The sequence below is a fragment of the Salvelinus namaycush genome, unplaced genomic scaffold, assembly GCF_016432855.1.
Source record: "Salvelinus namaycush isolate Seneca unplaced genomic scaffold, SaNama_1.0 Scaffold58, whole genome shotgun sequence".
Taxonomy (NCBI): domain Eukaryota; kingdom Metazoa; phylum Chordata; class Actinopteri; order Salmoniformes; family Salmonidae; genus Salvelinus; species Salvelinus namaycush.
This window is the reverse complement of record NW_024061286.1, coordinates 54,673-343,030: the sequence shown is the minus strand read 5'-3', so window position 1 is coordinate 343,030 and position 288,358 is coordinate 54,673. Positions and strand designations below refer to the sequence as shown.

At 43.2% G+C, this 288,358-nt stretch overlaps 2 protein-coding genes across 2 annotated transcripts; one reads left to right on the top strand and one right to left on the bottom strand.

Moving 5' to 3' along the window:
- Positions 1-31,322: 31,322 nt before the first annotated feature.
- On the bottom strand, positions 31,323-34,084 carry LOC120041915 (high mobility group protein B1-like). Its single transcript, XM_038986794.1, has 5 exons — positions 34,001-34,084; positions 32,920-33,082; positions 32,602-32,747; positions 32,321-32,495; positions 31,323-31,897 (listed from the first exon to the last, which is right to left on the bottom strand). The coding sequence occupies exons 2-5, from the start codon at positions 33,064-33,066 to the stop codon at positions 31,784-31,786; spliced, it is 582 nt and encodes a 193-aa protein (XP_038842722.1). The 5' UTR covers positions 33,067-33,082; positions 34,001-34,084; the 3' UTR covers positions 31,323-31,783.
- A 92,286-nt stretch (positions 34,085-126,370) lies between these two features.
- On the top strand, positions 126,371-257,432 carry LOC120041920 (beta-1,3-glucosyltransferase-like). Its single transcript, XM_038986802.1, has 15 exons — positions 126,371-126,579; positions 151,469-151,512; positions 179,625-179,664; positions 188,858-188,967; positions 196,833-196,909; positions 197,969-198,080; positions 200,031-200,167; positions 202,340-202,403; positions 216,090-216,221; positions 218,062-218,131; positions 218,902-219,015; positions 245,252-245,351; positions 245,804-245,923; positions 255,133-255,277; positions 256,687-257,432. Exons 1-15 carry the CDS (start codon positions 126,516-126,518, stop codon positions 256,852-256,854), a joined length of 1,497 nt encoding a protein of 498 aa, XP_038842730.1. The 5' UTR covers positions 126,371-126,515; the 3' UTR covers positions 256,855-257,432.
- Positions 257,433-288,358: the final 30,926 nt, after the last annotated feature.

Here is a 288,358-nt window from a genome sequence, read left to right as displayed (position 1 = left end):
AGCTGTTCAAATCGAATTGTTACTTGCGAAACTCTACATATTTTCACAACTTTCTACAAGTTTACGAATCTCTTGGTAAAGTGACAAGAGTGACAGAACTCCGAGTGCGTGCAGATTCAAAATCTGCAAGTGTATTTTTGATTCACAGCAGAATATTCATCCTCGTAAATGGACTTTTAATAATTCTGAAAATAAATGATGCTTGCAAATCTTATTGAATGTATTCAAATGTCAAGTTACAAGTTTGTGACCGTTGTTAAATCTTTCACACATCATGATACAAGCTTTGAAATTCAATTACACATTTGCGAATCATACTTGCAACCCACAAATCTCAATCTACATTGAAAGACCATGTTAATTCATGACGGTATCTTATGGCGCTAGTACACTCTTAAAAAAAAAACAAGAAGGGTTCTAATGTTTGCTTCGTATACACTGAGTTTACAAAACATTAGGAACACCTGCTTTTTCCATGACATAGACTGACCAGGTGAATCTAAAGTGAAAGCTATGATCCCTTATTGATGTCACTTGTTAAATCCACTTCAATCAGTGTAGATGCTTGGGAGGAGACAGGTTAAAGGTGGATGTTTTGTGGAATAATAGTGAAGACATCAAAACTATGAAATAAAACATGGAATCATGTAGTAACCAAAAAATGGGTTAAACAAATGAAAATATATTTTATATTTCAGATTCTTCAAAGTAACCACCCTTTGCCTTGATGACAGCTTTGCACATTCTTGGCATTCTCTCAACCAGCTTCCTGGGGTAGTCACCTGGAATGCATTTCAATGAACAGGTGTGTCTTGTTAAAAGTTAATTTGTGGAATTTCTTTCCTTCTTAATGCATTTGAGCCAATCAGTTGTGTTGTGACAAGGTAGGGGTGGTATACAGAAGATAGCCCTATATGTTAAAAGACCAAGTCCATATTATGGCAAGAACAACTCAAATATGCAAGAGAAATGACAGTCCATAATTACCTCAAGACATGAAGGTCAGTCAATCTGGAAAATGTCAAGAACTGTGCAGTCGCAAAAACCATCAAGCTCTATGATGAAATTGGCTCTCATGAGGACCGCCACAGGAAAGGAAGACCAAGAGTTACCTCTGCTGCAGAGGATAAGTTCATTAGAATTACCAGCCTCGGCCTCCCGGGTGGCGCAGTGGTCTAGGGCACTGCATCGCAGTGCTAGCTGCGCCACCAGAGTCTCTGGGTTTGCGCCCAGGCTCTGTCGCAGCCGGCCGCGACCGGGAGGTCCGTGGGGCGACGCACAATTGGGCTAGCGTCGTCCGGGTTAGGGAGGGTTTGGCCGGTAGGGATATCCTTGTCTCATCGCGCTCCAGCGACTCCTGTGGCGGGCCGGGTGCAGTGCGCGCTAACCAAGGGGGCCAGGTGCACGGTGTTTCCTCCGACACATTGGTGCGGCTGGCTTCCGGGTTGGAGGCGCGCTCGCGTGGCTTTCGACCTTCGTCTCTCCCGAGCCCGTACGGGAGTTGTAGTGATGAGACAAGATAGTAATTACTAGCGATTGGATACCACGAAAAATTGGGGAGAAAGGGGGATAAAATTTAAAAAAAAACAACAAAAAAAAAGATTTACCAGCCTCAAAAATTGTAGCCCAAATAAATGTTTCACAGAGTTCAAGTAACATCTCAATATCAACTGTTCAGAGGAGACTGTGTGAATCAGGCCTTTGTGGTTTAATTGCTGCAAAGAAACCACTACTAAAGGACACCAATAATAAGAAGGGACTTGCTTGGGCCAAGAAACACGAGCAATGGACATTAGACCGGTGGAAATTTGTCCTATTGTCTGGAGTCCAAATTAGAGATTTTTGGTTCCCACCGCAGTGTCTTTGTAAGAACCAGAGTAGGTGAATGGATGATCTCCGCATGTGTAGTTTCCACCGTGAAGCATGGAGGAGGAAGTGTGATTGTGTGGGGGTCCTTTGCTGGCGACACTGTCTGTGATTTATTTAAAATTCAAGGCACACTTAACCAGCATGGCTACCAAAGCATTCTGCAGCGATACGCCATCCCATCTGGTTTGCGCTTAGTGGGACTATCATTCGTTTTTCAACAGGACAATGACCAAACACACTTCCAGGCTGTGTAAGGGCTATTTGACTAAGAACGAGAGTGATAGAGTGCTGCATCAGATGACCTGGCCTCTACAATCACCCGACCTCAACCCAGTTGAGATGGTTTGAGCTGAGTTGGACCTTAGAGTGAACGGGAAAGCAGTCAACAAGTGCTCAGCATATGTGGGAACTCCTTCAAGACTGTTGGAAAAGCATTCCAGGTGAAGCTGGTTGAGAGAATGCCAAGAGTGTGCAAAGCTGTTATCAAGGCAAAGGGTGGCTACTTTGAAGAATCTGAACTATTTTTTGATTTGTTTAACACTTTTGTGGTTACCACATGATTCCATATGTGTTATTTCATGATTCTGATGTCTTCACTATTACAAAATGTAGAAAATAGTAAAAAAAAAAAAAAAAAAAAAAATGGAATGGAATGCGTAGGTGTGTCCAAACTTTTGGCTGGTACTTTACATTTGCACATAAATCATTCCGTCTTACCCATAACACGTTAGCCACTACTGGTAGTCCACTTATATAGTTATAAACCTACTAAAACATGCTCAAGCCAATTGTACTGTATCATCCAGGAAGCCATATGTATTGATGCGCTTTAACATTAGAATTCTGATACATTTAGAATGACAGTCTTGCCCCACGTTGAGTTTATCATTTAAATTCAAGACCGTCAACTTCGCACACATCGACACTGTAGTAACCTGGTATATTTATGTTAAGTATTATGCTTACCAATAGATGGCAGTATTGACTCAATACGTGGTTTGCCATATATATAGGCTCGAGAAAGCCTCAGGTGCATTCCAGTAATGTTATTCACGGTTACAATTAAATACTAAAACATACTTACGTGTCCGGTGTCATCAATCTAAGAAGCATCCTAAGATACTACAGACCCGGTTAGAATGTACATTTACAAACAGGAGACCATATATTACCAGTATTAACTTTTCTCATTACAGCCCCCGTTTGTTTTACTGTCGCGAGGGGCATGTTAATGACAGATCGGTATCAGTTGAACAACTGACTAGGTATCCCCCTTTCCCTTTTCCCTATCGCAATGCATTTTAATCTAAATTATAAGCTTCCCAGTGTGTAGACCTCCAAAACCAACATGATACCCCAAATAAACAGTTTAGGGCAACCCTAAATCAATTTACAGGAACAGTTGACCACTCTTTTCCTGGCATTTCTTCATGTTCTGCTGGAGATTGTGTTTCAGTTCGTCCTCCCAATGGCACATGTTCAACGTGGATGGCCCTTTATAATGTCTCTCACATGAGCAGCCACTGTCCTTTACAGTCCATTAGGTCTTGTCCATTTTCCTACCAGTACACCAGCAGTATGAAAGACGTTTGGACCTGATCTCTCTCCATGCTCGCTCCACGTGGACTGTGTACAGGTTGCTGGCTCGAACTCAGGTCTCACGGTAGAGGTGGTGAAGGACAAGGTCGTAGTGAACGCATCTGTCGCCATTTCTTCAGCTGGTGAGGGAGCTTAAGCTCACATTGCTCTCATCGATTTATTTCTTCCATGCATCAAGATACCCTCTGTAGTCACTGTCGCCATAACTTGAGAGAGGACATACCAAAACAACAGTTTAAGACATTTATGATTATGGAAATCCAGACCAACTATTCACCCTATGACAAATTATTACGTTCCCAATTTTCTTAATATCAACATTTCTAAGACAATTGTCAAAGAGCGTAACAACATACTTGTTGAAAAACGTATAGTCCCTTATCATACTAATGACCTCCCCGCAGAGTTACCAGGTCAGAGAGTTAGAGAGGTAACCCTTAGGGAGAAATCCTGACCATACAGCAGAGTTACAGGGTCAGAGAGTTAGAGAGCTAACCCTTAGGGAGAAATCCTGACCATACAGCAGAGTTACCGGGTCAGAGAGTTAGAGATGTAACCCTTAGGGAGAAATCCCGACCATACAGCAGAGTTACAGGGTCAGAGAGTTAGAGAGGTAACCCTTAGAGAGAAATCCCGACCATACAGCAGAGTTACAGGGTCAGAGAGATAGAGAGGTAACCCTTGGTGTCGAGGCACAGACCTGGCGAAGGGTACCAAAACATTTCTGCAGCATTGAAGGTACCCAAGAACACAGTGCCCATTCTTAAATGGAAGAAATTTGGAACCACCAAGACTCTTCTAGAGCTGGCCGCCCGCACAAACTGAGCAATCGGGAGAGGTGACCAAGAACCCGATGGTCACTCTGACAGAGCTCCAGAGTTCCTCTGTGGAGTGCCTTTTGGAGTTTGCCAAAAGGCACCTAAAGGACTCTCAGACCATGAGAAAAGATTCTCTGGTCTGATGAAACCAAGTCGAACACTTTGAATCCCAAGCGTCACATCCTTAGGAAAACTGGCACAATCCCTACGGTGAAGAATGGTGGTGGCAGCATCATGCCGTGGGGATGTATTTCAGCGGCAGGGACTGGGAGACCAGGAAAGATGAAAAAGAGAAAGGGAAAGATGAACGGCGCAAAGTACAGATCCTTGATGAAAACCTGCTCCAGAGAGCTCAGGACCTCAGACTAGGGCGAAGGTTCACCCTCCAACAGGACAACGACCATAAGCACACAGCCAAGACAACGCAGGCATGGCTTCGGGTCTCTGAATAGTGGCTCAGCCAGAGCATGGACTTGAACCCAATCGAACATCTCTGGAGAGACCTGAAAATAGCTGTGCAGTGACGCTCCCCATCCAACCTGACAGGGCTTGAGAGAATCTGCAGAGAAGAATGGGAAAAACTCCCCAAATACAGGTGTGCCAAGCTTGTAGCGTCATATCCAAGGAGACTTCAGGCTGTAATCGCTACTCAAGGTGCTTCAACGAAGTACTGAGTAAAGGGTCTGAATACTTACGTAAATGTCATATTTCATTTTAGTTTAAAAATGTTATTTTTGCAAAAATGTATACTTTTTTTTCTTGCTTTGTCATTATGGGGTATTGTGTGTAGATTGATAAGAGGGAAAAACTATTTAATACATTTTAGAAAAAGGCTGTAACATAACAAAATGTGGAAAAAGTCCAGGGGTCAGAATAATTTTCGAATGCACTGTATATCACTTGAGGAGGGAAAAACTTAAATCCATTTGGAGTAACTGTCAATCATTACCAACATATATTTCTTCCTTTTATAGGCAGTCATGTGAAGATAGCACATGCATATTTAACAAAGGGCGGCAATAAAAAACAACAACAACACTGCCTGTTAAAAAATATAAACTAATTAGAATAACAAATTAAATTAAAATTACAGCTCTTGATAACTCCATAGGGAAAAATTGTATGCCATAAGGTAATGGTAAATAGACTAGAGACAGGTGTCCCTCATTCAGAGGCAGGACTCTCTCTCTCTCCTTCTCGTGTTCCGAATCACACATAGGACTATTGCTAAATTACAAACTTAGTGTTTATATAGCCCATTTAAATCTCATCCAATGCCTCCAGTCTTTCTAGTGAGGGTGATCAGGCCTCACCAGGAAGTCAGAACAAAGGTTAGAGGTCAGTTAGCCCTATTAAAAACTTCTTATGGATAGGGGGCAGCATTTTCACGTTTGGATGAAAAGCGTGCCCAGAGTAAACTGCCTCCTACTCAGTCCCAGATGCTAATATATGCATATTATTATTAGTATTGGATAAAAAACACTCTGAAGTTTCTAAAACGGTTTGAATCATGTCTGTGACTATAACATAACTTATTTGTCAGGCAAAACCCAGAGGACAAACCTTTCAGATTTTTATTTTGAGGTCACTCTCTTTTCAATGGGCTTTCATTGGGAATCCAGATTTCTAAGGGATCTTCCTGCAGTTCCTATCGCTTCCACTGGATGTCAACAGTCTTTAGAAATTGGTTGAGGTTTTTCCTTTGAGAAATGAAGAAGTAGCCATGTTCAGAATGAGGCTCCAGTGAAGTGTACTGTTTGTTAGAGGCGCGTGACCAGAAAGCATGCTACACATTGTTTTCCTCCGGTATTGAACACAGATCATCCCGTCTTCAATTTTATCGATTAAAAAATACCTAAAGTTGTATTACCAAAGTAGTTTGAAATGTTTGGACAAAGCTTACAGGTAACTTTTGTAGTCATGTTGAGCAAGTTGGAACCGGTGTTTTTCTGGATCAAGCGCGCCAAATAAATGGACATTTTGGACATATATCGACGGAATTAATCGAACAAAAGGACCATTTGTGATGTTTATGGGACATATGAATTAATTATATATTTATTTCTGCGTTCTGTGTCGCGCCGGGGAGGGTTGAAATATGATGGTCTGTGATTGTTTGCTGGGGTGCTATCCTCAGATAATAGCATTGTTTGCTTTCGCCGTAAAGCATTTTTGAAGTGTAGCTTTAATTTGGTATATTGAATGTGTGATTTCATGAAAGTTACATTTTTATAGTAATTTATTTGAATTTGGCGCTCTGCATTTTCACTGGATGTTGGCCAGGTGGGACGCTACCGTCCCACATATCCCAGAGAGGTTTTAAGTATTTTCTTTCCATTTTCTTTCCCTTTACTTCCGATACCATTTCAAAACATTTCAAACATTTCCATCATTCTTCTTACCCGGTTTACAACCAAATTAAAAAGACCCCACACAATAAAACAAACACGGTGTTAACACCACTAACACATGTTCATAACCGGTGGGTTGTGTGTGCGTGTGCTGGTGTGTGTGGTAAAACGTAGAGCAAAAGCACACAAATGGCCAGGCCTTACTTATCTGGGAGCTCCCTTTATGCCCAAATCGGGATACCTTTATACTTTATAAAACTTCAGAATTTCACTAACTAATCTTTTAAGGAAACAGCCTCTGGAAATATTTCAAGGGGAGAGATAGGGACACCGCATCTTCTCCTAAAAGAGAAAATAAACATTTTGTTATTTTCCACTTTGCTAAATCTTAAACCAATTTACTTTCCAATTAATCTACATCTCTGTTTCCTTTAACTCAGAAGACCTCTCAATCACCATCACCCAGTACATTTATCTTCCACTCTAACACTTGTTTCCCTCTACAATCTATACTATACTCTACCTGTCTTTCCGTCTAACGTTTACTTTACTAGGTGTACAAAAAGCTAAATTACAGACAAAACAAAACATGATAACTTCTGTTCACAGGGAGACCTCTGTCCATGCTCCACTCAATAATCACTTGTGTTTTAATCCATCCCAACATTTATGTACCCTTTATGCAGCCAAAAATACACTTAGACATAGTGGCTTTTCTCTCGCCACTGAGTCTAACAATTTACTACCATCAGTGGAGGCTCCTCAGAGGAGGAAGGGGAGGACCATCCTCCTCAGTGAATTTCATAAAAAATGTAATGGTAAAACATTGAAAAAGTAATTTTAGACAAAACTACAGTTGAAGTCGGAAGTTTACATAAACTTAGGTTGGAGTCATTAAAACTCGTTTTTCAATCACTCCACAAATGTATTGTTATTAACAAACTATAGTTTTGGATAGTCGGTTAGGACATCTACTTTGTGCGTGACACAAGTAATTTTTCCAACAATTGTTTACAGACAGAATATTTCACTTATAATTCACTATCACTTTACTGTATCACAATTCCAGTGGGTCAGAAGTTTACATACACTAAGTTGACTGTGCCTTTAAACAGCTTGGAAAATTCCAGAAAATGATGTCATGGCTTTAGAATCTTCTGATAGGCTAATTGACATCATTTGATTCAATTGGAGGTGTACCTGTGGATGTATTTCAAGGCCTACCTTCAAACTCAGTGCCTCTTTGCTTGACATCATGGGAAAATCAAAAGAAATCAGCCAAGACCTCAGAAAAAATTGTAGACCTCCACAAGTCTGGTTCATCCTTGGGAGCAATTTCCAAATGCCTGAAGGTACCACGTTCATCTGTACAAACAATAGTACGCAAGTATAAACACCATGGGACCACGCAGCCGTCATACCGCTCAGGAAGGTGACGCGTTCTGTCTCCTAGAGATAATCGTTTTTTTGGTGCGAAAAGTGCAAATCGATCCCAGAACAACAGCAAAGTACCTTGTGAAGATGCTGGAGGAAACAGGTATAAAAGTATCTTTATCCACAGTAAAACGAGTCCTATATCGACATAACCTGAAAGGCTGCTCAGCAAGGAAGAAGCCACTGCTCCAAACTGCCATAAAAAAGACAGACTACGGTCTGCAACTGCACATGGGGACAAAGATCGTACTTTTTGGGGAAATAATGGCCATCATAATGTTTGGAGGAAAAAGGGGGAGGCTTGCAAGCCGGAGAACACCATCCCAACCGTGAAGCACGGGGTGGTGGCATCATGTTATGGGGGTGCTTTGCTGCAGGAGGGACTAGTGCACTTCACAAAATAGATGGCATCATGAGGATGAAAAATTATGTGGATATATTGAAGCAACATCTCAAGACATCAGTCAGGATGTTAAAGCTTGGTCGCAAATGGGTCTTCCAAATGGACAATGACCCCAAGCATACTTCCAAAGTTGTGGCAAAATGGCTTAAGGACAACAAAGTCAAGGTATTGGAGTGGCCATCACAAAGCCCATGTGCGAGCAAGGAGGCCAACAAACCTGACTCAGTTACACCAGCTCTGTCAGGAGGAATGGGCCAAAATTCACCCAACTTATTGTGGGATGCTTGTGGAAGGCTACCTGAAACGTTTGACCCAAGTTAAACAATTTAAAGGCAATGCTACCAAATACTAATTGAGTGTATGCAAATGTCTGTCCCACTGGGAATGTGATGAAAGAAATAAAAGCTGAAATAAATCCTCTCTAGTATTATTCTGACATTTCACATTCTTAAAATAAAGTGGTGATCCTAACTGACCTAAAACAGGACATTTTTACTAGTATTAAATGTCAGGAATTGTGAAAACTGAGTTTAAATGTATTTGGCTGAGGTGTATGTAAACTTCCGACTTCAACTGTATAATGCAGCCCCTGTACGCAGTTAACCTCGGTCTAATTCTATAGGAAGAGAGACTGCAGATTCTGTCAAACAACAACTTAAATATAAGATTTGCAAAAATGAAGTAATCAACAATCACTCAAAATGGTTCAGAGATGAAAGCTCAACAAACAGATTTGTCTCTCTCCTTTTATTGAAAGTACATCCTCTTATCTGTGTGACAGTTAGCCGATGTGCAGAAACAGGGCCAGGGAACTGAGTTGTAAAAAGTAATTTATCTCATCTGCAATTCCCACATAGCTAAATTCCTGCCGATTATATACACAGGAGTTCACATACTGTGGTCGAACAAAAAAAAACATTAACCTGTATGCTCAGATGACAAGACAAGTTTGTATCAGTAAAAAATACTAGCATATAACAATGGACAATTCTTTAATGAAAAAACAGCATAGCATGTCTAATTAATTCATTAATTTCCTCCACAGTGCCAGGAGAACCGGAATACTGCTGGGTTTTCATGCTCAATAATTTCCCATTGTCACGCCCTGACCTTAGAGAGACGTTTTATTTCTCTATTTGGTTAGGTCAGGGTGTGATTTGGGGTGGGCATTCTATGTTGTCTATTTCTTTGTTTTTGGCCGAGTATGGTTCCCAATCAGAGGCAGCTGTCTATTGTTGTCTCTGATTGGGGATCATACTTAGGCAGCCCTTTTTCCCACTTTCTGTTGTGGGATCTTGTCTATGTTTAGTTGCCTGTCAGCACTATTTGTATAGCTTCACGCTTTGTTTGCTGATTTTGTTGTTTTTTGTTCGGTGTTCATTTATTAAAAGGAATATGTACGCCTACCACGCTGCCCCTTGGTCCATTCATTACGACGATGTGTATCAAGAATGGTCCACCACCCAAAGGGCATCGAGCCAATTGACACAACTGGGAGAAGCATTAAAGGTAACATGGGCTAGCATCCCTGTGGAACGCTTTCGAAACCTTGAAGAGTCCATGTCCCGACGAATTGAGTCTGTTCTGAGGGCAAAGGGGGTGCAACTCAAATTTAGGAACGTGTTCCTAATGTTTTGTACACTCAGTGTATGGCACCACTGAAGGTTCTATATAGAACCAAAATTGGTTCCATACAGAACCCTATTATATGGAGCCCAAGGGTTTATATGGAACCAATGTTGGTTCAGTGAAGAATAACCTGATCAAAGAACACTACAAAAGGGTTCTATATAGAACCTTTAGGGGTGCCCTTTTTAGTTGTATCAGAATTGTTTTTTCTAAGTGTAAGATGGTAGGTGACTTGGTGAGAGGTATCAGTAGCTTCATTGGGCAGGCCCGGCTCCAGGATGAAATGCCTGAAGGGGCATTTTAAATCAATGGGGGCCACAACTAGTATTGCTTTAGAGCCCTAAAAGATAAGGTAGATTGGTCCTATTACTATTCAAATGTCAGTCTACATAACTTAAAACTCAAAAGGCACTCGCACATCTGAGCAATCTTTTTTGCAGGTGCATGGTAAGAGTTGAACAAGATGAAGGAAAAAGGAGCGGTATCACTGATCTTTAATAAGCTTACGTATCGGCCTCACGGCCTTCGTCAGAGCTTTTGTGAGTTTTTTTAAAATTAGCACCCTTATGTAGACCTAGCCCCTCCCACATCCGTTCTACAAATCGAAGGGGGTTGGAGGTGAAGGAAAAACAAATTTAATGCTACCAAATATAACAATATGCATTTCATAAATATTCAAATAAAGTGTGTAAATAAGACGTATTAAACACGTCTGTAAAACCATAATGAGGACATTAATCATTGGCTACATCGTACGAAAAACATCAGAGTAATCTGATATAGGGGCATAATTCATGTTCAAATTCACAACATAACATACATAGGCATTTCAAGACCTTTAGGAAATAATGTCTGGAGGGTGAAAATCCAAAAACATTCTCTTTCTCTTTTTAGTATTATTAATGTCACCTCCCCTGTCTGATATCTTAACTTTCTCTATGCCACAAAATCTTAAGGTAGAAATGTCATGCTTTAGGTCATTAAAATGTACTGCGACTGGATAATCCCTGTCGTTTCTCCTGATTGAACTTTTATGTTCACTGATTCTCTGTTTGAGAGAACGAGAGGTTTTACCTACATAGCACAGCCCACATGGACATGTAATAATGTAAATAACATGGGTGGTGGAACACGTAATAATGTCATTTATTTGGAACCATTTTCCTGTATGTGGGTGGCAGAAGAATTAGACTGAAATAGTCTACAAAATTTAACATTCAATAATTTGAAGAAAATACATTTCAGTTGAATTTGTGACACAATGAGTAAGCTGTGATAGGAGAACTGAGGATGGATCGACAACATTGTAGTTACTCCACAATACTAACTTAATTGACAGAGTGAAAAGAAGGAAGCCTGTACAGAATAAAAAATATTCAAAAACATGCATCCTGTTTGCAAAAAGGCACTAAAGTAATACTGCAAAAATTGTCAAAGCAATTAACTTTTTGTACTGAATGCAAGCACATTGGCTGCATCATGTTATGGGTATGCTTGAAATTGTTAAGGACTGGGGAGTTTTTCAGGATAAAAAAGAAAAATAATTGAGCTAAGCAAAGGGCAAATTCCTAGAGGAAAACCTGGTTCAGTTTGCTTTCCACCAGACACTGGGAGATGAATTCACCTTTCAGCAGGACAAAAATCTAAACCACAAAGCCTAATCTACACTGGAGTTGCTTACCAAGAATTTTGACTTAAATCTATTTGAACATCTATAGCAAGCCCTGAAATGGTTGTCTAGCCATGATCAACAACCACAGAGCTTGAAGAATTTTGAAAAGAATAATGGGCAAATGTTGCACAATCCAGGTGTGGAAAGCTCTTAGAGACTTACCCAGAAAGACTCACAGCTGTAATCGCTGACAAAGGTGCTTCTTGAAAGTACTAACTCAGGGGTGTGAATACTTATTTAAATGAGATACTTCTGTATTTAATTTGGAATGAATTTGCAAAAATGGATTAAAAACATATTTTCAATTTGTCATTATGGGGTATTGTGTGTACATAGATGAGAGAATAACAAATATTTAATCCATTTTGAATTCAGGCTGTAACACAACTAAATATGGAATAAGTCAAATAGTATGAATACTTTCTGAATGCCCATTTATGTACATTACATTTAAAAAATCTGCCAAACAACCAGTGGAAATAGGCCTACATGAGGTAAAACCAAACCAATAAATGAATCATTCTGGCTCAGTGGCCAGGGCCATGAAGATTGTAAGCTTACCATTTAGAAGAGTTGCCATTGAATCAATTGCATCCAAACCTCCTCATAAAGGAAGCTCATCCACTGCAAGAAACTCCACAATCTCTGACACATGCAGATGACTTCTTCCTAGCTGCTCTGTATTCACAAGAGTGGACATTTCTTTCACTTGGCGTTTGTTTTGTCTGCCGTTAAATCATGCATTTCAAATGCTCTTTACAAGAGGTATGCTTCCCCAGTCCTTTAGTGTTGCCATTGTCATGGTTTCAACTTGAGTAGCCAGTTTTAGGGAAAGCTCTGCCCGAATTAGCATTTATGCCACTCTCAGGTCTAGCATTCAAGACACTCTCTGTGATTGAACCAGGCGCTACAAAAAGCCAGCTCTCTCCCACTGAACATGCGGCTTGGGTAAGTGTCAATACAAACACATGCTTGATGTGATGGAACCCTGCTGGTGCTAGGCCCTGTCTCTTTTAGATCTTGTTGGTCAGCAGGCGGCGTGGGGGATGGGCGGGTATTACTGCTAGGCTCCTCAACCTTGGTGGTCAGGCTAGTAGAATGCTCCTTGAGCTCGGCATCACTCTCAGCATGGTGATCCTCAGTTTTTTTTCCCTTGGCGGATTTCGGATATCCATGCTGATCAAAGCTTAGCCACTAACTAGCTATAATTATTCAGCGTTACCAAAACTTAACGAAGCTAGGTGCTAGCTAGCCTAGTAGCTGTAGTCTGCTAGCTGTCTACAAAAGTGACCAACTTTTTTCCCTCTCTGTGAGAAAAAAACCAAAAACCTTATGACATTGCATGGCTAGGTTCCCAATCAGAATGCATTTCTGGATTTTAACTACTAAATATTGCATTATTACACCCTCCCTCCCACCACTCAGATCTTGAGTGGACACCCAGCATATAGCCTTGGTCCTGGTCTGCACTACAGCACTACTGCACCCCTGAGACACCCACAGGCCACTGCCACAGCGTCCCTGGAGAAATTAGGGTTAAGTGCCAGCGACAGAGGTCACAGCGACAGATAAAATGAAAAAAATAAAAATGTTTTATGGGGAAACAAAACTGCTGGGCATAAATTCTATCTACGGGGGCCATGCCCGGCATTACCACCGCAAAGTGCCGGCCCAGTCATTTGGCTTAATTTAGGCCTGAATCACTCATGATAGTGGCTTATCCATAGCTATTCAGTGAGTCAGTGCTGTGGTCCAGTGGCACACACCCACTGCCCGTGAGCGTCCCGCATGACCCAAACATCACTTTCATTAGATGAAAGAGATGCATTTAATTTACTGATGCTTGTTTCATGTTTTATACTTAGATGTAATGTTTTTTCACCCATGATTTGTCACTTCTTCATGAAGAAATAAATGCATTGTTACTTTTTCATAAAATAAATATATTATTCCTATTTGAAATTATTTTCATCTATTAGTTTGCTTTTTCAATGAGGGAATAGGCTATTGAATGCAAAGAACAGGGCAGCCAAAACCTCAGAATCACTGTGTTTTGTCTAGTTGTTTTTCTTCCTCACCTGGACCCATGCCATATCCTTTGTGATCCTGGAAAACAATGGTCTATTTAAATATCTTCCTCTACTATTATGCCAGCCAAGGGTGATCCTGCCTTCCAGTGTCAGATGGAGAATTCATTCAGCTGCATGGCATTTACTCAGACAGATGGTGAATGGGAAGAATGGGCGAGAACAAAAATACCCACCAGTCTTTGAAGGCTATAGCTTCCAAGGGAGCCAGAGGGAGAAAACATTTGCACTGAGCTGATATTAAGAGTCTGTTTATCCCATCCTGACATCACTGAAATCTCTTTAGATATCCACATAATGAGTAAACTAATGGTCAAAAGTAGTGCACTATATAGGGATTAGGGTGCCCTTTGGGACGAGGCCTAACTAACCAAAGACTATAGCTAGATTTATGATGTGTAGAATTTATATGTTAGATATACAGGATACTGTAACGGCTTTCTTCCTGGGATGAAGGAGAGGACCAAAATGCAGCGCAGTTAGTGTTCAACATGTTTAATTTAACAATAAACGATGAACATTAACAACTAACAAAATAACAAACGTGAAAGCCGAGACAGTCCTATCTGGTGCAGAACACAAACACAGAGACAGGAAACAACCACCCACAATCCCCAACACAAAACAAGCCACCTATATATGATTCTCAATCAGGGACAACGATTGACAGCTGTCTCTGATTGAGAACCATATTAGGCTGAACACAGAAACAGACGAACTAGACACACAACATAGAATACCCACCCCAACTCACGCCCTGACCAACTAAACACATACAAAACAACAGAAAACAGGTCAGGAACGTGACAGAACCCCCCCCTCAAGGTGCGAACTCCGGGCGCACCCCTAAAACTCAAGGGGAGGGTCTGGGTGGGCATCTGTCCGCGGTGGCGGCTCCGGCGGTGGACGAGGACACCACTCCACCACTGTCTTTGTCCCCCTCCTTAGTGTCCTTTGAGTGGCGACCCTCGCCCCCGACCATGGTCCAGGAACCTTCACCAAGGCCCCTCCTAAATAGAGGAGACAACTCAGGACCGAGAGGTAGCTCAGGACAGAGAGGTAGCTCAGGACAGAGAGGTAGCTTAGGACAGAGGGACAACTCTGGACTAATGGCAGCTCCGGACCGAGTGGCAGCTCCGGACTGAGTGGCAGCTCCGGACTGAGTGGCAGCTCCGGACTGGGTGGCAGCTCCGGACTGGGTGGCAGCTCCGGACTGGGTGGCAGCTCATGACTGGGTGGCAGCTCATGACTGGAGGGCAGCTCATGACTGGAGGGCAGCTCATGACTGGAGGGCAGCTCATGACTGGAGGGCGGCTCATGACTGGAGGGCGGCTCATGACTGAAGGGCGGCTCATGACTGAAGGGCGGCTCATGACTGAAGGGCGGCTCATGACTGTAGGGCGGCTCATGACTGTAGGGCGGCTCATGACTGTAGGGCGGCTCATGACTGAAGGGCGGCTCTTGACTGAAGGGCGGCTCATGACTGAAGGGCGGCTCTGGCAGCTCCTGACTGGCTGGCGGCTCTGGCAGCTCCTGACTGGCTGGCGGCTCTGGCGGCTCCTGACTGGCTGGCGGCTCTGGCGGCTCCTGACTGGCTGGCGGCTCTGGCGGCTCCTGACTGGCTGGCGGCTCTGGCGGCTCCTGACTGGCTGGCGGCTCTGGCGGCTCCTGACTGGCTGGCGGCTCTGGCGGCTCCTGACTGGCTGGCGGCTCTGGCGGCTCCTGACTGGCTGGCGGCTCTGGCGGCTCCTGACTGACGGACGGCTCTAGCGGCTCCTGACTGACGGACGGCTCTAGCGGCTCCTGACTGACGGACGGCTCTGAAGGCTCGTGGCAGACGGACGGCTCAGACGGCGCTGGGCAGACGGATGGCTCAGACGGCGCTGGGCAGACGGATGGCTCAGACGGCGCTGGGCAGACGGATGGCTCAGACGGCGCTGGGCAGACGGATGGCTCAGACGGCGCTGGGCAGACGGATGGCTCAGACGGCGCTGGGCAGACGGATGGCTCAGACGGCGCTGGGCAGACGGATGGCTCAGACGGCGCTGGGCAGACAGGCAGCTCAGACGGTGCTGGGCAGACGAGCAGTACAGGCGGCGTTGGGCAGACGGCCGACTCTGACCTGCTGAGGCGCACAGTAGGCCTGGTGCGTGGTGCCGGAACTGGTGGTACCGGACTGGAGACACGCACCTCAGGGCGAGTGCGGGGAGAAGGAACAGGGCACACTGGACTCTCGATGCGCACTATAGGCCTGGTGCGTGGTACCGGAACTGGAGGTACCGGGCTGAGGGCACGCACCTCAGGGCGAGTGCGGGGAGAAGGAACAGTGCGTACAGGGCTCTGGAGACGCACAGGAGGCTTGGTGCGTGGTGCCGGAACTGGTGGTACTGGGCTGGAGACACGCACCACAGGGAGAGTGCGTGGAGGAGGAACAGGGCTCTGGAGACGCACTGGAAGCCTGGTGCGTGGTGTAGGCACTGGTGGTACTGGGCTGGGGCGGGAAAGTGGCGCCGGATATACCGGACCGTGCAGGCGTACTGGCTCCCTTGAGCACTGAGCCTGCCCAACCTTACCTGGTTGAATGCTCCCCGTAGCCCGTCCAATGCGGGGAGGTGGAATAACCCGCACTGGGCTGTGTAGGCGAACCGGGGACACCATTCGTAAGGCTGGTGCCATGTACACCGGCCCGAGGAGACGTACTGGAGGCCAGATATGTTGAGCCGGCTTCATGGCACTTGGCTCAATGCTCAATCTAGCCCGCCCAGTGCGGGGAGGTGGAATAACCCGCACCGGGCTATGCACACGTACAGGAGACACCGTACGCTCTTCCGCATAACACGGTGTCTGCCCGTACTCCCGCTCTCCACGGTAAGCATGGGAAGTGGGCGCAGGTTTCCTACCTGCCTTCGCCACACTACCCTTTAGCCCCCCCAAGACATTTTTGGGTTAGCCTCTCGGGCTTCCAGCCGCTCTGCCTTGCTAGCGCCTCATAATGCCGCCTCTCCGCTTTAGATGCCTCCAGCTCCGCTTTGGGGCGGCGACACTCCTCTGGCTCTGCCCAGGGTCCTTCTCCGTCCAGAATCTCCTCCCATGTCCATTCCTCCTTGTACCACTGCTGCTGTCGTTGCTGCCCGTTGCCACGCTGCTTGGTCCGGGTTAGGTGGGTGGTTCTGTAACGGCTTTCTTCCTGGGATGAAGGAGAGGACCAAAATGCAGCGCAGTTAGTGTTCAACATGTTTAATTTAACAATAAACGATGAACATTAACAACTAACAAAATAACAAACGTGAAAGCCGAGACAGTCCTATCTGGTGCAGAACACAAACACAGAGACAGGAAACAACCACCCACAATCCCCAACACAAAACAAGCCACCTATATATGATTCTCAATCAGGGACAACGATTGACAGCTGTCTCTGATTGAGAACCATATTAGGCTGAACACAGAAACAGACGAACTAGACACACAACATAGAATACCCACCCCAACTCACGCCCTGACCAACTAAACACATACAAAACAACAGAAAACAGGTCAGGAACGTGACAGATACGAACATTCCATTCCAGCTTAATAATGGATATATAGGGTTTTGCAACAAAACCAATTGTAATACACATCTAAAATCTATTAATAAAAAATCTGAGGACAGTCAGATTTTACACACATAAAGGTAACCATAAGCATTCATTTCCGATGAAAAAGCACAAATGTGACAAATGTGTGAATATAGTATTAAAAAAAGTTTTTTCTTTATGTGTGTGTATGTGTGAAAAGTCATCCACACACCAAATATATAAAACTGACAGACAGAGACACATTCATTCCTGTCTTTGAAAGACCAACAAGCCTTGAACAATTACAGTGCCTTCAGAAAGTATTCACACCCCTTGACTTTTTCCACATTTTGTTGTGTTACAAAGTGGGATTAAACTGGATTTCATTGTAATGTTTTTGTCAACGATTTACACAAGCTACACTGTAATGTCAAAGCGGAAGAATAATTGTAACATTATTAAAAAACACAACATATCATGATTAGATATGTATTAAAACCCCCCCTGAGTCAATAATAATAAATACATGTTAGAATCACCTTTGGCAGCGATAACAGTTGTGAGTCTTTCTGGGTAAGTCTCTAAGAGCTTAGCTTGGAAGTAAGTGAGACTGTCATTATGCATAATGTACTTTGTAATATTCATGTTATACCAGTGCAGTGGTATATTTTTATATGACAAACTACCGTACCGATGTTAACATAGCGTTAATTAGCACCCATTTGCACGTGAGCTAGCTAATTGCTCACAATGAGGAAATCTTATTTGGACAAATTTGCCTACTTGATCAGTAAGCCTACATGTACAGTTACGTAATCGATTTGATCGTTGATTTTCTGTGTTTCTTCAATGTATGCCTTGTTGTGTTTGGCTAGCTCTAAATGTGTATCGTTGATGCCATTCTCTTAGTTACACGTAGCAAGTCTACACGGCCTACACATAGTGTATATACAATAATGAAATCACCAGGTCCCAACATACATGGCAAGTCAAGAAAAGTAATTGTCACTTGTCCACACTGCAAACTGAAGTTAAATAAGAAAAACTTCAAAACACATTTATGAAGAAAGCATACACATTTCTTTGAAACAGTGTCCAAGGAAAGATTTTTGGCATGTGAGTAAATTGATGTGAGAAATGGTGTGTTTGCAGTCGTAAATACATTTTCTGGTCCAGCAACACCCATACATGTTGTGACAAATACTTGGGCTAATTCAGTTCCAACTGTGCTCAAAACTGTTACTCGTGTTGGAGTATAAAAAGCTGTTGAATTGTACTTTTTCTTTACTTTCACATAAGAGGCCTCCCGGGTGGCGCAGTGGTCTAGGGCACTGCATTGCAGTGCTAGCTGCGCCACCAGAGTCTCTGGGTTCGCGCCCAGGCTGGGCTGGGTTCGCGCCCAGGCTCTGTCGCAGCCGGCCGCAACCGGGAGGTCCGTGGGGCGACGCACAATTGGCATAGCGTCGTCCGGGTTAGGGAGGGTTTGGCCGGTAGGGATATCCTTGTCTCAGTATGTAAAATGTAATAAAAAAAAAAATGTATGCACTCTACTGTAAGTTGCTCTGGATAAGAGCGTCTGCTAAATGACTAAAATGTAAATGTAAGAGAGAATACAGTAGACGGCATCTGTCAAACGAATGATTTATGACCTATTTTATGGGTCACGTGGTTACGCCCATATATGTACATCCTGTCCTTCCGTTCTTACGCTCTCGTGTGAGTGCTTATGCCCATATATGTACATCCTGTCCTTCCGTTCTCACGCTCTCGAGTGAGTGTTTATTTAACCAGACAGTACATCTGTTTATGTTAAAGCTTAAAGCTGTCATGATGATTGATGTGTAGTGACCTCGTTGTACTGTGGAATGTGTTTGAACATTTCAAAAAGTATGGCCCCCCCTGTTGTAGTGAACTTAGGGCCTGGCTGTTGTATATGAAAACAGTAATGTCCGGGGGTATTGGCCCCCCCTGTTGTAGTGAACTTAGGGCCTGGCTGTTGTATATGAAAACAGTAATGTCCGGGGGTATTGGCCCCCCCTGTTGTAGTGAACTTAGGGCCTGGCTGTTGTATATGAAAACAGTAATGTCCGGGGGTATTGGACAGCCAAAGTATAAGTAAGAGCAGTGAACACTATAAGCGACCTCGATAAACCCCAGAACACTAAATAAGAAATAAAAATAAACCCAGAACACTAAAGAGGAAATTAAACATGTCTCCTAGACAAATTGTAGGTGTACTGTGTTCCTCGTGTCAAGAACACAATGACAAAACCATCGAAGACATTCTTTGGGAAGCCTCTGATTGTTTTAATGGAGTGCTGGATATGAGTGACGGCCATATGGGTTACATTTTCAAACCGGACGATTCAACTGTGAAGATTTTCACAAACAGCAGCCACAGCACCCCTTTTCAAACAAAAGCAGGGAGTTTTTCTCCTGCGCTGCGGATGAGAGAATGGCTTAAGATACGGCTGGCTCTATGCCAGATCGAACAGGCCCTGAGTGGGACAACCCTGCCTGGGTACGCCCTGGAAGAGGAAGTCTGCGGGCAAGATGATTTGAAAGCCATAAGAATCTCTTCATTGGCGTATAGTCCAGACTCTAAAGTGACAATTTTAGTTTGTGCCCAATTCGTTAGTTCCAATGCAACAAAATCAGTTAGTTCTTATGTATTTTCAAAAGGCTGCACGGAGGTCAACTATTTTGTGACAGTCGGGGCGATTATTTTGTGCTTTAGGCGGGGCGATTATCACAGATTCCTGGACATGATGAAACAGCTGGAAAATCTTTTCCAACATCGTGAACAATTACGCCGATGGGCGCTTCTATCCTTAAGACAGAACCAGGGCCTAAAGGCAAGACGTTTGATCTATCCAGGGAAAGAAAACATACGGAACCTGGCTGGAGCGGGATATCTTGCGGGGAAGAGACACTGTCTGAACCGGTCAGACCCTGAAAACGGGGATTTGGATGGTTGACCATAGAGCCTCCCCACCATTTGGATGGTTGACCATAGAGCCTCCCCTTTTTCTGTAAGAAAGGAATAGTAAAATTGTTTAACTAATTATAACATGTTTAAAAGGTCTGTACTAAAGATTTAGAATTCAATAAAGGGTTTTAAAATTGTATCTCACCTTTAACGAAAGGAATCTCAGTTTTCTCTCTCTCTCTTTCGGTCTCAGAGAAAGGCTTCTGGGAAAGATGTGTGTATAATGTTTTTTGGGATACTCATCCGATTGTGTGATTTTCTTCTTCAAAGGAAAACATGCAGCAAATTAGGCAATGGTGGTGATTAGTTCTCCTGCAGAACTTTCCCATGACATAAGTCTTGAACATTATCAAAACGTTTAATTTCCCCATCCTTAAAATCACGTGTTTCACTGTAGCCAGACTGACCTGAATTTATTTTCATATCGAATCAAATTGTATTTGTCACATACACATGGTTAGCAGATGTTAATGCGAGTGTAGCGAAATGCTTGTGCTTCTAGTTCCGACAATGGAGTAATAACCAACAAGTAATCTAACCTAACAATTCCACAACTACTACCTTATACACACAAGTGTAAAGGGATAAAGAATATGTACATAAAGATATATGAATGAGTGATGGTACAGAACGGCATAGGCAAGATGCAGTAGATGGTATAGAGTACAGTATATACATATGAGATGAGTAATGTAGGGTATATAAACATAAAGTGGCATAGTTTAAAGTGGCTAGTGATACATGTATTACATAAAGATGGCAAGATGCAGTAGATGATATAGAGTACAGTATATACATATACATATGAGATGAGTAATGTAGGGTGTGTAAACATTATATTAAGTGGCATTGTTTAAAGTGGCTAGTGATACATTTTTACATAATTTCCATCAATTCCCATTATTAAAGTGGCTGGAGTTGAGTCAGTATGTTGGCAGCGGCCACTAAATGTTAGTGGTGGCTGTTTAACAGTCTGATGGCCTTGAGATAGAAGCTGTTTTTCAGTCTCTCGGTCCCTGCTTTGATACACCTGTACTGACCTCGCCTTCTGGATGATAGCGGGGTGAACTGGCAGTGGCTCGGGTGGTTGTTGTCCTTGATGATCTTTATGGCCTTCCTGTGACATCGGGTGGTGTAGGTGTCCTGGAGGGCAGGTAGTTTGCCCCCGGTGATGCGTTGTGCAGACCTCACTACCCTCTGGAGAGCCTTACGGTTGTGGGCGGAGCAGTTGCCGTACCAGGCGGTGATACAGCCCGACAGGATGCTCTCGATTGTGCATCTGTAGAAGTTTGTGAGTGCTTTTGGTGACAAGCCGAATTTCTTCAGCCTCCTGAGGTTGAAGAGGCGCTGCTGCGCCTTCTTCACAACGCTGTCTGTGTGGGTGGACCAATTCAGTTTGTCCGTGATGTGTACACCGAGGAACTTAAAACTTTCCACCTTCTCTACTACTGTCCCGTCGATGTGGATAGGGGGGTGCTCCCTCTGCTGTTTCCTGAAGTCCACAATCATCTCCTTTGTTTTGTTGACGTTGAGTGTGCGGTTATTTTCCTGACACCACACTCCGAGGGCCTTCACCTCCTCCCTGTAGGCCGTCTCGTCGTTGTTGGTAATCAAGCCTACCACTGTAGTGTCGTCCGCAAACTTGATGATTGAGTTGGAGGCGTGCATGGCCACGCAGTCGTGGGTGAACAGGGAGTACAGGAGAGGGCTCAGAACGCACCCTTGTGGGGCCCTAGTGTTGAGGATCAGCGGGGTGGAGATGTTGTTACCTACCCTCACCACCTGGGGGCGGCCCGTCAGGAAGTCCAGGACCCAGTTGCACAGGGCGGGGTGATGACGAGTTTGGAGGGTACTATGGTGTTAAATGCTGAGCTGTAGTCGATGAACAGCATTCTCACATAGGTATTCCTCTTGTCCAGATGGGTTAGGGCAGTGTGCAGTGTGGTTGCGATTGCGTCGTCTGTGGACCTATTGCGTCGGTGTAACGGCTTTCTTCCTGGGATGAAGGAGAGGACCAAAATGCAGCGCAGTTAGTGTTCAACATGTTTAATCAAGAATGACAATAACTGGAACACTATACAAACTACAAAATAACAAATGTGAAAACCGAGACAGTCCTATCTGGTGCAGAACATAAACACAGAGACAGGAAACAACCACCCACAATCCCCAACACAAAACAAGCCACCTATATATGATTCTCAATCAGGGACAACGATTGACAGCTGTCTCTGATTGAGAACCATATTAGGCTGAACACAGAAACAGACGAACTAGACACACAACATAGAATTCCCACCCAGCTCACGTCCTGACCAACACTAAACAAGCAAAACACATAAGAACTCTGGTCAGGACGTTACAGTCGGTAAGCAAATTGGAGTGGGTCTAGAGTGTCAGGTAGGGTGGAGGTGGTCCTTGACTAGTCTCTCTGGTCCTTGACTAGTCTCTCAAAGCACTTCATGATGACGGAAGTGAGTGCTACGGGGCGGTAGTCGTTTAGCTCAGTTACCTTAGCTTTCTTGGGAACAGGAACAATGGTGGCCCTCTTGAAGCATGTGGGAACAGCAGACTGGGATAAGGATTGATTGAATATGTCCTTAAAGACACCAGACAGCTGGTCTGCGCATGCTCTGAGGACGCGGCTGGGAATGCCGTCTGGGCCTGCAGCCCTGCGAGGGTTAACACGTTTAAATGTTTTACTCACCTCGGCTGCAGTGAAGGAGAGCCCGCAGGTTTTGGTAGCGGGCCGTGTCAGTGGCACTGTATTGTCCTCAAAGCGAGCAAAAAAGTTATTTAGTCTGTCTGGGAGCAAGACATCCTGGTCTGCGACGGGGCTGGTTTTCTTTTTGCAATCCGTGATTGACTGTAGACGCTGCCACATACCTCTTGTGTCTGAGCTGTTGAATTGCGACTCTACTTTGTCTCTATACTGGCACTTAGCTTGTTTGATTGCCTTGCGGAGGGAATGGCTACACTGTTTGTATTCGGTCATGTTTCCGGTCACCTTGCCCTGGTTAAAAGCAGTGGTTCGCGCGTTCAGTTTCACGCGAATGCTGCCATCAATCCACGGTTTCTGGTTTGGGAATGTTTTAATCGTTGCTGTGGGTACGACATCGTCAATGCACTTTCTAATGAACTCGCTCACCGAATCAGCGTATTCGTCAATGTTGTTGTTGGACGCAATGCAGAACATATCCCAATCCACGTGATCGAAGCAGTCTTGAAGCGTGGAATCAGATTGGTCGGACCAGCGTTGAACAGACCTGAGCGCGGGAGTTTGCTGTTTTAGTTTCTGTTTGTAGGCTGGAAGCAACAAAATGGAGTCGTGGTCAGCTTTTCCGAAAGGAGGGCGGGGTAGGGCCTTATATGCGTCGTGGAAGTTAGTATAACAATGATCCAAGGTTTTACCAGCCCTGGTAGCACAATCGATATGCTGATAGAATTTAGGGAGTTTTGTTTTCAGATTAGCCTTGTTAAAATCCCCAGCTACGATGAATGCAGCCTCAGGGTGTGTGGTTTCCAGTTTACATAGAGTCAGATAAAGTTCGTTCAGGGCCATCGATGTGTCTGCTTGGGGGGGAATATATACGGCTGTGATTATAATCGAAGAGAATTCCCTTGGTAGATAATGCGGTCGACATTTGATTGTGAGGAATTCTAAATCAGGTGAACAGAATGACTTGAGTTCCTGTATGTTGTTATGATCACACCACGTCTCGTTAATCATAAGGCATACACCCCCGCCCCTCTTCTTACCAGAAAGATGTTTGTTTCTGTCGGCACGATGCGTGAAGAAACCAGCTGGCTTCCCCGACTTCGTTAGCGTCTCTCGAGTGAGCCATGTTTCCGTGAAGCAAAGAACGTTACAGTCTCTGATGTCTCTCTGGAATGTTACCCTTGCTCGGATTTCATCAACCTTGTTGTCAAGAGACTGGACATTGGCGAGTAGTATGCTAGGGAGTGGAGCGCGATGAGCCCGTCTCCGAAGCCTGACCAGAAGACCGCTTCGTTTGCCCCTTTTACGTCGTCGTTGTTTAGGGTCGCCGGCTGGGATCAGATCCATTGTACTGGGTGGAAGGCAAAACACAGGATCCGCTTCGGGAGAGTCATATTCCTGGTTGTAATGATGGTGAGTTGACGTTGCTCTTATATTCAGTAGTTCCTCCCGACTGTATGTAATGAAACCTAAGATTACCTGGGGTACCAATGTAAGAAATAACACATAAAAAAACTAAATACTGCATAGTTTCCTAGGCGCCGGAAGTCAAAAGAGTGTATGTAATGTATGTCATTCACTAAGGTCTGAAGAAGAGAGGTTGAAAGATCTAAAAAGGTGGCGAAAACAAAACACACTACAGGTAGGAGGTGTCATATGATGAGTGGTATAGTCTTAAACCAATGTTTAAAGACTTAAACCCCCCCTCTCATATGATGAGTGGTATTGTCTTAAACCAATGTTTAAAGACTTAAACCCCCCCTCTCATATGATGAGTGGTATAGTCTTAAACCAATGTTTAAAGACTTAACCCCCCCCCCCTCTCCAATATATTTTAGGATGATGTAGAAGTCACAGCATGTCACATCAGCATCCAGCTCTGCAGCATCAGGTACTGTATTGGCTATTAGCTAAAGTAAGGTGCATTCCTGTACTCACATCCCCCAGAGGTTCCCTTACATTACTTAACGACCACAATCTGTTTTCTTTCTAGACGGTACTGAAAACAAAATGCACAGTGAACTGGGAGCTGTGAATTGGGTATGTAGTCTACTGTGTGTAATGCTGAAGGTTTGATGCATGGTGAACTGAGAGCTGTTAACTGGGTATGTAGTCTACTGTGTGTAATGCTGAAGGCTTGATGCATGGCAAGATATAATAGTTGTGATGACTTGTTGAGTAGTTATAGATATCACTGAAAACCCCTTTAGTAATAGTGGCTTTGTTTGCATGATGGTATTGTGAAAGTGGGGTGTAATTTGTCTTGATCACTTAATGAGGCACTACTCTTAATATTTATTCTTCCTTTTTCTTCAAGGAAGCAGATGTTCTTCTAAGGGACACCCTAGAGGCAGCAAGGTTTTGTGAACTCCAAACAGATGCTCTTCTAAGGGACACCCTAGAGGCAGCAAGGTGGTGTGAACTCCAAACAGATGCTCTTCTAAGGGACACCCCAGAGGCAGCAAGGTGGTGTGAACTCCAAACAGATGCTCTTCTAAGGGACACCCTAGAGGCAGTAAGGTGGTGTGAACTCCAAACAGATGCTCTTCTAAGGGACACCCTAGAGGCAGTAAGGTGGTGTGAACGCCAAACATTTAAAGGCACCGGTTCCCTCCCTAGTGTAATTGGGATGGACGGGGAAGACCGCATTACAACCCTTAAAGAACTACGGTTGTATGATGGCCTGGATGAACAGGAAAATATTATCATCAAGGAGCCATTCATGTTCCAGTTACAGAGAGATTATGAGATGTGCTATGTGGAGGCAGTTGACAACAGGAAAATGACCGAGGAGCAGGAGTGAAGCCATTTTTGAGGAGTGGTCCAACCTTGTTTTTGTCTGCTGTGTTAATTGTGTTATGTTGTTTAGTAAAGATTATGTAAAAGTCACCCGGATCTCTGATCTCTTTACTGGAGCTGGTATAACTTAATGTACAAAGCACATTCAGCTTGTCAGTATCTCTATATGGTATAGTCTGTCTCCATTCTCATGAGGAAAGTAAATAGCATTATAAATCAGGATAGGTAGTAACTGTATATACACTGCTCAAAAAAATAAAGGGAACACTAAAATAACACATCCTAGATCTGAATGAATGAACTATTCTTATTAAATACTTTTTTCTTTACATAGTTGAATGTGCTGACAACAAAATCACACAAAAATGATCAATGGAAATCAAATTGATCAACCCATGGAGGTCTGGATTTGGAGTCACACTCAAAATTAAAGTGGAAAACCACACTACAGGCTGATCCAACTTTGATGTAATGTCCTTAAAACAAGTCAGAATGAGGCTCAGTAGTGTGCGTGGCCTCCACGTGCCTGTATGACCTCCCTACAACGCCTGGGCATGCTCCTGATGAGGTGGCGGATGGTCTCCTGAGGGATCTCCTCCCAGACTTGGACTAAAGCATCCGCCAACTCCTGGACAGTCTGTGGTGCAACGTGGCGTTGGTGGATGGAGCGAGACATGATGTCCCAGATGTGCTCAATTGGATTCAGGTCTGGGGAAGGGGCGGGCCAGTCCATAGCATCAATGCCTTCCTCTTGCAGGAACTGCTGACACACTCCAGCCACATGAGGTCTAGCATTAGGAGGAACCCAGGGCCAACCGCACCAGCATATGGTCTCACAAGGGGTCTGAGGATCTCATCTCGGTACCTAATGGCAGTCAGGCTACCTCTGGCGAGCCCATGGAGGGCTGTGCGGCCCCCCAAAGAAATGCCACCTCACACCATGACTGACCCACCTCCAAACCGGTCATGCTGGAGGATGTTGCAGGCAGCAGAACGTTCTCCACGGCGTCTCCAGACTGTCACGTCTGTCACATGTGCTCAGTGTGAACCTGCTTTCATCTGTGAAGAGCACAGAGCGCCAGTGGCGAATTTGCCAATCTTGGTGTTCTCTGGCAAATGCCAAACGTCCTGCACGGTGTTGGGCTGTAAGCACAACCCCCACCTGTGGACGTCGGGCCCTCATACCACCCTCATGGAGTCTGTTTCTGACCGTTTGAGCAGACACATGCACATTTGTGGCCTGCTGGAGGTCATTTTGCAGGGCTCTGGCAGTGCTCCTTCTTGCACAAAGGCGGAGGTAGCGGTCCTGCTGCTGGGTTGTTGCCCTTCTATGGCCTCCTCCACATCTCCTGATGTACTGGCCTGTCTCCTGGTAGCGCCTCCATGCTCTGGAAACTACGCTGACAGACACAGCAAACCTTCTTGCCACAGCTCACATTGATGTGCCATCCTGGATGAGCTGCACTACCTGAGCCACTTGTGTGGGTTGTAGACTCCGTCTCATGCTACCACTAGAGTGAAAGCACCGCCAGCATTCAAAAGTGACCAAAACATCAGCCAGGAAGCATAGGAACTGAGAAGTGGTCTGTGGTCACCACCTGCAGAACCACTCCTTTATTGGGGGTGCCTTGCTAATTGCCTATAATTTCCACCTGTTGTCTATTCCATTTGCACAATAGCATGTGAAATTTATTGTCAATCGGTGTTGCTTCCTAAATGGACAGTTTGATTTCACAGAAGTGTGATTGACTTGGAGTTACATTGTGTTGTTTAAGTGTTCCCTTTATTTTTTTGAGCAGTGTATATGCTCAATGAAATAACATTTATCAGCACAATTCTAACAATACATGACATACATAACAAGTCTGTTGTTCACTGCAACAATATCTGTAGCTTGTCTCAAATATAGCATGAAGCAAAATGTTTTACAACACATCTGCTGGTACTTTATATAGTATTTCTTACGATCTTCAACAATGAAATAAGTTTGTATTCAACGTGTGCCTTGCGCAAACATGTGTGTTTGTATTCTTAAAAAATATATATATATATATACAGTGGGGCAAAAAAGTATTTAGTCAGCCACCAATTGTGCAAGTTCTCCCACTTAAAAAGATGAGAGAGGCCTGTAATTTTCATCATATGTACACTTCAACTATGACAGACAAAATGAGAGAAAAAAATCCAAAAATCACATTGTAGGATTTTTTATGAATTTATTTGCAAATTATGGTGGAAAATAAGTATTTGGTCAATAACAAAAGTTTATCTAAATACTTTGTTATATACCCTTTGTTGGCAATGACAGAGGTCAAACGTTTTCTGTAAGTCTTCACAAGGTTTTCACACACTGTTGCTGGTATTTTGGCCCATTCCTCCATGCAGATCTCCTCTAGAGCAGTGATGTTTTGGGGCTGTTGCTGGGCAACACAGACTTTCAACTCCCTCCAAAGATTTTCTATGGGGTTGAGATCTGGAGACTGGCTAGGCCACTCCAGGACCTTGAAATGCTTCTTCCGAAGCCACTCCTTCGTTGCCCTGGCGGTGTGTTTGGGATCATTGTCATGCTGAAAGTCCCAGCCACGTTTCATCTTCAATGCCCTTGCTGATGGAAGGAGGTTTTCACTCAAAATCTCACGATACATGGCCCCATTCATTCTGTCCTTTACACGGATCAGTCGTCCTGGTCCCTTTGCAGAAAAACAGCCCCAAAGCATGATGTTTCCACCCCCATGCTTCACAGTAGGTATGGTGTTCTTTGGATGCAACTCAGCATTCTTTGTCCTCCAAACACGACGAGTTGAGTTTTTACCAAAAAGTTCTATTTTGGTTTCATCTGACCATATGACATTCTCCCAATCTTCTTCTGGATCATCCAAATGCTCTCTAGTAAACTTCAGACGGGCCTGGACATGTACTGGCTTAAGCAGGGGGACACCTCTGGCACTGCAGGATTTGAGTCCCTGGCGGCGTAGTGTGTTACTGATGGTAATTTGTTACTTTGGTCCCAGCTCTCTGCAGGTCATTCACTAGGTCCCCCGTGTGGTTCTGGGATTTTTGCTCACCGTTCTTGTGATCATTTTCACCCCACGGGGTGAGATCTTGCGTGGAGCCCCAGATCGAGGGAGATTATCAGTGGTCTTGTATGTCTTCCATTTCCTAATAATTGCTCCCACAGTTGATTTCTTCAAACCAAGCTGCTTACCTATTGCAGATTCAGTCTTCCCAGCCTGGTGCAGGTCTACAATTTTTTTTCTGGTGTCCTTTGACAGCTCTTTGGTCTTGGCCATAGTGGAGCTTGGAGTGTGACTGTTTGAGGTTGTGGACGGGTGTCTTTTATACTGATAACAAGTTCAAACAGGTGCCATTAATACAGGTAACGAGTGGAGGACAGAGGAGCCTCTTAAAGAAGAAGTTACAGGTCTGTGAGAGCCAGAAATCTTGCTTGTTTGTAGGTGACCAAATACTTATTTTCCACCATAATTTGCTAATTAATTAATTAAAAATCCTACAATGTGATTTTCTGGATTTTTTTTTCTCATTTTGTCTGTCATAGTTGAAGTGTACCTATGATGAAAATTACAGGCCTCTCTCATCTTTTTAAGTGGGAGAACTTGCACAATTGGTGGCTGACTAAATACTTTTTTGCCCCACTGTATATATATATATATATATTTTTAAATTATGCACACAACAAATACAAAAAAACTGAAATATAAAAACAAGAGTACATAAACCTAACAGACATATCAAGATTCATTTTCAATTTGTTAAATACTTTTATGGTGCGTATTGCTTTTTTGTTTTTACATTTACTGATCATTTCAAAATAATATTTAAATTCTATCTTAAATAATGTGAAGAGGGGATTGTTCTCTGCCCACTTCATTTTATGGATAACGAATCTTCCATGAAAGATTAACAAATTAACAATGAAAGTTAAATCAGGGTCCATATCATTTGGATCAAAATAAAACATAATATGTGTGTGTTTGTAATACATGTATCACTAGCCACTTTAAACTATGCCACTTTATGTTTATATACCCTACATTACTCATCTCATATGTATATACTGTACTCGATACCATCTACTGCATCTTGCCTATGCCGTTCTGTACCATCACTCATTCATATATCTTTATGTACATATTCTTTATCCCTTTACACTTGTGTGTATAAGGTAGTAGTTGTGGAATTGTTAGGTTAGATTACTCGTTGGTTATTACTGCATTGTCGGAACTAGAAGCACAAGCATTTCGCTACACTCGTATTAACATCTGCTAACCATGTGTATGTGACAAATAAAATTTGATTTGATTTGATTTCTATTCAGTGTGTGACTGTCAAACCTCAGATGGACAAAAAAAGGTGGGTGGGGTCAAACATGGGTGGAGTCAACCGTTTGACTCCGCCCACATTGAGTCCGGCCCCGAATGGCACACTGCAGTCAGGGGTACTTGGCTGTAACTGGCAAGCTTCCTTTCCAGAGCGCCCTGATGCTGTAACTCCTAAATTGGTTGTCTCTTCTCTCTTCAGTTGCGTTCTGCATTCTGTTGTTATGTGAACGATCACTCGTTCGCTTACATCCAGTAGTGATCCAACCCCCCCAAACTTTTCTCATTAGATCTACACAAATCACGTAGGTCACCTATTTTGGATTCAAAATGGCAAATTTCGCCAAAAGGTGACTAGTTTGCATCCCTTGGGTATGCTTGTCATCGGCAAGGACTAGGGAGTTTTTTAGGGTAAAAATAAACGGAGTAAAGCTAAGCACAGGTAAAATCCTAGAGGAAAACCTGGTTCAGTCTGCTTTCCAACAGACACTGGGAGAAAATCCCTCACCTTTCAGTAGGACAATAGCCTAAAACACAAAATCAAATATACACTGGTTCCCGAGTGGCCTAGTTACCGTTTTGACTTAAATCGGCTTGTAAATCTATAGCGAGACTTGAAAATGTCCGTCTAGCAATGGTCAATCAACCAACTTGACAGAGCTTGAAGAATTTTTAAAAGAATAAATGGGCAAATATTGTACAATCCAGGTGTGCAAAGCTCTTGAGATTTACAGATGTAATCACTGCCAATGGTGATTCTAACATGTATTGACTCAGAGGTGTGAATACTTATGTAAATAAGATATTTCTGTATTTCACTTTTAATAAATGGGCTAAAGAAATTCTAAAAACGCATCTTCACTCATTATAGGGTATTGTGTGTAGATAGGTAAAACAAGTTTTTTATCCATTCTGAATTCAGGCTTTAACACAAAATGTGGAATAAGTCAATGGGTATGAATACTTTGAAGGCACTGTATGTACTGTGTCAAGATTGATCAGTCAACCAAATGCCTTATTTAGTTTATGTTAAATCTTCAAATAAAAAAACAAATACAATTTATTAAAAAAGACCTTTATTTAAGACATTCCTGAATGTCAGCTGCATTTGTTATCAGAGTGGTATTCAAAGAACAATAAAAAGACTGTGTGACAAACATGAAAAAATATCCTTTAAAAACAAATACAGAAAAGAAATAATTCACTTGCTACCAACCCAGAAATCTGATTTGAGAGTTGCACACGTAAAAGAGAACTTATTACTTCCATACTGATTTATAGTCCTCCAAAGCAGTTACAGGCATGGGCAGGAAAAAAGGGCTACTACAAGAACAAAACAAGACATGTAGTGTTAACTTTAACCAGTTAGGGAGCATAACGCCATCCATCATTAAAACATGAAATACACACAGAGCTTAATGTGTTCTCGTTGCGTCTGGGTTTGTTCGGAGATGTAAAGTGTGTACAATAGGGTTACATAGCATTAAACAACAATGTACTCTCCAACAGCAGGGAGGCTACTCGTCATCATCCTCATCGTCGTCGTCATCCTCCTCATCTTCGTCGTCGTCATCAGCAGCTGCGGAGGAGGCAGTATCCACTCTACCATTGGTGCGGTATGATGCAATATCCTGTGGGACACATCACAATTACTTATAGAGCCAGACGGATATGTTTGGACCCAATACCAATATATCTGCCGACATAGTGTTTTACAGAGGGAAAATGAAAAAGCAATTTTCCCACACCGAATTCTCAAATTGCTATCCAAAATAGCAGTTGTCCAAGAAATATGCTTCAAATGTTGATTTCTTACATTTCGACAATGGCATCATGGGAATGGCGTTCAGATCAGCATGAAATTCCCCCTTTTCATCCTATTTATTGAATATTGGTTATCGGTGGAATTATCTGCACCCATCTTATTCAAAATCAGAAGTTCGCAGGTCAACTTCTAAGATGATATGATTGAATAGAGGATAATCACAGAAAAGCCGGAATTCCAGTCATTGTGAAAACCCCATCTCTGGAAGTTGTATTAAAGCCCTGCTCACCTTGTCATATTTCTCCTTCAGCGTGGCTGCCTTCTTCTCGTACGGCTTCTTCTCCTCAGCTGCAGAGCTGTTCCACATGACTCCCAGCTTCTTAGCAGTGTCTCCAATGGACAGGCCTGGGTGCTCGCTCTTTATCTTGGCCCGGAAGTCAGCACAGAAGATGAAGAACGCAGACCTGAGAAACAAAAACAAACATGTAAATTCAAAGGGACGTTTAATTCCCCTCTAGAATTGCTATCCAGTCTATCTGCCATGCAAACCTAGTGAATTATGGTACATACGGCGGTCTCTTGGGGGCATTGGGATCCTTGAACCTCTTCTTTTTCTGGCCATTGGGTGGGATGTAGTTCTTCATTTCTCTCTCGTAGCGGCCCTTGTCTTGCTTCGCCATGTCTTCAAACTTTCCTTTTTCTTTAGGAGACAGGGGCTGGACGTAGAGGTATAAACTCAGATTACACATCCACATGGCCACAGCTAGACTGTCCGCAAGGTCACTCAAGTGTAACAAAACATACCAAGGTGGAAATAAATCCATAACCATTCTGAATATGGACCAGAAACATGTCATTTCACAATCATTCACTGGTGTGTAATGCTACCTTCCATCGCTCTGAGCATTTCTTGGAGAACTCGGCGAAGTTGACACTGGCTTCGGGGTGTTTCTTCTTGTGCTCCGCCCTGCAGGTCTGCACGAAGTAAGCATATGAGGACATCTTGCCTCTCGGCTTCCTAGGATCTTTCCCCATGGTGACTTGTGTAGGTCTAGTAGGAGAGGATATAGATAAGAGTTTCAACATAACAAGGATAAATTCAGCCTGAGCTTTGGCCGTATTAAATGAGTGTCCCTCCCTAGCTGCCCATAACAAAGAATGGGGCCTGGGGGTGTGCACATTTGTCTTCTCCTTTCTTGAAAATAAACAATTGTAATTGCGAATAATTATCACTTGCTGCATGACTGCAAAACCTTTTTTGCAACTAATTAAAGGTGCGCTTATGCATAGGGATGGTGTAATGTAGCTAGCAAGCTACAATGGCAGTTCGCTAGCATCGAATCCAGCCCCCTCTGAACACCAAAACAAAGCATAGAATTGCTAGCCAACTATCATGGATCCATCCCATTGTTGTGTCGTAGGTAATAGCTAGCTAACTAGCCTTGCAGTGAGCCGTTATAGCTAGCTAAATAACGTGTTAGTGTTGCAAAAGACAACATGAAGACCTAATCTGACTCGTATCAAATGGGACAAAACAAAAACAACGTTAGCTACGATACAGAAAATAAAATCGAGATGCTCTGTTAACGTTGTTAGTTAATGTCAGCGCAACGGGCCAAGCTTGCCACAGCTAGCATCTAGCTAGAGCAAAAATAACTAACGCTAGATAGACGTAGTACAATATAACTAGTTAGATATGTCTGGCTTCCATGAGTTTTTAAAACCAACTAACATTAACGCTATTAAAGTCACGAAGATGTTTTAGGTGGTGCCTAAAAATGTGCTGGCTAGCAGTTGTTTACTGTCTTTTGTTAGCCCACATTTCACTTACATAGCTAGTTAGCAAGCAAATGTTTTATGAATGCTCAGCAAAATACACAAATTTATTTGAACAAAAATAAATGTCCATGTTCTTATTTCCCATAATTCGCTATATATTCTAGCTAATATTTTGGGTGTATATACATACCCTCACTTAGCTAACCAGCTAACGTTATGCTTCATCAAACAACAATGGGACGATGATTAATATTTGCTAGTAGCACAAACAATGACGTCACTTTCGTATGGTAATGAGGAATTCTTCAAAATAAAAGCACGCATTTCTAAACATACAAATATAGATCTTCTTCGGTGGGGTTTTAGTCAAGTGGCCAGGGTTCCGGTCTAGAAGCACGGTTTCGACTGCTCCTACAGTTGTGCTTCCATACTGCAGATGCCTACCCAGAAATACAATTTCCATACAAGGCCACATAGAGATGTCAGTTTAGAAAATTCCTAATAAGACACTTTAATTGTCGCTGAGGCTGATTTTTCCCCCCATCACTCACAGCCGAAGATATTATGTTTATAGTTTATATTCATCCAATGTCTGACATGTTTTTGGATGACGTGATGATGTCGTCGTTGCTCGCCTGCTACCTGTGCGCACTGAGTGCTAGTGTGCCTGTGATGTTGGTCTGTATAAACTGGATGCAAATACTGGTCCGTATAAACCGGATGCAACACAGATATAGATGAATCGGCATATGCAAATGTCAGTAGATTACCTTGAAAACAACGGACGGACATCTTGGACGCAGTCTCCAGTTATTATTTACCTCAGTGGTTTTAGTAGCCTCGTACGAACCATCCTGATTTAGCAAAACAGAATGTAAGCTCGTGAGATCAGGATGGTTCGTACGAGGCTAGGGTTTTTAGTGCAGACGACATCCAAAACATTGTATTGCCTCCCACTACTGTACTCAAAGTAAAAAAGAAAAACATATTTGAAGGGAAAAAACTAACTTAATCGACAAAACAAAGCAAAACAGACTCCCACTTCTTCCATCGTTGAAAGTTCCATGTCTCCCCACTCATGCTCTGGGGCCTGAGAGGGTAGTACGGCTTGTGAAATCCTTTCATGTAAACTCCTTCACCGAGAAGTCCTACAATCTCAGGAACCGCTCTGATGCATCCACAATGATGTCCATCTTTCTAAACTTTTCTTCCCTTTGGCAGTGCCGTTGATCACCATAGCCATAAATAGTACAAAGTTCACCTTTTTAACCTGTAGAATTTCTGGGTCCTGCTGATGAGAGGCAAACCCTGCAGCCTGCAGTGAATGCCTATCCACCACCATGGGGCCTTCAGGACCGCTCACTCCCTCAACCCTTTTGACAGCCACTGCAAATTATATATTCTGGTTGGACCTGACTTTAGCCATTTTCCTTCACCCTCGTTGGGCATTCCTAAGATGAAGCAACATGGTTCCCACCACAATTGCAACATTTCACATGATCAAAACTCAAACCACACTCAATATGATCTTCTCCACAACTTTCATCTTTCTTCTACAGACACTTTCCACATGTTCAAATGCACAGCAGCAATCACAATCTTGGTACAAATGCTCTTACACAGTAATTCACACACCACTCCACTTCAAAAAACAAAAGAACAGATACTCTTCACGTTCTCTCCATTAACTACTCATTTCATCTGACGTGCATCAATCACTCCAGGGATATTTTTAATTTCTTCCAATTCCACTTCCCACGAAACGCCAGATATTACACCCTTGAGGGGTGCCCTGATCCAAAGAGCTACGCACGTCATGACAACATTCTCGACTCGAGTACAACGTAACCCAAGCTATTTCTGCTTATCAGAAGTACACGAAATCAAAACAAGTCCACTTCTCGTAATCCTTACTGCATTTACTTATTAACCCATCACTCTTTCCACCAGCTTGGATATTTCAAATGGATTCACCCCTCCTCAACAAACAGCACTCCTACAAGATAAGAAAGAGCATTCGCAGAACTATCCATTTAGTTTTCCAGCAATACTTTGGTCGTTTTTCAATTATTTTTGGACCATTGTCCAATCTTCCTTGCTTTTACCGCCATTAGTTTTGTGTTCACCACCTGCTCCAGCTTCCACCATCTTTAACCAAAGAGCAACCCACTAGTTCCGTCCCCTTCAGGAGTCAGCCACTGACATCAACCTACCCTCTTGCAATGTGGAGAACTCATTCAAGAGATATTAAATGTTAATCGATGTTCATTTTTATTGTGCTTATAAGCAAATGCAAGAAGGAATTTATGGAAACAATTACAAAAAGAATGTAAGACCACTATCAAAAAATACAATCATCAGATTGGTATGTTCTCAACATTGGGATTTAGTGAAAAAACTATTATACGTGCTGAGGTAAAAGTGGGTTTGGGAATACTCAGTAGGGTCTGTAGAATCTATATATAGTGTTATTTCTTTGGCGACTGAGGTCTAAATACCTAGCAGTACTTCGTACTCCATCCACTCCATTGGTCCCAATGCAATACACTATCGACCTATCTATTACATATTGGCTTATAGAGAAAAAAACTATTCTGTGCCGAAAATAAAAGTGGGTTTGGCATTACTCAGTAGGGTCTGAAGAATCTATATATGGTGTTATTTCTTGGGGGACTGCAATACAATATAGGCCTATACATTACAGAGAAAAAAAATACTCTATGTGCCAAAGTGTGGTGGGGATTACCTAATAGGGTCTGTATAATCTATACACTGAGTGTACAAAACATTACAGACATCTTCCTAATATTGAGTTGCACCCCACCACTTTTGCCCTCAGAACAGGTTAAATTTATCAGGGCATGGACTCTGCAAGGTGTTGAAAGCGTTCCACAGGGATGCTGGCCCATGTTGACTCCATTGTTGTGTCAAATTGGCTGGATGTCCTTTGGGTGGTGGATCATTCTTGATACACACGGGAAACGGTTGAGTGTAAAAACCCAGCAGTGTTGCAGTTCTTGACACAAACGGGCACCTTCTACCATACTCCGTTCGAAGGCACTTTTTTTGTCATGCCCATTCACCCTCTGAATGGCACACATACACAATCCATGTCTCATTTGGCTCAAGGCTTAATAATTATTCTTTAACCTGACTCCTCCACACTGAAGTGGATTTAACAAGTGACATCAATAAGGGATCATAGCTTTCACCTGGATTCACCTGGTCAGTCTATGTCATGGAAAGAGCAGATGTCCTTAATGTTTTCTACACTCAGTGTATAGGTTGTTATTTATTGGGGGACTGAGGTATAAATACCTAGCAGCACTTTACTCCAACCACTCCATTGGCCACAGTGCAATACACTGTTTTTGAAACACCAAATACCCTTTGGGCTTTAGATCAAAAGTAGAGTAAAGAAATAACACCATATATAGATTCTCCAGACCCTAGTCAGTAATCCCAAGCACACTTTTACTTTGGCATACAGAATAGTTTTTTCTCCATAAACCAATATGTCCTTTATAAACCTACAGTGTATTGCTTTGGGACCAATGGAATGCATGGATTAGAAAGTGATGCTGGATATTTAAACCACAGTCATCCAAGAAATAACACTATATAGAGATTCTACAGACCCTACAGAGTAATCCCAACCCCACTTTTACTTCAGCACATATAATATTTATTTTCTCTATGAGCCAATATGTAATTAATATACATCAAATGGAGTGGGTGGAGTAAGGAGTCACCAGCACTCTGTATTAAACCCGTTGGTCAACATAAGAGACCAATTTAAGTTTTGCAGACTTTAATTCTAATTACATATATTTTCATTTGATTTTCGATATTTAGCTTGTCTTTGCAGGGGGACTCTTATTAAATATTTTTACATCCCTCGATCGTGCTGCCAGCATAATATTTTGCTGCTAAAATAACGGTAATGGGACGATGCTAGCCAGATTCGATGAGCGGTATTTTCGCTGTGCGACGTCTCCATGCATTGTGGCTCCTATTGGCTGCCGCCAACTCCTTAGAGCGCCTGATAGGGCGCTTGCTTTCCACAGCTCTTACTGGAGAGGTCGAATGATTGGTCGTCATTCTAGAGTCTAGAGTGACACTTCAGAGTTTGAGGGGATTCGATTATTTGGCCCAGGTTGCCCCCTTGGAAGAGGTTTGCACCAGGCGAAAACTAATGGCATTCGTTTTGGAAACGGGCTGCCTCCCTGGCGTGCGCCAGGCATAACAAAAAGTAGTCTCAAAACAGAAGTGACGTCCTAGTAATGAGCACGTGGAGTAATTAAGCAATAAGTCCCGAGGGGGTGTGTTATGTAGCCAATATACCACAGCTAAGGGCTGTTCTTATGTATGTGGGGTGCCTGGACACAGCCCTTAGCCATGTTATGTTGGCCATATACCACAAACCCCCAGGGTGCCTTATTGCTATTATAAACTGGTTACCAACGTAATTAGAGCAGTACAAATAAATGTTTTGTCGCACCCGTGGTATACCATGGCTGTCAGTCAATCAGCATCCAGGGTCCACCAAGTTAAAAATGATCAATTTACCCGTTCACGTCGCGGGCCATAATATGGTGCACCTCTTTGTTTCAGTGCCGCGGAAATGAATAAAACATTTGTTTGTGTCAAATTTGGAAATCTTTTAAAATGCTATTTTAAAAATAAACTCCAAAAACTGCCCCACACAATGACTGTATTATATGGCCCAACAACATATCAGCATAACTGCTGGCCATTAATGGCAAGAATAGATGAATAGATGCTGTGCTTGCATTCACTTGTCTGGCCTTTTACAGAACATTTACTCGGACACTTGCAAACACAACGACATAGCCTATTCGGCTAAACAGATATATACTTTAATAAAACAGTGTAACCACCAGTAACCCAGTCTACCACCCTTGGTGCACCTAGCCAAATGTGATGCTGAATCTTTCATGCGGGTCCAAGCCCCCCAGGCAGCACAGCATCAATCATCAAATTGCCCTCGCGGCTGTTGTGCAATTTACAGGAATTGTTGTGTGTCTCCTATAACAACCAAGGACTCCAGCACACACTCCAGCACACACAGCTGCACACCACGGAGCCCTGAAAACAAGTTTTCTAGATAGGCCAAATTGAACAATGCAAACTCAAGATGAAGAATCCTGCGAACCAGGTAGGCCTACAACTGAAGTGTCATAACTTCTGACGTCATAATTGTTATTATGTTAAATTGCATTGTTGGCGTATTTTTCATGACTTTCTTTCGCTTGTGATTCAAGCACCACGGAACTGTCCCGGAGCATCATCAAACGCACGATAGAGACGTTTGCATAACACATCCATCCCAGGCAGAGTTAGAGAAGAGATGTGTGCATTTGTGTCCAGACATCGCGCCCAATAACCAAAATATTCCGATTTCTGGAAACGTTTCATCACGAGCGAAAACAGCGATGGCAGCCGTGGGTGAGGAGCCTCAGATTACCTGACATGAGACTTTTTGGGACGGTTCCTCGGACTCTGATCGTAGTCTTGGGCAAATACATATATTTGTATGGAGATTCTCCATTGAATTTGCTTTAAAGTCCAGGACTAGGCTTATTCTTCATTGTGCATGCTTTTTGGACTAGGTTTATTAATGCCCGGGAAACTTCCCCTTTATACTAATTTATATCAGTTATTGTCTATTAACTTGATATTTGATATTTCAGAGTGGGACCCATATGAAACATCGCAGAAAAGAGATTTTATTTATCGACCCAGTTCATCAACACCAGTTTTACCGTAGGCCTGAACATATTATTGACTATTCATGAATTCATTTCCATTTCATTATGTTGTTTATATTATTCACATTTAGGCTATGTCTCCCTATACATTTTCTCCTTTTGTGAAATCTTTTTCAGTCCTACAACAATAAGAGCCCATAGAAACTCCTATGCACTAGCTTGTCCTGTGGGTGACACTGTGTACAATGAGGACTTCTGTTGGAAGCCAGCCACTAAACCTGACAGCATTCGCACAGGATCAGCCTCTGGGAACAGGAGGAACAACCCACATCCAAGTCAGGTACAGATCCACATTCACACTCAATCCTCTGGACATTAAGTATTTAGAATGTATAAACTTTCATACATTTGCATTAACTTTTTACAGAAAAAAAACAACATTAATCTAACATTTAGCTAACTAACCTGTCTGACCCTCTGGTGCCCCTATCCAGGGTTGCATTTCAAATGGAACCCTATTTCCTACATAGTGCACTACTTTTTGAACAGGGCCCATAGGGCTCTGGTCAAAAGTAGTGCACTGCACCCTCTTAGAAAAAAGGGTTTCAAAAGGGTTCTTCAGCTGTCCCCACAGGGAAAACGTTTTTGGTTTCAGGTAGAGACTTTCTTCAAAGGTGTTCTCCTATTGGGACAGCCAAAAAACCCTTTAAGGTTCAAGATAGGACCTTTTTTTCTAAGAGTGTAAGGTGCCATCTGGGACACATCCCTGTTATCACTACGTTCTTATTATTGTACCTCTATGCTTTATTACTTTTACATTTAAGCTCTTTGGGCAGCGATGTAGTGTATGAAAAGTGCTAAACAATCTTCATTTTTCTCTAGTCATTCATGGTGTGGCGACTGCCCAAGGTCCAGAACCAGAGCTCTGCAGGTGGTTGTTCCCCCTGGAAAAGTCCTCCTTCTGAGGAAGAGATCCGAAACGCTCTGACTGCCCAGTACCGGTCCACCTACCAGACTGACTACCTGGGCATGCCTCAAGGTAGAGAGATCAGGGAGCATACAGTGCCTTCGGAAAGATTGATGAGGAAAAATAACAATTTAATACATTTTAGAATAAGGCTGTAACCTACAAAATGGGGAAAAAGTCAAGGGGTCTGAATACTTTCCGAAGGCACTGTATATGTCAAGCGTCTTAGAGTAGGATTGCTTATCTATGATAAAAGGCTAAACTTATCCTAGATCATCACTCCTACCCTGACAGGCTTTATGAATATAGGCTCTGAGCTGTGTCTGAAATGATAACTAATTTTGTCCAAAGCCACACCCTGTTTCGAAGTTCCCAGTGTTTTCAAAGTACTCCCCAGCATGAGTATCTCTATGACAGAGTATGATACTGTAGGCTTAAAAAAGCTGTAAGGGGGAAAAAACAACTAAAGTCGGCTCAGACTGAAGACGGAACCCCCCCCCAAAAACAATTATTTACCAGGATTCAATCAAGCAGATAGGGCTATTCCTGATATCAGAACTGTTTTTTATTTGTACAGGACATAATACAATTATAAGTCAAGTTGCATGCACTAGATGACTTCTCAGTCAGGTTTGTGTCTGGACTGAACAGGTCTTGCCATGTAATGATTCAGCTTATAAATAACTCTTCTGTGGAACTAAAACACAAATCTGAAAGCACTACGTGGAAACCATTACCTGCAATTGATTGAATCCTGGTAATTATACGTTTTGGGGGGTTTTGTCTTTAGTTTAAGCAGGAGACAGTAGTACAACTTCACTCTAGTTGTTTGTCACCCCTTACAGCGTTCTCCTTGCAAGTTCTCTCTTCTGCACTTTTGTCTTTTTACAGGACATCATTTGACCCACCCGATTCTCACTCCGCTGAACCACACGCGCCAAGTCCCTCACTGCATGCACACAGAGATGAGGCACAACTACCGCCAGCCCAGGGAACGGTCTGAACTGCGGGGAAACATATCTCGCTATGGCTGCAACGCACTGCACGGCATTGCCCCCAGGGGTATAAGTAAGTTATGAGCTGCCTGGATGCATCCTATGAGTAGAGCGAAGTTGCCCCTAAACAGTGATCTTGAGTCAGTGTTTTCCCCACTAATCGTTAAGGTTAGGATTGGGGGAGGGGAAGCTGATCCTAGATCTGTACCTAGGGGAAACCCTGGAGCAGTGGCGGCTGCTGATTGGCTGAAGGTGGTTGGAGTTGTCAACAAAGCAGCATGACAGAAATATGATGCCAAGTTTTTGAACTACCGGTAGTTTCTTTGAGAAGATATATTAAGCGATCTGTGCATTTGAACAACAGCATCAATACACCTATTTCACTTTTGCATGTCAAAAACCGAATGACCCCTGCTGCACATGCTGCCACTGTTTTGAACAGATTAGATTATACTATTTAGAATGAGCAGCCAGCTCATGAACGAACCAGTGCACTAGGGAGAACACAACAAGCATACAGATGCAATAAGTGAAAACACATTATCTAACTGGGGATTGATAGCTAACATAATGTCACAAAGCAATATGCGCTAACCAGTTATCGCTCATTCTGAAATAACTACATATTTACGAGTTAGTCAGATATGAGTTTAGAAAAACTTGAAATTGGCATGGGAGCTTACTAGCTAGCAAGCTAACAGCTAGCTATAGCTAGCTATCTGCTTATTAAAGGTAGATAACTGGTTAATTTGACCAAAAAAGTGTTTCTCAAAATTACTGTAGCTGGCTAATTCATTTGATCATGCTTTGTAAATCATCCGGTTTTATGCTGTTTTAGTCCACACAACATGTCGCCCTGTCACCTACAGTAGAACCTGATGAACAACATGGGGGGAACAATCAAATTGGCCATGTATTTTTGTCCTACCAGATCCGTGATGAGAAGGTTCTAGCTAGTGTATTCCTCTGTCCTTCGACTCTTGTTGGAGGTAGTTGTCCAGTTGTCCAGTTTATCAGGTCCCAGGGTCCCATGACTGTTACGGTAATTTATTTACAAGTGAATTATTGCTTTTTGCTTTAGTGCCACCTCTACCTGATAGAGCAGATCTAGTCTGACGTGCGGAAGTAAGCCGTCTGGCTCGAGAGACTCTTTGGGAGGGAGACTATAGCAGACCCAGAAGTTCTGACTGAACGGACACACATTTGAACGCCCCAGGAATATGCGCTGTTATAATTTATGCTATGAAATCCTGCGATTTCATTGGGGGCAGTTCCCCCTCATAACAAATAGCTGGCACAACAATCCAAGCAATGTTCTCATGGCCTATGTGCCCACGGAGGCGGAGGTGCTGCTGCTGGCAGTAACTTTGGGGCAGAGTAGTAACTGAACAGCTTGTTATTTCTTTTCTGAACAGGAAAATGTACACATTTACAGCATTTTTATGAACATTTAAAACATAATCTATGAACTATATAAAATATATATATATATTTAAATAAAAATGTGTACTTTTTGTTGTTGTTGACCGATCACAAGTTGAGTGCCGCCCTTAACGCTCTTATGGGCGGGCCGCCACTGCTATAAGTCATTTTATTTCCTTTCATTTTGACAATTAGGGAATACTATATAGGGCAGGGATGGGCAACTGGCGGTCCCGGCCCCCCTTTTATGGGCAATTTCCCAAAAAATCGATAAAAATGAAAATACAGTTGGAACACAGTCGGGGTCTTAACTTGCTTTTGAGAGTTAGAATAGTAGAATACACAAGGTGTCATTTCAAAATGTGGTTGTGCATCAGCAGGTTTTCTCTACTCGCCATGGCAAAATTAGTAGCATTGTATGAAATTAGTTATACAATTACAAAATCTTCTCTTCCACCCCCATGGCAAAATATGTAGAATTGTATGAAATGAGTTATACAATTGCAAAATCTTCTCTTCCACTCCATGGCAAAATATGTAGAATTGCAGCAAATATGCTATAAAACTGCAAAATGTTCTATATGCCCCATGACAAAATGTGTAGAATGCTGGAAATTAACTCTAAAACGCACAAGTTGGTGCCCCCCCCCCCCAACAAAATGTAGCTTAGCGCCTCCAACAGGCTAGGGCTGGCTCTGACTACATGTGTGGGTATGGATGTGAGTGTGCAGACCTGTGAGCCATGATGAGTTCAGATTTCTTGTGGCCCCCACCCCCATCAAAGTTGCCCATCCCTGATATACGGAATAGGGTGCCATTTAATATTTTCCCACGCTGCACAATGTTGCTCAGGGCTAAACTTGGGTAAAATAAGGCAGCCTAGTGGTAGCCTAGTGGTTCGAGCATTGGGCCATTAACTCAAAGGTTGCTAGATTGAATTCCCGAGCTGACAAGGTAAATATTAGTCGTTCTGCCCCTGAACAATGCAGTTAACCCACTGTTCCTAGGCCGTCATTGTAAATAAGAATTGCCTAGTTAAATAATTAAATGACCTACCAGGCTAATTACTTAGAGATCTCAGTGTATCTCCCTCCCCTTTCTGTTCCAGTTCCTACTGTTGTTCAAGGTCACATCCACAACCAGGAGAATAGGTCCCAGTTGACCACCTACGACCGACACTTTGGAGGGATAACGACCGATGTCTTGGCCGTGCTCCGCTCTCTACAACCCCAAGAGCTCCAGCAGTTCTGCAGACATCTACCTGACAAAGGTGAGCTATGGACTCTTGTTATGAACTCTGACCCTATTCTCCTAGTTACAAATCACTTCCCTGTTTGGTTGCTTGAAGTTGCCCATAAACACTGATCCTGGGTCAGTTTGGCATTTTCCCCACTAATGGTTAAGGATTGGGGCAGGGGAATCTGATCCTAGATCTGTACCTAAGGGAAAATTCACCCCGGAGCACTGTATTTATGTTGACTGATGTGTTGTGTTTACAGATAAGGAGGTTGTGCAGACACTTTTGCACCGAGTGCCCCCTACCGGCCAGGTGAAGAGAGGTACAAAGTCACCTGTCCTCCCTCCTGCGTTGTACAGGTCAGAGTGGATGTCTGGCTGGCCCGGGCCCCTGTGATACTTCACTTTCTGTAGCATCGCACCACAATCATGTGACAACCAGATGCACTGTCCATTAAACAAGTTGTGGAACTGTGCCATTGTGGAACTGTGTGTACGAGTGTTTATGCTCTGTTTGTGAGTTTTATTTACAGTGTTGTAACTGCCTTGACATTTCTGAAAATAAAGCCAATGAATCTAATGCAACGATACTTCCGTTTACGTCTGCATTCTAACTATAACAGTACTGAATAACACCATTGTGCTACTTTTTTAACATGTTGTACTGTCGATATCACAGATGTAAGTGCAGTTTTACTTGCTGAATCAAATTCTTCTTTGGTACAGTTACCATGATTCCAGAACCAAACCTGGAAGTAGTAGGCCTACTTTTTTTTAGAAGGCGTCAGAAGGAAGTTTCAGAGACAGTCAGTAGTGTAATACCATCATTATAACATGCTAGTACGAAAATGTATGCACCCACTACTGTAAGTCGTTACTACTGTAAGTCGTTACTAAATTACTAAAATGTAAAAAGTAAATGTAGTAACATGACAATAGCACATGTTTACACCAATAGGGTGGTGTCCTTTAGATCTAATCCAAGGTTTTGTCTGCTCTGTGGAACTGACAATATTAGCAGAAATGCATCCAGTAGTTATCTTAGTATCTTAGTTACCAGAGAGCCACCCACGTGAGTCCAGGTGAAAGGCTAGAGTGTCAGGTAATGGGAGATCTGGAGAAGCAGAGGCTGTGGGCTGGACTGGCACTGAAGGACTGAGCTCCTCCATCCACTCTAACAGAGAACTGAACACTGGACCAGGCTGACAGACAGACAGACAGACATACAAAGACTACTGTGATGGCGCTGGGGAAGAAAGTTTGCCCTTCAGCTGCTGGGAAACTAGAGATTCAGAATGTGTCCAGGTATTCTGCCTCTGCTCTGTCACCTGTCAGTTTGTTGTTGCTTTAAACAGCAGATCAGGTGTGATTCCATGCTGGTTTTCTAATTGATTATCAACATTTTTGATCTGCTGTTTTCTCTGGGCTTTCATCTCAGCATGGGGCTGACTGGGTTGAGCTGGGTTGACGGGGTGATTTGGGTTGAGTCTTCTGCATGGTTGCACTGACATGTTGTTCTCCACAGGAGTAGAATGCCTGCTTTCAAAGCCTGTTGACTGTTGTCAAGGGGCTGTGGTAGCGCACTCAGTGGCACAGCTCTACATTTACCATGTAGCACTGGAAGCCTAATTAATTTGAGCTCCGATAAATACATTTCCCCAGATTTTAATGCTGTTATTCCTAGCCCCCCTCCTACCTTCTGTTTTGGTAAATACAATTTAATTGCCAGAGCATGCAGAGTTTGTCGTAAAAACTGTCTTGGCTGTGTCAAGCAAAGTTTATAACCTCACAGTGAAGTTCTGCTATACACACAGACTCCCGCTGATGTACAGTAGTTATCTACCACATATTACTTCATTTGCAACCCCCGTCTTCTCTGAGTCTGCTCTGTGGTTGGTTTGTCTGGAAGGGTTTTGAGACTGACTCAATTATCTGGTGGATGTATCTGCAAATAGGGCTATCCTCTCCCTCACGGCATTGACACTGAGCTCTAAGCTTTAAGTATCTAAGGCTGTGTTTATACAGGCGGCACAATTCTGATCTTTTTCCCACTCTTTTGACCAATCACATCAGATCTTTTCACATCAGATCTTTTTCAGAGCTGATCTGATTGGCCATAAGACCAATTAGTGAAAAAAATATCTGAATTGTGCTGCCTGTGTAAAAAAAAAAACTAAAATAATTTGTCTTTTGACCAATCAGATCAGCTCTGAAAAAAATATGTTGTGAAAAGAGCCGATGTGATTCGTCGAAAGACCAATTACTGGGAAGAATATCAGAATTTGGCTGCTTGTGTGAAGAGCGAGGAAATGTAAGATTGGATCCCCTCTAGGTCACAGCACCAATTACACAACACTATGAAGTCTGAGACCTGGGATTTATACTGGTCTGATTTGCATATTCAAAACATATTTTTGGAAGTTAAACCAGAACTTGCATAAAGCCATCCACAGACAACATTATTACAATTATTTACTTGTATTTATTTTAATGTTTACCACTCCAGAAACAACCCCTATCCCCTACTTACTTGGCAATTCTGGACATATGAAAGGATTTGATTGGTACAGTGTAATAAATATGGTGAAAGTCCTACCAAGTCTATCAGAGGGCAAGGTGGAGCAACTACCATTTTTTTGTTTATGTCTATCATTTCGTGCCTAGGGTTTGGCCCTGTTTGAATATTTTAACAATGCACCCTTCTATCTTCCTTGAATAGGCCTACATTCCTCATCTGACATGGCTGGATTGGTGAAAGCTGTGGTAGAACCATTGCTTACACCTATCAATTTGTGTTAGATCAGTGATTACTTCAAGGAAGAGAGGAAAGAAAGGATGCACTTCCAAATTCAAACAGGGTCTTCTTTTCTGGACTTATGGGTTCTTCTTCCACCGCGTCCTTGCTGAGCTGGGGAGTGCAGGAGAGCGATGGACTAAGATGTCGGGGCCAGAGCAGCGGGGAGAGAGATCGGCCCATGGTGACGCGAGGGCTGCTGAGACAAGAGAACCGCCGCCACTCTGTAACCCTGGGAGACTAAGTCAAACTGACGTCACGACTGCTCTACAGTGCCGATCCCACATGCAGCCTCAGCAAGCTCAAGGTATACCACACTAGAGGACAGTTTCCCGGACCCAGATTAAGCCTAGTTCTGGACTAAAAAGCAAAATATGTTGTTGCCCATTATCTTGCAGAGAACAGAAATGTGTATTTTGCTTACAACCCAGCTTTTTAGTAAAGAAGTAGGCTTTTTAATTATTCGCTTGAATAGGTCTTCTAAACTCATTTTGGGAGATGAATGTGGTTGGATGTTGTGCGACTTCCTGTCTACCAACCCATTACCCTCCTCATACCCTGGGTGGTGTTACCAGGCATTGGTTACCAGCAGGCAGCAGAGGAAGGTTTGTTGGGCACCTGTTACTTAGAGACAGGTATAGATAGACGTCAGGGTTGCTAACGGATCAGTGGCCTGCCTGTTCACTATCCATGGAGAATGTAAAAAAGCTCTGGAATAGTGCAAATTTCATTGTCTTTGTGTTGCTTCTCTCCAAGCTAAACTAAAACAGTCTTGCTGAATTAAATAAGTATTTGAGTACTGGTGCCTAAAAAATGTATGTTACTGGTTTGACCCATCTATGAATTTGAGAGGGGTTAAATTTCCCCTGCACCATCCCGTAGCTTTATACCAAACTGATTGGCGGTCATTGGGCTGAAACTTTGACTGACTGACTCATAGAATCTCTGTCATGATGCGTTTAACCTCAAGGTGTCAGTTGAGGTCTTGCCTCTTTACACAAAATTGAAGCAGATACCCACAAGAAGAATCCATTTGAGGTTATTACCTGACAGGGCTTCGAGCAGGCAGCGAATTAGTGGCAATTTATTAGTGGCAATAGAATCGAACTGAATGCTGTTTATTGGCTCCCAAGTGGTGCAGTGGTCTAAGACACTACATCCCAGTGCAAGAGGCATCACAGCAGTACCTGGTTCAAATCCAGGCTGCATCACATCTGCCTATGATTGGGCAGTGCACAATTGGCTCAGCATTGTCTGGGTTTGGCTGGGGTAGGCTGTCATTGTAAATAAGATTTTGATCTTAACTGACTTGCCTAGTTAAGTAAAGGTTTCAAAAATAAATAAATTGACTACAGTGTAGCATTCAACACTGTAGTGCACATGAAGCTCATCACTAAGGACCCTGGGACTAAACACTACCTCTGCAACTGGATCCTGGACTTCCTGATGGGCCACCCTCAGGTGGTAAGGGTAGGCAACAACATGTCTGCCATGCTGATCCTCAACACTGGGGCCCCTCAGGGTTGTGTACTTAGTCCCCTTCTGTACTCCCTGTTCACTGCACGGCAAGAGGTACCAGAGCGCCAAGTCTAGGACTAAAAGGCTCATAACAGCTTCTAACCATAAGACTGCTGAACAATTAATCAAATGGCCACCGGACTATTATATTGACCCCCCCCCACCTCCATTTGTTTTGTACACTGCTGCTGTTTACTATCGATGCATAGTCACTTCACCCCTACCTACATGTACAAATTACCTCTAACCTGTACCCCTGCACACTGACTCGGTACCGGTATATAGCCTCGTTATTGTTATGCTATTGTGTTACTTTTTTTATAATTTTTCATTTTCATTTATTTGGTAAATATTTTATTAACTCTTCTTGAACTGCACTGCTGGTTAAGGGCTTATAAGTATTTCATTGTAAGATCTACACTTGTTGTATTTGGTGCGTGTGACAAATATTGTTTGATTTGATTTGAACTAAAACAAACACAATTACTGTGTCTTGCTAAAAGGATTTCCATTGATACAAATAACAGCCTTCAACCTGACTGGAGAAAGGGGAGCAACACTGAGGTTGGTCACTACAGTGTTAGGAGAAATCCAGGAATTGAATTGAATATAATAACACAAATAAAATAATTCATGAATTGACTATATTGAAAATGGAATTGACCCAAACCCTGGCCACTACAGTTGTCTGTCTATCACTGTCTCTTCTTAATAGACTGTCACTGGAACTAACCTCTTCTGGCTTTGGTCATCTAATGAGAATACTGCTCTGCTGAAATAGCTTGGCTAGAGGGCAGATTCTCTTTATATTCTCTTCAGATTCTGTTAATTAAAGGGCCAAGGATCGGGCTGGAAAAATGTAACCACTCTCAAATTCATAGATGGAGCTACAGATGCAAGAACTAACCATCCATGAGATCAAAATGATAGTTTTAACCATGCATTGAAGCTATAAAATGTTTGTTTACAATTATACATTGATTTCAAACAATAAAGTAAAACAACCTTACATTTTGTGTTCTGATGGTGTCAAACAGAGGTTAAGTTATATTCTTCAAGAGTCAATGGCCATATATCATTAAGATTAAAAGTAAAACAATTAATGTACCAATCCCAGATTTCCCCTTTAAGGACTTCTATGTGATAACAGGTACATTCTGCCTCAGGTAGAAATGTGAATGGAGTCAAATCAGTCAGTAGAAGGATTTGGAGACCAATGGGGTTGATGAATAATGACTGTCCTGCACTGCTAGACAATAAGAATGCTTTGTGGTTCTTTATAGAACATTTTGAGGGCTATATGAAACAAACCATTTATCACTTTTTGGTTCTATTTCACACCATTTACTCTAGCAGTGTGATGCCTCCTGTTCGAACCCTGTGTTTAGTTGAGTTGAGTTTATTTTATTTTTACAGGAACAGTGCACATTAATCAACGTTTCAGTAAAAGTGCCGGGTTTAGCCAGCCGGCTAATTTTCAACCGCAGTCCCTGGGCAGGTTATTAAAAACAATTACAATATAGACAATCCTTGAGCAGTGAGCACACGCAGAGCAGCATAGGACAAGCAAGACGTAGCATACAGACAGAGCAACATAGAACAAAAAGCAGCAAGACAAAATTCATAAAAGCAACAAAGTGTTTCCACACCTCACAAGCTACAGACAACAGACAACATGGAAAGCAGCAATACACAGCTAGGGATTATGTTCACAAATCTGATTGACCTTTAGCCATGTCTTCATGCATTTTGTGAAAGTGTGATATGTGGTGCAGTTATGTGTGTCTGATGGCAGTGTATTCCAGACATGGGAAGCTCTCACAGAGAATGCAGATTTACTAAAGGTGCTTTTCTTTAAGGGAACTATACAGTCACCTCTCATGGCAGACCTTGTGGATCTGCTGCCATATGTTTGGGTTTTCTGTTGAACAAAAATACTGAGTGGAGGGGGAGCCAGGCCATTTAGGATCTTGAATACAAGACGTGTCGGTGTATTGCACAAGATTTTCCCAACTCAGGAGCTCATGCTTTCTGAGGATGTAACAGTGATGATGGCTATTGGGCTTCCTATCAAGCACTTTGAGAGCCTGTTTGTAGACAGACTGAATAGGTTTTGATGTTGTACAGCAAGCTTGGGCCCAACTAGTCAAGCAGTATGTTAAGTGGGGGAGTATCATACATTTGAAGTACAGTTTTGCTACCTCTGTAGTCAAACAATTTAGTATAAATCGGAAATTAGCTAGGTTGAATTTGGTTATTTGAATGACCTTTTTCACATGCTTTTTAAAAGAGAGGTTGGAATCAAGTATGATGCCAAGGTGGTTAAACATGTTTTAAATGCACCCAAAATGTAATGATTGATTAAATTCTCTATCTCCATTTGTAAGTTAACTGTTGATATGCAGTACATACCCATATTTCCCATCAGTAAAGTATTAAATTGCAACAAATTCAAATGCAGCAAATATCTTCATGACTTGACAATATTGGCTATTACTAATCAAATACCCCTGACACAGATACAGCAAAGTTCATGACATGTGCACAAGGACCTAGCTTTTATAAGCATATGTGCAGGCACAAATGGCTCCAACAAAGACTTTTCTTTCAACACAAATGAAATAATGAAGTAGTATTGCTTCTAAACCATTCTTCCTACTGAACAAGAGGCTGAGTGAAGATTGAGCCATTAGGTAACAGCCAGGGTCAGGGGGTTAGTGAGGGGGAGCTGTATGTCTGTCTCCCTGCCTGAGTCCACGCACGCACGCACGCACGCACCCCCCTCCAGTCCAGGAGTTGGTTAGCGTGTTTATCCCTGAAATTTATTTATGACAGCTCAAAGAGGCTCCCTGGATGAAAGGCCTGTTGCTAGGAGACTCTGGCTGTCACATCTGAGAGAGGCCATTATTACAGAGAGCGTGGCATACCCCCTAGGAACATACGGATATGTATGTTCCTAGTCCTCCCCATCCTCCACTTTGTGTGTGCAGTGTGAGATTAAATGCATATGAGTGTCTGTGTGTTTGTTTGTTTGTGTAGCTGATTTGAAATGACTAGCTAGTTAGCGGAAGTAGTTGTTTCCATTACTCTTCAAGGGATGCGGCTTTTGTGGAGCAATAGGTAACGATGCTTCTTGGGTGGCAGGTGTCAATGTGTTCAGAGGGTCCCTGGTTCAAGTCCAGGTTGGGACAAGGAGCGGGACGGGAGCAATGATGTTACGTATGTGTAATATTGTATTGTATTGTAATGAAACAAGCAGGTAGCAGGTCTCGAACCCTCGACCTTCTAGCTCGAAGTCCAGAGCGCTTTCGACTGTGCCCCAAAAGCATGCTCGAGCGGCAGAGTCAATATCTGCACTTATAAACCCAGGGTCGTTACAGTATGTATGAGTGTTTGTGAGTGAGTGTGTGTATGTAAGATGCCTGCATGTAAGGGCCACTAAAATGGGGGTCTAACCACACTCAGAGGTTGCACCTATTGATGTGTGTTGTTAATTAAATGGAAATGTTAATTAAATGGAAATGTTGTGCCATGTTAGCCAGAGTCCTCTCTCGACCTCGTCCCTTCCCCTCCCCTCCCCTGCCTTTCATCTCTAGCGCTCCGAGTTCATTAATTGGCTGGTAATTGAAGTCTATCACGGGCTGTGAGAATTTAAAGAGCAGATTGATCTGACACCTTTCCACCTCTCCTTGTTATTTCAATCTTCTTCATTATCCAAAGGAAATGGAACAATTATGAAAAATTGTTCCACTTCCATTTTTAGCTTATCGTATATTAGAACTGCTTTGATCTGAAGTTTCTGTTCATTCCTTTGTGTAAGTACTTTCAAAAAATATAATTTGTGACACTATAATGACAATAATTGATCTTTTTTTCCAAATAGATTGAGCAGAGAGTATCCCTTGAAAGCCTGCCAAAGCTCAAGCTGGCCTTTGAGGTACATTTCTGCTATGGTTTGAGAATGTGTTGTTGGGATGACCTAGTATTGCCATTCCTTATGGATATATGCGTTGAATTCCAATCGAACCCTAGCCAATCCTGTAGATCTGAGAGGATTGGTAGGCGGAAGCAATTTGGTGACATTTCTATCTAGCCAATCAGAATACAAAATGAAGCTATTACTATAATGCCTATCCAATCCTCAAATCGGTAGTACCTAGGATGTAGGGGCTTGGGGTCGATTTGGAATTCAGTGATCCAATGCATTTAATGACACCTTCTCCTCTGCAGGAATTTGAAATGGGTGGCCTAAGATCACTGGATGTGTTGAACTTTGGACTGATAGTGAAGAAGTGTTTGGGCTTACACAACATAGTAAGTGTCAATGGAACTGTAAAAGCAGCCAGAAGACCCAGATAGATTGATAAATGATTAGATCTCTGGCCCTCATCTCTGTCTCTTTCTCTCTCTCTCTTCCTCTCTCTCATGTGGTCTCTGTCTCTCTTTCTGTCTCTCTCTCTCTCTCTCCACATAGCAAATCCTTGACTACTAAACAAAACCGTTTCTGTATTTGTCACACTGTAAATGTTTCATGGTATTTTAAACAACACTCATCATTTTTTAACTCAGTAATGTTGTTATTGTCTGTCCCATCATTCCTTTGTTCTGTGAACGTCAGGACAGTGCCCTATTCATGGAGATTGATTATTCTGGCCAGGGGAGGTCACAAAATATGTATTCTCCTTACAGTGGAACGGTGACTGCCTGAGGAAAACAATTGACAAGAACAATTTCATTTCAAAATAATAAGTGCAGTTGACATGAAACTGGAATTCAAAATGTTTGGGTGTGATTCCATGTCTAACAAAGATTTTGTTTTAGCCTGATCCCAGGAATTTAGTTTGATACCCCATTTCAAGAGTATACAGTACATATATGTATGTCACAACTGCTGATGATCTTGAGTTGCAATTTCTATCATTATACCACACACCACACATGCTTTTAATAACTATTATCTCAATGTCTCAACTGTTGTCTCATGTTATTTGTGTCACGATCGTGTGGAGGAGAGACGGACCAAGACGCAGCATGTGGAAAATAAGCCATCTTCTTTTATTATAGAAGAAGGCAAAACGAAACAAAACACTTACAAACTACCAAAACAATAAACGACCGTGAAGCTAATAAACGTAGTGCACACACACATGCTACAAACGTTCAGACATAGACAATTCCCCCACAACAAACTAAAGCCTATGGCTACCCTAAATATGGCTCCCAATCAGAGACAACAGAAACCAGCTGTCTCTAATTGGGAACCCATTCAGGCAACCATAGACTTTCCTAGACAACTACACACAACATAGACACTGCTAGACAACTATACTAAACATAAACCCAACTACTCTAAATAAACCCCCTAAACCTTACAATCACCCTGGACACTACAAAACCCACATAAATACCCATGTCACACCCTGACCTAACTAAAATAATAAAGAAAACAAAGAATACTAAGGCCAGGGCGTGACAATTTGTCATATGTACCGGCACTGCTTGCCTGAAATATTTCCTATAACAGCTTGTGGGATAAATAAATTACTATATTATTTTGACATTGCTCTATCTCCTGCAAGATAAGTTACACAGAGAAGGAGGAGTCAGAGCGGTGTGGCCAACAGGTGGCGTTTTCCCTGCCCGCCACGGTCAGAGGCCCTGTGCCATGGAGAGCCCAATGCAGCCCCGATGGCACCATTTTCACCGTTTGCAAGGATGGGGCTGTTTACTACTAGAGCCCTGGGCTATAGTAGTAAATAACACACTGGCAGTCTAAACCATGTCTCACTAATACCAGAAAACACACCGGCAGTCTAAACCATGTAATACCAGATCACACACTGGCAGTCTAAACCATGTAATACCAGTTCCCACACTGGCAGCCTAAACCATGTTTTACTAATACCAGATCACACATTGGCAGTCTAAACCATGTCTTACTAATACCAGATCACACACTGGCAGTCTAAACCATTTAATACCAGATCACACACTGGCAGTCTAACCCATGTAATACCAGATCACACACTGGCAGTCTAAACCATGTAATACCAGATCACACACTGGCAGTCTAAACCATGTAATACCAGATCACACACTGGCAGTCTAACCCATGTAATACCAGATCACACACTGGCAGTCTAAACCATGTAATACCAGTTCACACACTGGCAGTCTAAACCATGTCTTACTAATACCAGATCACACACTGGCAGTCTAATTCATGTAATACCAGATCACACACTGGCAGTCTAAACCATGTAATACCAGATCACACACTGGCAGTCTAAACCATGTCTTTCTAATACCAGATCACACACTGGCAGTCTAAACCATTTAATACCAGATCACACACTGGCAGTCTAAACCATGTCTTTCTAATACCAGATCACACACTGGCAGTCTAAACCATTTAATACCAGATCGCACACTGGCAGCTACCACGTCTTACTAATATCCAGCCTGATCTGAGACCTGCTTTAGTGGTATTCCTGTTCTGTCTCTCTCTCCCGGCAGCTACACTGGATCTGATGAGTGTTATATTCTGTATGAAGACTCCCAGGCAGGGTTGGGGAGTAATGGATTACATGTAATCTGTTACATGTAAGGGAATCCAAGAAAGCAGTAGCTGTAATCTGTTACGTTACCAGCAAAAATATTGTAATCAGATTACAGATACTTTTGAAAAACTAGATGATTACTTAGAGTATTACTTTTTAATTCATAAAGGATGTTGGCGAAAAAATAAATACATCTCGAACATATTCGAGTAAGCATTTAAAAAAGGCGCAATTTTAAATTTGTTACACCTGATCGAGTCTGACCACAATTCAGTGACCATTATGATTACACCAAATGTGTTTGATGGAATGCGGGGAAGAGCAATAATAGGCTTTTGTTGGCTACAGTCCAAGATATGTCTTCCAATGGTGCGTCTGCTGTCGGCATCCAAAGATTTTCCAATTTGAATAAACGCATGGAGGTAAGGATGACAGCAGCGGTGTAGTCTACAACTATACGGATATCACTTAATGTTGATATCAACGCAACAGTTAATCATCAAGGCAAATTGTCAAGGCAACAAAAAGCATCAGGAAAAAAGGCAAATATAACTTAAAATGTCTGTCTGCTGTTTCCATGACGATTAAGTCTACTATTTCTGTTTTTGGATTATGTCATAAGAAGAAGGTGGTTTGCACGCAAAAATAGACAAACTTCAAAGTATTCCTTTTAAAATGTGTAATATCGACCCCCCCCATCTCCCCATAGACTCAACATGGGCTTGACCTTTTCATCAGAATTTGAATGCCATTTAGCTGTCTGGCCTTGTTCATACAGCATCTCAGAGTAAGTGTGCTGATCTAATGTTACCTTTTACATAATAGTGAATGGATGGTGAAACCTAGATCAGCACTCTGAGACGCTTTATGAATACTGTTCCTGATGCACAAATATGCCCCCTAAAATCTCACAAGTACTCTTGCTTGATCATTTTCCTTATCATTTTCACACACTTTACCAGCTGAAATGTCTTGAGTCAATAATTATTCAACCCCTTTGTTATGGCAAAAAATGTGCTTAACATGTCACATAATAAGTTGTATGGACTCACTCTGTGTGCAATAATAGTGTTGAATATAATTGTTTTAATGACTACCTCATCTCTGTACCCCACACATATAATTATATGTAAGGTCCCTCAGTCGAGCAGTGAATTTCAAACAGATTCAACCACAAAGACCAGGGAGGTTTTCCAGTGCCTCACAAAGAAGGGCACCTATTGGTAGATGGGTAAAAATAAAACAAGCTGACATTGAATCTCCCTTTGAGCATGGTGAAGTTATTAATTACACTTTGGATAGTGTATCAATACAAACAGTCACTACAAAGATACAGGAGTCCTTCCTAACTCAATTGCGGCAAGCAAGGAGACCGCTCAGGGATTTCACCATGCGGCCGATGGTGACTTTAAAACAGTTACAGAGTTTAATGCTTGTGATAAGAGAGAACTGAGGATGGATCAACAACATTGTAGTTACTCCACAAAACTAACCTAAATAACAGAGTGAAAAGAAGGAAGCCTGTTTTAGGACAATAACCTAAAACAAAAGGCCATACAAGGGACATGCATACATCTGTATCGAACTCTTTTAAAGAACTGTGTGACTCTCTGAATCTCGCTCAATTAATTAATGCGCCTACAAGACCGAATCCCAGAGCACCTAACAAATCAACGCTATTGGACATTATTCTAATGAATACCCCTCACAAATACACATCGACTGGGATATTCTGTAATGATGTCAGTGATCACTGTGCAATGGCCTGTATTAGAAATACAAAAATGACTAAAGGCAAACCCCGTTATATTTTTAAAAGACATTTTAGACAGTTTGATGAGCAAGCGTTCTTACATGATCTGTACCATAATATTGACAGAGTAAGTCTGATTCCTGATGTTGACACTGCCTGTGACTATTTTTATATGAAATTTGTGTCCGTTTGTGATTAGCATGCCCCTGTGAAGAAATTTAGAATCAGTGGAAGGGACAATCCCTGGTTTTCAGATAACTTGGCAGAATTAATTAGAAAGAGAAATATCTCTTGGGCTCTGTCACATGGGATGACGCTGGAGAGACGGAGCAGGTACGGGAAGTCAAGCATTTACTAAGGAACGGACATGGAACGAGACAGGAACAGCGTCAGCACAAGGGTAACAAAGACAAAAACAATTAATGCAGCAGCAGGGATCAGAGCAAGGGAACTGACAAATATAGGGGAGGAAATAAATAGGTGATGACTGAGTCCAGGTGAGTCCAATATCGCTGATGCGCGTGAAGAGAGAAGGCAGGTGTGTGTAATAGATGGCAGGAGTGCGTGATGCAGGGCAGCCTGGCGCCCTCAAGCGCCAGGGGGGGAAGAGCGGAAGCAGACGTGACAGGCTCAAACTAGATATACAAATGCTCATGTTGACTGGGCCTCCTTCAGAGCACTAAGAAACAAATTCACAGGATTGATCAGGAAGTCCAAATCAGATTACTATTTCAATGAAGTCACAGAGAACCTAAACAACCCTGCCAAGTTCTGGAAGCTCATCAAATCAGTAGCAGGTTCTAACGCATTCGCTGGCCTTCCTCACCATTTAATGATGGATTCTAATGAAGCGAAGGATAAATCCAATATTGTAGGGGTTTTTAGCAAGCACTTCATATGTGCTGGTTCAGTTTTTGATCATGGTGGGGTCCAGGCCTCTAATGTAAGCTCTGTTACAGTCAACTATGATATAGGCCCTCATGTGAACCATTTTAACTTTGAGCATGTTTCTTATACTGAGGTCTATAAAGCACTAAAGGCAATAGACACTAAAAAGTCTGCAGGTCCAGACAACCTGAACCCCTACCTCTTAAAGATAGCAGCTGCTATTATTACTGAACCTGTGGCTCACATTTTCAACTTGAGTCTCTTGACCAACTCCATACCCAGCATTTAGAAATCAGCTTATGTCCTCCCACTGCTAAAGGGTGGAGATCCCTCAGATGCTAATAACTATTGTCCTATCTCTAAACTCCCTATCCTGGACAAAGTCTATGAATCCCTAGTGAACTCACAGTTAAAAAACTTCTTAGTTGAACAGAACATACTGAGCGGGGTTCAGTCTGGCTTTAGATCGGGGCACAACACCACAACTGCAGCTATGGCAGTGGTAAGCAACATCATTAATGCACTTGATAAAAAGCAACATTGTGCTGCTCTGTTTGGATTTATCAAAGGCCTTTGATTCAGTTGACCATGAATTGTTGCTAGCTAGACTCAGAAACATTGGTCTCAGTGAAGGGGCAATAAATTGGTTTAGGAACTATCTTTCTGACTGAACACAATGTGTATATGCTGACAATCACAAGTATAGCTTTCTTGAGATTAATAGAGGTGTACCCCAGGGTTCTATTTTAGCTCCTGTGTTGTTCTCAATTTTTATTAACGATTTGGAAAATGTGATACATCTATTATATACAGATGACACAGTCATATATTCATGTGCTCCTTCTCTAGTTCAGGCTGTTGAAGAGCTCCAGACTGCTTTTCCGTCACTGCAGGCCTCCCTTTATGATCTCAAACTGGTCTTGAATGTGCAAAAACCTAATTCATGACCTTTGTCACATCTGGTGGCTTATCTATTGAAAAGTGTCATCATACAAATACCTAGGTATTTGGTTGGATGACAAGTTGTCTTTTAAAGTTCATGTGCATAATCTTGTGACAAAGCTTAAATTGAATTATTATTATTTTTTCTTCGTAATAAGACTTGATTCCCGCTTATGGCTAGAAAGAAGCTTGTTCAGGCCACTTTTCTTTCTGTAATTGATTATGGTGACTTGTTGTATATGCATGCAACCTCCTCTGTCTTACAGAGACTGGACTCTGTTTATCATGCATCCTTGCTCTTTATTACAAATGCCAAGTCCCTCACCCACCATTGTACCTTGTACCAAATGGTAGGTTGGCCCTCACTTTATATGCGCAGAAAGATACATTTGTATGTGTTCATCTAGAAAGCCCTTTTGGGTAAACTCCCTCTTTACCTCTGTAGTCTGGTCTCCTTCACCACCAGCAGGTAAACTCCCTCTTTACCTCTGTAGTCTGGTCTCCTTCACCACCAGCAGGTAAACTCCCTCTTTACCTCTGTAGTCTGGTCTCCTTCACCACCAGCAGTCACCATACCCGGTCTGCTAGGTGGTTGCTACTTTAAGTCCCCAGGACATTCACAGTATTAGGCAAGACTGCCTTCTCTTCTTGTGCACCAGAGGCATGGAATAGTCTACAATCCACGCTTCATCTAGATATGTTAGTGCCACTGAATGAATTTAAAATATTAATGGGCGACTGTTACGGACGAGTGTAAATGCTTTTTTTTTAGGCTGGATCATGTTGTTGTATTGTTGTATGTTTTAATTCTGTAACGTATTGATTGTTGCTGCCTTCTTGGCCAGGTCTCCCTTGAAAAAGAGACTCTGGGTGTCAATGGGATTTTCCTGGTTAAATAAAGGTTAAATAAATTAATAAAAATAAACACTGGAGTTGCGTACCAAGACAACATTGAATGCTCCTGAGTGGTCTAGTTACCGTTTTGACTTAAATTGGCTTCCAAAACTATGGCAAGACTTGAAAATGGCTGTAGCAATGATCAACAACCAACTTAATAGAGCTTGAAGAATTTTAAAAAGAATAATGTGCAAATATTGTACAGTCCAGGTGTACAGTCCAGGTGTGCAAAGCACTTATTAGAGACTTATCCAGATAGACTCTCAGCTGGAATCGCTACCAAGGTGATTCTAACTCAGGTGTGGGAATACTTATGTAAAAGAGAGATTTCGGTATTTCATTTTCAAAATATTAGAAAAAAATTCTATAAACATGTTTTCACTTTGTCTATTATGGGGTAGTGTGTGTCGATGGGTGAGAAAAACATATATTTAATCAATTTTGTATTCAGCCTGTAACACAACAAAATGTTGAATAAGTCAAGGCACTGTATGTCTATTTTCATGATATTTACACACAACAATACCTCAAGATTTCTTTTCAATTTTAGGTGAAATATTTTCCAAACATCCGTGTTTCCACCTCCAACCATGAACTCTTTGCCCTCGTCATAGGTAATTACTCATTATCACATCCATATTCTCATCTCAGCTGGATGAGTTCAAGTTCAAATTCACTTCTAGTGTGCAGGCCCTTTGGTCTGGTGGTCTGGGTACATGTATGCTTCGATACCTGTCTTCAACTTTCTCACGTTGTCTCCTCCTAAACTTTCTCCCACGCTGTTTGTAATCTTTTTGAATGAAGCACTTTTTTATCTTTAAAAATACAAAGAAATTCACTTCTGGGAGTTATGTTGTAGAGCACAGGATCTGAAAAGAATATCAATCATTCTACCTCATTATAACTTGAAAAGAATGTGTTTACCTGAAAAACAGCAATTAATCCAGCATATTTAATATGTGCAGAGGCATAAACAACAGTCTCCATGTAATAGAATTTGTGTTCATCTGTTCTGTATAACTATCTGGAGGGTGATGATTCATCTTTCAAGGTCAACAATCTGTTATGTGTGTAAGTGTCTGTTTCTATGTATGTGTACTGTGCGTGCATGTGTGTGTGTGTATGCCTGTCTGTAAGAGTATAGGTACGCTCATATATTTAACAGCATATTTGTGCTTTTCATGCTTAATTGATATAACTGAATGAGTCACTTATCGCGCCCAGGATGCGTTCTCCCGTCCACCAACATTGAGCAGCAGATGAGGAAGATCAAGGAGGTGTGTTGGGATGGGAAGGCCAGGAGGGCCCTTTCTTTTTTTTCTTTTTTTTCTTTGTATTTTTTTTTTTGCCCCTTTTCTCCCCAATTTTCGTGGTATCCAATCGCTAGTAATTACTATATTGTCTCATCGCTACAACTCCCGTACGGGCTCGGGAGAGACGAAGGTCGAAAGCCACGCGTCCTCCGAAGCACAACCCAACCAAGCCGCACTGCTTCTTAACACAGCGCGCCACCAACCCGGATGCCAGCCGCACCAATGTGTCGGGAGGAAACACCGTGCACCTGGCCCCCTTGGCTAGCGCGCACTGCGCCCGGCCCGCCACAGGAGTCGCTGGAGCGCGATGAGACAAGGATATCCCTACCGGCCAAACCCTCCCTAACCCCGGACGACGCTAGCCCAATTGTGCGTCGCCCCACGGACCTCCCGGTCGCGGCCGGCTGCGACAGAGCCTGGGCGCGAACCCAGAGACTCTGGTGGCGCAGCTAGCACTGCAATGCAGTGCCCTAGACCACTGCGCCACCCGGGAGGCCAGGAGGGCCCTTTCTAATAAGAATGGGCCTCCTCAGCCTCGGGTACCATGTGAAAAGACCGTCTTCCCCGTATACAAGTGTGTCATGACCTTTGACCTCAGCAAACAGCACAACCTGCTGGTGACCAGAGGGATGGACAGGGTGCTGCGTCTGTGGAACCCCTATGTCCTTGGGTGAGGAAACGCATAGGAAACTCTTATGTTTAGGAGAGCTACTAGGTGTGCAGGCTTTTTATCCAGCCCCGCAGTAAGGCACCGGCATTGTTATTACACAGCATGATCATTAAACAGGTGCAGCTTGTGCTGGAGACAATAAAAGGCCACTCTAAAATGTGCAGTTTTGTCATACAACACAGTGCCACCTATGTCTCAAGTTTTGAGGGAGTGTGCAATTGGCATGCTGACTGCAGGAATGTCCACCAGAGCTGTTGCTAGAGAATGTAATGTTAATTTCCCTACCATATGCCACCTCCAACGTTGTTTTAGTGAATTTGGCAGTACGTCCAATCGGCCTCACAACCGCAGACCACGTGTAACCACGCCAGCCCTGTACCTCCACATCAGGCTTCTTCACCTGTGAAATCGTCTGAGACCAGCCATCCGGACAGCTGATGAAACTGTGGGTTTGCACAACCAAAGAATGTCTGCACCAACTGTCAGAAACAGTCTCAGGGAAGCTCATCTGTGTGCTCGTCGTCTTCACCAGGGTCTTGACCTGACTGCAGTTCGGCGTTGTAACTGACTTCAGTGGGCAAATGCTCACCTTTGATGGCCACTGACACGCTGGAGAATTGTGCTCTTTCAACTATACTGGGCAGATGCATACAGTGTGTATGGCGTTGTGTGGGCGAGCGGTTTGCTAATGTCAATGTTGTAAACAGATTGCCCCATGGTGGCAGTGGGGTTATTGTTTGGGCAGGCATAAGATACAAACACAAGTGCATTTTATCGGTGGCAATGTGAATGCACAGATACCGTGATGAGATCCTAAGGCCCATTGTCGTGCCATTCATCCGCCGCCATCACCTCATGTTTCAGCATGATAATACACAGCCCCATGTCGTAAGGATCTGTACACAACTCCTGGAAATTGAAAATGTTCCAGTTATTCTATGGTCTGCAAACTCACCAGACATGTCACCCATTGAGCATGTTTGGGATGCTCTGGATCGACGTGTACGACAGCGTGTTCCAGTTCCCGCTAATATCCAGCAACTTCGCACAGCCATTGAAGAGGAGTGGGACAACATTTCACCGGCCACAATCAACAGCCTGATCAACTCTATGCGTAGGAGATGTATTGTGCTGCATGAGGCAAATGGTAGTCACACCAGATAGTGACTGGTTTTCTGATCCACATCACTACCTTTTTTAAAGGTTTTCTGTCACCCAATAGATGCATTTCTGTATTCCAGTCATGTGCAGTCCATAGATTAGGGCCTAATGAATTTATTTCAATTGACTGATTTCCTTATATGAACTGTAACTGAAATTGTTGCATTTTGTGTTTATATTTTTGTTCAGTGTGTGTGTATGTATGTACAGTGGAACGAAAAAGTATGTGAACCCTTTGGAATTACCTGGATTTCTGCATAAATTGGTCACACAATTTGATCTGATCTTCATCTAAGTCACAGCAATAGACATACACAATCTGCTTAAACTAATAACACACAAACAACTATAGGTTTTCATGTCTTTATTGAACACACCATGTAAACATTCACAGTGCAGGGTGGAAAAAGTATGTGAACCCTTGGATTCAATAACTGGTTGACCCTCCTTTGGCAGTAATATCCTCAACCAAACCTTTTCTGTAGTTGCGGATCAGACCTGCACAGCTGTCAGGAGGAATTTTGGACCATTCCTCTTTAAAAAACTGTTTTATTTCAGCAATATTCTTGGGATGTCTGGTGTGAACTGCTCTTTTGAGGTCATGCCACAGCATCTCAATAGGGTTGAGGTCAGGACTCTGACTGGGCCACTCCAGAAGGCGTATTTTTTTTCTGTTTAAACAATTCTGTTGATTTACTTATATGTTTTGGGTCGTTGTCCTGTTGCGTCCCCCAACTTCTGTTGAGCTTTAATTGGCGGACAGATAGCAATACATTCTCCAGCAAAATGTCTTGGGAATTATTTTTTCCGGCGATGATAGCAAGCTGTCCAGGGCCTGAGGCAGGAAAGCACCCCCAAACCATGATGCTCCCTCCACCACACTTCACAGTTGGGATGAGTTTTTGATGTTGGTGTGCTGTGCCTTTTTTTCTCCACACATAGAGTTGTATGTTCCTTCCAAACAACTCAACTTTAGTTTCAGCTGTCCACCGAATATTTAGCCAGTAGCGATGTGGAACATCCAAGTGCTCTTTTGCAAACTTCAGACGTGCTGGAATTTTTTGGGGGACAGCAGTGGCTTCTTCCATGGTGTCCTCCCATGAACACCATTTTGGTTTAGTGTTTTACGTACCGTATGCTCGTCAAGAGAGATGTTAGCATGTTCCAGAACCTCAGTGAGCATTCTGCACTGTGCTCTTGCAGTCATATTTGCAGGACGGCTACTCCTAGGGAGAGTAGCAACAGTTCTCATCTATATCATTCGTAGCCGTCTATTTATCACCACAGAACGATGGTTACACAGGGCTGACTTTCAATAGATCGCAGCGAGTGAGCTGCTCTGCTACGTACGAAACCTTGACCCAGAATCAGTCGTCTTCCCCACAAACATGCGATGCGCATCAGGAGAGGGGCGGCAACTCATCCGGCCGCACCCCAACCCCATCACAAATGGCTCTACTCACCTGCCAAAAGAGGCAGGTTATCCCGGGCCAACCGAAGATCCGCGCCGCTATGGTATCGTTAGGTTTGGTGGGGATTCTGACGTAGAGGCATTCAGTCATAATCCCACAGATGGTAGCTTCGCACCATTAGCTCCTCAGCCAAGCACATACACCAAATGTTTGAACCTGTGGTTCCTCTTGTACTGGACAGGATTACTACAGGTGGGTACGCTCCTTTGAATTTCATCAAGTTGACATTCAGTGATCTGTGCACAATGGGTACCTAGACTTCTTCCGTTCGTTTTATGGGTCTGCAGTAAATCAATGGGCGTGGATGGTACTACCCACATCAGATGTAGGCCTCCCTCCACATACAAGCTGGAGATACCTCTCCCCACTTTATCGGGCATGAGCCAGATACATGCAATGCCCTATCACTGTGGGGCCAATGAGTTTAGTCTCCGCCTCGAGTCTAGTCAGCGTAGAGGAGACCTCCCCACCTACAATGTGTGGTGTCCCGCAATGAGGCAAGCCTGAGGCCTGGTTGTGTCAGCTAATGGTAAGGCACATGCCATCTCCACTACATGCTCCAAGGAGCGTGGAGGAGAGCTCCCACATAGAATGTGTAGAGTCCCGCACCCAGGCGGACCTGGCAGTATCCATAACCGCTAAGCACATACCATCTCCATTTAGTGCTCCACTGTTAACGGGTCCAGCCCGAAGCCAGCATTCGATTCAAACCTTCGCGGTTTAGAGTTAGCTAAGTATACAGGGGATGAGTGTTTAAATGTTTCACCACAGCCGCTCTGCAATCTGATTGATGCCAGTAGTACACTTTCATCAGCCGTCTCCCAGGATTTAACTCCCACCTCCCACCTCCCAGCCAAAGCCAGGGATGCGTTCAAGCCATCATGCTCAGATTGGCTTCCTGTCAAGGTCAGGATTCTTTACAAGAGCCCCGCAGCAAATCATTGAGTCTGGTGGAACCGCCCTCACATTTTCATGCTTGACCGAAAGCCCCATATTCCAGGACCGACTGCCGACTGCCGCCTTCCGTAAACGATCAACAACCATCACCATCTGCAGGTAACTCCCGTTTGGTTTGCATTGTTAGCGACACCTGAAAACAGCTGACATACAGGGGGGATTGGAAGATCCCTGATAGAGGGCTACCTCGTTATCTCCCTTACCCCCCTGTACTAACATGCTAGAGACAGTTTGTCTCCTAGCCATTGGAGAGACACCCTCAAACAGGTGACACACAGAGTAGGGGTTGGAAGAGCCCTCAAAGGGCTATGGTACTATTTATCCTGAAGTTATGGATCTTACTTTGCCGTCTTCCCTTACTTCCCCTGTCTTATCCGGCGAGGTTGTCACGCTCAGCCGGACCAGTGTTTCGTTCGACCTGAAGGCACCACGAACTTCCAACGATGGCGAGAGGAGGGCGACGGAGCGACTGCTCCCCCAGCCGTGGCTCAAGCCCCGCTTCGCACCCCAGCCCGACCAACCCAGCCCTTAGAGCCAATCCCATTCCAGGGCGCCCTGCCCTTCACAAAGAAAAGAGAACTCTCCACGGGGCTCCCGCCAGCTTCTCCAGGATCGGCCGTGTTACCGCACTGGACGGCGCCCGTCTCAGCTAGTCCGTGGACATTCTGAAGTAGTTTGACGTCAGCAGGTCACATGAGGTGTGCAATGTGTAGGGTGTGCAATGTGTAGACCCACTAATTGTTCGGTCTGAACCTTGTTAGAGGTCAGTAGGTCACATGATGAAGGAGCTATTGAAATTCTAAAGATTACAAAATTCATGTAAAATCGTGTGAGATGAAAATGGACAAACTAAAGGGTGTGCAATGTGTAGGCCCACCTAGTGCACATTCGGAACCTTCTTTGAGTCCAGTAGGTCACATGACCAATAGCTATTGAAATTAGAATGTTTACAAAATTCATGTAAAATCAGCTGAGATGAAAACTAAATGTGTAGGCCCATCTAGTGTACATTCTGAACCTTGTTAGAGGTCACCTTGTTAGAGGTCTGCCATTACCTGTATGACCTTTGACCCCAAATGAATAAGGTATGTGAAGGTATTTGAGGTATTTTTACTGAATTATTATTGCAATGTGATATTTTCTCATAAGTGTAATGTGACCTTACTGCTGCCTACCTAATGGAGGCTCTAAGTAATAACGAAAAGTAATATTGATGAAGAGTGTGCACTGCAGAAGGTATTTTGTTTGTATTTGTGTGTTTGTATTGTGGTGTTTGTCTTATTTGTTAAAAATAAAACTTCAAAAATAAATGTGTTTGAATAAATGTTTGAAAGAAAGAAATAAGATGAATCTTCCTCATTACAGACTGGTCAGACTGGGGGGAGAGATGGCTTTCTAAAGATCTGGAACATTAACAATGGGCAGTGTGTGAAGATATGAAAAAGGGTGAGTACATTCTAATTCATATCTCACAGTATAAAACTGGTATTAGGAGCATTGCAGTGTTTTTTTTTGTCTCTGTTATATGTTGCATGAGATGATTTGGTAATACTTTACTGTAGCCCCCCCTTATGGATGGATTCATAAAGCCGTTATTACAGCTATATAAGACATTATAACAGCCGTCATAGACATTATGAACAACGGCATAAGCCATTATTAATGTAACTATAATTGCCATTATAGATGACAGGCTAATTTGTTTTTGTCCCTTATGTCAACTGCCTCCATAACACAGGCTATATAACCACTAATGTGCTATAATAGTTTCAAATGAACATGTCACACAGATGGGGAGTCCAACGAGGTGTGTGACTGTACCTACCTGACAGTCCACAGAAACACGTGAGTAGAACCAATGATGGATGTGACAACTGTTGATTTGAGAAGAATAATGATTTGACAGGTTTGACGTCTACTTTGTGAGTATAGAAGTGAAGGAAGACTATCTCTATGAGCCAGAAAGGCCACATCTATTCCATTTCACTATTGGTTTCTATACATTTACCCACTCCACTGACCCGTCTTCCCCTTAGAACTTATTCAACTTTATTGCCTTGAGATCCCATTTTCATTACCTTCTGCATTTGCTTCGCCAGAGCAGAGACTGCCTGAGGGTCTGAACCGGTAACCATGCCAAGTTCAAAGCGTTTCAAGATTATGACTTCACAAAACACATGAGACAATCTTTGAAAATCCTTCAAGAGTATATTCTGAGTTTATTATCAGCGAGGAATATAAACGTCCTAATATGCTTGCCTGCCTCTTTACTCTTCAAAATGTATTACGTATGTATGGCAGTCTTTGAGTGTTTCCTTGGTTACCAATTTACCATGTAGTCTATCTAACCTCGCGATCACATCCTCTTCTTCTATTCTATACCTCTGCATAAGAGACTGGTATGCATTAAAGGAAGATTACCGACTCAGAGGTCTAGGTGATAGGTTCTAAAGAATTGACTTTCTATACAATTCCATATTGCATAGTACTTCAGTGACACTCACATCCTTCCAGGTCTGTAGTAACAAAAGTATACATAGACCTGTCTACAGAGCTGTAATTCCTCCCACAGAGCCCTCAAATCCACTTTTGATTCTGAGAGCATCGAGAACATCATAAGAGACTGTTTTCAAAGACTGTCCTTTCCCTCTCAATGAGTACCCCCTGTACCCACTGTTTGATAAAATAACAAATACGTGACTATGAGGCATAGTAAACTCGTTCCCAGCCACTTCCATCCACATTGCCTGGGGACAAGGTCAGAGAACAGAGCCATAGAGATGGCAGCCCACTTTACTAAGTCACAAAAAGGGCATCAGAGGGATCCAGTTAGAAATACACACATGCCTCTCTCATTTCTACTCTTCGACAATAGACTGCTGGTTATAGATCCTCATTTCAAAATGTTGACTGCATGCCCTGTATGTTTCCATGCTAGAATTCACCAGAAGAGCCTCACTACGTCCAGAAGCCTCAGCCCTCATGGCAGGACGATCTGGTGAATAAGGAATGAATGAGGAACATGAATAGGGAACTAGACATGCAATGCCAATCAGAATATATAGGGCTAATCTGAGTGCTTATGTCAGGGGCTGAGAGTAGGAGTGCTGATCTAGAATCAGGCCCTCCCTCTCCATATAATTGTATTAATTGTGATCTAAAAGGCTAAACTGATCCTAAATCAGCACTCCTAATTTACGGCCCCAGTTGTCGGCCCTAGTTGTGTTTGATATACTACTGCAGGTCATGGATAGGGAGCTCCAGTCCTTGATGGTTTTCTCCTTTGCCTCGTACCTAGTCATGCCACTGATTCATCCATCATGTCACTGATTCATCCATCATACCACTGATTCATCCATCATGCCACTGATTCATCCATCATGCCACTGATTCATCCATCATGCCACTGATTCATCCATCCTGTCACTGAGTAGTACACACTTGCGTTCTAATGTCTAATGATTTAAATTTGACACTGATTTGAAAGAACGCACCAAAAACCTACAGACACTCAGAGGACTGCCCATTCCTGCTGTCGATCATTCAAGCTCTTATTGGCCAATGATGTAGAGCTGGCAGGGACGAATAAAGATACATTTAATAGAACACAATACAATAAAATTATAGAATAGATAGAATAGAATAATATAATTGAATGGTCTTCCTGTACTGTCCCGAGAGGAGGGGCAACATAGAGGACCAGTGTCTCACGTCCCTCCTGGCCACCAGCAGCTACCACGGGGACGTTTTTGTGTGGAACCTGGTCTCTGAACACATCTAGTGTTACTTTGCCAGCCCCCTGCCACCTGACTGCTGCCATGCCTAACGTCAGATCACACTATCAAGCCTGAGTGGTTCACCTGCACGCCATAGAGTGTAGCAATTTTTTTTTTTTACCTTTATTTAACTAGGCAAGTCAGTTAAGAACAAATTATTATTTTCTTATGTCGATATAGGACTCGTTTTACTGTGGATAGAGATACTTTTGTACCTGTTTCCTCCAGCATCTTCACAAGGTCCTTCGCTGTTGTTCTGGGATTGATTTGCAATTTTCGCACCAAAGTACGTTCATCTCTAGGAGACAGAACATGTCTCCTTCCTGAGCGGTATGGCGGCTATGTGGTCCCATGGATGAACCAGACTTGTGGAGGTACACAATTTTTTTTCTGAGGTCTTTGTTGATTTCTTATGATTTTCACATGATGTCAAGCAAAGAGGCACTGAGTTTGCACATAGGCCTTGAAATACATCAATTAGCCTTGAAATACATAAATTAGCCTATCAGAATCTTCTAAAGCCATGACATCATCTTCTGGAATTTTTCAAGCTGTTTAAAGGCACAGTCAACTTAGTGTATGTAAACGTCTGACCCACTGGGCGGAACTGTTTGGGATGCTTGCAAGGCGAAGAACACCATCCCGACCGTGAAGCACGGGGGTGTCAGCATCATGTTGTGGAGTGCTTTGCTGCAGGAGGGACTGGTGCACTACACAAAATAGATGGCATCATGAGGAAAGAAAATTATGTGGATATATTGAAGCAACATCTCAAGACATCAGTCAGGAAGTTAAAGCTTGGTCGCAAATGGGTCTTCCAAATGGACAATGATCCCAAGCATACTTCCAAAGTTGTGGCAAAATGGCTTAAGGACAACAATGTCAAGGTATTGGAGTGGCCATCACAAAGTCCTGATCTCAATCCTATAGAAAATTTGTGGGCAGAACTGAAAAAGTGTGTGCAAGCAAGGAGGCCTACAAACCTGACTCAGTTACACCAGCTCTGTCAGGAGGAATGGGCCAAAATTCCCCCAACTTATTGTGGGAAGATTGTGGAAGGCTACCCGAAACGTTTGACCCAAGCGAAACAATTTCAAGGCAATGCTGCCAAATACTAATTGTGTGTATGTACACTTTTGACCCACTAGGAATGTGATGAAATAAATAAAAGCTGAAATAAATGATTATCTCTGACATTTCACATTCTTAAAATAAAGTGGTAATCCTAACTGACCTAAGCCAGGAAATTTTTACTAGGATTAAATGTCAGGAATTGTGAAAACTGAGTTTAAATGTATTTGGCTAAGGTATACGTAAACGTCCGACTTTAACTATGTATGATATATTATAGGAAACAAAATGTATTATAATAATATATTGTGCGGTGCAATTCACAGAGGAATATGTTCTAATGATGTGGTATTTTATGTTTTCAAACAAAGGTCACGTTAATTTCTGGAACGTCCTTCAAGGTAGTATATGTTACCATGGCAACTGTCCATGTGCTCCTTTATATTTATATATTTTAGTATTTTACTCCCTTTTTCGTGATATCCAATTGTGATCCAATTATGATCTTGTCTCATCCTTGCAACTCCCCAACTGTAACGTCCTGACCAGAGTTCTTATGTGTTTTGCTTGTTTAGTGTTGGTCAGGACGTGAGCTGGGTGAGCTCGTCTGTTTCTGTGTTCAGCCTAATATGGTTCTCAATCAGAGACAGCTGTCAATCGTTGTCCCTGATTGAGAATCATATATAGGTGGCTTGTTTTGTGTTGGGGATTGTGGGTGGTTGTTTCCTGTCTCTGTGTTTGTGTTCTGCACCAGATAGGACTGTCTCGGCTTTCACGTTTGTTATTTTGTTAATGTTCATCGTTTATCGTTATATTAAACATGTTGAACACTAACTGCGCTGCATTTTGGTCCTCTCCTTCATCCCAGGAAGAAAGCCGTTACACCAACGGGCTCAGGAGAGGTGAATGTAGAGTCATGCATCCTCCAAAACATGACCCACCAAACCGTGCTTCTTAACACCCGCACGCTTAACCCGGAAGCCAGCTGCACCAATGTGTTAGAGGAAACACCTTTCAACTGACAATCCAAAATGCCTGCAGTCGCCCAGCCCACCACAAGAAGTTGCGCAATGAGCCAAGTAAAGCTCCCCCGGTTAAACCCTCCCCTAACCCGGATGATACTGGGCCAATTGTCGCCTCCCTATGGGACTGTTGATGGAATTTATATGTTTAAATGAATGATTAGAATATTCCACCCTGAAACCATATAATGGTATGAAATTGATTAGAATCATAAAATTATTATTAATGATGTGTGTAGATTTAGTCAGTAAAATTATATATCTGTACAATATGTCTCTATAGTATCTTAAACATAGACTGTCTGAGCAAGATTCGGTGCCGACCTTGGCTGGGGGCCACTGAGAGATTTGGGAAAGGACAGGGAGTGCTTCTCACGGTCCCTAATCTTTGTCGGCTGGGTATTGATACAGTATGTGCGTAGGATACCTACTGTCCGTGTGTATGTATGTGCGTATGATATCTACTGTTTGTGTGTGAATGTAAGTGCGTAAGGAGCCAGTATAAAATGAATGGTTTTGTAATACGGACTAGCGCGCTCTCGTGAATAAACATTTTGACTATCATAGCTGGGCCTCCGTCTGTTTCATTCAACCAGTATCTTACAAATTCTGGGTTGCAGACTGAGTAGTTTAATTGAATTGGGTTTTCAACATTGAGAACATAATTCTCGTAACAGGGACTCTCGGTCACAGTCAGTTGTGACACAGCCTGGAATCAAACCTGTAACGCCTCAAGTAACGCCTCAAGCACTGTGATGCAGTGACTTAGACAGCTGCGCCACTAGGGAGGCCATATGTGCTCCTTTTTATGATTAGGCTTTTTCTAGAAATCATGAAGCATGAAGCAATAACTACAGTTTATTATAGTAACTTTCCTAAATAAGCCATTCAAAATTCTTACACAATGAATGTCTTTAAATGCTTAGAAATGTGTTAGAAACAATAGTCAATGCTTAAAATGCATATTATAAAGCTAACATGTTATAAATGATTGTGCTTATTTATTTAATAGTAGCCCATGTACAGTATTTATAAAATGTTTATTGAGGCTTCTTCGTGAACATTATGAACCAAGTGTAACCAACGTAATATGTTCCTCAGTCTAGGTTCTAGCAGCAGATCACTAAGATAGCAGTGACAAAGGAAGACACCTCACTGTACGCGGCTGACCAAATTGGCTATGTCTATCTTAAATGACATAAAGACATACGCTCTTGGCTCAGAGAAAACCCCACGAGAGGTAAGATTGTTTTCTCAACTCGTTAGAACAGGTCTGATAAAAAGAGATGAAAAGAGAGCAGGATTTATTTTGTCTCAGAGCATTATATTGATCTATGAATTCAAAAAGTAAAAAGCATTTTTATTTATTCAGCTGAAAACTACTGGCGTGCCCATACCGGCAGCATCACCGGGTACTGTACGTGCAGGACCTGCTAATAGTGAACACCCTCTCAAACATAAACAACAAAATTGTGCTTCACATTTTGCTCACGCCCTCCCTGCCTTTTACCATCTTGTCCAGGTTGCAGATTGTTGACAATGACCAAATACTGCTCACCTCGTCTATAGACTGCACTGTGCGCCTGTGGAGTGCCTATGGAGTGTTCATATGTAGGAAACAATTCACACAGGTCATTTGTCCTGTTGTCTCCTCTGTATGCAAGTTTCATGATTTATGTTTTAAGGTTAATGTCCAGTAGATAGGGGTGGGTTTTGGGGATATATGCTTCCCTTGTATCGACTATAATAGCCATTGTTAGAGTTATGGTATTTAGATCAGTTAAACACTACCTTCCCAATAACAGCTCCTCCTGTGTACTAACATCATCATTTCTCTACATACAGTATACCTGTCTTTTTTTCTTACCCTCAACACTGACTAATTTAAAGAAAAACAATGTGAAAGTAACTTACTGTTCTCATTCTCTCGCTGTCTGTCTGTCTGTCTGTCTGTCTCTCTGACGTTTGGGCAGTGGGACAATTGGAGCATCCACACCCCTTCCTCCTGGAAGCATCCTGACTTTCCCTATGAGATCCTGATCGACCCTTTGAGCATGCCAGCTCACCCCATCCTGGATGGATAAACTAGAGTGTCCGATGTCATTAACGCTAACGAATCTGAGGCCACTAGCGCCGAGGCAAAGGTGCATACAAAAAAAGGTAATTTCTGACCCTCTTTATCGACGCTGCCAAAAGTACAATGTTCAGGCAAATGTGCATGTACAGGGCTGATCTCTCTCACACACATTCCTTCTCTCTGTCCTTCTCTCTCCTCTCCCTCTGTCTCTGTCCCGCTGTCACTCTCTCCCTCTAGCTCTCTCTCCATTAATCTTTACCTCTCACTCTTCCTTTCCCTGTCATCCTCCCTCACCCTCTCTCTCCCTCACTGTCTCTCTCTTCTCTACAGTAAATGTTACACTGATCTCCCTCTCTCTCTCTCTCTCTCTCTCTCTCTCTCTCTCTCTCTCTCTCTCTCTCTCTCTCTCTCTCTCTCTCTCTCAATTCAATTCAATTGACTTTATTGACATGGCAAGTTCATTATTACTTACATTGTCAAAGTATACATATCGAAAAAATAAAGATCAAATATGTATGTATATATATACTAAATATATATATTTATATATAAATAAATGGTGGGACCAACAGCAATAATAATAGTAGTAGTGGACATGGGATTACCATTAACAACAACTACAACAACAATATTAATCAGAACAACAATACATTAAAGCAACAGTAGTAGACCAGTGTCAATATGACTGAGAAGACATATGACCTGGTATGAAAGACAAAACAAAACAAGATGGGAAATATTATCAACATTACTTTGCACTTTTCACTGGCTTTCCCTCAGGTTGTGGCAGGAGGACACATATTTGGCTGCCAAAACTGCACATTTTGGCTTTTCACCCAATAAATAATAAATTTTTTCTTCATCTTTTATAGTTTCAAATTCTTTGTATTGAATTATAATTTTGGGAAAGACATATTCTCTTAGGTCTGAGTATTTGTCACATTGTAATAGGAAATGCAGCTCTGTCTCTACCTCTCCCCTGGAGCAGTGAGCACAGCCTGTCCTCTCTGGGCAGCCAGGTTTGTCTGTGATGACCGGTCTCTATAGCCAGACTGTGCTCACTGAGTCTGTACCTAGTCAATGTTTTCCTCAGTTTTCTATCAGTCACAGTGGTCAGATAGTCTGCCACCGTGTACTGTCTGTTTAGAGCCAAATAGCATTGAAGTTTACTTTGATTTTTTGTGGTGTCTTTCCAATAGGTGATATTTTTATTTTGTGATGATTTGGTTGGGCCAGATTTTCTGAGGGCTGTCCTAAGGCTCTATGGGGTTGGTTTGGGTTGGTGAACTGAGCCTCAGAACCAGCTGGCTGAGGGGACTCTTCTCTGGTTTCATCTCTTGACATTGTAGAGTTGTGTGATGGAATGTTTTGGGGTCACTTGTTTTTAGATGGTTGTAAAATTTGATGGCTCTTTTTTCTATACGAATGAGGAGGGGGTATTGGCCCAATTCTGCTCTACATGCGTTATTTGGAGTTTTTCTTTGTACTTGCAATACAGTCTTGCAAAACTCTGCATGCAATATTTCAATTGGATGTTTGTCCCATTTAGTAAATTCATTATTAGAGTGGACCCCATACTTCACTGCCATATAGAGCAATTGGTTCTATAACTGATTGAAACATTTTGAGCCAGATTCTAATTGGAATTTCGATTTTGATGTTCCTTTTAATGGCATAGAATGCTCTTCTTGCTTTGTCTCTCAGCTCATTCACAGCCATGTGAAAGCTACCTGTGTTGCTGATATTTAGTCCTAGATATGTGTCGTTTTTGGTGTGTTCTAATAACTGTGTCCAAATAGAATTTATATTTGTCATCCTTATTTCCGGACCTTTTTTGGAATATCATTATATTCGTTTTTTTTAGGTTAACGGTCAGAGCCCAGGTCTGACAGAACCTGTGAAGACGATCTAGGTGCTGCTGTAACCCCTCTTTAGTGGGAGACAGCAGCACCAGGTCATCTGCGTACAGCAGACACTTGATTTCAGTGTTGTATAGGGTGATACCAGGTGCTGCCGATTCTTCTAATGTTTTTGCCAATTCATTAATGTAGATGTTAAATAATGTTGGACTTATTGGGCAGCCCTGTTTCACTCCCCGCCCCTGAGAGAAGAAGTCTGTTTGCTTGTTGCCAATTTTAACCGCATATTTGTTTTTAGTGTACATTGATTTAATAAAATCATATGTTTTCCCTCCAATACCACTTTCTATTAGTTTATAAAAAAAGACCTTTGTGCCAAATTGAATCAAATGCTTTCTTGAAATCTACAAAACACGAGTAGATTTTGCCTTTGTTTTGGTTAACTTGTTTATCAATTAGAGTGTGGAGGGTGTAAATGTGGTCTGTTGTACGATAATTTTTTAGAAATCCAATCTGGCTTCTGCTCAGGACGTTGTGTTCGTCAAGGAAATGATGTAGTCTGCTATTTATAATACTGCAGAGAATTTTTCCCAAGTTGCTGTTAACGCAAATTCCTCTGTAATATTATGTCAAATTTGTCTCCATTTTTAAAGATTGATGTGATCAATCCCTGGTTCCAAATATCGGGGAAAATACCTGCAGTGAGGATAATGTTGAAGAGTTTGAGTACAGCCAATTTGAATTTGTGTTCTGTATATTTGATAATTTCATTTAAAATACCATCAGCACCACAGGCCTTTTTGGGTTAGAGAGTGCATAGTTTTTCCAATAATTCTTCTTCTGTAATTGGGGTATCCACAGGATTCTGATAGTCTTTGACTGCTAATTCAAGGATTTGTAATTTTTCTTTGTATATCTTTTTGTTCTGGGCTCTTTGTTATATTGCTATAGAGGTTTGCAAAGTGATTTCTCCACATATCCCCATTTTGGAAAGCCATATTCCTCATGATGAGGTTTGTTTAATTTATTCCAATTCTCCCAGAAGTGGTTTGATTATATGGATTCCTCAATTCCATCCAGCTGATTTCTAATGTGCTGTTCCTTTTTGTTCTTAGGGTGCGTTTGTATTGCTTCAGTGTTTCCCCATATTGAAGGCATATATTTTTGTTGTCTGGTTCTCTGTGTTTTTGATTAAATATATTTCTCAATGACTTTCTTAGATTTTTGCAATCATTATCAAACCATTTTTCATTATCTGTTATTTTTGGTTTGCTCTTATGCTTCTTTAGCCAAGGAGGCTAATTTGTCAAATATAAAGTTTATGTTCCTAACGGCCAAATTTACACCTTCATTGCTGAAGGAGAATGTTAAGGCTAAAAAGTTGTCCAGGAGAGATTGTATTTTTTGGCTACTAATTGCTTTTTGGTAGATGTACTGTTTGCACTCCATCTATAGGCCTGTTTAGTACCATGTAATTTATTGGGCCGTGATGCTTCATGGTTGGGTTCTGCTCTTCTCAGATACACTGTGATTTTACTGTGGTCTGAGAGAGGTGTTAGTGGGCTGACTGTAAAGGCTCTGAGAGACTCTGGGTTTAGGTCGGTGAGGAAGTAGTCTACAGTGCTGCTGCCAAGGGATGAGCTGTAGGTGTACCTACCAAAAGAGTCTCCTCTCAGCCTGCCATTGACTATGTACAGACCCAGTGTTCGACAGAGCTTCAGGAGCTGTACTCCATTTTTGTTTTTCACTTTGTCATAGTTGTTTCTGTGGGGGTATGTGGGGAGGGAAAGGTTGCTGCTTCCTGGTAGGTGTTTATCCCCATGACTGTTAATTGTGTCTTGTTCTTCTGCTGTTCTAGCATTCAGGTCTCCACAGACCAGTACGTTGCCTTGGGCCTGAAAGTGACTAATCTCCCCCTCTAGAATGGAGAAGCTCTCTTCATTGAAGTAGGGTGATTCTGAGGGGGGAATGTATGTGGCACAGAGGAAGACGTTTTTATCTGTCAAGATAGCCTCCTTGTTGATTTTTAACCAGATAAAGAATTCTCCTGTTTTGATCAATTCGATTGAATTAATTAGTTCAGATTTATACCATATTAGCATTCCCCCTGAGTCTCTGCCCTGTTTGATTCCTTTTAATTTAGTGGATGGTATGACTATCTCCCTATAACCTAGTGGACAGCCAGTGGAAACATCACCTCTGCACCATGTTTCCTGTAGTACTACAATATCAACATCATCAATTTCTTTCAGGAAGTCTGGGTTTCTGCTCTTTAGCCCAAAAGCAGAGGACTTCATCCTTGTAAATTCCAACATGCAACGTAAAAAGATTTCATAATTTTTTTTCTTTTTTCTTTACCTTCAAAATGAGACAAACACTCACAATCCAAAAATAACTATTAATCCCATAATAGGATTTTTCAATTAAAGTAAACTCTTATTTTTCAAATGTGATTTGTTTATCATTTAAGATAGAATTCGTGTCATGCCACTTGGGTGGATGTAGTGTGAGAATGGTGGAGTTCTTGTGCTCATCTTACCATGACCCTCGGCCTATCACATGTGAGCATAGTAGACTCAGCATTTGTTTAATGTCACTCATTTGGTTGGTGGGGGCTGGGCCAGTTGCTCCTCTCACAGCCTGTGCGTAGCTCAGCCTGCTGGGCTGTGGCTCCTCCAAGTGTGGGTCTGCGGTTGGGGGCAAGGGGTTGGGAGGCCTCGTCTGGGTGGCTCTGAAGCTGGGCTGGGGTGGTCTGTGCTGCGCTGGCTGTGGTGGGCATTGAGGTTGGTGGTGCTGTGGTCGTAGCTGGGGGTTCCAGGGTGCTGGTCCGGGGTGTTGTCTCGGTGATCTCGGCGGGGTGGAGATTGCTCCGCTGTTCCTGGGTGGAGAGGTCGGGCTGCGGTTTAAAGCGACGTCCTTGAGAGTCTTGGCAAGGATGGGGACTGTCTCCCTGTACAGGTGAACATGGTCATAGAGACAGTCCAGATCGAGGGTGGGATGGTGGGCCAGGTGTACGTTGGGTCGCAGGGCACAGTCCCGGGATAGGCTGGCGTTTATTCTTTGGATTGTGGCAGGGTGGAAGTCCCTCCTCTGTAGAAGGGTTCACACTATGATTCTTGAGTTGGGGAAGATTGCGGAGGCCTTCTCAATCACTCCCCGTAGTGAAGTCGCCACCCTCTCCTGCTGAGCACGCAGGTCGTTGCTTCCGGTATGTATGATTATGTGGCTTGGCGACCCGAGATGGGCCTTATCAAGCAGCTCCATGGCACTCTGCGTTGTTGGGCACCACACCTTTCTCGTTTTGTGTCTAGGGAAAAGTTTATTCTCCTGAACATACTTCCCATTTGAGTCCATTAACAGGACGATGTCAGCCAGTGCTTCTTCTGGACTAGGGGGGGGGGCAGAGGGGGGGCTGGTGGGTGTTGGAGCTGGGGTGTGGCTGGTCTGTGTCGGTGCCACTGTCAGTGGGATGCTGTTCTGTGGGTTGGGGAGGAGGGGTGCAGCAGGCAGGGCTGGGGAAGTCTGGCTGGTTGAGCTGGGCTCCTCTGCTGTGTGAGGGCAGGTCATAGGGTGGTAATCTAGCTGCTCCTGCAGCCTGTGTTCTCTTTCTCTCCTGCAGCTCCTCTCTTAGTGTGGTCAGCTCTTGCTGCTCTCTATTGCTGCTCTGCCTGTCTTTTTGGAGCTCTCTCACCTCCTTTGTTAGATCAGCCAGCTCTCTCTTGAGTCCGTCTCTCTCTTGCTGAACCTCTTTCAGCTGTGTTGCAAGGCTGCTGTCCTGCTCTGTCCTCACCTTGGTTAGGAGCTCCTCTAAGGTGTGGTTGTCTGGCTGCTGTTTGCTCACGCTCTCCCAGAGCAGGACCACCTCCCCCTCCAGTTTGGTGAACTCATCCCTCATGGCAGCCATGGTGGTGAGGAGGGCCTGAGCCTGCTCTGCACTGAGGGGGTCGCTCTCCTCCTGGGGTGTGTCCTCCACTATGGTGGGAAGAGAGGTGCTGGATGTGCCTTTTTGGGTGGGGAGAGTAGGGGTGAGGGTGGTGCTGGTGGAGTTTGTCTTGTGGGAGGGCATGTCACAGGTGGTGTCCTTCTCTCTCTCCGCTCTCTCCTTAATGGTCTGAAAGTCTGTTTCAAATAGCCTAATGTTACCTTGCACCATGACAGTCCAAGTCTTGTAGAGGTTGATTGTTATCATGGTGCTGTCAGGGTCGTCTGTGTCTTTGATTTTCAGCTTCCACCCATTACAGGTTCCCTCTTTCTTTATGGATGGGTAGTGAGAGCACACTGCTGAGCGCCATGCATTTGGCTGGTCAGTGAGGAAGATGAGATTACTCACGTCACCGTTTTTGTAGAGGACTGCAAAAAGGGTTTCTGGCCTCTCCTTTAGTAGTTTCTGTTTAAAAGCTTTCCTCGTTGTGTAATTTTTGGCCTCTTTAGGGTAGAGAATAGATTCTGCGCTGAGGGGGAGTGGGGACATGGTGCCTGTGCGCTCTGCTACTACTGCTGCGCTGTTCTGCTGCCCCGTTGCCATGGCAACCGATTTGTTCGTCTGCTGCTAGCGCTAATTTAGTTCAAAAACCAGCAAAAATAGTGACAAATCCTCACACAAAAAACTGAAGATATGTTTAAAGTTAGTCCGTGCTCCTTTTTGGTTTACTCACTCAGTTCGGTCGTTTGACGTAGTTGTATTAACTCCCCTTGCTAGGTTTGTTCCAGCACGTTTCTTCTGGCTAGCTTGTTAGTCTGCTGGCTAGGTCTTTGTTGTGTAGCTAGCTAGCTAGACTCAAAACTTCTTAACTTGAGGCGCAAAGTTACTTTTTTTTTCTATTCTGAATGAATAGTTGTTGTTCATCACTTCTTGCCTGGAATTCTTTTTCGATTAGAGTGTTTATCTCATTCTAAAAACAAAAAAACATGAACTATATCAGGAGCTCATGTTGAGCATGACTCTCTCTCTCTCTCTCTCTCTCTCTCTCTCTCTCTCTCTCTCTCTCTCTCTCTCTCTCTCTCTCTCTCTCTCTCTCTCTCTCTCTCGCTCGCTCTCTCTCTCTCTCTCTCTCTCTCTCTCTCTCTCTCTCTCTCTCTCTCTCTCTCTCTCTCTCTCTCTCTCTCTCTCTCTCTCTCTCTCTCTCTCTCTCTCTCTCTCTCTCTCTCTCTCTCTCTCTCTCTCTCTCTCTCTCTCTCTCTCTCTCTCTCTCTCTCTCTCTCTCTCTCTCTCTCTCTCTCTCTCTCTCTCTCTCTCTCTCTCTCTCTCTCTCTCTCTCTCTCTCTCTCTCTCTCTCTCTCTCTCTCTCTCTCTCTCTCTCTCTCTCTCTCTCTCTCTCTCTCTCTCTCTCTCTCTCTCTCTCTCTCTCTCTCTCTCTCTCTCATTGCAGTTCGACTCTCCCAGCAAGCTTAGACACCCTCGACTGTCCATCAGCGACACGGACATCAAGGAGGAGATGAAAACCTCTTGTTACACAGAAGAACATGGGAAACGGTGAGTGAGCCACATTACACGCATCATGCAGTAGATGGTAGGCAAGCAGATACAGATCTAGGCTCAGAACACGCCATGGGAATCAATTATTTTCTATTGTCAGTAAATTGAGTTTGCTATTGTAATGGATGTGAAATGGCTAGTTAGTTAGCGGGTACCCGCTAACAGCGTTTCAATCAGTTACGTCACTTGCTCTGAAACCTAGAAGTAGTGTTGCCCCTTGCTCTGCAAGGGCCGCGGCTTTTGTGGAGCGATGGGTAACGACGCTTCGTGGGCGACTGTTGTTGATGTGTGCAGAGGGTCCCTGGTTCGCGCCCGGGGCGAGGGGGCGGTTTAAAGTTATACTGTTACATTGGTGCCGTGACCCGGATCACTGGTTGCTGCGGAAAAAGGAGGAGGTCGAAAGGGGGGTGAGTGTAACGGATGTGAAATGCCTAGTTAGTTAGCGGGTACCCGCTAACAGCATTTCAATCAGTTACGTCACTTGCTCTGAAACCTAGAAGTAGTGTTGCCCCTTGCTCTGCAAGGGCCGCGGCTTTTGTGGAGCGATGGGTAACGACGCTTCGTGGGTGACTGTTGTTGATGTGTGCAGAGGGTCCCTGGTTCGCGCCCGGGTCGGGGCGAGGGGACGGTTTAAAGTTATACTGTTACACTATCTCTCACATTTCAGGCTCCGACATTAAATATTCAAGCGTACTAACAAGCCACCCAGTCATGGCGAACCCAAGACCTACCACACTCTCAAATACTTTGATATTATCAACTCCCCCGACCACCTGTGAGAGGCCCGATCTTTCCCTGGCTGGCATCGATCCTTTAATATCCAGTTTTGTGGAACAGGAGTCGTCCAAATGACAATAAGATCCAAATCGCAACAGGAACGCAAACTGTGACCATAGGTCCTGTGCACCGTGCACTCAACATGCTTCAAGGACAGAGGAGTTACAACCCCATCACAAGTAATCAGAACAGCTGAAATGTGAGCTGTTGCACAACTTTAGAGATTTGCACAGTCTTGGATTGTTTAGGGGAAACCGTAGATGGCTGTCACACTTCTTACTAATTTCTCAGCACCAGTATATCTTGCAATACTATTTATTTTTAACATTAAGAGAAAGACCTAGATCTTGGGTTCCAACATGGAGTTATTAGCCATTAAACACAATCTGTTCACTTGTGACAGGGAGCCCCGTCCCGGGGTTGGTTGTCACACAGTATGGGGTTTGTAACAGTAACAGTGTTTGCCATTTGTTTTTCAAGAACAACTTAACCAATTTACTAAGTTTTTGAAAAAAGTTAAGCTTTTATTTATTGAACAGTATTTCTGTCTAATATAATACAAATTTGCTTTGACATTGTAGTTCTTACTCTACTCAAATCATCATATTAAGGCTTAATAAAACAACAGTAATCATCTGATATTTGGATGAAAATTAAATGTTTTGATGAAATGAAAAAAGTAAAACTGTAAACTTTTGTGGTCACAGAGTTTGTGTTGAAAACAAGGAATGTGTGCGTGTGAGTGAAAGTTGCTGACCTTCAGTCGGAGTCACATGAGAAATTTTGACAAGCAGGTTCGGACCGGAGCTTTCATAAGTTTGGACAGCACAGTATACAGTAGAGCACAGAAGAGAACAGTACAGTAAAGTAGAGTGTTTTCAGTACAGTAAAGAAACGTAGAGTGTATTCAGAACAGTAGAGTACAGTAGCGTACAGTAAAGTAAAGTAGAGTATAGTTCAGTTCAGGACAGTACAGTAGAGTAGAGCACAGTAGGACACAGTACAGTAGAGTACAGCACAGTAGGTTAGAGTACAGTAAATGTACTGTATTGTATCCTACTGTACTGAATTAAACAACGCTACTGTACTGTAATCTCATGTACTGTAGTCTACTGAATTATACTGTACTCTACTTTGCTCTACTGTATTGTACTGTACTCTAATTAATTAAACTGTACTGTAATATACTGTACTCTGCTGAACTAAACTCTACTGGACTGTACTGTTGTCACGCCCTGACCTTAGTTATCTATGTTTTCTTTATTATTTTGGTTAGGTCAGGGTGTAACGAGGGTGGGTATGCTTGTTTTTCTATTGTCTAGGTTTTTTTGTATATCTAGGGGTTTTGGTATGTCTAGGTATATGTAGGTCTATGGTGGCCTGAATTGGTTCCCAATCAGAGGCAGCTGTTTATCGTTGTCTCTGATTGGGGATCATATTTAGGTTGCCATTTTCCCTTTTGGTTTGTGGGTTCTTGTCTATGTGTAGTTGCCTGTCAGCACTCGTTTTATATAGCTTCACGTTCGTTTTGTTACTTTGTTAGTTTGTTTAGTGTTTTCTTCATTAAAGGAAGAATGTATGCATATCACGCTGCGCCTTGGTCTCCTCATTATTACTACGGCCGTGACAGAAGAACCCACCATAAAAGGACCAAGCAGCGTGAAAAGGAGCAGCGTTTGATGGAGCAGACAGCATGGACATGGGACGAAATACTGGACGGTAAAGGATCCTGGACGTGGGAGGAAATATTGTCAGGAGAGGATCGCCTACCATGGAGGCAGGTGGAGATAGCACGGGATGAACAGCGACGATATGAGGGGACACGTTTAGCACGGAAGCCCGAGAGGCAGCCCCAATAATTTTTGGGGGGGTGGCACACGAGGAGATTGGCTGAGTCTGGAGACCTGAGCCAACTCCTCGTGCTTACCGTGGGGAGCGTGTGACTGGTCAGGCACCGTGTTATGCAGAAATGCGCACGGTGTCTCCAGATCGCATTCACTGCCCGATGTGATCTATTCCAGCTCCTCGCATTTGCCGGGCTGGAATGGGCATCCAGCCAGGACTCATTGAGCCAGCTCTACGTTCCAGATCTCCAATGCGTCTCCACGGCCCAGTGTATCCTGTTCCTGCTCCCCGCACTCGCCCTGAGGAGCGTGTCCCCAGCCCGGTACCACCAGTTCCGGCACCACGCATCAGGCTTCCAGTGCGCTTCCATAGTCCAGCGCTTCCGGCGACAGTACCAAGTCCAGAGCTTCCGGCGACAGTATCAAGTCCAGAGCTTCCGGTGACAGTACCCAGTCCAGAGACTCCAGCGAAGGTCCCGGTCCGGGGCCTCCGGCGATGATCCGCAGTCCAGAGCTTCCGGCGATGATCCACGGTCCGGATCTACAAAGGCGGAGGGATCAGTGTAAAGATGGGGGGGCGGCGTCCAGAACCAGAGCCGCCACCGAGGGTAGATGCCCACCCGGACCCTCCCCTATAAGTTCAGGTTTGCGGTCGGGAGTCCGCACCTTTGGGGGTACTGTCACGCCCTGACCTTAGTTATGTATGTTTTCTTTATTATTTTGGTTAGGTCAGGGTGTGACGAGGGTGGGTATGCTTGTTTTTTTATTGTCTAGGGTTTTTTGTATATCTAGGGGTTTTAGTTATGCCCAGACTCCAGGACCTTGCCTGGAGGGTTTTAAATGCAGTAAATTCATGAATTTATTTGAAATTCCATGAATGAACTGGGGGAAGGCATTGTTTTCTCTGTAGATTTTTGAATTCATGAAGAGAATTTCCTGAATTGAAAAGTGAATTTACCAACCCAACCGTCATCACCTGATATCTCCTGATACGGCTGCCGAGGACACCCACTATTTCATTTGTTCGCAACTGGACTCTCTCACTATGTCTCTCCCAAATGTCAATATGCCTTGTATACTGTTGTTCAGGTTAGTTATCATTGTTTTAGTTTACAATGGAGCCCCTAGTTCCACTCTTCATACCCCTGACACCTCCTTTGTCCCACCTCCAACACATGCGGTGACTTCGCCCATTATAACCAGCATGTCCAGAGATACAATCTCTCTTATCATCACCCGGTGCCTGGGCTTACCTCTGCTGTACCCGCACCCCACCATACCCCTGTCTGCACATTATGCCCTGAATCTATTCTACCATACCCAGAAATCTGCTCCTTTTATTCTTTGTCCCCAACGCTCTAGGCGACCAGTTTTGATAGCCTTTAGCCGCACCTTCATCCTACTCCTCCTCTGTTCCTCGGGTGATGTGGAGGCAAACCCAGGCCCTGCATGTCTCCAGGCACCCTCATTTGTTGACTTCTGTGATCGAAAAAGCCTTGGTTTCATGCATGTCAACATCAGAAGCCTCCTCCCTAAGTTTGTTTTGCTCACTGCTTTAGCACACTCTGCCAACCCTGATGTCCTTGCCAACCCTGATGTCTGAATCATGGCTTAGGAAGGCCACCAAAAATTCGGAGATTTCCATACCCAACTATAACATTTTCCGTCAAGATAGAACTGCCTAAGGGGGAGGAGTTGCAATCTACTGCAGAGATAGCCTGCAAAGTAATGTCATACTTTCCAGGTCCATTCCCAAACAGTTCGAACTTCTAATTTTAAAAATTAATCTCTCCAGAAATAAGTCTCTCACTGTTGCCGCCTGCTACCGACCCCCCTCAGCTCCCAGCTGTGCCCTGGACACCATTTGTGAATTGATCGCCCCCCATCTACCTTCGGAGTTTGTTCTATTAGGTGACCTAAACTGGGATATGCTTAACACCCCGGCAGTCCTACAATCTAAGCTAGATGCCCTCAATCTCACACAAATCATCAAGGAACCCACCAGGTACAACCCTAAATCCGTAAACATGGGCACCCTCATAGACATTATCCTGACCAACTTGCCCTCCAAATACACCTCTGCTGTCTTCAATCAGGATCTCAGCGATCACTGCCTCATTGCCTGTATCCGCTATGGGTCCGCGGTCAAACGACCACCCCTTATCACTGTCAAACGCTCCCTAAAACACTTCTGCGAGCAGGCCTTTCTAATCGACTTGGCCCGGGTATCCTGGAAGGATATTGACCTCATCCCGTCAGTAGAGGATGCCTGGTCATTCTTTAAAAGTAACTTTCTCACCATCTTAGATAAGCATGCCCCGTTCAAAAAATGCAGAACTAAGAACAGATATAGCCCTTGGTTCACTCCAGACCTGACTGCCCTCGACCAGCACAAAAACATCCTGTGGCGGACTGCAATAGCATCGAATAGTCCCCGCGACATGCAACTGTTCAGGGAAGTCAGGAACCAATACACGCAGTCAGTCAGGAAAGCAAAGGCTAGATTTTCAAGCAGAAATTTGCATCCTGTAGCTCTAACTCCAAAAAGTTCTGGCACACTGTAAAGTCCATGGAGAACAAGAGCACCTCCTCCCAGCTGCCCACTGCACTGAGGCTAGGTAACACAGTCACCACCGATAAATCCATGATAATCGAAAACTTCAACAAGCATTTCTCAACGGCTGGCCATGCCTTCCATCTGGCTACTCCAACCTCGGCCAACAGCTCCGCCCCCCCCCGCAGCTACTCGCCCAAGCGTCCCCAGTTTCTCCTTTACCCAAATCCAGATAGCAGATGTTCTGAAAGAGCTGCAAAACCTGGACCCATACAAATCAGCTGGGCTTGACAATCTAGACCCTCTATTTCTGAAACTATCCGCCGCCATTGTCGCAACCCCTATTACCAGCCTGTTCAACCTCTCTTTCATATCGTCTGAGATCCCCAAGGATTGGAAAGCTGCCACGGTCATCCTCCTCTTCAAAGGGGGAGACACCCTGGACCCAAACTGTTACAGACCTATATCCATCCTGCCCTGCCTATCTAAGGTCTTTGAAAGCCAAGTTAATAAACAGATCACTGACCATCTCGAATCCCACCGTACCTTCTCCACTGTGCAATCCGGTTTCCGAGCCGGTCACGGGTGCACCTCAGCCACGCTCAAGGTCCTAAACGATATCATAACCGCCATCGATAAAAGACAGTACTGTGCAGCCGTCTTCATCGACCTGGCCAAGGCTTTCGACTCTGTCAATCACCATATTCTTATCGGCAGACTCAGTAGCCTCAGTTTTTCTGATGACTGCCTTGCCTGGTTCACCAACTACTTTGCAGACAGAGTTCAGTGTGTCAAATCGGAGGGCATGTTGTCCGGTCCTCTGGCAGTCTCTATGGGGGTACCACAGGGTTCAATTCTCGGGCCGACTCTTTTCTCTGTATATATCAATGATGTTGCTCTTGCTGCGGGCGATTCCCTGATCCACCTCTACGCAGATGACACCATTCTGTACACTTCTGGCCCTTCCTTGGACACTGTGCTATCTAACCTCCAAACGAGCTTCAATGCCATACAACACTCCTTCCGTGGCCTCCAGCTGCTCTTAAACGCTAGTAAAACCAAATGCATGCTTTTCAACCGTTCGCTGCCTGCACCCGCCCGCCCGACTAGCATCACCACCCTGGACGGTTCCGACCTAGAATATGTGGACATCTATAAATACCTAGGTGTCTGGCTAGACTGTAAACTCTCCTTCCAGACTCATATTAAACATCTCCAATCCAAAATCAAATCAAGAATCGGCTTTCTATTTCGCAACAAAGCCTCCTTCACTCACGCCGCCAAACTTACCCTAGTAAAACTGACTATCCTACCGATCCTCGACTTCGGCGATGTCATCTACAAAATAGCTTCCAATACTCTACTCATCAAACTAGATGCAGTTTATCATAGTGCCATCCGTTTTGTTACTAAAACACCTTATACCACCCACCACTGCGACCTGTATGCTCTAGTCGGCTGGCCCTCGCTACATATTCGTCACCAGACCCACTGGCTCCAGGTCATCTATAAGTCCATGCTAGGTAAAGCTCCGCCTTATCTCAGTTCACTGGTCACGATAACAACACCCACCCGTAGCACACGCTCCAGCAGGTATATCTCACTGATCATCCCAAAAGCCAACACCTCATTTGGCCGCCTTTCCTTCCAGTTCTCTGCTGCCTGTGACTGGAACGAATTGCAAAAATCGCTGAAGTTGGAGACTTTTATTTCCCTCACCAACTTTAAACATCTGCTATCTGAGCAGCTAACCGATCGCTGCAGCTGTACATAGTCCATCTGTAAACAGCCCACCCAATTTACCTACCTCATCCCCTTACTGTTTTGATTGATTTACTTTTCTGCTCTTTTGCACACCAGTATCTCTACTTGCACATGATCATCTGATGATTTATCACTCCAGTGTTAATCTGCTAAATTGTAATTTTTTGCTCCTATGGCCTATTTATTGCCTACCTCCTCATGCCTTTTGCACACAATGTATATAGACTCATTATTATTATTATTTTTTTTTTCCTACTGTGTTATTGACTTGTTTATTGTTTACTCTGTGTTGTTGTCTGTTCACACTGCTATGCTTTATCTTGGCCAGGTCGCAGTTGTAAATGAGAACTTGTTCTCAACTAGCCTACCTGGTTAAATGAAGGTGAAATAAAAAAATAAAAAATCTTGATCTTCCCCAGGGACGTCACCAGGTCAGCGATTTCCGTTTGTCCCTTCCAGACAAATATGATGGGACTTCATTCAAATGTCGTGGCTTCCTCCCCTAGTTTTCTCATAAAACAGGAACCTCCACCACCGAGAGGTCCAAGTTTGCCACGGTTATTTCCCTGTTGACTGGGCGGGCGTTGGAATGGGTTATGGCTGTATGGGAGAGAGGAGAGGAGGAGCTGGGTTCCTATGGGAGGTTCATGAGTTTTTGATCATCCACCGGAGGTCAGAGTGAGTGAGCGCCTACTCCAACTACGGCAGGAGGACCAGACCGCTGTGGAGTAGCCCCTCACCTTTTGTATAGTGGCATCCTTTGGTACAGTGGAATGAACCGGCACTCTGCACCTTTTTCAGAAGAGGATTGCGTGAGGAGGTTCTGATGGCGCAGGCAAGCCGAGACGACACCTACTCATTGGCTACACTCATCGCGATGGCAGTCCGACTGGATAACCTCCTTCGGGAGTGTCGGCACTCCCATCGCCTCTCTCCTTCGTTGACCGATCTGAGTCGGAGCCTGAACCCATGGAGGTAGGGGCCACACGCCTTCCCGTGACTGAGCGACGCTGTCGGAGACAACTGGGGCTCTGTCCCTATTGTGGCCAGGAGGGACACTGGCTTCAACGGTACCAGCTACATTCTAACCCGAGAGTCACTAGAGTAGAGGGATGGTCCAGTGATCATCCATCTCCTGGGGTAAGTGTGAGTATTTCACCTTCTTCAATCTCCACCAAACCCTTAGTACTAATTTCACTAGCTGGCTGTCCCGCATTGGGTGTTTCCACAGCTCTAGTGGACTCCGGAGCCGTAGGGAATTTTATTGAAAAGGCCCTTGCCTCCTCCCTGAAGATATCATACTCCCTCTCCTTTTTCGGTTCAAGCAATGTATAACCGACCACTGGGATCTTGCACAGTCACACACATCACAGCACCACTCACCAAGAAAGCCTCCCCTTCCTCATCATCCAGGCACCTGTACACAAAGTCAGCCTCAGCCTCCCGTGGCTCCAATGCCACAACCCCACCGTCTCCTGGCCGAGGATGGAGATTACGGCCTGGGCACCCAGATGCTGGAAGATCTGCTTTCCCTTATCTTGTGGTTCCACGTCGGTTGAGAGTCCTGTGGTTGCTGTCCAGGCCGACATCCCAGAGGTTTACCAGGATCTCCAAGAGGTTTTCTCCTAGACTTGCGCCATCTGTCTCCCTTGACCCTGGGACTGTGCCATCGACCTGCTAACACTCTACGCCTCCGCTATGGAGGAGTACATCCAGGAGGCTCTCCAACAGGGTTTCATCCGCCCATCCACCTCCCCTGCGTCGGCTGGTTTGTTCTTTGTGGCCAAGGAGGGGGGGGGGGGGATCATCTTCCTTATATTGACTACAGATGTCTCAATGCCGTCACCAAATACCACTACCCCCTCCCGTTAGTGCCGGCCACCATTGAACAGCTCCGCGGGGCCCAGTTTTACCAAGCTGGACCTGCGGAGTGCCTACAATTTTATTTGAATCTTGGAGGGGGATGAATGGAAGTCGGCCGGAGCGCACCTACGTTCCCATGGAGGTAAGGGATCGGCTTTTGACCTGGGCGCACATCCCTTGCTGCTGGACACCCAGGTATCACCTGCACCACTCCATCCATCGCCATTAAGTACTGGTGGCCCACCTTGGTGCAGGACATCTCCCGCTACGTCCACTCCTGCTCCGTATGTGCCCAAATCAAGTCCCCCCAGAACGCACCAGCAGGGAAACTCCCTCCCCTCTCTGTGCCTCAGCGGCCTTGGACCCATCTGTTGATATACCTTCCCCCTGTCTGATGGTTTCACCACTGTTTTGGTTGTTGTGGACAGATTCTCTAAATCCTGCCGTTTTATCCCTCTCTCTGGTCTCACTACTGCTCTCCAGGTCGCCAAGGTACTGTTTCAGCAGGTCTTCCGGCACTATGGCCTTCCAGAGAATAGAGAATATCGTCTCAACCATGGTCCCCAATTCACGTCACATGTATGGAGAAGCTGGGGTCACGGTCAGCCTGACATCCGGGTACCAGCCTCAGTCCATCGGGCAGGTGGAGAGAACCAACCAGGAGCTGGGGAGTTTCCTGAGGAGTCACTGTCCGGACCGGCAGAGGGAGTGGGCCCTGTTTCATTCCAGTGCATCCTGGGGTACCAGCCGACCCTGGCTCTGTGGACCCCCAGCCAGACTGAAGCCCCTGTGGTGGATGAGGGGTTTTGGCGCGTAGGAGAGGTTTGGGACGCTGCCCATGTGAGGCTCCAATGTGCCGTCCTGCGCCAGAAGGAGCAGCCGTACCGCCACAGCAGTGAGGCACCTGTTTTCCATCCTGGTGATCACGTCTGGCTCTCCACCAGGAACCTCCCGCTCCGCCTGCCCTGCCGGAAGCTGAGTCCCCGTTTGTGGGTCCATTCAATGTCCTCCAGAGAGTCAATGAGGTAATTTACCGACTACTGCTTCCCAATGACTACCAGATCCCATCCTCTTTTCACATATCCCTCAGGCCAGTGGTTCCTGGTCCCCTGGCTGATGCCATCCCCCACGACACCCTTCCGCCTCCCCATCAGGTCCCTCCTGAACTCCAGGCGTCATGGGGGTCAGATCCAGTACCTGGTGGACTGAGAGGGGTACGGTCCAAAGGAGTGGTGTTTGGTTCTGGTGGATGACATTCTAGATCCCAACATCATCCGAGACATCCACCTCCACCGTCTGGACAGGCCTCGTCCTCAGGGTCGTCCTCTTGGCCGGCGTCATCCTGCGGCTGGAGCCGCGCGGTCAAGATCGCCGGTCTACTAACCACCGGTCCTGGCAACCCATCCTTATGCACACCTGCCAACATTCATTAGACACACCTGTGCATCATTGGGCACTCTTGGACTTCATCACCTCCCTGATTACTTCCCCTTTATATAACACTCCGTTATCACCCACCAGAGTGTTTCCATGTTTAGACGGTTTTCTTGTTTTGTATCGTTCAATGTTCTTTGTCATTAAACTCATTAACCTCACTAGGGTATGTGGGACGGTAGCGTCCCACCTCGTCAACAGCCAGTGAAACTGCAGGGTGCCAAATTCAAAACAACAGAAATCCCATAATTAAAATTCCTCAAACATACAAGTATTTTACACCATTTTAAAAATATACTTGTTGTAAATCCAGCCACAGTGTTCGATTTCAAAAAGGCTTTACGACGAAAGCACACCAAACGATTATGTTAGGTCAGAGCCAAGTCACAGAAAAACACAGCCATTTTTCCAGCCAAAGAGAGGAGTAACAAAAAGCAGAAATAGAGATAAAATTAATCACTAACCTTTGATGATCTTCATCAGATGACACTCATAGGACTTCATGTTACACAATATATGTATGTTTTGTTTGGTAAAGTTCATATTTATATACAAAAATCTGAGTTTACATTGGCACGTTATGTTCAGTAGTTCCAAAACATCCGGTGATTTTGCAGAGAGCCACATCAATTTACAGAAATACTCATAATAAACATTGCTAAAAGATACAACTGTTATGCATGGAATTTTAGATCCACTTCTCCTTAATGCAACTGCTGTGTCAGATTTTAAAAAAACTTTACGGAAAAAGCAAACCATGCAATAATCTGAGTACGGCGCTCAGACGACAAATCAAGCCAAAGAGATATCCGCCATGTTGGAGTCAACAAAAGTCAGAAATACATTATAAATATTCACTTACCTTTGATGATTTTCATCAGAATGCACGCCCAGAAATCCCAGTTCCACAAATGTTTGTTTTGTTCAATAATGTCCATCATTTATGTCCAAATACCTCCTTGTTGTTCGCGCGTTCAGTACACAACCCAAATTCACGACGCGCGTGCAAGTCCAGCGGAAAGTACGGATGAAAAGTCCAAAAAGTTCGTAGAAACATGTTAAACGAAGTATAGAATCAATCTTTAGGATGTTTTTAACAAATCTTCAATAATGTTCCAACCGGAGAATTCCTTTGTCTGTAGAATTGCAATGGAACAGAGCTCGCTCTCACGTGAATGCGCGAGACTGAGCTCATGGCTCTCTGGCAGACCTCTGACTCATTCCTCTCTCATTCGCCCCCACTTCACAGTAGAAGCATCAAACAAGGTTCTAAAGACTGTTGACATCTAGTGGAAGCCTTAGGAAGTGCAATACGACCCCATAGACACTGTGTATTCGATAGTCCAAGAGTTGAAAAACTACAAACCTCAGATTACCCGCTTCCTGGTTGGATTTTTTCTCAGGGTTTTGCCTGCCATATGAGTTCTGTTATACTCACATACATCATTCAAACAGTTTTAGAAACTTCAGAGTGTTTTCTATCCAAATCTACTAATTATACGCATATTCTAGCTTTTATGGCTGAGTAGCAGGCAGTTTAATTTGGGCATGCTTTTCATCCAAAATTCCCAATGCTGCCACCTACCCTAGTGAAGTTAACTGCACTTGCTTCCTGACTCCCTGCATCTTTATTAGCTATTTCAATGTATGTGTGTGTGTGTAGAGTGCTAGCATTTGTGTGTCTTCACAGTCCATGCTGTTCCTTAAGGTGGATTTTATCTGTTTTCAAATCTGATTCTACTAGCTTGCATCAGTTACCTGATGTGAAATAGAGTTCCATGTAGTCATGGCTCTGTGTCACACCTTGATCTCTTTCACCTGTCTTTGTGCTTGTCTCCACCCCTCCCATCCAGGTGTCGCGCATCTTTCTCATTATCCCCAGTGTATTTATACCTGTGTCTGTTGCCAGTTCGTTTTGTTTCATCAAGCCTAACAGTGTTTTTTCCAGTGTTCCTTTTTGTCTCTAGTTCCTGTTTTCTAGCTTACAGTTTTTGACCGTTCTGCCTGCCTTGAACCTGCCTGTCATTCTGTACCTTGTTATACCACCCTGGATTACTGACCGCTGCCTGCCTGCCGTTCTGTACCTTTCGGACTCTGCTCTGGACTACTAACCTCTGCCTGCCCTTGACCTGTCGTTTGCCTGCCCCACTGTTTTTGTAATAAGTTTTTATTACTTCAAAACTGTCTGAGTCTCCTCCTGAGCCTTGACAGTACGAACTGGCTACGATGGACCCAGCAGACTGGAACCAGCTCCGCAACACCGGCATCGTTTGGCTATCACTATGGCAAAAGCCACCAGGAACAATATTATATTTTTTTTCTTTACATCTTACAGTTAAATGAGGAAAGCCACTATTTGGAAGGCACGAGGAGTTGCTTCATGGTCTTGTGGAAGGGTTCCAGACCTTGTCCGAACGCCACATTGAACACTTTGCTGGAGCAATTCCGTGCGTTGACTACCACAACATTAACCTCCCAGCCCCTCAGTAACCTGGTTGTTAGCAGCACGGCCTCCCTGGCTACCCTGGTTCCCCGAGAGTCCCACTTACCTCCCCACGGAACGCTTCGCTGGAGAGTAGGGAACCTGTCGGGCGTTTCTCCCACTGTGCTCTCTCATCATCGAGCTGCAGCCCCCATCCTTCCCCTCGGACCGCTCGACGATAGTGTACCTTATCACGCTGATGTCAGGGAGGGCTCTCGCCTGGGCTACAGCCATGTGGGAACAACAGTCTGCCGTATGCTTCAGTCTGGAGGAGTTTGTGGCGGAGGTGAAGGTTTTTGATTCTCCATTGTCTGGGAGAGAGGCTGCCCGGCAGTTACTTCGGCAAGACTCCCGCAGTGTGACAGACTATGCGGTGGATTCCACGCGTTGGCAGCTGAGAGTGTCTGGAACCCAGATTCGCTGTTCGACACGTATCGGAGGAGGTTAAGGACGAACTAGCAGCCCTGGAACTACTGACGGATCTCAACTCGCTCATTGCCTTAACCATCCAGATCAATGGGTGGCTATGGGAACGCAAGAAGGAGAGGGGGTCCAATTCCACTCGTCCGCCCAAGGATTCCACCTCGCCTCCGGAGGTCCGTTCTTCAACAAAGATGGCTGACAAAACATTACGGTGGAACCAAATGTAAGTAGATATAACGTCATAACGAGTCAATAATTTTTTTTACAATTGAGAGGAATATGTTAGTTAATGTAGAGAAATGATTGTGCATATTTTCTTGTCATAAAGTTAATTGACAAAAATTGCTATTTAGTAACTTATCTGACTAGCTAACATTAGCCAGATCGCTAGTGTTAGGAGAATTAATTTGTAATTTGTGTTGTTTTAGGGACTCCTGAGAACCAGCAAACCAGGCTGTCGTCTTGTGAAACAGTGGATGTAAAGAATCTAGCTAGCTAAAGCATGTACAATTGTGTAAGCTTGCCTTGTAACGCAGCTGAAGTAACATATCTAGCTAACTATTTACTTGCTTATTGTGTAGTGGAGGATAAAAATAACTGTATGCCTATGGATGTGTAGCTAACTACAGTATGTAGCCGATCTGTGTATGGACCCTAAAATGGATCTGAACTAATATTCATACCAATCTATGAACCTTAGCTATCATAGTTGTTGTATCAACTTCAAGTCTGAATGGCATTAATGAAGCCTATGGGTAGAGTAGAATATAATAACTTTATTGTGCCAAGGATGCAAGTCCTATATACACATGTACTGTAGTTATTACCACGCATGAGATTCCCACATTGTAGCCTGTACATTGAATAAATTCACTGATCATGTACTCTTCCTTGCCAAATAAAGGTGCGGTTCAGGTATGAATCTCGGAGACATTATTTTTCAGTCATATCAAACTCAATTATTTGAATGATGCTGTGTCTGCATGTATGTATTACAATTATACACTTCAACAGTGTTTACCAGTCCTGCTCCTGGGACATCAATAATTACACATTGTAACTATGCAATAGACTAGAAACATGATTGATTTGTATTTCATATATACAGAAAAAAAACTATGCATATCTAACTCCCTTCATCTGCATTAATCTGAGGACACAGGATAGTATTTCAATGAGATACTTAATTTCAACCAGTGGAGAATGTGAAACGCTTTATTGAAAGTAGTTCATTATCCAGGTGTTATAAATACATAAATGCATTATAATTAAGATAATTGTAATATTTTAAAACACAAGTTCAATCTGTACTTCAATGCACATATGGTGTGCATTATAAAATGAGGAGGAAAGAGGAGGTGGGGAGAGAGGTGTAGAAGACAGAAAGGGAAAGAGGTAAGAACAGCGGCAGACAGCATATGATTAATGAATTATAGTGCTACCCTAATATTCTCTCAGTTCATCAGAATTGCGGTGTCTCCTAACCAGCCTTGGGCCCCCAGTTGGCCCGAAGGTTATCGTCTACTTGGTCACAATCCCGGATTCGGGAGCACCCTCATCAGTAAAAAAGCTGACTAGCATAGCCTAGCATAGCGCCACAAGTAAATACTAGCATCTAAATATCATGAAATCACAAGTCCAAGACACCAGATGAAAGATACACATCTTGTGAATCCAGCCATCATTTCTGATTTTTAAAATGTTTTACAGGGAAGACACCATATGTATTTCTATTAGCTAACCACGATAGCAAAAGACACAACTTTTTTTCCCCACCATTTTTTTACTGCATAGGTAGCTATCACAAATTCGACCAAATAAAGATATAAATAGTCACTAACCAAGAAACAACTTCATCAGATGACAGTCTGATAACATATTTATTGTATAGCATATGTTTTGTTCGAAAAATGTGCATACCTCGGGTATAAATCATAGTTTTGCATTGCAGCCACCATCACAACTCTCACCAAAGCAACTAGAATAACTACAGAGAGCAACGTGAATTACCTAAATACTCATCATAAAACATTTATGAAAAATACACAGTGTACAGCAAATGAAAGACAAAGATCTTGTGAATCCAGCCAATATTTCAGATTTTTTAAGTGTTTTACAGCGAAAACACAATATAGCATTATATTAGCTTACTACAATAGCCAACCACACAACAGCATTGATTCAAGCCAACAATAGCGATAACGAATAAACCAGCAAAAGATATACATTTTTTCACTAACCTTCTCAAACTTCTTCAGATGACAGTCCTATAACATCATATTACACAATACATATAGAGTTTGTTCGAAAATGTGCATATTTAGCGGCACAAATCGTGGTTATACAATGAGAATAGTAGCCAAGCTGCAAACAAAATGTCGGGAGAAATCTTGGGAGAGGCACCTAATCTAATCAATAACTAATCATAAACTTGACTAAAAAATACAGGTTGGACAGCAAATGAAAGATACATTAGTTCTTAATGCAACCGCTGTGTTAGATTTTTAAAATTAACGTTACTACGACATACAGCGTGCGTTAAAGCGAGACCGCACCGAAATTAATGGCGGAATAGTAGGTCAACATTTTTCAACAGAACAACGAATTAACTTCATAAATAGTTCTTACTTTTTGATGAGCTTCCATCAGAATCTTGGGCAAGTTGTCCTTTGTCCAGAATAATCGTTGCTCCGGCTGTAGAATGTAGTCTTCAGCTTAGGAATTAGCAGCAAACATTAGCTATGTGGCCCAGACGTGTCCAACTCCAATTGCGCAGCACAAAGAAAATTCCGAAAATCGCAATATACTGATATAAAATGATATAACTCGGTTTAAAATAACTACATTATGACGTTTTTAACACCTATATCGAATAAAATCAGAGCCGGATATATCTAAGGCCTATAACGAGAGCTTTCCAGAATGCCATCCTGAGGTCTGTCTCGCGTCATGGCGAACGTTGAAAAGAGTGCACCCCACGTTCCGAGACCCTTTATATGGCCTCAGATCTGCCTAGCAACTCCATTCCAATTCTCACTGCTTGCTGACATCTAGGGGAAGGCGTATGCAGTGCATGTCGACCAATAGAATACATGCAAATTAATAAACTGACCCTAGAACAGAGTGCCTGATTTCAGATTTCTCACTTCCTGACAGGAAGTTTGCTCCAACTTGAGTTCTGTTTTACTCACAGATATAATTCAAACGGTTTTAGAAACTAGAGAGTGTTTTCTATCCAATAGTAATAATAATATGCATATTGTACGAGCAAGAATTGAGTACGAGGCAGTTTAATTTGGGAACGAATTTTTACAAAGTGAAAACAGCACCCCCTATTGAGAAAAGGTTAACTTAAGAGCAGGTGAGGTGGCGATGACGGGACTGACTTCCTCTCACATTAAAACATAACAGCAGACGAGTGACAGATGGATAGAGAGAGAGCATGATTAAGCCTTGTTTTTTTAATAATAATAATCATCAGGAGGTGAAATGCAAAACTGACCTTGGATCATTAACTCTGGGACTACTACATCTCTGTCTGTATTTCAATGTAAAGCATCTCTTTGATACTACTTCCTGTTGACCCGACCAAGTGACCTCTCACCTATGATCAAGCTGTGCCCTCTGTGTCAGCCAGTTCAGATGCAGGAGGGGTTCACCAAAACAGCTGATATAACCTAGAGTATTTAGAGAGAAGGGGGAGAGGGATGAAGTGAAGAAGAGAGACTTATTGTGTGTGTGTGGTCTCACCTGGTGTCCACACCAGGTGGCTACAGAGTACTTTATGCTGAAAACAGACACACGAGGACAAACAATAGAAGATAATGTCAATAGAAGATACTGTATGTGACGCAGACACCTATCGGAGTGTACCTGAAATATTTAAATATAGAGGGCTATGTGTCTCACCACTTGGTTATTGCAAGGCTAACCCCCAGGGAATTCATGACTTGGCAGCAACAGATAGCAACAGATAGTGCAGTGAAAATGGCTGTGTTGATGTGGTGTAAATCTGAAAATTAGTAGCTCACATCTTAAGGTTTTTTTAATTAACGCATGTGAGACAGGTTCCATGTACAACAAGACAGGCAGAGAGGAAGACAGAAAAAGAACACAGAACAGTTTAATTACCTCTGGTTATGGACACTTTTACCAGCAATAAAGCTTCCACGGCCTGTTCCTCGGACAGCGAACATCTGGCAATATCTACATTTTCAACCCCTTGATTAGCTCGCTATCTGAAAGTAAAGAAAACATAATTTTTATAGATATGAAAACAATAACTGAGATATGACCATTCAATCTAAAGCAGCAGATGTCATTTTCAGGATATGTCTATACAGCCCAGTGCTGCTTAACTGGGATGCCATCATCACACAGTCCTTCTTCGTAGGTGTCCGCTTTGACTTCCTTTGTGTCGGAAAAAAGTTGCTTTCAGATAAATTATTTTTGATTGAATTTTTTTGGGACAAAAAGACACAAATGTACCTCCATAGCACATAACAATTTGCCAGTGAATAACCACACCTTCATACAAACGTCCTACTGTATGTAGAATCTTTGAATCACAACCTAAGATGCTGCCATATCCTGCCAGCACGCCCACAAGCGAGCCACTCAGGCGCAGAATGATGGCGCATGGAAGAGGGAAAGGAATGAGATGGGAACAACAATTTGTTGCAAGTTGAGGAGGGGGGGCTAATAGCTGAACAATAGACTATTCAACCTTTACTAAAGAATAGTCTAATAGTGGGCTCATGTAACGGTAACACCAGATGCTAGAAGGACTGCTGAAAATTTGTTAGCTACGCTGTCCTTACGAACCACATAGGATATCATTACAGCAGTATGTACCGGTATGTTAGCTAGCTACCTAACGTTAGTAGTTATACATCAAACTTGCTAGTATATTAACTACAGGCTATCTAACTACCCAACTGTCAGAGTCTAGGAGATGTGGGTAAGGCGGAGTCAGGCGCAGGACACAGAGATGAGTAATAATAGTAACTTTACTCAAAAATAATCTTCCAACAAGGAGAACGAAAATCCAGAATCACATAAACGAGACAACTGACAACAATAAACACGCACAAAACCATGATTGCTCCTGAGGGTTAAATAGGGAAATAATTAAAACGTAATGGGAACCAGGTGTGTACAATACAGACAAAACAAATGGAAAAAGAAATGTAGATCGGTGGAGGCTAGAAAGCCGGTGACGTCGACCGCCGAACGCCGCCCGAAAAAGGAGAGGCACCAACTTCGGCGGAAGTCGTGACACCAACGTTTATTGACTTGATTATTCCCGTCATTCTTAGCTTAGCTAAATGGTATAGTCGTTGTGCTTTCTCAATGGACATTCGGGTGCTTTCATAAATTCGCTCTGGCTATCTACATAGAACGAGTCAAAATTCACCCAAGACTGAAAAACGGCTTAAGAACGTTGGCTAAACTGGAACACTAACGCGAGCCCATAGCAAATTAATGGAATTGAACATTCGCAGACCCTGTTTTGACTGGAGTGATGCTTAGAATTCCATAAAAAATGTATCCCTTTTTATTTTACCACTACAATCTGTTCGTCGGACGATACTGGAAAAAAACAACTTGTGTAGAAAGTAAACATCCACACCTCGATGGTGTCAACTGTGCTTATGTCTGCGTAATAAGAAAGTAGGGAAAAATAAAAACTTCTGACTATTTCTGGTCTAGCGATCTATGACAACCGAGCTAGCTACCCAGGCTTACATAATTAGAAAGAGGAGATTCTCATGATTAAAATGGCGCCCGACTTGAAAGAATCAAAATATACACATTGCGAGATATTTGGAGAAATAGACATGCCTATATTTCCCCATAGGAAACAATGGGAAGACGACAGAATTCCAATATAATTTTTGTTGTTGTTTACATTTTAACTATAAAACAACGTGAGCAGGTCTCATTGCCAACAATAGCGAAGCAGGCATTGTGACGTTGAACAATAAGCTGGGAATAGAATGTTCGGAAGGCGAGTTGGTGCCACGGTGCTCAAAATAACTAATAGGAGCTGGCAGGATGAAAAATAAAAATAAGGCCTGGTTGTTTGCGATTACTTAAAAACGATGGCAAGCAGCTGGGAAATGTGGTCATATTATGAAACTGGGCTCCACGGCAGATGCAATTAATTCGTTTTTTATCAGAAAATAACGTTGTTAAAAATGTAATGTGTCCAGCCTACCATCTACACGGATTTCAGAGCACTCTCGTCTGAGGGTGCCAGAGCGCAGAATAATACATTTACGAGCCCTCAACACCCGTTGAATATGGCCGGTGTCAGTAAACGTTGAAAAAAGCGTAATTAAATTGTTTCTAGCAGCACATTGACAGTCACCAACGCTCTGGTTAACATGAAAACTGCCTTACCAGCTCTGCTAGGGCGAGTAAAATTGTCAGAGTGGTCTCATTTGTGTCTGGAAGTAGCTAGCCAACGTTAGCTTGGGTGCTTGACTGCAGTTGTAAGGCCAGAAATCTCAAATCAACTCTACTCCTCGGCCCGAATGTCCAGTGTGCACTCCAAGAGCGAAACGTTTAAAATTTACAAACTGACAATTTACAAATATGACAATGCTCTGAATTTATGAGCGTCACGTTCTACAGTGCAACAGTACATTCCAAGCAGTTTAGTCACCTCAACTTTCTCGATTTAAACATTATTCATTACAAGATTTTGTTGAAGTTAAGGGTTTAGTGAATGATTTGACCCAAATACAATGCTTTTAGTTTTTTAAATATTTAGGACTAACTTATTCCTTGCCAACCATTCTGAAACTAACTGCAGCTCTTTGTTAAGTGTTGCAGTTATTTCAGTCGCTGTAGTAGCTGACGTGTATAGTGTTGAGTCATCTGCATACATAGACACACTGGCTTTACTGAAAGCATGTCGATAGTAAAGATTGAAAAAAAGTAAGGGTCCTAGACAGCTGTCCTGGGGAATTCCTGAGTCTACCTGGATTATGTTGGAGAGGCTTCCATTAAAGAACACCCTTTGTGTTCTGTTAGACAGGTAACTCTTTATCCACAATATAGCAGGGGGGGTAAAGCCATAACGCACAAGTTTTCCCCGCAGCAGACTATGATCGATACTGTCAAAAGCCGCACTGAAGTCTAACAAAACAGCTCCTGCAATCTTTTTATCATCAATTTCTCTCAGCCAATCACCAGTCATTTGTGTAAGTGCTGTGGTTGTTGAGTGTCCTTCCCTATAAGCTTGCTAAAATTCTGTTGTCAATTTGTTTACTGGAAAATAGCTTGTCATTCGAAAACATCATGTTAACTTTCACTGCTATGCAGATGACACACAGCTGTACATTTCAATGAAACATGGTGAAGCCCCAAAATTGCTCTCGCTAGAAGCCTGTGTTTCAGACATAAGGAAGTGGATGGCTGAAAACGTTCTATTTTTAAACTCGGACAAAACAGAGATGCTTGTTCTAGGTCCCAAGAAACAAAGAGATCTTCTGTTGAATCTGACAATTAATCTTGATGGTTGTAAAGTCGTCTCAAATAAAACTGTGAAGGACCTCGACGTTACTCTGGACCCTGATCTCTCTTTTGACGAACACATCAAGACTGTTTCAAGGACAGCTTTTTTCCATCTACGTAACATTGCAAAAATCAGAAATGTTCTGTCCAAAAATTATGCAGAAAAATTAATCCATGCTTTTGTTACTTCTAGGTTAGACTACGGCAATGCTCTACTTTCCGGCTACCCGGATAAAGCACTAAATAAACTTCAGTTAGTACTAAATAAGGCTGCTAGAATCCTGACTAGAACCAAAAGAATTGATCATATTACTCCAGTGCTAGCCTCCCTACACTGGCTTCCTGTTGAGGCAAGGGCTGATTTCAAGGTTTTACTGTTAACCTACAATGCGTTACATGGGTTACCTATCTTTCCGAGTTGGTCCTGTCGTACATACCTACACGTATGCTACGGTCACAAGACGCAGGCCTCCTAATTGTCCCTAGAATTTCTAAGCAAACAGCTGGGGCAGGGCTTTCTCCTATAGATCTCAATTTTTATGGAATGGTCTGCCTACCCATGTGAGAGACGCAGACTCGGTCTCAACCTTTAAGTCTTTACTGAAGACTTATCTCTTCAGTGGGTCATATGATTGAGTGTAGTCTGGCCCAGGAGTGTGAAGGTGAACGGAAAGGCTCTGGAGCAACGAACCGCCCTTGCTGTCTCTGCCTGGCCGGATTCCCTCTCCACTGTGATTCTCTGCCTCTAACCCTATTACAGGGGCCGAGTCACTGGCTTACTGGTGCTCTTCCATGCCGTCCCTAGGAGGGGTGCGTCACTTGAGTGGGTTGAGTCACTGACGTGATCTTCCTGTCTGGGTTGGCGCCCCCCCTTGGGTTGTGCCGTGGCGGAGATCTTTGTGGGCTATACTCTGCCTTGTCTCAGGATGGTAAGTTGGTGGTTGAAGACATCCCTCTAGTGGTGTGGGAGCTGTGCTTTGGCAAAGTGGGTGGGGTTATATCCTTTCTGTTTGGCCTTGTCTGGGGGTATCATCGGATGGGGCCACAGTGTCTCCTGACCCCTCCTGTCTCTGCCTCCAGTATTTATGCTGCAGTAGTTTATGTGTCGGGGAGCTAGGGTCAGTTTGTTATATCTGGAGTACTTCTCCTGTCTTATCCGGTATCCTGTGTGAATTTAAGTATGCTCTCTCTAATTCTCTCTTTCTCTCTTTCTTTCTCTCTCTCAGAGGACCTGAGCCCTAGGACCATGCCTCAGGACAACCTGGCATGATGACTTCTTGCTGTCCCCAGTCCACCTGGCCGTGCTGCTGCTCCAGTTTCAACTGTTCTGCCTGCGGCTATGGAACCCTGACCTGTTCACCGGACATGCTACCTGTCCCAGACCTGCTGTTTTCAACTCTCTAGAGACCGCAGGAACGGTAGAGATACTCTTAATGATCGGCTATGAAAAGCCAACTGACATTTACTCCTGAGGTGCTGACTTGCTGCACCTTCGACAACTACTGTGATTATTATTATTTGACCATGCTGGTCATTTATGAACATTTTAACATCTTGGCCATGTTCTGTTAATCTCCACCCGGCACAGCCAGAAGAGGACTGGCCACCCCTCATAGCCTGATTCCTCTCTAGGTTTCTTCCTAGGTTTTGGCCTTTCTAGGGAGTTTTTCCTAGCCACCGTGCTTCTACACCTGCATTGCTTGCTGTTTGGGGTTTTAGGCTGGGTTTCTGTACAGCACTTTGAGATATCAGCTGATGTACGAAGGGCTATATAAATACATTTGATTTGATTTGTCTAAATTGATGGGTCATGGAAAAGAAATGCTATAACCCCCAGCCACATCCAGTGGTGGAAAAAATACTAAATTGACATACTTGAGTAAAAGTATAAATCATTTAAAATTCCAGATATTAAACCAGATGGCACAATTGTATTATTTTTTTTATTTTTTTTAGTTACGGATACCCAGGGGCACAATGTACTTAAGTATCAAAAGTAAAAGTAAAAATATAAACCATTTCAAAATCCTTATATTAAGCAAACCAGACGGCACAAGTGTATAATTTTTTATGGATGGATAGCCAGGGACACACTCAAACACTCAGACATTTACATTTACAAACAAAGCATGTGTGTTTAGTGAGTCTGCCAGATCAGAGGCAGTAGGGATGACCAGGGATGTTCTCTTGATAAGTGTGTGAATTGGACAATTTTCCTGTCAAAATGTAACAAGTACTTTTGGGTGTCAAGGAAAATGTATGGAGTAAAAATTACATTATTTTCTTTACGAATGGAGTGAAGTAAAAGTTGCCAAAAATATAAATAGTAATGTACAGATACCACAAAAAACATCTTAAGTAGTACTTTAAAGTATTTTTATTTATGTACTTTACACCACTGCCCAAATTTCTTCACACCAGTACTTCAGCATACTTTCTAAAATGATCTAGCCTATTCAACCTCTCTTTCGTATCGTCTGAGATCCCCAAAGATTGGGAAGCTACCGCGGTCAACCCCCTCTTCAAAGGGGGAGACACTCTAGACCCAAACTGTTATAGACCTATATCCATCCTGCTCTGCCTTTCTAAAATCTTTGAAAGTCAAGTTAATAAACAGATCACCGAACATTTTGAATCCCACCGTACGTTCTCCACTATGCAATCGGGTTTCCGAGCTGGTCATGGGTGCACCTCAGCCACGCTCAAGGTCCTAAACGATATCATAACCACCATCGATAAAAAACAGTACCGTGCAGGCGTCTTCATCGACCTGGCCAAGGCTTTCGACTCTGTCAATCACCGCATTCTACAGTAAATACCGTCCCTAGTGGACTAAACAAAACAGTTTGGTTATAACACGATAGATTCAGAGAGAAGAAAAGGGGGTTTTGGAAGGAAGACTAAAGAACATGAGTCTCTATCGGACCTGGGAAGCTATTCTCACATAAATACATATCCCTCTAACGATCGCTCATTTGGAAAAGCAATGCATTGTATTTGTATGAATGTATGAAGCTGGCTTCGATAGTTAAACTGGTGATGTGAGGCTCTGGTTTCCCCAAGCGAGGTCACCATTGTCCTTTGTCGATTCTGCCAGGTCGTCGTGGAGTGAGGTTCACGTGGTCTGAGAGGTTCATCTCACTCTGGAGATGCTTCCTCATCGGTCAGTGTTCTCGTACTAAATTTGCGCACATGTTCAGCTGCAGTCTGTGGTGGTTCATTTCTTTACTATCAAATGAGGAGAGACAAACGTATCACACAAGTCAGTGTTATATTTAAACTAAATCTTTATTCACTTATTAATAAGGGAGTAGGTCAATACAACGCAGATATATAAAGAAAAATAAAAGATGAATACAGTTTATGAGATTCAAAGCTGTCACGTTCCTGACCTGTTTTCTGTTGTTTGGTATGTGTTTAATTGGTCAGGGCGTGAGTTTTGGGTGGGTAGTCTATGTTATGTGTTTTCTATGTTGGGTTAATGGGTTGCCTGGTATGGCTCTCAATTAGAGGCAGGTGTTTGGCGTTTCCTCTGATTGAGAGTCATATTAAGGTAGGTTGTTTCACATTGTTTGTGGTGGGTGGTTGTCTTCCGTGTCAGTACATGTTACCACACGGGACTGTTTCGGTTTGTCTGTTCCTGTTCGTGTGTTCTTCGTTTCATGTAAGTTCGTAAGTTTAGGTCTGTTTAGTTCGTTTTGTTATTTTGTATTTCTAAAGTGTTATTTCGTGTTGTCGTTTTTGTCTAATAAATCATTATGAATTCACACCCCGCTGCACTTTGGTCCAATCCTTGCTACTCCTCTTCGGATGAAGAGAAGGAGGAGGCCCGTTACAGAACCACCCACCAAACCCGGATCAAGCAGCGGGTTAACGGACAGCGCACGAAGCAGGATTTCTGGTCTTGGGAGGAAATCATGGAAGGAAAAGGACCATGGGCTAAAGTTGAAGTGAATCGCCGCCCATGGGAACAGCTGGAGGCAGCTCGGAGAGCGGAGGAAACCGGAGAGAGGAACCGGCGTTATGAGGGGACGCGTCTAGCACGGAAGCCTGAAAAGCCCGCAAGTACAACCCAAAAATTTATTGGGGGGGGGCTAAGAGGTAGTGGGTCTAGGGCAGGTAGGAGACCTGCGCCCACTTCCCAGGCTAACCGTGGAGAGCGGGAGTACGGGCAGACACCGTGTTACGCAGTAGAGCGCATGGTGTCTCCTGTACGTGTGCATAGCCCGGTGCGGGTTATTCCACCTCCCCGCACTGGTAGGGCTAGATTGAGCATTGAGCCAAGTGCCATGAAGCCGGCTCTACATATCTGGCCACCAGTACGTCTCCTTGGGCCGGCTTACATGGCACCAGCCTTACGCATGGTGTCCCCGGTTCGCCTACATAGCCCGGTGCGGGTTATTCCACCTCCCCGCACTGGTCAGGCGACGGGGAGCATACAACCAGGTAAGGTTGGGCAGGTTCAGTGCTCAAGGGAGCCAGTACGCCTGCACGGTCCGGTATATCCGGCGCCACCTTCCCGCCCCAGCTCAGTACCACCAGTGCCTACACCACGCACCAGGCTTCCAGTGCGTCTCCAGAGCCCTGTTCCTCCTCCACGCACTCTCCCTGTGGTGCGTGTCTCAAGCTCAGTGCCTCCAGTTTCGGCACCACGCATCAAGCCTCCTGTGCGTCTCCAGAGCCCTGTACGCACTGTTCCTTCTCCCCGCACTCGCCCTGAGGTGCGTGCCCTCAGCCCGGTACCTCCAGTTCCGGTACCACGCACCAGGCCTATAGTGCGCATCGAGAGTCCAGTGTGCCCTGTTCCTGCTCCCCGCACTAGCCTTGAGGTACGTGTCTCCAGTCCGGTACCACCAGTTCCGGCACCACGCACCAGGCCTACTGTGGGCCTCAGCAGGTCAGAGTCGGCTGTCTGCCCAACGCCGCCTGTACTGCTCGTCTGTCCAGCACCGTCTGAGCCATCTGTCTGCCCAGCACCGTATGAGCCATCTGTCTGCCCAGCGCCGTCTGAGCCATCTGTCTGCCCAGCGCCGTCTGAGCCATCTGTCTGCCCAGCGCCGTCTGAGCCATCTGTCTGCCCAGCGCCGTCTGAGCCATCTGTCTGCCCAGCGCCGTCTGAGCCATCTGTCTGCCCAGCGCCGTCTGAGCCATCCGTCTGTCCAGCGCCGTCTGAGCCATCCGTCTGTCCAGCGCCGTCTGAGCCATCCGTCTGTCCAGCGCCGTCTGAGCCATCCGTCTGTCCAGCGCCGTCTGAGCCATCCGTCTGTCCAGCGCCGTCTGAGCCATCCGTCTGCCCAGCGCCTTCTGAGCCATCCGTCTGCCCAGCGCCTTCTGAGCCATCCGTCTGCCACGAGCCATTAGAGCCGCCCGTCTGTCCCGAGCCATTAGAGCCGTCCGTCAGTCAGGAGCCGCTAGAGCCGTCCGTCAGTCAGGAGCTGCCAGAGCCGCCAGCCAGTCAGGAGCTGCCAGAGCCGCCAGCCAGTCAGGAGCTGCCAGAGCCGCCAGCCAGTCAGGAGCTGCCAGAGCCGCCAGCCAGTCAGGAGCTGCCAGAGCCGCCAGCCAGTCAGGAGCTGCCAGAGCCGCCAGCCAGTCAGGAGCTGCCAGAGCCGCCAGCCAGTCAGGAGCTGCCAGAGCCGCCAGCCAGTCAGGAGCTGCCAGAACCGCCAGCCAGTCAGGAGCTGCCAGAGCTGCCCTACAGTCATGAGCTGCCCTACAGTCATGAGCTGCCCTACAGTCATGAGCTGCCCTACAGTCATGAGCTGCCCTACAGTCATGAGCTGCCCTACAGTCATGAGCTGCCCTCCAGTTATGAGCTGCCCTCCAGTCATGAGCTGCCCTCCAGTCATGAGCTGCCCTCCAGTCATGAGCTGCCCTACAGTCATGAGCTGCCCTCCAGTCATGAGCTGCCCTCCAGTCATGAGCTGCCCTACAGTCATGAGCTGCCCTACAGTCATGAGCTGCCCTACAGTCATGAGCTGCCACTCAGTCCGGAGCTGCCACTCAGTCCGGAGCTGCCACTCAGTCCGGAGCTGCCACTCAGTCCGGAGCTGCCACCCAGTCCGGAGCTGCCACCCAGTCCGGAGCGGCCACCCAGTCCGGAGCGGCCACCCAGTCCGGAGCTGCCACCCAGTCCGGAGCTGCCACCCAGTCCGGAGCGGCCATTAGTACAGAGTTGTCCCTCTGTCCTAAGCTACCTCTCTGTCCGGAGCTACCTTTCTGTCCTGAGCTACCTTTCTGTCCTGAGCTACCTCTCTGTCCTGAGCTACCTCTCTGTCCTGAGCTACCTCTCTGTCCTGAGCTGTCTCCTCTATGTAGGAGGGGCCTTAGTGAAGGTTCCTGGACCATGGTCGGGGGCGAGGGTCGCCACTCAAAGGACGCGAAGGAGAGGGACAAAGACAGTGGTGGAGTGGTGTCCTCGTCCACCGCCGGAGCCGCCACCGCGGACAGATGCCCACCCAGACCCTCCCCTTGAGTTGTAGGGGTGCGCCCGGAGTTCGCACCTTGAGGGGGGGGTTCTGTCACGTTCCTGACCTGTTTTCTGTTGTTTGGTATGTGTTTAATTGGTCAGGGCGTGAGTTTTTGGTGGGTAGTCTATGTTATGTGTTTTCTATGTTGGGTTAATGGGTTGCCTGGTATGGCTCTCAATTAGAGGCAGGTGTTTGGCGTTTCCTCTGATTGAGAGTCATATTAAGGTAGGTTGTTTCACATTGTTTGTGGTGGGTGGTTGTCTTCCGTGTCAGTACATGTTACCACACGGGACTGTTTCGGTTTGTCTGTTCCTGTTCGTGTGTTCTTCGTTTCATGTAAGTTCGTAAGTTTAGGTCTGTTTAGTTCGTTTTGTTATTTTGTATTTCTAAAGTGTTATTTCGTGTTGTCGTTTTTGTCTAATAAATCATTATGAATTCACACCCCGCTGCACTTTGGTCCAATCCTTGCTACTCCTCTTCGGATGAAGAGAAGGAGGAGGCCCGTTACAAAAGCTATATCTTCATAGCCAGTGAAAATAACATACTTAAGGCATAATGCAGTGCATGAAATAATGGGGTTTAATAAAATAAGCTTCAGTTATCTATCACACTCCAATGGATCAGCATGGTGGAAATAACTATTTCCATCCCAGAAACTAAAATTAGCATATCTTGTTGGACAAATCCAGGTAGTGACTCCTAGTTTATTAAAATGTATTCCGTTGGTGCCTAATGAACATGACCCAAGACAAGCATCATGATTCCACTATTTATAAGGCAATGCCTATAGATCAAAGAGATTAGGATCAGTTTCACCCTCCGGATCAGAGTTCACCCTCTCCATTCACCAGGGCATGCTGGGAATAGTGTCAACATCTTTAGTTCATAACAGCAATCAAAATAATCAACCAACCAACATTTAGAATGACATTGCTCAGTGATTTAAATTGGTCCTATCACTCAAACTCAAAACAATTTAAAACACATTAACACTGGCAGAATGTACATTTATATTAACATCCAGTATAATGATCCTATAATAATTATCCTATAACTATTATCCTATAATTATACTATTAACTTTCTTATCACGATTATAATACAGATCAGTATCTTAATGCATTCTTAATCTATATTACTATACTTGTATGTATTGTGTAGACCCCTACAATCAACCTGATACCCCAAAAGTCAAAATACATTTTGGGCACAGTTGACCCCCCCCCCCCAAATATGGCTAAGAACTATAAACTTCCTCATAATTATCAATATTACAAATGACCTTCAAATCAAATTTCCAATGAGGGTGATCAAACCACAGGACAGAGGTCAGAGGTCATACAAACCCGTACGTCTACAAATGAATGAAAAACAGTCAAACATTTCATACATGTCGTATCCCAGGTTTCCAGTTCATTGCTTTATCAAAAGAACTCACGTGTTTTAATTAAACTCAGAAAATACAAACTTCCGAAAATTCCATGTGTGTGTGCCCCTTTAAGATACCTTGACACTAAGACAAATGGAAAACTCACTAAACCCAAAGGAAATAGAACACACAAATCAAACATAGTATTTTAAAAACACGAACAAATAGTCACAACAAGTGTTGTGTTAAGGTAAAAACAAACAAAAATGACCAGGCCTTAATTAATTTGGTAGTTTACGGCCTTAATCTCACTTACTACTCTTCCCAAGACCACAGCCCCGGGAAACATTTCAAAGAGAGACAATGAAACCCCCATTTTCTCTGAAAAAAACACAAAACATGTTGCTGGCATTCATTATACTACACCGATTCAGCAACCCAAAAGTTTTAACTACAAACAAAACCTAATAATGATAAATCCACTGTATTCCCTTAAATCATTAATCGTTTGTTGTAATCTACCCCAACGTTTATGTGCGCTTAATTTAGCATGCGCTACCCTTAGACACGCCAACATTTATGTCACCACCGAGTCTAACAATTCACTCCCATATTATATTATATGACTGGTCTCTCTTTTCCATAACCATGTAAAATTATCCTGGTATCGTTGCTAGACCAATGTCCAACAAATATATGATAGCTGTTTCGCCTTAGATTGATCCTGTTACCCCTCTAAATGTAATACTGTCGCAAATGTAGTAAATTTCTCAGCGTAAGGAATCCGTGATATTTGATCCCAGGCATTTAATAAAAAGTTGTTTGAGACGTGATCTCTGCGCTTACCTCTATCGTACGATTAAAAACAAACTTGACAACTTTCTCTTCCAGCTTCACATTTATGAAATGTCCAAGACTTTAAAAATAACTTGTAGCATTTTCAGGCCATAAGGGCAGTTTTATTTCAAATTTAGTACCCGGATGGAGAAAATACAATACGCGTGTTATAGTTAACTCTTTAGGGTAAGTTAACCAAAAGTGGACACCCTCCAATCAGTTTCTGAGACAATTGCCCAAACTTTGTAGACAGTTTAATAATGCTTAAACCTCATCTTTATCAAATTGTCCATTAAAGATACCAACTCAAAACCTACGTACGTCTATGTATCTAATTATATTCCCAGTATTACTTTATCAAATCTCTAGTAATCGATTATACACATACAATTCATCATATTTTCATATCTTTACAGAATCCATATAAAACGTAAGAAATTCTTAGGTACTCACGACAACCAATCCATTTGCTTTTTCAAGGACTCTCCACAGCTACGAAGCAGCTCTCCAAACATACTCCCAGCGGAACAAAAAAATACACTTTTGTTTCCCGGACAATGACCGGCACGTCATGGGATCGTCAACGGTTCTCTAACCTCCCAGAGACCACGGCAAAATCAAGCCTCCCAGGAACTATAGACCTTTAGCTGCTCTCTAAAATATCATTCCGCTCTCAATACCACCCTGTGATATTCTATGATGGGCAGTGAAGGAACGGAACCCCAAGATAACGTTATATCAAAGCTTATTATCAACATTTCAATCATCTGATTAAGCATATTTCTATATGTTACTATCCAAACTTCAGATTAAGACTCATTTCCACATTCACACAACTCTCATATCACAGTCACACAATGCTATTCCCAAACATACCTAATCAATTAGTTGTTTTTTGACAATATTTTAACCTGACACAGGAATACACACTCAGAGCATACGTAACAGAGGCTTTTCTTAACTCAAATAAGAGTGTTTCATTCACCTCTTTATTTAAAAAAAAACTACGTTTGATATGTGGTATCCACTCGGCTCGCTGCCTCTCAGATCAAAGGTGGATCCATCTGCTTCGTTCCCGAAGTGTGGTCTCCCTGAGTTCCCAAGTTTGAGGGATCCCTCGTGCACGATTTACCCAGGTCATCAGGAGTGGTCACCAAGTGAAGATTCACATCCTATCCCTGTTGCCAAATGTGGTGGTTAATTTCTTTACTATCAAATGAGGAGAGACAAACTTATCACACAAGTCAGAGTTATACTTAAACTAAATCTGTATTCACTTATTTATAAGGGAGCAGGTCAATACAACGCACACATGTAAAGTGAATCGATTGAGTGCTCTACGATAATGATGGCTGGTGGACGAATCACCCTCAGATGATTCATTGAGAGCCCCGAGACAAAAGTACAGAGGTCTTTTATAGCCAAGATACACCCCTTTCAACCTACATGACGAACAACAGATGTATAGAATGGGTCACAAGGTTAAGATTGTATGAAAGATACTTATAATTCACAGCAGACAGTATCTGCTGTAAAAACAGTTATCTTTGTGTAGAGACCAGGGTCTGGCCCTGGGGTCATCTCTCTCTGGTACCTTATAGAACAGAAACATTAACTCATGCTCTGGAATGCGATCTCTTTAGGTTTTATTACCCAAAAGACATCATAAATCTCTTGTCAGCGTTATCTCCCAGAGGGCCATCCACACACATATGAGCGTTCTAACAACCCCTTATTCTGTTGCATAAAACAACCATTTGATGAAATAAAAGTATTATAACATAACCTTGTAATTTCCACCATAAGTCTGATATATGCTAGTTTAATATGCACTTCTTCTTTAGGTGATCAATAGTTCAGAGTTCATACCATTTTACATGTGGAGCAAGCGCTCACGTTTCCTGGTCTGTAGAGTTGAAATGAGCCATTTTCAAAGTGGAGGACAAGTCCTCCCGTTATTTGGAACTTAGGGAACTTTGGGTCACAGGGGCTTTTATAGAAATGTAGAAAAGGGGTTGGTTCATCATTTCCAACCAATGTCTACTCACTTGGGCATGGCTACTGACTTAGTTAAACTTTACAGGAAGACAGTTTTCTAATTTTAAAGGTTAATATCACATTATATCATTTCGCAAATAGTTTCATCTTTACTCATTCATTTTATACAATAATTAGATGCAAGCCTCATAACTGAGGAACCTGTATAAACAGAGTTAGGGTAATGTGGCTGTATTGTCTTTCATGAGGTCACAAACATGAAATAAAATGGACCGGGTTGTAGCTGGCTTCTCCACTGACCGTTTCCAAAATAGGAATATTGTTAAATTCTCAAATTCTGGGATATAGTAGAATTTGGTGGGAGAGTTCCTTTGTTCTACTGTGACCCTCTCTCTCCCATACGGCATGGTCAGGGAGACAACATGGTTGTAAAGTCGTAAAACTGCTTCCTAACAGGAGAGGGGGGGTTGTTCACATCTCTGCTAGCCAATTCACTGAAAGGGCTAGCGTCATAATAGTGCTTTAAAATCCAGTTTCAACTGTTCAGAGCTGCCCTTCATAATGTCATTAAAACCCACATGGACTACGATAGAATTGATTACCATGTCCTGGCATAGAACATTCAGGAGCAGCTTAGTAATGTAATTTACTCCAGCTCCGGGATAGGACACTGTTTTTGCACCAGAAACAGTGACATTTCTTACAATGGAGCTGCCCTAAATCTCCCACGTTTCATAGGATTCGAAGAACCCTTTAAGGACGGGCGAGAGGCAGGATAACTTGAGCCCGTAGCTCCTGGCGCCTGGTGCAGGCCTCCTACAGATGACAGAGCTCGGCTCAATACAGAATAGGGGCGGAAGGTTGCCGAAGTCGACTTTGAAATCATAGGGGAAGGAGTAGGCACAGCGGCCGTAGACACAGGTACCTGCAGCGACGAATGTGCAGGAAGATAAGGCTCCAGGGCAGAGAATATATTCTTTGTTTGTATCCGCTCCGGGCCTCTCGTTGGGAGTGTAGCCTGCTTTGTGGGAGGCTGCTGTCTTCCGCTTCCACGGCTCGTGACATGCAACCATCGTTGATTGGCATGCTTCTCTTGCTGTGCTTCTTCGACTCTGCTATCAGATGGGGTAGGAGAGGCAGGAGATGGCTCCACTGGCGAATGAACTCTGGGCAACACCGGCCAGTTGGATAACGACAAACGACAAGGCGAGAGATGCATCCAACAAGCGTGAACGCCGTCCAGCCACCGGCGTAGAAAAGGTCAACACTCCACTCTGTGTTTTCCCCAGTTTCTTTCGTAGGCTGGCGACCTGCTTGATCAAGGAATCCACTTCAATCCTATAATCCTCGGCAAGTTAATAATTGCTGCATTGGAACTCCGAGTGATCCAGTTTGTCCCGAAACAAAGCATAGTAGAAACAGCTCCTACAGTGCTGGAACCGTTCATTTACTTCTCCAGACAAAAAGGGCTCCATGCAAAATTAATCTGGGACTAACTTTGTTGATGGCTAGCAGCTTAGTGGCTCTGTCAAGCAGGCTTCCACCGGTCTGCTAAGAAGGATTCCAGGACAAGAAATAGCATTGCGGAATCCATGCAAAAAGAAATTCAGTATTTATATCTAACAAAGATATTTTTTGTCACTTTGGAGAAAGGAAGGGGATCGTTTTTTCAAAGCACCTCATGATATTTGGAGATTAAAATAATAAATACCAGCATCTGTTAGAAACAGATTTAGCTAAATTCCAACTAACAATTTCTGAATCTGTACCATATGGAGCAGGTAAAACAAACGCATTTAATTAATCAAACCAATCATATGTAGAGACATTTAGAGACATGGATATGTATTTCTGTGTAGCCCCAGTGAAGTTCTTGCTTACAATGTTGTCTCATCACCCTCAGTGCTCAAGGAGAGCGATCTCGCGAAAGGGATGACATCAGTGATGGAGAAGTCGCACACTAACTGCCGGAGAGAGCATAGCACACTCCAAAGAAAAGAAGGGCTAACAACCAGAAGTTACCCTTAAGGGACCTGCAGCCTTTCCAGATACAGTGCCTACAGAAAGTATTCACACCCCTTGACTCTTTCCACATTTTGTTGTGTTACAGCCTGAATTTCAAATGGATTAAATTGAGATTTTGTGCCAATGATCTGCACACCATAACACACAATGTCTAAGTGGAATGTTTTGTCATGTCTTGAGTCAATAAGTACTCAACACCTTTGTTATGTCAAGCGTAAATACGTTCAGGAGTTTAAAAAAAAGCTGTCCTGACTGTCCTCGCATGGTGAAGTTATTAATTACGCTTTGGATGGTGTATCAATACACCCAGTCACAACAAATATACAGGCGTCCTTCCTAACTCAGTTGCTGGAGAGGAAGGAAACCGCTCAGGGATTGAGGCCAATGGTGACTTTAAAACAGTTACAGAGTTTAATGGCTGTGATAGGAGAAAACTGAGGATGGATCAACAACATTGTATTTACGCCACAATACTAACCTAAATGACAGAGTGAAAAGAAGGAAGTCTGTACAGAATAAAAATATTCCAAAACATGCATCCTGTTTGCAATAAGGCACTAAAGTAATACTGCAAAAAATGTGGCAAAGAAATTCACTTTTTGTCCTGAATACAATGCCTTATGTTTGGGGCAAATCTAACACAACACAACAACACTGAGTACAACTCTTCATATCTTCAAGCATGGTGGTGGCTGCATCATGTTATGGATATACTTGTCATCAGCAAGGACTAGGGAGTTTTTTAGGATAAAATAAATGGAATCAAGCTAAGCACAGGCAAAATCCTAGAGGAAATTGTGGTTGTCTACTGTCCAACAGACACTGGGAGACAAATTCACCTTTAGCAGGACAATAACTTAAAACTCAAGGTCAAATATATAGAGGATTTGCTTACCAAGACAACATTGAATGTTCCTGAGTGGCCTAGTTACAGTTTTGACTTAAATCGGCTAGAAAATCTTTCTCAAGACATGAAAATGTCTGTCTAGCAATCAGGGCCAGTTCCAATCAGCTCGAGTAAGCCGTCACTTAGGGCCCCCAGCCGCTAGGGGGCCCCCAACCCCCCAAAAAGTACTCTTAAATTATTTTACTTTTTACTCAGTCTGGCTCTCAATTTACTAAACAAGGTGCAATTTCGAAATTTGGTTCTCCATCAACGGGGTTTCTCTTATTATGTTAGTCACTGACAGTCATTCAATTAGCCATGTCAGCTAACAATTTTTAGATTCAAATCAAATCAAATCAAATGTTATTTGTCACATACACATAGTTAGCAGATGTTAATGCGAGTGTAGCGAAATGCTTGTGCTTCTAGTTCCGACAATGCAGTAATAACCAACGAGTAATCTAACCTAACAATTCCACAACTACTACCTTATACACACAAGTGTAAAGGGATAAAGAATATGTACATAAAGATATATAAATGAGTGATGGTACAGAACGGCATAGGCAAGATGCAGTAGATGGTATAGAGTACAGTATATACATATGAGATGAGTAATGTAGGGTATATAAACTTAAAGTGGCATAGTTTAAAGTGGCTAGTGATACATGTATTACATAAAGATGGCAAGATGCAGTAGATGATATAGAGTACAGTATATACATATACATATGAGATGAGTAATGTAGGGTATGTAAACATTATATTAAGTGGCATTGTTTAAAGTGGCTAGTGATATATTTTTACATAAATTTCCATCAATTCCCATTATTAAAGTGGCTGGAGTTGAGTCAGTATGTTGGCAGCAGCCACTAAATGTTAGTGGTGGCTGTTTAACAGTCTGATGGCCTTGAGATAGAAGCTGTTTTTCAGTCTCTCGGTCCCTGCTTTGATGCACCTGTACTGACCTCGCCTTCTGGATGATAGCGGGGTGAACAGGCAGTGGCTCGGGTGGTTGTTGTCCTTGATGATCTTTATGGCCTTCCTGTGACATCGGGTGGTGTAGGTGTCCTGGAGGGCAGGTAGTTTGCCCCCGGTGATGCGTTGTGCAGACCTCACTACCCTCTGGAGAGCCTTACGGTTGTGGGCGGAGCAGTTGCCGTACCAGGCGGTGATACAGCCCGACAGGATGCTCTCGATTGTGCATCTGTAGAAGTTTGTGAGTGCTTTTGGTGACAAGCCGAATTTCTTCAGCCTCCTGAGGTTGAAGAGGCGCTGCTGCGCCTTCTTCACAACGCTGTCTGTGTGGGTGGACCAATTCAATTTGTCCGTGATGTGTACGCCGAGGAACTTAAAACTTACTACCCTCTCCACTACTGTCCCGTCGATGTGGATAGGGGGGTGCTCCCTCTGCAGTTTCCTGAAGTCCACAATCATCTCCTTTGTTTTGTTGACGTTGAGTGTGAGGTTATTTTCCTGACACCACACTCCGAGGGCCCTCACCTCCTCCCTGTAGGCCGTCTCGTCGTTGTTGGTAATCAAGCCTACCACTGTAGTGTCGTCCGCAAACTTGATGATTGAGTTGGAGGCGTGCATGGCCACGCAGTCGTGGGTGAACAGGGAGTACAGGAGAGGGCTCAGAACGCACCCTTGTGGGGCCCCAGTGTTGAGGATCAGCGGGGGAGAGATGTTGTTACCTACCCTCACCACCTGGGGGCGGCCCGTCAGGAAGTCCAGTACCCAGTTGCACAGGGCGGGGTCGAGACCCAGGGTCTCGAGCTTGATGACGAGTTTGGAGGGTACTATGGTGTTAAATGCTGAGCTGTAGTCGATGAACAGCATTCTCACATAGGTATTCCTCTTGTCCAGATGGGTTAGGGCAGTGTGCAGTGTGGTTGCGATTGCGTCATCTGTGGACCTATTGGGTCGGTAAGCAAATTGGAGTGGGTCTAGGGTGTCAGGTAGGGTGGAGGTGATATGGTCCTTGACTAGTCTCTCAAAGCACTTCATGATGACGGAAGTGAGTGCTACGGGGCGGTAGTCGTTTAGCTCAGTTACCTTAGCTTTCTTGGGAACAGGAACAATGGTGGCCCTCTTGAAGCATGTGGGAACAGCAGACTGGGATAAGGATTGATTGAATATGTCCGTAAACACACCAGCCAGCTGGTCTGCGCATGCTCTGAGGACGCGGCTGGGAATACCATCGGGGCCTGCAGCCTTGCGAGGGTTAACACGTTTAAATGTTTTACTCACCTCGGCTGCAGTGAAGGAGAGCCCGCAGGTTTTGGTTGCGGGCCGTGTCAGTGGCACTGTATTGTCCTCAAAGCGAGCAAAAAAGTTATTTAGTCTGTCTGGGAGCAAGACATCCTGGTCCGCGACTGGGCTGGTTTTCTTTTTGTAATCCGTGATTGACTGTAGACCCTGCCACATACCTCTTGTGTCTGAGCTGTTGAATTGCGACTCTACTTTGTCTCTATACTGGCACTTAGCTTGTTTGATTGCCTTGTGGAGGGAATAGTTTCCGGTCACCTTGCCCTGGTTAAAAGCAGTGGTTCGCGCTTTCAGTTTTGCGCGAATGCTGCCATCAATCCACGGTTTCTGGTTTGGGAATGTTTTAATCTTTGCTGTGGGTATTACGTCGCTGATGCACTTTCTAATGAACTCGCTCACCGATTCAGCGTATTCGTCAATGTTGTTGTTGGACGCAATGCGGAACATATCCCAATCCACCTGATCGAAGCAGTCTTGAAGCGTGGAATCAGATTGGTCGGACCAGCTTTGAACAGACCTGAGTGCGGGAACTTCTTGTTTTATTTTCTGTTTGTAGGCTGGAAGCAACAAAATGGAGTCGTGGTCAGCTTTTCCGAAAGGAGGGCGGGGGAGGGCCTTATATGCATCGCGGAAGTTAGAATAACAATGATCTAGGGTTTTACCAGCCCTGGTAGCACAGTCGATATGCTGATAAAATTTAGGGAGTTTTGTTTTCAGATTAGCCTTGTTAAAATCCCCAGCTATGATGAATGCAGCCTCAGGGTGTGTGGTTTCCAGTTTACATAAAGTCAGATAAAGTTCGTTCAGGGCCATCGATGTGTCTGCTTGAGGGGGAATATATACGGCTGTGATTATAATCGAAGAGAATTCCCTTGGTAGATAATGCGGTCGACATTTGATTGTGAGGAATTCTAGGTCAGGTGAACAGAAGGACTTGAGTTCCTGTATGTTGTTATGATCACACCACATCTCGTTAATCATAAGGCATACCCCCCGCCCCTCTTCTTACCGGAAAGATGTTTGTTTCTGTCGGCGCGATGCGTGAAGAAACCAGCTGGCTGCACCGACTCCGTTAGCGTCTCTCGAGTGAGCCATGTTTCCGTGAAGCAAAGAACGTTACAGTCTCTGATATCTCTCTGGAAAGCTACCCTTGCTCGGATTTCATCAACCTTGTTGTCAAGAGACTGGACATTGGCTAGTAGAATGCTAGGGAGTGGAGCACGGTGTGCCCTTCTCCGGAGCCTGACCAGAAGACCGCTTCGTTTGCCCCTTTTACGGCATCGTTGTTTAGGGTCGCCGGCTGGGATCCGATCCAGTGTACTGGGTGGAAGGCAAAACACAGGATCCGCTTCGGGAGAGTCATATTCCTGGTCGTAATGATAGTGAGTTGACGTTGCTCTTATATTCAGTCGTTCCTCCCGACTGTATCTAATGAATCCTAAGATTACCTGGGGTACCAATGTAAGAAATAACACGTAAAAAAACAAAATACTGCATAGTTTCCTAGGAACGCGAAGCGAGGCGGCCATCTCTGTCGGCGCCGGAAGTTAATTGTTTAGTTTAGCCAGCTATCTAAACTTGTAGTAATCATGGCCGAATACCGACCGGGCCCAGGGGCCTTGATCTCCAGTGGGTCCACATTGATTAAGTTCTCACTCAGATATCATATTAAAATGACATGTCATTACATAAATGTGTAGAGTTAAATGAAATTAGCTTAGAAACTGCAAAAATGCCTCTCCAAACCATGACACATTGGGTAGATTTGCAGGAAATTAGCTGTAAATCTGCACAATTTCAAAACTTAAATGTTTCTTTGCACAGTCAAGATGGGGGGCACTGAAATGTTTTGCGCAACATGTAAAGTGTTGGTCCCATGTTTCATGAGCTTATATAAAAGATCCCAGAAATGTTCCAAACGCACAAAAAGCATATTAATCGGAAAAAAAATTGGCAACATTTCTTTACATCCCCCGTGAGCATTTCTCCTTTGCCAAGATAATCCATCCACCTGACAGGTGTGGCATATCAAGAAGCTGATAAAACAGCATGATCATTACACAGGTGCAAATTGTGCTGAGGACAAAAAAAAGGCCCCTCCAAAATGTGAAGTTTTGTCACACAACACAATGCCAAAGATGTCTCAAGTTTTGAGGGAGCGGGCAGTTGACAAGCTGATTGCAGGAATGTTCACCAGAGGTGTTGCCAGATGATTGAATGCTCATTTCTCTACCATAAGCCACCTCCAATGTCGTTTTAGAGAATTTGGCAGTACGTCCAACCGGCCTCACAACCACAGACCACGTGTTACCATGTCAGCCCACGACCTCCACATTCGGCTACTTCACTTGCGGGATCGTCTGAGGCCAGACACCTGGGCAGTTGATAAGACTGAGGAGTAGTTCTGTCTGTAATAAAGCCCTTTTGTGGGGAAAAACTCATTCTGATTGGCTGGGCCTGGCTCCCAAATGGTTATCTGGACTGTAACTCAAATCATTGAAATTGTTGCATGTTGCGTTTATATTTTTGTTCAGTATACTCTACATGACCAAAAGTATGTGGACACATGCTCGTCGAACATCTCATTCCACAATCATGGGCATTAATATGGAGAAGGCTTTCCACTAGATGCTTGAAAATTGCTGCAGAGACTTGCTTTCATTCAGCCACAATAGCAGTAGTGAGAGGTCGGGCACTGATGTTGGGCGATTAGGTCTGGCCCGCAGTCGGCGTTCCAATTCATCCCAAAGGTGTTCGATGGGGTTGAGGTCAGGGCTCTGTGCAGGCCAGTCAAGTTCTTCCACACCAATCTCGACAAACCATTTCTGTATGAACCTCGCTTTGTGCATGGGGGTATTTTCATGCTGAAACAGGAAAAGGCCTTCCACAAACTGTTGCCTCAAAGTTGGAAGCACAGAATCGTCTAGAATGTTATTGTATGTTGAGTGTTAAGCGTGATTCATCACTACAGACAACACATTTCCACTGCTCCATAGGCAGAGCCACTCCAGGTGACGCTTTGCATTGCGCATGGTGAGCTTAGGCTTGTGTGCGGCTGCTTGGCCATGGAAACCCATTACATGAAGCTCCCGACGGATAGTTCTTGAGCTGACGTTGCTTCCAGAGACAGTTTGAAACATGGTTGAGTGTTGCAACCGAGGACGTTCTGTGAGCTTGTGTGGCCTACCACTTCGTGGCTTAGCCGTTGTTGCTTCTATACGTTTCCACTTCATAATAACAGCACTTAATGTTGACCAGAGCAGAAATGTGGGTGTCCACATACTTTTGTATATATAGTGTATATCTGACCTGTAGGGCACAACCATTGGCATCTGCCTCATCTGCTTTGAATGTAGTGCTGAATTACCTTTTTAAGAACTTGCGGATCTGTGTTTTCATAGCGGAGATGTGGGTGGCTCCTCCCACGACCTCCACTGCTGTAATGTCTCCAAACTGCAACTGGGCCTGTTCCATTAATGCCACCAGAGGAACACACACACTCGCTCTCAGCAGGTTGGCATACAGGTCCTCGAACTTGGCCCTGGAACAGAACACTGTTCGTCAGCCAATAGCTCAGAGTCATTCCACAAAGGAACAGGACACTGGATCGTGTTCATTAGGGCACATAGTAACAAAGCATTTTAAAACAGAAAAAACAAGTGTTCTTATCGGGCTATGTTCAAATGTACCTTTCTTTCACTCCATTTTGGTGGCATCAGGTTAGGAACTTAGAAACTCCTAATTGGAGAAGCTACACATTCGTTAACGACTGCTGGTGTTGAATTGTGTAATTCGTTCATTGTGAATTGCACAAACGCATGTTTTTACTACGACAGCTGAGAACATATAAGCTGTGGAAGCTAGCTACTGTATATTGAGTACATTCTAAACTTCCTGACCAGGGGCATATTCTTTACACCGATTCTGTTGCAAAACGTTTCTTAAACGGGAGTCAACGGAACGAAACGGGGAGGGACCTCAATTAATTTGTCCAATATTGTCACGTTCCTGACCTGTTTTCTGTTATTTTGTATGTGTTAGTCGGTCAGGGCGTGAGTTTGGGTGGGCAGTCTATGTTATGTGTTTCGATGTTGGTTAATGGGTGACCTGATATGGTTCTCAATTAGAGGCAGGTGGTTTTCATTTCCTCTGATTGAGAGCCATATTAAGGTAGGTGTTTTCACATTGTTTGTTGTGGGTGGTTGTTTCCTGTATCTGTGTTTGTTGCACCATACGGGACTGTATCGTTCGTTCGTTTGTTTGTAGTCAGTACTGGTTCGTTCGTTCTTCGTTACGTGTAAGTTCGTAGTCCAGGTCTGTCTACTTCGTTTGTTGTTTTGTATTGTTGTTCAAGAGTTTTTCCGTCTTCGTCTGTTCCTTGTAATAAATAATATGTATAACTCCAACACTGCATTTTGGTCTAATCCTTGCTACTCCTCTTCGGATGAAGAGAAGGAGGAAGCCCGTTACAGAACCACCCACCAAACCCGGATCAAGCAGCGGGACCACGAACAGTGGTCCACGAAACAAGGATTGCAGGATTTCTGGAGTTGGGAGGAAATCATAGAAGGAAAAGGACCATGGGCTAAGGTGGGAGTGAATCGCCGCTCTGGGGAGGAGAAGGAGGCAGCCACAGCCCAGGAGCGGAGATATGAAGGTACGCGGCTAGCACGGAAGCCCGGGAAGAAACCCCAAAAATTTCTTGGGGGGGGGGGGCTAAGAGGTAGTGGGCCGAGGGCAGGTAGGAGACCTGCGCCCACTTCCCAGGCTAACCGTGGAGAGCGGGAGTACGGGCAGACACCGTGTTACGCAGTAGAGCGCACGGTGTCTCCTGTACGTGTTCATAGCCCGGTGCGGGTTATTCCACCTCCCCGCACTGGTAGGGCTAGATTGGGCATTGAGCCAAGTGCCATGAAGCCGGCTCTTCATATATGGCCTCCAGTACGTCTCCTTGGGCCGGCTTACATGGCACCAGCCTTACGCATGGTGTCCCCGGTTCGCCTACATAGCCCGGTGCGGGTTATTCCACCTCCCCGCACTGGGCGGGCGACGGGGAGCATTCAGCCAGGTAAGGTTGGGCAGGCTCAATGCTCAAGGGAGCCAGTACGCCTGCACGGTCCGGTATTTCCGGCGCCACCTCCCCGCCCCAGCCCAGTACCACCAGTGCCTACTCCACGCACCAGGCTTCCAGTGCGTTTCCAGAGCCCTGTTCCTCCTCCACGCACTCTCCCTATGGTGCGTGTCTCCAGCCCAGTGCCTCCAGTTCCGGCACCACGCACTAAGCCACCTGTGCGTCTCCAGAGCCCTGTACACACTGTTCCTTCTCCCCGTACTCGTCCTGATGTGCGTGCCCTCAACCCGGTGCCACCAGTGCCGGTACCACGCACCAGGTCCATAGTGCGTGTTGAGAGTCCAGTGTGCCCTGTCCCTGCTCCCCGTACTAGCCTGAAGGTGCGTGTCCTTAGCCCGGTGCCTCCAGTTCCGGCACCACGCACCAGGCCTACAGTGCGCCTCATCCGGTCTGAGCCATCCGTCTCCCCAGCGCCATCTGAGCCATCCGTCTCCCCAGCGCCATCTGAGCCATCCGTCTCCCCAGCGCCATCTGAGCCATCCGTCTCCCCAGCGCCATCTGAGCCATCCGTCTCCCCAGCGCCATCTGAGCCATCCGTCTCCCCAGCGCCATCTGAGCCATCCGTCTGCCCAGTGCCGTTAGAGCCGCCCGTCTGTCCCGAGCCGTCAGAGCCGTTAGTCAGTCAGGAGCCGCTAGAGCCATTCGTCAGTCAGGATCTGCCAGAGCCGCCAACCAGACAGGATCTGCCAGAGCCGCCAACCAGACAGGATCTGCCAGAGCCGCCAACCAGACAGGATCTGCCAGAGCCGCAAACCAGACAGGATCTGCCAGAGCCGCCAACCAGACAGGATCTGCCAGAGCCGCCAACCAGACAGGATCTGCCAGAGCCGTCAGCCAGCCATGAGCAGCCAGATCCGTCAGCCAGCCATGAGCAGCCAGATCCGTCAGCCAGCCATGAGCAGCCAGATCCGTCAGCCAGCCATGAGCAGCCAGGTCCGTCAGCCAGCCATGAGCAGCCAGATCCGTCAGCCAGCCATGAGCAGCCAGATCCGTCAGCCAGCCATGAGCAGCCAGATCCGTCAGCCAGCCATGAGCAGCTAGATCCGTCAGCCAGCCATGAGCAGCCAGATCCGTCAGCCAGCCATGAGCCGTCCAGCCAGGATCCGCCAGAGCCGTCCAGCCAGGATCCGCCAGAGCCGTCCAGCCAGGATCCGCCAGAGCCAGCCATCCAGAACTGCCCCTCAGTCCAGAGCTGTCTCTCTGTCCGGAGCTGCCCTTCAGTCCGGAGCTGCCCTTCAGTCCGGAGTTGCCCCTCTATCCTGAGCTACCTCTCTATCCTGACCTACCTCTCTATCCTGACCTACCTCTCTGTCCTGAGCTACCTTATCCCGGTGCTGCCCCTTATCTCGACGGTACCCTTTAAATTAAGTGGGTGGAATAGGAGGGTGGTCATTCAGAGGGGAATACGGAAGCTGGGATTGACTATGGTGGGGTGGGGACCTCGCCCAGAGCCTGAGCCACCACCGTGGTCAGATGCCCACCCAGACCCTCCCCTAGACTTTTGGTGGTGCGTCCGGAGTACGCACCTTGAGGGGGGGGTTATGTCACGTTCCTGACCTGTTTTCTGTTATTTTGTATGTGTTAGTCGGTCAGGGCGTGAGTTTGGGTGGGCAGTCTATGTTATGTGTTTCGATGTTGGTTAATGGGTGACCTGATATGGTTCTCAATTAGAGGCAGGTGGTTTTCATTTCCTCTGATTGAGAGCCATATTAAGGTAGGTGTTTTCACATTGTTTGTTGTGGGTGGTTGTTTCCTGTATCTGTGTTTGTTGCACCATACGGGACTGTATCGTTCGTTCGTTTGTTTGTAGTCAGTACTGGTTCGTTCGTTCTTCGTTACGTGTAAGTTCGTAGTCCAGGTCTGTCTACTTCGTTTGTTGTTTTGTATTGTTGTTCAAGAGTTTTTCCGTCTTCGTCTGTTCCTTGTAATAAATAATATGTATAACTCCAACGCTGCATTTTGGTCTAATCCTTGCTACTCCTCTTCGGATGAAGAGAAGGAGGAAGCCCGTTACAAATATAAACTCTGGGTTTGGCTCTGTTTGCTTCCGTTTGGTTCTTACGGTAAACGGTTTCTGTAATGAATACGCCCCAGTGTTTTGCTGGCTGCTGAGTGCGCAGTTTATGTTGTGCAAGTTAGCTTACATTCTATGAAAATTACTTTTAAAAATTGTAACTGTGCGGTTACGTTTGAATAGCTACATTGTATTCATTGATTACTCCGCCCAATAGCTCAAAACGTGATGCATGCATGTGCGACCAATTACTGTAGTTGTCGCCAGGCTATTAGAGCAGCACAGCGGCTAACTGTAAGTTAGGTCTCCTATTGCATTATTATTCTGCCAATAAAAGTTCAGGTAACAGATTAGCAATACCTAAAGCCAGGAATAATGCATTATGATGTGGTTATGCATTTCACTGTGTTAACATTACAAACAACACTAAAAAAGGTGATTGGTTAAAGCATTCTATAGTACAATCACTTTCAAGGCCTCCAAAGTATATAACCTTCATTATCATGGGGACCTGAGAAATTGATCTAGATCAGGGGTATTCAATATGGTCCTAGAGGGCTAAAACATGTCTGGTTTTCATTCTCACCTTCTAATCAGGGATGGATTTAGACCTGGAGCAGTAGGTGAGTGAACTCCCTGGCCAATCATATCAATTTATCAACTACCTACCTATAGAAAATAAATCCATCAGTACTTCGAACCTTGAGGGCTGATGATTCTACTCTATTCGGGAGCATGGTAAGATTTAAGAGAACACAATCAGTCAATTTATTCTGCAGACTGGTTTTGGCTGTAGCCTTAATTTTGGTCAGGAGCATGGCTGTTAGCTGTTGCTTTTCACCCAAGTATGTCACCTGCGCACAGACAACACTGTTATTACAGTGTTACCATAACACTGTTCATTCCAACTGCTGCAAAGTGTGAAAAAAGCTGGGATATTGGCTTGCATTGGTTTTGTGCTACACATGTTAAAAAGTTAGCATATGGTGACAGTGGCCAGGTAAACAAAACCAAAGCATGAATTGTGGTCTTACCTTTTCCATATACTGCTTACAGGGTAAGGAAACCAATATATATTATAATTTTGTAATTTGGGTGAAATTAGCCAAATTGTTTTTTAATGTTTGACTTCAGGTTTGAGGGTAAAGGCCTATAGCACAATTTTTGTGAATGATTATTGATGATGAAATGGAACATGTTAAGTGTTTGTGTGTCCAACAGAGAACCACATTGTAAATGTGGCTATAGACACAATTATTATCTGATTTGTGGCTGCTACCCACCCACAACTGTATTTTTAGATCCAAATGATACAACAGCATTGTAGGGAGAAATGTAATACAGTCGTAAGAATGCACTGCAACTCAAAAGCATGTAGACCGCAGCAGAAATCTCCTCAAGTTGTTTATACATTCTGTTAATTTGGGGAAGGGTGGGAACTATGCATAAACACAACTTCCAATAAACAATTAACTAATTACAAAAGGCTAGATATGAGTCTCATTCCGACAGCATTAAGACATCTCATTACAGCTAACCTCTCATACATTAAAAGCAAGGAGAAAGAAAACATTATGATAGGGACCATATTTCAGAGTTGTGTGAGGCTACACTTTAAATGAAATGACATGAAGACTAAGTTTCTCATATGGTACATACACTTATTTAAGTATTTTTAAAGACTTCATCATTGGCAGTGTAAAATAAAATAAAATATGTGGGGATCACACAAAATGGTTGCACAAAAATAACTGTGTGTAAACCACGCCCCCAAATATTTAAATGAGCCAGCCTCTAGCTGGGCTTGGTGTGGACTAGCCTCTGTTGGCCTTGGTAGGGGCTGGGCCTTGTTGGGCTGGTGTGGGATTGGTGTGGGCTAGCCCATGTTGGGCTTGGTGGGGACTAGCCTCTGTTGGCCTTGTTGGGCTGGTGTGGGTTAGCCCATGTTGGGGACTAGACTTTGTTGGGGTTGTGTTGTTGGCTAGACCGTGTTGGGCTTAGTGTGGGCTACAGACATAAATAGAGATTGATTGAATCTCCGTTATTGTAGACATGATGACTCTAGCTGTCGAAATCTATTGTATAAAATGTTATAATAAAACAGGCCTAATGAAGCATGCATGCTTAGCCTATGTTGCAAAGCTATTTGTGCAGGCTATCATCTAGTCAAATATTAATATAAATAAAGATAGCATTTTACATTTCATTTCGTTTTGAAAGTTTTAATAGATACAATTGTGTCCAACAAAAAAGACGAAGTGCTTGTGTTATTGTAGTCCGCACGACTATGAACAGTGCAGCATTTGGCCACAAGAGCGCGAGCCTGAGCCACACCAGATGCGAGGAGATGACAACAATCCCGTCCCCTTTAGTCCGAAAAATTGTGGGTAAAGTAAAGCATTCCATTCCAAACACTGCCAAAGCCACACCGGAGGCTGTAAACGGCTTACTTCCACACACTTCAGCATCTCTCCGTCTTGCACGATGATCCCTGACAACCAAGATATCGGACACACAGTTGGTTTTTATTTCATTTTTCTGTCGTTCGGTAAGTTTGACTTACCGTTCTATTTGGGGTTATGCACATTTTACTCTTGCTTTATGTGGCAAGTGGCTGGGAGTAGAGCAGGGAGCAGAGAGTAGAGCAAGCACGGTGGCTCCATGTCTTGTTATGGGGACACCGTGTTGCACATCTTGGAAGAGCTAACGCTAGCTAGCCATGTAGCTAGTCAGCAAATGACTGGACATTGCACATATTTGCATCAGGTTAGGAACTTAGAAACTCCTAATTGGAGAAGCTACACATTCGTTAACGACTGCTGGTGTTGAATTGTGTCATTCGTTCATTGTGAATTGCACAAACGCATGTTTTTACTACGACAGCTGAGAACATATAAGCTGTGGAAGCTAGCTACTGTATATTGAGTACATTCTAAACTTCCTGACCAGGGGCATATTCTTTACACCGATTCTGTTGCAAAACGTTTCTTAAACGGGAGTCAACGGAACGAAACGGGGAGGGACCTCAATTAATTTGTCCAATAGAAACTCTGGGTTTGGCTCTGTTTGCTTCCGTTTGGTTCTTACGGTAAACGGTTTCTGTAATGAATACGCCCCAGTGTTTTGCTGGCTGCTGAGTGCGCAGTTTATGTTGTGCAAGTTAGCTTACATTCTATGAAAATTACTTTTAAAAATTGTAACTGTGCGGTTACGTTTGAATAGCTACATTGTATTCATTGATTACTCCGCCCAATAGCTCAAAACGTGATGCATGCATGTGCGACGAATTACTGTAGTTGTCGCCAGGCTATTAGAGCAGCACAGCGGCTAACTGTAAATTAGGTCTCCTATTGCATTATTATTCTGCCAATAAAAGTTCAGGTAACAGATTAGCAATACCTAAAGCCAGGAATAATGCATTATGATGTGGTTATGCATTGTAAGACTTGGGTATAGGTATCAATATGATCAAGATCCATGAACCTGACTAAATAATATTTGTTAAATAAGAATTTTATTCAGCAAACCTGGGTTCAAAATACTATTTGAAATCTTTAAATACTTTGAGGGGGAGGTTTCCTGGACACATTAAGCATAGTCCTTGACGCTATCCAATGGATTGTAAAAATGTGTTGGTAAAAAAGTGGAGGTTTTAAAACATGTTTTAATTTGCTCCATGGCTCAGGCAGCCAAGTGTATGCTACGGTGAAAGCTGTTTGGATCAGCTAAAGATGATCTATTATATTGCTTAGCTCAGTTGCGACTTGTGAAGAGGAATAACTTTGCTGGTGTTTCTGATGAATAAACAATGCCATGCTGGTGGGTGGTAACATTCAAATAAAACCCAGCCCTCAAAAGAAACGGCATTGGCATGGAAAATATCAGTAGTTTCCACTACAGATTTCCCACTTCAACCACAAATATATCATACTTTGACTAAAAACAATGACTTATTGACTTAAATTCTTGTGCAACATCACGGGTAGGCTAAGCTATGGGCAGCGTCTTTCAGCTGACATTTTTTTAATTTCTGCTCTTGTGGGCATTTAATCAAATAAGATTTGAACCCAGGTCTGCTATTCATTATTCACCATAGTGGTTACAGATTATCTCACCAATTGTCCACGCTGTACTGTTGTTACTAACAGCCTCATGAGCATTAATGTAATTGTTGAATGGCATAAGTGAATGGAGTAGATTTTACAAGAATGTATCTGTAACACCACAGTTTTGTAGATTAGCCTATTGTGTGGGCAACCAACTCACTTCCTTGTGGTTATTGTCCTGCCTGAGATTGGAAGATTGGGAGTTCGATCCCTGGCCTAGTCATACCAAAGACTGTAAAAAATGGGTCCCAATGCGTCTCTGCTTGGCACTCAGCAGATTGATTGGCCGGGGTAAGGTCCTACGATAGACTAGCATCTTGTCCAGGGGGTGTACTTGTACATCAAACTGCCTCACGCTACAGAAACAGGATATGGTTCCTGCTCCTATGAGCTGTTCCGGCTCCTACCTACGTATGAGCAGATCATTGCCTTGCTGTGGTTCAAGCAGATCTGTGTCAAAAGCCCAATCAGCCTGACCCTGCCACTTAGTTAAGTAGAAAACTGAGGGATGAGGAAATGTAACCACTTTCAAATTCATAGATGGAGCTATGGATGCATAGCCTGGCTAACAGGACTCACGTGGTACACAGTGAAGAGTCAGTTTGTTGGTGCACTATTCACACAGAAATTGGCTTGAGTTTTGATTGGTTCTGTTTTTTCCCCCCGGGTATTGAGAACTCTTCTTGTTTGGATTTGAAAATCCTACAGTTGTATTGGAAGGGGGGTTGCTTGGTGTGTATGTGGTTGTCCACGTTCACATAGTGTGAGGTTGTCCATGTGGATGTTTGAGTGCGAAATAAACAGAGGGGAACTAATCAGTAAAAAAGTACAGCCCCAGCAACTTTCTTATTGTTTTTTTTTTGTGGACGAAATGGAGGTGAGGTGCGTTGAGAAGTGTGGCAAAAAAACAGGGCAGTACATATTCTGCTGTTCTATTGCGTGAGCAATGATGTTCGAGGGAAAACAAACTGTGTTCGTTTTTTGCAGTAACTTCTTTGTTGTTTATATCCCAAACGGATGTGGCAGTTTCACCATTAAGGATTCCAAGTTTAAATATATTTTGGTGCTATAGTTTGTTTGCAAAGACTCAGAGAGGACTCAACCAAAGACTCAACAAAAACATAAACATCTGAGATTTTGGAGTATGATAGGATAAGACAGTTGTGCTATGATCATAAGGTATTAACATTAGGGTTGTGCAGTATCTAGATGTTCATACCGTCATCCAGTTTCTGCACCATACCGGGGTATACGGTATTACGGAAAGTGCACACGGGCGCTATAATTATAACTTTTTTTATGCACAAAACATTTAAGGCAACAGGGATCTTGGGGATTGAATGTCTCGGTTGTAACCAATAAGCTTGATCTTGACATCTAGCCACTTAGCTAGCAAGTTAACTAACCAAATGCATAGCTGGAGGCCTGAGCTGGATATAATTTATTTGACTCATCTTAGATTTCTTATACAGTAGTTATACTTAACTTATAGTTAGTTATAAGCTGTGGCGTAGCACACAACTCCCGCGAGGCGTGGGTGCCCCCAACACCCCTCCCCCCAAAACAATTAATATATATTTTTTAAACGGTATTGAAAATTATACCGTCGGTATTTCGAAATACCCCAGGTTTACGGTATAAAACGTATATCGCCCAAGCCCATAGCCACAGGAAGTAGGTTTGCTGTGGTGAAATTGCAAAATGCTAGCACCCCTTGCAGATGAGGTGTAAGAATTTTGTATTGTTGAAATAAAAAGGGTACTGAGAGATGACCGTGTCGTGGAGGAGATGACAGCCAAGGTTTGTATTACATTTATTTTAATTAAATGAATGACACACATAGAGAACACAAGGATAAACACATGCAAGATATACATACTAATGTACTAATATGACATGTAACATCAATCAAATTGAACAATGAAGTCCAAATTAAAATTATAACAATGACAGCCATTTATGACCAAGGTGATGGCATGTGCTATCCAAATCGGCCTCAAGATGCCCACAGACAACGCGCCCCACAGAGTGAGCAGAACCCCAGCCCGCTATTGCCAGACAATGGAGACTGAAGTGGTGGCACACAATACAGGAGAACTCAGTTCTTTGAAGTGGTGGATTTGTTGCAATCAGAAGTGGAGAGGAGATTTGACCAAGAAGGGCTAGGGATATCAGCAAGATTAGAGAACAATAATTGACACAGCAAAAGGAAGGACAACTCAACTGGAATCACAGTCCCTGATTTCTAGAAAACAGAGCAGTATATTGATTTAAAATGGCGTGGAAAACTATGCAGCGAAGTGAGGAGACAAGGAAACAGCCATTAGGCCTAGAAAAAGTGCAGAGAGGAAAACTCACCTTAAATATATTTTGGTGCTATTGTTTGTTTGCAAAGACTCAGAGAGGACTCAACAAAAACATCAACATCTGAGATTTTGGAGTATGATAGTATAAGACAGTTGTGCTATGATCAACTGAATGACGAAATAATGTAATATTGTAATAATAATGCCTTCACTAATGCAAGTGAAGGCATGCATGTATCAAATTCTTGCTTATAATGTACAGTACCAGTCAAAAGTTTGGACACACCTACTCATTCCAGGGTTTTTCTTTATTTTTACTATTTTCTACATTGTATAATAATAGTGAAGACATCAAAACTATGAAATAACACATAGTAACCAAAAGAGTGCTAAACAAATCAAAGTATATTTTATATTTGAGACTCTTCAAAAGTAGCCACCCTCTGCCTTGATGACAGCTTTGCACATTCTTGGCATTCTCTCAACCAGCTTCATGACGTAGTCACCTGGAATGCATTTCTATTAACATTTCTATTAATTTGTGGAATTGCTTTCCTTAGTGTGTTTGAGCATATCAGTTGTGTTGTGACAAGGTAGGGGTGGTATACAGAATATAGCCCTATTTGGTTAAGGACCAAGTCCATATTATGGCAAGACCAGCTCAAATAAGCAAAGAGAAACAACAATCCATCATTACTTTTAGACATGAAGGTCAGTCAATCCGTAAAATTGCTTCAAAGACTTCAAGTAACAGACACATCTCAACATCAACTGTTCAGAGGCGACTGTGTGAATCAGGCCTTCACTAAAGGACACTAATAATAAGAAGAGACGTGCTTGGGCCAAGAAACAAGCGCAATGGACATTAGATCGGTGTAAATCTGTCATTTGGTCTGATGAGTCCAAAGTTGAGATTTTTGGTACCAACCACCGTGTCTTTGTGAGACGCAGAGTAGGCGAACGGATGATCTCCGCATGTGTGGTTCCCACCGTGAAGCAAGGAGGAGGAGGTGTGGGGGTGCTTTGCTGGTGACACTGTTTGTGATTTATTTAGAATTCAAGGCACACTTAACCAGCATGGCTACCACAGTATTCTGCAGCGATATGCCTTCCCATCTGGTTTGCGCTATCATTTGTAAATCTTGGGATGTATTTATATTTGTTTTCTCACTTGCTGTTTTTCAGCAACAGTTTTTGACAACCATCCACCTCCACAGCCACCACCAGCTATAATATCCTTAAGGTCTGTCATTGGAACTCCTTTCCCCTGGCTGGGGGGTTTTCGAAGCCAGTAGACCCTCATAGGGCTAGACGATCTTCCCTCGGACACCACGCCATTCCTCAAAACTATTTAATAAAATTCCATATTGCGTTGCGTCTTTGTTCATTCAGTTAAAGCTGTACTCGATTGAAAGGAAACTCCCAAAGTCATATTCTACCGTTATACTAATTTAAAAGCAATAGTCATGTGTGGTTACCTAGACGATCATTTCAGCACCGTTTTGATTGGGACAGCGCTATCGCACTGCTTTGGGACAAGCATGGGGGACTCGTATTGATAAATCAATCAATGTCAGATTTTAGCATTCACTGAATCTCCGTTTGGCTATTTGGTAACAATTAGGCTGGTAAACAATTGTTGGGAAAATGACTTGTGTCATGCACAAAGTAGATGTCCTAACCGACTTGCCAAAACGATAGTTTGTTAACAAGACATTTATGGAGTGGTTGAAAAACAAGTTTTAATGATTCCAACCTAAGTGTATGTAAACTTCTGACTTTAACTGTAGCTTACTGTATAATGCATGTTTATGTACAGTATGATGGGTAGGGGTCAATTAAATGTTCAATTCAGGCAGTGAACTGAAATTCAGTTCATGAATTGAGAATGGCCAATTATTTTCTATGAGAATTTGTCAATTCAGCAATTGATTTACTTCACCTACTTAATTTATTGATTTGAAAATCACATTGACTTCAACCCTGATGCACAGAATTAGATTTGATTTAAGAACAGAGTAAAGCATTTGTCTGTGATATGAGTCAGGGGCGAAAGAGGAAGATAGTTTAATCAGAGGAGCAGCTGGATATGATCTAACCCCTGGTGATACAGTCAGTGTTTTACCATAAAGCTCTTTCCATCATCCTAGTATAGAACCAAGTGTAGTTCATGCTCATCTTCTTGATCAGCAGCATGATTCATTCTATATTTTTACTTTTGCGTGCGAGTGTGTGTTTGTGTTGTGCTACCAACCATGATCGATATGACGTTCTCACAAAATCAATCCATTTTCATGAAATAGGGCCTACCTTGTTGGTTTTTCCCTGACCTTAACACTAACACTGCATTTTTCATGGGTATAGAAAATATTCCTAGTCCTCTCACTGTGGGTTGAAGGTGAAAACAGTTCTAATAAGGTGGCATTCTTAAGGTTTGCCGTTGCACTGAGAAATAAATGGGCAACCAGCTGAACAAATGTTGTCATCACGACCAGTCAGAGGAAATGGCTTTGAGGCACAGGAGGTCACGCATGCATGAAATGTGGTGACACATGAAAAGCTTTCAAACATAGTTCTCCTCTCTCTTAGACCATGTTCATTGCTAAAATATCAAAGGGAGTACTGAGCTGTCTCTCTCATTGTAAGTGAGTTGGAGAGTGGAGACATTGTTGAAAACAACAAGGCTAACCTAATTTTACTGCAGGGTGTGTAGTGAGGTGCTTATCAGTAGCGCTAGTGGCATCATGCAGGCAGCGCACGCCGAGCATGTGCAATTCAAATGGCTTTCCCCCTCTGTCTGTCTTTGCCCATCTTTCTCTAGGGACTGCCATGAAAAGATGGCAAGTTTCGACAGATGTAGCAGAATGGGGAGTGAACTTTGATGTATTCCTGCAGGAAGCTGGGCTGGGTTGTTTGTGTTACTTACTCTGATTAATCCATCATTAAGTGGATTTTAGACCGCTTCCCATTTCTCAACGATTCAACAAGACTGGGATTTCACGCTCCCAACTTTTGTAGTTTATCTTTGGAATAATTTACATGCTACTGTAACACCCCTTCTCTCTAAGCCGATCAACTGAAACAAGAGAAGCTGGAAGTGAAATTGGCCTCCTCTCTGTGTGCTATTAAAACCCCAAGTGAGATCCATGTTTTTGAGATCCTCTTAACAATCATATGCAATGGTTCTCAGATAGATTTTGCATATCATTTTGCTCGTTTTGTAATTTCAGAATTTGGCCATTCACGTCACGTTTATGATCATTTCATAGAGTGGTTAAAGGGATACTTTGGGATTTTGGCAATGACGCCCTTTACTGTATCTATTGCCATAGTCGGATGAACTCGGATACCATTTTTGTCTCTCTGCATCCAGTTTAAAGGAAGTTAGAGGTAGTTACGTGAGCCAATGCTAACTATCGTTAGCGCAATGACTAGCAGTTACCGTAGACTTCCAGTCTATGTGCTAATGCTAGTTAGAAATTGTGCTAACGCTAGTTAGCAACTACCTTTAAACCTCACACAGAGACATACAAATGGTATCCACAAGTTCATCTGACTCTGGGGAAGTAGATAAAGGGCTTCATTGCCAAAATCAGCCGTACTGTAGGACTGTGTGTGTTTCAGCTATACTCAAATCAAACTTTATTTGTCACATGCGCCAAATACAACAAGTGTAGACCTTACCGTGAAATGCTTACTTACAAGCCCTTAACTCTTCTTGAACTGTACTGTTGGTTAAGAAAATATTTACCAGATAAACTAAAGTAAAAAACTGTCAAAAGTAACACAATAAAATAACAATAACGAGGCTACAGTATATACAGGGGGTCAATGTGCGGGGGTACAGGTTAGTCAAGGTAATTTCTACCTGTAGGTAGGGGTGACTATGCATAGATAATAAACAGCGAGTAGCAACAGTGTATAAAAAAAAAGGGAGGGGGGGGGGGGGTCAATGTAATAGGCCGGTGGCCATTTTATTAGTTGTTCAGCAGTCTTATGGCTTGGGGGTAGAAGCTGTTAAGAAGCCTTTTGGTCCTAGGCTTGGCGCTCCGGTTCCGCGTGCCGTGCTGTAGCAGAGGAAACGGTCTATGACTTGGGTGATGGAAGTCTCTGACAGGTGTCAGTGTGTTTCAGCCTTACTTCAGGATGGTGTTGTGTTTGTTAGCCATACTGTAGGACTGTGTGTGTGTGTCTCTGTATTTCTGTCTGTGTGTGTGTTTCTGTGTGTGTGTGTGTATTTCAGCCGTACTGTAGGACTGTGTGTTTTTCAGCTATATTGTAGGTGTCAGTGTGTTTCAGCCTTACTTCAGGACTGTGTGTGTTTCAGCTATACTGTAGGTGTCAGTGTGTTTCAGCCATACTGTAGGATTGTGTGTGTTTCAGCTATACTGTAGGTGTCAGTTATGGATACACCGATATTACATTTTTGTCCGATACCGATATCCAATATTTTCCTTGCCAAAAAAAACTATACCGATATTTATAATTTTAGCGGCCTTTTAAGAATTCTAGTTCAGTGAAATAGTTGAAACACACACAGAGACCAAAAAGTTATTTTGTTGACATTTACATATGTCCCCATTTACGTATGTTTACCAGTAAAACATAATCAAAACCTATTTCTTTCACTTACTTGCTGTGCTGTTTCGTTGTTCATTTGTTCAGTCTCAACCAGGAATTCATCATGCATGTCAAGCAGTGAAATTTCAGCTCTGTCTGTCCGTGGCTTCTCTTCCTCTGTGCGCACTGTCACTGTGTCCGTTTCCATCTTGTCCAGATGTGTCTGTAACATTTCACGTAAACCCTGTTTCTTGTCTGCATCGAAGTAGCGGTCCTTGTACCTAGCATCGAGCATGGTGGCGACACAGTAAAGAGGCTCAAGAGAGAATGCCACCGAATCGCTTGTTCACAGCCTCTACAGTCGTGGCCAAAAGTTTTGAGAATGACACAAATATTAATTTCCACAAAGTTTGCTGCTTCAGTGTCTTTAGATATTTTTGTCAGATGTTACTATGGAATACTGAAGTATAATTACAAGCATTTCATAAGTGTCAAAGGCTTTTATTGACAATTACATGAAGTTGATGCAAAGAGTCTATATTTGCAGTGTTGACCCTTCTTTTTCAAGACCACTGCAATCTGCTCTGGCATGCTGTCAAATAACTTCTGGGCCACATCCTGACTGATGGCAGCCCATTCTTGCATAATCAATGCTTGGAGTTTGTCAGAATTTGTGGGTTTTTGTTTGTCCACCCGCCTCTTGAGGATTGACCACAAGTTCTCAATGGGATTAAGGTCTGGAGAGTTTCCTGGCCATGGACCCAAAATATCGATGTCTTGTTCCCCGAGCCACTTAGTTATCACTTTTGCATTATGGCAAGGTGCTCCATCATGCTGGAAAAGTCATTATTTGTCACCAAACTGTTCCTGGATGGTTGGGAGAAGTTGCTCTCGGAGGATGTGTTGGTACCATTCTTTATTCATGGTTGTGTTCTTAGGCAAAATTGTGAGTGAGCCCACTCCCTTGGCTGAGAAGCAACCCCACACACGAATGGTCTCAGGATGCTTTTACTGTTGGCATGACACAGGACTGATGGTAGCGCTCACCTTGTCTTCTCCGGACAAGCTTTTTTCCAGATGGCCCAAACAAACGGAAAGGGGATTCATCAGAGAAAATGAATTTACCCCTGTACCTTTTGCAGAATATCAGTCTGTCCCTGATGTTTTTCCTTGAGAGAAGTTATTGACACCAGGCCATCCTCCAAAAGTCTTCGCCTCACTGTGCGTGCAGATGCACTCACACCTGCCTGCTGCCATTCCTGAGCAAGCTCTGTACTGGTGGTGCCCCGATCCCGCAGCTGAATCAACTTTAGGAGACCGTCCTGGTGCTTGCTGGACTTTCTTGGGCGCCCTGAAGCCTTCTTCACAACAATTGAATAGCTCTCCTTGAAGTTCTTGATGATTCGATAAATGGTTGATTTAGGTGCAATCTTACTGGCAGCAATATCCTTGCCTTTGAAGCCCTTTTTGTGCAAAGCAATGATGACGGCACGTGTTTCCTTGCAAGTAACCCTGTTTGACAGAGAAAGAACAATGATTCCAAACACCACCCTCCTTTTGAAGCTTCCAGTCTGTTATTCAAACTCAATCAGCATGACAGAGTGATCTCTAGCCTTGTCCTCGTTAACACTCACACCTGTGTTAATGAGAGAATCACTGACATGATGTCAGCTGGTCCTTTTGTGGCAGGGCTGAAATGCAGTGGAAATGTCTTTTTGGGATTCAGTTAATTTGCATGGCAAAGAGGGACTTTGCAATTAATTGCAATTCATTTGATCATTCTTCACAACATTCTGGAGTATATGCAAATTGCCATTATACAAACTGAGGAAGCAGACTTTTTGAACATTTATATTTGTGTCATTCTCAAAACTTTTGGCCACGACTGTAGTAGAGTACTTTTGCAAGTTTTAACCCCACGGTCTGTGTCGGCAGTTATGTTGACCAGGCGTTTCATTGCCATGACAGAGGGTATCACGTCTGCTGCAGACGCAGTTGATTAACTTATTTCTCGAGTCAGTTGTTCGAATGGAGCTAGGAGTGTGTTCATGTTTCCAAGTCTCAAACATGGTCTCTAATGCCATTGAAATGGCAGCAGCGGTATGAGAACCAGCACATTCTTGAACATGCAATACGGCATTCCTCAGTATGAAATCCTCGTCGACCCACTGTGCTGTCAGACTCAGCATGCTCATGGGGCTGACATCGCTGGTCCAAATGTCTGTTGTGAAGTTAATAGCAGTAGCAAGTAGCTCATGGATGTGCATTTCAACAATACTGTGTAACTCCAGTAGGGCAACAGCTGAAAAATAGCGCTCGACCAGTCGGCGAAAGCCAACATCATCCACGACATCATCCACGACGAGAACGGTTGATTGTCAAGGGCAATGAATTACATTATCTTGGTGTTAATGGATTTCACCTTTGAATGAGCTATTATAATGGGCTATTATACTGTACATGGTGTCCAGGTCAGGATAATAAAAACATGCATTTATTAAAGACAGAAAGAATGTTGGTACTTATTTATTTTGATCCAAAGCCATGAATAAGTGAGTCACTCAGCTTTATGTAGGTGCCGGCTATATGACTGTGTCATCAACTTGGTAATATATAACGATATTTTGGAGGTTATTTTGAATTTTAAAAAATGAAAGAGAGCGATTGTAATCTGAATAAATGCCAAAATAATATTTGTAAAGGCCAAAACATTTATTTCTGTTTTTAGAGGGAGAGAAACTCTGGGCCAATTGTGCGCCGCCCATAAAGGCCAAAATATAGCCCTGCTAATAGCCATAATGGTGCTGTACAACGTGACTGTGTGTGTTTGAAAGAGTATTTTTATCATTCTTTTATTTAACGAAGCATAAAGATGCTGATGAAGAAATACAGTACTGTACAGTATATGCTTTTACATTTGGATAATAAAGCATTCAACGCATTTTGAAGACAGAAGCCACCTGCATTTGTTTATTAAGCTACTATGCAGTCTGACAAGTAAACATAGCCTACAGTACATACTGTACTAAACATGGGAAAGTGCCTAATTCCTTACATAAGGGAGAGCAGGCCATGTCCAGACTTTCTCGGTGACCTCAAGTACTCATTAACTCTGTCTTCAATGTTTTTTGTGGTTGCATCAGTCATGGACAGACACTTCTGAGACACAGTATTAATGATGAACACCCGGAGGTTCACTGGTAAGCCACATTTGCCTCGGGATCCATCCCAATTGGTATTCTGTGCCCACTTGTGGTATCTCTCTTCGGTTACACATCCATGGAATAGCAGAACAGCATAACGGCCCGGGCGGCCCTTGCTGTGCCTGGTGAGCAGTTGGTCAATTTCTGTTGTCAGGAGAGGAATGGAAATGTCAGGGTGTACCGACGACCTGACGAACCCGCCAAGTATGTTGACTCTGCCTGTCGGAGGTGGAGTTCCAGAGCTCACAGGTGTGCCTGGGATGGATTGTGACTCCATCTCGTTCCTCGCCCTCTTCAACGCGTCATTCTCCACCTGACTCTCCGCCAATGCCGCCTGGCTCTGGACCAATGCATCAGCTGACACCCGTATCTCTGCCCTCCAATAATGTTTCTCTTTCTGATGGTCTGCCTTCAATGACTCGATCTGTCTTCAAAGTTTGAATCTGATCCATGTGCACCTTCATCAGATGAGCAGAATGGTACCACCCTGAGCCCCCATCGATTACAGTGACCTATGATAGAAACGGTAGATCAATTAAGAATTAAAAGTGACTCCAACACACAAATGCTGCGTACACATTTGAAGAATCTAGCAAAACTAACCGCTTTCTTGGCAACCATGGCCCGTTGTCCAGCCCTTTGTCCACTGATCTCCACGGATGGTTGTTTGCATGTTTGTAGTACACCATTTGTTAAAATGTTTTATTTAACCTTTATTTAATTATTGATTTTATTACACAGTATGCCTAAACATTGAAAGGCTATATAAAAAAAACTTTTTTAAGAAAATGTACTGAAACCAAATACCTTTTGGTTTTGCTGATCCTCTCAGCTCCGGCTCATGTTCAAGTCCTCTTGTGGTGGTCCTAACACTGGAACGGGTAGCACCATAGAAAGAAGCTGGCTTGATGAAAACAATGTCCATTTCGTCTGTTCCCTTTGGTTGCAATGACATTTTTTTTTAGATAAACAGCTCGTTTTGAATGATAACTGTTTCTAGTTATTTTATTAACTGAAGCATAAAGATGTTGATGAATAAATACTGTACTGCTGTTTTGAGTTAGAAATGTAACAGGGATGTTCACACCTGCTGTACAGTAGCCGGGCTACCTGTTTTCAAAATGCCACCAGCTGTCTATCAGTACTGTAAATAAAAGCACAGCATCTTGTTTACATCTTGTTTACGTTCTTTATTGTAACCACAATGTCACAAATAATTTGTATCTACCTTTCCAATTACTTTTAGAGTTTGGGATTAATTTGATTAATATTTATGGTGTTTCTATTCTAAGAAAAATGAAAAACCCTCTGGGTTTCTGCTAGACTGGAACGGAAAATATGGTGCTGTACAACATGACGGTCTGGAGTACAGTATTGGGCTATTTTGCTAAAGATTCCCCATGTCGTGCGGGCACGCGGGAGACCGGGGTTCAATTCCCCGACTGGGAGGAAGGAGTAAGCTGTCCTTGTAAATAAGAATTTGTTCTTAACTGACTTGCCTAGTTAAATAAAGGTTACACTAAGAGCATAACATTTCTACACCCTAATTTTCTTATTCTAGTCTAACCAATACACAAACGGAGATTCAGTGAAAATAGAAATCTCATTGATTTATCAAGACCAGTCCGCACGGAGATGCTTGGGAATATGGTCACTACAGGGGACCATGTTGTGGGTGTTTCAGGGGAAGGGGGTATATCTGACCTCCATCATCTAGGACATGACAATGGTTAATCAAATCTCCCCATTTCTGCCCATTTCTTTGCGCAGTTTTGCAGGCCTTCTCATACAGCTGCAACTGTATATGCATTCATAAATCAAGACCTTTCTTGAGTGGGCTCTGGGATGATGCAACTGTTGAGAATCTGAGTCTATGATTGTTGTGGGGGGGAAAGGGGTTGAGGGTGTGGGTGTGTGTAAATCCCACAACTGTTGTGAGGTAGCAACAGATGTTAGGGACAATATAGGATGATTCACAATAATTGTTTGCTAGTATAATAAATGCTTGCCAAAATGTAATTTTGGCAATGGCGAGACTGGTGAGAGGTTTACATATACCAGAAGTTTACATATACCTTAGCCAAATACATTTAAACTCAGTTTTTCACAATTCCTGACATTTAATCCTAGTAAAAATTCCCTGTCTTCGGTCAGTTCACATTATTTTAAGAATGTGAAATGTCAGAATAATAGTAGAGAGAATGATTTATTTCAGATTTTATTTTTTCATCACATTCCCAGTGGGTCAGAAGTTTACATACACTCAATTAGTATTTGGTAGCATTGCCTTTAAATTGTTTAACTTGGGTCAAATGTTTCGGGTAGCCTTCCACAAGTTTCCCACAATAAATTGGGTGAATTTTGTCCCATTCCTCCTGACAGAACTGGTGTAACTGAGTCAGGTTTGTTGGCCTCCTTGCTTGCACATGCTTTTTCAGTTCTGCCCACAACATTTCTATAGGATTGAGGTCAGGGCTTTGTGATGGCCACTCCAATACCTTGACTTTGTTGTCCTTAAGCCCTTTTGCCAAAACTTTGGAAGTATGCTTGGGGTCATTGTCCATTTGGAAGACCCATTTGTGACCAATCTTTAACTTCCTGACTGATGTCTTGAGATGTTGTTTCAATATATCCACATAATTCTCCTCATCATGGCATCTATTTTGTGAAGTGCACCAGTCCCTCCTGCAGCAAAGCATCCCCACAACATGATGCTGCTTCGGCTTGCAGGCCTCCCCCTTTTTCCTCCAAACAAAATTATGGTGATTATGGCCAGACAGTTCTATTTTTGTTTCATCAGACCAGAGGACATTTCTCCAAAAAGTACGATCTTTGTCCCCATGTGCAGTTGCAAACCGTAGTCTGGCTTTTTGATGGTGGTTTTGGAGCAGCGGCTTCTTCCTTGCTGAGTGGCCTTTGAGGTTATGTCGATATAGGACTCGTTTTACTATGGATATAGATACTGTCACGCCCTGACCTTAGAGCCTTTTTATTTCTCTTTGGTTAGGTCGGGGTGTGATTTGGGTGGGCATTCTAGTTTTTCTATTGCTTTGTTGGCCGGGTATGGTTCCCAATCAGAGGCAGCTGTCTAACGTTGTCTCTGATTGGGGATCATACTTAGGCAGCCTTTTTTCCACCTTTAGTTTGTGGGATCTTGTTTTTGTGTGTGTGCCTATGAGCAGCCTAGAACTTAACGTTTCGTTTGTATTTGTTGGTTTTTTCGGTGTTCATTTTTAATAAAGTAAGATGTACGCCTACAACGCTGCAGCTTGGTCCAATCAATCTCTAAACGAGCGTGACAGATACTTTTGTACCTGTTTCCTCCAGCATCTTCACAAGGTCCTTTGCTGTTGCTCTGGGATTGATTTGAACTTTTCGCACCAAAGTACGTTCATCTCTAGGAGACAGAACGCGTCTCCTTCCTGAGCGGTATGACGGCTGTGTGGTCCTATGGTGTTTATAGTTGCGTACTATTGTTTGTACAGATGAACGTGGCACCTTCAGGCGTTTGGAAATTGCTCCCAAGGATGAACCAGACATGTGGTTCTTGGCCGATTTTCCCTCCAATTGAGTCAAATGATGTCAATTAGCCTATCAGAAGCTTCTAAAGCCATGACATCATTTTCTGGAATTTTCTAGGCTGAACCTATTTTGTAGATGACATTGCCAAGGTCGAGGATTGGTAGGATAGTCAGTTTTACGAGGGTAAGTTTGGCAGCGTGAGTGGAGGCTTTGTTTCGAAATAGAAAGCCGATTCTAGATTTGATTTTGGATTGGAAATGTTTAATATGAATCTGGAATGAGAGTTTACAGTCTAGCCAGACACCTAGGTATTTGTAGGTGTCCACATATTATAGGTCAGAACCGTCCAGAGTAGTGATGCTAGTCACGCGGGCGGATGCGGGCAGCGAACGGTTGAGAAGCATGCATTTGGTTTTACTAGTGTTTAAGAGCAGTTGGAGGCCACAGAAGGAGTGTTGTATGGCATTGCAGCTCGTTTGGAGGCTAGTTAACAGTGTCCAAAGAAGGGCCAGATGTATACAGAATGGTGTCGTCTGCGTAGAGGTGGATCAGGGAATCACCCACAGCCAGAGCGACATCATTGATATTTACAGAGAAAAGAGTCGGCCCGAGAATTTAACCCTGTGGTACCCCCATAGAGACTGACAGAGGTCCAGACAACAGGCCCTCCGATTTGAAACACTGAACTCTGTTTGCGAAGTAGTTGGTGAACCAGGCGAGGCAGTCATTTGAAAAACCAAGGCTATTGAGTCTGCCGATAAGAATACGGTGATTGACAGAGTCGAAAGCCTTAGCCAGGTCGATGAAGACGGCTGCACAGTATTGTCTTTTATCGATGGCGATTATGATATCGTTTAGTACCTTGAGCGTGGCTGAGGTGCACCCGTGACCGGCTCGGAAACCGGATTGCATAGCGGAGAAGGTACGGTGGGATTAGAAATGGTCAGTGATCTGTTTATTAACTTGGCTTTCAAAGACTTTAGAAAGGCAGGGCAGGATGGATATAGGTATATAACAGTTTGGGTCTAGAGTGTCACCCCCTTTGAAGAGGGGGATGAACGCGGCAGCTTTCCAATCTTTAGGGATCTCGGACGATACGAAAGAGAGGTTGAACATTCTAGCAATAGGGGTTGCAACAATGGCGGCGGATCATTTTAGAAAGAGAGGGTCCAGGTTGTCTAGCCTAGCTGATTTGTATGGGTCCAGGTTTTGCAGCTCTTTCAGAACATCTGCTTTCTGGATTTGGCTGAAGGAGAAGCTGGGGAGGCTTGGGAAAGTAGCTACGGGGAGTGCGGAGCTGTTGGCCAGGGTTGGGGTAGCCAGGAGGAAACCATTGCCAGCCGTAGAGAAATGCTTATTGAATTGCAAATTTCTGTTTGAAAAAGCTAGCCTTTGCTTTCCTGACTGACTGCGGGTATTGGTTCCTGACTTCCCTGAACAGTTGCATATCGCGGGGTCTATTCGATGCTATTGCAGTCTGCCACAGGATGTTTTTGTGTTGGTCAAGGGCAGTCAGGTCTGGAGTGAACCAAGGGCTATATCTGTTTTTCGTTCTACATTTTTTGACAGGGGCATGCTTATTTAAGATGGTGAGTAAATTACTTTTATAGATTGACCAGGCATCCTCGACTAACAGGATGAGGCCAATATCCTTCCAGGATACCCGGGCCAAGTCGATTAGAAAGGCCTGCTCGCAGAAGTGTTTTAGGGAGCGTTTGACAGTGTGGAGGGGTGGTCGTTTGACCGCAGACCCATAGCTGACGCAGGCAATGATACAGTGATCGCTGAGATCCTGATTGAAAACAGCAGAGGTGTATTTGGAGGGCAAGTTGGTCAGGATAATATCTATGAGGGTTCCCATGTTTACAGATTTAGGGTTGTACCTTGTGGGTTCCTTGATCATTTGTGTGAGATTGGGGGCATCTAGCTTAGATTGTAGGACTGCTGGGGTGTTAAGCATATCCCAGTTTAGGTCCCCTAACAGAATGAACTCTGAAGATAGATGAGGGGCAATCAATTCACATATGGTGTCCAGGGCACAGCTGGGAGCTGAGGGGGGGGGGGGGGGGGTCTATAGCAGGCGGCAACAGTGAGAGACTTATTTCTGGAGAGATTAATTTTTAAAATTATAAGCTCAAACTGTTTGGGCATGGACCAGGAAAGTATGACAGAACTTTGCAAGCTATCTCTGCAGTAGACTGCAACTCCTCCCCCTTTGGCAGTTCTATCTTGATGGAAATCTCAGAATATTTGGTGGCCTTCCTAAGCCAGGATTCAGACACGGCAAGGACATCAGGGTTGGCGGAGTGTGCTAAAGCAGTGAGTAAAACAAACTTAGGGAGGAGGCTTCTGATGTTAACATGCAGGAATCCAAGGCTTTTTCGATTACAGAAGTCAACAAATGAGAGTGCCTCGGGACACGGAGGGCCTGGATTAACCTCCACATCACCCGCGGAACAGAGGAGGAGTAGGAATAAGGGTGCGGCTAAAGGCTATCAAAACTGGTCGTCTAGTGCATTGGGGACAGAGAATAAAAGGAGCAGATTTCTGGCTGTGGTAGAACAAATTCAGGGCATAATGTGCAGACGGGTATGGTGGGGTGCAGGTACAGTGGACCTAAGCCCAGGCACTGAGTGATGATAAGAGAGGTTGCATCTCTGGACACGCTGGTTATACTGGGTGATGTCACCGCATGTGTGGAAGGTGGGACAAAGGATGTATCTGAGGCATGTAGAGTGGGACTAAGGGCTCTGCAGTAAACTAAAACAATGATAACGATCCTAAACAACAGTATACAAGGTATATTAACATTTGAGAGAGACATAAAGCGAGGCATAAAGCAATCACAGGTGTTGATTGGGAGAGCTAGCTAAGACAACAACGGGTAAGACAACAACAGCTAATCAGCTAAGACAACAACAACAGTTAAAATGGCGATGAATGGGCAGAGAGGGTCGGTTAACTACACACAGGGCCTGAGTTCGGAGATAGGGCCGACAGATAAACAAAAAATAAACAAAGTGGGGTACCGTGATTAATGAACAGTCCAGCAGGCATCAGCTATGTAGCTGTCACGAGAATTTTCAATCCCAATGATAATAACTATCAATCAATAGCTTTGACCAATCCCTGAGGTTTGTAAGACCATGGGTTTAATAATAATTAGTCAAAGACTCAGTTTATGCAAAAAGATAGTACAGTTTATTCACGAGAACGCTCTAATGTCCATTATACAAAGACATCCATTTTATAGCTGCGCACATACTTCCACACAAACAGTAGGTATCCTACGCACATACTTCCACACAAACAGTAGGGGAGTTTTATCCTTCTCTATAGTTCTCAGCACTGTGTATCACTGCCCAGCCGACAGTTCCATTCCCCCGAGATTAGGGAAACCTTGAGAAGAACTCCCTATGCTATCCTAGGTTCCTCAGAGGCCTAGTTAGGTCGGTCCAAACACAGTTTAACCGTTCTCGTTTTTTTTGCAAAGCTACGCCTTGCTCAGACAGTCTGTGTTTTTCCACTATACAGATACATTGTTTAACCTAATTCTGACTAAAACTACACACATCATCAGATTATAATTTTATGATTGTAATCAATTTCATACAGTTATAAGGTTTCAGAGTGGAATATTATTTTATCATTATCTTTCAACATATACATTATTTTATCAGTAGCCAAGTGATCTTAGGGTCCAGTGTACAGCAATAGATGGAACAGGGAAGCCGCGGGGTAGTCATTACTACGCTATCACGCGGGAGACACGGTGTTTAAAGTTTGCAGGCCAGGGTAAGTAGAAGCGTCTGCTCCGACGTCCGACAAAGGCCGGTTGAGGGCAGAGCAGATTAAATTACGTCTGCGGACCAGTCGTGGTGGTACGGCGGGGCGCCGTGTCGACAAAGGGTTCTGGCTAGATGGCGAAAGAGGTATTGTAGTTGTAGTTATTTTGTTTGCTAGCCGGGAGATGTGCCTTGCTCGTGGCTTACTGGTGCTAGCTTCGAGGCAGGGGCGTTAGCCACTATAGCCACTCGGTAGCAGCTAGCTAGCAGCAATGATCCGATGCAAAGGTCCAGAGTTTACGGCAAGTATCCGGTGGAGTAGTGGATTCTAGCCATGTTGGGGGTAGAGTCCGGGAGGCATCGGCTGAGTAGCCGGGTGATCACAGAGTAGGCCGGGAGGTGGGCCTGGCTCAGGGCTAGCTTCGGGGCTGGGTCACTCGGTGGCAGCTAGCTAGCTGTGATGATCAGGAGTAATGGTCCAGGGTTTACGGCAGGAATCCGACATTGTAGTGGAGAAAAACAGTCCGAGGCTGGCAGGTATTATCCATGCTAAAAAATGTCTGGTGCCTGTGCAGAAGGTAAAGGCCGCTAGAAGTGCCTAACAATGACTAAATAGCTAGTAGCTAATTAGCTGGTTAGCCTCTGATGGCTAGCTTCTGATGGAGGTTCTGGCTAGGTCTAAATAATTTTTTAGGATCCGTGTCATATTGAGTGAGTATGGTTACCGGAAGGTATATTTAATTTAAATATGGAAAAGAGATTGAAAAATAAATTGAAATATATACAAAAAAGACTGAAAATACAAAAAGTAAACGAGAGGACGACAAACCACGTCTGCACTGCTACGCCATCTTGAATTTGATGAATCTGTTACAGATTACAGATTGAATCACTTAATAATTCATAAACAATCTTGATATCAGTAAAAACATTTAACTAATTGGTAGGTCTACCTTTACTTGTTACTTCTATTAACTTTCATTATCCTCCCTCTTCATAAGGGAGAGAAATTTGAAAATGTCTTCAAGATTTGTGGGTTTTATGTAATGTAATTACAAGGCAGTGTTTCTTAAATGTACACAAGGCAAATCATAACTGTTAATGTTAGTTGGCAGGGGTTTTTACTTCAACATGATTGTGTGTTGATGTATTTCTAATACCCTTTAAGATTTTTTTCTGCTAGATGTTGTGTAAGAGCCCTTTTCTATCTGTTTGGTCAGAAATCAAAGCCTTTGCTTATTCCACATTTTTAGGATGGAAATTAGTTGAAAAATGTATATATATGCCTTAATTAAAAAAAAATACAGACTTAGCTTTCATTTGACACCCATTTTTACATCTTCCTATAAACACGTTGGTGCTCATGGGTCCTTTTAGATGGAAATGCCCCGAGGCTAGCTAGTAGTGCTACCTAACTTTCGCCAATTAACCGGTGTGCGACCTTGGTAAAATTGGTTTGACATGACATTGGATAGTCTGTCTCTGGGGCTAGTTAGGGACTGTCAATAAATTACACAATGTAAATTATTTTCATGCTGCACATCTTTTAGTTGTCTCAATGCTTTCAGTATTCGTATATGAATTTCTACAATTTATAGTTTGTTTGAGGTTTTTAATTCATTGAAATTTGGAGCTGTTGACATTTTCAAATATTGTCTCATGTACATTGTGTAATTGGCTAACTAGCCCCATAGGGATATCGAATGTCAAAATAAATTGACCATGGGCATTACGATCGGGTTGCGTGCAGCTGCGCACCGAATTGATGATTACTTTGGGTATGTGGGCAGGATTGAAATAAACCCAACCCAAAGAAAACTGTTACGGTACCCTTCATTCCATGACATACCATTATGACCAAAAGTATCCTATTTAAAACATTTTGTTAATTTTAACACTAGAATAAAGGTTTCTGCCTCATATCGATGCTACATAGGCAGTTTTCAAAATGAGAAGTTGCTTTTTAACCGTTCACACTAAGCTCTCTTTGGGAAGCTGATTCTGTTGAGAGCTGTTTGTGCTATTTGTGTAGCCAAACCTGTTTGCGTTTATGTACGCTAAAGCGCTTAAGCTCTTAATGTTAATTATCGTTTTCTTGTCTGTTTGTCGATTAGCAGTAAGCACTCCGTGGAGCTGTGTGAGTCTCGTGTTGACTACTTTAATTTTACTCTGATGATCTAGCTTTACAATTCTATCCTTACATCCTTGTAAGTGCCTTGTAATAGAACATTTTTGTCTATTTTCCCTCTTTGGAAAAACAATTTCATTAAGGTTGGTGTCCCTGAGATACATTCACAGAGACACACAGAGAGAGACACACAGAGAGAGACACACACGCACGCACGCACGCACGCACGCACGCACGCACACGCACACGCACACGCACACACACACACACACAGAGTATGCTGCCTTGCACTCTACTACACCACACCAGTAAATGTATTCTTGTGCCTGTGGTGAGACATTTGTAATCTAGTTGAGGAAATTGGCCTGTTTTTGTTTTTATTCCTGTCTATTCAAATCTAATTTTCAAATTTATTTATATAGCCCTTCTTACATCAGCTGATATCTCAAAGTGCTGTACAGAAACCCAGCCTAAAACCCCAAACAGCAAGCATTGCAGGTGTAGAAGCACGGTGGCTAGGAAAAACTCCCTAGAAAGGCCAAAACCTAGGAAGAAACTTAGAGAGGAACCAGGCTATGAGGGGTGGCCAGTCCTCTTCTGGCTGTGCCAGGTGGAGATTATAACAGAACATGGCAAAGATGTTAAAATCTTCATAAATGACCAGCATGGTCAAATAATAATAATCACAGTAGTTGTCGAGGGTGCAACAAGTCAGCACTTCAGGAGTAAATGTCAGTTGGCTTTTCATAGTCGATCATTTAGAGTATCTCTACCGCTCCTGCGGTCTCTAGAGAGTTGAAAACAGCAGGTCTGGGACAGGTAGCACGTCCGGTGAACAGGTCAGGGTTCCATAGCCGCAGGCAGAACAGTTGAAACTGGAGCAGCAGCACGGCCAGGTGGACTGGGGACAGCAAGGAGCCAGGTAGTCCTGAGGCATGGTCCTAGGGCTCAGGTCCTCCGAGAGAGAGAAAGAAAGAGAGAATTAGAGAGAGCATACTTAAATTCACACAGGACACTGGATAACACAGGAGAAATACTCCAGATATAACAGACTGATCCTAGCCCCCCGACACAAACTACTGCAGCATAAATACTGGAGGCTGAGACAGGAGGGGTCAGGAGACACTGTGGCCCCATCCGATGATACACCCGGACAGGGCCAAACAGGCAGGATATAACCCCACCCACTTTGCCAAAGCACAGCCCCCACACCATTCAGTGTCGTTACTGGCTTATGCCTACTATAACTAGTGGCCTATTCTCGAGGCTGCATGCATACACTGTTTTAATTTGAAGAGAACCGAACCTTGTCAATAATTTAGTAAGAGATACACTGTACCATGGCCATGGATGATGTTTATTTCAGACCAGGGTTGTGTTCACTAGGCACCAAACTAAAGCCAGACTGATATATCGGTTGACCGATATTATCTGCTGATGTTGGCCTTTTTTGGCTTTTACAGATATATTGGTACCGATCTTTAACTTCTTATGGCTGCAGGGGCAGTATTGAGTAGCTTGGAAGAAGGGTCACAAAGGTCCAAGTAGCTACTTTTGTTAGCACGTTTAGTACACAAATCCAAACGCTCGTGCAGGTCCAGGCGAACGTCGGACGAAAACTTCAAAAAGGTATATTACAGGTCGAATAAACTTGTCAAACTAAGTATAGAATCAATCTTTAGGATGTTGTTATCATAAATATTCAATAACGTTCCAACCGGAGAATTCCTTTGTGTCTATAGAAGTAATGGAACGCAAGGCGATATCATGTGGAATGTGCATGACCAGGACCTGGCTCTCTGCCAGACCACTGACTCAGTCCCCTCTCATCCGGCTTCACATCACAGTAGAAGCTTCATTCAAGGTTCTACAGACTGTTGACATCTAGTGGAAGCCGTAGGAAGTGCAAACAGATCCATATCCTACTGTGTTTTCAATAGGCGATGAGTTGAAAATCGCCAACCTCAGATTTCTCACTTCCTGGTTGGATTTCTTCTCAGGTTTTAGCCAGCCATATGAGTTCTGTTATACTCACAGACATAATTCAAACAGTTCTATAAACTTCAGAGTGTTCTCTATCCAATACTACTAATACTATGCATATATTAGCATCTGGGACTGAGTAGGAGGCAGTTTACTCTGGGCATGCTTTTCATCCAATTGTGAAAATGCTGCCCCCTATCCATAAGAAGTTTTAAGGAGACGTTTATCTAAAGTTCCATGTATATAGTTGTATCTATTATCAATGTTTATTATGAGTATTTCTGTGAATTGATGTGGCTCCCAGCAAAATCACCGCATGTTTTGGAACTACTGAACATAACACGCCAATGTAAAATTTGATTTTTGGATATTAATATTCACTTTATCGAACAAAACATACATGTATTGTGTAACATGAAGTCCTATGAGTGTCATCTGATGAAGATCATCAAAGGTTAGTGATTAATTTTATCTATATTTATTTTTGTGACAACTCTCTTTGGCTGTAAAGTCTTTTTGAAATCAGACACTGTGGCTGGATTAACGAGAATTGTATCTTTAAAATGGTGCCTAATACTTGTATGTTTGAGAAATTTGATTTATGAGATTTCTGTTGATTGAATTTGGCGCCCTGCAATTTCATTGGCTGTTGGCGAGGGGTTCCCAGACAGGTTAATAGAAAATTTACTAATTGAGTAAATGTCTACTTAAGTATCGAAAGTAAATGTAATTGCTAAAATATACTTAAGTATCAAAAGTAAAAGTATAAATCATTTCAATATCCTTATATTCAGCAAACAAGACGGCACAGTTGTCTTTATTGTTTTTTTATGGATATCCAGGAGCATACATTTAGATCTGAAGCTGTTAGTAGCCCCTACACACACACAGCAGCCTGCTAATGTCTAATTGACCAGTGTAGAAATGTATTCTCCAAACTGCTGTTTTGATCCTCAGTATTTTTTGGGAATCCTGATGCGAAGGCCCCTTTTACTTTTAATCGATAGCGTTAAAATGAGATATAGGCTCTCCATGGTCTAATTAAAAACTTTCATAGATGAATGGTGGTGCACACACACCTTTTTGAAGGTTTGTGTGGAATTTGAATCTTTTTTTTAGGGTGGGTTTTTAGGGCGGCGCTAAAGTTATCTTCAGAAGTAAACAGCAGCTTTTGAGAGTCACGATGGCTTGCAGTGATGACGCAAAAAATGTATGCATTCAGTTGTACAATTAACTAGGTTTCTCCCCTTACCCTGTTCTACACCTGATGGAAAAAGGCAGTACCACACAGAATGAGTTGCATAATGTGTGCTGTACACTACGTCATGACACGTCACAATTTAACGTACAGCGTCAGAGGGGTCAGTTTTTTTCAACTTTTCTCCAATACTATCGGGCTATTACCATGTCAATCAACGCTTGAATAGAAACGTAGTTCACACTCCAGCTTTTGATGCCAGCACAGTCGCTACAGTCCCATTAGTTTTCATTGCAGCCTCGTTTGAATGCCGCGGTTGTGCAAATTTGTACGGAATGGGGTTCATCAACAGTACTATCAGAAACCCAACACATACACACACACACAGGAAAGAGCTTCCTCCCTGAGGGGACTGTTAAATATCCTGCTACGATGGGCCCCAATGATGTTTCATTAGGCAGGTTCCTCTATACTGAGCAGACCGTGAAGCCCTCGGGGCAATAGATATCTTTGGTGTACATTGCCATCAACCAGTCTAAATGGCTCGACTTGCCTAGTTAAATAAAGGGTAAATAAATAAGCAAGTGATTTCAGTGTCACGTTTTGATTTGTGATTATATATATTTTTTTCTCTTGTTCTTTGCAGTTCCTGTCAACATTGTCACCGGCAGCACAAGACCAGGCTCCCAGGTAAGGATACTTTTTTTGCTTCATTGCATTGTGGTGCCCCAATTATGCTAATTTGACTCTGACTTTATTTGAGTGCCTGTTGCTAATTTGGGCTGATTGGAATGCTTCTCATGTTTCTACCCAGTTCCCTCATCAACCCCTTTTTAAAGGTTTTGATTTCCTCAGCAATCTGAATGAAACCCCAAACTGTTCTGGTTTCTATCAACCACTTGATCAATGGCCTCCGGGTCAAATCACACTATTGCTACAAATCCATAGCCTTTTTATCTCTTCTCTTTCTCGAGTATTTACCATTGCTCTTGCTGTTCTTTTCCTCTTTTCCTTTTTTGTTTTCAATCAGTCCTGTGTACTCACCTCTCAATAAATAATGAGGGTGTTCAGTCGCTCTAATTGTTATCGGTGTGAGGGGAACTCTGACAGAAGCGCTCATGGTGGAGCTGCTTAGCTTCACACACTCTGCTCTGAAATTTTTACACTGTTTACCTAGTGTCAGCAGTTTCTGCCTCCCACCTTCTCTGCATTCTCCCGCTCGTGTTCTCCCCCACATACGTTCACAGTTTTTATATCATATTTTTTCATCTGTCTTTTATCAGTTTAAAACGGTGCCAAGCAGAGAAAAAAGTCACCAGACGTAAAAAAAACTACTGTGAAATCTAAAGGAAGGAGACTGTACCTAGAGACAGCGAGCGGTTGACTCTCGTTTGCATTCGCCTCCACGGCTCAAGCTGCAGTCACAGCCAACAGACAGACTTTGACCACTGGTTTAAACTTCAAAGGATTTTTATTTGACTCCAAACTTTGTGAATCCATTTCACTAACCACGTTTCCATCCACAGTTTTTATGCGAGTGAAGTCCTACCATATAAAACAAAATCACGACAGCTGTAATGGAAACAGGAAGTTATGGTACAATTTGATTAATGCCAACCGATAATTTGTTCGTTCCACATGCTGGGATCTTTTTGTGTCGATAAAATTAATTATGGAAGAAATTGAGGTGGAAAGACCTTTATGCACAAAAATGTATATATACAGTGGGGAGAACAAGTATTTGATACACTGTCGATTTTGCAGGTTTTCCTATTTACAAAGCATGTAGAGGTCTGTAATTTTTTATCATAGGTACACTTCAACTGTGAGAGACGGAATCTAAAACAAAAATCCAGAAAATCACATTGTATGATTTTTAAGTAATTAATTTGCAACTTTAGATAAACTTCTCCTTAATGCAAACGCTGTGTCAGATTTCAAAAAAACTTTACGGAAAAAGCACACCATGCAATAAGCTGAGTACGGCGCTCAGACACAAAAACAAGCTATACAGGTACCCGCCATGTTGTGTAGTCAACAGAAGTCAGAAATAGCATTATAAATATTCCCTTACCTTTGATGATCTTCATCAGAATGCACTCCCAGGAATCCCAGTTCCACAATAAATGTTTGTTTTGTTCGATAAAGTCCGTCATTTATGTCCAAATACCTCCTTTTTGTTCGCGCGTTTAGTTCAAAAATCTAAATTCACGACGCGCAGGCACACTTAGTCCAGACGAAAAGTAAAAAAATTCCATTACAGTTCGTAGAAACATGTTGAAACGATGTATAGAATCAATCTTTAGGATGTTTTTAACATAAATCTTCAGTAATGTTTCAACCGTAGAATTCCTTTGTCTTTAGAAAGGAGAAGGAACGCAGCTACCTCTCACCTCTGCGCCTGAGTGAGGTCATGGCACTCTGCCAGACACCTGGTTGAAACAGCTCTCATTCCCTCATCCTCCATAGTAGAAGCCTGAAACAAGGTTCTAAAGACTGTTGACATCTAGTGGAAGCCTTATGAAGTGCAATATGACCCCATAGACACTGTATATTCGATAAGCAATGACTTGAAAAACGACAAACCTCAGTTTTTCCACTTCCTGTTTTTTTCTCAGGTTTTTGCCTGCCATATGAGTTCTGTTATACTCACAGACATTATTCAAACAGTTTTAGAAACTTTAGAGTGTTTTCTATCCAAATCTACTAATAATATGCATACCTTCTGGGCCTGAGTAGCAGGCAGTTTACTCTGGGCACCTTATTCATCCAAGCTACTCAATACTGCCCCCAGCCATAAGAAGTTAAGCCATTTTGCCACAACTTTAGAAGTATGCTTTGGGTCAATGTCCATTTAGAAGACCCATTTGCGACCAATCTTTAACTTCTTGACTGATGTCTTGAGATGTTGCTTCAATGAATCCACATACATTTCCTGCCTCATGATGCCATCTATTTTGTGAAGTGCACCAGTCCCTCCTGCAGCAAAGCACCCCCACAACATGATGCTGTCACCCCCGTGCTTCACAGTTGGGATGGTGTTCTTCGGCTTGCAAGCCTCCCCCTTTTTCTTTATAACAAAACGATGGTGATTATGGCCAAACAGTTCTATTTTTGTTTCATCAGACCAGAGGACATTTCTCCAAAAAGTACAATCTTTGTCCCCATGTGCAGTTGCAAACCGTCGTCTGTTTTTTTATGACGGTTTTGGAGCAGTGGCTTATTCCTTGCTGTGCGGCCTTTCAGGTTATGTCGATATAGTACTGGTTTTACTGTTTATATAGATCATTTTGGACCTGGTTCCTCCAGCATCTTCACGAGGTCCTTTGCTGTGGTTCTGGAATTGATTTGCACTTTTCGCACCAAAGTATGTTCATCTCTAGGAGACAGAATGCGTTTCCTTCCTGAGCGATTTAATGGCTGTGTGGTCCCATGGTGTTTATACTTGCATACTATTGTTTGTACAGATGAACGTGGTACCTTCAGGTGTTTGGAAATTGCTCCCAAGGGTGAATGAGACTTGTGGAGGTCAACAAAAATTTTTTCTGAGGTCTTGGCTGATTTCTTTTGATTTTCCCATGATGTCAAGCAAAGAGGCACTGGGTTTGAAGGTAGGCCTTGAAATACATCCACAGGTACACCTCCAATTGACTCAAATGATGTCAATTAGCCTATCAGAAGCTTCTAAAGCCATGAGATAATTTTCTGGAATTTTCCAAGCTGTTTAAAGGCACAGTCAACTTAGTGTATGTAAACTTCTGACCCACTGGAATTGTGATACAGTGAATTATAAATGAAATAATCTGCCTGTAAACAATTGTTGTAAAAATGACTTGTGTCATGCACAAAGTAGATGTCTTAACCGACTTGCCAAAAATATAGTGTGTTAACAAGAACTTTGTGGACTGGTTGAAAAACAAGTTTTCATGACTCCAACCCAAGTGTATGTAAACTTCCGTCTTCAACTGTATCAAAAAATATTCCTTCTCCTTCTCTCATCAGACAGATGTTTGGGTCTTATAGCCTAAACCTATTCATTTGTTTTATAATGGGCACTCATTCATCTTGTGTCTAGCTGTTTAAAAAAACTTAGGCTGTGTTCCCTTCTCTTTCCATTCGATATGAACATTACTTTGGACAAGACTATGCTTTCATCGTTTTATGCATGGCTTTCTCCCGATCAGACAACTAATTAATATTATGGAGTTACATCTGAATAGCCTAAAAACACAAGGTAGCCAGGGGACTAATTATGAGAGAGAACAAATGATGTCAATAGCCTATAGAAACATTTAATTACCAGTTGAATCTAGTTTAAGGTTATTAATAAATTCCAAGGTAGAATCTCAGTTGAACATGCTTCACAATCTGTGTCCGAGAAACCGTCCCTCAATATTTTCCATTGGGTCAATGGTCTTCCCAGTAGTGACTCCTATGTGGCTGAGATGTAGGAGTACAGCACCATAATAGTTCAGTAGGACACAGAGACTGTGGACACAATAACAGGGAATTTGGACCGGCTGCTAACTAGATCAAAATTCTCAAGATTCTAAATGCATCCTGGACACATCCTGGGCTCTGTTAATTTGGGCACACCGTAGCAAAACGTTTCAAAAACATTGTGTTATGGAAAACGAAAATTCAGTGCCTTCCTGTTTCGGAAAATGTTCTTCTGTGTCATGCCTAGTGATCAAGACCCTGTATTCAGACATGGAGAGACAACATTCACTGTTAACCTTGCTATTATAACCAGCCAGCGGATTCATCTCAATCTATAACTGCTTGCCTAATATCAGGAAGTGTTGGTGTTGGAGGTTTCCCTACAGGTTGTTTCTGACATGGTAATTCTCTTCACTTATTTTTCACTGCCCTTATTTAGTTAAATTCTTGATTGTTGTTAGACATTTAAAGCACTCTAAGTTAGTTATCCCTTAACCTGAGAAATAGGTGCTTTAGTATTGTATGGTTTCAACGGTCTCCTAACATTCTAATACACTTTGGCAAGTTGTCCCTTTCCTGTGTAAAAATTACACATTATATTTTTAATATCCATACATCATATTTTCAAAATCCCCACTCCAAGTACATACTTTCTTGTATGAACATATGAATATCTAAATTCAGAGGATTCATCCACCTTGAATAATTGAAGTTGGTGAACTCAGCTCTAACGTGACACGACAGGCTAGTGACATCACAGTAGCACCACTGCCCCAGGTGAGTGGAGGCTTTTAGATTGAATACGGGTGGGTGAGAAAAATCCATCCCTACTCTATGATCTCAAGGAGGAAAGTAGGGTGTACATCCCAAATGACACCCTATTCCCTACACAGTGCACTACTTTTGACCAGAGTCCTATGGGACCTGGTCAAAAGTAGTGCACTATATAGGTAATAGGGTGCCATTTGGGATACACATTAGGTCTCAGCATCAGCAGGTCTCCTTGATTGGATAGCACGTATTAACCAGGCTCTGGAAGACGTGGCTGTCAGCTGACAGTATAATATTGAAATATTGAACTACTTTCTCTCCAAGCCTCTCCTAGATGTAATGCCCCTGATCTTTCTCAACCCCTGTAACCCTAATTATATATAGATGGCAATAAATGTATTATAGATGTATAGTATGTATGAGATGTATAGGCTGCATCCGAGAATGGCACCCTATTCCCATAGGGCTCTAGTCAAAAGTAGTGCACTATGTGCCCGTTGTAAGGAATAGTGCCATTTGAGACACAGCTGTAGCCTCTGATCCCTTTCCAGCCCTGTCTGTGCCGTGGGTGAGGGCTATACAGATAAATGTTCCCATGTCGACAGACACTGCAGATGAACAGACTAGAGTCAACCAGTCCTACATGGTGCTACTAGCCAAGTTTTGAGGCTAACATGCGATGGGTGTCAGAGTTACAGACAACCAGTCAGCCTCCATCTCTATGTCTCTATGGCTTTATCTCTCTGTATCTTCACTTCAGTAGCCAACACTCTCACTCCTCCCCCACTCTATGGATAACCACACCAGGGGAGAGAGCTTTACTGAGAGATTTATCTAAGCCTACGAGATGAGTTGAGTGGTGTGGACTCAGTTTAATGTGTTTTTTAACACCACCGGGTTCCTGGGCCCGTCCTGTCAGATAAGATTACCAGACCAGGCCTAGGCAGACAGACAGAGTGCTATCTGGGCTCCAGCCCTGGCTGGGAGCAGACTCTGGCTCCAGACACTGAGGGAAAAAAGCAAAAAGACTGGCTCGAGCTCTGTGAGCCGAGAACAATCCATCTCTGTGATAATGGCAAAAATGCTGCTAGATTTGACATCAGTGCTCTCTGCCACAGTCCATCAAATAATGGACTGTGAGAGAGATTTGCACGCCAGTGTTATGCCAACCCGCCTGTATTAGGTCTGCAGAGAGGTGCACTCCTGGAATGTGCTCTGAATGGACCGGTGTCCCCTTGGCATTAACAATGGATAGCAACTGCACACAGCCTTGATTCAGCAATACTCTGCCTGCTTGGGGGTGAAATGACCCCCCCACACTTTTGCTGAAGCCAAGCAGAGGGATATTCAGATTGCTTAATTGCTTTTCCTCAATACAGAGTCATTTTTAAAGCCTTTACAATGGATTAGTAAAACTATTTACAGCTCTCCTAGTGACTGGAGTGTATTCTCAGAGTGATGGGTCTAGGAGGGCCAACGTTGTCTGTTAACTAAACCCTTAGATGACAATATCTACTAAGCTAACATATGGATTTTTTTTAGGATGGTCATAAAATGAATCATTTAGCCATTTCATTTAGAATTTTAGGACCCTTGTAATTATAAAAAAAATATATAAAACATGATTTGATGAAACATTAAATGTGGCCTTCACTGCTATAGCCCATAGAAATGCATTGAATAACACATTTGTACATGGCAAAACAGACAGTAAAAAAAATAACTCCTAAGCAACAAGGTTCTGAAGTGTCTATCCTATATCTGAGCGATATAAGAAAACTCTGAAAAAAATACATTTTGACCAATGTTTGGTCATGTAATTTGTGGCACATTTGACCCCCTATGCAGTTTGCAATTTTTACAGCTCGCTTCTGGGTTACCTTCAGACAACTCCCTTGAAGCTTTTCTGCATCGCAGAGCAGAACAACCAACACCTTTGTTTTCATGAGAGTCTCCCTTTTCGGATATGGTGACATATTAGTTTGTAGCTCCAACGGTTCGGTCTGCACAGTCGGTTTTGTGAGAAGACCTCTTCCAAATGAGGAAATCCGCTACAGAGTTCAGACGAATGCCGTAAAGCTTGTGAATATCATAGAGCCAAACAACCAACATTGCATTGTTAGTGAGAGTCTAATCTTTCAATGGTGGTGACTTATGAGTTTGTAGCTCACACTTTTCGGGTTTTAGACAACCATTTTTTTTGGATTTTCTTGTCTGGATCCTCTCGTGTTTAGAAAAAGGCCGCTTTCACAAGCCCATGTTAGTAAATGGGGGAAAACTTTATATCGGCGGAAAGAGGGGATTGAGTTGCAGCCACTATAAGAAACGGTAAGTCTCTAGCATAAACACACAGGGAGCTTTTCAATATTCTAAATGACGTCATCGTCATAAAAATCTCGTTAATCTAACCACAGTGTCCGATTTCAAAAAAGCTGTTCGGCGAAAGCAGAACATATCATTATGTTAGGACAGCAACTAGTCACAGAAAGCATACAGCGATTTTCCAACCAAAGAGAGGAGTCACAAAAAGCAGAAATATTGATCTAATTAATCACTAACCTTTGATATTCTTCATCAGATGACACTCCCGGGACAACATGTTACACAATACATGTATGTTTTGTTCGATCAAGTTCATATTTATATCCAAAAACCTCAGTTTCCATTTGGCTTTGCCTCCAAAACATCCCGTGGATTTGCACAGAGCCACATCAATTCACAGAAATACTCATAATAAACATTGATAAAAGATACAAGTGTTATTCACAGATGTAAAGATATACTTCTCCTTAATGCAACCGCTGTGTCAGATTTAAAAAAAACTTTACGGAAAAAGCAAAACATGCAATAATCTGAGTACGGCGCTTAGAGACCAACACAACCAAAAAGATATCCGCCATGTTGGAGTCAACAGAAGTCAGAAATAGCATTATAAGTATTCACTTACCTTTGATGATCTTCATCAGAATGCACTTCCAGGAATCCCAGTTCCACAATAAATGTTTGATTTGTTCCATAAAGTCCATCATTTATGTCCAAATTACTCCTTTTGGTTCGCGCGTTCAGTACACAATCTAAACTCACGACGCGCGGGCAGGTCCAGGTAAAAGTTCAGACAAAGTCATATTACAGTTCGTAGAAACATACCAAACGAAGTATAGAATCAATCTTTAGGATGTTTTTAACATAAATCTTCAATAATGTTCCAGCCGGAGAATTCCTTTGTCTGTAGAAAAGCAATAGAACAGAGCTCGCTCTCACGTGAACGAATTCACAAGCTCAAGGCATTCTAGCAGACCTCTGACTCATTCCCCTCTCATTCGGGCCCATTTCACAGTAGAAGCATCAAACACGGTTCTAAAGACTGTTGACATCTAGTGGAAGCCGTAGGACGTGCAAAATGACCCCATAGACACTGTGTATTTGATAGGCCAAGAGTTAAAAAACTACAAACCTCAGATTTCCCACTTCCTGGTTGGATTTTCTCATGTTTTCGCCTGCCATATGAGTTCTGTTATACTCACAGACATCATTCAAACAGTTTAAGAAACTTCAGAGTGTTTTCTATCCAAATCTACTAATAATATGCATATTCTAGGATCTGGGCCTGAGTAGCGGGCAGTTTACTCTGGGCACGCTTTTCATCCGGACGTGAAAATACTGCCCCCTACCCCAAAGAAGTTAAACCTGTCTGAAGGTTCTCATATATTGGTTCACTTATGCCCTAAAATAAATGTCTTCATATGAGCAGAATATTGTTTATACATTTGTTTATATGGGAAGAATATTGTATAAAATAAATAAATAAGAATGTGCTGCATTCTTTGCCTTCCTTTCAGACAGAATATATAATTTATACATTAATTAGGGTCTCCCGAGTGGCACAGCGGTCTAAGGCACTGCACCGCAGTGCTTGAGGCGTCACTACAAACCCAGGTCCGATCCCAGGCTGTGTTACAGCTGGCCTTGACTGGGAGACCAATGAGGCGGTGCACAATTGGCCCATCGTCGTCCAGGTTAGGGGAGGGTTTGGCCGGCCGGCATCTCTTTGTCCCATCGCGCTCTAGGGACTCCTCGTGGCGTATCGGGGGCCTGCAAGCTGACTTCGGTCGCCAGTTGTACGTTGTTTCCTCCGAGTTCCAGGTTAAGCAGTGTGTCAAGAAGCAGCGTGGCTTGGCAGGGTCATGTTTCAGAGGACGCATGGCTCCCAACCTTCGCCTCTCCCGAGTCCGTACGGGAGTTGCAGTGATAGGACAAGACTGTAACTACCAATTGGATGTCACAAAATTGGGGAGAAAAAGGGGTAAAGTACAACAAAAACATGTATATACACTACCGTTAAAGTTTGGGGTCATTTAGAAATGTACTTGTTTTAGTTTTTTTTAAGCAATTTTTTTGTCCATTAAAATAACATCAAATTGATTAGAAATGCAGTGTAGACATTGTTAATGTTGTAAATGACTATTGAAGCTGGAAACGGCTGATTTTTTATGGAATATCTACATTTATCAGCAACCATCACTCCTGTGTTCCAGTGGCACGTTGTGTTAGCTAATCCAAGTTTATCATTTTAAAAGGCTAATTGATCATTAGAAAACCCTTATGCAATTATGTTAGCACAGCTGAAAACTGTTATGCTGATCAAAGAAGCAATAAAACTTGCCTTTTTTAGACTAGTTGAGTATCTGGAGCATCAGCATTTGTGGGTTCGATTACAGGCTCAAAATGGCCAGAAAAACAAAGTACTTTCTTCTGAAACTCGTCAGTATATTCTTGTTCTGAGAAAGGAAGGCTATTCCATGCGAGAAATTGCCAAGAAACTGAAGGTCTCGTACAACGCTGTGTACTACTCCCTTCACAGAACAGCGCAAACTGGCTCTAACCAGAATCGAAAGAGGAGTGGGAGGCCCCAGTGCACAACTGAGCAAGAGTACAAGTACGTTAGTGTCTAGTTTGAGAAACAGACGCCTCACAAGTCCTCAACTGGCAGCTTCATTAAATAGTACCCACAAAACACGTCTCAACGTCAACAGTGAAGAGGTGACTCGTCTCTTATTTGGGTTTCTGAGGCTGGAAACTCTGATGAACTTATCCTCTGCAGCAACTCTGTCTTCCTTTCCTGTGGCGGTCCTCATGAGAGCCAGTTTCATCATAGCGCTTGATGGTTTTTGGGACTGCACTTGAAGAAACGTTCAAAGTTCTTGAAATTTTCCAGATTGACTGACCTTCATATCTTAAAATAATGGACTGTCGTTTCTCTTTGCCTATTTGAGCACAAATGAACTTTTAACAAGGCACACCTGTGATGTCCTTGTCCCATCGCGCACTAGCGAGTCCTGTGGCGGACCGGGCGTAGTGCACGCTGACACGGTCGCCAGGTGCACAGTGTTGCCTGCAACACATTGGTGCTGCTGGCTTCCGGGTTAAGTGAGCATTGTGTCAACAAGCAGTGCGGCTTGGTTGGGTTGTGTTTCGGAGGATGCACGGCTCTCGACCTTCGCCTCTCCTGAGTCCGTATGGGAGTTGCAGCGATGAAACAACTGTAACTACCAATTGGATACCACAAAATGGGGGAGAATCGTATCCAGCTTCCCAGGTATATAAGGGTCTGTCCATCCTTCCATGTCTCCTGTTTCAAGCTTGTAAGGACCCGTCCCTTCTCCCCACCCCTGCCGCTCCGCCCCCTCGACTTGTTGATGATCGTCCTGCTTAACTGTACGGCTTCTGTTGGAGGCTCGTTGAGTCCGAGGTACCCTGCAGTACCTGTTGGACTTAGAGGGCTTCGGCCCTGAGGAGCGGACGTGGGTTCCTGCCCGGGACATCCTGGATCCAGGACTTGTTCGAGATTTCAACCAACTACGGGGTGGTCAACCTGGCTCCGCGGCTGGAGCAGCTCCTAGAAGGGGGGAAACTGTCATAGTTCCACCTGTCACCAGAGGGCGGCAGAGACCATCCTAGAGACAATTATGACACTCAGGTGTGTTCTATTACTCATTATGATTTCCCCTTTAAAAGATGTGTGTTTTCTGTTTCCCTTTGCAGATGCTTGAATTGTTTATGAGACTTAGTGTTTGTTGTTTTTTCAAGTGTACTGTGTTCCTGCTGCTACAGTTTCTTAGCTCTTCTTTGTCTACACCCATTCAGTATCGTTCACACTCTCTTAAGCTTTAGCCCTACCCATCTCGTTTCGCTCTCTGAGCGTTCAGAGCGCAGGCATGACACTCTGGCCGATGATTTGTTTACCTCTGGATAACACGAAAACAGCCGAACCAGCACTGCTGGCAACAATTTCATTGTGCTTTTTTGCCGACGTTACTGACACCGGCCATATTCAATGGGTGTTGTACACTTTAGCTGAAGACATGTAGCTAACTAGCTAGGTAAACAATGAACCTAGCTAGGTAAACAACGTGTAAGATCAAACACGTAACGTTAGCTAACTATGCTGGGAGCTAACCAACCAGGTTCAATGTTAGCTAGCTAGCATTAGGCTCTAACTAGCAAAGTTATAGTGATCGGCACCAATAGCCTATGCAAATTCTTTATCAATAGGCTTCCTGTTGCATTTTTCCTATATGAAAAGGAGACGGAAATATGACTGACCTGCACTTTACAAAGGAACGTGTCCAGACGACTGTGAGCTGATTGACCAGTAGGCTAGGTGTGAATGTTCTGAAAGCTTTTCTGAATACGAAACCCATCAACCCCTTATGGGCCATCAGTGGAACAAAAGTATTTAGATGGTACACTATTAACTGTAGCAACACTTCATCAAATGTTCATATTAATATTTTAGGCAATGCCATATTATAATATTTTTTCATGAGCACACAAATCCCAAAATGATGTATGCGATTTTAAAATTGAATGTTTCTTATCAAAAGAGTCCCCTAACTTGCGTGAGGCAAGCAACACTGAAGCATGCATGAGAGCAACACCTGTTCCGGACGACTGTGTGATCACGCTCTCCATAGCCGATGTGAGCAAGACCTAAACAGGTCAACATTCACAAAGCCGCGGGGCCAGACTGATTACCAGGACGTGTACTCAAAGAATGCGCGGACCAACTGGCAAGTGTCTTCACTGACATTTTCACCCTCTCTCTGGCCGAGTCTGAAATACCTGCAAGTGCTTTGAAAGGCTGGTCATGGCTCACATCAACACCATCATGCCAGAAACCCAAGACCCACTCCAATTCGCGTATCACCCCAACAGATCCACAGATGACACAATCTCAATCGCACTCCACACTGCCCTTTCCCATCTGGACAAAAGGAACACCTATGTGAGAATGCTGTTCTTTAGCTACAGCTCAGCGTTCAACACCATAGTGCCCTTAAAGCTCATCACTAAGCTAAGGACCCTGGGACTAAATAACTCTCTCTGCAACTGGATCCTGGACTTCCTGACGGGCTGCCCCCAGATGACAAGGGTAGGCAACACCACATCTGCTACGCTGATCCTCAACGCTGGGGCCCCTCGGGTGCGTGCTTAGTCCCCTCCTGTTCTCCCTGTTCACCCACGACTGCATGGCCACCCGCTACTCCAACACAATCATTAAGTTTGCTGACAACACAACAGTGCTATAGGGAGGAGGTCAGAGACCTGGCAGTGTGGTGCCAGGACAACAACCTCTCTGATCAATGTGTGCAAGACAAAGGGGCTGATTGTCGACTATAGGAAAAGGAGGGCCGAACAGGCCCCCATTAACATCGATGGGACTGAAGTGGAGCGGGTCGAGAGTTTCAAGTTCCTTGGTGTCCACATCACCAACAAACTATCATGGTCCAAACACACCAAGACCATTGTGAAGAGGGCACGACAACACATTTTCCCCCTCGGGAGACTGAAAAGATTTGGCATGGGTCCCCAGATACTCAAAAAGTTCTACAGCTGCACCATTGAGAGTATCCTGACATGTTGCATTAACCCTTGGTATGGCAACTGCTCGGCATCTGACCGGAAGGCGCTACAGAGGGTAGTGCGTATGGGGGCTAAGCTCCCTGACATCTAGGACCTACAGTTGAAGTCGGAAGTTTACATACATCTTAGCCAAATACATTTAAACAGAAGTTTTCACAATTCCTGACATTTAATCCTAGTAAAAATTCCCTGTCTTAGGTCAGTTAGGATCACCACTTTATTTTAAGAATGTGAAATGCCAGAATAATAGTTATTGTTATTATTAATGATTTATTTCAGCTTTTATTTTCTTCATCACATTCCGAGTGGGTCAGAAGTTTACATACACTCAAGTAGCTTTTGGTAGCATTGCCTTTAAATTGTTTAAATTGTGTCAAACGTTTCGGGTAGACTTCCATAAGCTTCCCACAATAAGTTGGGTAAATTTTGGCCCATTCCTCCTGACAGAGCTGGTGCAACTGAGTCAGGTTTGTAGGCCTCATTGCTCGCACACACTTTTTCAGTTCTGCCCACAAATGTTCTATGGGATTGAGGTCAGGGCTTAGTGATTGCCACTCCAATACCTTGACTTTGTTGTCCTTAAGACATTTTTCCACAACGTTATAAGTATGCTTGGGGTCATTGTCCATTATGAATACCCATTTGTGACCAAGATTTAAGTTCCTGACTGATGTCTTGAGATGCTGCTTCAATAAATCCACAATTTTCTTTCCTCATGCAGCCATCTATTTTGTGAAGTGCACCATTCCCTCTTGCAGCAAAGCACCCCCACAACATGATGCTGCCACCCCCGCTCTTCACGGTTAGGATGGTGTTCTTCACCTTGCAAGCATTCCCCCTTTTCCTCCAAACATAAGGATGGTGATTATGGCCAAACAGTTCTATTTTTGTTTCATCAGGCCAGAGGACATTTCTCCAAAAAGTACGATCTTTGTCCCCATGTGCAGGTTCAAACTGTAGTCTGGCTTTTTTATGACGGTTTTGGAGCAGTGGCTGCTTCCTTGTTGAGCGGCCTTTCAGATTATGTCGATATAGGACTCGTTTTACTGTGGATATAGATACTTTTGTACCTGTTTCTTCCAGCATCTTCACAAGGTAATTTGCTGTTGTTCTGGGATTGATTTGCACTTTCGCACCAAAGTACGTTCATCTCTAGGAGACAGAACGCGTCTCCTTCCTGAGCAGTATGACGGCTGCGTGGTCCCATGTTTTTTATACTTGTGTACTATTGTTTGTACAGATGAACGTGGTACGTTCAGGCATTTGGAAATTGCGCCCAAGGATGGACCAGACTTGTGGAGGTCGACAATTTTTTTTCTGAGGTCTTGGTTGATTTCTTTTGATTTTCCCGTGATCTCAAGCAAAGGGGCACAGCGTTTGAAGGTAGGCCTTTGAAGTACATCCACAGGTACACCTCCAATTGACTCAAATGATGTCAATTAGCCTGAAGCTTCTAAAGCCATGACCTAATTTTCTGGAATATTCCAAGCTGTTTAAAGGCACAGTCAACTTAGTGGATGTAAACTACTAACCCACTGGAATTGTGACACAGTGAACTATAAGTGAAATAATCTGTCTGTAAACAATTGTTGGAAAAATTACTTGTGTCATGCATAAAGTAGATTTCCTAACCAACTTGAAAAAATTATAGTTTGTTAACAAGACATTTGTGGAGTGGTTGAAAAACAAGTTTTAATGACTCCAATATAAGTGTATGTAAACTGACTTCAACTGTATATACTAGGCGGTGTCAGAGGAAGGCCCAAAAAATGGTCAAAAACTCCAGTCACCCAAGTCATAGACTGTTCTCTCTGCAACTGCACTGCAAGCGGTACCGGAGCGCCAAGTCTAGTACCAAAAGGCTTCTTAACAGCTTCTACCCCCAAGCAATGAGACTGCTGAACAACTAAACTAATCAAATGGTCACCTGGACTATTTACATTGAACCTTCCCCCTTTGTTTTTACAATTCTGCTACTCATGGTTTATTATCTATTTATAGACACTTCATCCCTGCACATTGACTCGGTACCGGTACCCCCTGTATATAGCCTCGTTATTGTTATGTACATTTAAAAAAAAAAAAATTATTCTATTTTTTTAACCTAAGTTTATTTAGTAAATATTTTATTTACTCTGTTTCTTGAACTGCATTGTGGGTTAAAGGCTTCTAAGTAAGCATTTCACTGTAAGGTCTACTACACCTGTTGTACTCGCCGCATGTGACAAATATCATTTGATATCTTCAATAGGCTATGCGTAGGGTAGTAGACCTACTTGTTGGTTGCACATTTGGTATCCAGCTGTTTAGTTAGGCCTAGTGATATTGTCAATCATTAGCTGATCCAGGAAATATTTTTCGCAATGACAGTCAAGTGACAATCAGCTGTTGTGAAAGGCCTATAGCATACGATTCAAAAACAGCCAGTGCGGGAAAACGGTGTTTGGAAGAATGTCCAGAATATTTTGATGTCTTGTTCATTGCACCAGTGAAGACAGTTGTGATTCACATTGGATTCAATCTAATATCCCTACATTAATGTTGATTATCTGCTATTGTCTTCTTGATTTACAGCAGGGTCTAGAAGATTTAACAGAGAAAGCATCAAGGTGATTAGTTGCTTTCATATGTTTCTGTACATTGGATGGGACCCTGGCCAAGTGAAAATATGTTTTTCAACATTTTTGCAAATCAATTGAAAATGAAATACAGAAATATCTAATTTTCACAACTATTCACACCCCTGAGTAAATACCTTGTAGAAGCACCTTTGCCGGCAATTACAGCTGTGAGTCTTTTGGGGTAAGTCTCTATGAGCTTTGCACACATGGATTGTGCAAGATTTGCCCATTTATTCTTTAAAAAATTCTTCAAGCTCTGCCAAGTTGATTGTTGATCATGGCTAGACAGCCATTCTCAAGTCTTCACAGGTTTTCAAGCCAATTTAAGTCAAAACTGTAGCTAGGCCAATCAGGAATATTCAATGTCATCATGGTTAAGCAGACTGAACCAGGTTTTCCTCTAGGATTTTACCTGTGCTTGTAGCTGTATTCCATTTCTTTTTATCCGAAAACTCACTAGTCCTTGCCGATGACAAGCATACCAATAACATTATGCATCCACCACCATGCTTGAAAATATGAAGAGTGGTACTCAGTGATCTTGCATTTGGCCCAAATTCAGGACGAAATGTTTTGCAGTATTACTTAATGGTGAAATCCCTGAGTCGTTTCCTTCCTCTCCGGCAACTGAAATAGGAAGGACGCCTGTATCTTTGTAGTGGCTTGGTGTATTGATACACCATCCAAAGCCTAATTAATAACTTCACCATGCTCAAAGGGATATTCAGCATCTGCTTTTCTTTTTTTTTTTTTTTTTTTACACATCTACCAATAGGTGCCCTTCTTTGCGAGGCATTGAAAAATCTCTTGGTCTTTGTGGTTGAATCTGTGCTTGTAATTCACTACTCGATTGAGGGACCTTACAGATAATTGTGTATGTGGGGTATAGAGATGGGTAAAAAATTATGTTAATCACTATTATTGCACACAGAATGAGTCCATGCAACTTATTATGCGATTTGTTAAGCACATTTTTCCTCCTGAACTTATTTAGGTTTGCAATAACAAAGGGGTTGAATAGTTATAGACATAATAGATTTCAGATTCTTAACAAAATACAAAATGTTTTACAAATGTTTTATTTAATTGACATTATGGAGAATTGTGTGTAGATCAGTGACACAAAATCCCAATGTAATACATTTTTAATTCAGGCAGTAACACAACAAAAGTTTGGAAAAACTAAAGAGCTGTGAATAGTTTCTGGTTTGACGAGAACACTTACATTTGCGGAGATGAGTGGCAGAGACCGTGGACAACAGTGGATGCATCATTTGTGGCTACAATGAATGAATGAATGAATTAAATTGGATTTTCATGTCAAATCGCCAGTTGGAAATCCATCCCTTATGGGATTATTTGACACAAACAAACATTACAAGAATTGACTGTGATAATTCTTCTTCTGGTGTTCTCTGCAGTGTGCATCGCATAAAGAATGCAAAAAAATAAATAAAGAAAAATAAATTAAATGAAAATCGTAGTAAATAAGGTTATCCTAACAATTACAGTGCTTTCGGAAAGTATTCAGACCCCTTGACTTTTTCCACGTTTTGTTACGTTACAGCCTTATTCTATTTTTATTTTTATTTTTTCCCCTCATGTAGGCCGTCATTGTAAATAAGATTTTTTCTTAACTGACATGCCTAGTTAAATTAAGGTTAAATAAAAAAATCTACCCCATAATGACAAAGCAAAAATATATTTTTTTAAATGTTTGCAAATGTATAAAGAATTCCATATAACATTAACATAAGTATTCAGAGCCTTTAGTCAGTACTTTGTTGAAGCACCTTTGGCAGTGATAACAGCCTCGAGTCTTCTTGGGCATGATGCTACAAGCTTGGCACACCTGTATTTGGGGAGTTTCTCCCATTCTTCTCTGCAGATCCTCTGAAGCTCTGTCAGGTTGGATGGGGAGCGTTGCTGCACAGCTATTTTCAGTTCTCTCCAGAGATGTTAGATCGGGTTCAAGTCCGGGCTCTGGCTGGGCCACTCAAGGACATTCAGAGACTTCTCCTGAAGCCACTCCTGCGTTGTCTTGGCTGTGTGCTTAGGGTTGTTGTCCTGTTGGAAGGTGAACCTTCACCCCAGTCTGAGGTCCTGAGCGCTCTGGAGCAGGTTTTCATCAAGGATCTCTCTGTACTTTGCTCTGTTCATCTTTACCTCAAACCTGACAAGTCTCCCAGGCCCTGCCACTGAAAAACACCCCCACAGCATGATGCTGCCACAACCATGCTTCACTTTAGGGATGGTGCCAGGTTTCCTCCAGACGTGACACTTGGCATTCAGGCCAAGGAATTCAATGTTGGTTTCATCAGACCAGAGAATCTTGTTTCTCATGGTCTGAGTGTTTAGAGGCCTTTTGGCAAACCAAGCGGGATGACGTGCCTTTTACTGAGGAGTGGATTCCGTCTGGCCTCTCTACCATAAAGACCTGATTGGTGGAGTGCTGCAGAGATAGTTGTCCTTCTGGAAGGTTCTACCATCTCCACAGAGGAACTCTGGAGCTCTGTCGGAGTGACCATTGGGTGCTTGGTCACCTCCCTGAAAAAGGCTCTTCTCCCTCGATTGCTCAGTTTGGCCGCGCGGCCATCTCTAGGAACAGTCTTGGTGGTTCCAATCTTCTTACATTTAAGAATGATGGAGGCCACTGTGTTCTTGGGAACCTTAAATGCTGCAGACATTTTATTGTACCCTTCCTCAGATCTGTGCCTTGACACAATCCTGACTCGGAGCTCTACGGATAATTCCTTCATTCACATGGCTTGGTTTTTGCTCTGACATGCACTGTCAACTGTGGGACCTTATACAGACAGGTTTGTGCCATGTCCAATCAATTGAATTTACCACAGGTGGAGTCCAATGAAGTTGTAGAAACATCTCAAGGATGATCAATGGAAACAGGATGCACCTAAGCTCAATTTCAAATCTCATAGCAAATGGTCTGAATACTTATGCAAATAAGGTTTCTGTTTTTTGTATTGTATAAATGTGCAAAAATGTCTAAAAACCTGTTTTCGCATTGTCATTGTCGGTATTGTGTGTAGATTGATGAGGAATCAAATGTATTTAATACATTTTAGAATAAGGCTGTTAACGTAACAAAATGTGGAAAAAGTCAAGGAGTCTGAGTACCTTCCGAATGCACTGTACATACTGTTCATACACTACAGATAAATAAATACAGAAAAATGAAACCGAAGGCATTTGAACCCAGTCTGGCACAAAGAGAAGATTCATGTGGTAGACGAGCCTACTCACAATCAATATACACATGTACCATTTACCACATAGAAGCTAAATCTTTTATAATTGAATTATAGGTAGCCCTTTTTCTTTTATTCCAGGCTTCATCTAAATTTTCTGCAAATGGAAATACACAATGGATAAAAAAACATTTCAGTTTTTCCACATTGCTCAGCTACACAATGCCTCATAGGCCTAATAACAATCGCAGAATGTCATTACAATACACGTAGGTGTTTTGTAACAGATGTCTCTTTCCATTCATCAAATTACAGATGCACAGTGCACTGTTGGGCTTTGGATGCTGGAATTATTTTGTGAGTAGACGAACGTGCTCGTGTTGCCTACTAGAGCGCATTTTTGCAGGGATTGTTTGACAATCAGATGAAAACATCCTGACTGGTTGTGTTTATGCCACTATCTGTAAGGTCTCTCAGTCTAGCAGTCTAGCAGATTCAACCATAAAGACCGGGGAGGTTTTCCAATGCCTCGCAAAGAAGGGCACCTATTGGTCGAAAAAAGCAGACTTATATCCCTTTGAGCATGGTGAAGTTATTAATTACACTTTAGATGATGTATCAATACACCCAGTTACTACAAAGATATAGGCATACTTCCTAACTCGTCGCCGGAGAGGAAGGAATCCACTCGGGGATTTCACCATGCGGCCAAGGGTGGCTTTAAAACATTTACAGAGTTGAATGGCTGTGATAGGAGAAAACTGAGGATGGATCAACAACATTGTAGTTACTCCACAATACTAACCTAAATGACAGAGTGAAAAGAATAAAGCTTGTACATAATAATAATTTTTCCAAAACATGCATCCTGTTTGCAATAAGGCATTAAAGTAAAACTGCAAATAAATGAACTTCATGTCCTGAATACACAGTGTTATGTTTGGGGCAAATCCAACACACCACATCACTGAGTACCACTCGTCATATATTTTTTAAGAAACGGAATAGAGCTAAGCACAGACAAAATCCTAGGAAAACCTGGTTCAGTCTGCTCTCCAACAGCCACTGGGAGACAAATTCACCTTTCAGTAGGACAATATCCTAAAACACAAGGCCAAATCTACACTGGAGTATCTTTCCAAGACGACATTGAATGTCTCTGAGTGGCCTAGTTACAGTTTTAGCTTAAATCGTTTTGAAAATCTATCGCAAGACTTGAAAATGGCTGTCTAACAATGATCAACAACCAACTTGACAGAGCGTGAATACTTTTTTTAAAGAATAATGTGCAATCCAGGTGTGCAAAGCTCTTAGAGACTTATCCAGAAAGACTCTACCAAGATTCTAACATGTATTGACTCAGGGGGTTGAATACTTATCTAATCAAGATATGTTAGTGTTTTTTTTAATGATTATTGTTATTTTTTTACAAATATTATATAACTTTCACATTAGAGTATTTTGTGTATATCGTTTAATTAATTAAACATTTAATACATTTTTATCCCGCTTTGTAACACAACAAAATGTGGAAAAAGTCAAGAGGTGTCAATACTTTCTGAAGGCACTGTATATTTACCACCTTCATGGGGCTGTTCCAGAAAGCTGGGTCAATGAGTTAGCCAGCTAACTGTTTTGAATTGCTTCAATAAAGATCGGTGTCCCGCTAGCGGGACAACTTCCGGTTACACTGGAGGGCGCAAAATTCAAATAAATAATCATAAATATTATGGATTTTAAACATTTACGTACATATAAGTGTCTTATATCGTCTGAAATCTTAAATTGTTGTTAATCTAACTGCACTGTCCAATTTACAGTAGCTATTACAGCGAAAACATGCCATGCGATTGTTTGAGGACGGCGCCCCACATACAAAATATTTTTCCAGGTTTCATACATTCACATATAAAGATTAAATCTTCCTCTGATTTGTCATCCAAAGGGTCCCAGCTATAACATGTAGTGTCGTTTTTTTAGATAAAATTTACATTTTACATTTAAGTCATTTAGCAGACGCTCTTATCCAGAGCGACTTACAAGTTGGTGCATTCACCTTATGATATCCAGTGGAACAACCACTTTACAATAGTGCATCTAACTCTTTTAAGGGGGGGGGGGGGTTAGAAGGATTACTTTATCCTATCCTAGGTATTCCTTAAAGAGGTGGTGTTTCAGGTGTTTCCGGAAGGTGGTGATTGACTCCGCTGACCTGGCGTCGTGGGGGAGTTTGTTCCACCATTGGGGTGCCAGAGCAGCGAACAGTTTTGACTGGGCTGAGCGGGAGCTGTACTTCCTCAGAGGTAGGGAGGCGAGCAGGCCAGAGGTGGATGAACGCAGTGCCCTTGTTTGGGTGTAGGGCCTGATCAGAGCCTGAAGGTACGGAGGTGCCGTTCCCCTCACAGCTCCGTAGGCAAGCACCATGGTCTTGTAGCGGATGCGAGCTTCAACTGGAAGCCAGTGGAGAGAGCGGAGGAGCGGGGTGACGTGAGAGAACTTGGGAAGGTTGAACACCAGACGGGCTGCGGCGTTCTGGATGAGTTGTAGGGGTTTAATGGCACAGGCAGGGAGCCCAGCCAACAGCGAGTTGCAGTAGTCCAGACGGGAGATGACAAGTGCCTGGATTAGGACCTGCGCCGCTTCCTGTGTGAGGCAGGGTCGTACTCTGCGAATGTTGTAGAGCATGAACCTACAGGAACGGGTCACCGCCTTGATGTTAGTTGAGAACGACAGCGTGTTGTCCAGGATCACGCCAAGGTTCTTAGCACTCTGGGAGGAGGACACAATGGAGTTGTCAACCGTGATGGCGAGATCATGGAACGGGCAGTCCTTCCCCGGGAGGAAGAGCAGCTCCGTCTTGCCGAGGTTCAGCTTGAGGTGGTGATCCGTCATCCACACTGATATGTCTGCCAGACATGCAGAGATGCGATTCGCCACCTGGTTATCAGAAGGGGGAAAGGAGAAGATTAATTGTGTGTCGTCTGCATAGCAATGATAGGAGAGACCATGTGAGGATATGACAGAGCCAAGTGACTTGGTGTATAGCGAGAATAGGAGAGGGCCTAGAACAGAGCCCTGGGGGACACCAGTGGTGAGAGCACGTGGTGCGGAGACAGATTCTCGCCACGCCACCTGGTAGGAGCGACCTGTCAGGTAGGACGCAATCCAAGCGTGGGCCGCGCCGGAGATGCCCAACTCGGAGAGGGTGGAGAGGAGGATCTGATGGTTCACTGTATCAAAGGCAGCCGATAGGTCTAGAAGGATGAGAGCAGAGGAGAGAGAGTTAGCTTTAGCAGTGCGGAGCGCCTCCGTGACACAGAGAAGAGCAGTCTCAGTTGAATGACTAGTCTTGAAACCTGACTGATTTGGATCAAGAAGGTCATTCTGAGAGAGATAGCAGGAGAGCTGGCCAAGGACGGCACGTTCAAGAGTTTTGGAGAGAAAAGAAAGAAGGGATACTGGTCTGTAGTTGTTGACATCGGAGGGATCGAGTGTAGGTTTTTTCAGCAGGGGTGCAACTCTCGCTCTCTTGAAGGCGGAAGGGACGTAGCCAGCGGTCAAGGATGAGTTGATGAGCGAGGTGAGGTAAGGGAGAAGGTCTCCGGAAATGGCCTGGAGAAGAGAGGAGGGGATAGGGTCAAGCGGGCAGGTTGTTGGGCGGCCGGCCGTCACAAGACGCGAGATTTCATCTGGAGAGAGAGGGGAGAAAGAGGTCAAAGCACAGGGTAGGGCAGTGTGAGCAGAACCAGCGGTGTCGTTTGACTTAGCAAACGAGGATCGGATGTCGTCGACCTTCTTTTCAAAATGGTTGACGAAGTCATCCGCAGAGAGGGAGGAGGAGGGGGGGAGGGGGAGGAGGATTCAGGAGGGAGGAGAAGGTGGCAAAGAGCTTCCTAGGGTTAGAGGCAGATGCTTGGAATTTAGAGTGGTAGAAAGTGGCTTTAGCAGCAGAGACAGAAGAGGAGAATGTAGAGAGGAGGGAGTGAAAGGATGCCAGGTCCGCAGGGAGGCGAGTTTTCCTCCATTTCCGCTCGGCTGCCCGGAGCCCTGTTCTGTGAGCTCGCAATGAGTCGTCGAGCCACGGAGCAGGAGGGGAGGACCGAGCCGGCCTGGAGGATAGGGGACATAGAGAGTTAAAGGATGCAGAAAGGGAGGAGAGGAGGGTTGAGGAGGCAGAATCAGGAGATAGGTTGGAGAAGGTTTGAGCAGAGGGAAGAGATGATAGGATGGAAGAGGAGAGAGTAGCGGGGGAGAGAGAGCGAAGGTTGGGACGGCGCGATACCATCCGAGTAGGGGCAGTGTGGGAAGTGTTGGATGAGAGCGAGAGGGAAAAGGATACAAGGTAGTGGTCGGAGACTTGGAGGGGAGTTGCAATGAGATTAGTGGAAGAACAGCATCTAGTAAAGATGAGGTCAAGCGTATTGCCTGCCTTGTGAGTAGGGGGGGAAGGTGAGAGGGTGAGGTCAAAAGAGGAGAGGAGTGGAAAGAAGGAGGCAGAGAGGAATGAGTCAAAGGTAGACGTGGGGAGGTTAAAGTCACCCAGAACTGTGAGAGGTGAGCCATCCTCAGGAAAGGAACTTATCAAGGCGTCAAGCTCATTGATGAACTCTCCAAGGGAACCTGGGGGGCGATAAATGATAAGGATGTTAAGCTTGAAAGGGCTGGTAACTGTGACAGCATGGAATTCAAAGGAGGCGATAGACAGATGGGTCAGGGGAGAAAGAGAGAATGTCCACTTGGGAGAGATGAGGATCCCAGTGCCACCACCCCGCTGACCAGAAGCTCTCGGGGTGTGCGAGAACACGTGGGCAGACGAGGAGAGAGCAGTAGGAGTAGCAGTGTTATCTGTGGTAATCCATGTTTCCGTCAGTGCCAAGAAGTCGAGGGACTGGAGGGAAGCATAGGCTGAGATGAACTCTGCCTTGTTGGCCGCAGATCGGCAGTTCCAGAGGCTGCCGGAGACCTGGAACTCCACGTGGGTCGTGCGCGCTGGGACCACCAGGTTAGAGTGGCGGCGGCCACGCGGTGTGAAGCGTTTGTATGGTCTGTGCAGAGAGGAGAGAAGAGGGATAGACAGACACATAGTTGACAGGCTACAGAAGAGGCTACGCTAATGCAAAGGAGATTGGAATGACAAGTGGACTACACGTCTCGAATGTTCAGAAAGTTAAGCTTACGTTGCAAAAAATCTTATTGACTAAAATGATACAGTACTGCTGACTGGTGAAGTAGGCTAGCTAGCAGTGGCTGCGTTGTTGACTTAGTTTGAAAGTGTAGCTGGCTAGGTAGCCTCGGTAACTGGCTAGGTAACCTTGACAATTACTCTAAACTACACAATTATCTTGGATACAAAGACAGCAAAGACAACTATGTAGCTAGCTAACACTACACTAATCAAGTCGTTCCGTTGTAATGTAATAGTTTCTACAGTGCTGCAATTCGGTAGACGGTAGACGTTGGCTAGCTGCTGGCTTGCTAGCAGTGTTGCCTACGTTAGGACGAAAATAGCTGGCTAGCTAACCTCGGTAATTACGATAATTACTCTAAACTACACAATTACTTTGGATACAAAGACAGCAACGACAACTATGTAGCTAGCTAACACTACACTAATCAAGTCGTTCCGTTGTAATGTAGAAACTAATGTAATAGTTTCTACAGTGCTGCTATTCGGTAGACGGTAGACGTTGGCTAGCTGCTAGCTGCTGGCTAGCTAGCAGTGTTGACTAGGACTAGGACGAAAATAGCTGACTAGCTAACCTCGGTAATTACGATAATTACTCTAAACTACACAATTATCTTTGATACAAAGACGGCTATGTAGCTAGCTAAGATCAGACAAGTCAAACCGTTGTACTGTAATGAAATGTAATACTACCTGCGGAGCGAAATGCGACCACTCGCTCCAACAGTGCTGCTATTCGGTAGACGGTAGACGTTGGCTAGCTGCTAGCTGCTGGCTAGCTAGCAGTGTTGACTAGGACGAAAATAGCTGACTAGCTAACCTCGGTAATTACGATAATTACTCTAAACTACACAATTATCTTTGATACAAAGACGGCTATGTAGCTAGCTAAGATCAGACAAGTCAAACCGTTGTACTGTAATGAAATGTAATACTACCTGCGGAGCGAAATGCGAAATGCGACCACTCGCTCCAACCCGGAAGTAGCAAAAAAAAAAAAAAAATCCTTCTTTATATCCCAAAAAGTCTGTTTAGTTGGCGCCAACGATTTGAGTAATCCACTCGTTCAACCTGCAGAGAAAGGAATCTGAAAATATACCCCAAAACTTTGTTTCAACAAGTCAAAATAAGTTTCTATTTCCTCCTCAGATACGCTGAAATGTAATCAAACTATAATATTTATTTTGGAAAGAAGTATGTTCAATAGGAAACTGATTTTAGCAGGTGCGTAATTTTTTCATGGCGCGCTCAAACACAGATTTCTAAGACTGTCCTTCTACTAAAACTGTTATTTCTTATTCGTTTTTGAAGTTCCAAGCCTGAAACCTTGAACATAGACTGCTGACACCCTGTGGAAGCAATAGGAATTGCATCCAGGGAGCTAAAAATTACAGTTGGTTTTTCTTTGGATTTTATCCTACCATATCTATTGTGTTATATTCTACTACATTATTTTAACATTTCTACAAACTTCAAACATTTCTTTCCAATGGTACCAATTATATGCATATCCTGGCTTCAGGGCCTGAGCTACAGGCAGTTTACTTTGGGCAAGTCATTCAGGCAGGAAATGGAGAAAAAAGGGGCCTAGCCCTAAAAATTAAATAACTTAAAATTGACAAGGTATAATTGACTTGACAACAACTATCAATGTACAAATGTAGCTTTATCAACTAGAAAAATCAAGAGGAATGTGGCTGTTTATCGAAGTTAGCTGATTAATTTAATAATCCTGCTTTTTGGAATACCCCCCATGTCTTATTAGATTCTGTGCCGGTTTAGTTATTTGCTGAAAATGAAGCAAATGCCGGTGACCCGTGCGATTTGTGTTTTTTCACTGGGATATTCACAATGGTTAATCACTTTTTGCAGATACAGATGCCTCCAGGCTTTTAAGAGGCAGGGGATGGGATGATATAATATATAAGAAATATATAGGCAAATCATCTCATATAATGCAGCCTGAGGCTGGCAGCGCCTCTCCTCAGAAACCGACTACAGAGGAAGGCAGTGTGAGGATTGAGAAACCCATGGGCCTGACTGACTTAAGCTCCTGAGCCCAAATAAGCCAATGTCTTTTTATCCACCAATGGCACTGAATTAAATTAGCTCTGGATGTGGTCTTGTGTTCCGATGCATAAGTAAGCCTTTCACTCTGATTATACCCAAATCTGACAATACAAGGTACATGCAAGTGAACAAGCATCATAGAAGATTTGTAATTATCTTGCTCCCACCCGCTCGTCTTCAATCTTAGCCTCCTGTTATTCAAATGTCTCTGCTAGATACAGTACTTGTCAGAAACTCCTATTCAAGTTTGATGAATATTGGAAGGAAGGGAATAGGGAGAAGCTAGTGACAGATGACTAAGAGAGAGGTGCTGTTGTGACAGGTGTCAGGCAGGGGGAGGACATCTCTTTCTATGAGCTAAATGACCATCGCTGGTCGTTCCAAGTGGTCATCTCCTGAGGGAGGTTAATAGATGGATTTCCTCCGATGGCTCCATTCACTGTCCCCACCCCTCCGCTTGTCTCCCCGGTGATGCCAAAAAAAGTGCCACATCCGCCTCACTGTGAATTTACGACTTGTTTAAATTGTGCTGCTTTCCAAAGGGGCCTGCCGAGCCCAGGAGTGGAGTAATTGTTAGTCTAGAGGTAGTCAGAAATCCCAAAAATATATTTCTATCTCCCCTCCTCATTATCTATTAATACCGCTGTGCTCTTGCTGCAGAGTTCCTGAGATTTGCCAGAACTGTAGGCTATACAGTCTTCCTTCCTCCCCAAAGACTGAGACCTGTCTTCTTCTGAAAGATGCGAGGTGAAAAGACATCTCTTCAATGCTGTGATTGATTTCCTCATTCCTCCATGGTCTGTTGCAGGCAGCTACAGGCACTTGACAGCCACGATGGAGGAACTGCTCTCTGACTGTCTTAATTGAGCCGAGTGCTTGGAGCGAAGGAGCCCGGGATGCTACAGGCACTAAAAAACCCACACAATTAGGAACAACTAATAACATGGCGAATCGGCCATTATTCCTCCCAATAACCCAGAGAGGTTTCTACATTTACTGTAGCATCGCTAAACAACAGTACATGAGTAACACACTTTAGGCTATACAAGTTGAGGAAGGGTAGTGGCAGCATCATGCTGTGGAAGACTAGTCAGGATCGAGGGAAAGATGAACGGAGCAAAGTACTGAGAGATCCTTGATGAAAACCTGCTCCAGAGCACTCAGACTGGGGCAAAGGTTCACCTTCCAACAGGACAACGACCCTAAGCACACAGCCAAAACAGCGCAGTAGAGGCTTCGAGACAACTCTCTGAATGTCCTTGAGTGGCCCAGCCAGAGCCTGGACTTGAACCCCATCGAACATCTCTGGAGAGACCTGAAAATAGCTGTGCAGCATCGCTTCCCATCCAACCTGACAGAGCTTAAGAGGATCTGCAGAGAAGAATGGGAGAAACTCCCCAAATACAGGTGTGCCAAGCCTGTAGCGACATACCCAAGAGGACTCAAGGTTGTAATCGCTGGCAAAGGTGCTTCAACAAAATACTGAGTAAAGGGTCTGAATACCTACTGTACTGTATGTAAATGTCATATTTCCGTTTTTTTTGTTGAATATATTTTCAAAAATGTTTAAAAGCCTGTTTTTTCTTTGCCATTATAGGCTATTGTGTGTAGATTGTGTAGAACAATTTAATCGATTGTAGAATAAGGCTGTAATGTAACAAAATGTGGGAAAAGTCAAGGGGTCTGAATACTTTATGAATGCACTGTGTTGTCCATAGGCTGGTCATCTAGGTTTGTGCCTGTAGCCTTTCCATCACCATGAAGAAAAACAATGACCAATACTGTAATTAAGTACATTGAGACATCAAGTGGTTTGTGATGATCTGGCTCAGTTGGTAGAGCATGGCACTTGCAACGCTTAGGCTTGTGGGGTTGATTTCCACGGGGGACCAATATGAGAATGTATGCATTCACTACTGTCAATTGTTCTGGATGAGAGCGTCTACTAAAGTGTAAAAATAATTAATAGACCGTTTCAGTTTTCACATAGCAATAAGTTGCATTTGCAAAGTATTTCAAGAAACTGCAAAACATATACTGTATACAGCAAGTATTTTTATGTTCCGCAAGTTAACAGATTAAGTGTTTTGTACAGATAATTATCAAACTCAAGTTACAAATGCTGGTAAACACTGAAATACAAATGCATTTAGTTTACATTTTTTCACAAAAGTAGTACAGTGGGCCCTTACTAGTTCTGTATTAGCGGACCGTGTAGACGTCTTCAGCGTGGGCAATGTTTTTTTTTGTTCTGCATCGCACCCCTGTCGGCGGCAGCAGTGCAGCACCCCCACCCCCAAATGACTTTCTGCGGCTATGGCCGAGTGTGTTTACATTCTGTTTTGCTGAATCCTCCCCTGAGACTGCTAAAATATAACTATTCCTTCTCCAGTAGTTGTTACATTTCTTTGACACAATGCAGTGAAATTAGGGGAGTGTTAATACTGGGACGGTGGGACTGTCACATGAAATGAAGTGTTTGGAGCGGCTGGTTTGTTTTGTTACATTCACTTGAAAAGTAAACCGTGCCACTAAGCCTTCTAATAAGTCTCTCTCTCTCTCTCTCGCTCTCTCTCTTCTCAGAACCAGGATTCAGAGGAAGTCCTCTATGACAGCCAGCTAGGTGAGTCTCATTGATTATTCTCCATGCATCCAGAAATGGTTCAATAGAAAGGACCACTTTTAAAGGTCCAGAAAGTAGGAATTTATTCAGCTGTTTGCTAATCTAATCTTCTGAAATGTCTCACTTGATTAAACCAATATTGCAGACAGTATGATTGCACTGTACAATACCCTCTTACTTGTTGTTATACGACAATGTACAAAACAAAATTGAAACAACGGAACTGCCCACTTCCTGATTGAGGATCGCATAAATATGTCACAGAACAGACATTGCTTTCTGTGACGATTCAATAAAACAAACATATTTGCAGAAATGCTCGGCCTGAACTTCTTTGCAAAATGTACATACTGCACGTTTAACGAGTACTTTTACATGCGCACAACTAATTTGATATTAAACTGATTATGGCAGTAGGCCGAGTATGAAGATATTAATGTTAACACCTTACTCTGCTTGTCTTAACCTTCGATTTTGACCTTACGCCGATTATCTGAGCAGTCTTTTGAATGATTAGAACATGTGCTTAATCGGCGTTCCAGCTTAATCGGCATTCCAGTTGTGTATTTGACATGCGCATGTGCCAGCACCGGTAGCGCAAGCCTCCCTCTTACAATGCATTCGGAAACTATTCAGCCCCATTCACTTTTCCCACATTTTGTTACGTTACAGCCTTATTCTAAAATGGGTTACATTTAAAACAATTCTCATAAATCTACACATAGTACCCCATAATGACTAAGAAAAACAGGTTTGTATAATTTGGTCAATTATATTAGAAATAAATACATTATTTACATAAGTATTCAGACCCTTTGCTAAGAGACTTGAAATCGAGCTCAGGTGCCTCCTGTTTTACCATTGATCATCCTTGAGATGTTTCTACAACTTGATTGGACATGATTTGAAAAGGCACACACCTGTTTATATATGTCTATATAATCCCACAGTTGACAGTGCATGTCAGAGCAAAACAAGCCATGAGGTCGAAGGAATTGTCCGTAGAGCACCCGAGACAGGATTGTGTCGATGGTACAGATCTGGGGAAAGGTACCAAAAATTGTCTGCAGCATTGAATGTCCCCAAGAACACAGTGGCCTATTCCATAGCCGCAGACAGAACAGTTGAAACTGGAGCAGTAGCATGACCAGGTGTACTGGGGAGAGCAAGGAGTCATCAGGCCAGGTAGTCCTGAGGTGTGGTCCTAGGGCTCAGGTCCTCTGAGAGAAAGAGAGAGAGAATTAGAGGGAGCATACTTAAATTCACACAGGACACCGGATAAGACAGGAGAAATACTCCAGATATAACAGACTGACCCTAGCCCCCCGACACATAAAGTATTGCAGCATCTAATGTCCATTGCTCGTGTTTCTTGGCTCAGGCAAGTCTCTTCATCTTATTGGTGTCCTTTAGTAGTGGTTTCTTTGCAGCAATTCAACCATGAAGGCCTGATTCACGCAGTCTCGTCTGAACAGTTGATGTTGAGATGTGTCTGTTATTTGAACTCTGTGAGGCATTTATTTGGGCTTAAATCTGAGGTGCAGTTAACTCTAATGAATTTAGCAGAGGTAACTCTGGGTCTTCCTTTCCTGTGGCGGTCCTCATGAGGGCCAGTTTCATCGTAGTGCTTGATGGTTTTTGCGACTGCACTTGAAGAAACTTTCAAAGTTCTTGAAATGTTCTGCTTTGACTGACCTTCATGTCTTAAAGTAATGATGGACTGTCATTTCTCTTTGCTTATTTAAGCTGTACATACCATAATATGGATTTAGTCTTTTACCAAATCTTCTGTATACCCCCCTACACAACTGATTGGCTCAACTGAATTAAGAAGGAAAGAAATTCCACAAATTTAACTTTTAACAAGGCACACCTGTTAAAACTTCTTATGGCTGCAATCCCGTTAACGGGATGATATGACAACAGCCAGTGAAAGTGCAGGGAAGTCACAGCAAAGTGTCCGATTTCAAATAGGCTAATAATATGGATTCGGAAAAACTGAAAGTATGCATCTTAGAAATTGTTTTTGCATACAAATAGAAAACACTTGGCCAAAGTAACATGGTCACTGTAGTAGAACATTTTATTTTGATCAGCAATTTTCTGCATTTATCAAAAGTCCCATCAGGTAGCCTGATTTCAGATGTCTCGATGTAAACAGACTTATGAGGGAAATCGTTCTTCTTGCTAAGCATGTAAATGTTTTGAACAAACTATTATTATATCATTCGGACTATCCACAATCACATTATTTTGTGCATGTAACCGTGCTTAATGAGTCAATGTACTATTGTCTGAAGTCATTGATCTGTCAAATCAATTAATACCAACGCCAGCACCTGTTCCGTGCGAGTGTTTTGATTTTAACAAGCACAGTCCTTCAGAGAGAGCTGTATGGTATCCGTGTTTTGGCCAATATTAATTAATGTGGGTCACAATTTCTAGTGCGATATGTGTTTTATATTCAGCTGCATCAGCACTAATGAGGGTAATCCAGCATGAGATGCACTGAAATTAACAAATCACTGAGGCTTTACACTGACATATCACAACAGTCTCAATGTTTACATTTAGACGAGCAAGAGAAGGCATTGTTCTATACTACTATGCTCCCTAATTCCCTGTCACTGTTAAACGAGGGGTTTTTGAGAGACATCCTGTTGTCTGGTAGATATTAAATCCCCTCCCATACAGTATAGAGGAGACATCTTGTGAATGGTCGTAATGATACTGTTTGATGTTAAAGGAATTCCTGTCTTATTGAAGGAGGATACCGTGGCGTGGAAAGTTAACCCTGGGAAGTTAAATGAACCCAATACAGCTTTGCACTTGTTGGCTATTCAATGGAGTTCTCTTCTTCTTAATTTGATGGCAGCAGGCATTTCATAAGTAGAGCGAATGGAGGGTTCTGATGTTTGCCTTTCATGCTTGAGAGCTCTAATACAATAGCAGAGTGCTCCGATCGAGGGAAGGGCTCCAGGAAACCGCCAAGGAGTTTTGGAGGGGAAACTCGAGACCTCTGCTGGCTTGCTCAATCAACTGGGTCAAGGCGGAAACAAAAGCAGACGAAAGCAAGTTTATAATGCCCTCATTTGGCACCTTAGCTGAGCGGAAACGCACACAGACACTGTTATCTGAGCAAACCGAGCTATCTGGCACTGCCATTGTAATTTGCTCTGTCACACCAGGGAGGCTAAGCTAGTCTGAAAGCGCAGGATATTGTTTGTGGGGTTGGAATTCGAAAAACTGTTAAATGAAAGCATGTGCATCAGGCTTGGACTCTCTGAACTTACTGGCCTATTTACTTTTGAGCATGTATGGGTATCCAATTGGAAAACATTGGACAGAGATCAAGAAGACATTGTGTGGCAGCAACAGTTCTGAGTTCTTCAGAAGGCGCAGCGGATGCTGAGTGTGCACCGAGGGGCAGACCTCAATGAGAGTGTACAGAATGTGTGATATACGGGCATCTACACCCTGTACTGTACACTTTCTTCCAAAACCCGCCACCCTCCTCTCCTAGTTGCATCTGCCTCCTCGTCTGTTTAAAATCAATGCAGTGAACTCTTGTCCCTGCCCAGTTCCACTCAACAGATGGTGGGGATGCAAATCATACACAATCAATATGGAAGCTCCTTTGAACTCTCGAACCACGTTGTCATCCCGTTATTCTGTTCATGTCAGCCATTGGATGTATTTTAGTCACAGTTGTCCTCTTGTGTGTGAGATTTACAGATGTTACATGTACAAAAGGAGCACTCATTTTTTTCATGTTCCTTCGACCCGGATAGGGTTCATAAATTACAGAATACCTTTATTAGAGTGTCCTTCACCCTCCACCCTGTAGCCTAGCGGAGCGTTGGGCCAGTACCCAAAATGTCGCTGGTCCGAATCCTTGAACCGACTAGCTGAAAAATGTATCTGTGCCCTTGAGCAAGGCACATAACACTAATTGCTCTTTTAAGTTGCTCTGGATAAGAGCGTCTGCTAAATGACTAAAATGTAAATGTAAAATGTAAGGAAAAAGGGGCCAGAGATGTACTCATAAAATTGCAATTAGCCTACGAGTTGTGTGACTGACTGTGGACCAAACCATTGCGATTGTAAATGTGATTATGGCCCTGAAGATAATTAGGCCAGGCTAACCCTGGGGAGTACTATCTATTGTTCTTCGTTACATTGGCCTTATATACATGCTACTGTATGGCAGGGAGCCAGCCGATGATGAGAGATCTCCTCCATGATGTCCTCCTAGGAGGCCCGCTTACAAGTTGCTGACAGAAACCATACTGTAGCCAAAAGCTTTCCTCTAAAATATGTAGCAGCTTATGATAGTCTAACATGTTTCAACACACTATACATCAGGGCTACTGTGGGAGTACTTGTCAAAAGTGCTCGGCTGTGTGTGTGCCTCTAGAGAGGAAAAATCATACAAAGCAAATCTCGCCTCTTGTCTTCCAACTCGGTGTGTCTTCCGTTTTTCTCCTGAACTTGTCTGACCTGCTCTTTATTTCTTAGATCAAGACAGCACCGATGACTCCCACCAAACACAAAATATTAAAAACAATATCCCACACTAGTTTCTCTCTCTCTCTCTAAAAATGCAGAAGCATGCTGTGTCGGTACTAAGTGGTGATGATGATGATGTCGACTTCATCCACAGTACTCTTAAAAGGCGTTGAGGTTTAAAAGCAGATGATGGGAGGGAGTATTCGGAATCTGTTAAAACTAAATAGCCTCTGGGTCCTTAATTATTAATGCAAAGTAGGGGGTTTAAAGCTGCCTTCAACACTCATTTGCTGAGTTTTCCACGGAGACCTGGACTGCAGCATTTATAATGAGTGTGATTAAAGTAGGCGTACAGACCCCTCTGCGAACTTCAGGTGTTGAGTCTGGCTGGCTCTCTTTCTGAGAGTGGTAATAAGGTCATTCTCTATTTCTCTCTGTCCCCCAGCTCCCTATCTCCCCCCTCTCCAAATCACGGAGAGATATTTATGACACTGACCTTTTCCGCTGAAAGTTAAACACACTGCGCTTCTATTGATCCCTGCACCGGGCAATTAAAACTCAGTATGAGAGGAAATCGTTTGCACTTGCTATATGACACATGGGCTGGTGGCCTGCCGAAACGCCCCTCGGTATAATATAAATTCTCTCCATCCGACTGAATCGAACCCTCAGTGGGCCTGAAAGTTGGCCATATTGAATATGTACCTTGATTGTGGCGCTATCTGCCATAGTGGACACGCTTGAGCAGCTCAATGCTCTCCTGTGTGCCCCATCTCTTAGGAGCTCTCAATTGGATCCCTAGCAAGAGAGAGAGAGAGAAACATGAAGCGAGTTTTTATGGAGAGATGGATAATTCCGGAGCAGGATAATTCCAAAGTGTCTTGTCTGGGGGAGCCCAATGATGCGAGCCATCGGAGCGCGGAAGCTTCCTACACAGACCCAATCAGCGTCGGCGGTGAGGACGCTGGGCCCGCCGCTTATGGAAATGAGCTATTGACATCTCTCTGCGCTGATGGCTACAATAGAGAGCTCTGCATCTGTAATGACACATTCTTTGTTCACAACACGCTAATGGCCTCACCGGTGGCGGTAGATCTCCGTCTTTCTCAACAGAAGCCGAATTTCATTTGTCAAAGTAATCGCTGTCATTGAAATTGCACAATTGATCTGCCTTGATCTTTCCCATTCTCTGTATTGTCTATGCTTTGTGCAGTCACAATTTTCTAGCAGGCTAAACCGCTATAACTATAACACAGTTAGTCATACTATTTCATCCTTTTTTATTTTCCCCCCAGGTGTGCTGCTGTGTGTGCTGCTGTGTGTGTTTTTAACCGTGTGGGGGGGGGGAGTTAGGCCCTGAGCTGTGTGAAGGGTTAAATGCCAGTAAGCTGTAGTGGAACTCACACCTTCTCTGCTCCGTGACACTGATGGGGATGATAGGCGCTGCAGGATATCCCAGGGGGGAACGTACTTCTCTTCCCCCGTACCTTCTGCCACCCTCCCTCTCTACCCTCATGCTCCCCTGTCCCCTCACCCCCTGCCATCCTGTCCCTCCGCATTATCTGATCTTGTGTAAAGTCTACTGATCATCACCACAAACACACTTGGGTTTGCTTTCTGTCTTCTTCTTTCGATCTCTTTCTATTTCTCTCTCACTCACACGAATATCAACTCCAACACACTCCAGTGCCTTCGGTGAGGAGAGAGGGTGAGTGTGTTTTTGCCATTGAGCAGAGAGGATGATAGTGTAGGAAGGCTGGCTCCATGTGATGAGAAATAGTATAAGAATGGAGAGCTCTCTCATGTCTCATTCAGGCAATATATGAATATGTGATCAGACAAAGATCTGGTAAAATAAATAATCTGTTGATGGTGTGTGTGTGTGTGCCTGCACGTCTGTCCGTTTGCGTGCGTCCGTGCAAGCATTTGTGTGTGTGTGTGTTTCTGTCCGTGATTGTCCGTGTGACGGCATGACCAGTGCCAAGGGACACCACTATCTCTCTAGCCACCTTCTCTCCCCTTAAGCATCACTGCACAACCCTCTCAGCCAAAATACATCACAGAACAGAGCGGCAAAATCCACTTCCGTTTGTCATTGAGGCATCTCTCTGTGCTTTGCGATGTCTTTGGCATGGGAGCCGCCATTTCAAATCAACAAATCAGCCGTAATTCGATAAATGTATCGATCACTCACTTCCCCTGGGCCTGCCTGCTGTGGCTGTCGGGGCATTAGAAGAAGAACGTGGAAAAGCATTCGCGACTAAAAGGATAGGACGCGAGGACAAGGTCTGATGGAGATTAGGTTAGAAGGGGAGACTGTACTAGGATTTATCCTTTCCTCCCATCCTGTGTGTCCCAAGTGGCATCCTATTCCCTACTTAGTGCACAACTTTTGACCAGGACCTGTAGAGCTCTGGTCAAAAGTAGTGCACTATGTAGGGAATAGGATGCCATTTGGGGCGCTACCTTCCTTTCCGTTGTTTGATGATTAATCGAAACCCATTAGTATGGCGCCCGGGACGGTGAATTCACTCTTAATTAGTTTCTTTTTTTACCCCCGGTTTCTCCTCTGCTTTGACATGGGGGGACGTATTATCTACACAATGAGAGATTGGCACGCAGCTTATCTGATGCTCGCACTAGTCACAGGCAGCTGTTGTATTATTGCTGTTCGGTGCAGTATCAGAAGGCTAAGCCGTTGTGGAACGGCATCTAGGGCTTTAGAATACATTACACGAGCATGTGTACACACACACACACACACACACACACACAAACAGGCGCAGAGTCAAACAGACACCACACACACTAAGCAGACTCAGGAGAACGGCTTTTAGAGGTGGTGTAAAGGTATGAGAGACAGATTGGCTCTAAGTTGATCTTTCAGAGGAGGGTGGTGTGTATGCGTATATAGGAGAAAGGGGGGAAAAAAGCCTCTTGATCTATTGGGATTCTGTGATGGGGTGTGGTGAACCAGGGTGGAGAGAGAGGCTGCACACTCAGAGCAACACACACTACGTTAAAAAAACACTGATCCAGTGTTTACCCCCTGCTGATTTCTCAGGCCCTGTGTGGGAATGGGTTCAAGTGTCATCCAGTGTACTCACATCAGCTCTTTCTCCTCCCCCTCCCTCCCTCTCTCTTCCCCGTGTCGCTCTGCCACCACCATTAGCCAGAGGAAGATTACAGACCTGTCACTGGCTGCCATGACTTGTTTGTGTTTTAAAAAATCCCCCCCATGTTACCGTTTGTTAAAAAAGCTTTACATAAAAGCAAACCTCCCCGTCGGTAATCTTTATGACCACATTCTGTGCAAATACTTAAGCGGCTAATTAAAATGTCCAACGTGGCAATCGGGCTGTCTGCCGTATTTGTTTGACCAGAACCAGAGTATGTGAGTGGAGTTGAGCTATTGGAAATCGCGCTCATCGCTCATGGAGCGTGCACCGCTCTGGCCCTCCACGTCCTTTCCTTTCTAACCACTCCGCTAAAAACCACTTCGCGCTCACAGGGAAAAAAATGGCCGCTCCAAATTTGATCCATTTATTAAACTCACAATTTAACCAACACCAGTCCATTGACTATCTGCACCTACCCTTTGGTTTTGAACTATTGAAACCAAACCATATGGATTTGCCCCACCTTCCCTGAATGACGGTTCACCACTACATATAGGCCCAATATAGGCTGTATCAATCAATAAAAAATAATTATTTTAGATGCTCCTAACTTTTTAAAGTTGTGAGCACCAGTGGCACCTGCTACCTCTCTAAGCAGTCAGTCAGTACACCTGGCCAAGCCGACTCCTCTCAAGGAAGGATGCTGGTTTAAAATCCCATGTTCCATCCAGTCAGTCAGTACAGCAGCTGGATGTGGCCTGCTTTTCCAATGTGTGAGTCAACTATGTTTTCACAGTCATCACAAACTTGTCAAAGACAGTTTAGGGGATTGGGTGTAATTCCATTGAACAGTGTGATGGGTGAAAATTGCACACATTCTTTACTCCATTAATCCTTCAGCCAGGTTGTTATTCCGTTGGCAAGCGAGAGAGACCGAGAGCTTATGTAGTTTACAGTCGTTCCCATGGCCACCGATGTGATTCGTCACACAGGGAAGGCCCCCATCCCGTCATTACTATTCTGTAAATGGATTCCACATGAAGCCCGACTGCATTAGCGGGGCCTGTAATATGGGCCCTATAAAGGTCACAATAATGATATGTAAACGTGTCGCAAGCCGAGGTGGCCCACTTCTCCAAAGAGCGATCGAGGCCGTTAAAGAGATATTGTCGAGCGGCTACAACAGGCTCCCCCCGTTAACCTCAGGCTTGTTACACACTGGAGATACTCAATAATATTTACTAGGCTGCCCATCTTGTTTCTCTGCCTCTGCCACACACAGTGGACAGCTGGGCTTTAGGCTGATTCAGCTATCTGTTGTGTTCTGTCACTGCATTAGCCAACCCCATCTGACTGATCATCATTTATTGTTCGTGTGTGTGCGAGAGTGTGCGCGAGAGTGACATTCATGGTCTTTGTCGAGCCGTTGATTATTCCTGGGATATCTTTCGAAGGGGAATGTGTTGTGTTGGTGTGGCGCTAATTCGCATCATGTGCTGTGTTCTTCTAACCTAATGTGTGTACCTGTCTCTCTTATCTGTTCCTGTGCTGGCTGTGTGTTGCAGACCTGCAAGAGATAGTGTTTGTGATCCAGAGCCAGAGTAACTCATTCCACATGAGTTGGGCGAAGAGACAGAGAGCAGACCTGTTACAACAGACTCAGAGCCTCACACAGGTACCACCAGCACCACTTAAAGAAACACACACAGCAAATGTTTTACTCTCCTTTTGGGGAACTACAATTGATTTCCTTTCCATTTTCCCTAACCCCTAACCCCTAATTCTAACCCTAATTGGAACCCTAAACCTAACCCCTATGCCTAAAATAGCCTTTGTCCTCGTTGTCCCCACAAGGGAGAATTCCTTGTTTTACTACCCTTGTGGGGACTTTTGTGGATTTCCAGTACGCACAAGGATAGTAATATACACACACACACACACACACACACACACACACACACACACACACACACACACACACACACACACACACACACACACACACACACACACACACACACACACACACAGGTTTTTAGAAAAACAACAGCATCCCTTAACTTCAACCATCTCCTCTAAGCAATATGGTTCATGGCTGTTACTTACCTACTTATTCCTCTACGCTCCCTGTGGAGCATATAGCTGTCATATCTGTTGCTCTTTTGGAATAATTAGAGTGGAAAATCATCAGCTTAGTGTAACCGAGTCAAGTTCAACTCTTTACGTTTAAATACCACCATCCGTGCCATTGAATTGCTAGCTTTTCGGTGACTCTTCCGGCTGAAGTATTTCAAGAGGGTGGTCAGCTGTGTTTGCGAGATAGAGGATGCAAGATCAAATAGCAGTGCGGGCTTGTGAGCGAGAAAACTAGACTTTTACATTAATTAAATAGAACCATTGAGAGTGGTTACATTTCTCCAGCCCCATCCCTCAGCTGTTTACCAAAACAGTGATGGGGTGTTTGCTTTGTTGTTGTTTGAACTGCAGATTGTTCCTTTAACACGGTGTTATACAAGCTAATTAACAAGCAGAGTTTCAGTTCTGTACCGATACTGCAGACAACCAAGGAAATAAATGATATGTCTTTTCACAATAAACTTAATCAGCATCAATTAACCATGAAAGAGGCACCAGTGCAGTCCATGCTCATTGCCACATGGTGTCAGTATTGCTTTTGATTTGAAGGAAACGATCATTGTCTCAGATCGCAGCCCCATCTGAACGGTAGAGAAAACTAGGTACTGGTAGCATAGTGTGTTGTCCAGTAGTGTAATGCAATGAAATACATCACCATGGTTGTCTTTGTTAAACAGACTACATCATATTGTATTCTGTCAGCATCATTCAAAACATTTATTCCAGATCAAAATGATCCTGTGTTGTCTCAATCCTGTTCTCACTTTATTTTAGAAAGATAGAGGAAGACAATATTTAGACCAAATGTCATGGGATGATATAATATTTGTTTTAGCAAATATAATGTGATATGTTACATACTTGATTCTGTTTTGTTTTTAAAACATTTTATTTATTTTTTAAATAGGAGGGACTACATCTGAAGGGGGAGCAGAATTTAACACAGTACAGGATCGTTTTGGACTTGAATAAATGTTTAGAAAAACTGTGCCCTGGATTGAACACATTCAGGCCTTCAGTATGTAAATCAGCTGCAGTCCAAGAGAACATCATTTCATTTTTTTAAACCTATCCTGTTCTCAGATGTCCCCCTAGTTAGAACCACCATTACATCCGTCCATTTAGCTGAACCCTGTAACATAGACTAACTCATACATTTGACCGCATATTACAGTTACCTACCAGGGTAACTGGTAGGTTGCCTCTTGCAGGGATGGTGAAGGATTAGGTCGCTCACCATGTCTTGAAAGCTGTGTGTGTGGGTTCTATTCTGAAGTTATATTTTCAAGATTGTTTTAGCTGGATATTGCATAAGTAATTTAACCCAATCTCTGTTCAAGTTAGTTATTTGGTGAGTGATAACTGTGGTCACTCAATAGCAAACTTCAGAAAACTCAGGTTAACTTGATAAAAAGCAAACGTTAGAGATGCATTTTTCCTTGTATATCTTTGCAAGGTCAGTAGAGCAGAGCAGGGGTCCTTGTCTGGATACCCAGACTTTTTTCTCTGACCAAAAGTTACACCACACCCACGCACGTTAGTTTCTCCTACGCGTCTGGATCTGAGTACCTCCCCGACCCTTCACCGAATGCCAACCCATTCGTGGCCGTCTAATTGGCCCAGAAACCAATGGGTTGGGCCAGAGCCAGAAGACACTTGGGTAAAGAGCCATTGGCTTTGATACTCTGATTGGTTAAAGACGATCCAATCGCTGATGACTTTGTTTTGTACGAAGCCCCTCGAGCCCTTTGTCACCACAAACAACTTCAATGATGGCAGTCTCAGACTTCAGTATGTAGCGAACGTAGCGAACGACAGAGCAGTGGAATAATTTGGTGTGAGTCGTCAGGCTACAGGGGTCCCTCAGTGATTGGATGTGATCTGAACTGTAATATATCTGGCTGGCCTCCCTGTGTTGCCTCAATGTCCCCCTGGACCTGGATGTCATGTAAGGGTTATACACCGAGTATACAAAACATTAAGAACATGACATAGACTGACCAGGTGAATCCAGGTGAAAGCCATGATCCCTTATTGATGGCACTTGTTAAATCCACTTCCACTTCAGGGGAAGAGACAGGTTAAAGAATGATTTTTAAGCCTTAAATTGACAATTGAGACATGGATTGTGTATGTGTGTCATGTAGAGGGTGTATGGGCAAGACAAAATATTTAAGTGCCTTTGAACGGGGTATGGTAGTAGGTGCAAGGCGCACCGGTTTGTGTCAAGAACTGCAATGCTGCTGGATTTTTCACACTCAAAGGATATCCAGCCAGTTTGACACAACTTTGGGAAGCATTGGAGTCAACATGGGCCAGCATCCCTGTGGAACGCTTTTGACACCTTGTAGAGTCCAGGCCCTGACGAATTGAGGCTGTTCTGAGGGCAAAGGGGAAGGGGGGTCAACTCAATATTAGGAAGGAGTTCCTAATGTTTGGTATACTCAGTGTATAGTCAAACTTATTCAGCTGCATATTTCTATAAAACGTGGCTGTGTGTAAGACTTGCAGGAGCTCGCAGTGTGTGTTTGTGTGTGCGTGCATAAGATGGCGCCGAAGAACATGGCTGATGTTTTACATTCTCCCTACCAATTGTGCAATTGTCAATTTTTTGGGCATTTTGTGTAACTCATTTTTTAACGTGTTGCGTAGATTATGTTGCTGCTACCGTCTCTTATGACCAAAAAGAACTTCTGGACATCAGAAAAGCAATTACTCACCATGGACTGGAAGAAACTTTTTCCTTTAACGAGTCCGAGGAGAAAGATATCCTGCTTTCCCTGGAACAGGCCCAGATCCACGCCTTTTGCGTGAAGAAAAGATGCCGGAAAAGGGGGCGAAGATCGGGGATCCTTCTGAGAAGCCGGAGGCGAGCGAGTAAACTCCCAATGCCTTCCATTATCCTTGCTAACGTGCAATCGTTATAAAATAAAATATATGACTTATTATTAAGATTATTCTACCAGCGGGACATTAAAAACCGTACCATCCTATGTTTCACTGAGACGTGGCTGAACGAAGAAACAGACAATATAGAGCTGGCGGGATTTTCCATGCACCGGCAGAACAGAGACGCTACCTCTGGTAAGACGAGGGGTGGGGGTGTGTGTCTTTTTGTCAATAACAGCTGGTGCCCGATGTCTAATATTAAAGAAGTCTCGAAGTTTTGCTCGCCTGAGGTAGAGTACCTTATGATAAGTTGTCGACCACACCATCTACCAAGAGAGTTATCATCTATATCATTCGTAGCCGTCTATTTACCACCACATAGCGAAGCTGGCACTAAGACCACACTCAACCAACTCTGTAAGGCCATAAGCAAAGAATAAAATGCTCACCCAGAAGCTGCGCTCTTAGTGGCCGTGGACTTTAATGCAGGCAAACTTAAATCAGTTTTACTCCATTTTTACCAGCATGTCACATGTGCAACCAGGGGAAAAAAATCCAAGACCACATTTACTCCACACACAGAGATGCATACAGAGCTCTCCCCCGCCCTCCATTTGGCAAATCTGACCACAGTTCTATCCTCCTGATTCCTGCTTACAAGCAAAAACTAAAGCTGTAAGTACCAGTGACTCGCTGAATACGGAACTGGTCAGATGACGCGGATGCTACACTACAGGACTGTTATGCCAGCACAGACTGGAAAATCTTCCGGGATTCATCCAATGGCAGACATTGGCTTCATCAATAAGTGCATCGACCTCGTCGTCCCCACAGCGACTGTACGTACATATCCCAACCAGAAGCCATGGATTACAGGCAACATCTGCATCGAGATAAAGGCTAGAGCTGCCACTTTCAAGGAGCGGGATCCGACACTTATAAGAAATCCCGCTATGCCCTCAGACGAACCATCAAACAAGCAAAGCATCAATACAGGATTAAGATTGAATCCTACTACACCGGCCCTCACGCTCGTCGGATGTGGCAGGGCTTGAAAACTATTACGGACTACAAAGGGAAACCCAGACGCGAGCTGCCCAGTGACGCGTGCATACCAGACAAACTAAATGCCTTTTATGCTCGCTTCGAGGAAAGCAACACTGAAGCATGCACGAGAGCACCAGCTGTTCTGGATGACTGTGTGATAACGCTCTCGGTAGCTGATGTGAACAAAACCTTTAAACAGGTCAACATTCACAAAGCTGCTGGGCCAGATGGATTACCAGGACGTGTACTCAAAGCATGTGCGGACCAACTGTCAAGTGTCTTCACTGACATTTTCAACCTCTCCCTGACCGAGTCTGTAATACCTACATGTTTCAAGCAGACCACCATAGTCCCTGTGCCCAGGGAAGCGAAGGTAACCTGCCTAAATGATTACCGTCCCGTGGCACTCACGTCGGTAGCCATGAAGTGCTTTGAAAGGCTGGTCATGGCTCACATCAACAGCATCCTCCCGGACACCACAGACCCACTCCAATTCACATACCGCCCCAACAGATCCACAGAAGACACAATCTCAATCGCACTCCACACCGCCCTTTCTTACCTGGACAAAAGGAACACCTATGTGAGAAATACTGTTCATTGACTACAACTCAGCGTTCAACACCATAGTTCTCACTAAGCTCTGGGACTAAACACCTCCCTCTGCAACTGGATCCTGGACTTCCTGACGGGACGCCCCCAGGTGGTAAGAGTCGGCATCAATAAGTCTGCCACGCTGATCCTCAACACTGGGGCCCCTCAGAGGTGTGTACTTAGTCCCCTCCTGTTTTCCCTGTTCACCCAACTGCTTGGCCACACATGACTCCAACACCATCATTTAGTTTGCTGACGACACAACAGTGGTAGACCTGATCATCAACAACGATGAGACGGCCTATAGGGAGGAGGTCAGAGAACTGGCAGTGTGGTGCCAGGACAACAACCTCTCCCTCAATATGAGCAAGACAAAGGAGCTGATCGTGGACTACAGGAAAAGGCAGGCCGAACAGGCCCCCATGAACATTGACCCGGCTGTAGTGGAGCGGGTCGAGAGTTTCAAGTTCCTTGGTCTCCACATCACCAACGAACTATCATGGTCCAAACGTACCGAGACAGTCGTGAAGAGGGCACGACAAAACATTTTCCCCCTCAGGAGACTGAAAAGATTTGGCATGGGCCCCCAGATCCTCAAAAGGTTCTACAGCTGCACCATTGAGAGCATCCTGACCCGGTTGCATCACCGCCTCGTATGGCAACTGCTCGGCATCTGACAGTAAGGCACTACAGAGGGTAGTGCGAACGGCCCAGTACATCACTGGGGCCAAGCTTCCTGCCATCCAGGACGTATATAAGGCGTTGTCAGAGGAAAGCCCATAAAATTGTCAGAGGCCAAGTTATAGACTGTTTTCTCTGCTACCGCACGGCAAGCGGTGCCGGAGCGCCAAGTCTAGGACCTAAAGGCTCCTCAACAGCTTCTACCCCCAAGCCATAAGACTGCTGAATAATTCATAAAAATCGCCACAGGACAATTGACCCCCCCTTGTACACTGCTGCTACTCGCTGTTAGTTTGTTACCTATGCATAGTCACTTCGCCCCCACCTACATGTACAGATTACCTCAACTAGCCTGTACCCCTGCACACTGACTCGGTACCGGTGCCCCTTGTATATAGCCTCGTTATTGTTATTCTTATTGTGTTACTTTTTATTATTACTTTTTATTTTCGTCTACTTGGTAAATATGTTCTTCTTCTTGACCTGCACTGTTGGTTAAGGGCTTGTAAAGTAAGCATTTCACGGTAAAGTCTACACTTGTTGTATTCGGCGCATGTGGCAAATAATGTTTGATTTGATTTGTATGAGTATGGAGGCTGTGGCTGTTGTAGCTTGGAAGTTTTGGAGTCTTGGGACCAAGCTCCCCCACCCTTGCCACACACACCTCACCTAGTCTACTCCATGATTAAAGCATACCGTGTCACTGTGATGGCTGTGTCTCTCTGACCCTGAGTCACCTCTCAATCAGCCTCCCATTCTTCCGCTCTGCTCCATGTCCACACACTCCACAACCACATCATGCTCTATCTCTGTCTCTGTTTCTCTATCTGTCTCTCTCTATCTCTCACTCCTGCTCAAATAAAATTAAATAATTTGTCACATGCACCAAATACAAATACCGTGAAATGCTTACTTACAAACCCTTAACCAACAATGCAGTTTTAAGAAAATAGTTAAGAAAATATTTACATACCATTATGAGCCTCGTTATGTGGTTAGTGTGTATATGGGGCTTGACTGAGCTGCTGGCAAACCCCCGGCTGACTAATGTGGTTAACATACTGGACACAGACTAGGGTTAATGAGCATTAATGTGCTCCACAGTTTATAACATGAATGTGCTCCACAGTTTATTACATTAATGTGCTCCACAGTTTATAACATTAATGTGCTCCACAGTTCATAGCATTAATGTGCTTTATAACATTAATGTGCTTTATAACATTAATGTGCTCCACAGTTTATAACATTAATGTGCTCCACAGTTTATAACATTAATGTGCTCCACAGTTTATAGCATTAATGTGCTCCACAGTTTATAGCATTAATGTGCTCCACAGTTTATAGCATTAATGTGCTCCACAGTTTATAGCATTAATGTGCTCCACAGTTTATAGCATTAATGTGCTCCACAGTTTATAGCATTAATGTGCTCCACAGTTTATAACATTAATGTTCTCCACAGTTTATAGCATTAATGTGCTCCACAGTTTATAACATTAATGTGCTCCACAGTTTATAGCATTAATGTGCTCCACAGTTTATAGCATTAATGTGCTCCACAGTTTATAGCATTAATGTGCTCCACAGTTTATAACATTAATGTGCTCCTCAGTTTATAACATTAATGTGCTCCACCATTTTCTAAGATGATCATTTAAACTACTACTAGTAGTCTGATGGTTGTAGTCATCAATTGTCCAATTAACAATGACCCATATTAGCAAACCTATTTCATTTCAAAATTGTATATGCTACTTATCGTAACGAACGATATCAGCACTTAAGCTTTGTTCATGTGTCTCTGCTGTCTTTAACTAAACAAACACAGTTGTTTCCAATCTAGAACCAGACTCTTTAAGGACTGTCCTTCCAAAGGTTCCTTAGGTTGTCCTTCCTCCTGCTGTAAACTAAAGACTTCTTTGGTTACTCTGCTCTAAATTGACTACCTCTTAGGTTACTGCTTTAAAGTAAATACTTTGTTAGTTACTCTACTCTAAAGAAAATACTTCCTTGGGTTACTTCTGTAAAGACTTCCTTAGCTACTCTGCTCTTTAGTTAAGACTCCCTTGGTTACTCTTAAATACTTATTTATGTTACTGCTGTAAAGTAATGATTTCCAGAGGTCCCACTGCTGTAAAGTAACAAGGGTTTCCCTGTCTGGCTTGACTTAAACACAGTTTTTCTTTTCAGACACCCCCTCCAGTCCTGCTCCTCCACAGTCTGACAGACAATGAGGGAGACTGGAGCATCCTTCCTCTGCTGCCTTAGTAAGTGCTCGGGCCTGTCAGCTTTCAAAAGAGCAGCAACATCCACAAAGACTTCCATCTTGTAATTCCATACAGTACAGTAGGGACATAACGATTCACCGCTAGGCATTGGTCCCCGGTTCAAATGTTTAAGATATGAGTGCATGGTCTGCGGGATCCCGAACCGATCCAAATGTAGCATGTATCAGTCAGAAAATCTATTCAAACTTTACGAATCGGCTGCTCAGTTTTTTTGTTGGCTCAAATTACTTTCTTTTTACCTTCCGAAAATACCGCTCATATTTTGTGACCACTGTGTCCTCTCCATCAGTGTCAAACTAAGAATGTAATTATGTTGACAGTCATTGATCTGCAAGTCATTTTGCATGCCGAATAACCCCAGGCAATATCAGTAGCCTATTTAAATTGCACGCTGTGTGCAGCTTCGCTCGCTGACCATCGAGAGGTAAGCCTATTCCTGATCTACTCGTCACTTTCAGCATTCAAATGTTTGTCAAATGGCTTCTGCAATATTAGGCTTTGTTAGTTAAATGGCAACCAATGTAATTTGCTATGTTATGTTTATCAAATCCGTTGTTGAAAAGCGTATGGCTGTCTCCATCTGATAGGGTCAGGTAAAAAAAGAGGGGGGAAATAATTGCTAACTTTACTAACCATTTTTCACAAATAATCTTTGGCAAATAACCTTGTAGCAATATTTGAGGTTAGTACAAGGCCTATACACACAATAGTTAGGTAGTTTGAATGTTAGAATGTTTCTCCTATAACAGGATTACCTACCATACGATGATAGTTACCTATAGCCGTCAGCTTATGCCCTGTTCGGCCTTTTGCTAGCCTGGGTGCCAGTCTGTTTCGGCTCTCTTGCTAACTCCTTATTGAATTTTCATGCCAAACAATGACAACAATGATGGAGTAGGCAAGAGCACAAACAGATCTGGGACCAGGCTAGCCTTTTGCTACAAGATCAAAACAAATAGGTCATATCATGAATGTATCCACTGGTTCAATAAGCTGTGTAAAGGTCTGGCGACCCTGACGATGTTTCTGCCTCCTTAGCTTCTCCTCGTTGTTTGGGAAGAACTCGTCCTGGTTGGTGTTTCTGGAAGAGGAGACTAACGTCAAGGTGACCAAGCTGCTCCAGGCCCTCAGGAAGTTTGACAGGAGAAAAGTAAGTGACCCACAGATTTAGGATTGTAATAATTATATCTCTACTTAGTGACCACTCTGTGTGTGTCTGTCTGTCTGTCTCTCTCTCTCTCTCTCTTTAGATGTGAAACCTTTGTTTCGAAAAAATAAACTCCAGTACACTGGCATTCTTGTATGTGCCACAGAGTGTCTAATGGATCTCATACTAACGTTTTGGCCCAAATTACCTTTACTTGGTACCGGAATCACAGCACTTCACTTCTCCTTGGCCAATGACTGATCGCTAGCCGTCTGTCTCAACTGCTGTAATAGAGTCAGTGGGTTGGACCTAGTCTCGGAAACTCAGACCCTAGCCAACAGCAGTGACTAGCGTCTGGGATTAACGATGGAGTCTTTTTCAAACACAGTATGAGCAGCTTTAGCCGTCCGGCTCGCCGGAGGCCCATTGATAATAATTATGTTATGATTGTTTTTTAGCAGCAGCACAGATGCAGGGAGGGTTTTGTTTTGTGTCTTATGAAGGTGATATTAACCATTTTACTCCGAGCTTGTCTCCAGAGCTGCTCTCTCCCTGAGGTTCAGGATCCAGGTGTTGCCGGTTGGATTAGTGACTCGTTTTAAACCACAAACCGAATGCCAATAGAAAAGGTTTTGTCCTCCACAGTGTTATTGAGTTAATATCAATTTTGTTTTGGATAAGTGGATTGTGAGGATAAAACCAGATAACGACAGTTGATAGTGTTGCTTCATTTTTTTCAAAGTAACATTATCCTATTGACTGCAGCAAAGTGAATGCTTAAACTTTCTGGATTTTGTTACCATCAATAATTTGTGTAGGTTTTATAAGTGTTTCAAATTACTTGGCTCTCCTACTGTCAATCATAAAATGTTTAATCTTGGGAATTCACAAATTGTTTTTGTTGCTAAGATTTATGGGTGAATGATTTGTGTTTTGATAAGCCTCGACAGTTGAAACAGGCTTTAAACCAAAGCATGGGAAAGAGCCAAAAATCATCCAACGGCCATCCTGATTAGTACATCCCGACACCGTTCAATGAACAACATCAAACTAATTACACCTTCCGGTGGTACACCAGACCTTAACAGAGAACCGAGGTTCAAGTTATTCTTACTCTGAAAAACGATGCATAATAATTAAGTGAACATTCTATCTGCTAGCCGGGACAGCCTGGAACCTGTAAGGGATTCCAATTCCAAGTGAGAAATAGAATTCATGATTACCTCATCATCACACAAATCAAATCAAATTATATTGTCACATGCAACAAGTACAACAGGTGTAGTAGACCTTACCCTGAAATGCTTACTGACGAGCCCTTAACCAACAATGCAGTTTTAAGAAAAAAGAGCTAAGAAAATATTTACTAAATAGACAAAAGTTTTTTTTAAAGACAAAAAAAGTAACACAATAAAATAACAATAATGAGGCTATATACAGAGGGTACCGGTGACGTGTCATTGTGCGGGGTACACACAGTGCGGGGTACACACTGAGCTCCGAGCACAGCACTGTATCAGGGATGAGGAGAGGATGTAGGTGGTCTTATGACTCACTTTAATACATCACACTGTATGTGTGACTTCAATTTTGGGTGAATTCGATTCAGTATTAACGCAGGGACCATCTTTACCATGGTCAAATAAAGTCTCAAAATAGTTTTGGGTACTTTAAAAACAACTACTACTAATATAACTGGTAGACTCCCCTCAGAGATACTGTATGCTTCCGTTTATCAGATTAAAAGAAGTGTATGCATGGAAGCAGTAGTGTTTTTAACAAAGACGTACGTACATTTGCCTGTCATCTCGAATTGGGAATAAAGTTTGCTCTTTTTATTACATTTATTTCTGCAACATTTATAATTCTTAATCTCAATGAATACAGCCCAGATGTGTGGCGCGTTAGCAGCTGTGTCATCATGATGCTGATGATGTCACATCCATCCCTCAGGAGTGGTTCCTGGGTAAACCTCTCCATGACGAGGAGTCGACCATCATCCACCACTACGCCTTTGCAGAGAACCCCTCCATCTTTAAATACCCAGACTTCTCTGCTGCCTGGGCCCTTAGCATCCCCCTGCTTGACAGGTCAGATCCTAATCTATATCTAACTTCCTTTAACTTTTGTCGTCTCCATCTACCTTTCGTTATAGTTGCAATCTGTGATTTGTACATACATTTTTGGACTTCTAAATTAATTTATATAGCTATTTCTTCTTGGAAAATATAACTTATGAATGCCTTATTCAACTGTCTTATCCGATCAAAACCCAAAATATAAGCTTGTTTTACTCCATTGTTTGTAAACAATGTCAATTGAAAACAAACACGTCATAGCTTTAAAACATAGTTAGAACTATACGTTTGATCTGATGGATCTGTCAGTTCTTGCATCCATAGATCTATTTATACATCTAATAAAGTGTGATTACATTTCTTCAGGCACATCTCGCAGCTGTTTACCCAAAAAGTGGTGGTTGCCATTTTTGTTGTTGTTTGAATTACAGATGGCAGCGTTGAACCCTAGTCTCCATCTACCATCCTTTAACCCTAGTCTTGATCTACCCTCTTCACTCCAGTCTCCATCTACCCTCCTTTAAACACTAGTCTCCATCTACCCTCCTTTAAACACTAGTCTCCCTCTACCATCCTTTAACCCTACTGTGGAATTTCTTTCCTTCTCAATGCGTTTTAGCCCATCAGTTTTGTTGTGACAAGTTAGGGGGGTATACAGAAGATAGCACTATTTGGTAAAAGACCAAGTCCATATTATGGCAAGAATAGCTCAAATAAGCAAAGAGAAATGACAGTCCATCATTACTTTAAGACATGAAGGTCAGTCAATCTGGAAAATATAAAGAACTTTTAAAGTTTCTTCAAGTGCAGTCGCAAAAACCATCAAGGGCTATGATGAAACTGGCTCTCATGAGGACCGCCAAAGGAATGGAAGACCCAGAGTTACCTCTGCTGCAGAGGATATGTTCATTAGAGTTAACTGCACCTCAGAAATTGCAGCCCAAATAAATGCTTCACATAGTTCAAGTAACAGACACATCTCAACATCAACTGTTCAGAGGAGACTGTGTGAATCAGGCCTTCATGGTCGAATTGCTGCAAAGAAACCACTACTAAAGGACACACATAAGAAGAAGAGACTTGCTTGAGCCAAGAAACACGAGCAGTGGACATTAGACCGGTGGAAATTTGTCCTTTCGTCTGATGAGTCCAAATTGGAGATTTTTGGTTCCAACCGCCATGTCTTTGTGAGACCCGGTCTGGTTGAACGGATGATCTCCGCATGTGTTTTTCCCACCGTATAGCATGGAGGAGGAGGTGTTATGGTGTGGGGGTGCTTTGCTGGTGACACTGTCTGTGATTTATTTAGAATTCAAGGCACACTTAACCAGCATGACTACCACATCATTCTGCAGTGATACGCCATCCCGTCTGGTTTGGGCTTAGTGAAACTATCATTTGTTTTTCAACAGAACAATGACCCAACACACCTCCAGGCTGTGTAAGGGCTATTTTACCAAGAAGGAGAGTGATTGAGTGCTGCATCAGATGACCTGGCCTCCACAATCCCACAACCTCAACCAAATTGAGATGGTTTAGTATGAGTTGGGCTGCAGAGTAAAGGAAAATCAGTCAACAAATGCTCAGCGTATGTGGGAACTCCTTTAAGACAGTGGATAAGCATTCCAGGTGAAGCTGGTTGAGAGAATGCCAAGAGTGTGCAAACCTGTCATCAAGGCAAAGGGTGGCTATTTGAAGAATCTCAAATATAAAATATATTTGGATTTGTTTAACACTTTCTTGGTTACTACATGATTCCATATGTGTTATTTCATAGGTTTAATGTCTTCACTAATATTCTACAATGTAGAAAATAGTAAAAATAAAGAAAAACCAAAAACCATACCATAGTAGGTGTTGTAATATATTTTTTATGTGAATCACATTTTTATTTGGCGTACCCCCGACGGCATTGCGCGTCCCCCTGGGGGGTATAGTTCAGGAATACCTGACCTATAGTTGTCAATGCTAACATAGATCTTGTTTCATCCCTAGTGGTTTTTAGAAACCTGAATAGCAACCACATCTCAGCAATAATGTTCTCTGCTGGACAATAACTTTTGTTATACTGTTTTTTTCATTATATCGTCAATCATTGTTACGTTCCTTGTGGTCTAGGGAAAATAATCATATTTTATTCAGTTCTAACTGCAAATTCTAATAGACAGTGATTTGATGTTCCAGGCTCGCAAACAAAGTGAGAGATGATCCACTCAAGTCTGACTTCACTATCGATCTGAAGCATGAGGTAAGATTTATATCCGACCGCATTATTGTTATGAGTTAAAATAAAATGTTATTGGTCGCGTACCCATATTTTGCAGATGTTATTGCGGGTGTAGCGAAATGGTTGGTTCTAATGAAAATGCTGTTAAAGAGTAATTTAAATAATTCGTTTTTAATATTTGGACATTTTGGCTACAGTTTATGACAGCATGGAGTAAAGCAGATGTTGTTATCGGATCATAATGTGTGTCACTAACCACGTTTCTATCCACAGTTTTATATGCACTTAAAGTCGTACCGTATAAAACAAGTCACGACAGCTTTGATGGAAACAGGAAGTTTCCGTACAATTTCATAAATGCAGACAGATAATTTTTTCATTCAACATGGTAGGATCTTTTTGTGTCTGTAAGATTAATTATGTGCGCAATGGTGGTGGAAACACCTTTATGCCTAAATATTGATATAATAGCATATTGAGATAAACTTGAAGTCACGCAATGATATAGTGTGCGGTCCTCCCACTACGAATCGGGAAACCATTCAGTTTATTAGGCTACAGATGAAATAAGTTATGTGATGAACTTCACAGGGTGGTGAAAGCGCACAGTGTTGATGCTCTTGTCCAATAAATATTGAGGGTCTTATTCTGGTGACATGATGCTTGACTGCTATTTGACAAATACAATAATTCTTGCTCTTGTCCATAATAATCTCATCATGTAGACTAGCCTACCCGCCCTGTATCTGTGAGCTGTTGGCTAGAGCGCACGTTCCAAGACCAGAGTAGGAACATTTGCTATTTAACGCAACAGTTTTTGTGACAAAACTATCGGTACAGTTGAAAATGCGATGGAAACACATTGGACTTTAGATTTGTATTCGGTACATGAAAACTTAAGTGGTAAAAGTATACTGAACAAAAATATAAACGCAACATGTAACAATTTCAAAGATTTTACTTAGTAACAGTTCCTAAAAGGAGATCAGTCAATTGAAATAAATTCATTAGGCCCTAATCTATGGATTTCACATGACTGGGAATACAGATATGCATCAGTTGGTCACAGATACCTTAAAAAAAGGTAGGGTGGATCAGAAAACCAGTGAGTATCTGGTGTGACCACCATTTTACTCATGCAGCGAGACACATTTCCTTCGCATAGAGTTGATTAGGCTGTTGATTGTGGCCTGTGGAATGTTGTCCCACTCCTCATAAATGGCTGTGCAAAGTTGCTGGATATTCGCAGAAGCTGGAACACGCAGCTGTACACGTCAATCCAGAGCATCCCAAACATGCTCAATGGGTGACATGTCTGTGGAGTATGCAGGCCATGGAAGAACTGGGACATTTTCAGCTTCCAGGAATTGTGTACAGATCCTTGTGACTTGGAGCTGTTCATTATCATGCGGAAACTTGAGGTGATGACGGCGGATGAATGGCACGACAATTGGCCTCAGGATCTCGTTACGGTATCTCTGTGTATTCAAATTGACATCGATAATATGCAATGGTTTTCATTGTCCGTAGATTATGATGGCCCAACCATAACCCCACCGCCACCATGGGGCACTCTATTCACAACATTAACATCAGCAAACCGCTCACCCACACAACGCCATACACATGGTCTGCAGTTGTGAGGCCGGTTGGACATACTGCCAAATTCTCTAAAACAACATTGGAGGTGGCTTATGGTAGAGAAATGAACATGACATTCTCTGACAACATCTCTGGTGGACATTCCTGCCGTCAGCATACCAGTGGCATGCTCCCTCAAAACTTGAGACATTTGTGTTGTGTTATAAAACTGCACATTTTAGAGTGGCCTTTTTTTGTCCCCAGCACAAGGTGCACATGTGTAAACGCACGCTCGGCATGTGATGTCCTTGTTTGCCATGAGTTATATAGACATGAAGAAATGCTCCGTTTGGGACATTATTGGATATATATGAGAAAAACATCCTGAAGATTGATTCTCAACTAAGTTTGACCAGCTTATTCGACTTTTAATATCACTTTTTGAAGTTTTCGTTCATTGCGCTAATGTGTATGGACACGTGTACTACACATGCTAGCCAAAGTTGCTAATTCGACAGAAGTAATGGACATTATAAAACAAAACAACAATTTATTGTGAAACTAGGATTCCTGGCACTGCATTCTGATGAAAGATCATCAAAGGTAAGGGAATATTTATGATGTAATTTCGTATTTCTGTTGACTCCAACATGGCGGAGAATGGCTGAGCGCCATCTCAGATTATTGCATGGTGTGCTTTTTACTAAAGTTATTTTTTAAATCTAACACAGCGGTTGCATTACGAACCAGTGTATCTTTAATTATATGTTAAACATGTATCTTTCATCAAAGTTTTCTGATGACAATTATCCCGGATCCGGGATGGGTAGTCCAGAAAGGTTTTAATCAGCTTCTTGAAATGCCACACCTGTCAGGTGTATGAATTATTTGGGCAAAGGAGAAATGCTCACTGACAGGGATATAAACAAATGTGTGTGCAACATTTGAGCGTATGGAAGGTTCCTGGGATCTTTTATTTCAGCTCAGGAAACATGGGACCAACAATTTACATGTTGCATTTATATTTTTGTTCAGTATACATTGTGTGCCCATTATATCATCACGCCATGGCTTTTGCCTGCAACAAGTCCATTTGGTGGAAACACACCACTGGTGGGAAAATTCACATATTTTCTTTATGCGAGTTCTAGAATGTTCTCATGAAAATCTGTCGCCAATTGGATGAATATCGAGTTTGACACTGCACATTCTTCGACTTGTATTATCCTTCTCTGCTGTCCCCTGTCCTTTCTTGCTGTTGATGGCAGGATATTCTATACACTATCATTGTCTTAAGCCTAGTAGATGCTAATCAAGTGAAGTATAATTTAAATATAACCTGGTGTCACAAACTCATTACATCTGACAATAGCCCAATAGAAGCAGTTTCCTCCTCATATCTACCTCCTCCTTAAGCCCAGCTGGCTGTCACATTGTTGTCTGAGGCACATTCTGGTCTTGTAACTTCGCCTTCATTCTTTTCTGTTTATTTAGCCTCATCTCAGAGCATCTTCAGTCCTTCATTCAGGGGAGAAATAGAATAGCACTCACTGTATGCCTGTCTCTCTCCCTCCCACTCTCTCACTCTTTCTCTCGGCTGGGTTTTTCTTCCATCTGTCTGGACTCACATTGCCTGTCACATTTCTCTGCCTCATGGATTTAGCCTCCGCTATGAAAGACAGGGAATAACACTTTACAATAAGGATATATTAACATTAGTTAATGCATTAGTTAAGCAGAATAAATAATTAATGAATATATCTATGAAGCATTAATTATTTGTATGTATGTTTACTAAGCCATCAAAAATGCATTAATAAATGATTTATAAAGCTGATATTTCATGTTAGTAAATAGGTATATAACCTTAAGTCCCAGCATCTAAACTATTCATTAATAAAATGGTCTGTCGGGACAGTTTCATGTTAGTAAAGGCTTAATTAATATTAACAGTATGTTACGTTTTTTTTATTAGTACATTATTTGTAGTTATGCTATTTCATGTTATTGAGAGATAATATCTTTATTCTTCTTTTAAAAATAGCTTGTGTGTGCTATATGTATTATTTCTTCATTTTAATTAGCTACGTTTCTTTGAGACTTATTGTAAAGTTGGTACAAATCGCACATTTACCATTGACTAAATAATCTGCCATGACAACTTGTTAAGCATTAGTGAACTAATGTTAACGGAAACTAACACACTTTTGTACATCGCGCTATTCCGTACAATTTACCTTATTTTAGCGTCCAAAAAACGTAATAATTTTAGGTCAACTGTAATATTGCATACCATTGTAAAGCACAATTTCTCCCCTTTTCAGCAAAATCAATGACGAGTCCTTCATGATGCCCGTCACTGCATGATTGAAGAAGGCAATGAGCTCCGTCGGGTCTTTTTAAAAATGGCGGGTGGGGTAGTGAAACCTACTGAGTGATAGTGAAAGGGGAGATATGTCGTATGAGGAAACAGATTTTTTTACCCGATCTGTCCAACTTATCACCTCTAAAATGTAAATAAAACACTATAAAGCGTTTATATAATGTGTCATTACATACCTATTTGAAAGTTTGTGTCGAATTTGAATCAGATTTTTAGTGCGGCGCTAAAGTTATCTTCAGAAGTAAACAGCGGCTGTCGTGGCTTTTGAGAGTCATGATGCCTTGCAGTGATTACGCAAAAAACGAATGCATTCAGTTGTACAATTGACTAGTTATCCCCCTTACCCTGTCTCTTTCTTGTTTTTTAACTGCGAGAGAAGTGCTACACCTGGTGGAAAGAGGCAGTCTGACACAGAATGAGTTGCATAATGCGTGCTGTACATTACGTCATGACACGTCACAATTTAACGTACTGCGTCAGAGGGGTCAGTTTTTTTCAACTTTTCAGCAATACTATCGGGCTATTACCATGTCAATTAACGCTTGAATAGAAACGTAGTTCACACCCCATATTTTGATGCCAACACAGTCGCTACAGTCCCTCTTTTGAATGCCGCGGTTGCGCAAATTTGTACGGAATGGGGTTGGTCACCGTTACTCCATGAAAAGAAAACAACAATTCAGAGTACGTAATTTATCTTTAATTTCAAAAACAGAATTGGCATCAAGCTTAGCTAACTTTAGCTTACTTGAAAGGTTAGCCTACCTAAACAGTAGCTAGCTAACAGCAGATAATGACTTGGTATAAATGTTGGCATTGAGCTTCAAAGACACTTGTATTTTGGTAGCTAAATGTTTGCTCTTGGTTGCTCTTATTGTAAGCCACGCTCAAGGTCCTAAATGATATCATAACCGTCATCTATAAGAGACATTACTGTGCAGCCGTATTCATCGACCTGGCCAAGGCTTTTGACTCTGTCAATCACCACATTCTTATTGGCAGACTCAACAGCCTTGGTTTCTCAAATGAGAAACCAAGGCTGGTTTACAAACTACTTCTCTGATAGAGTCCAGTGTGTGAAATCGGAGGGCCTGTTGTCCGGACCTCTGGCAGTCTCTATAGGGGTACCACAGGGTTCAATTCTCGGGCCGACTGTTTTCTCTGTATACATCAATGATGTCGCTCTTGCTGCTGGTGATTCTCTGATCCACCTCTAAGCAGACGGCACCATTCTGTATACTTTTGGCCCTTTGTTGGCCCTGTGTTAACTAACCTCCAGTCGAGCTTCAATGCCCTACAACTCTCCTTCCGTGGCCTCCAACTGCTCTTAAATACAAGTAAAACTAAATGCATGCTCATCTAACGATCACTGCCTGCAGCTGCCCACCCGTCCAGCATCACTACTCTGGATGGCTCTGACTTAGAATATGTGGACAACTACAAATACCTAGGTGTCTGGTTAGACTGTAAACTCTCCTTCCAGGCTCACATTAAGCATATCCAATCCAAAATGAAATCTAGAATCGGCTTCCTATTTCTCAACAAAACATCCTTCACTCATGCTGCCGAACATACCCTCGTAAAACTGACCATCCTAGCCGATCCTCGACTTTGGCGATGTCATTTATAAATTAACCTCCAACACTCTACTCAGAAAATTGGATGCAGTCTATCACAGTGCCATCCGTTTTGTCACCAAAGCCCCATATACTACCCACCACTGCGACCTGTATGCTCTCGTTGGCTGGCCCTCGCTTCACTCTCGTCGCCAAACCCACTGGCTCCAGGTCATCTACAAGTCTCTGCTAGGTAAAGCCTCGCCTTATCTCAGCTCACTGGTCACCATAGCAGCACCCACTCGTAGCACGCGCTCCAGCAGAGCTGTTGGCTGTTCAGTTGTGCCCAGAGTAAACTGGTGCCGAGAGTAAACCGCCTGCTACTCAGGCCCAGAAGCTAAGACATGCATATTATTAGTAGATTTAAATAGAAAACACTCTGAAGTTTCTAAAACTGTTTGAATGATGTCTGTGAGTATAACAGAACTCATATGGCAGGCAAAAATCTGAGAAAAAATCCAACCAGGAAGTGGGAAATCTGAGGTTTGTTTTCAAGTCTTTGCCTATTCAATATACAGTGGGAATTTGGTCCGACTGCACTTCCTAAGGCTTCCACTAGATGTCAACAGTCTTTAGAACGTTTCAGGCTTCTAATGTGAAGGGGGAGAGAATAAGAGCTGTTTGAGTCAGGGGTCTGGCAGAATGCCATGAGCTAAGTCATGCGTGCGGCTGTGAGAGCTAGCCGCGTTCCTTTTCATTTATAAAGACAAAGAAATTGTCCGGTGTGAATATTATTGAAGATTTATGTTAAAAACATCCTAAAGATTGATTCTATACATCGCATCGTTTGACATGTTTCTACGAACTAATATAACTTTTTTGACTTTTCGTCTGGACTAAGTGTGCCTGCGCCTCGTGAATTTGAATTTGTGAACTAAACGCGCAAACAAAAAGGAGGTATTTGGACATAAATTATGGACTTTATCGAACAAAACAAACATTTATTGTGAAACTGGGATTCCTGGGAGTGCGTTCTGATGAAGATCATCAAAGGTAAGTGAATATTTATAATGCTATTTCTGACTTCTGTTGACTCCACAACATGGCGGGTATCTGTATGGCTTGTTTTGGTGTCTGAGCGCTGTACTCAGATTATTGCATGATGTGCTTTTTCCATAAAGCTTTTTTGAAATCTGACACAGCGGTTGCATTAACCTTTCTAGCCCAGGGGTTCCGCTAGCGGAACACCCACAACATTCCGCTGAAAAGGCAGCGTGCGAAATTCAAAAATATTTTTTTGAAATATGTACAGTGGGGCAAAAAAGTATTTAGTCAGCCACCAATTGTGCAAGTTCTCCCACTTAAAAAGATGAGAGAGGCCTGTAATTTTCATCATAGGTACACTTCAACTATGACAAACAAAATGAGAATTTTTTTGGGATGTCATAGTCCTTTGACAGCTCTTTGGTCTTGGCCATAGTGGAGTTTGGAGTGTGACTGTTTGAGGTTGTGGACAGGTGTCTTTTATACTGATAACAAGTGCAAACAGGTGCCATTAATACAGGTAACGAGTGGAGGACAGAGGAGCCTCTTAAAGAAGAAGTTACAGGTCTGTGAGAGCCAGAAATCTTGCATGTTTGTAGGTGACCAAATACTTATTTTCCACCATAATTTGCAAATAAATTCATTAAAAATCCTACAATGTGATTTTCTGGATTTTTTTTTCTCGTTTTGTCTGTCATAGTTGAAGTGTACCTATGATGAAAATTACAGGCCTCTCTCATCTTTGTAAGTGGGAGAACTTGCACAATTGGTGGCTGACTAAATACTTTTTTGCCCCACTGTAACTTTCACACATTAACAAGTCCAATACAGCAAATGAAAGATAGACATCTTGTTAATCTACCCATCGTGTCCGATTTTTAAAATGTTTTACAGCGAAAACACAAGAATTATGTTAGATCACCACCAAATCCAAAAAACACACAGCCATTTTTCCCAGCCAAAGATAGTCACAAAAGCAGAAATAGAGATAAAATGAATCACTAACCTTTGATAATCTTCATCAGATGACACTCACAGGACATCATTTTAAACAATACATTTATCTTTTGTTCGATAATGTGCCATGTGCCTCCAAAATATCCGGAGTAATTACAGAGAGCCACGTCAAATAACAGAAATACTCATCATAAACTTTGATGAAAGATACATGTTTTACATATAATTAAAGATACACTTGTTCTTAATGCAACCGCTGTGTCAGATTTTTTTTAAACTACGTTAAAAGCATACCATGCAATAATCTGAGACGGCGCTCAGAAATACACAACATTTCTCCGCCATGTTGGAGTCAACAGAAATACGAAATTACATCATAAATATTCCCTTACCTTTGATGATGTTTCATCAGATTGCAGTGCCAGGAATCCTAGTTCCACAATAAATCGTTGTTTTGTTCGATAATGCCCATTACAATTAGCTACTTATGCTAGCACGTTTAGTTCACATGTCCAAACGCTGGCGCCGGTCCAGGCGAACTCGGACAAAAACTTCAAAAAGTCATATTCCAGGTCAAATAAACTGGTCAAATTAAGTAGAGAATCAATCTTCAGGATGTTGTTATCATATATATCCAATAACGTTCCAACTGGAGCATTCTTTTCAGTCTCTATAAGTAATGGAACACATGGCCATATCATGACTAGCGCGGTGACCAAGAACTAGCATTCTGCCAGACCACTGACTCAAATAGCCATCCGGCCCCACATCACACTAGAGGCTTCATTCCACTTTCTACTGACTGTTGACATCTAGTGGAAGGCGTAGGAAGTGCGAACAGATCCATATCTTACTGGGATGTGAATAGACAATGTGTTTAACCACCTTTAATCAACCAGCCCCAGAATTTCCACTTCCTGTTTGGAAGTTTGCCTGCCATATGAGTTCTGTTATACTCACAGACATAATTCAAAGAGTTTTAGAAACTTCAGAGTGTTTTCTATCCAATAGTAGTAATAATATGCATATATTAGCATCTGGGACAGAGTAGGAGGCAGTTCACTATGGGCACGCGATTCATCCAAAGTGAAAATGCTGCCCCCTATCCCTAAAAAGTTAAGGAGAAGTATATCTTTAATTCCATGTATACCACTTGTATTTTCATCAACATTTATGATGAGTATTTCTGTAAATTGATGTGGCTCTCTGCAAAATCACCGGATGTTTTGGAAGCAAAACATTACTGAGCAAACACGCCAATGTAAACTGCGATTTTTGGATATATATATGAACTTTATCGAACAAAACATACATGTATTGTGTAACATGATGTCCTATGAGTGTCATCTGATGAAGATCATTAAAGGTTAGTGTTACGTTCCCCAGTTTCTGTGTTGTAGTTTGTGTATTTGAGTATGTGTGTTTCAGGAGATGGCTTCCTGAATTCTCCCCAAGCAGCTGATTGGCAGCCCCATTGATGATTGGAGCTGACCCCGCCCCCTCGTCAAGTTACAGCTGTATCCGATTAGACTCCTTCTGAAGCTATATAAAAGCCTGTGTTCTGTTCAGGAGAAAAATAATGCAGAGAGAGGGAGATGATTGCTGAGAGAGGAGGCTGATGGCTGAGGTTCTTATTATGTTGGTTGTTGCTGAGAGTGAGACAGGCAGTTGGTATGTACTATGTTAGTTATTGATGGGAGCAGCTTTGGTATGATCTGTGTGAGTTTGTTGCTCAGTCAGAGCCTATTTAATGTCCTGTGTTTCTCTGTGTTTGTGAAATTGTTTATAATATTCTGTTTCATTTGTTCCCAGGGGGAAGGGGAAGGCACCTAGGGAGTGCTTAGGCAAGAGGCCCGCGGGCATACATATACCCGTAGTATATTCACTGTCTAGGCACACTAGGTAAGACCTGGGCGGACCACCCCCTGTATTTTGTTTAGCGCACCAGGTGGTGCTAAGTTTAGTGGGTAGGCAGGTAAGGTAGGAGAGGGGGCTTTGATATTTACTTTCTTTGCTTTGGTTCCGTCCAGCCCCTTTTCCCCAAATTACCGTGTGAAGGAATAAATTCCTAGTAAACGGTAAATTCTCTGCCTTTTGTCATCCTTACTCGCACCTACAGTCCATACCTCTTTCACTTCACGGGGAGTTGAGAAATAGCAGGGTGTTGCGTTCCCTCTTCTTAGAGGTGTGCGTAACAGTTAGTGATTCATTTTATTTCTTTCTGCTTTTGTGACTCCTCTCTTTGGCTGGAGAAATGGCTGTGTTTTTCTGTGACTAGGTGCTGACCTAACATAATCGCATGGTATGCTTTCGTTTTAAAGCCTTTTTGAAATCGGACACTGTGGTGGAATTAACAACAAGTTTATCTTTAAAATGGTGTATAATACTTGTATGTTTGAGAAATTTGAATTATGAGATTTCTCTATGAATTTGGCGCCCTGCAGTTTCACTGGCTGTTGTCAAATCGATCCCGTTAACGGGATTTCATCCGTAAGAAGTTAATGGTCTCTTTTCCAAGTTTAAACATTCAACATTGGCCATGCTGTCAATGAAGCATGATTTGTGGAGCGCTCAAAACTGTTAACTCAGAACTGCGAAAACTTTACTTCAGTGAGTTCAAGACAACTGGGAAGTCAAGAAGAAATAAGCACCGACTGAAAATACGTTTTGAACGGTAATCCAACTCGGAACTGTAAATCCGGCCTCTTTCTAGAGCTATGACCTGAAGATCAATGACGACGTCATGATTCAACGTTTTTTCCGAGTTCCCAGTTGCTTTGAAAGCATCATAAATCCAGAAAATGCCAGACTTGGTTGACAAAATTTGCCTACGATGGACCACGTCGCCACCTTAAAGTGAGCACAGCACAACAAGGATGAGTCCAAAAATATATTGTATTAAGCTGCATAAATTATGTAATATGCCAGGGAGATATGTATACTGTAGCTAAGAAAGTAATACTTAGTGTATGACTTGGTGGTGCACATGTAGCATATAACCTGTTTTAAAGAAATGTTGTAAGAGCTTTCATTGTCTGCTTGTATGCCCCCTTTATTTATCCTACGGTTCTGACTTGGTGTACAGGGAGAACACTGTAAGAACGGCCCATGTTCTGAATTCTGTCCCTGTACATTTCAAAAGTTCTGAACAAATAGTGATATTGACTACGTCCATTCTAGCTCGCTCATTAATGGCTTAATCGGAATTATAGATTGTTTTTTATCCGCTTGTCGTCCCCTTATGCCATAGTTTGTACATCTCAATTGTCAGTAGAAATCACATTTGTTTAAGCAAGTCAGCCATATCAGCTATGTTTTTTTGAAGGCATTAAATGAGGCTGAATGAACTGTTTTGTTGCTAGACAAGGCTCCGCTGATAGCCATGTGGTAAGCCAGTGGTAAGATGTTGGGACTGCTGTTGGGACAGCTTTATGTAGGTCCTAACAGTTTGTGGGCACCGTTTTTTCACCATTATAGTGCAATTAATGTATTTAATGTTGTGTTGTGTAATGGCTTTGCTGGCATGCATCCCACTTTTTTATTTTTGCTCCACCAAGATTTACATGCTAAAATCGCCACTGATAACCATGCATGTGGTGTGATCCTATTTGAAACCAATCAAAAGCCAAGAACACACAAACACTTACAACTACCTTAAACAATCAGACACAGTGAACGGTGAAAAACCTGTATGAATTAATATTTTATATCAGTATCAAATTGGTTTTTCTTTAATTTTACTATTTTCTACATTGTAGACATCAAAACTATGTAATAACACATATGGAAACATGTAGTAACCAAGAAAGTGTTAAACAAATCGAAATCTATTTTATATTTGAGATTCTTCAAAGTAGCCACCCTTTGCCTTGATGACAGCTTTGCACACTCTTGGCATTTTCTCAACCAGCTTCATGAGGTAGTCACCTGGAATGCATTTTAATTAACAGGTGTGCCTTAAGTTAATTTGTGGAATTTCTTTCTTGATGCGTTTGAGCCAGTCAGTTGTGTTGTGACAAGTTAGGGGTGGTATGCAGAAGATAGCCCTATTTGGTAGAAGACCAAGTCCATATTATGGCAAGAACAGCTCAATTAAGCAAGGAGAAACGCCAGTCCATCATTACTTTAAACATGAAGGAGCAGGCACAGGACGTACCGGACTGGGAACACGCACTTCAGGGAGAGTGCGAGGAGGAGGCACAGGACGTACTGGGCTGTGGAGGCGCACTGGAGACCTGGTGCGTAGAGCTGGCACAGATGGTGCCGGAACGATGACACACTCCGCACGGCGAGTGCGGGGAGCTGGCACAGGACGTACTGGGCTGTGTATGCACACTGGAGACCTGATGCTTAGAACCGGCACAACTTGTACTGGAATGGTGACACACACTTCAGGGCGAGTGCGTGGAGGAGACACAGGACGTACCGGACTGTGGTGGCGCACTGGAGTCCAGTTGTGTGAAACTGGTGCAGATGACACCGGACTGGTGTCACGCTCCTCAGCATGTCTGCTCTGCAGCACTCTCATCGTCACCACCTCTCTCCGGAATCTTTCGGCGAGTTCCTCCGACTCCCTGGCGGTCTCTGGCTCATTCCTCGGCTCCGCCGACCACCCCGTGTGCCCCCCCCCAAAGAAATCGGGCTGTCCTTTGGGCTTTCTACCTGGCCGCGAACCCCGGCGTCGTTGCTGTCCTCCCTTCTCTCCTGTCGTCTGTCTTCCCGGCAGGCTTTTGTATCTTGCCAAGACTTCCTCCCAAGTCCAGGATATTCTCTCCTCGATCTCCTCCCAAGTCCAGGATGCCATCTCCTCCTGGGCACGCTGCTTGGTCCTGGTGTGGTGGGATCTTCTGTCACGGCTGTGTGTAGAGACGGACCAAGGCGCAGCGTGCTCTGAGTTCCACATCTTTATTTTCTTGTGAAACTTACAAAACAAAAAGGAAACAAGCAACGACCCGTAACGTGCACATGCACTAACTCAAAACAAGATCCCACAAAAAACCAGTCGGGAAATGGCTGCCTAAATATGATCCCCAATCAGAGACAACGATAAACAGCTGCCTCTGATTGGGAACCATACCAGGCCAACATAGAGATAAAACAACCTAGATAACCCACTCTAGTCACACCCTGACCTAACCAACATAGAGAATAAAAGGCTCTCTATGGTCAGGGCGTGACACATATGCGGAAAATAACCTAATAAATACTGTAAAATATGGTGGTTGATCTTTGATGTTATTGGGGCTGTTTTGTTTCCACTGGTCCTGGGACCCTTTTTTAAGGTTAACGGCATCATGAACTCTAGTAGTTGTAGAACATTTTAACCAAAAACCTGGTTGCCTCTGTCAGGAGGCTGAAACTTGGTCGCAAATGAAACTTCCATTAAGACGATGACCCCAAGCACACATCAAAATCCACAAAGAAATGGTTAATTGACCAGAAAATCAAAATTTTGGACAGTTTCTGGACTTGAACACCATTAATAACCTGTGGTTTGAATTGCGGAGGGCAGTACATAAACGCAGACCGAACGATATCAAGGATCGGGAAAGTTTCTGTATAGAGGAATAGTCTAAGATCCCTCCCAGTGTGTTCTTACAATCTCATAAAACATTATAGAAAAAGGCTAAGTGCCATTATCCTCACAAGGGGAGGGTGCACCAAGTATTGAAAACAAGGGTGCCAACAATTTTGACATCTTTAAAAAATATATATATATTTCTTGTTAAACAAAATACTTTTTGTATTAGTATTTTATACAGTCATTTCCGATGTGTCTGTAAAGCCTTCTGCATGCTTCTGTATGGCTGGCGTCTCACATACTACCTTTGCTTGAAAAACAAGAAAAAGCGGCAATAGTACTGTTTGTCCACCTTGAGACGCCGTAGCGTAAGAACTCAAGAAATCTGTCATAATTTTGACATTTTGTCGAGGAGATCTTAGTCGCGCAATTTTACATTTAAGACGTTTGGTGCAGTATTTTTTTAAGTGAATTTTTTTTGCATGAAAACCATTTGTCTCTCGTTGAATGACAACAAACACTTCATTAAATAATCCCTACTGTTGACCAATCACCGACGAAGGGGCGTAGACTTCAGCTACCGACTTTGGCTTGCTTCTAGAAGAACATTTGTTTGCATGAACAGCTGAAAAAAACAATAACAGTATCTTCCCGTGTTGTTGCAGGTGGCTCTGTATATCTGGGAGAATGGCCAAGGACCTCGTCTGACGGCAGTCCCAGAGCTGTGTACTGAGCCAGAACACTCTCCCACTGCCCAACACTGTGCTACCACGCTCAGGAGACTTGCTCCCCTGTGTGTAGGTACCAAGTTGTGCATACTGTACATCACAGGTCTATTCTTAACCACAGATCTTGGTCGAAATAATTGTTTTTTTGTTTCAGCTTACTTACTTGATTGGGGTTTAAATGAAATTGCACCAATGGAATAGTGCCAACCCCACCCACTAAAACCAAGTATTTTTGGGGAAAAATATATATGCTTTGGACCCAATTCTGCTCCACCCCCCAGGAACGATGATTGTGTCCGTCTTTATGCATGCAAACTATCAGAAAGTTGGAGAATCTCAGGATGACCTTATTACTCAAATCCTCTTTCTCCCTCAAGCAATATTTTAAAGAACCCTCAAATCCTCTTCCAGTACTTTACATTCCTGGGTGAGGCACTCTTCAGCAGGCTACACCCTCCATACTGGAATTCCGTCTCACAGCGGCAGCCCTCAAGAGCCGTGTTGGTGTCACACCTTTTCTCCAGCCCCACAGCAGTACACCTGATGAATCCAATTGTGGGCTGAAATAAAAAGTAGTTATTAGTTCATTTGAATCAGGTGTGGAGTGTTGAGCTGAAAAATGTGATGCCAGCAACATGGCCATTGAGGACCGCCGCTGCCCACCCAACACAAATCACTGTGTTGAGCTCTGGCCTATTAGTTTGTGCTCAGATGCGCTTAATATATTCCCTCTGTTCTTGATGCCTGTCAGTCTGTCTGCCTAGTACCCCTGGAAGTGTTGCCTTTCCTCAGCCTGATCTGAATATTCGATAGTGCTCAGAGAGAACAAGGTGCCCTCTCTCCTTTTACTCTTTCTCCTCTCTCATTCCCCTTAGGGAGAGAGATCCAGGGCTATCCTGGCTCTCTCCTTTTAGTCTTTCTTCTACCCTTCCTCCCTCCTACCATTCCTCCCTAATTTTAATACATTTAAATTACGTTTTAGTCATTTAGCAGACACTCTTAACCAGAGTGACTTACAGTGAGTGCATACATTTTCATACTCCCTCCAAACCCTTTCTCCCCCTCTGATCTATGACTATGCTGGCTCTCTCCTTTTAGTCTCCTTCTACCCTTCCCCCCTACTACCCTTTCTCCCCTGCTTATCTATGACTATGCTGGCAGTCTCATTTTAGTACCCTTCCTGCCTCCTTCTCTTTCTCCCCCTCTTATCTATGACTATGCTGACTCTCTCCTTATAGTCCCATTTCTACCCTTTCTCCCTCCTACCCTTTCTCCCCTGCTGATCTATGAGTATGCTGGCTCTCTCCTTTTAGTCTCCCTCCTACCCTTCTTCCCTCCTATCTTTTCTCAACATCTTCCCACTAACCTGGCCAGAGCTCTAGTATGCCGAGAAGACAGAGAACTCATAGGACTTCATTATAAATTGCACCCTATTCCCTTTATAGTATACTACTTTTGCCCTGGTGAAACGTAGTGTACTACATAGGGAATAGGGTGCCATTTGAGACGCATGCATTAAGCAGAAAGCCTTGAGCCTCACAGAGAGGCAGAGGACAGCCTATCAGCAGGGTGTATGGCCTCCCTCTGGCATCAGCCTGAGAGCCACAGACAGACATGCAGTAGATCTGATCACTTAAATAAATATGGCCAGTTTACATTTAACTCTCAAATAATAACCTAATAATACCGCATGTGTCATCTTGAGGAACTTGTCAAGATTCACAAGGTCTCTTCAACATGGGCAGGGAATTTGAAAAAGTTAGTTGTGCTTCAACAACGATAACAGCTCCCCTTTTGGGACGTATGTTCCATAACTAGGGCCCAGTGTTTTTCCTGATCATGTGACCTGACCAGGAAAAACTCTGGGCCCTAAAATATATGTCTAATTTTTATATTCCTCTTCTTACAGGGGGAGCCTGTAAAGAAGGAAGACATCTTTGTTGCTGTGAAAACTTGCAAGAAGTTTCACAGTGAGAGAGGTGAGTCAGACTGTTGAAGCTCACCTGAAGCTCTGGGGTGGTTAAACTCAGACAGGGTCCATATAATGTCAACATTTGCTCTATTCTTCTAAGGGATGGAATGTATTTTTAGCCTTTGAGATGTGTGCCTGGTAAAGTACTGACTCTGTGGTGGCCTGGTTTAACTCTCAGCACAAGATGTCAGTCACAAACTTGCTTTGACATGGCGTAGAGGTGGATTGGTACCCCCCGACAGCCTAACTGTTAATGTAGCTTTCATGGCAGCGCTGGGTCAAAAGTACCAGGAATCAAGTAAAACTTAATGAGACAGATAACATTTTGCCGTTAGAATTTCGGAACCATCCGGAAAATTCTACATAAGCTCCAGCTGACATGTCGTTCACAGCTAATTGCTCTGATTTATAATTATTACAGTCATCCTCAACTAACACACAGACATAACTAAAAGGGACATTATATGTATTTATGGTGTGAAAAAATAGTATTTTGTAATTTACTATTTTTCCCCTCAGTTGACTCCAGTCCTTTACTGCTTTTGACTCTTGACTTTCTGTGTTTTTTATTTATTTTTACAGGTCCAATTCTTTTACATTGAAAATGAAAAAACTACAAAAACATCTATTGAAATGTTTATTTCAAAAATGTCTGTAAAAGACAAATAATGTTTTTAACATTCATTATTAGTAATTGCTGCAAGTTTTCTGTGTACAGAAGCCTGATTCTACTTACTATTGTGAAAGTGTATTATTTGACCTGTTGTCCTGCCCCAGTCCCAGTGGTGAAGAAGACGTGGGAGAGAGAGGCATCTCTGTTGGAGTATTACAGTGACCACACTGACCCCTCCATACCTACCATCGACCTAGGAGTCCCCAACACAGAGAGAGGTGAGTTAGTCCATGGCCTGTATCCATAAAATGTCTGAGTAGGAGTGCTAATCTAGGATCAGTTTAGCCTTTTAGATCATAATTATTAAGATTACGTGGACAAGTCTGACAAACTTTTATTTGGGAGTGTCCCTTTAACTCTGGCAGATGGCGAGTCTGATACTACAGGTACAGCAAGGTACGTTATGCCAGTCTACCAAAGCACGGCACGTTGTATTGTGTTATTATTTAACCTTTACCGAACCTCAACCCCGTATCCGGGATCACCCCCCACCCCCTCCACACTGATTAGCATCGCTAGCATAGCGTCACAATTAAATAGTAGCATCTAAATATCATTAAATCACAAGTCCAAGACACCAAATGAAAGATACAGATCTTGTGAATAAAGCCACCATTTCAGATTTTTAAAATGTTTTACAGGGAAGACAAAATATGTAAATCTATTAGCTAACCACGTTAGCAAAAGACACTACTTTCCTAACTCCATCAGTTTCTTACTCCATCAGGTGCTATCACCAATTCGGCCAAATAAAGATATTGATAGCCACTAACCAAGAAAAAACCTCATCAGATGACAGTCTGATAACATATTTATTGTATAGGATAGGTTTTGTTAGAAAAATGTGCATATTTCAGGTATAAATCCTAGTTTACAATTGCACCCACCATCACAACTCGACTAGAATAAATACACAGAGCAACGTGTATTACCTAATTACTAATCATAAAACATTTCTTAAAAATACACAACTCACAGCAATGGAAAGACACAGATCTTGTGAATTCAGACAATATTTCAGATGTTCTAAGTGTTTTACAGCGAAAACACAATAAATCGTTATATTAGCATACCACATATGCAAACGTTACCCGACCATTGATTCAAGCCAAAGAGAGCGATATCGTTATCATCGCCAAAATATATTAATTTTTTCACTAACCTTCTCAGAATTCTTCCGATGACACTCCTGTAACATCATATTACAACATACATATAGAGTTTGTTCGAAAATGTGCATATTTAGCCACAAACAACCGTGGTTATACAATGACAATACTAGCAAAACTAGCCTGAAAATGTCGGGCGCCATCTTTCACAGTGATCTTGTCTCATGAATAACTATTCATAAACTTGACTAAAAAAATATAAGTTGGACAGCTATCGAAAGACAAATTAGTTCTTAATGCAATCGCTGAATTACATTTCTAAAATTATCCTTACTGTGCAATACAGGGTTCGCCAAGCGAAGCTATACCAAACAAAATGGCGGAATATGCGTTTAAAATTTTTCGACAGAACAACGATTTATCATCTTAAATATTTCTTACTATGAGGTGATCTTCCATCAGAATCTTGGGCAATGTATCCTTTCTTGGATCTAATCTTCTTTTGGTCGAAAGATGTCCTCTGTCCGTCGAAATGCCCACTAACGTTCGACCGGGACCCCGAAACGTGCCCAAAGCTTCAAAGAGCATCACATAGAAATGCCTCAAAATCGCACTAAACGGATATAAATTGCTATAAAACGGTTTAAATTAACTACCTTATGATGTTTTCAACACCTATAACGAGTAAAAACATGACCGGCGCTATATTACTGGCTAAACCAAGGCTTGGAAAAAGCCCAGTCCGACGTCCTTCTTGCGTTGAGCGCAGGGTCCAAAAGAACGCTACTTCCGGTATTTGGTGATTTATAGAGGCACTGATTGCGCAATCGACTCCATTCAAATTGTCACCACTTACTGACATCTAGAGGAAGGCGTGGGCAGTGTTTGTATCCTCATAGGATTTACAGTGACTTTAAAACTGATCTGGAACCAGAGGCCAAGATTACTGAATTCTCACTCACTGGGAGGAAAAATGCTGTAGAATGAGTTCTGTTTCACTCAGAGACATAATTCAAACGGCTATAGAAACTAGAGAGTGTTTTCTATCCAATAATAACAATAATATGCATATTGTACGAGCAAGAATTGAGTACTAGGCAGTTTAATCTGTAGAGCAAATTATGCTAATGCGAAACAGCACCCCCTATAGTGGCAAGAAGTTTAAACAAGAATGTTGATGCACTCTGTAAGTGAAATTTTTGCTTTACTGTTTAAACTAGATGATAGGAACAATGTAACCAATTTTCAGCAAGTTTCAACCATGAAATTGAAAAAACACAAATTTGTAATCGTAATTTCTATATTGCCAGATGCTACCCCTCATCCCTGATTCTCTGCTGGACGTGCAATATCAGGTGCACCTGTGGTTTCAATCAAATTATCTATAACCTATAGCTATACTATAGGTCTAGGCTATACAAAGTACAACGTTTTATTTATGCGGAAATGTACTTCCTTCCTGAGTTTTTGCGCTGCTGGGATGGTGTTAATATAATTAGACTACACTGCATACACACTAATGGATAGGCTATCCCATTCATGATGGATAGGCTATCCCAATAACAATTATATCAGTGTGTGCAGACTACTGATGTCCTGTTAAGTTTGAGAGTAAGAGCGTGAACATTTTGAGGAACGGAGGTTAACTTCAATTTTACATTTACATTTAAGTCATTTAGCAGACGCTCTTATCCAGAGCGACTTACAAGTCTCTCAATCAGAGATGGGTGCTGAAAGTAGGCTAATTCGAGAAGGCTTAATTCATTTAAACAGTCTTCATTTTAATTCAACCTTTATTTTATTAAAAAATGTTTTGTACTTTTTTGTACCCTTTTTTTCTCCCCAATTTCATGAAATTTAATTGGTAGTTAGTCTTGTCCCATCGCTGTAACTGCCCTACGGACTTGGGAGAGGCAAAGGCCGAGTCATGCGTCCTCCGAAACACGACCCTGCCAAGCCGCACTGCTTCTTGACACACTGCTTGCTTAACCTGGAACCAATGTGTCGGAGGAAACGCCATCCAGCTGGTGACCGAGGTCAGCTTGCAGGAGCCCGGCCCGCCACAGGGAGTCGCTAGAGCGTGATGGGACAAGGATAATCCGGCCGGCCAAAACCACCTCTAACCCGGACGATGCTGTGCCAATTGTGTGCTGCATCATGGATCTCCCAGTCACGGCCGGCTGTGACACAGCCTGGGATCAAACCCAGATCTGTAGTGACGCCTCAAAGACTGCGATGCAGTGCCTTTTACCGCTGCGCCACTCACTCCTAAAAGGTAGGCTAAGAGGTAGGCCTAGGGCTGTTACGGGGACCGTATTACCGCCACACTGGCAGTCATGAGTCATGACGGCAGTCAAATTCCACGTAACTGTTTAATCACGGTAATTAGGCTTCTCCATGCACTGATGCTGCTGATGGTCATTAGCAGCCTACAAAACTTGCTAACTGCCTGGTACTCAGCACTTCATTGTCCCTCTGACATCAATGCAAAATGTAATCGAAAATCTAATCAAACACTTCATGAGAGCCCGTGAGCTCATGTTCCGCAACATTTCAATGCAATTGCGTGAGAAAACAGAGTTCTGATGGCCTCTTAAAAAGAGGAGAATCCCATCAGCTTTCTATAGGATAGGCCTACTATATTTATTTCTTAACTTTCCTAGTATTAAGCACATTGCTTCACTTTACGACACGAGTATAGCCTACCTGGCTAGCATGAAAATAAACCACGGGAAAAGCATCTTCCATTTGCTATTTAAGCGCATAGATGACATGTATTTTTTTCCCCATGCCCCTGTTCCCGAGACACGTGCATGATAATGGTTCATTCTAAATCAAAACTAATTTCACACATATATTATGTAATATATGTAAAGACAAAATTAAATTAAGAATAGTCTGATGTGTGACAATATTAGCCTATAACTTGTGAACGATGTATTATCAATGATGCCCAACTTGTGTAGTAAGGCAAGAAACAGCGCATGGCTACTTTTTAAAATCATAGTCACACTCCTCATGTAGCCTAGCCCATAGGCCTATATGTTTTGATAAGGTTTGTATCACAACTAAAGTGGCCAAATAACTTAAAATTAAGCACATTAATCCGCCTTATAACCGCTGGAGAGCCTAACTGGCATACAATTTGGGGAAGATAATTTCCCCCATAAAAATGAATCTTTATAATAAAGCATTACATGCATAATCACTTTTAAGAACAGTGTTTTTACGCTAATTGATTGCATCCTGGAACATTGTGTGTGCATTACTGCTCTTAAAATGTGATGAAATAGCTTAATAGTTCATCAACATTTTAAGCTAAACATTCTGATCTGTTGCATCAGCCTCTTTCTTTTTTGATGCAAGTAGTTGTATTAATTCGGGATCCATCGCATCCAACAACTGCCCCAGAGTACGTTTGGAATATTTATTTCTTGCACAGAGGACAAGTTGACCAATAGAATAGGTAAACTTTTTTTGTACTAGTAGATTGACATTTTGCTGTTCGTTAGGCCTACTCATCTTGTTGGCTTACATCTTCTGTATGCGTCTCGGAATTCGATAAGAGTGTCTGACTTCATTCACTTGTAGTCTACTTCTTAGCTGAAATACCTGTGAGAAGGACCCGATCACGTGACGGGTATTAGCTGATAAGTATTGGGATATGTGAGTGAGATGTGCTTCGGAGCACGGCAGCCAGGAGGGGATTATAATTATTATATTCAGCCCAAGGGCAAAACGTCCACTTTGGCCGCAAAAGGCATAGATTTTTTAGGGGGCATTACGGCCACACAAGGGGGACGCCGGCAGGATGTTCGAGGCTTGGTGCGAGTATTATCAAGTGCTTGACAAAAATGTTTTTTTTTCGATTATTATCGAGTATATTGGTTCCTGACTTCCCTGAAAAGTTGCATATCGCGGGGGCTATTTGATGCTAATGCAGAACGCCACAGGATGTTTTTTGTGCTGGTCAAGGGCAGTCAAGTCTGGGGTGAATCAAGGGCTATATTTGTTTTTAGTTCTACATTTTTTTAATGGGGCATGCTTATTTAAGATGGTGAGGAAGGCACTTTTTAAATAGCAACCAGGCATCCTCTACTGACAGGATGAGGTCAATATCCTTCCAGGATACCCGGGCCAGGTTGATTAGAAAGGCCTGCTCGCAGAAGTGTTTTAGGGAGCGTTTGACAGTGGTTTGATTGTTAATGAGAGACTGATGAAGTGTTGTCAGCTTCAACAAGAAACAAATCAGAGCTCATGCCTTTCATGCAACTTTTTTCAAAACATCATTAGAGTCCCACCATGCAGCTTTAGAATGTAGTAAAAATCTAAGTATACAGTGCATTCGGAAGGTTTTCAGACCCCTTGACTTTTTCCACATTTTGTTACGTTACAGCTTTATTCTATAATTGATTCAGAATTTGTTTTTTATCAATCTACACACTATACCACATAATGACAAAGCAAAACATTTTTTTTTGTTGAATTTCTGGAAAATGTATACAAATTTAAAAACAGAAATACATTATTTACATAAGTATTCAGACCTTTTGCTAAGAGACTCAAAATTGAGCTCAGGTGCATCCTGTTTCCATGGATCATCCTCGAGATGTTTCTACAACTTCATTGGACTCGAGGTGAATGAGGTCAAAGGATTTGTCCGAAGTGCGCCGAGACAGGATTGTGTCAAGGCACAGATCTGGGGAAGGGTACCAAAAAATTCTGCAGCATTGAAGGTCCCCAAGAACACAGTGGCCTCCATCATTCTTAAATGGAAGAAGTTTAGAACCTCCCAAGACTCCTCCTAGAGCTGGCCGCCCGGCCGAACTGAGCAATCGAGGGAGAAGGACCTTGGTCAGGGAGATGACCAAAAACCTGATGGTCACTCTGACAGAGCTCCAGAGTTCCTCTGTGGAGATGGGAAAAGGACAACCAGAAGGACAACCATTTCTGCAGCACTCCACCATTAAGGTATTTATGATAGAGTGGTCAGACGTAAGCCACTTCTCAATTAAAGGCACATGACAGTCTTCTTGGAGTTTGCCGAAAGGCACCTAAAGAACTCTCAGACCATGAGAAACAAGATTCTCTGGTCTGATGAAACCAAGATTGAACTCTTTTGCCTGTCTGGAGGAAACCTGGCACCATCCCTTACGGTGAAGCATGGTGGTGGCAGCATCATGCTGTGGGGATGTTTTTCAATGGCAGGGAGTGGGAGATTAGTCAGGATCGAGGGATAGATGGACGGCAAAAAGTACAGAGAGATCCTTGATGAAAACCTGCTCCAGAGCCCTCAGGACCTCAGACTGGGGTGAAGGTTCACCTTCCAACGGTACAATGACCTTAGGCACACAGCCAAGACATCGCAGAAGTTGGCTACGGGACAAGTCTGAAGGTCCTTGAGTGGCCCAGCCAGAGCCCGGACTTGAACCCGATCAAACATGTCTGGAGAGACCTGAAAATAGCTGTGCAGTGACGCTCCCCATCTAACCTGACAGAGCTTGTGTGGATCTGCAGAGAAGACTTGGAGGAACACCCCAATACAGGTGTGCCAAGCTTGTAGCGTCATACCCAAGAAGACTCGATGCTGTAATCACTGCCATAGGTGCTTCAACAAAGTACTGAGTATAAAGGGTCAGGGCCACATTGTCTCCCAACCCCCCCGTCTCAGCCTCCAGTATCTATGATGCTGTAGTCTATTTTCCGGGGGGCTAGGATCAGTCGGTTATATCTGGTGTTATTCTCCTGTCTTATCAGGTGTCCTGTGTGAATTTTAAGTATACTCCCTCTAATTTTCTCTCTCTCCCTTTCTCCCTTCCGGAGGACCTGAGCCCTATGACCATGCCTCAGGACTACCTGGCCTGATGACTCCTTGCTGTCCCCAGTCCACCTGGTTGCTGCTCCAGTTTCAACTCTTCTGCCTGAGGCTATGGAGGGGATTGCCTGCGGCTTAAGGTGACTGGCCACCCCCCAGAGCCTGGTTTCTTCCTTGGTTCCAGCCTTTCTAGGGAGTTTTTACTAGCCACCGTGCTTCTACATCTGCATTGCTTGCTGTTTGGGGTTTTAGGCTGTGTTTCTGTATAGCACTTTGTGACATCTGCTGATGTGAAAAGGGCTTTATAAATACATTTGATTGATTGGTTGAATACTTATGTAAATGTGATATTCATTTTTGTGTGCAAACATTTCTATAAACCTGTTTTTTCTTTGTCATTATCGGGAATTGTGTGTAGATTGACGAGGCAATAAAATATTATAGATATATTTTTTTGAATAAGGTAACGTAACAAAATGTGGAAAAGTCAAGGGGTCTGAATACTTTCCGAATGCACTATATTGTCCAACGTTTGTAGCACAATTAAAGTTGCATAAATAACTCTAAATTAAGCATATAGTTTATTTGTTAACGGCTCAACACAGAATAGCCGCATGTGCGCATTCCCTCATCGTTTTGGAGAAATATTTATTTTATTCAGCATTGTTCAATTGTTTTCTTCATACTATAAAATAATGCCACGGAATAATAAGCATGTCTTGTCTGCTAAATTAACTAGTGTAATCCACAGACATTTGGCATAGTCAGATCAGGACCCAACATAAGGGCAACTCAGAGTATGCTATTCTGTTCTTTTGAAATAGACTACATTTTCTTCATATCATGCTTCTGTAGACCTGTCTAAAATAAATAATGGATTTATTGTGATGGTGTAGGCTACATTACATGGATGTATTAGACTTTTCTAAATATAGATGTTCCAAAGGTCTGCATCAGTAGTTTGTAGGCTATGTGTGGAAGCCAGTAAATGCTAAATCTATTTGTTAATTAATGTCAGTTATTTACTTGACAATCACCGGCTGACAAAATGGCATGACTGCCACAGCCCTAGGTAGCCCTATCTGCATTACCAGTAGTGGTGTAGGCTAAATAAATACAACACAATAGGGCTAATTAAAAGAATAGTGATAAAGGAACCGAAATAGGCTGGATAGAGCATGCCCAGAGCTCATGGTTAAGCGGTACCAGAGCAAAATTGGAGCTGGAGAGTGGGCTAACACTCCCAACCTTTTTAAAATCCTGTCAGCGCTCCAGCCAAATTACGCATGCGCACCTCCTCGATCTACTCCGCTCACATGCACTGGTGTTGTATAACAAAAATATTATTCTTGTCTCCAGTCATGTAAAAGGATGTAGAATTGCCTGAAATGTGTTTATAAAAGGATATTTTTTCTTGGATCCCCAAATACGATGATAGATTCACGCAATGCTTTTATTACACTGAACAAAAATATAAACGCAACATGCAACGATTTCAATGATTTTACAGTTCATATAAGGTAATCAGTCAATTGAAATCAATTCATTAGGCCCTAATCTATAGATTCACATGACTAGGAATACAGATATGCATCTGTTGGTCACACATACCTTAAAAAAAAAAGTTGGGGCGTGGATCAGAAAACCAGTCAGTGTCTATTGTGACCACCATTTGCCTCATGCAGCGCGACACATCTCCTTCACATAGAGCTTATCAGTGTGTTAATTGTGGCCTGTGGAATGTTGTATGACTCCACTTCAATGGCTGTGCATAGTTGCTGGATATTGGCAGGAACTAGAACACACCGTCGTACACATCGATCCAGAGCATCCCAAACATGCTCAATGGGTGACATGTCTGGTGGGTATGCAGGCCATGGAAGAACTAGGACATTTACAGCTTCCAGGAATTGTGTACAGATCCTTGCGACATGGAGCTGTGCATTATTATGCTGAAACGTGAGGTGATGGCGGCGGATGAATGGCACGACAATTGGACTCAGGATCTCATCACGGTGTCTCTGTGTATTCAAATTCCCATCGATAAAATGCAATAGTTTTGATTGTCCGTAGCTTATGCCTGCCCAACCATAACCCCACCGCCACCATTGGAAACTCTATTCACAACGTTGACATCAGCAAACCGCTCGTCCACATGACGCCATTTGCCATCTGCCCGGTACAGTTGAAACCGGGATTCATCCGTGAAGAGCACACTTCTCCAGTGTGCCAGTGGCCATCGAAGGTGAGCATTTGCCCACTGAAGTCGGTTAAGACACCAAACTGCAGTCAGATCAAGACCCTGGTGAGGATGATAAACACATAGATGTGCTTCCCTGAAACGGTTTCTGACAGTTTGCAGAATTTTCATCAGCTTTCCGGGTGGCTGGTCTCAGACGATCACGCAAGTGAAGAAGACCGATGTGGAGGTCCTGGGCTGGCTCTGCGATTATGAGGCCGGTTGGGCGTACTTCCAAATTCTCTAAACGACGTTGGAGGTGGCTTATGGTAGAGAATTGAACATTCAATTATCTGGCACCAGCTCTGGTGGACATTCCTGCAGTCAGCATGCCAATTGCACGCTCCCTCAAAACTTGAGACATCTGTGGCATTGTGTTGTGTGACAGAACTGCACATTTTAGGGTAGCCTTTTATTGTCCCCAGCACAAGGTGTGTAATGATCATGCCATTTAATTAGATTCTTGATACGCCACACCTGTCAGGTTGATGTATTATCTTGGCAAAGGAGAAATGCTCACTAACAGGGATGTAAACAAATGTGTGCACAAAATGAGAGAAATAAGCTTTTTCTGCATATGAAAAATGTCTGGGATCATTTATTTCAGCTCATGAAACATTGGACCAACAATTTACATGTTTCTTTTATAATTTTGTTCAGTATATAAAGGAGATATTTCACCCCTACCCTTGTCCTCTGCGGTCTGAGAACACACAACCTTCTGCCCGCAGCCCTATGCTAACAAAATTGCTACGTTGCCATGTAATGCTTGTAAGACGAAGAACAGTTTCTAAAACTGCATATCTAAGGCTCTGGTCTGTCCTAGGAGTGAGGGTAAACAGTAGGCATGTTCTCTGCTATCCACTTTGTTTTAATTATTATTGTTGGTGTAGGGCAGGTTCACTTGTTTGTTTTTTCAAGCGTTCAGGGATGGTCAGGTAAAAAATATAATTAATGAAGGGAAGGCCATCCATTTTTATTTCAAAGAGATCCAATTTCCTCCAGGGATCCCTCATTATAAATATTTGTATTAAATTTTTTTAGAACTCAGTCAGGGTCTCAACTTAACGTTGAGAGTTAGATTAGTAGAATAGACTAGGTGTAATTTTTCTCGTGTTATGTCAGTCACTGACAGTCACTGAATGAATTGACCGAGAAAAATGTCAGCTAATCATTTGTGGGTGGTAAGTTAGTCTAGCCAGGTATCTAGTAATCATGGCTGAATACCAACCGAGCCCCCAGAGCAGGTGTCCAGGGGGCCCCATTGATTTTGTCAGTCACTCTCACTCAGATTTCATTAACATTTAACATGACATAGGTTTTGGCAAAATGTGTAGAATTGCAGGAAATTAACTTTAAAACTGCAAAGATGTATCTCCACCCCATGGCAAGATGTGTATCATTGCAGAAAGCTTAATTGAACTTCTTGTGGCTGCAGGGGAAGTATTGAGTAGCTTGGATGAAAGGTGCACAGAGGTGCCCAGAGTCAACGGCCTGCTCCTCAGTCATAGTTGCTAATATATGCATATTATTATTAGTATTGGATAGAAAACACTCTGAAGTTTCTAAAACTGTTTGAATTATGTCTGTGAGTATAACAGAACTCATATGGCAGGCAAAAACCTGAGAAACAAATCCAAACAGGAAGTGGAAATTCTGAGGCTGGTCGATTTTCAACCAAGATCCCATTGAAATCACTTGCACTTCCTTCGGCTTCCACTAGATGTCAACAGTCTGTAGAACTTTGTCTGATGCCTCTACTGTGAAGGGGGGCCGAATGAGAGTGGAATTAGTCAGGTCTGCCATGACCTGACCATTCTTTGACCATGTGCGTTCACATGAGAGGGAGCTCTGTTCCATCGCTCATCTGAAGTCAATGTAATTCTCCGGTTGGAACGTTATTCAAGATTTATGTTAACAACATTCTAAAGATTGATTCAATACATCGTTTGACATGTTTCTACTGACTGTTACTGAACTTTTGGACATTTCATCAGCTTTTAGGGAACGTGCTTCGTGACTTTGGAATTGTTTACCAAACGCGCTAACAGAAGTAGCTAATTGGACATAAATCACGGACATTATCGAACAAATCAAGCATTTATTTTGGACCTGGGATTCCTGGGAGTGCATTCTGATGAAGATCATCAAAGGTAAGGGAATATTTATCATGTAATTTCTGGTTTCTGTTGACTCCAACGTGGCGGCTAATTTGACTATTGTTATTGCATGGTTTGCTTTTATAGATTATTGCATGGTTTGCTTTTTCCGTAAAGTTTTTTTGAAATCTGACACAGCGGTTGCATTAAGGAGAGGTATATCTATAATTCCATGTGTATAACTTGTATTATCATCTACATTTATGATGAGTATTTCTGTTGAATCGATGTGGCTATGCAAAATCACTGGATGTTTTTGGAACTAGTGAACGTAACACGCCAATGTAAACTCAGATTTTTTTTATATAAATATGAACTTTATCAAACAAAACATACATGTATTGTGTAACATGAAGTCCTATGAGTGTCATCTGATGAAGATCATCAAAGGTTAGTGATTAATTTTATCTCTATTTGTGCTTTTTGTGACTCCTATCTTTGGCCGGAAAAATGACTGTGTTTGTCTGTGATTTGGCGGTGACCTAACATAATCGTTTGTGGTGCTTTCGCTGAAAATCTTATTTGAAATCGGACACTTTGATGGGATTAACAACAAGATTACCTTTAAAATGGTATAAGACACATGTATGTTTGAGGAATTTTAATTATGAGATTTCTGTTGTCTGAATTTGGCGCCCTGCACGTTCACTGGCTGTTGTCATATCGATCCAGTTACCGGGATTGCAGCCATAAGAAGTTTTAAAGGACCTACATGTCATATTTTTGCATTGTAATTTCAGAAAATGTCCGAAACAGTTAACTTCTTGGCGCTACGGATCCCTTTAGCGGGATCATTTTCCTAAACAACCACTGAATTGCAGGGCGCCAAATTTTACAAAAAATATTTATAATCATGCAATCACAAGTGAAATATACCAAAACACATCTTAGCTTGTTGTTAATCCACCTATTGTGTCAGATTTTGAAAATATGCTTTACAGCGAAAGCAATCCAAAGCTTTTGTGAGTGTATCAATCAATGCTAGAACAGCTAGCCCCAAATTAGCATGGTCACGAAAGTCAGAAAAGCAATAAAATTAATCGCTTACCTTTGATAATCTTCGGATGTTTGCACTCACGAGACTCCGTTACACAATAAATGTTATTTTTGTTTGATAAATATTACTTTTATAACAAAAAAACGCCATTTGGGTTGCGCATTATGTTCAGAAAACCACAGCCTCGTTCCGTTCGACGATAATTCCAAAAAGTATCCGTAATGTTCGTAGAAACATGTCAAATGTTTTTTATAATCAATCCTCAGGTTGTTTTTAACGTACATAATCGATAATATTTCAACCGGACCGTGACCTATTCAATAAAAGAGAGAAAGAAAATGGAGAGCTACCCCTCTCGCGCGCAGGAACTAATCAAAGGACACCTGACTAGTTTTGAAAAATCTTGCTCATTTTTCAAAATAAAAGCCTGAAACTATGTCTAAAGCCTGGTCACAGCCTGAGGAAGCCATTGGAAAAGGAATCTGGTTGATACCCCTTTAAATGGATGAAAGACAGGAAATGAAACACAGATTAAAAAAATAAAAAATCACTTCCGGCTTAGATTTCCTCAGGTTTTCGCCTGCAAAATCAGTTTTGTTATACTCACAGACAATATTTTGACAGTTTTGGAAACTTTGGAGTGTTTTCTATCATAATCTGTAAAGTATATGCATATTCTACGATCTGTACCTGAGAAATAGTCTGTTTACCTTGGGAACGTTATAAAAAAATAGAAAAATAATAAAGAATCTGACCCCTAGCGTCAAGAACTTAACGCACAGAGCCACTCAAATTGACTGGAGACACAACAATTGACTGGGCCTGAGACGCACACAAACTGATTGTGACACAATCCTAGTGGGACCTCTACCCAAGAGCAACAGAAGGCACCAATACATCCTGGTGATTCTGGATTATGCCACCAGGTACCCGGAAGCCATTCCCCTGCGCACCATGGCCACCAAGGGAATCGCACATGAGTTAGTCATGCTTTTCTCCCGAGTAGGCATCCCCGATGAGATATTAACCGACCAGGGAACCCCGTTCATGTCGCGAATCATGAAGGGTCTATGCAACTAATGAAACCGATGGGTTGGTGGAAAGATTAAATCGAACCCTGAAGCAGATGCTAAAGAAGGTGATGGAGGCAGATGGAAAGAATTGGGACCAGCTGCTACCCTACCTGATGTTCTCGATCCGAGAAGTGCTTCAACAGGACTCTCTCCCTTCGAATTCTTGTACGTGAGATGGCCCAGAGGACTACTGGACGTGGCTAAAGAAGCCTGGGAACAGCAACCGTCACCCCATTGAACCATGGTGAAGCACGTGGAAGACATGAGAGACTGGATGGCAACCCTATGGCCCCTGGTACGGGAACACATGCTGGAGGCCCAGGAGGCCCAAGTGCGGGTGTACAACAGAAGGGCACAACAAAGGGACTTTCAGCCAGGAGATAGTGTTGATGTTGGTCTCCACCTCAGAATGTACGTTTTTGGCCCGATGGAACAGGCCATACAAAGTCCTTGAGAAGGTGGGTGAACTTAACTATAGGTTTAGACAGCTGGGACGAAGGCATCGGACCCAGATTTACCATGTGAATTTGCTAAAGAAATGGAATGCACTCTACTCTATTTCCCCGAAGAAGCCTACCGCAGACCAAGCCGGCGGAGGTGCCACTGGGGGAGCAGCTGAGCCAAGCACAGAAGCAGGAGCCAAGCACAGAAGCAGGAGCTGAGGGAGTTGGTCGGCCGGAACCAGGATGTGTTCTCCAGTGAACCAGGACACAACGATTTGGTACAGCACAGCATCATCACCGAACCCGGGAAAAGGGTGAAGTTGAGACCCTACCGCAAACCAGAAGCAAGGAGAGAGGCTGTCAGGACCGAAGTAAAAACGATGTTGAAAGCTGATTATAATCGCAGAGTTGAATAGTGAGTGGTGCAGCCCCATAGTGTTGGTGCTAAAACCAGACGGAACCATTCGATTCTGTAATGATTTTAGAAAGGTAAATGAAATCTCAAAGTTCCACACCTACCCCATGGCCCAAATTGATGAATTAACCGAACGGCTAGGGACTGCCCGATTTATCAGCATGCTTGACCTGATAAAGGGTTATTGGCAGGTGCCCTTAGCTCCCGAGGAAGAAAACTGCTTTCGCCACCCCTGACCGGCTGCAAGAAGCTGCCCTTTGGGCTGTACGGGGCCCCGGCCACCTTCCAGAGGTTAATGGAACAGATTCTCCGTCCCCATCGTGAGTACGTGGCGAGCTACATTGATAATATTGTGATCCATGGGAGTGAGTGGGAGACACATCTAAACTAGGTGAGCGCGGTACTGCAGACCTAACGAGAGGCAGGGCTAACAGCGAAGAAAGTGGAGGTGATTGGGACTGGCCCCGCCCCCTCCCCAAAAAACAGCTACGCATGTTTGTGGGGTTGACTAGTTACTACCGGAGATTTATTTCCCACTTTGCCTCCCTAGCCAGCCCCCTGACAGATCTGACCAGGAGCCGTCTGCCCGCCCAGGTGGCTTCTCCAAACCACTGGTGGTACAGACCGATACATCCAAAACAGGGATGGGTGCCGTCCTATTACAGGTACACGAAGGCGAGGAACACCCAGTCATGTACATTAGCCGGAAGCTGTTGCCGCGGGAACAAAGATTTTCCACTGTGGAGAAAGAATGTCTAGCTATCAAGTGGGCGCTGGAGATGCTGAAATATTACTTATTGGGACGGCACTTCACCCTCATAACGGCCCATGCACCACTGGTTTGGATGGCACGGAATAAGGACAGTAACATCCGGGTCACCCGCTGGTTCCAATCCTTACAGCCCTTTGCTTCTCTGTCATCCACAGATCAGGTGCATGCCATGGAAATGCCATGGCACGGAGAGGTGAGGGGAGTGGTGAACCCCACACCCTTGAACCTGCTACAATATATGTGTGTGTTTAAAAAAAAATATATATATAATTTTTATATATATGTGTGTGTGTATATTTAAAAAAGATATATGTATATTCTCCTGACTGCGACATTGCTCGTCCTAATATTTCTTAATTCCATTCTTTTATCTTTAGATTTGTGTGTATCGTTAGATATTACTGCACTTTTGGAGCCAGGAACACAAGCATTTCGCTACACCCGCATTAACATCTGCTAAATATGTGTATGCGACCAATAAAAATGTATTTGATTCATACAAATCGCTCAGGCCCAGTCAATTTGACAACAAGAGATTTGCTGGCAATGTAAATACTACATGTAGCTCCTATAAAACTGAAACATTTTCTCTACTCCTCATGGGCAAACTGTGTAGAATTGTAGGACATTAACTTTCAAACGGAAACAACAGTTTTAGAAACTTGAGAGTGTTTTCTATCCAATAGTAATAATAATATGCATATTGTATGATCTAGAATAGAGTACGAGGCAGTTTAATTTGGGCACGATTTTTTCCAAAGTGGAAACAGCTCCCCCGTATTGACAAGAAGTTAATTGTTTATGGTTCATTGAACAAGCATGGGAAACAGTGTTTAAACCCTTTACAATGAAGATCTGTGAAGGTATTTGGATTTTTACAAATTATCTTTGAAAGACAGCGTCCTGAAAAAGGGACATTTCTTTTTTTGCTGAGTTTACATAAGTATCAGTACTTTGTTGAAGCACCTTTGGCAGCGATTACAGCCTCGAGTCGTCTTGGGTATGACGCTACAAGCTTGGCACACCTGTATTTGGGGAGTTTCTCCCATTCTTCTCTGCAGATCCTCTCAAGCTCTGTCATGTTGGATGGGGAGCGTCGGTGCACAGCTATCTTCAGGTCTGACCAGAGATGTTCGATCTGGTTCAAGTCCGGGCTCTGGCTGGGCCACTCAAGGACATTCAGAAACTTGTCCCGAAGCCACTCCTGCGTTGTCTTGGCTGTGTGCTTAGGGTCATTGTCCTATTGGAAGGTGAACCTTCACCCCAGTCTGAGGTCCTGAGCGCTCTGGAGCACGTTTTCATCAAGGATCTCTGTACTTTGCTGCATTCATCTTTCCCTCGATCCTGACTAGTCTCCCAGTCCCTGACGCTGAAAAACATCCCCACAGCATGATGCTGCCACCACCATGCTTCACCATAAGGGATGGTGCCAGGTTTCCTCCAGATGTGACGCTTGGCATTCAGGCCAAAGAGTTCGATTTTGCTTTCATCAGACCAGAGAATCTTGTTTCTTATGTTCTGAGTCATTCAGGTGCCTTTTGGCAACTCCAACCCGGCTATCATGTGCCTTTTACTGAGCAGGGGCTTCCGTCTATCCACTCTACCATAAAGGCCTGATTGGTGGAGTGCTGCAGAGATGGTTGTTCTTCTGGAAGGCTCTGTCAGAGTTTCCATAGGGCATTTTTTGGTACCCTTCCATACCTTAAGGGACATCTGAGACGGGAGCCGTATGGTTAGTGAAGAAAGTCCCATTGCAAATGTACGGTCCCTTACCTGACGTCTTGCGACGTCGCAGAAAATCCCGGACGGCGTCGGGCCGTGGGCGGCGGAGAGCTCTTTCAGGAAGTCACCCAAAAAAACGTCTCGGACTTTCGGTTTCCGTTTTATAAAAATGACAAATTTTTGACTTTTTTCCGCATTCTCGAAAATTCCCACAAGGGGGAAAATAAATCATATTGCAAGCGCACGAGCACGTGGCAAACGAGTGCGGCCTTTTCTCCTAAACTGAAAATATTTCGAAGACGAAACTCGGCGAGCGTAGGTTTGGAGTAATGGGCAGTTGGCCCCGAACGAGATGGCGTCGAGACCTCGGCGCTTTTTGAGTTATGGCCATTTTTCTGGGATTAAAGGGTTAAAACGCAAGTAGGGTGCTAATTTGACCGCTTCATGTCAAAGTACATAAGCATACGGTGTCAGGAAAAAAAGAACCAGCCATTTATCTATCGTAATTTAAGAGAAAATGTACATTGACCGTTTGGTGATGTTCACAAAGAGGAATTTTCTTTTCAAAAAAATCACAGATCCAGTTGCAGTGTGTTCAGACGTACATTTTTAAAGTGGGTCTCGATGCTCTGCGAGAATCCTGTGATTTTATATGATTTTATGAAATAACACACACTCATTTAACCCTCTTTAAATAAGTCAGTTCTTAACATAAAGACTTAAAACTCAATATTATATAAGAGCCTACCCCAAGGAGGGTATGTGTTCACTTTCAGCTTCCTATGTCAACTGGAAGTACCTTAAAATGGTGCCATAGGGTCAGGTTTGAAGGGTAATAAGGTCAGATCTTTTCAAAACTTCACTTGTGTGATTAGACAACCCTCATGAACTGTAATCAGTCATTTCTCCAAACAGATGTCAAAGAAAAGCTCTCTCACACAAACACACACACACAAAAAGCTATGATGGAGTGAAAAAGTACGGTGCTTAAAGACACACAAAGCCTGCAATGGCATTACTATTATCTCCAGGCCGTGCCGAGTTCAACGAGATGCCCCGCTTGACCGTAGCTCGCTCGGTCTGAGCGCAGCGACCGTTACAAGAAGACGGACACGAATGACCCTTTGACCTCAATGTCAATTTTATTTGCTTTTGGGAGACAGAGAGAGAACCGTTAAGGTTAGAAGCACAATTTCACCTCAGGAACAATCCTAAGGTCCTCCCGATCTGTGCAAGCCTAACCTTGACCTTGTGGCATTAACCCTTCACAGTTAAAAGAAGGTGTTTACATCAAATAGTTTACAATGAAATGTCTCCCCATTGGAATGCATTGACTGCACCTCTAAATTCAACCTAAAGCCTATGTGGGTTATGAATGTCTTATGAACCTGTCTTTGATGTCAGTCCATCAGGCCACCATGAGGTCTACCTGTGTCGATTCTAAGCTTCCTGGAGCAACCGGAAGTGGTTAAATCACCCTAAAAGTGTTTGCCATAGCCAACCTGCAGTTTGAGAGAAATAGTGCATTCAGCCCTATGTAAATCAGTCAATTTTTAACATACAGACTTAAAACTCAGGATTCTGTAACAGCCTACTCCAGTGATGATATGTGTTTATTTATAGCTTCCTGTGACAACCGGAAGTGCCATAACGGGTGTCAAATGGGCTGTTTCGAAGGGTTAAAAATGTCAAATCTTTCCAAAACTTCATATATGTGAATAGACAACCCTCATGAACTGTAAATCAGTCCTTCATCCCATCAGATTAAAAAAAAAAAAAATACACACCGACACAGAAATGATGGAGGGACACACTGAGGGGCTAAGAGGCAGACAGTGCCTGCAGTAGTTACTTTTGTTCCAACTTTTAAAGAACCGTCAGACCTAGAGTTCTGAAAATTTACAAACCTGTTCTAGACCTCAGGTCGATTGTGCACGGTGAATTATATGGCTCTAGAAGGTTCTCGGATCGATAAAAAGCATCGTGTATTTGCCATGTTTTCAATTCATTTTGACCTCAACGAAACGGACGACATTTAGAAAAGTCCCAGAGTCTCAAGACTAGGTGCGTTGAAACCGGCTCGGCCCATAGAGACAGACCCCAACAAGCCTGTTTGATTGCTCATTCAAGGACCCCGTAGCAAGGCAATGAAAAAAGTGGAATTTCAGCACCAATTAGGGTTTTGCTCGGGCACCGAATGACCTATCGAGCCGAAACTTGGGATTCGAGGTCGCTTCACATAGCGCTAAACATAATGTGTGAACTGGACCCGCAGCTAGAACATAACTACGTATTATTTGTTTTATTATGGTTTAAATAGAAGGCGCTGTGAATTTTGGGCCTGCTCTGAAATATGTTATAGTTGGCATCTAAAGGAGTTGGAAAAAGTGAGTTTGGAGTCAGATGGTATCAGTTTGGTGTCTGAAAATATCTATTTGACTGATGGACACTGACTTGCTCGTTGACTTTTGTACATTTGCAATATGTTTCAACGGGGAGGTACCATGAGGAAAAAGCGACATGATGAAATTTCACGAAACGAGCGATGGAGAGGAACCACTATCACTGCCCGGCCATCCTGAGGTCATCAGACCGTTGACTTTTGCATTTCTAAAGTATTTAAGAGAATGTACGTTACATTTGCAATATGATTCAACATCACATCATATTGCAAATGCACGTTACATTTGCAATATGATGTGATGTTGAATCATATTGCAAATGTAACGTGCATTCTTTAAATACTTTAGAAATACAAAAGTCAACGTCCTGATGACCTCAGGATGGCCGGGCAGTGATAGTGGTTCCTCTCCAACGCTCGTTGCGTGAAATTTCATCATGTCGATTTTGGTGATGGTACCCCCGCGTTGAAACATATTGCAAATGTACAAAAGTCGACTAGCAAGTCAACTAGCAAGTGTCAACAAAAGTCAACTAGCAAGTGTCCATCAGTCAATTGGATATTTTCAGACACCAAACTGATACCATCTGACTCCAAACTCACTTTTTACAACTCCTTTAGAAGCCAACTATCACATATTTCAGAGCAGGCCCAAAATTCACAGCGCCTTCCATGAATGCACCAAAATAGCATTCTGAAATCACCACTAAAATGACATCACCATATTCTCCAGGCCGTGCCGAGTTCAACGGGATGCCCCGCTTGACCGTAGCTCGCTCGGTCTGAGCGCAGCGACCGTTACAAGAGAACGGACACAAATGACCTTTTGACCTCAATGTCAATTTTCTTTGATTTTGGGAGACAGAGAGAGAACCGTTAAGGTTAGAAGCACAATTTCACCTCAGGAACAATCCTAAGGTCCTCCCGATCTGTGCAAGCCTAACCTTGACCTTGTGGCATTAACCCTTCACAGTTAAAAGAAGGCGTTTACATCAAACAGTTTACAATGACATTTCGCCCCATAGGAATACATTGACTGCTCCTCTAAATTCAACCTGAAGCCTATGTGGGTTATGAATGTCTTATGAACCTGTCTTTGATAACAATCCATCAGGCTACTATGAGGTCTACCTGTGTTGATTATAAGCTACCTGGAGCAACCGGAAGTGGTTAAAATCACCCTAAAAAGTGTCCAGATATACATGACTTGCAATTTTGAAAATCACTGCATTCAACCCTATGTAGATCAGTCAATTCTTAACGTATAGACTTAAAACTCAGGATTCTGTAACAGCATACCCCAGTCAAGATATGTGTTTACCTATAGCTTCCTGTGCCAACCGGAAGTGCCTTAAAATGGTGTCATGGTGCTGTTTCGAAGGGTTAAAAAGGTCAGAACTTTTCAAAACTTCATTTGTGTGATTAGACAACCCTCATGAACTGTAAATCAGTCATTTCTCTAAGCAGATGTCAAAGGAAAGCTCTCTCTCACACACAAACACACACACAAAGCAATGATGGAGTGAGAAAGTACGGTGCTTAACGACACACAAAGCCTGCAATGGCATTACTATTATCTCCAGGCCGTGCCGAGTTCAACGAGACGCCCCGCTTGACCGTAGCTCGCTCGGTCTGAGCGCAGCGACCGTTACAAGAGAACGGACACAAATGACCTTTTGACCTCAATGTCAATTGTATTTGCTTTTGGGAGACAGAAAGAGAACCGTTAAGGTTAGAAACACAATTTCACCTCAGGAACAATCCTAAGGTCCTCCCGATCTGTGCAAGCCTAACCTTGACCTTGTGGCATTAACCCTTCACAGTTAAAAGAAGGTGTTTACATCAAACAGTTTACAATGACATTTCGCCCCATAGGAATACATTGACTGCTCCCCTAAATTCAACCTGAAGCCTATGTGGGTTATGAATGTCTTATGATCCTGTCTTTGATGACAGTCCATCAGGCCAACATGAGGTCTACCTGTGTCGATTCTAAACTTCCTGGAGCAACCGGAAGTGGTGAAAATCACCCTAAAAGTCTTTGCAATACCCAACCTGCAATTTGAGAGAAATAGTGCATTCAGCCCTATGTAAATCAGTCAATTTTTAACATATAGACTTAAAACTCAGGATTCTCTAACAGCATACTCCAGTGAGTATATGTGTTTACTTTCAGCTTCCTGTGCCAACCGGAAGTGCCATAATTGGTGTCAAATGGGCTGTTTTGAAGGGTTAAAAATGTCAAATCTTTCCAAAACTTCATATTTGTGATTAGGCAACCCTCCTGAACTGTAAATCAGTCATTAGTCCCATCAGATTTCAAAGAAAAATTTACACACCCAAACAGAAATGATGGAGGGACACACTGAGGGGCTAAGAGGCAGACAGTGCCTGTGGTAGTTACTTTTGTTCCAACTTTTAAAGAACCGTCAGACCTAGAGTTCTGAAACTTTGGAAACCTGTTCTAGACCTCAGGTTGATTGTGCACGGTGAGTTATGTGGCTCTAGAAGGTTCTTAGACCGATAAACAGCCTCGTGTATTTGCTATGTTTTCAATTCATTTTCAGCTCAACGAAACTGACGACATTTAGAAAAGTCCCAGAGTCTCAAGACTAGGTGCATTGAAACCGGCTCGGCCCATAGAGACAGACCCCAACGAGCCTGTTTGATTGCTCATTCAAGGACCCCGTAGCAAGGCAATGAAAAAAGTGGATTTTCAGCACCAATTAAGGTATTGCTCGGGCACCGAATGACCTATCGAGCCGAAACTTGGGATTCGAGGTCGCCTCACATAGGGCTAAACATAATGTGAGAACTGGACCCGCAGCTAGAACATAACTACGTATTATTTGTTTTATTATGGTTTAAATGGAAGGCGCTGTGAATTTTGGGCCTGCTCTGACATATGTTATAGTTGGCTTCTAAAGGAGTTGGAAAAAGTGAGTTTGGTGTCAGATGGTATCAGTTTGGTGTCTGACAATATCCAATTGACTGATGGACACTGACTTGCTACTTGACTTTTGTGCATTTGCAATATGTTTCAACGGGGGGGTACCATCACCAAAATCGACATGATGAAATTTCCACGCAACGAGCGATGGAGAGAAACCACTAACACTGCCCGGCCATCCTGAGGTCATCAGGACGTTCAATTTTGTATTTCTAAAGTATTTAAAGAATGCACGTTACATTTGCAATATGATTCAACACATCATATTGCAAATGTAACACTGTGTGTTATGTTTGCAATATGATTCAACACATCATATTGCAAATGTAACACTGTGTGTTATGTTTGCAATATGATTCAACACATCATATTGCAAATGTAACAGTGTGTGTTTGCAATATGATTCAACAGTGTGTTATGTTTGCAATATGATGTGATGTTTTTCACTGTTGAATCATATGCAAATGTAACGAGCATTCTTTAAATAAACCCTATGTGGGTTATGAATGTCTTATGAACCTGTCTTCAATGACAATCCATCAAGCCACTATGAGGTCTACCTGTGTTGATTCTAAGCTTCCTGGAGCAACCGGAAGTGATAAAATCACCCTAAAAGTGTTTTACCCAACCAGCAGTTTGTGATATATAATGCATTCAACCCTGTGTAAATCAGTCAGTTCTTAACGTATAGACTTAAAACTCAGGATTCTGTAAAAGCATACCCCGATCAGGATAGGTCTTTACTTATAGCTTCCTGTGCCAACCGGAAGTGCCTTAAAATGGGGTCATAGGTGCTGTTTCAAAGGGTTAAAAAAGTCAGATCTTTCCAAAACTTTAAGTGTGTGATTAGGCAACCCTCATGAAGTGTAAATCAGTCATTTCTCTAAACAGATGTCAAAGAAAAGCTCACACACACACACACAGACACACACAGCAAGGATGGAATGAAAAAGTATGGTGCTTAAAGACACACAGAGCCTTAAATGCTTTTAGGGGGGATCCAGACTTCCATACCCGCTCTGGGAGCACTATACTACGGGCAAAAATCAATGGGTGCTGGCCTGAGTGATTTATGGAGGTTTTCAAAAAAAGTCAATAAATATTCTGTTTCATGTTTTGGGTTACCACGCACGATTTTCAATACAGTTTTAAATGCTTCATTTTGGCCTTTAAAAAAAAAATGTTATTTTCGACTATGAAGGGGGTGATACGTTTTTTCCAAATTTTTGACATTTTTGACTTTTGACTTCCTATGAAATCACATTCCAAATGCACAAAACATATTCCTTAAGTACAAGTAAACATTTATAAAAAATTATGATAATAAATGTGACTAAAGTATTTTCATACAGTTCTTACACATGTGTAATTGACATAAAACTCGAAAGAATTTCGAAAAACGGTCAAGAAAGCACTTTTTTAAAGGGGGTGATACGTTTTTTCCAAATTTGACATTTTTGACTTTTGACTTCCTATGAAATCACATTCCAAATGCACAAAACATATTCCTTAAGTACAAATAAAAATTTCAAAAAAATTATGTTATTAAAATTTGACAAAAGTATTTTCATACAGTTCTTACACATGTGTAATTGACATAAAACTCGAAAGAATTTCGAAAAACGGTCCAGAAAGCACTTTTTTAAGGGGGTGATAAGTTTTTGCCAAAACTTTCAAAATCTCAAAATTTTACTCTTGGGTCTTGACTTGCGTTACAAAAGGCCTATGAAAAATTTAGATAGAACAAACTCGCCCACTATAGGAATTTTGGAGTGTTACACAGCTCATTTGCAATATGGCATTTGCCATCAACTTTGGATGAAACACCGCCAGAAGTAGTGTATTTGTCCATCGTGTATATGCTGCGCTCGGTGCCAATAACTTGCCATGTTATTTTGTACAATTGGGGGGGGACTTCCCTTACACAGATCAGTGCCTCAACACAATCATGTCTCTGAGCTCTACGGACAATTCCTTTGACCCCATGGCTTGGTTTTTACTCTGACATGCACTGTCAACTGTGGGACCTTTAATAGACAGGTGTGTACCTTTCCAAATCATGTCCAATCAATTGAATTCACCACAGGTGGACTCCAATCAAGTTGTAGAAACATCTCAAGGATGATCAATGGAAACAGGATGCACATAGAGCTCAATTTCAGGTCTCATATCAAAGGGTCTGAATACTTAAGGTATTTTTAATACATTTGCAAAAATGTGTGTAGATTGATGAACATTTTTTATTCAACTTATTTTCGAATTAAGGCTGTAATTTTAACAAAATGTGGAAAAAGGGAAGGGGCCTTACTACTTTCCGAATTAACTGTATATCCCACAGTCAATCCTAAATCGTCATCCACGTGCACAATTCTTTTTTTAAATTGTGCATTGGTATAAATGGTTCTAGTTTTAGATCTCAAATTCTAGTTTTAGTTCTCAAATTAAGATTCAGCCCTTTAACCTTTCAGTGATACCCATCCCGGATCCGGGAGCATCCTCATCAAAAAAGCTGACTAGCATAGCCTAGCCTAACGGGACAGGGATATCATATAATATAATTTCATGAAATCACAAGTCCAATACAGCAAATGAAAGATAAACATCTTGTGAATCCAGCCATCATTTCCGATTTTTAAAATGTTTTACAGCGAAAACACTATGTATTTATATTAGCTAACCACAATAGCCAAACACACCGGCATGTTTTCACCATGTTTCCACCGCATAGGTAGCTTTCACAAAACCCAGAAATAGAGATAAAATGAATCACTAACCTTGAACAACTTCATCAGATGACAGTCTTATAACATCATGTTATCCAATACATTTATGTTTTGTTCGAAAATGTGCATATTTGAGGTATAAATCATAGTTTTACATTGCAGCCACCATCACAAATAGCACCAAAGCAGCCAGAATAATTACAGAGAGCAACGTGAAATACATAAATACTCATCATAAAACATTTATGAAAAATACATGGTGTACAGCAAATGAAAGATAAACATCTTGTGAATCCAGCCAATATTTCCGATTTTTTAAGAGTTTTACAGCGAAAACACTATATATTTCTATTAGCTCACTACAATAGCCAAACACACAACGCCATTTACTCCCCGCCGAAATAGCTTTCACAAAACCGACAAAATAGAGATAAAATTAATCACTAACCTTGAACAACTTCATCAGATGACAGTCTTATAACATTATGTTATACAATACATTTATGTTTTGTTCGAAAATGTGCATATTTAGAGCTGCAAATCGTGGTTATACATTGTGAATACGTAGCAACAATTCACCAGAATGTCCGGAGATATTTTGGACACTCACCTAATCTGACCAAAGAACTCATCATAAACTTTACATAAAAATACTTGTTGTATGGCAAATGAAAGATACACTGGTTCTTAATGCAACCGCTGTGTTAGATTTTTAAAAATAACTTTACCACAACATACAGTATGCATTATTGTGAGACAGCGCTCACCTATTCTCCGCCGTGTTGGAGTCAACATATTACACAGAAATACGAAATAACATCATAAATGTTGTCTTACTTTTGCTGTTCTTCCATCAGAATGTTGTGCAAGGAGTCCTAGGTCCAGAATAAATCGTTGTTTGGTTTTAGAATGTCCATTTCTTCTGTCGAATTAGCAACCTTGGCTAGCCATGTGGCGCGAACATGCCCATCAACTCTTGGCGCTTGGAACGAAAAATTCAAAAATTCCCAATACACTTCGAATAAACTGGTCAAACTCGGTTGAAAATCCTACTTTATGATGTTCTTCTCATATGTATCCAATAAAATGAGAGCCGGAGCAATTCGTAGTGTATACCGAACGCTTTTCAGAAGACAATGTGAGGCTCCCCTGCGCGCCGTCGAAAACTGCCAAAAGGGCAGACCTGTCACTCCAAAAGCTCTTATTCGGCCTCAGATCAAGCTAGACACCCCATTCAACCTTCCACTGCCTGTTGACATCTAGTGGAAGGCGTATGAAGTGCATACAGATCCATAAATAAAAGCCAGTTGAATAGGCAGGCCCTGACACAGAGCCTCGTTTTCAGATTTTTCACTTCCTGTATGGAAGTTTGCTGCCAAATGAGTTCTGTTTTACTCACATATATAATTCAAACAGTTTTAGAAACTTCAGAGTGTTTTCTATCCAATAGTAATAATAATATGCATATTGTAGGATCTAGAACAGAGTACGAGGCCGTTTAATTTGGGCACGATTTTTTCCAAAGTGAAAACAGCGCCCCCCTATTCACAAGAAGCCCTTTAATATCCTGTCAAATTATGGGCAATCTTGCGTCATACAGAAAAAGAAACGGTACTATGTGTGTTTTGTTCTACAGGTCATTGTGGGAAGACGTTTGCCATCTTGAAGAGGTATATCAGCGATGCGGTGCCAAAGACAAGCTGGCTGCTGGTGGTGGATGATGACACACTCATCAGGTAAAGCTTTCAGTATACACACACTCGTGTACACACGCAGCCACACACACACAAAGATACACATACACACACAGACAGACACTAAGGCCGATGGTGTGTCTGAGTGATAGTTCCTCCAAAATGTGTGTCTTCACTTATGCCAAAACCCCTGATGCAGTGAAAAATGGTCAAATAAAAACAAATGTAAGAACTCTTCAAGACTGCCTCCTGAGGGCACAGTCAGCAAACTGATTCTTTTTTATTTAGTGCGGAAGTTACCAGATGTAGAGAGCAGCGGAGTCATAATTTAATTGTTTTTTTTTTTTGAATGAAGAATATCCTACCTGTTGTACCAGTGTGTGTGTGTGTGTGTGCATTGTGTGATGAGAGAGAATATATGTGTGTGTGCATGCACACGTGTTTGTTTGTACATGCATGTGTACCTGATTAGTGTGAGTGTATGCCCTCCCCAGCCTGCCCAGACTGCAGATGCTGTTGAGCTGTTACGACCCCTCTGAACCGCTGTGTCTAGGGGAGAGGTACGGCTACGGGCTGGGCCAGGGAGGCTACAGCTACATCACTGGAGGAGGGGGGTGAGTCACTTACAGCTTCTACATCCCAAATGGCACCCTATTCACTACATAGTACAGTACTTTTGATGGCCCTGGTCAAAAATACAGTGGTTCCCAACTATGATCCTCGAGGACCCCCAACTAGAGGTTTTCATGATTCCAACAGACCCGAAATTCCGAGACATGACCGGGGACCCGAGCGGATCCAAGTTCTAAATTCTCACTTTTGTCTCGGATCTGGGTCAGGTCTGATGTAACTGTCACGAGTCTCTTGTATGTGCAACTAAAATAGATTTGCCGACTGGGCCTGATTGGACCTGTCCTCTGATAATTTAATGTCTGATGTGATCAGAACTGCGCAAGCTTGTCTGTGTCATCTAACTGCAACTCAATAAAACGTATAGCTTATGTCCAACTGAAACTGGTCCCGGCCGCTCACCTCACGTGCGCCTGCTGCTGAGGAGAGAGAGAGCGCGAGTAAGAGGAGCCTTGGCCTATAGGCTACTCTTGATTGCGCAGATGGAGGCCTTTTTCAAGGTAAAATGAAAGTTAGAGTAGAAAGATTATAGTGAAAACAAATTGACAAGTGGAATCACAACAAAGCATCCTTCACACATGCTGCCAAACATGCCCTTGTAAAACTGACCATCCTACCGATCCTCGACGATGTCATTTATAAAATAGCCTCCAAAACTCTACTCTACTAACAAATTGGATGCAGTCTATCACAGTGCCATCCGTTTTGTCACCAAAGCCCCATATACTACCCACCTCTGCGACCTGTACGCCCTCGTTGGCTGGCCCTCGCTTCACTCTCGTCGCCAAACCCACTGGCTCCAGGTCATCTACAAGTCTCTGCTAGGTTAAGCCCCGCCTTATCTCAGCTCACTGGTCACCATAGCAGCACCCACTCGTAGCACGCGCTCCAGCAGGTATATCTCACTGGTCACCCCCAAAGTCAATTCCTCCTTTGGCCACCTTTCATTCCGGTTATCTGCTTCTAATGACTGGAACGAACTGCAAAAATCACTGAAGCTGGAGACTCTCCCAGAATCTCCCTCACTAGCTTTAAGCACCAGCTGTCAGAGCAGCTCACAGATCACTGCACCTGTACATAGCCCATCTGTAAACAGCCCATTCAACTACCTCATACTGTATTTATTTATTTATCTTGCTCCTTTGCACCTGTCACGTTCCTGACCTGTTTTCCCTTGTTTTGTATTTATTTAGTATGGTCAGGGCGTGAGTTGGGTGGGTTGTCTATGTGTTGTTTTCTATGTTGGGGTTTTGTGTGTTCGGCCTGGTATGATTCCCAATCAGAGACAGCTGTCAATCGTTGTCCCTGATTGAGAATCATACTTAGGCAGCCGGGGTTTCACGTGTGTTCTGCCCAGCGCTGTCTGAGCTGCCTGCCTGCCCAGCGCTGTCTGAACTGCCTGCCTGCCCAGCGCTGTCTGAACTGCCTGCCTGCCCAGCGCTGTCTGAACTGCCTGCCTGCCCAGCGCCGTCTGAGCTGCCTGCCTGCCCAGCGTCATCTGAGCCGCCCGTCTGTCCCGAGCCGTCAGAGCCGCCCGTCTGTCCCGAGCCGTCAGAGCCGCCCGTCTGTCCCAAGCCGTCAGAGCCGCCCGTCTGTCCCGAGCCGTCAGAGCCGCCCGTCTGTCCCGAGCCGTCAGAGCCGCCCGTCTGTCCCGAGCCGTCAGAGCCGCCCGTCTGTCCCGAGCCGTCAGAGCCGCCCGTCTGTCCCGAGCCGTCAGAGCCGCCCGTCTGTCCCGAGCCGTCAGAGCCGCCCGTCTGTCCCGAGCCGTCAGAGCCGCCCGTCTGTCCCGAGCCGTCAGAGCCGCCCGTCTGTCCCGAGCCGCTAGAGCCGTCCGCCAGACAGGAGCAGCCAGAGCCGTCCGCCAGACAGGAGCAGCCAGAGCCCTCCGCCAGACAGGAGCAGCCAGAGCCGTCCGCCAGACAGGAGCAGCCAGAGCCGTCCGCCAGACAGGAGCAGCCAGAGCCGTCCGCCAGACAGGAGCAGCCAGTGCCGTCAGCCAGCCATGACCAGCCAGTGCCGTCAGCCAGCCATGACCAGCCAGTGCCGTCAGCCAGCCATGACCAGCCAGTGCCGTCAGCCAGCCATGACAGCTGTCAATCGTTGTCCCTGATTGAGAATCATACTTAGGCAGCCGGGGTTTCACGTGTGTTTTGTGGGTGTTTGTTCCTTGTCGCCACACGGGACTGTAACGGTAGTTTCATTTTGTTATTTTGTATCGCATATTGTTTTCGTGTTATTAAATTACCATGGAAACTAACCACTCTGCATATTGGTCCGATCCTTCTCGCCTCTCCTCGTCCGATGAGGAGGATGACATAGACTATCGTTACAGCACCCCAGTATCTCTACTTGCACGTTCATCTTCTGCACATCTACCATTCCAGTGTTTAATTGCTATATTGTAATTACTTCGCCACCATGGCCTATTTATTGCCTTAACTCCCTTTATCTTACCTCATTTGCACTCACTGAATATAGATTTTTTGTTTTCTTTTTTCTACTGTATTATTGACTGTATGTTTTGTTTATTCCATGTGTAACTCTGTGTTGTTGTATGTGTCGAACTGCTATGCTTTAGCTTGGCCAGGTCGCAGTTGCAAATGAGAACTTGTTCTCAACTAGCCTACCTGGTTAAATAAAGGTTAAATAATATTTGAGAACATTGGCCTGACCAAATGGATTATGTGCAACTAGCTATTCAGGTTTGATGCAATTTTCAAACTTGTATTTATTTATTTTTGTATTTATTACAATTTATCATTATTGTACATCCTTATTATTAGTCTATAGATTTCACATGACTGGGCCCACCCACTGGGGAGCCAGGCCCAGCCAGTGATAATTAGCTTTTCCCCACAAAAGAGCTTTATTACAGACAGAAATACTTCTCGGTTTCATCAGCTGACGATGTGGCTAGTCTCAGATGATCCCACAGTTGAAGAAGCCGGATGTAGAGGTCCTGGGCTGGCCTTGTTACACGTGGTCTGCGGTTGTGAGGCTGGTTGGACATACTGCCAAATTCAAAATAAATTAATTGGAGGTGGCTTATGGTAGAGAAATTAACATTCAATTATCTAGCAACAGCTCTGGTGGACATTCCTGCAGTCAGCATGCCAACTGCATGCGACCGCAAAACTTGAGACTTCTGTGGCAATGTGCTTGTGTGACAAAACTGCACATTTGAGTGGCCTTTTATTGTCCCCAGTACAAGGTACTGTGTAATGATCATGCTGTTTAATCAACTTCTTGATATGGCACAGCTGTCAGGTGGAGGGATTATCTTGGCAAAAGAGAAATGTTGACTAACAGGGATGTACACAAATTTGTGCACAATTGAGAGAAATAAGCTTTTTGTGCGTATTGAACATTTTCTGGGATCTTTTATTTCAGCTCATGAAACATGGGAACAACGCTTTACATGTTGCGTTTATATTTTTGTTTAGTTTTCGTAAGTATTCAGACCCTTTGCTATTTCGAGCACAGGTGCATCCTGTTTCCATTGATCATCCTTAAGATGTTTCGACAACTTGATTGGAGTCCACCTGTGGTAAATTCAATTGATTGGACATGATTTGGAAATGCACACACGTCTATATAAGGTCCCACAGTTGACAGTACATGTCAGAGCAAAAACCAAGCCATGTTTAGTACCCTGGGGAAGAGTACTAAACATTTCTACAGCATGGAAGGTCCCCAAGAACGCCGTGGCCTACATCATTCTTAAATGGAAAAAGTTTGGACTCTTCCTAGGGCGGCAGGTAGCCTAGTGGTTAGAGCATTGGGCCAGTAACCGAAAGGTTGCTAGATTGAATCCCCGAGCTGAAAAGGTACAAATCTGTTGTTCTGCCCCTGAATAAGGCAGTTAACCCACTGTTCCTAGGCTGTCATTGTAAATAAGAATGTGTTCTTAACTGACATGCCTAGTTAAATTTAAAAAAAAATCATCCTAGAGCTGGCCGCCCGGAAAAACTAAGCAATCGTGGGAGAAGGGCCTTGGTCAGGGAGGCAGAGCTCTGGAGTTCCTCTGTGGAGATGGGAGAACCTTCCAGAAGGACAATCATCCTGTGGCCCAGCCAGAGCCTGGACTTCAACCCGATCGAACATCTCTGGAGAGACCTGAAAATATTAACGCTCCCCATCCATCCTTACAGAGCTTGAGAGGAATGGGAGAAACTCCCCAAATACAGGTGTGCCATGCTTGTAGTGTCATACCCAAGAAGGTGCTTCAACAAAGTACTAAAGGGTCTGAATTCTTATGTAAATGTAATATTTCAGTTGTAGGTTTTTAATACATTTGCAAAAATGTTTTTAAAAAACTGTTTTTGCGTTGTCATTATGGGGAATTGTGTGTAGATTGATGAGGGATTTTTTTTTTAAATCAATTTTAGAATAAGGCTGTAACGTAACATAATGTGGATATGGTCAAGGGGTCTGAATATTTCTGAATATCTTCTGAATGCACTGTTTCTGAATGCACTGTATGTTTTTTTCTATAACATAATATTATGAAGCCTTTCATGTGCTTTATGTGCTTTTTGAAATTATATAAATGCTTCAAAATTTACAAAGAGTGACATTAGCTTATGAAGATGGCACTTTACCCCTATCTACATGTACAAATTACCTCATCTAACCTGTACCCCTGCACATTGACTCTGTACTGGTACCCCCTGTATATAGCCTCGTTATTGTTATTTTATTGTCTTACTTTTTATTAAATTTTTAACTTTTGTTTATTTAATAAATATTTTCTTAACTCTATTTCTTGAACTGCATTGTTGGTTAAGGGCTTGTAAGTAAGCATTTCAAGGTAAGGTCTACACATGTTGTATTCGGCACATGTGACATAACATTTGATATGATTTGAAGATTATCTCATAGAACAAAGTTTATAAGATCTCCAAAGCCTTTATTTTCTGCATTTATCCAAAAACCCTACAAAACCTCCATTAATTTTCTCATAGCCTGTGTCCAACGAACCATGGCAGAGTTAGTGCCTACAAAAAGACGCCAAGTTGCTTTCTATTGCTGCCATTTGTTGGGTAGGACTACAGTAGGCACTCGCCTTTGTTGGTAATTGGCTGCAATATAGGCCTAGCCTGTTCAAAACTTTTGTGAAGGTTTAAACCTTCAAAACAAGTGTTTTGTTTAATTCTGTTGAGCCATTTTCTTTGGTGAAGTTAAGTTCCAACTCTAATGTAATAGAATCACCGGTAACTTACTATATCTACTCACACTCAAACCATGAAAAGGAAAAAATCAAGAGGGCGAGATGCAAAATGTAATTTAAACCTGTTCATATTTTCCCTATAAACAATGACTTGACTTAACTTTATTAGGGTAATATCAAAAGAAATACACTTTTAGGGCCTCCCGAGTGGCGCAGCGGTCTAAGGCACTGCATTGCAGTGTTAGAGGTGTCACTACAGACCCGGGTTCGATTCCGGGCTGCATGACAACCAGCCGTGATCAGGAGTGCCATAAGGCCGTGCACAATTGGCCCAGCGTCGTCCGGGTTTGCCTCATCGCACCCTAGCAACTCCTTGTGGTGGGCCGGGCGCCTGCAGGCTGACCTTGGTCGTCAGTTGAATGGTGTTTCCTCCAACACATTGGTGCGGCTGGGGGGCGGGTGTTAAGAAGCGCGGTTTGGCGGGTCATGTTTCAGAGGACGACCTTCGCCTCCAGAGCCCGTTGGGGAGTTGCAGCGATGAGACAAGATCTAAATTGGGGAGAAAAATGGGTAAAAAAAATAAAAGTAAATAAAAAATGAGGAACTTTTGTGACGGCTATTATTAGGCTATAGCCCTACTGCAGGCCTATGATATGAAGACAGTGTGCACCGGCGCTCCAACTGTCAGTTGAACTTGAGGTGAGGAAGACTGTTTCAGGCCTACCAGAGTTACTCTTACAATCGAACAATATAATGCTGATCTTTATACAAAAATATTCTGTTCGAAAATTTACAAAATAGCCTCCTTCTATATGCCAATATCTGTATAGCATTAGTAGCCTATTTGACAAGGATAAAGAAATGCATGTTGGAAACATGGCCCTGGCATAAGTCTATCTTTCTCTCGGTCTCTAGGGCTAAGCTTCTCTTCCTTCATATATATATTTTTATATCATACAGTATACCTATAGGCCTATATGCTTGCAATGCCTTGATGCATTTCCGCTCAAATCTCTGACAGCTGAAACATGAGGTGGACAATTACTGTTTTTATAGGCAGTTTTTAAGGACACAACTGTCGATCATTTGGCCAATATTGCTTGTTTATTGATCGCGCTGGCATTCTGAGGTTTCTTTTGACTTCTACTCTCGGAACGGGTCTCTCTGTTTTTCCACAGGCCTTTTTGGAATGGGTCTGACTGTCCTCGGGTCCATTTCGGAACGGGTCTCCATTTTTTTATTTTTTTATTTATGCATATCGGGTCGAGTGGGAAAGCCACGGATCCATTTCGGAACTGATCCAACTTTTTGGACCCATGAAGACCTCTACCCCAACAGTACACGTTTTTGTTGTATACCCAGACAAGCACACCTGATTCAGCTTGTCAACGAATCATCAAGCCCTCAATGAGTTTGTCCGGGGCTACAACAAAAATGTGTGCTGTTGGTGGTACTCGAGGACCGGAGTTGGGAACCACTGTTTTAGAGGAAGTGTAGTAGTGGTGGGGGTGGTGTTGATCTGTGTATAAACTGCAGGAGGAACTATATTTGGAACAAATCCATTAGCAATCTCCCAAACACCCGCATTTGCAGTTTTCTCTACAGATACTTATCTTCAATGATTTGTATTTTTTTTCTGAATGGCCTGTGCCTTGTTTCTCTGTGATGAGTTTTTGGTGTAATTTTGCATTCTCACTTCAAATCATTACCATGGATTTGACTGGATTATTAGATCAAAATATAACAACAATATAATAGAATATAAGACAGACATAAATGTGGTCAAATTGGCCAATTGCAACCAAGATTGGCCACTAGATCATTGCCAGTTGGTCTCTCGTTAAACCATCAATACGCGCTAAAATCACCCTACAGCTGATATCAGTTGCAACCATCATCCGCCACCAATTTACCGCTCCATAAAGGCATCCGCATACTAGGTTTGTTGTGTGTCCCTCAAGACACTGTAGCCAGTACACTTCCTCAAAATAATCTGAATTAATCTAAGATAACAAAAAAAATCTGCTATTATTTTGACGTTTTTGCCGATGTCTAAGATGTTTGGGGCAGTATTTCTCAAGTGAAATTTGCATGAAAACAAGTCGTCTCTCGCTGAATAACAAACACTTAATTGAAGAATCCTTACTGTTGACCGATCACAGACGAAGGGGCGTAGACTTCGGCTACCAAAGTTCAGCTTGCCTCAAGAAAAAGAATTGTGTCCACGAACAGCCCAAAAAAACCTTGGCGAAGACCAATATGAACAAAAACGTTTGTCATAACTTTCGTCATAATGTATGCACTGTTTCGGATGGGAAGCCTGGTTTCCGGGTGTCGCTTTTATCTCTAGTCCTGAATGCAACCAACATTTTTCAAGATGATTTTGCCCTCTGGTGGGTAGCATCATCGGAACTTGCAATTTTAAGAGTGATTTATTGATTTGACAATCATTCTGTACAACTGAAATAAAGTATTTAATTTCCTTGTTTACCACGGCAAATCTACTATGGCAATGTAGCCTACCCTTTCCAATTTATGTAAACCATTAATGATTTTACTTGTCTGAATCGAAAAAACCCATTTCTTATCAAGAAGGGAAAAGGAAATATTCCTGAACTGTAGGCTACAGTTTGATATTTGAAACAAAATCGTGATTGTGTTGTATTTTGAATAAAATAATATTATATTCTTATATTGTGCGGATAGTGGAGATTATTTATTTGAAGCTATTTGTAGAACAACGTGATAAAACTCAATAGTGAACCTTTATAATTTCATACAGGGCTACTGTACAAAATAGTAATTATTGTAGTCTACTTTATTGAAGAAACAATGTCTGAATTGGAAGGAAATGTGGTAGGATGAGTAATTTGTTATTATTTGGATGTCGTTATCCAAAGAAACTAACGATTGTCGTCGGGAGAAGGAGAGGAGAACAGATGCCAAGTGTTTCATTTTATGATATTTAAATTGTCTATCACACACATTGCTGCAATCAATATCACTTTCATTTACAATGTGGTCGGCTAATTAATTAACAATTGGTTTTCAATAACTTTATTTTGCGAAGTTATAATTGTCGTAATGACATTTCCAGTCTGATCATTTTATTTCAGTTGTAATATGTCGCATTCTTCCGTTCATCTTTTTCATATTGCGATGTCCTTGTTCCTAATAGGATGTTTTTTCATTGGGGTGGGAATAGTGAATGCAGAGTGACCATTTCCTATGTCATTTTCACGGTCTAGTATCAAGCTGGTTTGACACCAGAACAGCGTCAGATCAGCAAGTCTAGTAGTTTATTGCAGAGTTTTTTTCGTTGCAACCAGAGTTGTTTTAGCTCGGAGCTCCTTGTAATCTCCCGTTTAGTAGCGTGTTAAGAAATTCAGTGGCAACCTGCAGGTAACCCGCAGGTTCCGCATCTTTGTTGCAATCAGGCCATTCATTCTTATTTGTGAGATGTGTGTGTACAGTACATGTAAAATTAACCAGACTACTCTGCTAAGGGTCGCTCTTTACTGGACATTTTGAACACAAAGTCCTACTCCAATCTCTTTTTCATCTCATTTATCACCTGATTTACTCAGTAGGTGGTCCAGGTGTCCTCTGACATGGTAAAACTAGGGGTGGGGGGGCTCTCTTTTGTTCTCTATTGCTCCTCTATTGTTCCTCAAGCAAGGGGGGAAGCTGATGACAGAGGGCACCATCAGATCAATTCCTTTAATGGCCTACTCCATGAATTACACGTGTCTAAAAAACACTATTTTGCTCAAAACATATTTGTTTACCCTTAACTGTGTGTACATTGCTGTATTCATACGTGGGATATTGTTTTTTAACATGTTCAATCCACCTTGTTTTCTCTGAACTGTGTTGGTCAGAGTAGTAATGTTGATGTGTGCGTTAATAATAATATAAATGTATTGGATTGTTCACTTAGGTGCTCAACCATTTTCTGTGCCAGAACGCTCACCACACATAAGCTAATGTGTGTTGGGGTGTTTGTGTGTTGTGTCCTGTCAGGATGGTGTTCAGTAGGGCCGCGGTGGTGAGGCTCCTGGCCAGTGACTGCAAGTGTTACAGTAATGACGCCCCTGATGACATGGTGCTGGGGATGTGTCTCAACGCTCTGGGGCTCCCTGTCACGCATAGCTCCCTCTTCCACCAGGTAATACACTGACCTTACCCATTACCCTTATGCCAGGAACCCACAGTTTGGAATTGTATTGACACTATTCATGTTTCACATACTATTTTCATGATCGTTATTGTCGTACACGAAAAATGGGAGCTCCAGAGTCGCTCAGTGTGGCAAGGGCAAAAATAGCTGATTTACTGCACTTGTGATCTCCCGACAGCACCAAATTGTCCCAAACAAAAGTCTAGCATGTCAGAATGTTCTGTCGTAGCTCTGTACTTTTCCTACTGTGTGAACACTGCTATGAAGAAGATTCCACGCCAATAGGAACGCTGCATACTGGCATGCACTGTAGAAAATATGAAGCAGTTGGTTCATCTTTATACACAGCATGTTATCTAACATTTTCTATACCCAAATGACAAGTATTATGGAGTGAAAATTTCCAAATCAAATTTTGTTAACCACATTGAAGGCATGCTGGACCACAGATTATGGCATATTTGACAAATAAGCACTTTCTGCTATCTGCTATTTTTTCTGACAAATTCAAATAAAAGCAGATTGAACTTAATACAAGTGGTAAAGTGAGAACACCCTTCAGATAGCAAATCCTTAAAATGTATTAGCTGTTACATCCACTGCACAACATAACAACGTTTGGATGATTAAAAACACACTGTGTGAGAGAGCCATTACCTTATACCTTTTTTATCCATTACCCTTACCTCATACCAACTACCCTAACCCATTACCTTTATCTAATAAGTTACTTAAGACCTAATACTGTTTACCCATTATTCTAACCTAATAATACCAACATTTCACAGTACATCAATTTCACAGTTCAACAATGGTTGTTGTAGCAAGGCCTTGGTTACGAAGATACTAGTCTTTGATATTCTCTCTGATTGTACTAGTGTATTTAATAGCCCTGTTTATGAGTAGCAATTACAACAGTCTGGAGTGCGGTGTCTGCTGGCTTCACTACATTCCTACAGAAAATATTGTACTTTTTACTCAATACATTTTCCCTGACAACCCAAAGTACCCGTTACGTTTTGAGTGCTTAGCAGAACAGGAAAATTGTGAAATTCACACACTTATCAAGAGAACACATGGTGAAATGATTTATACTTTTACTTTTATTTTTGATACTGAAGTATATTTAAAACAAAATACTTTTAGACTTTTACCCAAGTAGTATTTACTGGGTGACTTTCACTTTTACTTGAATAACTTTCTATTAAGGTATCTATTTTTACTCAAGTATGACAATATGGTACTTTTTACACCACTGGTAAGCAGTCTATGGACAAGATAAGAGAGCAATCCATGCTTTGGTTTCTCCAAATGCTAACCTTTTAACATTTGTGACACAACCAATGCAAATCAATATCCTCGATATTAGCTTTTTAAAAATTGTTCTGTCCCTCCAGGCACGACCTGAAGACTACTCCAGAGACTTCCTAGCCCACCAGGTGCCCATCTCTTTCCACAAACACTGGAACATCGACCCCGTTGCCGTCTTCAACAGGTGGCTAAAGGATGAGTCGATTTCAACAAGCTCACACGGACTAAACAAGAGCACCAAGGAAGAGTTATAGTCACTCAGACACTATCAGTCTTGGTGTGTGTGTGTGGAGTCATGGACAAACATATTGTCAGCATGTTTCCTCCATCGGTGTAAATGTTTTCTATATTGTGAATCTTGCGGAGATATAATTTGGAAGGTTCATGCAAGCCTGTCCCTGACTGTATGTATGGGAACTTATTCATGACTGAGGCCAGGATTCAATCCAAGGCGCGTTAGAGCAGCGCAATATAATGGACTTTCAAAGGTAAATGATGCTTGAGTCGACATGCTAGCATTTACCATGAATGCGATCTCGGCGAACGCCGGGGAAAACGCCTTTAGAAGACATATTGTCGGCTGTCTAACGCTCAGCTATACGTATTGAATCCCGGCCACAGTTTCAATTGATTTGCATGTTGAGGTTGTCAGTGTGTGTTCGGATCTTGTCTGTGTATATTTATATGACATAATCTATTCCTTGCCAAGTTGAACAATTAAACAGTTATTTTTTCTTAAGGACATATCTCAACATTATTACTACATGCTGTACAATGTGTACTATTTTGATATCAAAGTGTTATTACTTAAAAAATATATGTTTGCGCTGTCTTATTGGAGTTTTATTTCTGGCATTTGGTTTCAGGATTAATTAATGACTATTAATTGTGAATGTACATTTTTATTTATTTATTTTTATTTCACCATTATTTAACCAGGTAGGCAAGTTGAGAACAAGTTCTCATTTACAATTGCGACCTGGCCAAGATAAAGCAAAGCAGTTCGACACATACAGAGTTACACATGGAGTAAAACAAACATACAGTCAATAATACAGTAGAAAAATAAGTCTATATACAATGTGAGCAAATGAGGTGAGATAAGGGAGGTAAATGCAAAAAAAAGGCCAAAAAAGGTAGCAGTGGTGGGTAGTATATGGGGCTTTGGTGACAAAACGGATGGCACTGTGATAGACTGCATCCAATTTTCTGAGTAGAGTGTTGGAGGCTATTTTGTAAATGACATCGCCGAAGTCAAGGATCGGTAGAATGGTCAGTTTTACGAGGGTATGTTTGGCAGCATGAGTGAAGGATGCTTTGTTGCGAAATAGGAAGCCGATTCTAGATTTAATTTTGGATTGGATATGCTTTATGTGAAACTGGAAGGAGATTTTACAATCTAACCAGACACCTAGGTATTTGTAGTTGTCCACATATTCTAAGTCAGAACCGTCCAGAGTAGTTATGTTAGTTGGGCGGGCAGCGAATGGTTGAAAAGCATCCATTTGGTTTTACTTGGATTTAAGAGCAGTTGGAGGCCACGGAAGGAGTGTTGTATGGCATTGAAGCTTGTTTGGAGGTTTGTTAGCATAGTGTCCAAAGAAGGGCCAGGTGTATACAGAATGGTGTCATCTGCGTAGAGGTGGATTAAAGAATCACCAGCAGCAAGAGCAATATCATTGATGTATACAGAGAAAAGAGTCAGCTCGAGAATTGAACCCTGTGGCACCCCCATAGAGACTGCCAGAGGTCCGGACAACAGGCCCTCCGATTTGACACACTGAACTCTGTCTGAGAAGTAGTTGGTGAACCAGGCGAGGCAGTCATTTGAGAAACAAAGGCTGTTGTGTCTGCCAATAAGAATGTGGTGATTGACAGAGTCGAAAGCCTTGGCCAGGTCAATGAAGACAGCTGCACAGTATTGTCTCTTATCGATGGCAGTTATGATATCGTTTTGGACCTTGAGCGTGGCTGAGGTGCACCCATGACCAGCTCGGAAACCAGATTGCATAGCGGAGAAGGTACGGTGAGATTCGAAATGGTTGGTGATCTGTTTGTTAACTTGGCTTTTGAAGACCTTAGAAAGGCAGGGTGGGATAGATATGTCTGTAGCAGTTTGGGTCTAGAGTGTCTCCCCCTTTGAAGAGGGGGATGACTGCGGCAGCTTTCCAATCTTTAGGGATCTCAGGTGATACAAAAGAGAGGTTGAACAGGCTAGTAATAGGGGTTGCAACAATTTGGGCAGATCATTTTAGAAAGAGAGGGTCCAAATTGTCTAGCCCGGCTGATTTGTAGGGGTCCAGATTTTGCAGCTCGTTCAGAACATCAGCTATCTGGATTTGGTTGAAGGAGAAATGGGGGAGGTTTGGGCAAGTTTCTGTGGGGTGTGCAGGGCTGTTGACCGGGGTTGGGGTAGCCAGGTGGAAAGCATGGCCAGCCGTAGAAAAATGCTTATTGAAATTCTCAATTATCGTGGATTTATCGATGGTGACAGTGTTTCCTATCCTCAGTGCAGTGGGCAGCTGGGGGAGGTGCTTTTATTTTCCATGGACTTTACAGTGAAGTCGGGGCTGCTCTGGTGCGAGACGAAGTACCCACTCTGCTCGTAGATACGTCGTCCTCCATGGCGGCGCTGGTGCGGGGATCGTCGCCGGACTCTACGGACCGTGGGTTGTTGCCGGAGGAACCGGACCGTGGATTGTCGCCGGAGGAACCGGACCATGGATCGTCGCCGGAGGAACCGGACCGCGGTTCGTCGCTGGAGGCTCCGGACCGCAGACCGTCACTGGAGGCTCCGGACCGCGGACCGTCACTGGAGGCTCCGGACCGCGGACCGTCTCAGGAGGTTCCGGACCGTGGACCGTCTCAGGAGGTTCCGGACTGTGAAACGTCGCCGGAAGCTCTGGTCTGGGAACTGTCGCCGGAAGCTCTGGACTGGGAACTGTCGCCGGAAGCTAGGTGCGTGGAGCCGGCACTGGTGGTACCGGCCTGGTGACATGCACCTCAGGGCGAGTGCGGGGAGGAGGCACAGGACGTACTGGACTGTAGACACGCACTCCAAGGAGAGTGCGAGGAGCAGCAACAGGACGCACCTGACTGGGAACACGCACTTGAGGGAGAGTGTGAGGAGCAGGCACAGGACGTACTGGGTTGTGAAGGTGCACTGGAGACCTGGTGTGTATAGCCGGCATCAATTGTTCCGGAACTTTAACACACTTCTCAGGACGAGTACGGGGAGCTGACTCAGGTGGCACCAAACTGACAACACGTTCCTTTATTCCAAATCCGTGCATCCTCCACCAACCAACAACTCTCCCATTTCTCTCTCCTCCAAATTCTCCTTCTCCCAGACTGGCTCTGGTTCACTCCTCGACTCCGCCGACTTCTCCATGTGCCCCCCCCCCCCCCCAAAATCTTGGTTTCTGTGGCCTTCCTCCCCGACTTCGTCGCTGCCCCTCCTTCGCTGCTTCCGTCTGCTTCCATGGCAGGGTCTTGTCCCCTGCCATAACCTCCTCCCATGTCCATGATTTCCTCCCAGGATCCTTGCTCCTCCTGGCCACACTGCTTGGTCCTTTGGTGGTGAGATCTTCTGTCACGATCGTCATAATGAATGGACCAAGGCGCAGCGTGCATAGAGTTCCACATATTTTAATAAATCGAAACTCACCAAACAAAACAAACAAGCACAAACAAAACATGACGTTCTGGGATGCTCACAGGCAGCTACACAAACACAAGATCCCACAACCACAATGGAGAAATGGCTGCATAAATATGATCCCCAATCAGAGACAACGATAAACAGCTGCCTCTGATTGGGAACCATACCAGGCCAACATAGAACATTAAACACCTAGATAACCCACCCTAGTCATTGTCACGCCCCAAACACCATAGAGAATAAACAGCTCTCTAAGGTCAGCGCGTGACAATATCAGTGCGCTTTGTGATGAATGAGCCATCTGATTCAATGAATGAAGGAGCAGAGTTGTCTTTTTTTCTGAATTTTATTTTAGGATCCTTATAGCTTTTTACTATCATTCTTTATATAATTTATCTTTGTTTCGTAGTGTAGTTTCCTTTTATTTAGTTAAGTCACATGATTTATTAATTTGCAGTATGTTTGCCAATCAGTTGGGCTGCCAGACTTAATTGCCATACCTTTTGACTCATCCCTCTCAACCGTACAATTTTTCAATTCCTCATCAATCCAAGGGGATTTAACAGTTTTTACAGTCATTTTCTTAATGGATGCGTGCTTATTAGTAACTGGAATAAGTAGTTCCATAAATACGTCAAGTGCAGCGTCTGGTTGCTCCTCCTTATACACAACAGACCAGCAAATATTCTTTACATAGTCAACATATTAATCACAACAAAACTTGTTGTATGACCTCTTATTCACTATATTAGGCCCAGCATTTGGAACTTTGGTTTTCCTAGATATGGCTATTATATTGTGATCACTACATCCTATGGATTTGGATACTGCTTTAAAGCAAATATCTGCAGCGTTAGTAAAGATACATGTTAAAATGATTTAATTCCTGTGCTGTTTGTAACTACCCTGGTAGGTTGACTGCAGGCACTGGTTACAGTTTTACGTTTTTTCCTAAGTGGGCAGCTTGATGATAGCCAGTCAATATTTAAATCACACAGAAAATATTCTTCTCTGTTGATATCACATACATTATCAAGCATTTCACACATATTATCCAGATACTGACTGTTAGCACTTGGTCTATAGCTTGGTCTATAGCTTGACTGTTAGCACTTGGTCTATAGCAGCTTCCCACAAGAATGGGCTTTAGGTGAGGCAGATGAACCTGTAGCCATATTACTTCAACAGTATTTAACATTAGATCGTCTCTAAGCTTTACGGGAATGTGGTTCTGAATATAGACCGCAACACCGCCTCCATTGGTATTTCTGTCTTTTCGGTAGATGTTATATTTGTGTATTGCTACCACTGTATCATCAAAGGTATTATCTAAGTGAGTTTCAGAATATGAATGTCATCTGTTACAAGCAAAGCAGTGCAGTGCAGACTTGGTTTGTCATTCTCCCCTGTACATTTTGTATTTTTCATATTTTTTTGTATATAATTCAATTTATTTTCAATCTTTTTTACATTTTTTAGATTGAATATACCTTCCTGTAACCCGCCTCACCCAATTTGGTACGGATCCGCTATTTTTAGACCTTTTAGCCAGAACCTCCATCAGAAGTTAACCAGCTAATTAGCCACTAGCTATTTAGTCATTGTCAGCCACTGCTAGAGGCCTTTACCTTCGGCACAGACACCAGCCGCTTTTAGCCAGGATAACACTTGCCAGCCTGCCAGTATCGGACTATTTTCTCCACTACAACGCCAGATTCCTGCCGTAAGCCCTGGACCATTACTCGTGATCATCACAGCTAGCTAGCTGCCACCGAGTGGCTCAGCCCCGAAGCTAGCTATGAGCAAGGCCCACCTCCCGGCCCACTCAGTGATCACTCGGCTACACAGCTGATGCCTCCCGGACACTTCCCCAACACGGCTAGAATTCCACTACTCCACCGGATCCTTGCCGTAAGCTCTGGACCTTTGCATCGGATCATCGCTGCTAGCTAGCTGCTACCGAGTGGCTATAGTGGCTAACGCCCCTGTCCCGAAGCTAGCACCAGTTAGCCGAGAGCCAGGCGCATCTCCCAGCTAGCAAACGAAATTACTACAACCCCAATACCTCTGTCGCCAACTGGCCTGGACCAATTTGTCGACACGAAGCTCCGCCGTTCCACCATGACTGGTCTGCAGATGTATCTCCATCTGCTGTGCCCCCAACCGGCCTTTGTCGGACGTCGGAGCAGGCGCTTCTATTAGCCCCGACCTGCTAACTTTAAACGCTGTGTCTCCCGCTTGCTAGGTAGTAACGATTACCCAGAGGCTTCCCTGTTTAATCTATTGCTGTTCACTGGACCCTATGATCACCTGGCAACATAGCTGATGCCTGCTGGACTGTTCATTAATCACGGTACTCTATTTTGTTTATTTTTTGTTTATCTGTCGGCCCCAGCCTCGAACTCAGGCCCTGTGTGTAGTTAACTGACCCTCTCTGCCCATTCATCGCCATTTTACCTGTTGTTGTTGTCTTAGCTAATTAGCTATTGTTGTCTTACCCGTTGTTGTCTTAGCTAGCTCTCCCAATCAACACCTGTGATTGCTTTATGCCTCGCTTTATGTCTCTCTCAAATGTCAATATGCCTTGTATACTGTTGTTTAGGATCGTTATCATTGTTTTAGTTTACTGCGGAGCCCCTAGTCCCACTCAAAAGGCCTCAGATACCTCCTTTGTCCCACTTCCCACACATGCGGTGACCTCACCCAGCATAACTAGTACGTCCAGAGATGCAACCTCTCTTATCGTCACAAAATCCCTGGGTTTACCTCCACTGTAACCACACCCCACCATACCCCTGTCTGTACATTATGCCCTGAATCTATTCTACCACGCCCAGAAATCTGCTCCTTTTATTCTCTGTCCCCAACTCACTAGACGACCAGTTTTGATAGCCTTTAGCCGTACCCTCAACCTACTCCTCCTCTGTTCCTCGGGTGATGTGGAGGTTAACCCAGGCCCTGCGTGTCCCCAGGCACTCTCATTTGTTGACTTCTGTAACCGAAAAGCCTTGGTTTCCTGCATGTTAACATCAGAAGCCTCCTCCCTAAGTTTGTTTTACTCACTGCTTTAGCACACTCTGCCAACCCTGATGTCCTTGCCGTGTCTGAATCCTGGCTTAGTAACCTCTTTGGGCTGCAGGGGCAGTATTGAGTAGCCTGGATAAAAGGTGCCCATTTCAAACGGCCTCGTACTCAATTCTTGCTCGTACAATATGCATATTATTATTACTATTGGATAGAAACACTCTCTAGTTTCTAAAACCGTTTGAATTATATCTGTGAGTAAAACAGAACTCATTTTGCAGCAAACTTCCTAACGGGAAGTGGAAAATCTGAAATCGATGCTCTGTTCTAGGGCCTGCCTATAAATGTGCTTGATATGTATTAGTATACATGCACTTCATACGCCTTCCACTAGATGTCAACAGGCAGTGAGAGAAGAAATGGAGTGTATAACTTGATCTGAGGTCGAATAAAAGCTCTTGGCATGACGTGACACCAATTTCCAGTTTTCTGGAACGCGCAAGAAGGGACCGGGTATTGCCTTCTGAAAAGCTGTCGTTATAGACGACTAATATCTCCGGCTTTGATTTTATTTGATAAATGTGACAATATCATCATCGTAAAGTATGTTTTTTCAATATAGTTTTATTAGATTATTGAATTTTTTCCGGGACGTTAGGCGTGTTGCGTTGTCTGCGTTTGTTCACGAAGGAGAGCTTCGCGCCACTTTGCTAGCTTTCCGTGCTAATTGACTGGAGAAGAGGACATTCTAAAACCAAACAACGATTGTTCCCGACAAAGGACCCCTTGTACAACATTCTGATGGAAGATCATCAAAAGTAGGACCCATTTTATGATGCTATTTCATATATCTGTCGAACATGTGTACTATTAGTTTGCGCCCAGATTTTGGGCACTCTCTCGCTATAACGTAAGCTGGATGTCGTAATGAAGTTATTTTTAGAATTCTAACACGGCGATTGCATTAAGAACTAGTGTATCTATCATTTCCTATACAACATGTATTTTTTAGTAACGTTTATGTATAGTTATTTGGTCAGAATAGGTGAGTGTCATAAAAATATCCGGACATTCTGGGAAAAAGATGCTACGTTAGCACAATGTATAACCACTGATTTCAGCTCTAAATATGCACATTTTCGAACAAAACATAAGTGTATGTATAACCTGATGTTATAGGACTGTCATCTGATGAAGCTTATCAAGGTTAGTCAAAAATTATATATCCTTTGCTGGTTTGTTACGATCGCTAACTTTTGCTGCTGGTAAATGGCTTGTGTTTCTGGCTATTGTGGTAAGCTAATATAATGCTATATTGTGTTTTCGCTGTAAAACACTTAAGAAATCGGAAATATTGGCTGGAATCACAAGATGCCTGTCTTTCATTTGCTGTACACCATGTATTTTTCAGAAATGTTTTATGATGAGTATTTAGGTATTTGACGTTGGTGTCTGTAATTACTCTGGCTGCTTCGGTGACATTTGTGACGGTAGCTGTGATGGTAGCTGCAATGTAAAACTGATTTATAGCTCAAATATGCACATTTCTCGAACAAAACATAGATTTATTGAATAACATGTTATAAGACTGTCATCTGATGAAGTTGTTTCTTGGTTAGTTTGGTTGGTTCTTGGTTAGTTAGGTTGGTTTTGTGCATGCTACCTGTGCTGTGAAAAATGTCTGTCCTTTTTTGTATTTGGTGGTGAGCTAACATAAATATACGTGGTGTTTTCACTGTAAAACATTTTAAAAATCGGACATGTTAGCTGGATTCACAAGATGTTTATCTTTCATTTGCTGTATTGGACTTGTTAATGTGTGAAAGTTAAATATTTCTAAAAAATATATTTTGAATTTTGGACCCTACACTTGAAGTGGCTGTTGTCATATTGTGCCCGGCTTCGGGCTTGCAGCCCAAAGAAGCTTTAGGAAGGCCACCAAAAATTCTGAGATTTCCATCCCCAACTACAACATTTTCCATCAAGATAGAACTGCCAAAGGGGGAGGAGTTGCAGTCTACTGCAGAGATAGCTTGCAGTTCTGTCATACTTTCCAGGTCTATGCCCAAACAGTTCGAGCTTCTAATTTTAAAAATTAATCTCTCCAGAAATAAGTCTCACTGTTGCCGCCTGCTATAGACCCCCCTCAGCTCCCAGCTGTGCCCTGGACACCATATGTGAATTGATTGCCCCTCATCTATCTTCAGAGTTTGTTCTGTTCGTGGACCTACACTGGGATATGCTTAACACCCTGGTAGTCCTACAATCTAAACTAGATGCCCTCAATCTCACACAAATTATCAAGGAACCCACCAGGTACAACCGAAAATCCGTAAACATGGGCACCCTCATAGATATTATCCTGACCAACTTGCCCTCCAAATACACCTCTGCTGTTTTCAATCAGGATCTCAGCGATCACTGCCTCATTGCCTGCACCCTCTATGGGTCTGCGGTCAAACGACCACCCTTCATCACTGTCAAACGCTCCCTAAAACACTTCTGCATGCAGGCATTTCTAATCGACCTGGCCCGGGTATCCTGGAAGGATATTGACCTCATCCCGTCAGTCGAGGATGCCTGGTCGTTCTTTAAAAGTAGTTTCCTCACCATCTTAAATAAGCATGTCCCTTTCAAAACATTTTGAACTAAGAACAGATATAGCCCTTTTTTCTCTCCAGACCTGACTGCCCTCGACCAGCACAAAAACATTCTGTGGCGGACTGCAATGGCATCGAATAGTCCCCGAGTTTTGCAACTGTTCAGGGAAGTCAGGAACCAATACACGCAGTCAGCCAGGAAAGCAAAGGCTAGCTTTTCAAACAGAAATTTGCATCCTGTAGCTCAAACTCCAAACAGTTTTGGGACACTGTAAAGTCCATGGAGAACAAGAGCACCTCCTCCCAGCTGCCAGCACTGAGGCTAGGTAACACTGTCACCACCAATAATTCCACGATAATCGAGAATTTCAATAAGCATTTCTCTACGGCTGGCCATGCTTTCCTCCTGGCTACCCCAACCCCGGTCAACAGCCGCGCACCCCCCGCAGCTACTTGCCCAAGCCTCCGCAGCTTCTCCTTCACCCAAATCCAGATAGCAGGTGTTCTGAAAGAGCTGCAAAACCTGGACCTGTACAAATCAGCTGGGCTAGATAATCTGGACCCTCTCTTTCTAAAATGATCTGCCGCCATTGTTGCAACCACTATTACCAGTCTGTTCAGCCTCTCTTTCGTATCATCCGAGATCCCTAAAGATTGGAAAGCTGCTGCGGTCATCCCACTCTTCAAAGGGGGTGACACTCTAGACCCAAACTGTGATAGACGTATATCTATCCTACCCTGCCTTTCTAAGGTCTTCAAAAGCCAAGTTAATAAACAGATCACTGACCATTTCTAATCCCACCGTACCTTCTCCGCTGTGCAATCCGGGTGGTCACGGGTGCACCTCAGCCACGCTCAAAGGTACTAAACGATATCATAACCGCCATCGATAAAAGATTTACTGTGCAGCCGTCTTCATCGACCTGGCCAAGGCTTTCGACTCTGTCAATCACTGTATTCTTATCGGCAGACTAAACAGCCTTGGTTTCTCAAATGACTGCCTCGCCTGGTTCACCTACTACTTCTCAGAGTTCAGTGTGTCAAATCAGAGGGCCTGTTGCCCGGACCTCTGGCAGTCTCTATGGGGGTACCACAGAGTTCAATTCTCGGGCCGACTCTTTTCTATAGATATATCAACGATGTCGCTCTTGCAGCGGGTTATTCCCTGATCCACCTCTACGCAGACCACACCATTCTGTATACATCTGGCCCTTCTTTGGACACTGTGTTAACTAACCTCCAAACAAGCTTCAATGCCATACAACACTCCTTCCGTGGCCTCCAACTGCTCTTAAACGCTAGTAAAACCAAATGCATGCTTTTCAACCGTTCGCTGCCTGCACCCGCCCACCCGACTATTATCACTACTCTGGACGGTTCTGACTTAGAATATGTGGACAACTACAAATACCTAGGTGTCTGGCTAGACTGTAAACTCTCCTTCCAGACTCATATTAAACATCTCCAATCCAAAATTAAATTGGCTTTCTATTCTGCAACAAAGCCTCCTTCACTAACGCCGCCAAACATACCCTAGTAAAACTGACTATCCTACCAATCCTCGACTTTGTCGATGTCATTTACAAAATAGCCTCCAACACTCTACTCAGCAAACTGGATGCAGTCTATCACAGTGCCATCCGTTTTGTCACCTAAGCTCCATATTCCACCCACCACTGCGACCTGTATGCTCTAATCGGCTGGCCCTCGCTACATATTCGTCGCCAGACCCACTGGCTCCAGGTCATCTTTAAGTCTTTGCTAGGTAAAGTTCCGCCTTATCTCATCTCACTGGTCACGACAACAACACCCACCCGTAGCACGCGCTCCAGCAGGTATATTTCACTGGTCATTCCCTAAGCCAACACATCCTTTGGCCACCTTCCAGTTCTCTGCTGCCAATGACTGGAACGAATTGCAAAAATCGCTGAAGCTGGAGACTTATATTTCCCTCACTAACTTTAAACATCAGCTATCTGAGCAGCTAACCGATCGCTGCAGCTGTACATAGCCCATCTGTAAATAGCCCATCCAATCTACCTACCTCATCCCCATGTTGTTTTTATTTCCTTTTCTGCTCCTTTGCACACCAGTATTTCTACTTGCACATCATCATCTGCACGTCTATCACTCCAGTATTAATTTGCTAAATTATAATTACTTGCTACTATTGCCTATTTATTGCCTTACCTCCTCACGCCATTTGCACACTGTATATAGACTTAATTTTTTTTTCTAATGTGTTTTTGACTGTACTCTTGTTTATTCCGTGTGTAACTCTGTTTTGTTGTTTGTGTCGCACTGCTTTGCTTTATCTTGGCCAGGTCGCAGTTGTAAATGAGAACTTGTTCTCAACTAGCCTACCTGGTTAAATAAAGGTGAAATGTAAAAAAATGTAAAAAAATTGACTTCATGGACCTTGTTTCTTAGGCTACATATGTTAATATGGGCTATTTTTAGCACTTTTCTGGGTTGCTTGATTGTTTTTCATGCTTTACTGGGAAGCTTATCAGAGGTAGACTTACTCATGTTATTTATATTGGAGCTGATAGTGCAGGGTGAGCTGCATAAAGTGGTCTTCCTACTATTGCACACCACCTCAGTGCTAACAGTGTAACTGTGTTTCATAGGCTTGTGATTACTGCATACAATAGCTGTACGATAAACATATGTATTAAGTGCAATTAGGGTACATAAATTAAATAACTTACATTGTGATCATGTACATTTGATGCATCATTATGACGACCCATTGTCACAATGGTAGGGATTAACTGAGCTGGTCTTGGATCATTTACCAGTCATTGTTTCAACGCATCCTTGAAATGCATGGACAGAGTCCAGGAGCCAAGAGGATTTGGATGGACTCCGTCATTCCTGTAGAGTATCTTCTATTTCCAGAAGGTGTAAAATGTTATCAATAAAAGTGACTCCAGCAGAGCTACAGTAGTATTTTAGCCAGATGTGTAATGCCAGCAGTCTGCTGAATCTTTCACATCCATGGCCGAACGATGATACTGGACCTGAAATTATTGCCGTTTTTTGGAGTCTTTTCATGCTAAAATCCGTTTTTTTAACTGGGAGCTCCGAGGATCTGAACCCGAGGAAGAAGCCACCGGAGAGGGAGACAGAGCCGAGGATGAAGACGCAGGTACCTCCGAATCTGATCTTGATTGGGAAGCCACCAAGGACGAAGGCGCCGGAACCTCTGGATCCAGGGCGGCAAAGCTGTTTCTTGTCAGTGTCAGTTTCGGCCTCAACACCTCCATGGAGACCCCCGTTGCCAGACGGCGCCTTCTTCAACTTCCAGTGTGACGTACCTCCATGTGACGTACCTCCATGGCTGGTTGGTTGGGTCGAGATCAGCTCTGTTCTCCAGGGAAGGGGGAGAACCCTTCGGGGATGGAACCCTGCCTAGCACCGGCCAGTTGGCTGTGGAGAGCCGACACGGCGGGGAAACTTCCACCAGACCAGAGCGGCGTCCGGCTACTGGGGTGGAAGGAAAATAAAAAGTAGGTAGGCGTGGGTTCCCTAGTAGCTTATGTAGCTTTGCTACTTTCTTGCTAAGAGTAGCTACTTCGCTCCTGTAGTCCTCCGCAAGCATGCAGTTTCTACATTGAAAGTCAGCGCGGTCCACATTGTCCCGGAACAAAGCAAAGTAAATACAGCTCCTGCAACGCTGGAAACGTTCAATAGCGGCTTCCATTTGAGCCCACCGTGCCAGCTAGGCTAGCTGGGCTTTCGCGTCTCTCCCCCTATATGGAATCTGGCAGGATCCCGGGACAGATAGCAGCGCTCACAGCAAGTTAGCCCAACAGAGCCGCAGGATTCAAAATGAAATGTATATTGATCCTCGGCTCTCAGCGTCTGGGCATCAGAGATATAATACAAATTAAGATTACGTTTCTTTAAGGATGAGAATGATATAGATAGCATTTTACTTTCTTTTGAATACATTCAAACATTTCCATCCTGTCAGCTCAGTGGATACTGTACAACACAATAACAACCCAGCAGGCAAAATTTGGCACATGATGTCTGAATGTAATTTTCTGGTTGTAAACGTTTTTTTGTGGTTGTATAGATTACAATTAGATTACAACTGCTCTCTGTTATTACCAGGTAAATGCATTTTTCATGAAGAGATCAGGACGTCATGGGAAAGACATCATATTTGGCTTATCTGGTCAGTTAGCCAAATTACAACAAGATAAAGACTTTAAAGCTACAGTCTGCAATTGGTACATACAGTTGAAGTCAGAAGTTTACATACACCTAAGCAAAATAGATTTCAACTCAGCTTTTCACAATTCCTGACATTTAATCCTAGTAAAAATTCCCTCTCTTAGGTCAGTTAGGATCACCACTTTATTTTAAGAATGTGAAATATCAGAATAATAGTTGAGAGAATGATTTATTTAATATTTCTTTCTTTCATCACATTCCCAGTGGGTCAGAAGTTTACAGACACTCAATTAGTATTTGGTAGCATTGCCTTTAAATTGTTTAACTTGGGTCAAACGTTTCGGGTAGCCTTCCACTAGCTTCCCACAATTTTGGCCTATTTCTTCTGACAGAGCTGGTGTAACTGAGTCAGGTTTGTAGGCCTCCTTGCTCGCACACGCTTTTTCACACGCTTTTTCAGTTCTGCCCACAAATGTTCTATAGGATTGAGGTCAGGGCTTCGTAATGGCCGCTCCAATACCTTGACTTTGTTGTCCTTAAGCCATTTTGCCACAACTTTGGAAGTATGCTTGGGGTCATTGTCCAATTGGAAGACCCATTTGCGACCAAGCTTTAATATGGATCCCTTCATGCGCCAATCCCTTTAGCGGGATCGATTTGACAACATCCAGTGAAATGGCAGTGCGCCAAATTCAAACTACAGGAATATCAATATTCAACATTCATGAAAATATATGTGTAATACATCAAAATAAAGCTTAACTTCTTGTTAATCCAGCCGCTGTGTCAGATTTCAAAAAGGCTTTACGGCAAAAGCAGGCCATGCAATTATCTGAGGACAGCGCCCCGCATACAAACACATGAAAATCATTTTTCAACCAGGCAGGTGCGACACAAAAGTCAGAAATAGCCATATAATAAATGCCTTACCTTTGAAGATCTTCTTTTTGCAATTCCAAATGTCTCATTGACACAATGAATGGTCGTTTTGTTCGATAAATTCCTTATTTATATCCCCAAAATGTCCATTTATTTGGCGCGTTTGATTCAGAAATGGACCGGTTCCAACTCGCCCAATATGACTACAAAGTATCGAATAAGTTGCCTGTAAACTTGGTCCAAACATTTCAAACAACGTTCCTAATCCAACCTCAGGTGTCCTAAAATGTAAATAATCAATCAAATTTAAGACGGAATAAACTGTTTCTAATACCGGATAAAAACAATGTGAAGCACGTTCCTGTTCACGCGCACCAAAATAGTAAGGACCTTCAGAGTGACACATGGAACGAATAGCCCTACTTCTTCATTTCTCAAAAGAAAAACATCAAACAATTTCTAAAGACTGTTGACATCTAGTGGAAGCCGTAGGAACTGCAACCAGGTTCCTCATAAATAGGGCTTCCCATAGAAACCTATTGGGAAATCCTATGACCTCAATTTTTCCCCCCTGGATTTTTATTTATTATTAAACCTTTATTTAACCAGGAAGGGCTCATTGAGATTTAAAATCTCTTTTTCAAGAGCGTCCTGGCCAAGATAGGCAGCACCAAGTAATTACAAAAATTACAGACAAACAACATGAAAAACTACAAGTAATCTAGTAAAAACCATAGAATTCACAAGAGTATAACAAAATCAAAAACAGCAAATTAAAAACATTGACAGGTCAGGGTATCAGTCTCAAGATCATTCATCAGTGATTTAAAAATACCAATCGGGACAAGTTCTTCCAGTTTAAAAGTATTTTGTAAGGCGTTCCAAGACGATGGCGCAGGGTACATAAAATACCTTTTACCAAATTCAGTTCGGACATTTGGAACAGTTAGCAGAATAAAGTCCATGGTTTGTCCTCGGGGTTTCGCCTCCCAAATCAGTTCTGTTATACTCACAGACATTATTTATTATTTTCTATCCGAATCTACCAATCATATGCATATCCTAGCTTCTGGGCCTGAGTAACAGGCAGTTTGCTTTGGGCACGCTTTTCATCCGGACGTCAAAATACTGCCCCCTAGCCTTAAGAAGTTTTAACTTCCTGACTGATGTCTTGAGATGTTGCTTCAATATATCCACATCATTTTCCTTCATCATACAGCCATTTATTTTGTGAAGTGCACCAGTCCTTCCTGCAGCAAAGCACCCCCACAACATGATGCTGCCACCCTCGTGCTTTATGTTTGGAATGGTGTTCTTCAGCTTGCAAGCACCCCCTTTCCTCCAAACATATCGATGGTCATTATGGCCAAACAGTTCTATTTTTGTTTCATCAGACCAGAGGACATTTCTCCAAAAGGTACAATGTTTGTCCCCATGTCCAGTTGCAAAACGTAGTCTTGCTTTTTTGGGGAAGTTTTGGAGCAGTGGCTTCTTCCTTGCTGAGCGGCCTTTCAGGTTATGTCAATATAGGACTCGTTTTACTGTGGATATAGATACTTTTGTATCTGTTTCCTCCAGCATCTTCACAAGGTCCTTTGCTGTTGTTCCGGGATTGATTTGCACTTTTCGCACCAAAGTACGTTCATCTCTAGGAGACAGAATGCATCTCCTTCCTGAGCGGTATGACGGCTGCATAGTCCCATTGTGTTTATACTTGCTTATACTTTATTTATTTAACCTTTCTCGCCCCGGGGTTCCGCTAGCGGAACACCCACAACATTCCGTTGCCTTCGCAGAGCGCGAAATTCAATATATATATTTTTTAAATATTTAACTTCCACACATTAACAAGTCCAACACAGCAAATGGAAGATAAACATCTTGTGAATCCGGCCAACATGTCCGATTTTTAAAATGTTTTACAGCGAAAACACAATATATATTTATTTTAGCTCACCACAATAGCCAAACACACAATGCTATTTATCCACCGCATAGGTAGCTTTCAAAAAACCGACAAAATATAGATATAATTAGTCACTAACCAAGAAACAACTTCATCAGATGACAGTCTTATAACATGTTACACAATACATTTATGTTTTGTTCGAAAAATTTGCATATTTGAGGTATAAAATCATAGTTTTACATTGCAGCTACAATCACAAATAGCACCGAAGCAGCAAGAATAATTACAGAGAGCAACGTGAAATACCTAAATACTCATCATAAAACATTTATGAAAAATACATGGTGTACAGCAAATGAAAGATAAACATCTTGTGAATCCAGCCAATATTTCAGATTTTTTAAGTGTTTTACAACGAAAACACAATATAGCATTATATTAGCTTACCACAATAGCCAACCACACAAACGCATTCATTCACCGCAAAGGTAGCGATCGCAAAAAACCAGCAAAAGATATAAAATTATTCACTAACCTTGACAAACTTCATCAGATGACAGTCCTATAACATCAGGTTATACAATACACTTATGTTTTGTTCGAAAATGTGCATATTTAGAGCTGAAATCCGTGGTTATACATTGTGAAAACGTAGCAACTTTTTCCCAGAATCTCCGGATATATTTCTGATACTCACCTAATCTGACCAAATAACTCATCATAAACTTTACTAAAAAATACATGTTGTACAGCAAATGAAAGATACACTAGTTCTGAATGCAACCGCTGTGTTAGATTTTTTAAAATAACTTTTGTACGACATACAGCTTACGTTATAGCGAGACAGCGCCCGCAATGAGGGCGGAAAATAGGAATAAACATTTTCCACAGAAATACGAAATAACATCATAAATGGTTCCTACTTTTGCTGAGCTTCCATCAGAATCTTGTACAAGGAGTCCTTTGTCCAGAATAAATTGTTGTTTGGTTTCAGAATGTCCTCTTCTCCTGTCGAATTAGCAACCAAAGCTAGCCAAGTGGCGCGAAGATGTCCAGCTTCACCAAACGCAGAGAACGGAAAACGCCAAAACTCCCAATAAACGTAAAATAATCTGATAAAACTATATTGAAAAAACATACTTTACGATGATATTATCACGTATCAAATAAAATCAAAGCCGGAGATATTAGCCGTCTATACCGAAAGCTTTTCAGAAGGCAATCCAGGGTTCCTTCCCGCGCCTTGCTATACAAAGGAAATTGGGGTCACGACATTCCAAAAGCTCTTGTTCGACCTCAGATCAAGCTAGACACCCCATTCCACCTCCCACTTTCTGTTGACATCTAGTGGAAGGCGTTTGAAGTGCATGTATATCCATAGATTTCAAGCAATTGAATAGGATGGCCCTGGAACAGAGCCTCGATTTCAGATTTATCACTTCCTGTCAGGAAGTTTGCTGCAAAATGAGTTCTGTTTTACTCACAGATATAATTCAAACAGTTTTAGAAACTTGAGTGTTTTCTATCCAATAGTAATAATAATATGCATATTGTACGATCTAGAATAGAGTACGAGGCCGTTTAAATTGGGCACGATTTTTTCCCAAAGTGAAAATAGCGCCCCCTACACACTAACAGGTTTAAACAAAGAACACTAACAAACTCACAAAACAACAAAACGAACCGTGAAGCCAACATAGTGCTCACAGGCAACTAAACAAGGACAACTACCCACAAAACCAACTTGGAAAATGACAACCTAAATAGGCTCCCCAATCAGAGACAACGATAAACAGCTGTCTCTGATTGGGAACCCATCCAGGCCACCATCAACCTAATTACCCCTAGACAATACAAAATCCCCATAGATAACAAAAACCCTAGCAAAGACAAAAACTAAACAAACCACCCTTGTCACACCCTGAACTAACCAAATAATAAAGAAACCAAATATAACTAAAGTCAGGGCGTGACAGTACCCCCCCCAAAGGTGCGGACTCCCGACCGCAAACCTAAACCTATATGGGAGGGTCTGGGTGGGCATCTCCCCGCGGTGGCGGCTCTGGTGAGGGACGCAGACCCCGCTCCACATCTGGCTTTACCCACTTTGGTGGTACCTCTAGAGCAGGGACCCTCACCGCGGGCCCCGGGCAGGAGGGAGACTCTGGCAGCTCCCGGGCAGGAGGGAGACTCTGGCAGCTCCCGGGCAGGAGGGAGACTCTGGCAGCTCCCGGGCAGGAGGGAGACTCTGGCAGCTCCCGGGCAGGAGGGAGACTCTGGCAGCTCCCGGGCAGGAGGGAGACTCTGGCAGCTCCCGGGCAGGAGGGAGACTCTGGCAGCTCCCGGGCAGGAGGGAGACTCTGGCAGCTCCCGGGCAGGAGGGAGACTCTGGCAGCTCCCGGGCAGGAGGGAGGCTCTGGCAGCTCCGGGCAGGAGGGAGGCTCTGGCAGCTCCTGACTGGCGGCTCTGGCAGCTCAGGACAGACGGGCGGCTCTGGCAGCTCAGGACAGACGGGCGGCTCTGGCAGCTCAGGACAGACGGGCGGCTCTGGAGGGAGGAGACGGAGAGACAGCCTGGTGCGTGGGGCTGCCACCGGAGGCCTGGTACGTGGAGGAGGCACCGGATAGACCGGACCGTGGAGGCGCACTGGAGGTCTCGAGCACCGAGCCTGCACAACCTTTCCTGGCTGGATACTCCCCGTAACCCGGCCAGTGCGGCAAGGTGGAACAGACTGCACTGGGCTGTGCTGGCGAACCGGGGACACCGTGCATAGGGCTGGTGCCATATACCCCGGGCCGAGGAGACGCACTGGAGACCAGATGCGCTGAGCCGGCTTCATAGCACCTGGCTCGATGCCCACTCTAGCCCGGCCGATACGAGGCGCTGCGATGTAACGCACCGGGCTATGCCTGTGCACCGGGGACACCGTGCACCTCACGGCATAACACGGTGCCTGCCCGGTCCACCTCTCTCCACGGTAAGCACGGGGAATTGGCTCAGGTCTCCTACCTGACTTAGCCACACTACCCGTGTGCCCCCCCCCCAAGAAATCTTTGGGGCTGCCTCTCGTCCCATCCGCGCTGCAGTGCTGCCTCCTCATACCACCGCCTCTCGGCTTTGGCTGCCTCCAGCTCTTCCCGGGGGCGGCGATATTCCCCAGCCTGTGTCCAGGGTCCTTCTCCGTGTAGATTCTCCTCCCATGTCCATGAGTCCAGATTGCACTGCTCCTGGTTCCCACGCTGCTTGGTCCTTTTTTGGTGGGTAGTTCTGTCACGGCCGTTTAAAGGAGTGGACCAAGGCGCAGCGTGATTAGAATCCATTCCTCTATTTATTTAAACAAAGAACACTAACAAACTCACAAAACAACAAAACGAACCGTGAAGCCAACGTAGTGCTCACAGGCAACTAAACAAGGACAACTACCCACAAAACCAACTTGGAAAATGGCAACCTAAATAGGCTCCCCAATCAGAGACAACGATAAACAGCTGTGTCTGGTTGGGAACCCATCCAGGCCACCATCAACCTAATTACCCCTAGACAATACAAAATCCCCATAGATAACAAAAACCCTAGACAAGACAAAAACCCATAGACAATACAAAAACTAAACAAACCACCCTTGTCACACCCTGAACTAACCAAATAATAAAGAAACCAAATATAACTAAAGTCAGGGCGTGACAATTGTAAATAAGAATTTGATCTTAACGGACTTGCCTAGTTAAATAAAGGGGAAAAAACACACAAAAATCCACTTCAATCAGTGTAGATGAAGGGGAGGAGACAGGTTAACCTGTCTGGCTCTGGCGTTCCGCTAGCGGAACTCCTCCCACATTCCACTGAAAAGGCAGAGCGCAAAATTCAAAAGATATTTTTTAGAAATATTTAACTTTCACACATTAACAAGTCCAATACAGCAAATGAAAGATACACATCTTGTGAATCCAGTCAACATGTCCGATTTTTAAAATGTTTTACAGCGAAAACACCACATATATTTATGTTAGCTCACCACCAAATACAAAAAAGGACAGACATTTTTCACAGCACAGGTAGCATGCACAAAGCCAACCTAACTAACCAAGAACCAACCAAACTAACCAAGAAACAACTTCATCAGATGACAGTCTTATAACATGTTATACAATAAATCTATGTTTTGTTCGAAAAATGTGCATATTTGAGGTATAAATCAGTTTTACATTGCAGCTACCATCACAGCTACCGTCACAAATAGGACCGAAGCAGCCAGAGTAATTACAGACACCAACGTCAAATACCTAAATACTCATCATAAAACATTTCTGAAAAATCGATGGTGTACAGCAAATTAAAGACAAACATCTTGTGAATCCAGCCAATATTTCCGATTTTTTAAGTGTTTTACAGCAAAAACACAATATAGCATTATATTAGCTTACTACAATAGCCTACCACACTACCGCATTCATTCATCAAGGCACGTTAGCGATAGCAATAGGCACGTTAGCGATAGCGAATAAACCAGCAAAAGATATATAATTTTTGACCAACCTTGATAAGCTTCATCAGATGACAGTCCTATAACATCAGGTTATACATACACTTATGTTTTGTTCGAAAATGTGCATATTTAGAGCTGAAATCAGTGGTTATACATTGTGCTAACGTAGCATCTTTTTCCCACAACGTCCGGATATTTTTCTGACACTTTTTCTGACACACATATTCTGACCAAATAACTATTCATAAACATAACTAAAAAATACATGTTGTATAGGAAATGATAGATACACTAGTTCTTAATGCAATCGCCGTGTTAGAATTCTAAAAATAACTTCATTACGACATCCAGCTTAGGTATCTTCCCAAACTCTGGGCGCAAACGACTAGTTCACATGTATGACAGATATATGAAATAACATCATAAAATGGGTCCTACTTTTGCTTTTGTAGAGTCCATGCCCTGACAAATTGAGGCTGTTCTGAGGGCAAAAGGGTGGGTGTTCTTAATTTTTTTTTACTCAGTGTATTTGTATGTTATGTAGCAACAGTATGTATGTTTTGTATGATATGAATGATGCTTGGCTTAGTTCAATACTCAATTCCAGACAAACAACAGTGCACTGCATCTTACTTTGCACATTGTAATTGTAGTAATTGTAGTCAATGACCAGAATCTTTGCTGGTGTAGAAAGAGTCAGTTCAGAATAAGACATTTGGTAAATGTGTGTAAACTCCAATGTGTGCGTAAACTCCAATGTGTGTAAACTAATTTACCACACTACATAATAGATGAGTTGTTTCAGTGCAGACTGTAACGGCAGTCTAAGTCGTCCTCCTCCTCGGACGAGGAGAGGCGAAAAGGATCGGAGGACCAATGTACAGCGTGGTAAGTTTCCATGATTTAATGACAAGAAAACTAGACAAAATACAAAACAACAAACGTACTAACCGTCACAGTCCCGTGTGGCACAAACACTGACACAGAAAACAACCACCCACAAATCCCCAACACAAAACAAGCCACCTATATATGATTCTCAATCAGGGACAATGATAAACAGCTGCCTCTGATTGAGAACCATATTAGGCTGAACACAGAAACAGACAAACTAGACACACAACATAGAATGCCCACCCAGCTCACGTCCTGACCAACACTAAAACAAGCAAAACACATAAGCACTATGGTCAGGACGTGACAGTACCCCCCCTCCTGAGGTGCGGACTCCGAACGCACCCCTAAAACTCAAGGGGAGGGTCTGGGTGGGCATCTGTCCGCGGTGGCGGCTCCGGCGCAGGACGAGGACACCACTCCACCATTGTCTTTGTCCCCCTCCTTAGCGTCCTTTGAGTGGCGACCCTCGCCCCCGACCCTGGTCTAGGAACCTTCACAAAGGTCCCCCCTAGATAGAGGAGACAGCTCAGGACAGAGAGGTAGCTCAAGACAGAGAGGTAGCTCAGGACAGAGAGGTAGCTCAGGACAGAGAGGTAGCTCAGGACAGAGAGGTAGCTCAGGACAGAGAGGTAGCTCAGGACAGAGAGGTAGCTCAGGACAGAAAGGTAGCTCAGGACAGAGAGGTAGCTCAGGACAGAGAGGTAGCTCAGGACAGAGAGGTAGCTCAGGACAGAGGGGCAACTCCGGACTGAAGGGCAGCTCCGGACTGAAGGGCAGCTCCGGACTGAGTGGTAGCTCCGGACTGAGTGGCAGCTCCGGACTGAGTGGCAGCTCCGGACTGAGTGGCAGCTTCGGACTGAGTGGCAGCTCCGGACTGAGTGGCAGCTCATGACTGAAGGGCAGCTCATGACTGAAGGGCAGCTCATGACTGAAGGGCAGCTCATGACTGAAGGGCAGCTCATGACTGGAAGGCAGCTCATGACTGGAGGGCAGCTCATGACTGGAGGGCAGCTCATGACTGGAAGGCAGCTCATGACTGGAAGGCAGCTCATGACTGGCTGGCGGCTCTGGCAGCTCATGACTGGCTGGCGGCTCTGGCAGCTCCTGACTGGCTGGCGGCTCTGGCAGCTCCTGACTGGCTGGCGGCTCTGGCAGCTCCTGACTGACTGACGGCTCTAATGGCTCGGGACAGACGGGCGGCTCTAATGGCTCGGATGGCGCTGGGCAGACGGATGGCTCAGGCGGCGCTGGGCAGACGAGTAGTGCAGGCGGCGTTGGGCAGGCAGGCAGCTCAGACGGCGCTGGGCAGGCAGGCAGTGCAGGCGGCGTTGGAAAGACGGCCGACTCTGACCTGCTGAGACGCACAGTAGGCCTGGTGCGTGGTGCCGGAACTGGTGGTACCGGACTGGAGACACGCACCTCAAGGCTAGTGCGGGGAGCAGGGACAGTGCGTACAGGGCTCTGGAGACGCACAGGAGGCTTAGTGCGTGGTGCCGGACCTGGAGGTACTGGGCTGGAGACACGCACCACAGGGAGAGTGCGTGGAGGAGGAACAGGGCTCTGGAGACGCACTGGAAGCCTGGTGCGTGGTGTAGGCACTGATGGTACTGGGCTGGGGCGGGAAGGTGGCGCCGGATATACCGGACCGCGCAGGCGTACTGGCTCCCTTGAGCACCGAGCCTGCCCAACCTTACCTGGTTGAATGCTCCCCGTAGCCCGACCAGTGTGGGGAGGTGGAATAACCCGCACTGGGCTGTGTTGGCGAACCGGGGACACCATGCGTAAGGCTGGTGCCATGTACACCGGCCCGAGGAGACGTACTGGAGGCCAGATATGTTGAGCCGGCTTCATGGCACTTGGCTCAATACTCAATCTAGCCCGGCCAGTGCGGAGAGGTGGAATAACCCGCACCAGGCTATGCACACGTACAGGAGACACCGTGCGCTCTTCCGCATAACACGGTGTCTGCCCGTACTCCCGCTCTCCACGGTAAGCATGGGAAGTGGGCGCAGGTTTCCTACCTGCCTTCGCCACACTACCCTTTAGCCCCCCCCCCCCCCCCCCCCCCCCCCCCAAGACATTTTGGGGATTTCTTCTCGGGTTTCCGTGCTAGCCGCGTACCTTCATAACGCCGGTTCCTCTCTCCGGTTGCCTCTGCTCTCCTAGCTGCCTCCAGCTGTTCCCATGGGAGGCGATCCTTTCTAACCTTAGCCTGGCATTCTGGCATTCTGGAAAGCTCTCGTTATAGGCCTTAGATATATCCGGCTCTGATTTTATTCGATATAGGTTTTAAAAACATCATAATGTAGTTATTTTAAACCGAGTTTATATCAGTATATTGCGATTTTCGGAATTTTCTTAGTGCTGGACACGTCTTCGCCACATGGCACGTGGACACGTCTTCGCCACATGGCTAATGTTTACTGCTAATTCCAAAGTTGAAGGCGACAATCTACAACCGAGCAACGATTCTTCTGGACAAAGGACAACTTGCCCAAGATTCTGATGGAAGCTCATCAAAAAGTAAGAACTATTTATGATGTTAATTCGTTGTTCTGTTGAAAAATGTAAAACTACTACTGCGGTCTCGCTTTAACGCACGCTATGCGTAGTATGTCGTAGTAACGTTAATTTTAAAAATCTAACACAGCGGTTGCATTAAGAACTAATGTATCTTTCATTTGCTGTCCAACCTGTATTTTTTTGTCAAGTTAATGATTAGTTATTGATTAGATTAGGTGCCTCTCCCAAGATTTCTCCCGACATTTTCTTTGCAGCTTGGCTACTATTCTCATTGTATAACCACGATTTGTGCCGCTAAATATGCACATTTTCGAACAAACAATATATGTATTGTGTAATATGATGTTATAGGACTGTCATCTGATGAAGTTTTGAGAAGGTTAGTGAAAAATGTAATATCTTTTGCTGGTTTATTCGCTATCGCTAATGTGCATGAATCAATGCTGCTGTGTGGTTGGCTATTGTAGTAAGCTAATATAATGCTAAATTGTGTTTTCGCTGTAAAACACTTAAAGAATCTGAAATATTGGCTGGATTCACAAGATCTTTGTCTTTCATTTGCTGTACGCTGTGTATTTTTCATAAATGTTTTATGATGAGTATTTAGGTAATTCACGTTGCTCTCTGTAGTTATTCTAGTTGCTTTGGTGAGAGTTGTGATGGTGGCTGCAATGTAAAACTATGATTTATACCTGAAATATGCACATTTTTCGAACAAAACATATGCTATACAATAAATATGTTATCAGACTGTCATCTGATGAAGTTGTTTCTTGGTTAGTGACTATTTATATCTTTATTTGGTCGAATTTGTGATAGCTACCTATGCACGAAAAAAATTGTGGGGAAAAAAAGTTTTTTGCTATGGTGGTTAGCTAATAGAAATACATATTGTGTCTTCCCTGTAAAACATTTTAAAAATCAGAAATGATGGCTGGATTCACAAGATGTGTATCTTTCATTTGGTGTCTTGGACTTGTGATTTCATGAACATTTTATTATATGATATCCCTGTGGCTTTAGGCTAGGCTATGCTAGTCAGCTTTTTTGATGGGGGGGATCCCGGATCCGGGTTTGTGACTCGTTAGAGGTTTAACAGATCTAGTGAACATTGGATAAGCAACACTGAGCTGCTGTCACGCTCGCTATCCTCAAACTCCCTGTCATAAAACAACCAAGGCGCAGCGTGCATGTCGTTCCACATCGTTTAATCGGAGTGAAAAACTTAACCAACAAAACAAACAGGTAAACAGCAAAGAACGTGACGCAACCGAGGTACACACAAACACACACAGAAAAATAATAATTACCCACACATTAGGTGGGATAAAAGGCTGCCTAAGTATGATTCTCAATCAGAGACAACGATAGACAGCTGTCCCTGATTGAGAACCATACCCGGCCCAAACATAGAAATACAGAAACCTAGAAAACAAAACATAGAATACCCACCCCACATCACACCCTGACCTAACCAAATAGAGAAATACAACGGCTCTCTAAGGTCAGGGCGTGACAGCTGCATTGGTTTGGGTGTGACGGATTGAAGTAGTCACTACAAGCCCTCCATTAAAGTTGCCTGAAGCTGAATGGAAAGTGCTATGCCCTGACCCGTTATTCAGAAAAAAATGATTGTGTCTAATTTACATAAGGTTGGTTAAGTTACCGGCCTGGACCAAAAACAAACACATTCTACACATTTATAAACTATCTTTCATTGCAACCATGGTGTTATTTTTTACTGAAGTGTAAACAGTATATCAAATAATGTGACAATGATCCACATTGTTGGGTTCTAGCTTGAAATATACTTATTCATGTTACCATACTAGAACTTATTGATTACTTTACATGTATAATGAATGTATATGTTGTGGTCAATGGAGGGTGGATAGGAACTAGGTGTATGGAAAGTTACTGAGTGAGGAAGGGGGAGTGCAAGAAAGTTTACATTCTGTCAAAACATGGTATTGTCAACTCTCATGTATCCTATGGAGAGAGGCAAAGGGCAACAGTCTTGTTTCAGTCACTGATAAGATAGGACAGTCAGAGATTAGGGAGGAGCAGTGGCGACCCGTCATTCAAGCAGGTGGGGCTTAGAGCCCTACACTTTTAGCAGGGCTCTCCTGTTTTGCATGTTATTTTGTCATTAATACGTGACACATATCAGTTTGCAAACAATGTAAAAAGAAAATATATAATTGAGTTATAAAGCCACATACAAACATGGTCTCTTTTTTGTTTTCTTGACTAAGGCAGCTCCAGAATGCAAACGGTGTTTCAGCCTAACTCAGTGCTTTCTGTGGTGGTGGGGCAAGCCAGCAGAAAATACGGAGCGTTGCGCCGTGATTGGCTCAGTGTTCTGGCACTCATGGGGACACTACGTGACCGCCAAGTCTAAGGGCAGAGCTAGAAAATTCAAGCCCCTTTCCATTATATCGCTTCCCTGACCAAAAGCCAAATTATTGAATTAGTGGATTAGAAATCATCTATTTTTCGTTTAAAGGGAAAATGTAAACCAGAGAGAATATATCAAGGAAGCCAACTATTTAAATGGGTCATACACCATAGAGTTACATTAGAAGTGCCCATCCAAGAAGGCTCAAGGTCATTGGCCACAGATAAAATGATGTCAAATCACATTATATCTACAGTAGCTTTGATTGGACTGTTGGAAATCGCAAATTCCACAATGAGTGGTTTGGAAGGAATCAGTGGCTAACTGCAAGCATTGCAAAGCTATCATTAGCCTGCTATTCAGTGGAGTGGCTGTGTGGTCCCAAAGTCTAAGACTAAGGGTCTCTTTTCCTCGTTTAAAATTATAAACATTAAACATTGGCCATGCTGATGATTTGTGCAGCGCTCAAAACAAATGTTAACTCGGGAACTGCAAAATCTGACTTTAGTGAGTTCATGACAACTGGGAACTCGGGAAAAACGAGCTACGACACGGAAAACACGTTTTGAACTTTTATCCAACTCGGAATTGTAAATTCGGAACTCGGGCCTCTTTCTAGAGCTACGATCTGAAGATCACTGACGTCATCATGATTCAACTTTTTTCTTTGAGTTCCCAGTTGTCTTGAAAGCACCATAAATCCAGAGAATGCCAGACTTTGATGACAAACTTTGATGACAAACTTTGCCCACGAAAGACCACCGTGCCACCTTCCTTTTCAAGTGAGCACAGCACAACAAGGTGAGTCCAAAAATGTATTGTATGCTCTTACATAAATTATATAATATGCCAGGGAGATATGTAAACTGTAGCTAAGAAAGTAATACTAAGTGTATGTTGTGTAGTTAGCTGTTAGTAGCCCACGTGCCTCACCCTAATAATTTGATCTATTTTCACCTCTTTCGCATACTGTTCTGACTTGGTGGTGCACATGTAGCCTATAACCTGTTTTTGAGAAATGTATCGAATATAGTAAGAGCTTTCATGTAACGATGTGCGCTGAGAGTCGGGAAGCAAGTACAGGGAGTGAATATTTAATAAAAAACAAGAAACACTAACAGCACACATACAGAAACAACAACGCCTGGGGAAGGAACCAAAGGGAGTGACATATATAGGGAAGGTAATCAGGGAGGTGATGGAGTCCAGGTGAGTCTGATGACGCGCTAGTGTGTGTAACAATGGTAACAGGTGTGCGCCATCATGAGCAGCCTGGTGACCTAGAGCGCCGGAGAGGGAGTGTACGTGACAGTACCCTCTCCATGACATGCCGCTCCAGCCGCAGTACGCCGACCAAAGGGACGATCCAGAGCGGACTGGTCGCCTCTGCTGAGGCACGGAAACGTGACAAATCGGCCGAGGCGTAGGAGCCCTACGAACCGGCTGAGGCGTGTCCGGTGTACGCTGTCAGATCCCTACTGGACACCCGACGTCATAGGGGCCGGCTCCAGTATCTGGTGGACTGGGAGGGGTATGGCCCATCCGCTCCTCGTCCTTGGGGTCGTCCTGTGGCTGGGAGGAGGGGGGGGGGGAGTATTGTCACATCTTCTCCTGCTCCTCCCCTATGGCGTACGACATTGCCAGAATACTAACCACCGGTCCTGGGATTCATAATTATGCACACCTGGCACTCATCATTACGTGCACCTGTTAATCATTATGATTCACACCTGGATGCACTCATTGCGATGGCCTGGATAACCTTCTCTAGGAGTGTCGGCCTTCTCAGCGCTTCTCTCCCTCCTTCGGCAAGTACTCGGGATCAGAGCCTGAACCCATGAAGGTAAGGGTCACACGCCTTTCCGCGGCAGAACGACGCAGACGGATACAGCTGGGGCTATGTCTGTATTGTGGGCAAGGAGGGCACCAGCTCCAGCGGTGTCCGGTACTTCAGAATCCAGGATCCACTAGAGCAGAGGGATGGTCACGTGAAGTTACATCCCTTGGACCAGGACTGAGTATTCCAGATTCAGATTTTCTTGCTAGACTCTTTGGATGTACTGTGTCTACAGCTTTAGTGGATTCCGGCGCCGTGAGAAACTTTTTATAGATTAGACCCTTGCCTCCTCCCGCAACATTACCATCTATCCACTCTCCACTCCTTTTCCGGTTCAAGGACTCGACTGTAGGCCATTAGGATCTGGGAGAGAGGAGAGGAGGAGCTATATTCTTATGAGGGGTTCATGGCTCTGTTTTAAATGCATTTTCGATCATCCCGCGGAGGGCAGAAATGGAGATATGCGTCTGCTTCAGCTACAGCAGGGGAATCAGACGGCTGCTGAGTATGCGCTCACCTTCCGGACAGGAGCAGCCTGGTGACCTAGAGTGCCAGAGAGGGAGTATACTTGACATTTCATTGTCTGCTTATAAGCCCCATTTATTTATCCTACGGTTCTGACTTGGTGTACAGGGAGAACACTGTAAGAACGACCCATGTTCTGAATTCTATCGCTATACATTTCAAAAGTGCTGAACAAATAGTTGACCACGTCCGTCCTAGCTTGCTCATAAATGTCTTAAACGGAATTACATATTGCCTCTTATCCGCTTGTCATCCTCTTATGCCATAGTTTGTGCATCTCAATTGTCAGTAACAACCACCACATTTGTTTAAGCAAGTCAGCCATATCAGCCATATATATTTTTAAAAGGCAGTAAATGAGGAACTGATTCGCTGCCAGATGAGGCTCCGCCAGGTGTAGCAGTGATAAGGTGTTAGAACTGCTGTTGGGACAGCTTTATGTAGACCCTAACAGTTTGTGGGCACCGTTTGTCACCGTTATAGTGCAATTAATGTATTGTTTAGTGTTGTGTTGTATAGTGGCTTTGCTGGCATGCATCTCAAATATTTTTTGGGCCCCACCAAGATTTACTTGCTAAAATCACCACTGGGGAGGAGCGAGGAATTCGGCCGAGGTCAGGTCAGATGAAGTGGGAAGGAACAGTCCTATCCCACACATATATACTTCCATAACCACAAAGGTTCTAGCATATATGACCCAGTGGGTGAATAAACTTGTTTTCAACGTTTTACTTAGGTTCTGAACAAACAAACGGTTGGTTTTGTCGGCAGGATTCACAACGATTTATAGTCGAACTGGAGAATCTGAATCAGTGGAACAGGAGCCGGCACATAAAAACAAGGTAGGCAAAGTTCTTACACCTGTTACTACTCATTCTGACATCTTAGGGAGACTAGAGTCGTAAGGTGAATACAAATTAAAGGATAGGGGGATTTAGCCACCTGAAAGTTAGACTAGGCTCCTGCAGGCACTGCGTGCCTAGGAAGGTTTAGCCCCCTAACAGGTTAAACTGTGGCACTGCGGGCACTGCGTGCCTACAGTGGTTCCTCCTTTAAAAGTTGCAAGATTGCACTGCGTGACTTAGAGGTACCTAGCGTCATGGCTTCATTGCTCCAGACCAGCACAAGTGGGAGTTAGAGCACTCATTATGCATTTGGGTCACAAGGTTTTTATATGACCAATCATATCGAGTGGTTCCAATGACGAATTTTGACGCTAGCCACCCTTGCCTTGTGGCGTTCTTCAACAAAGATGGCTGACAAAACATTACAGTAGAACCAGGTGTAAGTTGTTATAACGTCATAACGAGTCAAGCAAAACATTTACAGTTGAGAGGAATCTAGAGACAAATGTTTGTGCATATTTTTTTGTCATAAAGTTAATTTACAAAAATCGCTATTTAGGAAGTTATCTGACTAGCTAACATTAGCCAGCTAGCTAGTGTTAGGAGAATGAATTTGTAATTTATGTTGTTTAATGTTTTAGGGTCTCCTGAGAAAACCAGCAAACCAGGCTGTCATCTTGTGAAACAGTGGATGTAAAGAATCAGGCTAGCTGATGTATTTACTGCAAATTGAATGTACAAATGTGTAAGCTTGCCTTACAATGCAGCTGAAGTAACATAGCTAGCTAACTATTTACTTGCTTATTGTGTAGTGGAGGATAAAAATAACTGTATGCCTATGGATGTGTAGCTAGCTACAGTATGTAGCCGATCTGTGTATGGACCCTAAAACGTTAGCTTTTGAACTAATATTCATACCAATCTATGAACCTCAGCTATCAAAGTTGTTGTATCTACTTCAAGTCTGAATGGCATTAATGAAGCCTTTGGATAGAGTAGAATATAATAACTTTATTGTCCCAAGGATGCAAGTCCTATATACACATGTACTGTAGTTATTACCATGCATGAGATTCCCACATTGTAGCCTGTACATTGAATATATGTCACGTTCTGACCTTTATTTCCTTTGTTTTGTCTTTATTTAGTATGGTCAGGGCGTGAGTTGGGGTGGGCAGTCTATGTTTGTATTTCTATGTTTTGCTATTTCTGTGTTTGGCCTGATATGGTTCTCAATCAGAGGCAGCTGTCAATCGTTGTCCCTGATTGGGAACCATATTTAGGTAGCCTGTTTTGTGTTGGGTTTTGTGGGTGGTTGTCTTCAGTCTTCGTGTGTCTGCACCAGATAGAACTGTTTCGGTTTCGTTTATGTTCACCTTTATTGTTTTCTATTTCTTAGTGTTCAGTTTATGTTTGATAATAAACGTGATGGACACTTACCACGCTGCGCATTGGTCCTCTGATCCTTCTAACTTCTCATCCTCAGACGAGGAGGAAGACGACAGCCGTTACAATATATTCACTGATCATGTACTCTTCCTTGGCAAATAAAGGTGCGGTTCAGGTATGACTCTCTAAGACATTCTTTTTCAGTCATATCAAACTCCATTATTTGAATGATTCTGTGTCTGGATGTATGTATTACAATGATACACTTCAACAGTGTTTACCAGTCCTGCTCCTGGGACATCAATGATTACACATTTTAACTATGCAATAGATTAGAAACATGATTGATTTGTAATTCATATACGGGTGATTATGCAACTTCGGGCACTTTGGCCGTGCAAACTTTCAGAAATTAAAACTTATTCAAACACCATTTTACCAGTATTGTACTTGTCTTTGATTTGTCTAGAAACTATATCTGATAATGGCTGCGATCGTACTATTCAGGAATTTATATATTTTTGTAAATTTTCCCAGACAGCCATACACAAATGTCATTTCCATCACGTCATTAAACATAAATTTATGTTGAAAATGAAA

What these genes read in the sequence shown, in the direction of transcription:
- LOC120041920 (XM_038986802.1), top strand. Translation starts at nt 126,516, where the DNA reads ATGATCCCTGACAACCAAGATATCGGACACACAGTTGGTTTTTATTTC. An exon ending in TTTCATTTTTCTGTCGTTCG is followed by an intron (nt 126,580 to 151,468) that starts GTAAGTTTGACT and finishes TGTTCTTTGCAG; the next exon opens with TTCCTGTCAACATTGTCACC. An exon ending in CCTCTATGACAGCCAGCTAG is followed by an intron (nt 179,665 to 188,857) that starts GTGAGTCTCATT and finishes TGTGTGTTGCAG; the next exon opens with ACCTGCAAGAGATAGTGTTT.
- LOC120041915 (XM_038986794.1), bottom strand. Translation starts at nt 33,066, where the DNA reads ATGGGGAAAGATCCTAGGAAGCCGAGAGGCAAGATGTCCTCATATGCT. An exon ending in AATGCTCAGAGCGATGGAAG is followed by an intron (nt 32,748 to 32,919) that starts GTAGCATTACAC and finishes CTCTACGTCCAG; the next exon opens with CCCCTGTCTCCTAAAGAAAA. An exon ending in AATGCCCCCAAGAGACCGCC is followed by an intron (nt 32,496 to 32,601) that starts GTATGTACCATA and finishes TTTGTTTCTCAG; the next exon opens with GTCTGCGTTCTTCATCTTCT.